This window comes from Strongylocentrotus purpuratus, unplaced genomic scaffold (genome assembly GCF_000002235.5).
Source record: "Strongylocentrotus purpuratus isolate Spur 01 unplaced genomic scaffold, Spur_5.0 spur5_scaffold_16, whole genome shotgun sequence".
Classification (NCBI taxonomy): domain Eukaryota; kingdom Metazoa; phylum Echinodermata; class Echinoidea; order Camarodonta; family Strongylocentrotidae; genus Strongylocentrotus; species Strongylocentrotus purpuratus.
Genome location: NW_022145601.1, coordinates 30,210,397 through 30,480,536, shown reverse-complemented (window position 1 = coordinate 30,480,536; position 270,140 = coordinate 30,210,397). Strand labels below are relative to the sequence as shown.

Below are 270,140 nucleotides of genomic sequence, written 5' to 3'. Positions count from 1 at the left end.
AATAATAATTCCGCCAGTGCCTTACCTTAAAAACATTATAGGCATTTTCTATGTTTTTCTTCAAATAAGACATATTCCTCGGTTGTTCTCTCTTGCCCTCGATGATGAATATCGGTATGATCTCTACGTTGACGACGGGTACGATTACAGGCGCGGATCCAGGATTTTCCAATAGGGGGGGCCGGAAATTTGAAAATTGCGCAGACCATTTTTTCAACTCAACATACCAATACTGACAAGGTCATATTAGAAGCACGATACCGGTAGAATTTTTGACATTTTCATCGGGGGGGGGGGGGGGTATAGCCTCTTGCCCGGAAAGTAATTTTCGGGTTTCACAATTCGAAATAGTGAGCGAAGGGAGCGAGCAACAATAATTTGTGAAAGCGTTATTTATCACCAAAATAAACGAGAAAAGATATCAAAAACTCATATTCGGGCAGCTCGCTGCGAAGCGCGGAAGCTTTGACCCTTCATTAATTGTTACTAGAGAAGAAAGACGATTTGTTGTACCATTCTCGACTCTTGATCCTTGTCTGAATTCAGTTTCCTCCCGCCCGCGCGAAGCGCGGAAGCTTTGGCTTTTCAAAGCTTTGGCCTTTCATTAATTATTAGAGAAAGAAGAAGATTTGTTGTACCATTCTCGACTCGTATTACTTGACAATTTCGACCCTTAATCCTTCTCTGAACTAAGTTTTCCCCCCCCCTCCCGTGCGAAGCGCGGAAGCTTTGGCGTTTCATTAAATTATAAGGGAAAGGAGACGATTCTTTGTACTATTCTCGACTCTTTATCCTTGTCTGAATTCAGTTTTTTCCCGCCCGCGCGTAGCGCGTAAGCTTTGACGGTTTATTAAATTATTAGAGGAAGAAGACGAATCGTTGTACCATTCTCGTCTCTTAATTCTTGTTTGAATTCAGTTTTCCCCCTCCCGCGCGAAGCGCGGAAGCTTTGACGTTTCATTAATTATTAGAGAAAGAAGAAGATTTGTTGTACCATTTCGACTCTTATTACTTGACTGAATTCAGCCCCCCGCCTCCCGCGCGAAGCACGGAAACTTTGGCCTTTCATAGTTTAATGAAATTATTAGAGAAAGATGATTCGTTGTTCCATTTTCGACTCTTAATCCTTGTCTGAATTCAGTTTTTCCCCGCCCGCGCGTAGCGCGTAAGCTTTGACGTTTCATTGAATTATTAGAGAAAGAAGATGATTCTTTGTTCCATTCTCGACTCTAAATCCTTGGCTGAATTCAGTTTTTCCCCGCCCGCGCGTAGCGCGTAAACTTCTGACGTTTCATTAAATTATTAGACAAAGTAGACGATTCGTTTTACCATTCCTTGTCTGATTTCAGTTGCCCCCCTCCCGAGCGAAGCGCGGAAGCTTTGACATTACATACAATTATTAGAGAAAGAAAACGATTCGTTGTACCGTACTCGACTTGTCAGAATTTTTGTTTGTTTTCTTTGTCTGCTCCTTTTTCGTCCTCTTCCTGCCCCTACCGCCCCTGGCTACGCGCCTGCTTTAAAGGGAAAATGAAACAATCATGATTGTGATAGCACACAATTAGGTTAGTAGAAATGAAAGGGAGAAAAGATCTATTACACTAACCATGCATAAATCACGGCCGGGAGCGTCATATCATAGTTTTGTGTTATCGGGCGAGGGCCGGGGCGTAGCAACCAAGCAAGATTTTGCAATGTTGAAATTATGCATTCTAGAAAATTCCGCTATATTTCTAAATTTCCTGGGGGACGTGTCTCCCTATCGGGCCCAGGATTGCCGCCCCTGTCCATGATTACTACCAACATGAGTTCAAATACAAACACGAGCGAGTTGGTATGAGCTGAATTCAAATGAAGAGTAATGAAGCGGCCCAACCGTTAATTTAAAATTTGACTGTTGAGTATATAGCTTCTATTTAAAAGACATCCAAAATATTGTGCCCTTTTCAAATTTCTCACTAAAGAGTGATGACCTTTGTAGCGCAGGGGGCTGTTTTTTACGTTTAACTTTGAATCCGCGGCTCGAGATTTTATGCGGCCGGCCCGGCCCCCTCTATTCAATAACGTTTGCCAAACCTTCTGGAATGACCCCAAATCTCCCGATTACAGTTCTCCCTTATTCGTCGTTACTGTCACTTAGCGCCATTTCCTTGTCTTTCCCCCTTTCTCACCGAATCCCCCCCCCCCCATCCACTTACTATAGGGTACGCACATGTATGTTCCCTCTCTTTGAAAGCACCCCTCTATCTCCGGTGTAAGTCAGTACGGGCCGGATTTTTGTGTATTACGGTCCGGACTTTGTTGCGTGAAAAGTAACACTTTATCGGAAATTTTGGGAACACAAATTCGGTCCCTCCGACCCCGGAGGGGGAGGGAGGGGGAGGGGGGGGGGCTTTCTTCTTTATCTTTTCTTTTCTCTTTTCTCTTCTCTTCCTTTTTCTTTTCCCTTCTCCTTTCTTTTCTCTTCTCCTTTTTTTCTTCTCCTCTTCTCCTTTTTTTTCTCTTTCTTTTCTTCCTCTTTTTTCTTCCTTTTTTTTGCGCCGCCAATAGGGGGGGCCGCGGCCGTTTCGGCCCCCCTGGATCCGCCACTGCGATTACCAGTAAGAAGACGGTGTGGAAGGGAAGATGTTTACCAGCGAACAAGAGGAAAAGCTTACCAACGAGATTGATGATGCCTTGCGGAAGGTCGTTAATGCTTCAGCAGGTCAAAGAGTAGTCCGCTGCCTGGACTGTTTCCGTGTCGCGCGCCCAATCAGCTGAGAAAATAATACACCCTCAGTGCTAACACGGAGACAGTCTTTGCCTTTCATTATCACCCTCGCAATCGACGGGTGTATTTCCGGGGGTCGCGCGATCTGTGTAAGATGGGTATAAGGGAAGAGGGCATTGATGTTTGAAGAATACAAAAATATATAAAAACGGATAGAAGCTGGAATATTTAAATGGTTATTCAGGGTTAACAAAGGGTTAACAATATTCCTAAATTGTAATGACAAGCTAAAACAAGTTCACCTGGTATTTTAATTCAAATACCCTCAATTTTCTGAAAGTCCCCCCCCCCCCAAAAAAAAAAAAAAAAAAAAAATTATTAAAACATCAGCAGCTCTTTTCGACAACTTCAAAAGAAAATAATGAAATTGAAGAAGAAAAAAATATGGGTAAAACACTTGTTTGTCCGTTACTGAACACCCTTTTATTAGAACCAATAGAGGGCCATAGTATATCCTGTACGGACAAAATTCAGAAATGAAAATGGGAAATTCATTCCCCACGCCCACCTTTTAGAAACATTACACTAGGCTTTCGGAATTATGAATCTTCTTTAATTTTAAGAGTTATGAACGCAATGGTAAAAGAAGTTTGGGTGTTCATAATTATTTTCCGTCAGAAAAAGAAACCTTTTTTAAAAGCAAGTGCCCCAAGCCACGCCCCAACTTGGTTGACAAATAGCTAGTATGACATTCATTGTCTTCGAGATGACATGCTGAGTTCGCAAGACAAAAGGCAAGTCTCACCATTGTACACTGTTGGTCATAATTATGGAATGATTTTGACAATGGTTTATTCCTAATAAATCAATAATAGTATACATTCTCATTATTGGATAATAATTTGCGAGTGTTTGTTTTGCGTGACTGCTAGAGCATGTATGTGCTACTATACTGATCAACTAGGGGACCTACGTCCTTAAGTCATAACTGACAGTAATGAGGATTAATGCCCCACAAAGGGCACTAATATAGCTGATCGACACGGATTTTATTCTGGGGTCTCACAGTAACGAGGCCATTAATTAGCCACTGTATCATGACTGTACGCAGCAGGGGCTAGGGTACGTCGCAAAATAGCGGACAAATACAAAAAAAAAAAAAAAAAAAAAAAAAAAAAACGCAATAAATGATCAATAATTCATTGCATGTTCCCCCGGTCCGCCACAGGAAAAAAATCCTCTGTACGGCCATGCATTGTGGTTCAAGGCATGCCCACATAGAGGATTTTGTTTATGTTGGGGGTCGTGGCAAAATTCATTGATAATTATTGATAATTTATTGTATTTTCTTTGTTGTTTTTTATTTATGGGGCGGCCCTAGCCCCCGCTACGTACAGTCATGATTCATTTGTTAAGCAATGGCCTCGTTACTGTGAGCCCCCAGGATCAAAACCGTGTCGATGTGCTCTTTTATGATGCATTAATCCTCATTACTGTCAGTTATGACTTAAGGACGCAGGTCCCACGGATTAGCATAGTAGCACACACATGCTTTAGCAGTCACGCAAAACAAACACTAACAAATTATTATCCAATAAAATCTGAGAATGTATAGTATTATCTAGATCTATTAAGAATAAATCATTGTCAGAATCATTCCGTAAATTTGGGTATAAATAATTATTCCACTTTTATGACCAACAGTGTATTAGGAATAAATCATTGTCTAAATCATTTCATAAATTGGGGTAAAAGAAATTATTCCACCATTATGACCAACAGTGTATGTTCAAACAAATTGTTTATTTAAACTCTATACAAGGGGAATAGAACTACTGGAATTTTGTTTGGAGCATTAATTTGGGTAAAATTGGCACCCCTGTAGTGCCCCTTGGATTGATGTCCCTTGCAACCATACTGAGTAACGACTCAAGGAATACTAGATGTATAATTAAAGCCCTTATTACTCTAAATTCCTTATTACATGTACAACTGATAGTAAGACCCTTTCACCATGTTAATAAAACCATTTCTTACCATAGACATCTATATAAGTATTGCTTGTGAAAGAAAGAAATATCAATGAAATAAACTGTAGTCGGGTGGTGGTAAGAAAGAAATGCTTTCTACCAACTAAGCAAATAATTTATTTTAATTTGAGATAGGAAATGTATCAGCTAAATCGTGACTTTAAAAAAAAAACTTGTTTAAAGGTGAAAACCGTAGAGGTCAATATGTTCAGGAGCAATTATGAGATGTTACATGTTATTCGTTTCTATATTTTGTTCTAATTTTTAACAATGGAAAAGAAAACACCTTTTTGGCTCAGAATTGATATCCACCTGAAAATAATTTACGCCACATAAAGGCTCCAGCATTCTGCATGGTCTTCTGACAAAATACTTGAGGATTGACAAGACCGGCATGTCAGCCTTGTGGGCATTCTGTCAATTTTCCTGAGGGTTCAAGAGCCCTGCATTCTTGGTCTCGTGGGCTGTCTATATAATCTCACCTAGACCAGAAGCATGATTTTCGGTACTTATCTTGGTAGAAATTGTTGCCTATACCAGGGTAAACTTTACAAAGCAGTCAGAATAAAGAGAGGTCAAAGAGTAGTTGAAAGTGTGTGTGTTTTTATGTTTGTGTGCGAGTGTGCGTATGTGTATGTGTGCGCGTGTGCGTGCGTGTTCGCTTTTTTTGGGGGGGGGGGCAACTGCCCATGTCAATATTTTCTGGAACATCTGAGAGTATAGAAGTGCTTATCAATTACACTCATCACTCTTCATCCTTTGAACTGTCTGCATTACAAAATGTCCAATTACTATCTTCCAGTTAATATACCGAGATAGTGGCCAAAATGAGGGGGGGGGGTTTTCACAAAAAACAAATATTTAGCTCAAAATTTATGTTTCACACAATACATAACTTAGTAAAATTGATATTAACTTGAAGGTACTTTAGCTATCCATTATTTGACACCGAATGCTGATTAGAGGTTTTATTTAAAATTTATCTTTGAAACCCGATTTAAACTCACCAAACACATCCTCAATACACTAATATACATACATGTATATGCATACAAAAATATAGTCATATGGCAGAAATTGCATGTGTTTTTTGGAATCAAGTAATGAACTTGGGGTTTTTATAACTTTTCACTGGATAGCAATAAAAGCCTCTTCTTCGCAAAGGATATTATCCTTTTACATGGGGAAATTCCTGGAAAATGACGAAAAAATACATCACTTGGATTTTGATATAAGAAAAATATGTTTTGGAGGATAAAATTCAATCTTTTGAAAAAGAATTACAAAGAAAATTATGTTTTTACTTAAGATTTCGATGTTGATCCATCCTAATTCCGTTGAAATTGTTATAAACATGTAGATAAATTAATGACACCAAACTCATGGTAGTGCAAACTTTCTTTGAAATGTTATTCACAAATACTATTTTTCGTCAAAAGGGATGCTTTTTTTGACGCCCCCCTCGGAATAAGGTGTGACCGCTACAAAAAACAATTTAAACACATCTCAAATATTAAGTATTTTGATAAAATATTCCGAATAAAAAAGGTGTGCTTAGTTTGTGTGGTAGTAGCAGGCAATTCAAAACCTAAGCATGATATTTTACTTTGGCCCTCCACTTAAAGGTATAGACCAGTTCTGGTCATGCGATTGCATTGTGAAAGAAACGTTGTGGAATCGGTCAGAAAAGGCCGATCATCTAGCATATAAGTATTGGTGTGTACTGCAAGGTTCTGGAATCATCAAAATGATAAGAAATTTGGCCAGTCTTGGTAAAGTTACAAGCACTGTACACAGAAGGATGTATATGGGACTACCCTATATCTATCCAGTCCAGATAGATACAATAATTTACCAAATATATCAATTAGTAGGCGGTTTCCCTGCAAAATTTGTATCATCACGTATTCGTCAAAACATATTCTTTCACATGATTGGTAATAGGAGCTTCCATTTCATCTTTTGAAATGGAGGCGTTTCCAAAACTGGTCTTTACCTTTAAAAGGTAAAATATTTTTGTTGTATTTTATCTTTTTTCATTGAAAACTATTTGTGTTTGTATGCATTGTAATTGATGTACTGAATACTTTATTATTATGTATAATGAAGAAATAATTGTTAATTAATGTATATAAGTATTTACTATTGTGAAAACGCAGAAATAAAACAAAACAAAACCAAATAAGATTAGTGGCCTGTAATTTCCCCCGTACACTGTAGTTGATACAACAAATATTGTGTGTCCACTTTGAGGAAATACGAAAAATAAACCACTTAACTACTCGAGTGGTATATTATAACACAAGACAAAGGCGTGATCTTTTAAAGTGTACATTGTACATGTATTTCGAACTCCTTGTTTCGACCGACCATTATAATGATAATTTCGACATACACTATCGATTGGTCTTGGCAAGAATGTTATTAGATATTTCAGTTTATATATCTGAGTGCTGTGATTGGGGGTCATACTGCTCTATAGTTCGTTCCTATCGCATCATACCTTTCTGTCTCTCTGACGAAAGATACATGTTTGCTACCTGCTTTAAGATCCACAATGACATGCTGATACTTCTACATGGGCGACACGGCGAATATACAATTGTGGTAAGTCTCGAAAAGCAGTTTAACATGATTGCAAAGCCACATTAAATGTACAGGTACAATGATTACTCAAATCAGAACATGATTTCTGTGGGATGTGGTACTGAAATTTCCTTAAGAATTGATTTCTAAGAAGTTTTTTAGATTGGTTTTCCATAAAAAAAAATATTTGGTTTCAGTCAATAGGTAGGCCGATATAGTGCCATAACAAGATTTCTTTCTACCATGTTCTTAATGGATCTTAAAGATAAAGTTGAGTTCTGGTCATGCGATTGCATTGTGAAAGAAACAGTGTGGAATCAATCAGAAAAAAGATAATCATCTGTAGCATATAAGTAATGGTGTGTATTGCAAGGTTCTGGAATCATCAAAATGTTAAGAAATTTGGCCCATTCTTGGTAAAGTTAGAAGCCCTGCACACAGGAAGATAGGACTACACAAACATGTGGCGTCAAAATCCGTCCTGGTTTTTATGCTGTTACATGCCATATTTAGAATATTAAGGCATTTGAAGAGCCATGCTTTTCAGGGAATATTTGTTATCTGATGGTCTGCACACTTGCATAATAAAATGATAAAGCTCACAAATTATTGTTCACCTCTTCCCAGAACTCAATCTTTTCTTTAAGTACAGCTATAAGTAACTTGTAGATGAAAAATAATTTCGGGATCTAACTGATCTCTATCACTCGCCTCTTAATTCAGTGTTGAAAGAGGACTTGTGAAGACTGATCGGTGTACCAGTATCAATAGAATAGACATGATCGCATCAATCTTATTGTCGCGTTTCTTCAGTTTTAAACAAAACAAAAAAGAAGAAAAAAGGGTTTGCTCGTTAGCTTTTTGAGAATGTTCAGAGGAAGAAACTGATATCAAATAAGCAAACATAACCACTTATGACAATCAGGGATCCCAATGGCAATGGAAATATGTACTAAATATAAACAATAGGAACTTGAAATCTTAAATTCTAATAACCATTAGTAATAAAAGGGGTGTCTGGCGGGGGATATGGGCTGCATCCCCTTATAATTACATATTTAACAGTGGTCTTCTTATATCTGGGCATTAAGGTGGTCAGTATGTAATTTTAATATCTTGTTCTTTTTTATGACGAAGTTGTGTTTTCACCCTAAAAAAATTACACTTTACTGATTATGAAATGTATATATTTTTTGATTTGATTTATTCGTTTCTGTATCTTTTTTCTTTGTTTTATCATACATTTTCATGAACATAATATGGTTTGATACAATATTTTAAGTATATATAATTTTATACAGATAATAAACGAAATTAAACAAATATATTGAATGCATAATTAACATACATTAGATGTAGGAGGGCTACCGAAGTAAGCAAAGTAGCTTGGATGTTATATCTTAACTAGAAAGTCGATGTTTTGGCAAGAGATGCTAGTCCCTAGTCAGGTCATCCTTTTTCTTTTTTTAAAGTATTTATTAAAGCAATTCTCAAACATCATAATAACGTGTTTATATAAACAAAGCATATAGAATAAAATAAAATATACTTGTTTACTCATCAATAAAGTTACTTAACACAGTATCTGCCATTTCTAATTATGAAGCTTTCTTGAAAGCAATTATACATTCCATATTTTGTTAATGTTTAAGAGCTCGAAGAAGAAAAAAATGGTAGAATAATGTTTTTCATTTTACAAGGAAGTACACATATTTTGCAAAAATATTAACTGTATTGATAAAATAGAGATGATAGGTAGTAATAGTCCCAAAACAAAATATTCTCCATCTGTTAATAAAAAACATTACATATATCTTTTTTTTTAACCATGAAAATATATCACTCCAGAGATCGTATTTTTTCACAATTTATGAATCAATTAACTAACGTAGATCTACTCATGATTTTCAAAAAGTAAACATTGAAGAAGGACTTATACCTATTTTTATCAAGAAAACTTGTGTAGTATTTTTATATGAATAAGCTCAAATTGGAAATTTCTCATTTTATTATCTATTGATGACCCATACTGTATATAGTAATTTCCAAATTAGTGAATCGTTTAAACACACGCACACACACTCACACACACACATGCACCCGCATACGCAAACGCATGGATGGATGGAGGTGTATTATAGGGAAAGAGAGAGGAGGGCAGAGGAAGTGAAAGGGGAAAATATTGATATCTTTTTTAAGTTTACAGAATCGTTTAATAAAGTTTCAACGCAATTTAGCGAATAACCTTCTTTTTCAAAATTCTCATGTTTCAGAATGTTTTTCCAACTAATAGAAAGTTCGGAAATAACTGAATAGTATAATAAAAATAATAATGATAGCTCACATTTATAATGCGCCTGTTACTTGATTCTAGGCGCAGTACATTATATAACATAACTGAACGTGACAGAAAGTTCATTCGACTTTGGATTTGATCAAAAGACATAAATGAACCATCAATATATCAAATATATAATATCATACAACATGTGAGCTCATCTTGTTCCTCTCTCTTTTGCTAATCTAAGTTTCATCAATGATTTCACCTTTCCCGGTTTCGACATATCGATATCTACATTAAGGAAGAAGTTAGACGAATACGAATATACGATACATAATTATGTGAGATTATGACCGGTTTCGACATATCGATATCTACATTAAGGAAGAAGTTAGACGAATACGATACATAATTATGTGAGATTATGACCGGTTTTGACATATCGATATCTACATTAAGGAAGAAGTTAGATGAATACGATACATAATTATGTGAGATTATGACCGGTTTCGACATATCGATATCTACATAAAGGAAGAAGTTAGACGAATACGATACATAATTATGTGAGATTATGAGAAAAAACGATAACTGAACCAAAACTACATTTTTATTAAGATGTTGAAATGCATTCTGTAGTGATTATTTCCTCTTAATTGCTGTAATTAACATCGAAAAAACTTTCAATGTGTCGACCGGCAATATTTATTGCTAATTAAAATTATTTCTAGAAATTGTGTTGTTATAGGCTGTCTATAGTCAAGGATATCGCTTGACCATTCTTTAAAGGGCAATCCAACCTTTGTAATAAGTAGATTGGGATGAAATCAGACAAATAACAAAACAGAATGGCAAAAAGTTTGAAATGAATCGGACCGATAGTAAGGAAGTTATGACTTATGAGTGTTTGAAATATGAGATTACTAAGTTTGTGCGAATCTCAAATCGATAGTTTGGATTGTGACGTAGAACGTGGATAACTTTCCCATTTGCCGTGTACAAAAAAGTCACCAATTTCTGTTTTTCTCCTAAGTTCTTTCTCCCTTGGAGCACTAATCAAAATATATTCTAGATACCATATTATTATAGGTCCTCTAATAATTATACCACCTCCTGAGCCATGACCTTTGAAAACTTAGATTGTAATCATTTGTTATGTTGGAACAGATGGGGAAGTAGTCCGGCACTACATCACAATGACATTCCTGCTCCAGCCAATTTGAAGTGCTCATACTTACATGTATAGTGATTACAACTTTCAAAAAATCATAACTTTCTTATATTTATTCAGATTTAATGGAAACTTTCATCGGTTTGCTTCTCAAATTGTTCTGCTCTCGGTTAGAGTAGTTTTCTATTTGGGTTGGATTTCCCTTTAATAGCTGAATGAGATTATTTTTTTTTAAGGAAATGAAGGAACTATTCAGATGTATACAATTTACCAACAAGGATACAAACTTTTTTTTTAATTAGCTAATAGGCAGATTGGAAATTGGCCAAAAGGTTTTAATGAGGGCTGACAAAAACAAAATTATTGCAGTGTGTTGTAAAGTGGAGATGCCCCTGTGGAGAGTATTCCGCCCTTTTGTCTATTAACTTTCTGGATACACCACTGTATATACATCACAATCTGAGTCAGGTTCGGTTCCATTTAAAAATATATATACATATATATATATATATATATAGTGTAGTTGAGAAAAATGGCCACTTCAAGTATTAACAGATAATAATTGTTGACGCAATCAGTCCCTGTATTACACGAGAGTCCCAAAGAGGCCAATCAAATTGGTTCACTGCTGCTCAAATTATATTAAGTAGTTTAATCTATTAAAGAGTAACACATAATTTCTAGCATTATCGCATGTATCATAAGACATTTGTAGAGCACAAAGTTATGAGTCCTCGATTCTTTGATCCCATCAAGGTATTTCTAAGTACTTGGCAGATTTATCGCTGAAATACTGACATTTCAGTTTACCAAGATATTTTATCGTCAAACAGTTCAAACTGTCTACAAATTGCGACTTGTTATAGCTTCCCCCTTTAAAATTAGCATTTAAGTGGTCTGTTGGACATAATATTGTGCAAAATATTTGTTTTAATAGGCATCGAAACTGGACTGTAGTCTGACGAGAGAGTGATGGCTAAAAAAAAATGCGAAAAAAGTACTTTTCTGTATAAATAGATGCCACTTAAAATATTGATACATGCATGTATTTTCATAAGACTGTTCACCGATAAAAGTAAGTGGGTGTTTGTTAGTATGATTTGTACATGTATCTTTATCTCATATTCTTGTTTCTACAGATCATAACCACAGCTGAACACACAAACTTGAGGACGATCGAACAAAATCCTTTCGACAAGAACTCAGCGTTCTACACGGACCATCAAGGTGGAAGGCCACAAGCTGACATTCCCTTATGATCAAAGAAACAATGGCTGTACTTAGAACGACTGTCTAGTTTTCTGATCAATTGCTTTGGGACAGATCGCTTGGCAATTTTTGAGACACAAGGAATGACGCCATTGTCTTTTCTAGAGATTACGAAACTAGATGGTACACCCAACTTTAATTCATTTTGATTGACTAGAAATCACGATCAGTTTTAGAAAGGTAAATATAATTTTAAAAAGAATCAGTCTAGGTTTAGACGAGTCCTTCCATCTAATGACACAGTGGATGAGTGCAATGGAGATCACTGGACTGTTGTGGATCACCTGTATTCTAGCATCTTCATTAATGATGGATTCCATTGGACACACTGGAGCCGATACTGCAGATTTAAGAGGGGTACCGTGTCATTATGAAATAACCAGCGAAGGATTGAAAGCCATTTGTTCACACCGTAACCTAACAGCGGTACCTGCTAACCTCACTGATGATATTACCGTGTTAGTTCTCGCTTATAACCAACTGACCAACTTGACTAACAAATCTTTCAGTAACCTTCCTCCTTTGAGGTACCTATATCTCAAGTCGAACAATATAAGTACCATCGAGTCGGGTGCCTTTCAAGCTTTACCTGAGCTTTGTTTAATCTCGCTCACAAATAACAATTTGACATCTTTACCAACTAATATTTTCTCAAGGAATCAAAAGCTGCAAATTGTTGATCTCACAGCAAATCGATTTGTTAGTTTCCCTGGAAACGCATTGAATTCTGTGCCTTCGTTGACTCATCTGCGTTTGGGAAGGAATTTGTTGTCAAGCCTAAACTTTACAGGATGGAGAAGCAGAAACATGAGTTCGCTTGTATTGTCATCAAATCATTTTTCGTCCTTTCATGAAGACGATTTTCTTCCCCTCAAGGAGACAAGAATTATCCTGATATCATTCATCAAGAACAACCTCACCTCGCTACAGAGTGGTTTGTTCCAACATCTTGAGGGCGTACGAGAGATGCGCCTAATAGGCAATCAGATCCGCAATTTTAGCCTCCATTCGTTTCTAGGAATGTCCTCTTTGGAAACTCTTAATGTGGCAGCAAACGTGATTACAGTGATTGAATCGCTAGCCCCTCTACCAAATCAGACAAATGTGCTGCCTAACTTGACCTACCTGGACTTACAGGGTAACCGTATCCCTTCCATTCCCCCTTGTGCTTTATGGGGTTTGGGAAATCTTATCAGACTTGACATCCACCAGAGTCGCATAGACACGTTGCATAATGATTCATTTGAAGGACTCGAGTCACTGGAAATTCTTGACTTGACAGGAAACCATCTTTCCTATGTCACCAAAGATATGTTTTTATTTAGCCTGCGACTTCAATCCTTGGTGCTACCGAGTAATTGGTTCACGGAGCTGAGTCCAAAGCAGATTGGTGATACAGCATCACTAACCTCTCTTAATTTAGCGAGGTGCAGAATAACTAATCTCAAGCAGCAGCGCGGGGGTTGGAATCTGCAAAATGTACGATTCCTGGACATATCGCATAATCGACTTGTTCGCATTGACAAGAACTCCTTTTATGGAATGGCAAACCTCACAACTCTTAATGTATCTTACAACCAATTAACAACCATTGAAAATGGAGCTTTTGCATCCATTGGCCGTCTTCGGATTCTGAGTCTGTCTTATTTGTCTTATTTGGGTCAGGTATATAGTCCGTTCACGAATCTGAATGAGCTTGCAATACTGGACATGTCCCATACGTCAGTCGCATTATCGTATGAACTCTTTACAGGGTTGTCCAATCTTAGAAGATTGTATATGCGGGGATCAGGGCTAACAGCTTCCAGCTTCTGGGACTCCCATACTGAAGATCTTCCAGTGTTGTCCGCTCTATCAACGTTAGAACGTTTATACCTTAAAGGAAACAAACTGGAAAGTCTAAAACCGGGAACATTTCAAGGTCTCCAAAATCTACAGAATCTTGAAATGGATAGTTCTGACATCAGGTCCCTGAATGAGGATATTTTCATGAATCTGACATCGTTACATTTCCTGTCCATTAATGAAAATCACATCGCAGAACTGACATCTCGACACCTCGCCGATCTCAGCTCGTTGGTGGGTGTTTCTATAAAAAGCAACGAGATCAAAGGCTTAGCTGCAGATGTATTCGCAAATAACCCAAAGCTGTCCTATCTGTATATATCCCACAACCATCTAACCACGATCAAAGAGGGTACAGTTCTATCTAGGCAGAAATTGGATGTCTCCAACAATCCTTTCAGTTGTAACTGTGAGTTAAGATGGTTTGTGGATTGGATTGACAAAGTCAAAGTATCTATTATCCATCCTGACCGAACGAACTGTTCATCTGCTTCTCTAGCACCATTTAAGAATCAGCCCATTCTTGCATTTGATCCCACCGAGGTCTGCGGAACTAAAGTCTGGGTCTACATCATCACGACCTTTGTCATTGTCACCTGTCTCATGGTCTGTGTTGTGGCTTATCAAAGAAGATGGTTGATCAATTACAATTTATTCCATCTGAAATTAGTCTTTCTTGGCAGACGGGACGACCACGACGGACGAGAGAGGCTCGATTACGAGTACGACATCAACCTCGCGTTCCACGACGATGACGAACAGTGGGTGAGAGCGACGATGAAACCAGGACTCGAAGAACGACTGCCTGATTTCGATAGGATCGTGTGCGGAGATGACGACCTTCCGCTTGGAATGTACTACATTGAGGCCATCACCGAAGTCTTCGAGCAAAGTTATAAAAGCATCCTGATCGTGAGCAATAGAGCCGTAGACAATCACTCGTTCATCAGCAAACTCCGTCTCGCGGTTGACCAAATGAATGAGGTCGAGCTAGAAAAGGTAATTTTGATATTCAGGGAAGACATTCCTGATGGGCGTTTACCATATCTTGTAAGGCTGTTCCTCAGTAAGAACAAACCATATTTTCGATGGTCAGAAAATGAATATGGACAAAAGACAATGTGGGAGAAACTAGTAAGGGAACTAGGATATAACAAGAAAATGAATGATATCTTACCTATCTGAATGTGGTTTGGAATGTACAAATAAATTCGTGATGTTGTATTTCGTTTAATTCAATGTCACTGTTCAAGTCTGAAGAAGTGATCAGCAATATGGCACGAAGTTACTGAAGCGGGGATGGAGCATGTCTTGAACCATTCACGCTTCTTGAATGGCAAAGACCTCTAAACACGTGTAAATAATCAGCCCCTGGATAAGACATGATCCCTTTAATATCAGGTCTATCAAAAAAACCTCAGAAGGCATAACAATATATGCTAAAGGTCATGAACTTAATATTGGATACGGGTAACATACCTTCCAGTCTGAAACACTCTATCCTAATACATGTGTTAAAACAAGAAAAGGACCCCGAAAATGTATCGTCGTACCGACCCATAGCACTTACCTCATGTTTTGCCAAGATACTACAACGAATTGTAAAGAATAGACTCCAATGGTATGTAGGAAAGAAAAATATTTCCCTCCCTTCATGACTGGATTTTGTAGTAAACGTTGTGTAAAGGATAACATTGTACGTTTTAAAGGAATGCCTTCCAAAGAAGTTAGAATTTCTTCATAATTATCTTTAAGGGCGAACTTTTCAGGTACAAATATGGAGGAAAAAAAGAGTCAAAATTACATGAAATGCACAATAGCCTCTCTCAAGGGAGTGTCATAAGTCCTATACAGTGCGTTCCAGAAAAAACGAAACAGAGAATTATCGATTTTTTTTATCATAACTTAATCACAATTATAATTAATTAATGACACATATTTGTGAAGCTTAGATCCTCCTCTTTCATTGATGGAGAGCAACTCATATGATGCACATTTCACGCATGAGCGATTAAAAACAATTTGAATAGAGGAAACCAAAAAGTAATTTGGCGGGCGGTATCTGAATTTCAAAGAGAAAATCATATTTCTAGTTCAGTTTCTGCCTTTCATATGACACCTCAATCTGGAAAATTGAGCTAGGAATAGCAAAGTTCTGTTTGTTTAAAGTAATGCTTGTATTTCCATAATTTCATTAAACGAATTCGTTTTCACTGGATGCCTGCATGCCGTAGCAATAAGCAGAATTGACAAAAGACTTATCTCCGTTTCGTTGAAGATAAGCCATAGAGAAAAAAAACCTCATGCATGGCCGATTGTTAACGAAACGGAGTTAAGTCTTTTGTCAATTCCGCTTATTGCTACGTCAGGCAGCCAGTGAAAACGAATTCGTTTAATGAAACTATGGAAATGCAAGCATTACTTTAAACAAACAGAACTTTTTTATTCCTAGCTCACTTTTCCTATTGTATAATATCACGATGAGTGAGTGATATTCCAACGGACGAGTTAATCACGACATTAAGCTGATGACTGTATTATCTGGATGTCAGGTAATAACATAGACATTATTTCATACAGAATACAGTGCTTATAGTCAGGTCAAGATATGGTTTGACCCCAAAAAAATTACAAAAAAAGGTTTGTCAACGGTTTCTAGTAGTATTCGACCTCAGGAATAACATACTAAAAGTAGACCAAAATCGAAGGTTCGGAAAGCTGTTTTTTCAAGATGGCGTCCAAGATGGCCGCCGATACCTACAAATGGCCGTAAATCACTTATTATCCATCCTAGAGACATCATTTTGGTGTCTATCCCATGGTTTCGGGGGTCAGAGAATCCATTGGGACAAGTAAGAATGGTTTGTGATGGTCTACGAAACCCGAAAATCCAAGAGGGCGTCCAAAATGGCAGCTATAACATAAAATGGCCATAAGTACTTATTATCCATCCGAGAAACATAATTGGGGTGTCTATGCTATGGTTTTCGGGGTCATAGAATCCATTAGGATAAGTTAGAACGTTAAGCAGTGGTTTAGGAAACTATGAAATCCAATATGGCGTCCAAAGGGCCACAAAACCACTAAGATTTCTCAATAGAGGGCGCACTTTATAAACAGGAAATGAACTTATAATGTTTCTCTCTCACCCTTAGGCTCATGGTGTCACCCACCTCCCCCTCCCCCCCCCCCCCCCCAGAAAAAGGGTCAATTCAACTATTGACAGGTCATTGTCAACACTAGGGGAGGGGAGTGACAATGACAAAGTAACAACTTAATAATAATATCTAGACACACATTCATACTACCCACCCACCATACGATTTAAAATGTTAAAACCTCGTGTTGTTCATGTCATCTTATAGCGAATGGGCATTCTGCCCACGTCGCTGGTGTGTATTGTCATTAATTGACGGCCCTCCACCATAGTCGTCAAAAACTACATTTGCAGAACCATATAGTGGGGGGGGGGGGGTTGTGAAATGAGCATATGGTTGTGCTATATATTCTACCATAGCTGCCTCCTGTCTTCCATGGTATCCGATGCACCAAGGAACCACCATCATACTGTTCTGTGTTCTTTCACGGCTTCACTCGACATATTTTACTTGCATGATCAGTAATAGCATGAGCTATCTGAGGCTTTTCAGCCCTCCGAAAGACATTCCTAGCCTCGAAAAGTGCAGGTCGGAACGGACTGAGCTCAAAGCTCATCGCCTCTGCTACTTAAAGCTCCCTTGTTTTTTAAACTACCAGGAACTGTTGAAACAGCAAAGCAAAGCAGCATTTATGGTTTGTTCAGGTACAATTCTTACTCTCGAAATCTCTCCCAGAGTCGTAGCTTTGTCTTTCCTTTTGAACGAGACTGTCAAAACAGCATTTTGGAAGGCCGCTGAGCTATAATCATTGATGTACCCCCAGAATAGCCCACTGAAAGGGATTGACTGCAATTAGGTTGTTTCCAAACCTTCATGATTTAGCTGGAAGCAATCGGTACCCTGATGAAAGGAACTGGACTTCGTAAAATCCTTGGAACAGATAGCAGGGAACTATACTTCCATTCTTGCCAAGGCTCCAAAGGTGTAGAATTGTAAGCAGTTGGAAGAGGACCTGGGTACGTGATCTGTGCTCACACCTACTTTTTCTGGATGCCTACACCGATTGTGATCCGACTTCCCAAATATTCGGAATAGGAAAGAAAGCAGTCTTCCAGAAGCTTGTGAAATGCAACCTCACTTTGGAATCCTGTGCTATATAGTACTTTCCTTCTACCAAGTCAGCCAAAGTAACTAACTTAGAGAAATTTGGTATCAAAGCAATATGTCTGTCCTGTTTGGTGACCGCTTTAATGACTCAGTTGCATCATTACGATACAATTTTTCTCGAAGTAAAGCCCATGTTTAGGGATTTTTGGTTAAAAAGTAACCCATTAGAGCGGCAAACTCCCATATGTCTCAATATGTGAGTACCCCCCCCCCCCCCTCCCGAGCTACCAAGTCATGGCATCGATGGAGAGTTAGAATATATGGACGTCACGTACAGACTGGGGCTGGAAATTAGAGGACAATCATCTGGTTCCACTGATGTCAAATACGGAGGCTGCACCTGCCACCTAGTAATCTTCTTAAGCTGATTCATTGCGACTTCTTTACTGCTTGTAGCACACCTCACTACATGCAGAGGTTACGGACTACACGTAACAGAGTGTTGTGTGGACCTTGCCAACTTGATGTATGCCACAATCCATATAACGAGTCACTTGATATAAGCAGAAGATGATTTTTCCTTACTAAAGTACATTCCTCATCAAAATGAAGAACGTGAAGATCTGCATGTGTATTCGCTATAAGATGACATGAACAACATGAGGTTTTAAAGGGAGTCACGCGTCAGTTTCCATGTGCAGAAGGCCATAATTTGCTGACACCAGACTTGGTGGAAATACCATTAACGGCAAATCCGCACACAGCAAACCCGTAGGCCAGTCAAGAATTCCCCCCTTATCTCTCGGAGAATACTCGAGACTAGTTCGGGTGAGGGGAAAGCAAAGCATTATATAAGGTCTAATGGTCATACAACTGAAGGCTAACCCTGGTGATTGACAACACCTCGTCGGCCGAGGGGCAGAATGGCGTTAGCGACTCGCAAACTAATTTTCAAATTATCCGCATTTAAACATTTGTTTTATATTTAAACTTCTTTCCGTCCTGAAAATTGGTTTAAATCATAAAAGACTAAAAGAAATGTTGTAGTACAACACGGCCACAATTATTTTCTGGACAATAACTCAGTTTTATAAAAACGCCCTTCTGCTTAAAGTTTCATTATTGATCTAAAATTCGAGCTAACGCCCTTCTGCCAGCCAGGCGACGACCTGTTATTGGGTAAACACCCGAACGGTGTCGAATTCCCCATAAGAGCTGACTACTGAGTGTCTTTAAACATTTTTAATTGTATGGTAGGTATTATGAATGTGTGTCTAGATATCATTATTAGTTGTTACTTTGGCTTTGTATTCCTGAGGTCGAATACTACTAGAAACCGTTGAAAAACCTTTTGTTGCAATTTTTTCGGGGTTGGGGTGTTTTTTTTTACCGTATATTGACCTGACTATTATCACTTTGTATGCACATAAACAATTTGTTCCTATTATTAATATGGAGGCCGATAGAAGCTAATTTTGTTCTCCCTTTTTTTTGTGTGTACGTCTACACATTCTGAGATTGAGCACCAAGTAGTAAACCCTGCAACTGTGGGTAAAAAAGCAAATAACTATTCTACAAATATGTATATAATGTCTAAGCAAGTACAGTATGATTGGAAAGTCTTTGAATCAATTTATACGTGTGTGTATCCATAACACAACATGAAACTACAAGTAGATTTAATTTCATTGACAGCTTGAAAAGAGACCACACCTTTGTAGATCGTAATATTAGATTTGGGTTGTGAAGCCTATGATAGTGCGGCTCCAAGTATAAATAAATCACTTGACTCCATTCAATATCAAGCCTTGAGAATTTGTGCGGGAGCTCTTCCCCTTCAATCATTAAGCCCCTTTCACACCGGGCCATGCGTAGAGTTGCGTAGTGTTGGGTACCGACTACGCCGAGCGTACTCTGCCCTACGCTAGCCTACGTAACTAGATGCAATACAAGCAGAACTAGGTATGCCCTTAAGCCCCTTTCACCGGATCTGCGTAGAGTACGTTGAGTAGTATGGCCTACCGACTACGCCGAAATTAGGCTGCGTATTCATGAAAAAAAATGTTGCTTCGATCGGCCTAGTCACTGCGTAAGTTATGCGTAGGCTAGCGTACGATTAATTGCGTTTGGTTACGAACCATGTGCATATAGGCACCGCGTACGTACGGCGTATGCAATTGGCGTACCTACGCGTATGATTGTGTATAACAAGCGTAGGGTTGCGTACATTTACGTAGGCCTGGCGTACAGGTTTGCTTACGGTTGCCGCGGTTGCGTGCGGTTGATTACTGTGTGCGCAAGCTTTTATTGCTTCGTCGGACTGGCGTAGGGTAGCGTACTATTGCGTAGGATTGGCGTACTGTAGCTTAGTGCTGCGTAGACTTACGTATAAGACGCGTGCTTTCTGCGTTTAGTGTCTATACGCCGAATGAACGCCCCAAAATTTAACATTTTATCTTCATCTTTTTGTGTCAATCTCGAGTACCCCTTTGCGTCCCTCAATGTGTAGGGCAGCGTACGCTCGGCGTAGTCGGTACGCAACACTACACAACTCTACGCATGGGTCGCTGTGAAAGGGTCTTTAGACTTAAAAAGACAAATGTTGGCAGCCAGATTCACGCAAAAGATTGTCATGCATCGAGATCACCCTGTCACATTAAACGTTAAGCCAAGCTGCCGAATGGAAGCATCACAAGAATACCAAGAAAAGGAGTAATGGAAGAGAGGAAAAGGGCGAATGAAATCATAAAAAAGAGTAACCTTGATACCAAGAAACTATCCAGAAATGGCAAGAAATAGAGAGAAATGTGCGTAACTATGTGCTGTGTGTGTGTGTGAAAGAAAGATAGAAAGATAAAGAGAGCGGAGAGGGGTATTTAGGTTGAAGAGAGAATTGCAATAGACATACTTACCACCCCAACCACCCAACCTCAGCCCCTTCGTATCAGGGGAACTCAGATTTGGCTTGGACGAGGGTGTGCCTACCCATTATTAAGGGTCATTTGGGGGATTTTTCTCGAAATAAAGACCAATTTTTAACAATTTTCGGGTGTTTGCCATGCAAACACACGGACTTTTTTTATCATAAAAAAAAAACATGTTTAGGGATATTTTTGTTAAAAATGGCACCCGTGTTAAGGGATTCTTTTTGTCAAGAAGTGACCCATTAGAGCGGCACATCCCCGTAGGTCTTAATATGTGAGTATCCCCCCCCCCCCCCCCGGGCCACGCATCTTAAAAGGACAGCTACGATTAATCTGGATTGATTGCAAGTCTGCAGTCAATCTCAAACTTGCAAAATCTCGTAAATTGGAAATATGAATCAGCGACGAAGACATGTTGAGTTTTAACAAAAAGAGAGGGGGAGGTACAAATCCGAAAACTTTCGGACCAGTAAAAAATATAGTTGTCTGATTTGATTTCTCAGAGGACCTTTTCGGCGGAAAATATGACAAGGAATGCCAATTTTTGTTTTACTTTATCGTATGGGACATTATGGGCATGGGACATCCACAGAGGCGGCGCTCCCGGGGGGCAGGGGTACAGTGCCCTCCCACTTTTTCAAGTACCCTAAAAGTGCCCCTTTTTGCATAGGAAAATTGCCCCTTTAACTTTGTAAGAAGTGCCCCTTTTTACATGGGAAAAGTGCCCCTTTTAATTTGATAAGTGCCCCTATTCATTTTCTAAAGTGCCCTTCCCCTTTCCAAATCTGGTAAGTGCCCCTTTTATTTTGACACGTTTGACAAATTCCCATTTCCTTTGCAATAAGTGTCCATTTTCTATTCTCATAGGTGCCTTTTTTAATCTTTAGTAAGTTCCCCTTTTCAGGTACGAGAAGCGCCTTTTTTCACTTTTGATAGGCGCCCCCTTCACCTCTGATGATTGCCAATTCAATTCTAAGAGGTTCATCTTTTTCTTTGACAAGTTCCCCTTTACCTTTGTAAAAAAGTGCCCCTTCCCCTTTTAATAACTACTCCTTTTTAACTTGGATAAGCGCACCTTATATTTTCTCACGTGCCCCCTTTCCTTTTTAATTAGTGCCCTTTTTTCTTATGATAAGTGCGCCAATTTAAAAAGAGCCCGTTTCCCTTCTCATACTACCCTTTTCATCTTTGATAAGTACCCCGTTTATTTTAACATGTGCCTCTTTTTCTTTTTAATAAGAGCCACTTCCCCCTCTTCCTAAAAGTCCCTTTTCATTCTCATAAGTGCCTCTTTTCATGTATAGTCAGTGGACCTTTTCAGATGCGATAAGTGCCCCTTTTCACCTCTGATAATTACCCTTTGAACAATGATATGTGCCCCTTTTTCCTTTCTAATTATAAATGCCCCTATCAAAATCTGACTAGGCGTTGTGGCGTGCGCCTGTAATCCAGCTAACAGTCGAAGTTACAAACTGATTCAGGCGAGGACGTAGGTTCGAAAGTGAGTCACGTCTTTCGGATGGTGACGTTTAAAGGTCGGTCCCCAGACGTAAATAATCACATCTGATTGATACACGTCTATAAAAACCCAAGACACACACACACACATACACACACACACATTGATGGGTGCCTTTTCATCCCTGGTGCATGCCTCTTATCGTAGGCGTAAGAAGTGCCCCATTTTCACCTCTGATAATTAGCTTTGTACTTTGACACGTGCTCCTTTTCTTTTCAAATAAGTTTTCTTTTCGATAAGTGTCCCCTTTTCCTCTCATCATTAAATGTGCCCCTAATTTCAAGCAACTAAGAGCGATTTCCCCAAAGCTCGCTCGTAGTTTTATACATTATAATTATGTAACTTATCAAAGGTCTGTTCAGTCTTCCGTCATGAGAATGTAAATATAACCTTGTCAGGATTGGGGTTTTCCTCTTTATAAGATGTAATTTTTCACACTGCGACCTCACAAATCTTTAAAAATTTCTTCGCTCGCTCGCAAATGAATTTTCAGACCATCACACCCAACTGCAAAGCATTATGCTTAAGCAATATCTTGTGCTGTGTACAAAGTGAAACAAATATTAAAATCATCCCTGATAATGTAATCACAATGTAAGGGTATATACCGATGTCTAAAAAGTTGTATATTTTCGCTTTGACATTTCCCCTTAAAGGTGCCCTTTTTTCTCTAGAAAGTGCCCTTTTTGTTGGTGCCCCCCTCCCCCCACTTTGGAAGTCGCTCCGCCGCCTCTGGACATCCAGGTATATCCCTTGAACCCCCCCCCCCCCCCTTCGATCTGCCACGGCAACCCAGCGACTGGCACAGAGACGACTACTCATCTGATTGAAAGGATCAGTTTTCTTCTTGTTTTGTTACACTCAAGATCTCAATGAATCAAATCAAATCAATACAAACACAATCCGATCCAATATTTATAACACAGGCTCCCTCTCTCTCTCTCTTTCTCTCCCTCCCTCACTTTTCTATCTTCCCCCTTCCCTCCCTTCTTCTCCCTCTCTCTCTCTCTCTCTCCTTCCCTTCTTCTCTCGTTATTTCCCTTTCTTCTCTCTCTTTCTCTTCCTTCCCCTCTCTTTTTCCCTCCCCCTCTCCCCATTTTCACTACCTCGGAAATACTCTTCCACCCATCCCCTTTCACTGAAGCTCATTTAATCATTACAAAACACTAAGAAATGATACACATGGGCCTTCTATAACCTCCTTTTTCAATGTGCGCATTAAGAAGCAATATTTAATTCAATTTGGGCTACAATGATAAGCTTGATGTTTACTTTATTGATGCATTTACAAAACATCACAAAGACATAGAGCATAACATATTAATTCGCATTGTGATTTCATAAACTTTCCAAAGCAGCTATTAATATTATAAAACGATCATTAAAAAAAATCAACCCTTAGTATTTTTACACTTCTGTCACAAGTTTTAAAAAAAAGGATACATCTCACATTTTATTTAAATTGTCCCAAATAAAAAAAAAGGAAAGGAAAGTTGTATAAAATGGCGTTTCAAGCAAGAGAACAGATCCAAATTTCGTATTTTCTCTTAAAAATTGTGATATTTGGAACTTATATCCCCTATTTCTTTGGTGTTGAGGCGGCTGTTTTGAATGCCTGGGATGCATATCGACCACAAGTCAAAAGGGCGTAACTCATAATGTCATTCTACCAATGATTTAAGTCCTTTTCGCACTGAACAGGCGATATATAGGAGGTATCTTGTTACATAACAAATGATTTTTTACGAAACAACCCTGTGAAAATAAGGTTACATAAGATGTCTCTGAATGGTCGATTACTACCTGTAACCTTTACTGGCAAGCAGAGCCTGGTAGGGGGCAGGGGGAGGGGGGGGGGGGTAATAAAACATGGATATCACATTCTCTTTTTTGTGGGAGGACAGTCTACACATTTGGAAGATTTACATGCTGATCCAATAAGCAATATTAATTGCACACATTTTCACAGCAATTTTTTTTCCTTCTTCTATAAACACCACAATCATTTATTTCATCATTACATGAAACCAGCTTTATATATGCTTCGATATCACAATTTATTTTTTATTTTTGTAATTTCTTAATGAATAAGTTCTGATTAATTTGATAATGTTGGTGATCTATATGTACACATATTGGCTCATTCTAATGGGCGAAGCGTACATTATAGTCAATGATCACTATAATGATTACAAGAATTTATTTATTAAGACAACAAGACTTCATTCATGCCATGCTTATTTCTACATCTAAAACATATACCTGGAAGCGATTCGAGTTATTTGACACTATCATCCTATTTACAAACTGGTACAGAAGGAAATTACCTATATTACAGCGAAATTAAGCTATGCAAAATTAAATTGTAATATGACAGAATTTTAACTTTGTATTTTTTTAATATTAAGACTACCATACAGCAAACACTGCACACAATTATTATTTTTCAATCCACCATAAATTTGATTGATAACAAATAATGTCATGCAGTAAAAACTCTAGGAACATTCCGATTTAAAAATACAAAATGAATTGATTCATCAATAATCATTCAAACAATTATACAAGTTTAGTATTACCTACTGTTTGAGATTCAGAATCACATATCAAAAAATTATGATTTTGCAACCCATACTTGAGTTTTCCATAAAGAAAACAATTAATTCACTCACATTATTTCATGGTTTCCTCCAAAAACAATTCCAAAAACGATATAGATGTTGAAATTTACCCTTTTTTTAAATCTAGGCAAGATTTGTTTTCAAATACCCCGCAGAAAAATAATATATGATGTACTTTTCAAATACTTAGTTCATAAATCACAGTTACTCTTCAGCCCAAATTTGAAATTGTATACATGAACATGTATCACTAAAATTGCCCACAATTTTTTTTTCTCACTTGTTTCCAACTTAACTGCTGGCAGGCTATAAAGAAGAAATGATTACAAACATATGAAATGAGGAATGAAGGTTAAATGAGAATGATAAGAAAAAAAGAGAAGAACTTATCCCATACAGTCCTAACAATTTTCAAGATTTCACCCTTTTGGGCAATTTCAATTTCAATGTCTTAATTTTGTAAATTGCTCTGACTACTGCAACCATAAAAAATACACTTAATTTGGTATCACAATTGCAAGCAAGCACTGGCAACTTATTGAAATATTGTTGACCACAACACAGCAGTACGTGAAACTTAAATTAATATCATTTCTAACACTGAATACATAATGAATACAACACAAATTCATCAATAAGTACTTTAATCTAAAACTTGAATACTCTACACAGAATACAATATTACCCTGAAATAAAAAAAAAGGGGGGGGGTACTTACATATTAGGACATCCGGGGGGGGGGGTGCCGCTCTAATGGGTCACTTTTTCACAAAAAATCCCTAAACATGGGTCCCACTTTTAACAAAAATACCATTAAAAATGGATCTGTTTTTTTTCAAAATTAATAAAAAATGAAAAAACACACGAAACTTTTTGGAAAAAAGGGTCTTCGTTTGAGAAAAATGACCCCTTATAATGGGTAGGGGTTACGAGGTTCGAGCGGCACATCCAAATCCACGTCCAAACCAAACCGGAGTATCCCCCCAGGGTTTACACTTACAAAATTATCAAGCATCTGATATCATTATCTCCGGAGGCAAAATATGATTTGTTTGTTTGTTTGATTTGGATGCGAACATATTTTCAGATTCGTTCTTTAAATGATGGAATAGAATTTTAACTGACCCACACTTCGAAAAAATGATGTGGATATAATACTGATATTTGACGGCAATTTCCACCACATTACTTCATAGCCTATACATACATATGTACATGTAAGTGTATGAACACACTTTGACTGCACATACAGTACATACATTGTTACATCAAAAATGTTGCTTGTGTGCAAACAAAGACAAAAACAGTTAAAATATGTAAGGAAATTTGAAGCTATAATGAAAAAATTTGATTAAGGCACATTTGTTGCACAGGACCTAAAAGAATTTTTTTTTGACAAAGACAAATCAGTATATATGTAAACTTGCTCAACTTGTATGTAATTATACTTCAAAGTATCCAAGCATAATTACAATGATAATTCTGTGTCATTTTCAAAAAGAAATCATTCAGACTTAAACCAAACGTGATATAGACACAAAGTGAATGTATGAGTGTGGGGTACTTAACGATTAAGATCAAGTTTAAAATGGAGAAGAAACAAAGTAATTTTGATTTTAAAATTTAAAAAAATACATTTAAAAAAAAGATAAAACAAAATGTGCAAATGTACAATTTTAAGATCCATAAGATGTAAGAATATATGAAATGTGTGATGTACATGTACATACTGTATACCAAGCCTTTATCACCGGCCAGTACATAACTGGATTGGCTCATTTCTATGGTACTGTAGCGTCAAAGGGAAAATAAAGGGCACAGCCAGGGAAAATTGTAGGAAGAAAATTTAATTAACATGCCAATGGCCAAGCTTGGTGAATACAACTGCTAAGATAGTACTTCATTTCATTGCTTAAACTATCTAACTATACTTACAGCTAATAGAACATTTTTACACTTTCAGAAATCTTATTTCAGTGATTCTAAAAATCTACTTGTAATTTTTTTTAAGGGTCATGAAATATCAAAGAGAGTTTACATGTACACAAAACTTGTGTTTCTAACACTTGATTTGTGGATAATAAATAAGACTTAAAAGCCCAAGCATATCTACAATTTTCAATTTAAAAATGTTAACCTTGCAAATATTTACAAACAATATACATGTAAATCCTTATTGCAGAATTTAATTTCTTATCAAAGAACACACAATTTGAATCAGTAAAGATAAAGAAAACATGATGCCCATATGCATATAGCCATGAATATTCATCAGGGTTTCAGTGCTTTCAAGGAAAATATGATGATATACACGGGGAGAGGGGAAGGCGGATTCAAACTTAAATCCCTCATAAAATGATTAAATAGTTGTATCAAAATTTGATCCAGGATTTGTTTACAGAAGCTAATACAAAGAAATTCAGTTAAGTAGAATTTAAGCAACGTGTACTGACAGAATTTGAACCATATTTCTCTCCACTATATTTGACATTGTACACAAATCAATTTCAAATACAAACAAAAATAACACAACTTATCATAGAACTAAGTGGATTAATGCCCTTTTGGCTCTAAACAGACATGCTGTATACAGATCGGTAGGCATTCAGTCACACACTGTTACAACCATTAACTGTCAGTCATTTGTTAGCTGTAATTAACAAACAGTACTTACATTCACATGTATTTATTATTTATGAAATGCATGTGAATGAAGCTGAATAAGAAAAGATACTGTGCCTGTGTCATGTATGCTATACAGTACTGACAAATCAATCCTTCAGCTCGATTGCTTAAGGATCAATCTCCCTCTTCTTGCCAATGAAATAATAATTTGCAGAAAAAACATATCCTTATGACTTATGAGACATTATCACATAAAATTGTCTCCTAAAACTATACGAGTCATTTAAATAGTTAAGGATGAAAAAGAGGACAAAAAATTGTTTCCTATCAAGACCTGACGGAAGTTGACCTAGAGTTAAATTATGCACGGGTATGTGTGTACATTTGCGTCAAATTAGTCATCTCATAAGTTGCTTTTACTGTTATTCAGAGTGCATTTAAAATACCAATATTTTGTTAGGGAAAAAAGCTTTATATCTTTGATACAGAAAATACCAACATGGCACCCCCAACATACAGTGCAAAGTACATTTTGGGCGATTGTTCTCTCTAAAGACTTGTTGAAATACCACCCAATGCATATGATTAAGAATAGAATTGGTACCATACTCGACCTTTGTGATGGGGCTTTCATTTTGATTGAGAGTCTGAGACTGTGTTCTTACAAGGCTTACAAAGCATTCAATAGCGACTTATACACGCAAAGTCTCGTTCACATATATGGTGTGATAAAGCAAATGGAGCAAATTATATAGTGCATGCATTTCACATATATGTATCTCTATAATACACAGGTTAAAAAAGTGAGTATGTCTAGCACCTTCTTTAAAAATAAATAGTTATTACTTCATCCCTATCTGCAGGTCATTTACACATTAAAAAAAAAAGCCATATTCCATCAAATCAAATGTGAACATGCATTTACATGTACACACAGGTTGTGTGTAATAAACAATCAGAGAATTGTACGTGATGTTAGTATAGTTTATGACAGACAGCATGAAGTAGCTTGTGGGATGGTGATGTTTTCTTATCAATGACTGATAACTCAAGAATTTCACTTAGCCAATGTTGTCTGTTTGGAGCTAAAAGGGCGTTAACTCATACACTTTGACACCCTTCTGGCTCTGAACAGATAATATATCTATGATGTTATTGCTCGACTCTGGGAGTGTTTCACAAAGACTAAGATCAAATTTAAGTTGGACTTGACTATGGCAGGCCGTTCATGCCACTGTCTGCTCTCACCATTTACTGGCATCGGTTTCTCAAGGGACGTACAAATCATGGTCACAAATCTACAGAAGTTACAATTTTCTTCCTTCAATAATGAAAGAGAAAAAAATTATTATTAAAGGAAAAAATATAATCTACAGATCAGAGTGGTGAGAGCAACCAGTGGCATGGTTGATCTGCCATAGTTAAGTCCAACTTAAAGTTGATCTTAGTATTTGTGAAACATCCCCCTGATATGAAAATTCTATCAATAAATGATAACTTAAGAATTTAATGTGATCAAGATTGTTTATCATTGATGTCATTGTTTTTCAGATATGACGTGGGAATTCCATGTCTGTGACACGAGATGTAATTTGAAAGAAGAATGAAGGACTTTGGACTTTCATGACAAACACTTCATGGTAGATGTAACCTCAAAATAAATAATAAGCTGGTATTTCTGTGTTTTCATATGAATTTCATGAACCACTGAAAGGTGGCAAATTTGATACCATGCAAAGATATTATCACCCTGTTCTAAATTGCAGTTCTATATATGTATCACCCAAGTGTGTCGACTGTCGATGACTGCTGCAAGCACTTGCAATAGCTAATTATTTGGGGGACATGTAGGTTGTATAGATCAATGCCTGACTTTATACAAGTCTTGCTTATGGTTGTTTTGCACTGAGATGAATACAGAGCATCGTAACAGAACATGTGTGTGGCAACAGGTGATGTTAATAGTATCATGTGTGTAACCTGGATGTACCACAATAAAGGGAGGGCTTTACACAACAAATAATAATAATAAGCTAAAACAATGGATCGCAACGAGTGACCAATGATTAGTATAAGGCTCTGATAAACTCAAAGAGTAATTCTAAACCCATCGCATTCAATTGTAGCCTGTAACTATGATAACAAAGGCCCTTTTAAAATGAAATCAGGAGGCTGAGCAATTCTGATTATGAAAAGTTCTTAAGCGTTGATTCAAAGTCCCTCACATGGCAACTTTAGCCCATTGGATACAATTTGACTTAAAATATCGCAGTTCGAGTTATCTCAGTCTTTGTATTCAATAGGTTAATACCTTTTAGGAGAGGTTCCATGTCAGTATTAAAGCCCCACTGCACTACTTATATCTACTTGCGCCCTCTATGCAGTCAACAATGCCTAAGCAGTACCCCTTGATCCCCCATGATACCCTTTATCTTATGTTAACTTAGAACTGATTTGATGAGATAACCACCTGCCAGTGACCTTGCAGGGAGGTCTAATCCCTCCTGGCCAAACAAGTGCAGATAGGCTTTAAGAAGGGGCTACAGGGCCACAGCTCTGGATACAAGAAGAGGTCTTGAATTTTGTTTTAGGGTGGACAGGAATCACAGACGTCCATCTTGGTTTACTGATCTTGTAAAAAGTTCATCAGTTACCTCTCACGTCGCTACATGTATCACTCCATGGTGCCTCCGTTAGTATAAACCGTCTTCTCGCTGTAGTGGATCTCTTGCGTGTCCGGGGCGACGATGAATACGATGCCTGCCGCGACCTCCATGAAAAAGACGCCCAGGGCAAGACCCCATCCCCAGTGAAGGTCAAAGTTGGTCCTGCCAAGAACCACATCCCCAGCGAGGAACTTTGTCGGGAAGATGATGAGAGGAAGAAGCTGGCACATGGCTAGAGACAAAAAGAAATTTGAAATAGCATATCATTAAAAAAAGTTCAATTTACAATTAGACATTAAGCATCCTGAAGAAACATAACTGGACTTGTAAGTCCAAGGTACAGCCATACACATATTTGGTCTTTGTGTGCTCTATACATTACTCCATACAGTAACTCTTCTACAAGGATGTATTTATAAAAGTTTCCTTTCTCTCCCTTTCTCTTTTCCTTTCTCTCAATGCCCCCCCCCCTGCCCCTGCCTGCCCCCCCCCCCCCCCCCCATATCCACCAGTATCATCAGGGCATTCCTCTGAAAATGCAATCATAAAGGGTTTTAATTTTTAATTTTGATGAGTTCTGGTCAATGGTTATGTGAAAGAAACTGTCTCTAGAGAAGCAATTGGGAAAGATTAATTATGTTGTGCAAAACAATTTGTGTGTACTTTAATATTATCAAAAAGATATAACATTGATTCAATCTTAGCTGAAAGCCTCCACACAGAAATGTGTATTACATGTAGATGGGACAAAATACAAATAGACAAAATACAAAAAGTCAAAAATGCACATACATATACATCAATGGCATGACCATTCGGTCCAGATTTGTATATTTCTCATTATATTTTTAATATGAGGACATTAGAAGAACAATCCTTTTCAAGGGGCATTTCTCTCATGATAATCTTCCAAACTGAAATTAAAAAAAGATGAGAAAGCTCACAAATTATTTATCATCTTTACCAGAAGTCAACCTTCTCTTGAAGTGGACCCTGTTTCATGAGATTTGTTGGCAATAACAAATGCTACATTTCTATAACAAACTTGCTCTCAACCAATCAAATGCCACAATTTCAGCTATAAATAACAGTTATAGTAATGTGTTCTTGATAACAATTTTTATGAAACAGGGCCCTAGTATGGGATTAACTTACCAGCCAATAATGCTAGAACCCCAGCAACGATGAAGATTCTTGAGAATTGCTGACCCTTGACGAATGATATGATGGCAGCAAAGATAGCGATGATTAGAATAACAAGAGATACCAGGGCAAAAGCTCTCGCTGCTGTCAACCATGCTGTGTGAAAGAGTTAGAAAAATAGAGGGTTAATCATTTCAATCTAAATACTGAGCACACTTAGGTCTGTACAAATACAAAGATTGATAGTTAGTAGATACTTATGTAGATCTCTAACTATCAACATCTACCATCCTGAAAAATGAAATTTATTCATTTTCAAATCACATGACATTTGGGGAGTGTTTCACAAAGACCAAGATCAACTTTACATTGGACTTAACTATGACAGGCCATTCATGCCACAGGTTGCTCTCACTTTTGGTCTCTCAATTATGATCTTTGGATAATATTTTTTCCTTTAATAATGAACTATCAAAAAAATGTAAATTCTGTAGATTTGTGACCAAGATTTATACGTCTCTACAGAGACCAATACCAGTAAACGGTAAGAGCAAACAGTGGCATGAACGGCGTGCAATACGTAAGTCCAACTTAAATACGATCTTAGTCTTTGTGAAACACCCCCTTGGTGTCATAAAAAAGTTATGACCAATCCAATCTATCATCAACCTTTCAATCAATCAAATAGTAAACATGCGTTATGTACACAGTTGCGATTGATATACATGTGGAATAATGTAAATATTGTCCATGAATTCTTGATAGATTTGTCAAACATCACAAGCCTTCTTCCATATTAGTAGATGAATATTCACCAATTGATTGGAGAGTGTGTACTGTAAAGTGTAGAATGGTAACAGAATCCAGTGACAGGATTAATTATACTATTGGTCAGTTTACTCAGTTATGTTAAACTGGTAAACCACTTTATAAAACAGACAGGGATGCCAGTTAGAATTGATCAGAGGGCCTGAAAATCACGTAGAATGAGCTATTTAGTATACAAAAAACCTAAACTATGGCCTGAAAAAAAAATGCCAGGGTGTGAATTCAGGCTATTGCCTGAAAATTGACATCCCTGAACACAGTTATTAGTAGGGAAGATTAATTTACCTGAAGGTTCTGCTGAGTAGCACTGCATTGGTTCGGTGCCTGTCGTTGGTTGACCAGGGACGATGACTCTGGTGCCATTGTAACACTCCTGCCACAGCCCCTGCTTGAAGCTGGCAGACACCACCCAGGCGTTGTTCACGATGGACGCCACGCTCCCGATCGCAGCAAGGATGCACAGGACGAGCGCGGTGATCTTGAACGGCCTGAAGACCCTGGTGGTGACCGTGGTTTCCGTCTCCATCCTGTCAATTTCTCGGTAGTCCCCTATGATGATTGATGAACAAGGGTTACACGGTCCAGGCAGGCAAGCAAGAAGGATAGGTCACACAGTTAGGGAACGATTTGGGGGATAGTGATGGTGATTGTTTAATGTCTCATGAGAGGATGATCGCCAAATGCCACTGTGCGTGATCAACTAATGGACTAACAATGTGAGAGAATGAAATGAAAAAAAGAGAAGGGTGCACATGAAAATGAAAATAAGATCTAAACAAAGTACCGGTACACTAATTAAAGAATGACAATGAACAACCTTAGAAAAAAAAGTCAATGAACAGAGTAACAAAAAAAGAATGACAGAATCAGACAGACAGTAAACAAAGTTAAAAGGGCAGTGAACAAAGTAAATGAAGAAGAAAAAACACCTGGCCAGTGAAACAAAAATAAATTACCTGGTATATACATATACGTACAAGGATCATAAAACGGTCTATTTTACACAACTTGAAGGGCTCTTGCATGGTACAGTGTTGGTTTTTTTTTTCAACCTTATTAAAGTGACAAAATACAAACTTTAATTTTATAAAGTATGCCCCATACCAGACAGGTATTTTTAATGGAGACAGAGACATTCTGTTATCCATTGAAATGTCTGCACACTTTGATTTGTTTGTTCTTATTTCTTTAATTTTCAAGAACATATAATACATGTAACAACACATCAGAGTCGAACACATCATAGAGGTGCAATGTGACATAATTGAAGAGCAAATGTGACATACATTTATTAAGACAAATGCCCTGCATGAAGATTGCTTGCCTTAAAACTTCTGTTATATAAAGAGTACATAGTACTGTACATGTATCTATTTAAACAACTTTCCTAATTGTCTGAAAAGTGAAATCATTGTGAATTAGGATCAGAAAACTATTCATACTGTACATTTTATACAGTTACAGATCATGTAATTATGTATGATTGGGAGTCCTACATGTACAACAAACATTTGACTAGAAATTAACGAGTAGGAGGATATTTTTTTATTTTCCTCCTATGCTCAATATCAGTAATTCTAATTATTCCTGATACTCTAACTTCTAAGGAAGTGTAAGTGTGCCAAAACATTTTTGAACATTTTGGCAAGAACGATGTCATTAGAAAAAGAAAGGGCAGCTGTGTCATGTTGACAGTGCAACAAGGGTTCCCATTGTCTGTGAACATTTTAAAATAGGATTTCGACATTGAAAAAAAAGTTTAGGCTCATGAATAAAATTCGTAAAATTAGATTTTTCTCAATATTTTAGAGATCTACTCATGCATGCTTTACATAAGTACATAGAAATTATTTGTGTTTGTTGCATGATTTCTTTTATCAGAATTGTACAAGTATGTGTTTGTGCATACATACATACTGTAGGCACAAAGGAGTCAGACTCGGGTAGAGCCTACTAGACGCCAGATCATGGTAGATCTAGGGAGATGTGAGTTGGTCGAGCGGTACGTACACTCTGTCGACTCTCTTACTTTGCCTAAAAACATACTTTGACTAAGACGTTAGACTTAGAGTTAACGGACCTCAGTTCGACACCGAGTCACGTCTTTCCGATTTTGACATTAGAGGTAGGTCCCCAGACGTGAATCATATCTGATTTACACCCGTCTGTAATAAAGACCATCCTAGTAGTTTCCTTTATTTAGGCTATATTTGAGTCTTAATTGTTTAGGCTTTATCACAATGCCTTCGGCTTGGATCATTAATTATTCTTAATCTTCGATATGTTCAATTAACATCAAGAATCTTGGTTGTAGATCTAGGTCTACTTGTAGTACAGTGTTAACATGGTTAATATTAGATTCTAAGTCTACATGATCATGATGATCTAAGTTAGTAAGACTAAGAGTCTTACTAAAACTAAGAATTACAACTAGACCTAGACCCAAATGTAATGATCACAATGACAATGTCTTAATTAATGACTAACAAATTCATGACAATGTCCAACTTTAAAATTAAATATAGAGTCTAGCCCTAGATCTAGATCTAGATCTAGATCTAACTCAATATAATAATAACCATAACCATTTTTTTTAAATTATTTTAATTGGAATTGCAATGCCATGGCACTGTCCACTAATACGTCTGAACTGCAGACTTCAGCTCATTTCAAACTTCAATTTTTCAAGTTCAACTTCAAGTTCAAGTTCAACTTCACCCAATTCCAATCCATTCCCACATCACATTGACATGATTGAACAAATCACACACAAAATCAGATAATGAAAATAACCGGCCAATTAATTTCAATTCAATTCCGAACTGCAACTGGCAATGGCAACTAGCAACTCACCAAGTAAAATTTCCGATTAACAGTTTGCAGCACGTCTGTTGATTCTCATACTAGTTTAAAAATGATGCTCGTTTATAAGACCCAAACTATAGAAACATTATATTCTTTGCACATGCGAATAGAAAGGATGAGTAATCGTGAAGATATTTCAATGTTATGAGCGTAATGTATTCATAACGTAAAAACGGAAGCATTATCTGATTAACCTCAAGCCGAGTCGTTAGAAATAATAAACAGTTAAAAGATTAACGTAATGCAATGATAAATGTATGATTAAAACAAGAATTTTTATTTTTTTTTATATTCATTGAGCCTATTTAATAAATTTGAAGATATTTTATTTTGTATCTTTTAAACATAGTTCAGTATAAAATTTAAAAAATATATATATATAATGGTATTATGTCTGGAAACAGACTTTGGAGTGGGTGCGGTTTTTGACAGCTCTTTGTCGTAGAGGGCCTGCACAGCATTCCTCATGTTGTCTGCTACGTACGCTATGACTATTTTTGGTCCATATTCAAGATTATTCTCATTCTTTTCTTTGATATCGTCTTTCTATTCAACCCTGACCCTGTATAAATTATGTATGCCACATTAGGTTTTATAGAGGGCACGGGCCGAATTTGCCCTCCCTTAGGTCTGATAGAGCTTATGTATTTCGTTTAATATAATACAATGTAGAGTTGAATCTTAAAAATTGAAAAAAAACTTAAGGAAATAGACGCTACAGCAGCAGCTTCGTGCATGAAGATAAAATGTATCCTACTGAACACTAGTAGTCCTCTAAAACGTTTTGGAGAACTAAGGATTATCAGAACGCCCCTCCAACAAAACTGAGATATATGAGCTGATTCCAGATCCGACAGGGGCGTATACCCCACTATGCATCATTCAAGATGTATGTTTTTATTCATTCATTCGATCATAATTATATTAGGCCCTACCATGCACCTTTTTTTTTCTTGTTATTACTTTTCCGGTATACAACAGCTTCACGATCCCCACGTGCATTTTCGGACATTTAGCTTCACTTTTTAACAATAATAATAAGTTCACTTATATATATATATATATATATATATATATATATATATATCGCTTTTTCACGATTTAGCTACGTGGTATGAAAATGAAAAATTAGCTGAATACGTCTTCAGGTACTTCCATTCCATTCCATTTCCTTCTTATTTCATAATTGTAAAGGTCGACGACTATGATTGGTGTATAAATGGAGTAATTTTTTTAATCTTTATGATTATGGTTCTCCAATGGGCTCAGATCATAAATTAGGCGAACAAAATATAGTTTGCTGCTTTCACAATTGAACCATGACCAAGGAAAGAAAGAGAAGAGAAGAAAGAAAGAGAAAAAAAAAAGAAAAAGAGGAAGAAGAGGAGAGAAAGGAAAAAAGAAAGAAAAGAAAGAAAAGGAGAAAGAAAGAAAATGAGAAAAAAAAAACATAAGAAACGGGGGAAGAAAGAGAGGAGAGAGAGAGGGTGGTTAGAGGGGTGGAAGTAAGAGAGCAAAAGGAATGTTGGTGGAGTCGCCACGTCGAGGGAGCAAGAACGATACGCATAGATAATTATGTTGCTGTGTCGGGTCCGCTGTCACTGTGTCGGCATTCTTGCTCTATCTAGCTCGTGTACTATATCAATTTTTCCCTACGAACTGTGACTTTTTATTGGACAAAGAAACATTTTTGAAAATTCAGACAATTTCTCTGATAATTTAATGAAACGTCAAAGCTTGCGCGGGAGGGAGGGAAACTGAATTCAGACAAAGTGAGTAGAAATCAGAATAACGAATCGTCTTCTTTCTCTAATAATTTAATGAAACGTCATAGCTAGCTCTCGCGCTTGGCGCGGGAGGGCGAAAACTGAATTCAGACAAGGATTAAGAGTCGAAAACAGTAGGCCTACAACGAATCGTCTTCTTTCTCTAATAATTCAATGAAACGTCAAAGCTTCCGCGCTAAGCGCGGGATGGGCGAAAATGAATTCAGACAAGGATTAAGAGTCGAGAACGGTATACAATGAATCGTCTTCTTTCTCTAATAAATAAATGACACGTCATAGCTTCCGCGCTTCGCGCGGAAGAGGCGAAACAAGAATTAAGTGTCGAGAACGGTACAACGGATCGTCATCTTTCTCTAATAATTTAATGAAGTATCAAAGCTTCCGCGCGCGGGAGGGGGAAAACTGAAAAAATAAGTTAGTTAACAGGGTTGAATTTGAAGACATTGGGACATTGGCATTAATATATTTGACGGTAATTGGTGGCTCGTTTTGTAGGTAATCGGTGGCCTCTACACCCTCCGCCCTCCCCCACTGAAAAAAAAATCTAGCGACGCCCCTCATAACAACACAGTTTATACACTCGAGATATTTTTTAGTACAACTGGTGAAGTACCGAACCACCGTCTTTGTGCATCGGCGGTAATATTAAGCATACAACGTCTCGCGACGTGACAGATCACTTTTCTCTAACTTCTAACCAAACAGAAGGCCTCGTTTTTTTCCAGTTTCCGGTGGACATTGATGCGCCAAATGTGGTTCTCAAGTTGCAGAAGATCCCTACTCTTGGAGGGGGTAGGAGAAAGCAATTTGGCGTCATATTACTCCAGGAAGTACCTGAAAATGCGTCTAATGTGGTTCTAAAATTGCAAATGCTTCCTACTCTGAAACTGAAACTGAAATGAAACTTAAAAGCTTCCGCGCTTCGCGCGGGAGGGGAGAACCTGAATTCAGACGAAGATTAAGAGTCGAGAACTGTACAGCGAATCGTCTTGTTTCTCTTATGATTTAATGAAACGTAAAAGCTTTAGCGCTTCACGCGGGAGGGAGGGGAAACTAAATCCAGACGATGATTATTTTCGAGAACGGTACAACGAATCGTCTTCTTTCTCTAATGATTTTATAAAACGTAAAAGCTACCGCGCTTCGCGCGGGAGGAGGAGGGGGGGGGTAAACTAAGTTCAGACGAGGATTAAGAGACGAGAACTGAACAGTTAATCGTCTTGTTTCTCTAATGATTTAATGAAACTTAAAAGCTTCAGCGCTTCACGTGGGAGGGGGGTGGAAACTAAATCCAGACGATGATTATTTTCGAGAACGGTACAACGAATCGTCTTCTTTCTCTAATGAAACGTAAAAGCTTCCGCGCTTTGCGCGGGAGGGGGGGGGAACTAAATACGTCTTCTTTCCCTAATAATTTAATAAAACGTAAAAGCTACCGCGCTTCGCGCGGGAGGAGGAGGGGGGTAAACTAAGTTCAGACGAGGATTAAGAGACGAGAACTGAACAGTTAATCGTCTTGTTTCTCTAATGATTTAATGAAACTTAAAAGCTTCAGCGCTTCACGCGGGAGGGGGGTGGAAACTAAATCCAGACGATGATTATTTTCGAGAACGGTACAACGAATCGTCTTCTTTCTCTAATGAAACGTAAAAGCTTCCGCGCTTTGCGCGGGAGGGGGGGGGGAACTAAATACGTCTTCTTTCCCTAATAATTTAATGAAACTTAAAAGCTTCCGCGCTTCGCGCGGGAGAGGAGAACCTGAATTCAGACGAGGATTAAGAGTCGAGAGCTGTTCAGCGAATCGTCTTGTTTCTCTAATGATTTTATAAAACGTAAAAGCTTCCGCGCTTCGCGCGGGAGGAGGAGGGTGGGGGGAACTAAGTTCAGACGAGGATTAAGAGACGAGAACTGAACAGCTAATCGTCTTGTTTCTCCAATGATTTAATGAAACTTAAAAGCTTCCGCGCTTTGCGCGGGAGGGGGAAAACTGAATTCAGACGAGGATTAAGAGTCGAGAACTGTACAACAAAATGTCTTGTTTCTCTAATGATTTAATGAAACGTCAAAGTTTCCGCGTTTCGCGGAGGAGGGAGGGGAAAGTCGCCCCTCCCTGCACCCACCCCCCCCCCCCGCATTACGTCACTGCTGGTCACCATTACGTACCAATATTTGGATCGCATAATTTCAAATTTGGGCCTCCCCCTCTAAGAAATCCTGGATCCGCGCCTGGCCTCTAGACCCCACTTTGAAAAACGTTCAGCAGGGCCTGCATGTTAGAGTGCGGTGATGCGGATTACGCCGGTAAGAGGTAGGATGTTAGTAGAAGTAGGACGGACGGAGAGGTAGGATGGTAAAAGGTAGGGTGGTATATTATGATGGTAATATAGTAAGGATAAAGTAGTAGAGGTAGCTAGGATGGTAGTAGAGATAGGATGGTAGTCAGGCGCGGATCCAGGATATCTTAGGGGTGGGGGCCCAAATTTGAAATCAATTTGAAATTTGTTGTGCTGAAATTTGAACGGAAGGGGGGGGGGGGGTAGTGAGCACTAATTTTTTGGGGGGCCCTCGTAAATTTGAAAAATCGCACCCCCCCCCCCCCCAAAAAAAAGGTAAAATTAACGTGTTTTTACACGTTTTTTCATCAGGGCAGAGTCCTTAGAAGCTCAGGGATTTATACATCATGTCCAAGCTTCCGCGCTTCGATCGGGAGGGGGGCAAGGATTAAGAGTCGAGAATGGAACAACGAATCATCTTTTTTCTCTTCGCGCAAAAGGGGGAATACTGAATTCAAACAAGGATTAAGAGACGAGAATGGTACAACGATTCGTCTTCTTTCTTTAATTTAATGAAGCGTCAAAGCTTACGCGCTATGCGCGGGCGGCGAAAAACTGAATTCAGACAGATTAGAGAATGGTACAAAGAATCGTCTTCTTTCTCTAATAATTTAATGAAACGTCAAAGCTTCCGCGCTTTAAGCGGGGAGGGGGAACCTGAATTCAGAGGAGCATTAAGAGTCGAGAATGGAACAACGAATCATCTTCTTTCTCTAATAATTTCATTAAACTATGAAAGGTCTGAGCAACCGCGGGAAGGAAAAAAACGGGGAGGGGGAACTTAAATTCAGACAAGGATTATGACTAAAGAATGGTACAAAGAATCGTCTTCTTTCTCTAATAATTTAATGTAATGTCAAAGCTTCTGCGCTTCGCGTGGGGAAGGGGGGGGGGAACTGATTTCAGAGGAGCATTAAGAGTCGAGAATCGAACAACAATTCATCTTTTTCTCTAATAATTTAATTAAAATATGAAAGGCCAAAGCTTCCGGCGCGGGAGGGGGGGGGATGAATTCAGACGAGGAATTAAGGTCGAGAATGGTACAACAAATCGTCTTCTTTCTCTTATAATAATTGATGAAAGGTCAAAGCTTTCGCGCTTTGCGCTGGGGAGGGGGGAGGGGGGAACTAAATTCAGACAAGGATTAAGAGTCGAGAATGGTACCAAAAAATCGTCCTCTTTCTCTAATAATTTAATGAAACGTCAAAGTTTCCGCTTTGCACGGGAGGGGGGGGCGGAGGCAGGAACTGAATTCAGACAACGATTAAGAGTCGAGAATGGTAGACAACGAATCCTCTTCTTTCTCTATTAATTTCATGAAACACCAAAGCTTCTGCGCTTCGCGATTAATGGGGGGGGGGGGGGGCAGCGAGCTGCCCGAATATTAATTTTTGATATCTTTTCTCTTTTATTTTGGTGATAAATAACACTTTCACAAAATACATATTATGCCGAAATTTTTGCTTGCTCAGGTCCCTCATTAGCCGAATTGTGAAACCAGAAAATTACTTTTTCGGGCAACAGGCTTCAGCCCCCCCCCCCCCCGATGAAAATGTCAAAAATTGAACCGGTATGGTGCTTCTAATATGACCTTGTCAGTATGTTGGTATGTTGAGTTGAAAAAAACGGTCTGCGCAATTTTCAAATTTCCGGCCCCCTCTATTGGAAAATCCTGGATCCGCGCCTGTAGGTGTTCAACATATCATAATGTATTGCTTCAAGATGTCCTTTTTGCAGCCCATATTCTGTAGAACTTTGCAGGAATTATGAATATGTCATGTACCGTATTTCCTTTCTGTGAAATTTAAATATAAGCAGTGTCGTAGTATTCATATTATCCAAGGAATTAACCTGTACAGTTCGCTGTCCGATAGTATTGTTGACTGACAGACATCTTTTTTGCTTGGGTATCAACATACATAAAATGAGCTATAACAGGTACATGAGCATTTTGTCTACAACAATAACCCCTACTTGTAATGGCCAAAATTAATATGATTGAATCTTTGTGCAGCACAAATCGTATACGACCATTTGGTGAAAAGGGTCTGAAAATTAGACTACTATTTAAGCAATTGCAATCACTTAATGACAACTAATCATAGGCTTAGGAGCCGGGGGCTTGGGGGCGCAGCCCCCCCCCCCGAAAACAATCCTGGGGGCTCAGATATCATTGAGCCCCCCCCCCCCCCCAAGATTTTTTGGCGGGGCTTATATATATATATATATATATATATCATTGAGCCCCCCCAAAAAAATATTTTCTGGTGGGGCTTAGATATCATTGAGTCCTTACGGGCTCAGATACCACTGAGCCCCCGATATTTTAAGTGGGGCTCAGATATCATTGAGCCGCCACCAATATTTATTGTGGGGCTAGGATATCATTGACCCTCCCCCTCCCCTCCCAATTATTCTAGGCATGAAACTCATGTATACCTATAATCTACAGATCTAAAATATAAACATTTTATAAATATTTATTTGGGGAGGGGGAGCTCAGACATCGGATCTCGCATATCATTGACCCCCATAAAATATATTTGGTGGATCTCGGAAAACATTGAGACCCCCAAATATTTTGGCGGGACTCTGATATCATTGACCACCCCCCCCCCCATATTTGGTGGGGCTTAGATATCTTTGAGCCCCACCCCCCTCCCGCCCATATTTGGTGGGGCTCAGATATCTTTGAGCCCCCCCCCCCCTCCCGCCCATATTTTGGTATGCTCAGATATCATCAGCCCCTGATATTTGTGTGGGGCTCGGATTACATTACGGAGCCCCCAGATATTTTTGAGGGGCTCGGATATCATTGAGCCCCGCCCCCCCCCCCCCAATATTTTGTTCGGGCTCGGATAGGCTATCATTGACCCTACCCTCCCCAAATATATTTGCACACTTATGTTCTCGGCTGTAAGCTTCATGCGTTTCGCTAATCTACAGATCGACTTATTATTAAATTATAATTGAAACTGAGAGTTTATACATTTTGGGAGATTGAGGCCTTGAGGGGGGCTCATTTGTCAACGACCGATATTGTCTCGACACACGTGCTGCACGCCAGCCTTGCTTTGTATTGGAGTAAGATCTTCACAGGCACGTCTTTTTCCAAAGGTGTTAAATGTGTGTTATTTTAACACCTAGTACTTTGTCTAACTTAATAAAAATCAACTGAATATCTTACAATTCAACGATTTCTTCAAGTAGGCCTACTTTTATTAATTTCTTCAACTGCTTAAAAGAAAAGCTACGAATGTAATTCACATTATTAGATTGGTGCACATCATTATGCTTGATCATCCTCTCCTATCTCAGGCGCGTAGCCAGGGTGCCAGTGGGGGCGGTCGTTCCCCCAAAAAACGCCTGCAAAAAAAAAAAGAGAGAAAGAGAAAAGAAAAAGTAAGAGGACGTAGGAAGAAAAATGAAAAATGAGTCGAGAACGGTACAACTAATCGTCTTCTTTCTCTAATAATTTAATGAAACGTCAAAGCTTCCGCGCTTCGCGGGGGACCGGAATACAGATAAGGATTAAAGTCGGAAAGGGTACAACAAATCGTCATTTTTGTCTAATAATACGTCAAAGCTTCCGCGCTTCGCGCAGGGGGGGGGGGACTGGATTCAGACAAGGATTAAGAGTCGAGAACGGTACATCGAATCATCTTCTTTCTCTAAAATTTTAATGAAACGTCAAAGCTTCCGCGCTTTGCGCGTGTGGAAAACGGAATACAGATAAGGATTAAGAGTCGAGAAAGGTACAACTAATTGTCTTCTTCGTCTAAAAATACGTAAAAGCTTCCACGCTTCGCGCAGGAAGGGGGTGGGATGAATTCAGACAAGGATTAAAAGTCGAGAAAGGTACAACGAATCATCTTCCTTCTCTAATAATTTAATGAAACGTCAAAGCTTCCGCGCTTCGCGCAGGAGGGGGGGGGGGAGGAACTGAATACAGATAAGGATTAAGAGTCGAGAAATGTACAGCGAATCGTCTTCTTTGTCTAATAATACGTCAAAGCTTCCTCGCTATGCGCAGGAGGGGGGGGGGGGAACTGAATTCAGACAAGGATTATGAGTCGAGAAAGGTACAACGAATCGTCTTCTTTCAAAGCCCCCCCCCTCCCTGCAACCACCCCACCTAGTTAACAATAGTTAAGTGATTCGCACGCTTTGCGTGCTCACTACCGCCCCCCCCCCCTCTAAAATAAAATCCTAGCTACGCGCTTGTCCTATCTGTTTGTTTTCTGTTCGTCATCCTTTATTTGCTACCTATGATATTTGAATATTCATTATTTCCTTTTATTATATAAATGAACATGTAAATGACTATAATATGCAAAATAAAAGCCCCAAACATATTTTGAAGAGGAGAGTTGTTGTATTTGATCAGTAAGGCTTCCCCCTTCGCAATGATATGAGTTTTGCATCAATTCAAAACAATTTTGATTCTTCGTGTGTCTACTTTAAAGTTGTAAAGCCCAGGGCAGTTTAACACATGCAATCATGGAGTAAGGGTGTCTTCATCGAAGTGTCTCTGTATAAGTTTAGAACCACGCTCTTTGCCTACCCGCTCAGGCCACTCTACATTATCAAGTCATTTTATCGAAAATTCTCGGCTCGCGCTTTGCACTCGCATGGTTTAACTGCATATGGAATTCCGAACATGAAAGCGTCCTAGAACCTCCGAAGCCATTTTTGTTTAATCTATTTAACCCATGTTAAAATGATTATTTCAGGGGATTTATTTAGAATGCAGTGATTTCAGGTCACTTTATCGAGAGAGAAGAAAAAATTAGCTCGCGCTATGCGCTCGCATGATTTTATTGCCTATTGGGTATATAATTTAGACCCAAAAGCCAAACAATACTGTGTTTCCAGGTAATCACCCTACCCCACCCCCCCCCCTCCCTATGGTCTAAAAATGGGGGTAGAGCAAAGAGAGAAGAAAAAGGAATTAGGCTTAGCAATTTTGGACTAGCTGTCTAAAATGGTGAGAACGGGGGGGGGGGAGAGTCGGGGGGGGGGGGAATCTTCAAACAGCGGGTCAAAAACAAATGATGGAGCCCCCTCCCCCCCCCCCCCCAATCTTGAAAATCTTCCTAAGCTTATATCCTAATGGTCGTTATTTTCCCACTAAAAGCCATTGTCAAGCCTTTTCGTTTCGAGGGAAGCTCTAAATTAGTATAATCTTTTCATTGCTTCGGTCTGCAAATGGGACATAGTAGAGGAACCCGGGGTAAAGTGGAACGCGGGGTAAAGTGAAACACGCCCGGTGAAATTTTTGTTTATGATGCCATATATAAAAACCGATAGTTAATATAAGTATATTATCTGCTAAAATACTGTGTTCATGCCGAATTATCACGAAAGCCATATTAATGATGGATGGGCTTAAGCTTAACTTTATACATCGTAGCATCGCTAGTAATCATTGGTCCACGTGAAATAATGCATGTCTGAAAAAATTCACTTGTCCGGGGCAAAGTGGGTGGGGCGGTGGAATGTGTTACATAAAGTGTGAATCAAAAAAAAAAGTTTACACCTAGAAAATTGCTAATTATTTTAAAAATCATCTATGAACAGTAAATTATTATATGATCTTATGAAAGAGCGTTTTATCCCGAATCATTTGGTACCATTTTTATGTAGTATGTGTTCACGCTTCGGACAAAGTGGATTTTTAGTATTTTTTTCAAGTTCATATCATTTAATAAAACTGATTATTTGAGAAACATTTTTAGTATCATTTGTTAGAGGTAGTCTATATAAGGTAAAAGTATAAACCAAATGTTTTGCTTTACTTTACTTTGTAATCCTGTTCTGGTTGATCTAATTTTTTTAGTCCACTTTGCCCCGGATTCCCCTATCTATGTAGACCGAGGTTTACTTGGTTTGTTTGGGAAATGTCGACGGCTGTATTGTAATCGGCTGTATAAATGGAGTCATTTTTCTTGTATCTTTATTATTTATGGTTCTCCAATAAGCTAAGATCATTATCAGGAGAAGATAACAGATAGTTTGCAAACAATATATGCTTATTAAACCGAGATTTTAAGTATCTTGGGGTCTTCTTTAAAATCCTTAAACTTCTTCATACCCTTCATACGCAATCATTATACTTCACGTAGAAGTTCATATTTTAATTTGTTATTGAATAGTTAAATTTTATTCCATGATATACCGCTCAATGATCATGATCATGATAATGAACAGTATTGTTGTGGAAATTTGCGGAGAGAACCCGGGGGGGGGGGGGGGGGGGTACTCAGATTTTGTTTTGACTAGATGTGCCGCTCAATCCTCCAAACCCCTACCAATTTTTAAGGGTCATTTTGGCAGATTCTTTTCGAAATGTAGGCCCATTTTGGAAAAACGGACCCATGTTTTAGTGATATTTTGTAAAAAATGGGACCCATTAGAGCTTAATATGAGCTTAACGTCTTAATATGTGAGCACCCCCCCCCCCCCCCCACCGGGGGAGAGGGAACAAACATTGGACTTCCAACTAAATATTTTGATTGAGAAAAAAAGAAAGATTAATGTCCAAATAATTGAATATAAAAATTATGATTAGCTCAAAGTAGTGTCACAAACGAAACTTTAACAAATAAAATAATGGTTGGTTCTATTAATACAGGATCCCATACGAGAGACCGTCAGTTAAAGTAGACATTACAGGTATGACTGTAGGAAGGGGCGGTCGAGCGACTTTCAAAGTGGGGGGGGGGGGCATCAACAAAAAAGGAAACTTTCTTGAAATGGTATTTTAATACCCTACACTGTGATTTCATTATCAGGGTTGATTTCAATTATGTTTCTCTTAACGCATCATACTTTGCAGTGGGTGTTATTGGTTGAACATTCTTTTGCGAGCGTGCGAAAAATTACATCTTATAAAGAGGAAAAAACCCTGACCTAATCCGGATTGGGTTATAAGGACTTTCTTATAACGGAAGACAGAAGAAAAAAAAAACTCCGATTAGTAACATAATTCTATCATATATAAATGCGAGCGAGCTGTAGGGGGGGGGGGGTTTGCTCTTAGACGCTTTAAATTAAAGGCACGTTTTTAATAACGATGAAAGGAAAATGGCACACTTATCGAAAGGGACACGTATTAGAAAAGAAAAGTAGCAAGTGTCAAAGTACAAAGGGTTTTTATCAGAGGTGAAAATGGGACACATTTTACCCCTGTAAGAAAAGGCACTAGGGATGAAAAAGGCGCTTATGAGAATGGGAAATGGGCATTTGTCAACGGAAAAGGGGCATCCATCATATTTTTGATAGGGGCATTTATAAGAGTTGAAAAGACTGGAGGCAATTAAGAAAAAGGGATAGGTCCCTTATTAAAAAGGAAAAGGGGCATATATCATTGTTAACATGAAAATTATCAGAGGTGACTAATTGACAAGGGGCACTTATCGCAGCTGAAAAGAGGTACTGACCAAATATGAAAAGGTGGCACTTATGAGAAAGAAAAGGAGCACCAATCAGATTTTAATAGGGGCATATATATAAGGTGAAAGTGCGCTTTTATGAAAAGGGGGAAGTGACTCTTATTAAAAAGAAAAAGAGCGACATGTTAAAATAAACGGGGCACTTATCAGAGATGAAAAGGGGTAATTATGAGAAGGAGAAGGGGCACGTATAAGAAGGAAAAAGAGCATTTATTAGAAAGGAAAAGGGGCCCGTGTCGAAATAAAAGGGGCAGTTATTATATTTGAATTGGGGCAATTATCGGATGTGAAGGGAGCACTTATCTGAAGTGAAAATGGTTATTTACCAAAAATGAAAAGGGGCACTTATGAGAAATGAAAAGGGGCGTATTCATAGGTGAAAAAGGGAAGAAGCTTTACAGATAGGACATGTGAGACATATCCGGATATCCTGCAAAGTTCTACAGAATTTGATGTACCTTTAATTTCTAGCTCTCTATTTCTAGTAGGCTATAGTCATAATGTTCTATGGCTACAGTACATCAGTGAGCTGAGCTAGCTGAGAGCTAGAGGACCGAGAATATAGGGACACTAGAGAATATAGTGCTAGTGCGCCAACTACGTGTAACTTATCACTGCCAACCGAGTTGACTAGATCTAGAGGAGACTACTTTGGCAGATAAAATATCACATTTCTGCGGAGTTTACTGCCAAGGATTTAATCGACATATATCATTGTATTCAACAGTTATCCTGACAACCATTTTTTGAGCAGTTTACAGAAGATCATCATTTTGTAAAGATTTTTAAGGTAAGAACATCTTTGACTTTTCTTCGCTACCCAGCTCAGCTATCCTATCGCACTTATCTCGATCTCCCCCTGCCTTGGCCTTGTGGGGCTGCGGGGCTACCCGAGCTTACCAAGTTACGCGAGCTGCTACCGCTCTTGTCTCGGGGGTGTGATTGTTCCGAGATGGTGCCACGGAGGTGCCGTAGTCGTACGCGTGTTGCATCAGGTGATCAACAAGATCAAGATAGGCCTAGATTTACTTGATACTTGATGTGGTAATCCCTGAATCAGCTTTTCCAAGCTATACAGAGATGGGATGTGTTGTGACAGCAGGTGAAGGTGCAGACAACACTCGACAAGACAAGTGTACACTTTCTAGGAGGCTATACAGATAGTAGATCTAGAGGTCTAGGCCTAGGCCTATTACAAATGTAGATCTAGATCTAGGTCTACAATAAAACTTAAATATTATTATAGGGGGCCTACCGGTAATTATAAACGAGACAGATCATACTGTGTGATGAGGAAGGTGAGAGGGAGAATGGCAGTTTTTTAATTTTGCTTTAACTTTAAGTCTTATGCTTTATTGAGAGGTTAACTTAGATTTAGAAGTCTTTCCCTTATAATTTGTGTCAACAAAATTATTCAATTAATTTGCAATGCTAGGTCTGTCTTAGGCTGCGTTCATGCTTAAATTTGAAGGCAGAATGAGCGATCTGAAACGCTCATCGTGATCGCAGTTCCACGATGTAGTGTTCATGCTTACTTCTCCAGGCAATTCTCCTTGGGTGGCCTTCAGCTGGATTCGCAAACCTGTGTGCGCATGCTACGTAGACCCACTAGAGGTCAGTGCGTTGACCCCATTTAAACGCGTTTACAAATTGTAAACGCATCTTTTTGTGAGTTTACGATCGGCGATCGTGATCGCCGTTTTTCGGTGATTCTACAAAAGTGAGCATGAACGCAAGCGTGTTTTAAACTAAACGCGTAACAGATGCCTGATTCTGGCCGTCAAAATCAAGCATGAACGCGCCCTTAGACCGAAAGCTTCAGTCTCTGATATCGACGGTGGTTCCGCTGAGATTGCATCTGGCTCCTCTGACCGCCTCTATGTCAACAAATGTCAGTTTTATTAAAGAAATTACCCATATCAGATGGTTATTTCTGTCAATGTCAACAAATGTCAGTTTTATTAAAGAAATGACCCATATCAGACGGTTATTTCCGTCTAGGTTTGTCTATTCTAGTGATTTATCTTGTCTGTATTCATTTCAGGTATTCAGTGTCACAGCTTTTCGCATGTTCCCTTACACATTACCGTAAGTTAATCCTTAGTTTCATCGCCCCTATTTCTTATCCTAATGGCGGCGAATAAACTGAAAAACAGATTGGTAGGATTCACTGATTTCACTTCAAGTTTCAACCAATTCTGAAAGTTAGATGTTCAAACATATTCATCAACAATCAAGAAATATGAAAATAATAATCATAACAACAACAAAAAGTGTGGCGCTAGTGTAGTTCCGTATCCATTTTTTTAGCAGTTTCATATCCATTCTTAGCAAAGGAAATTTAGCCCAATTTTTTTACTAATTTTAATTCATAGGTCTAACACTAACGGTTAGGTCTAGACTCTAGATCTAGACATAGAGGGGTCTAGATCTAGACCTAGATCTAGATCTAGACATCTATATCACATTTTCCACCTGAATTTGGATCACATCCGACATCGGGAAACCTCCGTTTAAGGCTTCGATGTCGATGTTGTCGCTCAGTACCGTCTCTACGCTATAGCTTTGCAACTCACACTGAAGCTATCAGTATCAGTCCAAAATTATGCAAACTTCTCGTATGGTTTATGGTATCGTGCATGCGAGAAATGTGCATAATTTTGGACTGATAGCTTCAGTTTGAGGTGCAGAGCTATAGCGTAGAGATGGTACTGAGCAACGACGTCGACATCTAAGCCCTAAACGAAGGTTTCCCGATGTCGGATGTGATCCAAATTCAGGTGGAAAATGCAAAAGGCCCTAGACCTCTAGATCTATATGATTATGATTCAAATTAGTAAAAAATTGGGCTAAAATTCCTTTGCTAAGCCTAAGAATGGATTATTAAACTGCGAAAAAAATGGATACGGAACTACACTGGCGCCAAAAGTGTTTAGGTTGGTGTAGATTCTTATCTGCATCTCTACACACCACGTTTTGTTTGTGATAATATCATTTTTGTAAATTGTATTAGGCCTACATGTATTATGGATTTGGGCTCATAATTTAAGTGGTATTGGGTTGATGGTTTGTTGTCTGTGTCATAAAGATTTCTGAGAGATATAAGGCCAAAGAATTAAAAAAAAATCATGTTTAGCGTCCTGCCAGCTTCCTTTTTTTTCCCTTTTTCCCCATTTTTTCCTTTAAATTTTTTTTTTTTTTTTTAAATTTTGTTTTAAATAAAAAATATATTGTGCTGAAATTAAAATAAATCAAAAACAATAAACATGATTTGTTTTTTATTTGGCCTTATCAGGAATCTTTAAACATCATTTGGTGAATTGAAGTCAAAGATATTTTTTTTTGCACTTTTGAAAGATGGGTTACGTCTACCGGTAGTGCTATAGCTTGGAACCCAAACCAGCCTTGAACTTGCCTGATCGACTAAAGATTTTGAGCTATTGTGAACTCTATGCTGAATGCTTTTAGTACACTTCGGGAATATTGCATTAATAGGCCTTCACACACATAGGTACATGTTCAGTAGTGAGACTTAATTGAGTGAGTCCAAGAAGTAGGCGTAGAGTATTCACAGTCTAGCTCTGTGGTGCATTTACTTTAAAGGGATCGTTTAACAATGTTAAATCCGAGATACACGGCCCTACGTGTTATCAGTGTCTGTGATATGGTGTAATATTGAAGCCCTAAAAAAATTGCGCTTCAAAATGATCAAGAAGTGCCTCAAAAAAGTAAAAATCTTTGAGTGACCAGTTTTACCATACTCGTTTTCCCCAATAGACTGTAGTGTTATAAAAACCGTCAGGCGAACGGTTTTCAAAATTTGTAATTCCAATCATAAATATCTTGATAATCAGACAGGCGATCGGCTTGTAAAAGTCATGGGGCTCCTGACTGACCTAAAGGTTTATAATTATTGCATCATGAGCTAAATCCAGAATTTTATTGCAGAATCTGAGACAAAGTTACCGGATCCCTTTAATAGAAATAGCCACACAATTACATAACACATCCCAAACTGAAAAGGCTGAATCACTCTTTGGCACAATCAGGGAACACTGCAAAACAGATTGTTGGTGGCTTGGAGTTGAGGGACACTCCAGGGGGACCCCATACTATGGCAAGAGTGGATGTAAGGGGTATAATGTTTGATGAATTGGTTCCGTTTGGCAGGATTGGAGTCATTTCCCATCTGGTCAATAGCTTCTTAAAAGGATCTTCTTCGCAGCTCCTGAACTGATTGAAGCGAAAGAGGAAGGATTGATTTACTGCCATTGTGACAGATAATCTTCCAACTGTTTAAACCAATTCCGTGAATTCCCATTATCTCCCTTTAATTACTGACCTTTGGCTCCTTAAATGATTTTGAAAGTGATGTTGTCAGTATCCAAGAAATGTTAATTTGGAGGTGGAAAACTGAGAGAGGCCCAATTATTATTCACCTTTGTTCACATTATCTTGTGATTCATTCATTTCCATGCCACTGCTAGGTTCAGAGATCATTTTATGCCTGTTTTTAATGGGCTTACTTCAAGTTGAAAATTGACAGTAAATTTACTTGTACCTTGTGCTTTTTATAGCTTTAATTTTCTAAATGAATATTTGCAAAGTATCCATGAATACCAATAGTGTAGAACGAAGTAGCCTCAAACTACATGTAGGAAAGTCACATCTCCTTCAATCATTGTAAGCTTCTTGGTAGAAACTGCAAAGTGCGTATACTCCTGACATGGATTAGAGCTCTTCTTGGACTTTAAAAAGAAATAACTGTATTTATTTACAACTGTATCATAACTCTTTTAACCTTGAAAAGTTGGAAGTGGGAGGAATCCAATTTTGAAATATTCTGACCATTTCTGACTTTTCAACTATTTTGAGTTCGGAACAGACCTTATCGTGTTTCCCTTGATCAGCCCTTGATCTATAGACTGATTTTATTGAATCGGATCAGCATTTTCCTTCAGTTTCCTCACTGAGAAACAATTTAGCGTGGTTTTCAGCTGTCCTGGAAATCAGGGGAGGACTGGGAAAGCTTTTGTTCCAGTCAGGGAAAGTCAAGGAATTAAAAAAAAAAATCATTCAAATCAGAGGGAAAAATTAGGGAATTTTATGGGCACTTAAAAGAAAAAGAAACCAGTCTCTCATTTTCTTGTGTCTCTACACATACATGTACATGTACATGTACATGTATGTGTAGGTGTGGTCTCCTTTCAAGCTGTCAATGAAATTAAATCTATGTGTAGTTTCATTTTGTGTTATGGATACAATAAGCGTGTAAATCGACTTTTCAATGGTACAGGGGTAAAGGGTACTTGCTTAGACATGTGATTACTTCAATATTTGTAGAAGAGTTATTTGCTCTTTTTATGCACAGTGGCAGGGTTCTGTATTTGGCACTCAAAATCAGAATGTGTATAAGTAACAAAAAGCTTTTATTGGCCTCCATACTGATGATAATAGGCACAAAAATTGTTTATGTGCATACAAAGTAACAAGCAGGGGATTCAATTGGTACACTTGAATGAATAAATACATACCCGGTACAGACTGTATACTGTACATGTCCGGTAGTACAGGGTATATTTGTACATGCTTATAAATTACTTTCAATTACATTTTCAACAGTGGCAAGGTTTTTCTCATAGAACATCTGTATTTTTTGTACTTTGTTTTAAATATTAAAAGAAAAAAAACATACACTGTATGTAGGCCTACCATTGTGTGGCCTCTTTCCAGAGCGTCTCCTGCGGTGCTATAAAATGTGTGTATAATTATATGTACATGTAGATGACAACAGAGCTGTAATGACCTGCATGTGATTGCAGTTGAATCCCCAATTTAGCTAAAACTCTAGATCTAATCTATAATTTATCAGGACTGAGCACAGCGCTTTACAGGTGGATGGAATTAAAATGTGTTTACACTTCAATGGAATTGAGTGTAATAGAGCGTGTCTGATTTGCCCTACACCATCAACAAATGCCTATTTTCTAATTTTAATGGTGCTCCTGCAGAAAAGCACAAATGTGTGTGTATTTCTTCGAGCATAAATGATTAAATGTTTGACGGTTCATTAGCATTCAGTTTTGATAAATTAAGTTTTATCCTACATGTACATGTACATGTACATGTACATGTAAATCTGTCATTAGTCATAAACCTTGATTATAGATTATCTGTGGTTTGTTTTATTTCACCACACTTGGTTATTCTAAAAGCTTGTTCAGACTGTATGATAAAAAGTTAATCATTCAATAGTAAAGGGGTGTACTGACTAGAAAACATTATAATGATCGTATAAAATTATAAAGAAATTGTCTTTAAAGAGTTGAATTGACGACAGCTGGCCAGTCATACATGTATGTGTGCAGTCACGATAAGCTCCACACAGTAAAATGATTTTGAACTGACTAGAACGATTTTTTCCTGACTAGAAAGGAATACTTTTCTTTATCAAGTCTTTTTACGTTTGAAACGTATTCAAACATGCGTTTTGCTGTACAATGTTTTGTTTTTTAACATTCAGACTAGAAATAAGGTATAAAGACAAAGTATAATTTTGAAATATTTGAATACGATTATCATAATGAATTGTGGTAGGCTGAACGCACTGTCAATTGTATTTTACATTCGTGCAGATATATTGTAGGAGATACAGTTCATGAAACATCCTGTTGTTAGTGGTCTGTCATGTGGAGAGAAAAAGTAAACAATGCCCCCTCTTTTCCTCCTGATGTTGACAAAGTTTGTGTTTTGTAGCTTTATTTACTTGGCTCTCCAAACAGAGTAAACCTCAGTAGTAGGATAGAAGTGTGATAAACACTGCATTCAAGGCCTGACAAATACTCTTTTTTCCTTTTTTTCTTCCTTTTCCCCGTTTTTTATTCATATTGAAAGTACCTTTACACTCTTTAATCCAACAAAAATTGAGCTAAATCCCTACTTCAGAAGAATGGCACTCACTGATTCCTCTTCTGAAAAGGTGCCAGTCTGTTGAAAGAAAAGGGACATTGTGGCACAGAGGCTTCCAAAATTATTGCGGGCTCTGCATATACAGTGAACAAGAGATCTCATATTTGAATGCTATCTACACCAGCATACACCTGTAGCTGTTAGATGAATATTATTTCTAAATTTTGGTTAACTTTAAAGGTACTACATGCATGTCCCATTTGCAGGCCCCAAAAATGAAAAAGTTAAATTCCAACTGCATTTGAAAGATAATACTAATTTTAAACTTCCCTAAAAAAGGTGGGGCTTGAAAATGTCTTCAAGTGGGAAAATAATGACTATTAGTTGTGAAATCGATGTTAGGGCTATAGAGCCCAAAAGTAATAGTCTTGATTTTCAGACCATTGTACTGAATGGTCATACGTTTTATGCTGCGCAAAGATTCAATCAGTTAAATCTTGGCCATCACAAGAAGTGGGTTATTGATGTAGACAAATGCTCATGTACCCTTTACAACTCTTTTCATGTATGTTATTACCAAAGAAGAAAAAAGCCAGTTAGTCACTCAATAGTGTCTGACAGTGAAGTCTAGCAAGTAAACGGATTTCCTTGCATAATTTGAATATGAGGACACTGCTAACGTTTAAATTTCACAGATAGGACATACATGACATACTCATAATTCCTGCAAAGTTCTACAGCATTTGAGGTTGGCTGCAAAAGGGACATGGTACCTTTAAGAGAAAAGTCGTATGCCATTATAATTGTGAAAATTAGAAATGATAGTGCCTTTGAGGGCCTACTCTGTACAGTGGACTAGTATGCATAATTGCATATTTGCCTACACATACTGTATGAATTGAACGGCCCTCTGTGTAATGTTCATGTACAGGTACCCATATTTCAGAATATGTGTATCATGTGTAAATTGCATCAGGGACAGTCACTGATTGCATCCTGTAAGGTATTCATTGTAATGATTGTATTCATTGTATCAATTAATAAGAAAATAATACCCTCTGAGTCTGAAGGCCAATTTATGCATTACAGATCTAGGTAATATCTGACACTTCACAGTGCTATTGTTATCATACAGACCAGGCTTGGAAACATTCATTCATGTACTATAATACTCTTTGTTACACTGTTATGTCAAACAATACAATGATTAACATGATGGAGATTGGTGCTTTTCCTTCCACTCCCCAGTAAATCCCTCTCTTCAGCACACCCCCAGAAATTTAGTCTCCTGGCGGTCTAGCACCTTTTTGTTAGTCAAAGGTATCTATTGTTATGTGGAATGTGTATGCAATAGTACAATGTACATGTACATGCACTTTGCTCTAGGGGAGGGGAAAACAATTATGGGAGGGGGGGGGGGGGGAGGTATACATGTAGGCCCCTGTATATGTACTTAATTAGCATGTCCACCATGGAGGGGTACTGTAGGGAGAGAGAGAAGGGAGAGGGGGGGGGGGGGTAGAATGTCCTTGATTTCCACATCACATGCTGATAGACTTCCATACAACCTGTACTTGTACTTGTCCACACTGTATTATCGAAATGAATTTCAAATTTCAATCATTCAATCATCAAAATTACTCAAACCTCATACATGTATAGAACTCAAGATTTTGAGGTGATCGAATTGTCATCCTCTCTCCCAAAATGCAATAGGGTTATTTTGTGACCAATTTATACATGTACATGAATACATAGACCTACAAGTACAGGTACTAGCATGTTTTGGCTTTAATAGTCCAATCATGGACCTATACTTTGTACTACGTAGTAGGTCCATGGTCCAATCCAATAAGCATTCTCTAATAATAATAATGTATGTTGAGTTGTTGACAGTATACAGTGTACATGAGATTATGTACGCCTGCATCCTTACACCGTAGACTGATTCACAGTATACATGAGATTATGTACGCCTGCATCCTTACACCGTAGACTGATTCACAGTATACATGAGATTATGTACGCCTGCATCCTTACACCATAGACTGATTCACAGTATACATGAGATTATGTACGCCTGCATCCTTACACCGTAGACTGATTCACAGTATACATGAGATTATGTACGCCTGCATCCTTACACCGTAGACTGATTCACAGTATACATGAGATTATGTAAGCCTGCATCCTTACACCGTAGACTGATTCATAATACAAACTGAAGGCCAATCAATAAGAGTGCCTCTGTGTAATTATAGACCGGTCTTCTTTTCCTTCATTGCATTTCATTGATGCTTTTCATGGTTCATGTACTCTGAGCATTGATAAAACGAAATATGGATAAAATAAATTGTGTACAAATGTAGGACGTACATGTACACCTACTTGAAGTTGAATATATTCCAGACCAGTGTATGGAATGAGAAGATCATGCTACAATGTTTCTCCTTTCTTTTCTTCTAGTTAGCAAAATAAATTATCTTAAATTATATAGAAAATGTATATCTTGGTTGTTACAAAGTGTTACAAAGAAAAAGGATGGAAAGTTGGGCCTATTCAGATCCAGCCATTGAACAAAGATTGGTATAAAGTTGAATAAAATCCCAAGAAGTTAACCCTTTGCCAACAGGGACTGGTTGGCTCCTGTATTCATTCTATGGTAATAAGAAAATTCAGTAGTCAAAGGGCTCATATTATGATGAGGGGGGAAGTCCAATTTTATACCTGTATGTCAGTCCTATTCAACAAATAAAATGAACAATTTTTTAGCATACATACATGTACAATGTAGTTTAACCCTAATAAGGCTGGGGGGGGGGGGGCCATTATGGCCCCCCCCCCTCCACAATTTTTCTAATTACTCGGGAACGCATACGGATGGCGCCCCGCCGCTCACTGACTTTTTTCTTTAGAGTCTTGTGCAACTTTTAAAAGAATTTTTTTGAAAATCGGACCTACGGTTACAAGGTCATGTGACCTTTTGTCTTTGCATGTCAGCCCGAAAATCGCTCATTTTCATGATTTGTGTACAAAACATATGGGAAAGTCATTTTTCCTAAAAACAGATCAAACATGGGTTATTGGGTCTTGTTTAAAGTTTAGGTGGTTGTTTTGGGAGTCAAAATAGGTGACTTGTAGTAAGAAATGAAATAGTTTAAAAAAAACAATGAAATACATAAGAAATTATCAAAACAAGGGATAACATAAGAAATAAGCTGGCTCTTCCAAATTTTGTTGTCGTATTATTATTCAGAATGGTCTAATGAATATGTGTAGTAAAAAAGAATGCTTAAATATGAATATTATATGATTTATGGGTAAAATTGTGATTTTAATGACTTTATTTGCATAAATTACCATAAATATGCAAAAGAGTGAATTTTTCCAAAAATTGAAATTATCATATTTTACTATACACTCCACTTGACATGTGTGCAAATTTTCACGGCGATCGGGCGCTTTGCGGCCGAGATCTATGGCCCTCCCCTGGCCGTACTAAGACCTCAAATAGCCCGGCCTTTTTTAGGGTTAAGCTCCTCTAAAGTGATGGGAGCCCCAAAAATTTGATGGCAAAATTTCACTTAATTTGTATCATAATGTGAAAGAGGATGTCATTTAAGACACATTTCTGCAAGGATTTCAAACCAAATGTGTTTGAAGTTGAATATTGATAAAAGAATACTACATGCACATTTAGGTTTTCTGTGTACAAACAACAGAAAACCAAAATTATGTTTCCTTTATATGAATATTTGTCTTCAAACACATTTTTTGGGGGAAATCTTTGCAGAAGTGTGTCTTTAATTGACATGCTCTTTCACATTATGATACAATTTTAATAAGTGAAAATTTTCCATCAAATTAATGGTAAGCTTGGGGCTCCTAAGAGTCCTAACACTAAAGAGGGGCTTTAACCGCATTATGCTGGAATAAGAAGTGAAATGATACTTCCACAATTGCAATGTCAATATTTCAGCCTTTTCACACACAAGTAAAATTCTTTAAAGCTGATTAGTTTAACGGGCTTTAAACTTATCAGCTTTACATACGACATCATTCACACACACAAAAATTTTGGTGCGATCGTTTCGTGATTAACTGCTCTTAAAATGCGCAGTAGTACCATTGCGCATTGAAGGTCATGTCATATCAGACAAAGCGCACGCTCCATCCAGTTTAAACATGTACAACCGTTCACACACAAAATGTCAAGCTCTCTAGATATGAACTTCGTATCTGCAGCCTGCTTTGAACGGCGTATGAATCGCGACTTCGTATCTGTCCGAACATCGTATAAACGACGTTCACACAGGGAAGATTTTCTTTAAAGCTGTTTAAAACTGTCGAGTTAAACAGCTTTAAACTAATAAGCTCTAGATATGATGAATGTTACATGTAGCTGTGTGTGAAAAGGCTGCGAGTTGGCTTGCTTTCAAGAATAAGACTCAAAACAGCTTGGAATTTCCTTGTGAGCCTTTATATTAAAATCAAACAGCATCTCTGTATGCATCCTAGATGCTGGAAGATGATGACAAACATTCCATGTCAGTTGTCACATTCTTAGCTTGATGACTTCCCCAGCCCATGGACTTATTGGTGGTGACATCATGTGATGTTCATACATTGTACGTTGTTCTCTACATCAGCTTGAATTCTGCAAAGTTCTGCGATAGTGTTTTCAAAAGCCGAATGAAAATTGCAAAATGAGATAATTTAAATTACTAGTATTAAAGAGGAAGGCCACCCTGATAGTAACTTGGCTTTAAAAGGAGAACAAAAAAAGAGAAACAAAATAGTGACAGCTAGAGTAATATCTGATTAAAAATAGGAAATTTATACATTTTTGAAACACAAATTTGCAATAATGTGACGTATCTTGCAAGCTCCTCTCTAATTCTTTTCACACTGGTTTTGCTTAACCCCGTACTTTGCTTAGCCCCGTACTATCCTTAACCCCGGACTATTTTTTTGGCTTTTCACACTCGCTGTTTTTAGTCCCGTACTAGCGCCTATTCCGGAATAAGAAAATTCCCGCTGTTCTCACTGCATTTCGTTAACCCCGGATATCGTGTATGTTATGATAGGACATACTTCGCATCTGGCCAGCTGCGATACGCTCCATTGCGTAGTACCGGACTATTTTTCGTTTCTGTTCTCATTCGTTTGCTTAGCACCGCAATTGCGGGGTTAGCAGGAGTTAGCACCACAATTGCGGAGTTAGCCCTGCTATTTTGCAGGGTTAGTTAACCCCGTACTATAGGTGGGGTTAGCCAACTTTAGCCCACTTTGGTAAAAGCCAGTGTGAACAGAAAGTGGAATAGGCTTAACCCAGTACTATAGGTGGGGTTAAGACCCCCCCTTAACCCCACCTATAGTACGGGGTTAAGGAAAATATTGCCAGTGTGAAAAGCATATTATTCGCTCTGTAGACCTACCGGAAATTCCATAAACTTTCATTTTCTTAGTTTGTACATAAATTTGTGTGTACAGGTGTACATGTACTATTGCAAAGTCATGTACATACATTGTAGGGCATACAATCATATGGAAATAGAGAAAAAGAAGAGAAATTGAACCTAATAGACAAAAATCCACCCTAAATTACTGCCCTAATCAGTAAATCCTCCCTGCATCTCCTGTCTGATTTGTAGCAGTCTGGTGGCTAACATTGGTCAGGCCATTCTCGTCTCTCTGTGGTTTTAATTCATGAGTCAGCCTAAAACATGCACATCATTAACATCTCAAGCACTGTCACATCATTCATGTGAGTGGATCCAGCCTGGGTATTATTGAATGTTATGAAGTGGTCAGTGTACGTTGTAGATAGGGCTATGCCAGGACCCTGTTCACACTCATATGTAACTTGGATCAAGCACTGCTGTGTCATTCATGTGAGAGAGATGTGAGTACATTGAATGTTGCGAAGTGGATAATGTAGATAGGACTACTGTACATGTAGGCTAGGACCCTGTTCACACTCGTATTTATGTATGAAAATGGATGTACAGTGTAGATGGAGATGGGCTAGGACCCTGTTTATAACAATCGTTCTTGAGAGAGGTTTGGACTGGAGTATTACTAAATATAAAGATGTATAAAAATGGATGATGCAGAGAGACGGGCAGACAGGGGCTGCATGTACATGTACATGTAGGTGAGGACCTTGTTCACATTCATATTAGATTTAGAGAGATATCTACATGTAAATGTACATGTACAGTATGTGTGAATTGAATATTGTGAAAGTGTATGATGCAGATACAGCCAAACATGAGTTAAGTTGAGATAAGGACCCTGTTCACATTCTTAAGAATGAGAGAGATGTGTGTAGTGAATATTGTGAAAGTGGAAGATGCAGAGACAGCCAGACATGGGCAAAGTTAGGGTCTTGTTTACACTCTCATTAATAAGAAGGTCTGAGTAATGAGTATGGTATTATTGAATATTGTGCAAGTGTATGATGTATAGGCAAAGTTAGGACCCTTTCCACACTCTCATTCATGTGAAGGTCTTGGTAGTTGGTATTATTGAATGTTATGAAAGTGAATGAAGCAGACCATTGATGAGTGAGAATGGTGCTAGCCAACCTCTGAATGTCAGATGAAAGGCCTCTAGTCATCATTCATGCTGCTACTAATGGGTGCATGATGAATGCAGGATTATTCTCTCTGCACATGAATGTGTTTCAAAGGGGGAAAGCAACTCGGAAGGTTATTTCGATAAAAATCAAGTAAAGTGAGAGATTTTGGGGCAGTCAAAAGTTCTGAGAAATATGCAAAGATTAAAACAATACAATATTAAACGTGCAATTAAATTTATGTTCATAATAGAGTACGTGTAGTGTAGTTTGTATTCAGATTTTTATTTTATTTAAATTTTATTTAAATGCAAAGATTAAAACCATACAATATTAAACATGCAATTCAATTTATGTTTGTGTAGTTTGTGTTCAGATTTTTATTTTATTTTTAAATGTTACTTACCGTATCAATGTCTAAAATTAAAGGCCAACTGGGAGAGTCAACAATGGCAAATACGATCAAAATGGGTGTCATTCTTTCGTGATGATCCTTTAGGTTTATCAAAAAACTAAAGGAAGAACAAAATGTGTAGCCTGCATGTACAGTGTAGGTCAAGATGTGAAAATTGCTCTATAGTGACACATTACCTGTAGACTAAGGGTGCATTCAAGCGATTTTTTGAAAACTAAACGTCTTTGAAACCGTGATTCTAGGGTGAAAAAGTGTTGAATGAACGCACCCTAATAATAAAGCCTACTAGTCTCTCATGACTGGTAGGAATATCACGTTTCATTTGGGTGATGAGAAATGTTATGGTGATAGTAGTGATGATAGATGTGCGTAGAGATGATGTGTGAAGAGATGATGTGTGAAGTTACATGTACAAGGTACATGTGCATGTACATATGATAGATGTACGTCTATGAATCTTTGGACAGACATGATATGCCCACATTTTCAATTTGGCCTAGACGATAGATCAATAGAGCACCCCCCCCCCCCTTCCTGTACTTGCGGGAATGGCAAAATGAAAATGGACCTCTGCACAAACTCACCAATTCTATACTCAAGGGAAATATTTAGATCCTACATGAACATGTAATTGTAATTAAATACTGTACATGTACATGTAGATGTACACCTGTAGGCCTTAATCAAAGGTACCGGTAGATGCCTTTTGCATCAAGATGGATAGTGAATTATTTCAAGGAGGAAATTAATAATTAATTTTACAATTTTCTAATGTTACATGTACATATACACATAGGGTCAAAAACTGTACTTTGAGCATTTATTATTAACCAGGCACTCCATTTTTATCAGAGAAATGTTTTACAACCTGTCAAAAATGTAAGTGGCTAAAAAAAGCTACAAGTAGCAACTGAAATATTTAAAAGAGGTGTACGTGTTGGATTCAACTACCGGTACATCCAATTAAACTGACAGCTTCATGTACATGTACGCGTGCGCAAGTAGTTATCCATTTTTTTTTGGATTACTTCAATACCTAACAAATAGACCAGTTCACGGTTAGCACATTACTGCAATGACCCCGAATATCCACAGATCTTCAAAACATGAAGAGGTCCCACTTTGTACATTGTGAAATAATCATTCCTACAGCGATGAAGGTGCTATATAACATAGCCTTTGTTTTCCCCTTCGAAAGAATACTTCCACCTGTGTATCATGGATTGCACTGAATGTGCAAGAATGAATAACGATTACATAACTTTCATGAGCACGTATCCTGTATTTCGTCTCCGTGTATTTCACAATTTGTTCTGCAATGACCTTGATCTGCTCATGCTCAGACTGCAACCGTGAACTCGCTTATTGCTGTGCATACATGTACATGTACATTGTATTATGATGTAGAGGGGTAGTTTGAAAAGAGAATGAAAGGATAAAACGTTTCTAATTATACCAGTTCTCTATATTGATTTGAGCATCTTGAGTGCTTTAATATATAAGGAGCCTTCCAGCTACCAGTACAATGTATTGTGGAATCAATATGAATGGAATACCTAGAGAGGCTCTCCTTTGTAGATGACATGCTTGAAGACATTCCTACCTGCTTATCTTTCTTAAAGGGATCCGGTAACTTTGTCTCAGATTCTGAAACAAAATTCTGGATTTAGTTCATGATGCAATGATAATTATAAACCTTTAGGTCAGTCAGGAACCCCATGACTTTTACAAGCCGATCGCCTGTCTGATTATCAAGATATTTATGATTGGAATTACAAATTTTGAAAACCGTTCGCCTGACGGTTTTCATAACACTACAGTTTATTGGGGAAAACGAGTATGGTAAAACCGGTCACTCAAAGATTTTTACTTTTTTGAGGCACTTCTTGATCATTTTGAAGCGTAATTTTTTTAGGGCTTCACTATTACACCATATCATAGACACTGATAACACGTAGGGCCGTGTATCTCAGATTTAACATTGTTAAACGATACCTTTAAAGGTAAAGACCAGTATTGGAAATGCCCCAATTTCAAAAAATGAAATGGAAGCTCTCATTACCAATGATGTGAAAGAATATGTTTTGACTAATACATGATGATAAAAAATTTGCCGGGAAACCGCCTACTAATTCATATATTTGGTAAATTTGTTTCTCTCATGGTCTGTGAGAGATATAGGGTAGTCCCATATACATCTTTCTGTGTATAGTGCTTGTAACTTTACGAAGAATGGGCCAAATTTCTTATCATTTTGACGATTCCAGAACCTTGCAGATGTTAGATGCTAGATGATCAACCTTTTCTGATCGATTCCACAACGTTTCTTTCACAATGCAATCGCATGACCATAACTGGTCTTTATCTTTAAAGGGAAATCCAAACCTCTTTCAAGAGGTAGAAAGTTTGACCACATTACCCCTACACTTATTGCACTACACTGGCTTCCTATAAAACAGAGAATTGAATACAAAATTATTTTATCAACAAGGAAGGCAATGCATATGCTCCCATGTAAAATTCAGATTTGTTGACTGTTTATAACCCTCCAACTAATTTGCGATCTGCAGGTAAATACCTGCTTGAGAGTCCTCGAACACGCTCTCTTCTAGGGGATTGATCATTTACTGCCTGTGCATCGAGATTGTGGAATGGTCTTCCCCCAAATCCTTAGCTCTTGTCACCAGTTATCACTTTCAGAACTCAACTATTGAGACATACCTATTTCAGATTGCTTATAATTAGTCACTGCTTTTGTGTCTTCCCCAGTTAGAATCATGAACAGACATTTTTGGTAGTTTTTCAGTCTCATCAGCGCCTTTGATTAGGCAACTAGATATTGATGTTTATAAATACCTGGATTGGATTGGATTGGATTGGAACTCATTTGTATGAAAGCAGAAAAATAAGATAAACAGAATAGCAAAAGTTTGATATCAATCAGATCAATGATAAGGAACTGTTGATTGTTTGAAATATGAGATCACCAAGTCTTCATGTTTGCGAATCTCAAATTTGAAGTTTGGTTGTTTGATTGTGGCGTAGTCATGGATAACTCTCCCGTTTATTATTTAAACAAATATAATTGATTTTGTATTTAACTTCCCTATTATTGGCTTGATTTAGTTTTCTGCTTCCATACCAATGAAGTTATTACAAGGGTTGGATTGCTCTTTAAATGAAAATATTATCGCAGGCATAGCTAACCCTGTAAACGATCATCGGATCGGACGCCGATACCGATCCGATCAGTGGTGATCGGATAACAATTTCCGATTGCCGATCAATTAAAATAATTGGAAAAATCTTTGATTATAATGCATACAAACAACTCCAAATGACAAAATAATCCCAGCTATGATTTTTTTTGAGCATTTGATAGCCGAAAAAACATGAACATTTTCGTCATTAAAAAAAATAAAAAAAATACCTACATTATATCCAAGATGGCGGCCCGCATGTTTTGCCTCTGCTCTTTAATAGACTTAGGCCAATATTATTAATTTTAAAGTCATGAAAAGGCACTAAATATCAACAAACATGGTCTACAACAACTCCAAATGACAAAATAATCCCAGCCATGAATTTTTTTTGAGCATTTGATAGCCAAAAACTTGAAAATTTTTGTCATTAAAAAAAAAAAAAAAAAAAAAAAAAAAGATCGGCCGATTTTTTTTTTGGTTGTTCTTCCAATCCGATACCGATCAAAGGTGCGAGGGTGTCGCTCCGATCTTCCGATCCAATCAGAGCCCCAACTTACAGGGTTACATAGGACTACATGTACATGTACATGTACAATGAATATTATATTCAACATGAAACACGATATGCATGTCCAGGAACAAATTATGTAAAAAGGTATCCAAGAATTGACACTTCTCACGGAAACTGAGAAGAATGATTTTCTTTTGAAATATGACTTTCAAGTTTCAAGTGCTCTCCCCTGAGATTGAAAGTATGTCTTGTGAGAGGTCAAACCGTAAAGGCTGAGAATACATTGCAGGTCTTCCAAGTACTCAAGTTCATGCAATGTAGGATGATAAGAAAAATCTACCTCAGTGCTGTCGTGTTTGGGAGAACTTTCCCACTGTTTGTTGTGAGCAAATTATTCAACCTGTAGGCGGAGGGTGCTAGCCGTGCTACAGTGACTCAAGAAGGTTTGCCTGGTACCTCTGAGAGTGTTCGTACATAATGTACTCATACCTGTTTCCTTCCTCAGCCTGCCCAAGTGGGATGTGACATTTTCATATTCTGGCGTGTAGAGAGATGCATGATATGGCTTATTGTAGCATTGATTTGAAATACTGTTAAATGAAAGTTATATTTGTCTCGTTACAACAATATACATGCACAATAAGAGTTTGTACATTATCATAATCAGGATTATGATGATGATCATTATCATCACCACCACCATCATAATCATCATCATCATCATCATCATCATCATCTTCATTATCAAATACAAATACGTGCATCATAATCATCATCATCATCATCATCAGTCATCATCATCCTCATCCTCCTCATAAACATCATTACGTGGGCCTATATACATGTACAACGAATATCCTGTACTGCTTCAATTAGGCAGTACATACTGTACTGTATGTAGGTTATAACCTGGGAGATGGGAACTTGCATTTAAAATCTAATGTTCTGATTCTCACATTTTTAAGGGACTGACTTTATAAAAAAAAAAATTAAAAATGGTTATTTGCCCTTTTGTGCAAATATTTTTTTTTCTCCTTACAATTATAGAAATCATGCTAGTTTGGTTATACATGATGTAGCTACATGTTCTGAATTTACAAATTATACAAAAACTCATGGGGGCATTTCATTAAAATAAGAAGTAGGCCTTCATGTACAGCCTTATTGCCTTGAGGAAGATGCAAGACCTTGCCGACCTTTGCATCAGTGAACTAGCCCTCAAGGCTCAAGCTTCCAGGGCTACATGTAATGGAATAAATCAGATTTGGTGGAGTAGTAGAGGTAGATTCCCTTGGTCGATGAGAGGGGTTACCAGATCAAATTGAAACCGTTGATTCCCCGCTGGCTCGTTTTGGAGAGGCCAAGAGAGGAAAAAATACAGCATTGCTTGAGATGGGATTAGTCCAAGCTAGAGTAGAGTGCCGGCTGGCTGGCTCGAGAGCAGCAGGTTATTAGAATTTTTTTAATGAAACTCTGATGTTGGTGCATACTAGCTATACCTTTCAGGTGAACTGCAGATACGTACAGGGCAGGCCTCCATGCGAGCTTACATGTACTTTATGCATTGTAGGGCTAAACACTAGCTACCGGGACACATGGGCACCCAAAATCTGTGTCTCCATGCGAGCTTACACTGCATTGTAGGGCTAAACACTAGCATGTTACCGGGACACATGGGCACCCAAAATCTGTGTCCTGACTCCCCAGAATTTGGAAGTTTTTACATAGGGCTCATACATTTAAAATGTAAAAAGTTTAATCTGGACCCCATCCAAAAGATTAGCATGGAGCCCTGATTTATGTAAAATGTATATGTGACAACAAAAATAACAAATAATCCAAATTGATGCATGAATCTTTATTAAGTGCCATATGTTACAAATGATTTCATTCGCCTGTTACAAACAATTTTTTCTCTCAATAGTCAGAATGCAAATTGCATACATTACGTGTTGTTAGGTAGGACAACCCATAATATTTGTCCTATTTGATAACAATTGGAAGTATTAAACATGTGATAATTACATGTTAAGTGAGGTTGTACATTGTACCCACTTAATACATTTATGACAATACAATCGATTGACATTCATTGCAGATCTCCATGTACTCTGGTATAGTGCTTTCCTTTTGATTCAAGACAGATTCAGTGTATTGCAAACATTGACTATGACAGACCCAAAATTATCAAAAATAAAAGTTTTCTTGAAGTGCTGATGATGAAGGAGTTGATAACCTCTATTGATATACTTACACATTAATGGATTATACATGTACCGGTAGTTATTAAACACATTGATCAGAGATGATAAAAACATGTATCTTGATTGAACGAACTGTCAATGATCTTCATTACGGTACAGTTCCATTCAATTCAATTCATATTTATTTCATTTCCAACAGAAAGATTTATAAACAAATGTATTACATTTTCTTCATACATAATTCATATTTCTTGGTAACTATACAAATATACTTCGCACGTAATAAAATTATTACAAGAAATTATTACAGTGTATATATTCAGTCTCAAGCATGAAGAAGTGTAGGCCTACTTTTTAAAAGTACTAATAAATGGCAATGAAATATGACATTTGTACATGTACATGTACATCCTCATACATACATTTGTTTGACTGCTCTACTACTGAGCCATCGGGCCATATTCTTCAGCCCTCTTTGTTGCCCATGCACCTGTACGTTTTTCCAATGTGTGTGTATCGAAATAAAAATAGTCAATAACCTTTGTGCAAGTGCTAGAAGGGTGTTAACTCTACATGTATGTAACTCCCATCTGGTTCTCAACAAACAAAGTTATTAGTTGCTGCTATGTCTGGCAAATGTCAGATCAGCTTGATTGATTGAACTGGTTTAATGATTAATTGACAAATAAACATACGTTCAAAATAGTAGCTAAAGGCTGAAACGAATTGAATTTACATAAGGTTAAAAATTACATTAAAATACAATACATTGAAGATTGGTTATGTACAGCAATAATACGAAGTAAGAATAACATTGTACACATAGGCACAATCAACAAGGAAATAAAACAAAAGACAGGGAAATAAAAAGGACATACGAGATAAAGCTTGAAATAGAAGAAGAGGTAGAAATTTAGGTGAAATGATTAAAATAATTTAACATACCGGTAGAGCAAATAGAATTTATATTCATTGGCAGTATAAAATTACATTTAAAAGGTTTGGAGACACGTCTGGATAAACATTGAAATTTGGAATAACAACATAATTTCAACCAAAGATGAGACATATTACTTGGTAGTAATCAACCTGAATGTACATGAGATCAGATTTCTAGAAATCATGAAAGTACAATGTACATGTCATTACACATGTAGGTTGTGTAAATTGTACGTGTATACTGTAGAAGTATTTCATAACATTGTTGTTGATGGTGTTTTATGGAATTTTAGAAGTACCCCCTCTTGTGTTCATTGTTGGAAGTTTTCAGTTTATCTCCTTTCTAAATTTGTTGGTACTTGTTTTGAGCTTGTTAAAATCCTTCACTTGTGGCAGTGGTTTGATTTTCAAATCAAGCAGCTGTTTGGAATCATGTTACAATTCATCATTTGTTAAAGTGGAATGCTATATTTCATGATAAATACAGAGATGATATAGAATAGTGCAAATAGCATGAAAGGCATGGGATAAAATGAATGAGCAGCTAACATTGCTCTGTATTTTTGTCTCCATTAAAAATGAGCAATACTTCTTATGCTATTGATTACATAATTGATCTTAGTTGTAACATGTCTGTAATATGTTATTTCTTTCAAGCACTTTAATTGTTTTTCTATCTTTGATACTGGATTAAAAATTCTAACCACTAAAGAAATGGGATAACAAAACTATATGTATATCAGACAAAGAATATTCTTGGATGATATTAAAATATGTACATCTGCCGTGGAATGATTGATATTTAACAGTTGTTCATTCACAAATGTATATTTCCATGCATTGCTATAGATATTACAGTAGGTGCATTTGTATTGTCAAATACCTCATTTAAAAAAATTGTGATGTTTTGCGCTCCCGTTTACACCTGTGCGGAAAACATCACCGACTGAAAGTTCAGTAATGTTTTGGCTTGTTTTGGTTGGTAATGCGCATGTGCGGTCTTCCCGATGGATCAGCTGTTTAACGCTGTGGCTGCTGCAGTCCAAGGATGACAGCTGGCTCCGCTCCTATAGTCACGTTACAAACATTGCGATGTTTGAGCTGCGAGCGTTTATACTTGCCAAACACGCCAAATAACGGCCCCAAAATGCCAACAAATCACACTTTGGTTTGGAATGTTTTGGGCTTGGCATTTTTGCCAGGTAAAGCCTAGTTGACTTGGAAACATCGCTGAAACTTGCGGTTTAGGCTCCGGTTTGGCATTTTTGGCGTGCTTGGATGCAAGTGTAAAGTGGCCCTATAATGTCTCATCAATGGAATAATTCACTTAGCCTCAAGGGGGGCAGGTGTTCTGTACTGTGGCACAGCTATCAGACAATGAATCACCGGTTCTTGTCTGGAGATGATACTCTAATTCAATGTCAGTTATGGTTACTAATCCAATTTAGATTTCCACAAACGAGGCAAGATTTATGGAATAAGCTTTCATGACAATGTCCGGAGGAAAGGGATAAAGGAAAAGCGGGGTATTTAAGGAAGATCTGTATGAATGAAAAAAATTGATGATTTAATTTCTGTTTGCAGATGTTTGTTTCTTACAACCTCGAGGCTTCCAATTTGTAAATCATACATTATATTCAAGGATTTAAGTGTTGTGTTGCAGAGAGAGAGAGAGAGAGAGAGAAAGAAAGAAAGAAGATTGTGTTTTTTCTGTCCTGATAGCCAAAGTGGTGTTCATTCTATTTTTCTTTTTAGTATAATTATAGTGAATTATAAGGAGGGTGTTAGACAGAAAAGTAAAGGAAGATTACATATTTCTATGGGGAGAGCCCAAATTGTGTGAACTCATTTTCTTGTATCTAGAGTAATTAACACTGTTCTGGCTCTCGGCAGACCATCTACTCAGGCGGCTTAGTCCATACAGTGTAGGTGGAAATGTGGATGATAAATCATTTAAACTTCTAAGAGGGTCATTGTCTCTTAAGACAATTGTTAGTTCTAAGGCCACCTGTGGCTCCCTATCCTGTTCTAAGACGTCATACATGTAGTTGGCAGACTTTCAGATAAAAGTTGAACTTTGGATTCGTTACATCAGAGGTACATGTACATAAAAGTTTGCTTGTCAGGAAGTTAATAATTATTATTGATGTCAACACAGTATTCATATAATACCGGTATGTTATATTGTGGGTAAAGCAAAAGTGTTATATTTTAATGATATCTTTTGTTTTTGGACCTCATTTGCATGTAGCATTTAGGAATACTTGTACATTTTCTTGTACTAGAGGCAATTTGTTTGTACTTAAAAGTTAAAAGCAGTTTCATTAAAATCTTGGCCGGGCAGTCAACTATATTTTAATTATCATTATTATAAAAACTTGAGTTTTTATTTTCGCAAGATTTATCATTGAAATAGAGTCAATAGACATGTTGTATTAACCATAGACAATGTTTGTTTGATCTCCTGTACAGAGTATGATGTGATTGCACCTCACTTGTCCATTATCGACGTCGTCCGCCTCCTCATCGACCACCATGCCGTACGAGAGCCCCCTCTACGACTTTCTGGATGACCTGGACCTCCAGCACTACCATCAGGAGTTTGTGAACAAGCTTGGAGTGACCGCTCTTGACCATCTGACCTATGTCCAGCAAGACGATGTTGACCAGCTTGGGATGTCACAGCCGGAATGGAGAAGGCTGAGAGCATCAATGAAGAAAGTCAAGAAAGCTAAGGTAAGAAAATGGAAAAGCATAAAAAGGATATACAGTGCAAAAATTCAAAATCTATATCGAGTGAAAGAAGTGCATGAAAAGCATTGTGTGGTTTGATTTTTAAAATGAATTACAAGCTACCATGTATTTAAGGGGAAATCGTACAAAAAAGGGAAGAGAGAAGGAAAAAAGAGGCAGAGATATACATGTAGACAGACAGAGAGAGAGAAAGAGAGAGAGATCGAGAGAGAGATCGAGAGAGAGATCAAATTGGAAGGATGAAAGGTAAATAAATGACGAAGAAGGAGATATATATGAATACTTGAATAGTTCTAAGTTTGATGCTTGACACTTATCTACCTGAACACATGTTAATGCCACTCTGATATTTCCCTTTACTAAAATGATGAAAAAGAAGAAAGATAATAGGATTTCTTTCCTTGTATTTGTCTCATAACATAACCCTTGAACTCCATTGAGCTATGTAAACATTCTCAGTGAAAGTCATCTTTCATCGGCAGGACGACTTTCCTCCACCATGATTTCATACGTGACCCCTATGATCCAACATTCCTTCTCACAAAGAAATTGAGAAAGGGGGTGTGATCAATTTAAGGATCTTTTCCTTTCCAAAAACATTTTAGAAAATTGAAGATTTTGTCTTTGAAGGAAATATGATTAATTTTTTCCAATCACAGTTCACTGAAAAATAATTCATGTACAACTAGAGTGTCTAAAATCAACAAAAGAAAAACAAATCTCCAAGCATTCTATGGGCTAAGGGATACGAAGTATGAAGGGAAAAGAGAGAAAAAACCAAACTCTGACTTGGAATCTGTGTGCGACCATATTTTATGCGACCGTGTATGGGTCCATCTTGTAGACTACAGTGTACATGGTGTACTACAAAGTCACTTTTACATTAAATTGAGAGTGTATTTAAACTTGCAAATTCTCTTTACAGAATTAATATCTAAAGCTTATATTTTGAAATAGGCCTACGGCATGGAACTACCTCCATCGTTTTAACAATGTTAAATCTGAGTTGCATGGCTCTTCGTTTTTATCAGTTTTTGTGACATGGTGTAATATTGAAGCCCTAAAAAAAATTGCACCTTAAAATGATCATGAAGTGCCTCAAAAAAGTAAAAATCTTTGAGTGACCGGTTTTACCATGTTCATTTTCCCCACGTTCATTTTCCCCAATAGACTGTAGTGTTATAAAAACCATTATGATAACGAGAAATGAAATTTCTATTTCTCAATCATAAATATCTTGATAATCAGATAGACGATCGGCTTGTAAAAGTCATTGGTTTCCTGACTGACCTAAAGGTTTATAATTATGATTGCAGCATATGCTACCGAGTCACTTTAAATATTAAAGAGAGAGAGAGAGTGAAGAACCCCTTTAAATCGATTTACATTGTACCAGCCAGCTTGAAACCTTAACAAGGGTCGTATCATTTTTCAGAGTTTGATCAAATTTTCACTTCATATAACCTAATTTTTTTTTTGCTGGTAGGCTTCTGAGAGTAATAAACATATGCAGCATAGAATGATACTAGGATAACATACTGTACTAAATGTTTTCTTACTTCACTTGGATGCTTGGATCTACTGATGTCTATACGACAGTGTCTGTTTGTTGATCAGTCATTTTATCAGATTCTATTGTTCCTCCATTGTCTTTGATGCTTGGTTATTTTCTGTGCCTAGCATAATGTCTTCTGATGAACAGGAATTGGAGGTTTGTACATATACACCATTTCATTCTTTTTTCTGCCATTTTTTTTTATCTTGCTTCATGTTTGAAATGTTGACTGAGGGTCCTGTTAATAACTCCATGCACTTCCCTGGAAGGGAGGCTGTTCTTTTATACGCTTAGAGAAAAAGGCCCGAATTCACAAAGCAAGGTTTGAGCTCAAACCTCCTTTTGTTTCGCCAAACCTCCTTTTGTTCTTTACAAACCAGGTTTGTAAAAAACGCGTAAAACGCGTCATATGACGTACGAAAACCAAGGTTTGTCGACAAACCTCCTTTGTGAATTCGGGCCAAAGTGTTTATATTGACATTTGAAAAGGTTCCATTTATATTTCATCCTACATCACATGTACTACTATTGTAATTATCATCCTATTATCCAATTGTCTGGTTATTATCATTAGCTAGATTAGATACATTTAATTACTAGATAATATATATATATATTTATCAGATTATATGGGAAAAAGTTGTTATGTTGTTAATATTGATTTTACCAGACTACATGTACAAGGAAACCAATTTATGAATATTGATAGGCAACATGTTACCTACATGTACATGTACATGTATAGCTCTTTGGCATGAATGAGGGACACGATGATTTAGGATCAATGTCATATTAAAAGGCACTTGTGCATCTACTTGGATTTGAACCCGAGACCTCCCTCTTACAAAACAACTGCTCTACCACAGGGCCACCATGGTTACACATGGGAGTGTGGAAGCGCCTGTTTTTGGAATGAAAAGAATAACATATTTGAATTACAGAAATTGTGCCAAATGGAATATGATACAATTGACATCAGCTACCTTTACTGGTTGGATGTTCATAAATAGAATGATCTAATTATCACTTGAGAAGATGTCCTGCTGCTTCCTATCGGGTGTTCTAAGATGTAGGATCATAAACAGATAACTAGGGGCATTGCAAAGGGCTTGGGGGGGGGGGGACCTCCCCATTCAAAGTGTTAAAATTTTTGGCTGTCTTGTCAGAAATTTTGGATTGACACTCCCACCATTGGAAAGGGTATAGCGGCACCCTGGATCCTAAGCCAAATCAACGTGGGCTCAGATAGAAAAAATGGGCCTTGACGAACGGGCCAAGGTTGACAATTGTGGACATTTTTTATTATTGTGACAACTTCAATCAGGCAAAATATATCTCAAGATATCTGGCAAGGAATCATTTTCCAGAGATGAACAGCAAAATAAAGACATGTATACCGTAGATAGACTTGGACAGTGACATGAAGGTAGCGAATTTTCAAAAACAGTAGGCTTTATAAAGCTTGTTAAACTGGCTACATAATTCTGCATTTGACACAGCTTGTCATAATTGAAGACCCCCCCCCCCCCAGCATACTGTTGTATACATGTAGGTTCAGATGAAAATTAAAAATGATATTTCTCTGGAGAAATAATCCATTCTTTATTTCTGACTTCTACCACTCTCAATAATAACCAGTCGATGGTTTGACCAACACTGTGATTCTAATAATATTTTTGCTGGATCAAATAGTCATTGAAATATCATATTATTCTGATTTTAAATCATTTTGACAACTCCCAATACTTCATCCTCTCGGGCTAGCCGAGAGTGTTTGTACATATTGGGGTCAATTTCAAGAGAGCGAAGGTCATACTCTCCTGACCCCTCCCAAGAATTGAAGAAGTATATCAGGGAGCTACAAATTTTCTGCCCTAAAGAAATAAACAGTAACAGAATGATTGAATTAGAGAAAGTGATATGTGACAAGAAACTGGATTTTACTAACTTTAATAACGAGTACCGGTAGGCTATTTATTTCATATTTTGTACATTTTTATTTGTGCTGTGGAGTTTTATCCTGCCATTTCATCGGTCAAAATGCATGGCATTTCTAACACAGAATGATAATGATTACTCCTTCACATTTGAATATGCCATGCTGTCAGATTAGATTGACTAGCCAATGCGGAAATGCTCTAGGAAACAGGGGAAAGTGGGTCTTTCATGTGTAATCTGGACCCCTCCCCTTACCCTAGGGCGACATCTAAGAAAATACAACTGACATTTTGTGGGACGGTCCACGTATTTTTATTTTGCTGCTTGCCGATTGACGGGTGATATCCCCAGCTAATCTATGACAAGCGAGACATGTCCCAGCTCCTGTTTTTGAGGCCAAAACGTCTTATTTCTTGCGTCCTGTCGTCATGTTTCTCACTCGACAGGGAGGGGCAGGGTGGATTAATAGGATGTGATTGCGTTCCTTTCATTTGATGAATTACATCCGGGATTCTGATGGGGGCGGACTTTACGCCCAAAGGGTCCCCTCCAGAAATTCTCTTTTGCTACCGAGTACTTGGGTTTCATAAGAAAACATACAGCTAGAACAACTATCAGTGTAGAGCTTGTATTAGGGAGGATTATGCCTTCAAATCTGAAGGCTTATACATGTTTGCTATACAATATACAAGCTGTGAATGAAATTTTTCTTGTTTTTGTTGTTGAATTGATTTAGAAACTAAAGACTATCTTGGAGTATTAATGTCTTGTTATTTTTTTTAATGTGACCCTGTACAACAAAACCACCAAAAAGTCGCCAGAAAAGGCTTCTAGTTTAGGTTCTCAGCTTTAAAATGATATTTTACTCATCGCAACTGGGTGTCCCTTACTCAATTTATAAAGAGAAGAATGTGTAGCCCCATGGAAAGGACTCTGACTCCAAAAGGCGTCATGCAAGGTGACAAAAGGAGGATTAAAACTGTTGAGCAATTTCTGTGAAGGGATAATCAGATTGTCCTAAAAACTTGGCACACCACTTATCACATCCTGTTCTATATTCCTTCAAAAGATCAATGTGATGACTTACCATGTTTTATAGTTAAATGAGACCAGTAGCAAGGGTCATAAATCAATAAAAACTATCATAATAAAAAATCGATATCAGAAAACATAATGTATATCTACCAAAATGCTACTTTTAGAGTGTTTTGTGCTTTTAAACCTTTAGTTTAGGGCTGATTTTTGAAAGGTGGCCATTCTCTTCAATTGGCTCCCACTTGATCATCTGCAGCTTGGAAAAATAAAATTTTTGAATAACATTTGATAAAAATTTAGTTTAAACAATCCAGATGTGGGGCTAAATGTACACAACAGCCCTGGCCTGAGACCTGTTTCACAAAGCCTTTTGTCAAAGACAAATGACAAAAATCAGTGACAAATCTGTTGATAACCAATCAGAAGCAAGGATTTCAGTAGCTTATAACAAAAATTATCATTTGTCACTGATGACAAGTTTTGTGAAACACCCCCCTGGTGTGTGTCAGTCTAGGAATAGATGTCATCATGGACTGGTGGAAACCATCAACAAAAACAAAAACATTGTCCTGCAACTAGCAAGAGAGGGCAGTGTGTAGGTCTGTCATTTGGCAAGGCATTGATTTACATTTGCCACTCAATACCCAAGAGAGAAATGGGGACCTGACCCGGTAGGATGAAGAAAGCATTTGTGTGCCATGCATTCATGGTGACCATATGGTAGGAATACTCCTCAAGGAGTGGAGATGGTGCACATTGTGTGTGAATGAATCCAATGACCGAGGTCATAATATCTGTAAAGCACTTGGAGACAGTATTCCATATTGAGTGCTATATAAATCCAGATTATTATTATATGCCTATCTATCTGGTTGGTTAGTATATTTTCAAATAGAAAACTTATTCCAATCCCCTTTCTGTTTTTTTTTTTTTTTTTTTTTTTTGGGGGGGGGTGTAGGTTAGTTAGTGGCTATCCGTCATTTGTATTTGTACAATTGGCAGATGGTTATCATGATCTTTGATTCAATGTATTTTATTAAATATTGTGAAATGTGAAACCAGCCTCTCTTGTAAACCATAACCTGCTCAAGGCTGATTCTTCATTTGTTTTTAATAGACGTTAAAATCAGTACTTGTACCAAAACTGAAAACAATTCACTGCAGCTAATTACAAGTGTAATTTTTCTTTTTATATTGATCTTTCCCCTGTGAGTGCACTAGAAAATGAAGTGCAAGAAGAAGTGTCAGACTTTCCTTGTTCACACTTCGTCTTGTCCTGCAATGAGCTGTAAAAAGCACCACTAAAGATGAATAGAAGTGCAAACAAGCCTATAAACTGGTTCACAACACACAGAGTTAAAATCAGAGTGCACACATGATCGAAGCACCTGTACTACTGAGTCTGCATGTGTTTCTGTGATCAATAGCATGTGAATAGGGGACCCCAGTGCATAGTCCTGCAAGCACGTACACACACACACGTAACACACAAATGTGTGGGATGGGCTTACAGCTAGTGAATGGATAGAAAGGAACCGCATGCAATGATCATCACCAGCTCTACACTACTTGAATAGTAAGGAGAGTAGAGCCTGAAGAGAGAAGAAGTACGCATCGGACTCTGAGCGCCAGACACCGACGGACGAGTGCTCATTCGAATCCTCTTTGGAATACCTGGCACAATCGGTGCACTGTTCGTGTGCCCTCCAGCGCGGAATCTGTGGCCTCGTTTTTGGTTGTGACTGACAAGCTGTCTTGTGTTTACAGCCCTCCCACTTTTATACTTCTCTTGAACGATTGGTGCTTGTTGTGGTTTTTCTGCTTTGTGACACAGGGAATACCCATTCCACAGACCTGACTCAAGTCCCCTCTATCACATATTACTGAAGGTACATGTACAGTGTATACCTGACCCCCCCCCCCCCATCTGACTGTTGCTGCATTTGATAGCGTTAACTGCGACATTCGTTTCGGACAGTTACAGGGCATACCGATAGGATCACTCACTAAAAGCCTCCTCTGCTACTCCGTGGGAAGGATGACTGAGCGGACAATTCTTGGTATGAGTACACCATGCTGACGAAACAAGGATCAGCTGTCAGGGGTTATTACCATTGATAAATCACATAGGCATGCAGGACTTGAGTGGGAGAGCTGGATGACCACACCAACTTTAAAACTGAATTCATTTTGAGTTTCTATTTTGAATGAGTGCTGATGCTACTCAACTTGCTCATCTCGCATTATCATCAAGTGGACAAGTTCTGGAAGAACAGTATTCCTGACCAGTCCAGATTTCTTTCACATTTTGTAAAGTTCACCTTTTGATTCACTTTGTAGAAGTTAGGAGAGTTTGGTAGAATTCATTCACATTCATAACCTGATACTCTGGTATGCTGAAGTGAGACCTGAGGAATTATTTGTTTGAATTGGATCTTTAGCATCTTTCTGGATTCTTTTATTGGATTTAAAACCCCTCATTATTAGCACAATGGAGAGTTCTGGAAGGGGCTCATTCTTTTCCAAAAGCAAGGTTTGTATATCCTATTTTCAACTTTGAATAGGAACTGCACAAAAGTTACTTTTCAGTGATTCTACTGAAAAGGTTCTTTCCAATACTATTCTCAGAAGGCGAATTTAAACTTTTCAAGTATATTTAACTAAAAAAGTTTTGTATCTTCATAACTGTTTGGTTCAAAACATCACATGAAATATATGTCAGTCCATCTTTGACCAGTCCATGTAACACTTGCTTAAAAATATATACATGTAAATACTACAGTAGCATAAATATACTTTTTTTTTGGGGGGGGGGAAGCTGTTTTGATGTTTTCTAGAGAAGAATAAAACCATTTGGATCATTGTGTATTGTATAATTTGTATTTATTTATTTTTTACCAAAGCTCTTTTGGCGCTGCTAGAGCGGAATTTTTCAGTGCTCCTAGTGCCCTGCATGTACAACATGTACATGTACATGTAACTCGGCTCATTTTATCACCTATTCTGTTTGATAAGCGTGTTTTTACAATAGGATATTTTACCAAAGCGTCAGGCCTACTGATCATGCATGGATGACTTCTAAATGTGTGTTTATTGTCGTAAAAATATATGCGCATGCCACATGAATACACAATAGCAGTGAAATCCATTTTTGATTTGGGTGATTTCTGAGGATTGTTTGAATTACCTTGGACTAAGGATACTGTAAACAGCCAATAAAGGTTTCAAACAATCTCATTACAATGTCTTTCTTATTGTTCCCTCGGCCATGACCATGGAATGCTTGAAGGACAAACAGCAGGATAAACATAACAGTTATCACAATAATGACTACATGTATATGAACTTGGATCTAGTTTACTTAGTGGTTGAAAATAATGTATTAGTCATGTTTTAGAATTGTTATTGATTGTACTTCTTTATGAAATAAACTTGCAAGTCCATGGACGACTTGATTGACATACAGGGGGAGGTAACAATATTAATCGCAGGAAGTTTGGAACTAAACATTCAATAGGGGTTGGGGTGAAAATGGGAGATTGTGTTTTGTTTATATTTTTTAATTGCTGAATATATTATCAACTGAAATTAAAAGTCATTGAGATTGAAGTGCCAAACAAGGATTTGTGGTGATCAAAGTAATTTGTACACATGAACAGGTATATAAATGTAAGCCTACTCCTTGATGTAACATAAAAACCGAATGGAATTTACTCAAATAATTCTCTTTCCTGTGAATAAAAACTATTTAAATGTCCATGTGAAAGTCATAGGAATGCTGTGATAGTAGAAAAGTTTTTTTTGGAAAATGTTTTATATTTTTACCTCTCTGCATGAGTCACTATATTGGCAGTAGGTGATTGTTGACTTGATATACATGTACACCTGAAGTGGACAAGGAGCACGAGCAGTTTGGGGACCTGAACACTAATTGATACACATGTGTATTCACTAGTCTTCTCAATGTGCTCAAACTTGCATTGATCCTCTTCAATTGAATTAAGAACAACATAATCAATTTTATTGGATTATGGGGTAATTCACCCTTAGATCAAATTGTAGTTTAGCTGTTTCCATGCAAACCTAATTTGGTTTATTTGCCTATAAATGAATATTTGGATTTCACAAAGAGAGCAGACTTTGTTAAACCTTAGTCACTGTTTACATGGGGGAACTACTGTACATTTAAGATGATGTCATAGAATTATGTAAATAACTCATGTTTGTACTATATTTCCCATGGTAATGCACCAATTACATACCGGTACATATGTACTGTGTAAACTTCCAGCCACTATAGCCACTACCGTATTTATTTTGGAAATACTAAATAGTCATGGAAAGAACTTGTACATTGGGGGGGGGGGGAATTTTATGTGAAATAGTTTGACATTGCATGAGACAGTTTGTTGATTTAACATGTGGAAATACACGTACACATGTACATGTAGATATTGAAGAATGAGCTCAAAAGTTGATGGGGACCAAGACATGTTCACATGGAGATTGTATCAAATGATTTGTTTTGAAATTACACTTAGGAAATCATTGATTTTAGGATTATTTATACTTCAATAGTTATATGAATAATTTTTTTTATTACCGGTACTTTTATTGACAATGATCATGATTTTCACTGATAATTTGTTTTTGTTTTTGTTTTGTTGGGAATGTTTTTCTTACATTCTATTGGTGTGCTAAGTCAATGGACAATGCAACTGTTTTCATTACTATTTCGAGTTCCTATTGGTATTGAAGATTTTAGTGTTAGTCTTATCAGAGCTAAAGTTGGGGGGGGGGGGGGGGGGGGAGAGTTGTGTGGTCCAGAATTTCATATGCCTACCTTATAATCTAAAATTATCTGACATGCATGTTTCCTTTTGTAAGTTAAAATGACACTTGGTTTCAGGAATTGGGGGGGGGGGGGGAGGAGGGATGGATGGATGGAGGCTGGTTGTGCCCCCCCCCCCCTTATCTGCCTGTGGTTATTATAGGTACAGCGTACATGTATGATCATCACTGGAAACAGTCTGAGGGGTGGGGTATACATGTGTAGTAAGGGGAAACAATCAATCGATGATACTGGTATGTGAACGTATAACGTAGCAGCTGGACAGTATAGACATACCGACTGAGGGTTACATCAACAACTGCCTTAATTCATCACAATTCAGTTGATGAGACACAAATAGACATCTCATATTGATACTTCTCCATGTATTGTTATTGTTTTTATTGTTATGATAACCACTCCCACTTCTATCATGTACATGTACTGTACTACTGTAGTGTATGCCTCCATCCCTCGCATATACATGTAATTCAGTTTCCTACTCTCAGGTAGAAAGTGTCAACATGAAATTGCTCAATTTCATAATGGAATGAAACTTGTCCATTCAAAGAAAGCATTGATATTTCAATAATAATGATAGTGGGTTCTTGTATAGCGCTCATGTCTGTCAGACTTGACACTCCTGGCGCTTATTACCGCGGCTTTAGCATGTTTGCCATTATTACACTCTAGCATTTCAACTAAATAATTCCTGCCAGCCAGGTACCCATTTACCTCACCTGGGTCGAGTGTGGCAATGTTTAATGTCTTGCCAAGGATATTAGTGCCGCCTTCCCACTTGAACCGCGTACCACATCCTCCACAGTCCAGTGATGCATCCACTATTAAAGACCACGATACCTCTACATTTCAAATGTTATAATAATAATAATAATAATAATAATAATAATAATAATAGCCTAATAGTCCACTCCAAATTATATTAAACTGAAACAGAAATTCTTTTTGCCCAATTGATCGTGAGCCCGGCAGCCACCGAGTGGCACCAGATCGACGTTGCTCTATCCCTTATTGTTGAACGCCAAACAAGGTAGCAACAACTCCCATCTTTTAACGTCTTTTGGTATGTCGCGGCCGGGGTTCGAACCCACGACCTCCCGGTTGTGAGGCGGACGCTCTACTAACTGAGCCAACACTCCGGTATTTAAAAAAAAAAAAGCATAATATAGCCATTGACTGAAAATCTTGTCCCCTTTTATTTTGTTAACATCCAGTGAAGCAAGGATCAGTAATGATTAGTGCTGTAACATCACGGATATCTCCAATTCCGTTTAACCGCCAGTCAAAACCGGACGGTTTTCGGTTAAACGATTTTTAAAATTTTTTTTAAAAAAATTAAAAAAAAAAAAAAAAAAAAAAAAAAAAAAAAAAAAATCATTTTTTTTTTTTTTTTTTTTTTTTTACCGACTCTGTCGGCAACTTTCATTTAACTGCGAGGTGCATTTAAAGGAGCCGATTTGTGCTTGTGAACTTGTCACAAATAATAGTAACAATGTTATTTTTAGAAGAATGTGTAAGATCATTATGTAAATTAAAAACAGTAGAGGACCTAGGACAGAACCTTGTGTAAAAGTTGGATGAATTATTATTATAAACTACATATTGAGATGATGAGATCTATTACAAAGATTACTTTCAAACCAAGATGACAGACAAATTGGAGTGTTGTTCTAGTTTTGGAGTGGTGAGTCAACACACAGATTACTGAGCTGTGAGACATTGCCAGGCATAGTGCCAGGTGGAGGGGCATAAATCGAAACTTTAAAAAAAAAAAAAAAAAAAAAAAAAAATCGGGAAAACGAAACCGTCCAATTGAAAACGGAATCCGCCATGGGCGGTCGGATACCGGACGGTTAAACGTTTGACTACAGCACTAGTAATGATATTATTTTCAAAGATTAAAGCCCATGCTCAATTGCTCATATATTCACAAGTGACCCCAAATTCTAGCAAAACTAGCAATCATTCCTTTTCCCATGTAAGTTTTAATAGATGTTAATCTCCACGTTCTTGACCATTTCCTAGAATGATGACCCCATAACCAAAAAAAGAGTACATGTATAAATAAAGTGTTGACTGTTGCTGTCAGTATTATGCAATATACGCCGTAGAATATACATGTACTTCACTGTTTTGATGTGATGTTTCTTAGCTCAACGTAGTATTTACACTGTGAGTTGGTTATGCACAGTAGATGTTTAGTGTGTGTTTTACTCTCTTATCATCGCGTTTTATCTCTACCAAGAATCTTTTTATATGCTGGTAAGAGTTCTGTTCAGACAATCTCCATTTGGATAAACGTTCAAATGGAATCAGATGCAGTATCAACAGATGCAGTATCTTCCCAATAACATATTTTTGGCATACATGTACATGTATGAAATAGAATACTTGATAGGAAGATTATATAACAATTATGAATTTTGTTGTTAAAGTTCTTGAAGGCATCAGTTGTGAAGCATGTTAAGGATTATTTGGTTTAACAATAGAAAATCATGCATTATGTACATGTATATGTAGGCCTTAAGATTATTTCTTTATAAATGCGTCATGGCCTTCACAATTTGCCTTGGTTTCCACAAAACTTTCACTTTATTTTTAGCTTTACATAAATTCATTAAATATCTTAGCTTCTAATACCCTTTGCCCTTAAGTCTGCTTTTAATATTTGGTGTTGTGTCAAAGTGAAATCTATAGTTTCATAGTACATGTAGAAACTTTTAGAAAGGATATGATGTGTGGAAGACCCACATTCAAAGGAATACAAGAACTTGATCCTGTTAGTACTCCTTATCACAGACTGGCAATGAGATAACCAAAATAAAGCTCCACTGATAGATCTTTAAGTTTGAGGTCAAAGATCAAAGTTTAATTTTTCTTCTCTGACTCAGTCTTTGCATAGTGATACTGTAGTTTAACTAGAAGCTCCCTTTGTTGTTTGAAGACAAATACTTTCAGGAAATCATTTCTTCATGAAATTTGGCCACAGCTCATCAAAAGAAAAAGAAAGAAAGAAAAAAAAAATCATATTTTTTCTATAACTGTTCAAAATTGGTGACATTTGCAAGTTCTGAATTGTGTGTGTGTGAATCTCCAGGTATTAAATATTAAAGGATGAAGTGATGAAATCAAAACTTCAAACAGTGAGGGTTTATTTCTTTAGAATTCAACCTTTTCTCAGTAAAATTGTGTTTAAAGGCTTGTGTAAAAGATACAATGTATGTGTAATATCATGTGCAAGTAATTCATCACACTGATAGCCTGTAATATACATACTGTACATGCACATGTACATGTACAATGTAGGTGCAATAGTGTAGGACTATATAGGGCATGTATGTGGAGGTATTATATTCATTTAGCAATGTTTAGACATACAGAGTACAGTAGGCATGTACCTGAAGTGTTCTGCAAACATAATTACACAGAGCAAAAGTGGGATGTTATTATGAACAATGAACACTAAATCCAAACATTGTCTATTTCCCATTGTAGGCTAACAGAAGAGCAGGTGCTTTAACTGTATACCCCACCCAGTCCCTCCTACTCCCATTTATCTTCCTCCACCCCCCCCCCCCCCCTCTCTCCATTTCTGTTGTCTCCCCATTCCATCCTTGTCATCCAATAATATGTTTAGGACTAGATTTTATATTATCAGATTCAAAGTCGGGTGAAAATCATACCCCTCCCTAACTTTGCCCCCCCCCCTCACCCCCTCCCTCTCCTATCCCAGTCTCCCCTGTCCACCCTTACCATCCTAGTATAGTTCAGGACAACCCCCTCCCCCATTTCATACTTCCCTTTCCCGTCCCTTCCACCCCATCCCCTCCCCTGTCCCTCCCCTTCCCCTCCCCTGTCCCTCCCCTTCCCCTCCCCTGTCCCTCCCCTTCCCCTCCCCTGTCCCTCCCCTTCCCTCCCCTGTCCCTCCCCTTCCCCTCCCCTGTCCCTCCCCTTCCCCTCCCCTTCCCTCCCCTGTCCCTCCCCTTCCCTCCCCTGTCCCTCCCCTGTCCCTCCCCTTCCCCCCCCTTCCCCTCCCCTTCCCCTCCCCTGTCCCTCCCCTGTCCCTCCCCTGTCCCTCCCCTTCCCCTCCCCTTCCCCTCCCCTGTCCCTCCCCTTCCCCTCCCCTGTCCCTCCCCTTCCCTGTCCCTCCCCTTCCCCTCCCCTTCCCCTCCCCTTCCCCTTCCCCTCCCCTGCCCCTGACCCTCCACTCCCCCTCCCCTGCTCCTCCCCTTCCCCCTTTTTCTCCCCTCTCCTCTACCTCCTCCCCATCACTATATTTTCCATCCCATCCTTGCTGCTCTATTATTTTGAGGCCTGGTTTTGATATCACGATTCAGAGTCAGTGGGACTGCTGCTGAGCTAACACCACCGATGGTAACTAGATCATTGAAGCTCAAGGTCAAAGGGTAAAGGTCAAGTTTGGATGGATCAGTTGATGATGGGGGTAAAGTCTGGTACTGAAGAACATTGTCTGGTATTGCTTTGTGTCTCATTCTTTGTTCCTGTATTGATTTAATCCAGAAACAGTGAACAAAGAAGGAGGATGATTCATTCTAATATTTAGGTTTTATTTAGAGTCCTAGAATTTATTTAATTCCAAGGATGCACTGTATCAGGCTGCCTACAGTACATGTTCTATCTGATGAATTTAAAATAGATACATGTAATGCGCAGAGCCTAATGTGCTCGTACATGTGATGTAGGTCAGTGGAAAGGTATAAAAACCTGGCACAAAGCAAGTCGATGAACCTGTATCAAGATTACACTATCTACACAAAAGCTCAGACAGAATTGAAAATATTTGTGAAGAAAATACTAATATTGTTTTTTTATCATCACTTCTTCATCATAGCATAGCATGGTTGAGGTTGGTAACAGTACCCCTGGTTTCAAGTACTTTTGTACACAGATTACAGATTATATATTTTTTTTGTGTGTGGGAAAACTGTTCAGTCAAGAATGGTTCTATATTCAGACTTCTAAAGTTCTATTCGAGCATGTCCAGCCATCCCGCTGTTCAACATGCGTGTCAGCTATCTGGTGGGAAATCTGATTAAAATCCTTTACAATACATAATTATAAAAAGACATGCATTTAAAATTAAAACTACACTACAGCGTGGAAGCTAACTAGTGCTTGTACAATTTGTGTATCTAGGCTGTTGCAGGCGTCTCAACTTGAGTTGTCCGGAGTGTACATATTTAAAGCGTGTATCATTGTTATCATGATGGTGAAAAGGACATCCCATTGAGTCGCTGATAAAGTGGGTCAGATTGAAGTGTGTAAGGGTCACCCTCACAGCAACATATCTTGCCACGGCCCTGTGGGGGCATTAGGCCACAAAAAATGTACCTCGAGCTTGCTCATGAACCCTATACTGTATCTGAGCTTATAAAAGATAATTTCAGTGAAATATATTGTCCGTACCAGTTAGAAGGATGTTTATAATGTACATGTAGATGATGATATGAGAATACACCTGATGGTGGCCTGTACTTATAGCGAAGAAGAAGAAGATGAGCCCATCCAACCCTTGGTGGTATCATGTAGGGCCCAGGATATGAACAAGCAAAGATATGCATGTACCCTTAAAATGAATGTACCATGACATGACATGTACCATGTACATGTATATGTACATGTAGGCCTACGTACATTATGTGCATTACATACATTATTGTCCATAGTGAACATTATATAATAAGCACAATCATTTCTTGTGGGGAGGGGTGTGGGGGTGAACACTTGATTGCTATTTAAAAAAAATGGAAATACTCTACTCAGGAGACTTGATAATGATACACTTACATGTACATTGTGTACATGTACATTGTAGGAGTAATGAGGTAAAATACTACACTGTAAGTGTAATTTGTACATTGTAATATAATATTTTATGTATGATATATTTGAACATCATAAATAGTTTACCGATACTAATTTATTTTCAGGAACATTTCTCTTTTTATATATATATGTAGGCCTACATGTATATGTACACTGTTGTGGCTACGGGCAATACAGTGTCTGTCACTAATTAGGATAAGGGAAATGGACAATTAACAGTAAACTTGTTCGTTTCATTTGAGTGATTGCTATTGATCTATGGAAAGAATAGCACTTCAAATCAATTAGGTGGCCTGTATGTACAATCTACATATTGCTGCTGTGTAGTGTCTTTCTGCATGGTTAATGAAAGGGATTTATCCTCTACACTTTAAAAATCCTCTGTAATTGAGGTCAGTCTCTGGAAATGTGGGATTCCTTTTAACAGATTAGCTATAGGCCTGTGTGGTTACATGTGTCATATGACACATGCTCAGGCGACAAGTGCCCCACATTCAATCCCTCCAACTACTTGGGATTCCTAACTTCAACCCTGGACCATAGAACCCTAAACCTATAACTAACCACATCCCTAACCCAGCCTAACCTTAACCTTAATCAAGGGCTCCATACTTTTAAACCTTTTAGGAAGGGGGTCCAGATCAAATTCTTTAGAGTCTGTACACAATAGCCCCATGTAAAATTTCAAAATATGGAGGTCCGAACTTAGATTTTGGGTGCCTACAATGTACATGTATGTGTCCCAGGTGCCTGTGTCAAGCCCTGCCTAACCCTAAACCTAAACTTCAGACCATCTTATCTCTAACTCTCTTTGATGAAATAAAGCTTGAAACAGTCTAACATAACATTTTATTTGTCAATCCTCCTTGGATTTGACTTTGACGTTGCAGAAAGCGGATAAGGGCCCATTGGCGATTTGCCGATGTCCCCATATGGTGCATGCATTACGTGCTAAATGGCTCCAATCATTGCCTCTAAGTGAATGTGCATGTGACGGGGGTAATGAGTCAATCTGTTGAGGCTGGTCTTCAGTTTTAGGCATAAAGTGACCATTTCATCACGCAGCGCTTAGATCAGATGAGGAAAAATGCAACCAAGACAGATGAGTTAGAAGAATTAACCACCAGTTTAACCATTAAAAATCAATAACAAAAATTCAATATTTTGCAAGATGGAAGTAAGAAGAAGGGGAAAAATGTATTAATAGAGGTCATTTGAGCTTAAAGGGAAGGTTGTGTCTTAGGAAAGGTGAAACGTAATTTGTGAGCTTTTCCATTATTAGGTGGTCTGTCAACGACAGATCACCTATTGATTTCGCTAGAATTTTCTTTCTTTCTTTCTTTCTTTCTTTATTTATTTTTATTTCTTCCGTACACTTTTTTGTACACACGTTCACTCGAAATCGACATGGTCAATTTCCTTCAAATTTCTGTCAGTCATCAAGCCCTATGATTTCAAGTTAAATCAACTTTTTCAAGGTCATTAGGTGTTGTGACGTCATCCAGGCGCCATTTTGTAAAAATCAGGTCATTATCATATCTCAATAACGAGTCATCAAAAATCAACCATATTTGGTATACATCAACTTCAGGTCAAAGGTCAACTAAAAATTTCATCAAATTTCGCGCGCGCACCTCGACGCGCACGTACGCGCGCATTAAAATTTTAAAATGCTCAAATTCGTTCCAAATTAATTTTCTATACGTTTCAGGCCATTTTAAGCATTTTGCAAAAAAACGCGCGCACGCTCATGCGCGCGCGTTTTCGCGCGTAATTGCATCTTCCAACATAGAATCGCCAAATTTTTTCTGTCATCATATTTGGCACATTTTTTCAAGCATTTTGATACCTTGTTCAACTTTTTCTGCCCATTAATAACGAAATGAGCGTCCGTTTAAGATAATTACCGTGCGCGCGAGCTTTTGTAATACATAGCATACATGGGCAAAAACATGCCTGTACAAAATCCATTGTAGCGCTTTAGGATGTAAGGTGACCCCAAGTTTTTTTTCATATTTTGATAGAGTATGAATCGGAGATATGATTTCATGTTTCATTTGACCCTCAATTAACTCATGACGTCATCATAATGGCCTCCGAACTCAAAATTTCAATTTTCATATTATGACGTCAGCAGGTTTTTGGAAAATTGATTGTATCTCTGCAAATGTTGATCAATTTTCTTTCAAATTTTGATATGTTCTACCTTAGAATATTCTCTACAAATGCAGTCACCACGATATTTCATTTTGACAAAGGCATCATGGCGTATTTTTGTGATTAAAGGAGGCATGTCAATTTTTCACATTTTGCGTGTATTCTCTATGGGACATGACTTTTTCTCAAAACTGGATTCTACATTTTCGTCTTTCGCGAGCAATATCTCCGTCGTTTTATCTTTGTTTACGCTGAGCTTTGAGTATGTTGTAGCTGAGACAATAAGCTATCATAAGTGTGTCCTTTATTTTTCATTCAGATGCCGGGATCATGCTCATATTTCACTTCCAAAGTGGGATTTGCGAATTCCATTTTCCGTTTACGTGTAATCTCTATGGGAAATGTTTTGGTATATCGGTAACGCACTTGACTTCCGACCTCGAGGTCCCTGGTTCGAGTCCGGGCGTCTCCATTAATTTGTTTTCTTCACTTTTTTTTCTTTTTGACCTTTCACTATACCATCTCCTTTGCTCATTAAAACACGTAGAATCGCTAATAATGTAATAAACAACTAGATTTACTTTATTATTACCCTATTATCACTTGATCCAATATTTTTTGCGTGTAATCCTTATGGGAGATGACTTTTTCTCAAATCTGGATTCTACATTCTTGTCTTTTGCGAGCAATATCGCCGTTATTTCGGCTTGATTTTTGTTGATTTTTTAGTATGTTGTAGCTGAGACTATATAATATCTAAAATATCGTTGCTGTTTTCCCGAAGTGACGGTAGTGAAAAAGAATTGCATTCACTTTGCGTTACGATTTTCCTCACTACTGTCACTTCGTGAAAACAAGGACGAAATGTTCTCTCATTTTTGTCAGTCTGATGTCATCATGGTCTGTTGATGATAATCATCAACATCATCATGATCATCATCATCATCGTCATCACAATTACTATCAAGATCATCATCATCATGATCATCATGACGATCATCATTGTTTACATGTCTATATAACTTCTCCCTTTCTCAATATAGTAAATATTATAATCTATCATAAGACTTAAAGACAGACCACCTTAATCGTCCTCGTGACGATTTAAATTCTAGTTTTGATATTAGTGTGGAAAAGTATCATGGAATAGGTGTCCTCTGAAACCTCCTTTGTTGTATGTGACTTTTAACAAGACTGGTCTTTCTTATCAACTTGATGATTTCAAAACCTCACAAGCTCACAGTATGGACCAATACTTATTTGAATCTGCTACATGATCAATCTCTTCAGCAGTTTTCTTTACAATGCAATCGCATGGCCAGAACTCAACTTTATCTTAAAACGAAAGACCAGCGTAGGATTTTCTATAGTGCAGGCGCCTGCAAATATGCACATTTCAAATTAAAATTATAATGTTGAATCTGAATTAAATGAGAGGTCTAGATGAGATAAAGTAATATTATATTTTTGTTCGATGCTGATCTTGTGGAATTGGCTATGAATACAAAAACCCGTTGTAATTTGTGCATGAGTGTTGAATTGCTTTGAGCTAGGGATGAAACCAACTCATGATTTCATCTGTTTGGTGCCAGAAGGGCATTAACTTGTAACCTTTAAACACAGAGTTACATGAATTAATGCCCTTTAAACAGATCAATTATGCATGGATTGCAAAATGCCCAGTGACTCAGTGATCAATCACAGAGTCAGTGAATCATGTAAAATATATTTCTTGCTCTGCAGGGGAAGGTGGGTTGAAGCATGTCCATGGTCGAAGTGAAGGTGGGGGAAGAGGGGGGGGGGGGGGTAAGGTTGCAGGAGTCGAACTGACGAAAGAGACACTGTTTGCCTGTATAGTGAAGTGTTTTCCATGCCTCTCTCGTCATCACTTGACCATATGGTTTGTCTCCAGCCTAGACCAGGTTATGTTCATGCAATCGCAGAGCATGCAATCACGACTTGATGCATGTATAAAATGTGCTGTAACTTCTAGTCTGTTAGTTTTATGGCTTTTATTTTCCACTCACTGTATGCCTAGTGTATATACACCGTATTTTTCAGGATATCTGAGTAGAATGTCAAAAATGTATTTTGATAAACTACGTTTTATTGGAGTAGTTAGAAAGGGACCCTGATTTAATACTGAGGAAAGGAAAATCAAACATAATTTGGTTCTAGTTTGACTGCTATCATCAATCAGCCTCTGAATGTGACACACACGGCAGACACATTAAACGACATGAATGCTACGTATGCCAGATGTAAGCTGCATGTACATGTGTTGTATGCTGCACATACAGTAGGTAATATGTCATGTGCCTGGCAAAAGGGCGCAAAGCTGCAAAGCCGCAAACACAGATTTAATCTACAAATAGTACATGTAAGGTAGTCGCTAAAATTGTTAGTTTTGATTGCCTGAGTTATGGTACCACTTCTGACAATTTTGATGGTATGCAGACTGAAATGTGGTACAAGAATGTAATCAAGAATGTAACCAAACTTTAGAATGCGTTTATATGTGCACTGAATGTCCATCTGTTGTCCTGTTTGTCCACGAATCCATACTTGTATTTTGTATCATACAACTTTACAAAGCCATGTTGTGCTCAGCAGAATACAATACAAATGTTTACATCTAAATGCTAAACTTTGTTATTTGATCGTTGACAATTGTTGACTATTTAGTCATTAGGCGCGTCTTCATCATCTCGAGATTGCCAAATAGCCCGCTATTTCTGATTTGGGAATTAATCCCAAAGTTACAAATCGCGTCTTCATCAGCTCGAGATTCAACCTCGAAACTTGAAACTCGACCTTGAGAAATTAGCTCGAGATATTTTGCTCAGCGCTCGCACGAAGTGGGAGTCTTCGGTCTGGTGAAGATGCACCTGACAAATAGCTGGATATTTTGCCAAATAATGGGACATTTTGCAAACTATCCCAAGATATTTTGGGATGACAATCCCGACCAAATATCCCGCTAATTGCAACTTCGGACTGATGAAGACGCAAATTAGCTGGATAGTTTGCGATCGGGATCGTTCAAATATCGTGATATTCGGCAATCTCGAGCTAGTGAGGACAGGCCTATTGAAACATGTTGCAACATGAACATGTACATGCAGCATAGGCAAAGAGCAATCCACAATTTGGAATTTATTTTTCTTGATATATTTATTATGTACGTCACCATTAGTGAATTATTCTGCCAGGCACTCACAGTAAAGAGCAGCAAAGCTAGTAGCAGGAGTTACATCTTGGCATCACTGCACTGTCAAATATCATCCATTCCAATCTCGCCCCAAAGTAGACCATGATTTCCTCATCTGTCACGGCTGAATTTGTAGGCCAGATAACGGATCAAGATCTTAAGGAACTCATTAACCAACCATGTTTCTATTTTTGCTTGCTGTAGCCTGCACGCCAAACAACTTGTGTATTTAATGTTTCCCCTTTTTCCCTTCTTCTAATAGCTGACGTGTCCACTCCACTATGTCTCAATCCTTTTCTTTTTATTGAACATGAAATTCTTATTAGAAGCGCAAGTTTTCTTTGACTGTAATGTTAGAGTGTTTGTGTTGATATTCTATTCACAAAATTTAAAGGTGAACATGTATGTAAAGTTAATTTTAGTGTGTCATTGAGAAGGAAGGAAAGAGAGAGAGAGAGAGAGAGAGAGAGAGAGAGAGAATAAGAAGAAAAAAGAAGAGAAAAGAAGAAAGAGACATTGTGAAAGAGAAAAGGAGAGGTGAAAAAGAAAGAAAGGGGCAAGATCGAGAGACAAGGAAAGATATATCAAAATAGAAGTAATGCATGGCACCAACGCAGGGTGCTACAAGAATTTTTTTCACCACTTGCCCTGTCGGGCAAGTGGGTTTTCAATTTACTTGCCCAAACAATATTTCCACTTGCCCAAAACTTTAAAGCGAAAAACCATGAAAACAAAACAACAACGGCTTATATTCTGGGGGTCTCGATACTATTATCAAAATGACTCGCTCGGTCGGATCTTGAGACCGCAGTAATAAATTGAAAACGAGACAAAAACATTCATCTGATTTATATGAGCAGCGAGTTTTAAATAATATGTTCACAATCATTAACAGTCATTATGAATAAATATCAAACATTTGACTTTTTGTACTTACTAGAAAATCCCTGTTGTTTATTCCATTCCGATTCGCACGTGTTCATTTCCCTAGAATAATGACGTCATATTTGGCGTGATTCAACCAATCGGCAATCAGAGAATAGCAAAGGCCTGTCGGTGCGGCCTGCAGAGCTAGAGAGAGAGAGCGCGAATAAGCTCGCAGCTGGTACGATCGCGCTAGCTGTCTCTAGCTAGCTCACGGCCGGCCGTGCGTGGAGGCGGAGCGGCATTCATGGCTTGAAGTGTCACTGTTGCATGCGCGCTGAGCTAGCTGAGCTGGCTACATGTAGCTGTCTGTGAAGTTTTTTCGAAATCGGAACGATCGCTTTTTTGCTTCTGGATTTTGACGACGGGTAAGAAGTTGACGGGTGAATGGTAGAGTTCTTGGACACTAGGAAATTACTGTAAAAGTATCACTTGCCCGAATCGGGCAAGTGATAATTTGATTTACTTGCCCGACGGCTCAATTTGGTTGCCCCGGGACGTCGGGCAAGCGGGTTTGTCGCGCCCTGCAACGAAATATGGTGATTAATTTCAAGCTCTTAAGTCCTAACAGGGAGAAGTAACTATTAAAGGAAAGAAGGGGGGTAGGGGATTATTACTTTACAACTTATTAAAGTTGTAAAGGGGGTGGGGGAAGCAAGGGAGAGATGGAAAAGGAGGTGGCACAGCCCACGGCAGCGAGGGCACAGGTATGATATTGTTCATATTGTAAAAGTCTTGTCTTGTGCTAACATTTGTTTAATAAATTCTCCCTGAATTTGCTTTTTTCTTTTCTCATTGAGCAATAACTTTATGTATTTCATTCTCTTACCATTACAGAAGGGAGGCAAAAATGTGACAAAGCCCCCACCGCCCCTCTCCAGAATGACTGCCCCCGGACCAGGGGGCCCACCTAGTGGAGGGCACATCATCCCAGCTACAGACATCAACATCCTGGACAAAGAGCTAGGTCGGGGAGAGTTTGGCAAGGTCATGCAGGGGGTATGGAGCAACAGAGAAGGCAACCAGGTAAGGAGAAGTTGAATTGACAAAACTCAAAGCAAATCTTTTTTTTTTTCTTTTTTTTTTTTCTTCTTCTTTTTTCTTCTTCTTTTGAGAGGTGGGGGTATTTATAGAAATTTGTGATCTATTGTATATCTTGTTATAATAGATAAGATTTATAAGGCGCCAAATCCACTTGACAGTCAAATGCTCAAGGCGCAGCTTGTGCAAAAGATGAAATACGTACATGATACATTTATACAGAGTGCAATAGGAAAGGTACAGACATGAAAGGCTATGGTAATAAATTATAAGCTAAATCAAACATATTTCTTAAGGTTTTTTAACACTTCAGCAGAACTGCTATTCTTAATCCATTGAGGGAGAGTATTCCATAATGAAGGCCCAGCATGAGCGAAGGTTCGCTCCCCCCACTTTGTTTTAACCCTAGGAGTAACAAGTAAGCCAGATTTGCACTATTGATCATGACTGACTGAATTAATAACTTAGTAATAGTAGTAATATATTTTGTTTACAATAACATTCAACTCCACCATGCAGGGTGCTCGAGGTGCTTAAAATATTATGCTATCTTTAAATTTACCTGTACTGGTACATGTTGTTTTTGAGAACAAATCATTCTATTTTTAGCACAGGACTACATGTTTACTTGTGATGTGAAAGAGTTTGACCTGCAGTGTTTCATAAGATCAAACCTTGATGATATACTGTTACTGTACAATAGTGTAATGGCCTATTGGGTCATTCTGTATAGAGAATTAATATGAAGTGCCTGACTGCTTGTATCCATCAACTATTGGAGTATTCTACAAAAGTATCTTGGTGATGTCCCCCAAGTGGATCTTCTCAAAATCCTTTCTTTTGTCATCTTCCTAATCTCTGCAATAAAAAGGTATATACATTGTAGCTCTTCACTTTATAATCCTATATGACAATTGTGTTTTCCATGAATATTTAGGTTGTAGGATACATTGATAACTCCCTCAATCTCTAATGCTTTAATCCATTGTGGACACCACATATTGTGGATTGAAAGAAACTGAGAACGGGACAATGATATGATCTATTGTGTCACAGACTCCATAGTAGTATTTAGAGTGTGTTCAAATCTATTCTAGGAGTATTCTGTACTAATGTGGGAACAATTTATTACCTGCTAGGCTGCCAGAGGCTGATATTTCAGGGTATACAGTGTACATGTAGATGCTTACAAAAAAGAGAAAAGAAACACAAACAATACGTAGAAGACAAAAGAGAAAAACACAAAGAATATGAATGTACATGTACAACATACCCCTTCGGTTTGTCCATTGCATTTATTTGACATGATTGAATTGTACCTAATTGCACAGTTTTGGTCATCCTACAGGTACACAGGAAAATAAAAATGATTGAAAGGAAAAAATTGGCAAATGAAAAGCAAGTAATGGTTCTTAAAAATATGGAATTTGCTATTTTTTCTTATTTTTTGTTTTTTTGTCAACATACACTGTACATGTACATGTACATGTATGTTCTTCTGTTGTCTGTTCATTTATCACATCATTAATTATGACCATTCAAACATTGCTTTATCATAAAAGAAAAATATGGCAGGGAGTACTAGAGAGAGAAGGAGAGAGAGAGAGAGAGAGAGAGAGAGGGGGATGCAAATCAATTAAATAGATGAAAGGAGAGTGAGGAGGGGGGGGGGGGGGGAGAAATAAATTCAGATTTGTTTTTCTTCACCACTTAGACCAAGAGAAGGGTACATATTAGGAAAGTGCATTCAGGCATAGTGTTATGGTACATTTCAAGGGGGGAATTATCTAAATAGAGGAAATAGGATAAATAGAAATCTAGAATAGGGGAAGAATGCAAATCCTGTGGATGCGTTAAAAGTCGTCATTGCAGTAGATTAATCTCTTAATGACTGAAGTGTGGTCAATCTATTTTCCTATTTGAAATTGAAATTAAGGGGGCTAGATCTCTTTTATAGAATTTCAGTATTGCATAAATTTGGTTGAAAGCTCTGACCGGAAATTGCCCAATGCGTCATCTACAGTATACTCTGTTGAGTGGCTGCTTGGACAAAGACAATATTGAATGGAAAATGTGGTATTTAAATTGATAATCTATCTCAATTGAAAACTGAAGCTCTCCTGCACGTGACTTCATGAAATCAAATTCAAACTACTGTATGTACAATCTAAAATGTACTATTACTTTTAGTAGAAGGGTTAGGGGAGAATTATGCATTTAGTTTTGCAATTTTTCTTTTAATAATTGGCAAAATATTGCTGAGAAGCAAGGAGATCTACGCATGAACTTCCAGTCATTGATTTATAATTATTTATTCATTTCTATGGCACTTGATGTATCATAATTTTCATGAAACTTTTCTTATAGGTAAAGACCAGTTTAGGAAACTCCCCCCCCCCCCCTCTCACAAAATGAAATGGAAGCTCTTATTACCAATCATGTGAAACCGTGAAAGAATATGTTTTGACTAATACGTGATGACACAAATTTTCCTGAGAAACCACCTACTCATTGATAAATTTGGTAAATTATTATATCTATTTGGACCTGATAGATATAACGCACGTGTCGCGCACGTGTCGCGTAGTCCCATATACATCTTTCTGTGTACAGTGCTTGTAACTTTACCAAGACTGGGCCAGATTTCTTATCATTTTGATGATTCCAGATTCCAGAACCTTGAAGTACACAGCAATATCTATATGCTAGATGATCAACCTTTTCTGATCGATTCCACAACGTTTCTTTCACAATGCAATCGCATGACCATACTGATCTTTATCTTTAAGAGAGAGGTGGATCGAGCCTTTGTCCATCTTGCACACAGCGTAGGGCATGATTTCTGTCACTTAAAAATAGCATGAATGACTGTACAGTCATCCTCAGAAGTTCAATTTCAGTCACAACCTTTACAAATATATGCCATAGTGTGTGTAATGTGTTTAATGTGCAAATGCATAGTACCGCTAGTCTGGAAACTGTTTGCTATACTGTACAATTACCTGCAGTATTCTAAAAATACCATAATAATTGCTTGTACTCATAGGTTTTCTGAAACCTTTCAAGTTACATTCCTTTGGAGATGTTGTCCACTTTGTGACTGATGAAGCAAACAAAAAATCTCCTAAAGTTGCAATTAGTGTGCCGAATCTAAAACATTTGGAGCAATTCAAAGTACATGTACATTGTTTAATTGCACCAAGAAGGGGTTTAACTCGAATTCTTTAATAATGATTCAATGCCATTCTGCTTCTCAAGCTCAGTAGATGATATGACAAGGTGATCTATCTAGTTAAGCACTTTTTTTATCTATGGAAGAAGAACATAAAAGGGATCCAGTAACTTTGTCTCAGATTCTGAAACAAAATCTTGGATTGATAATTATAAACCTTTAGGTCAGTCAGGAACCCCATGACTTTTACAAGCAGATCGCCTGTCTGATTATCAAGATATTTATGATTGGAATTACAAATTTTGAAAACCGTTTGCCAAACGGTTTTCATAACACTACAGTGTATGATTGGGGAAAACGAGTATGGTAAAAGCGGTCATTCAAAGATTTTTACTTTTTTGAGGCACTTCTTGATCATTTTGAAGCGTGATTTTTTTTAGTTATTCGATATTACACCATATCACAGACACTGATAGCACGTAGGGCTGTGCATCTCAGATATAACATTGTTAAACGATCCCTTTAAGAGCCAGAAGGGCATTTCAAAGGACCCAAGGAGAACACACCCTGTTGCTCTCCCCAGATGGTATAGAATACAGGACTCAAAACCAGTAACCACCACCTGTATAGAAAGACCACCTGTCTATCAAGACCACCTGTCTATTATGACCACTTTTTTGTTTTCCCTTGAATATGGTTTCTCATTTAAACCTGTAGTAAAGGAACCTTTACATAAAGACCACCTGTCTATAGTATAAGGACCATTTCATGTTAACCATTCACGTTGAGCAGTCTTTAAATATACAGATTTCACAATACTACTAATAATACTCCCCAAGCATATGATCTTCTAGCAGTGTTTCAAAAGCTTCAATGGCAGAAAGCACGTACTGTAGGCCTACAGATTTATTATTGTCTCCCACAGCCATAGCATCGAACCCAGCCTACATTCTTTTCCTCCATAATTCATTCCTGATCTCACTTGGCAGTTGGCACTTACAGTAGTATCAAGAGAATACCGGGCCAGCACACATTTGTTATACGTATCAAGGAAAGTTATTTTCACCTCTATGATGGACTTGGAAGTGGGTCTAGAAGCATTGCATCTGTTTCCAGGATACAATGTGTTTTAAATGGCACCCAAGTGGAGATATATCCCAGGGTTCACTGCAAACAAATGAGAGCAATGATTGAGGTTTGCTTCTGAAGTAGCAGAGTGAGTTAAAGATGTGATCTACAAATTCAAACAGTTAAATTTAAAAATCTGTTGGAAGTGTTTCGGCTAGTACAATATGCCACAAAACATCTTAAAATGATTTGTAGCACAGAAGCAAATGATTTTTTTAGGGATGGCTCTTATAACAAAAAAAATGAATGTGCAATTTTTAAAAGTTGCATGTGCCTGGGACACAAGGGTGCCCAAAAATGTAGGTCCAGATCGACCCCAACAAATTTCACATCTTTTATGTAGGATTCATGCATGCAAACCTTGAAAGTATAAATCAAGGTCATCTACATCTTTATCTCTATACAATGTATGCAGGGAAGAAGTCAAAGATCCCTGAGTTCTTAAAGATTTTGAAAGTTCTTTGATATATATATATATATATACATACATGTATGTTGACCTTAGAATGAACTTTTCTAATTGAATACCTGTTTGAAAAGAAAGAATCAAAAATGGCGATTTACGAAGGCATACACCATGTAAATGGAGATAGGTCACAGGAGTTTAATGACACTTGTGGAGCCCCCTTTTTCTATTTGAACCCCTTCATGCGTTTCCTTCACGGTTTCTTGTTTCCTTCTCCCCCCCCCCCCCCTCATTGAATAAAGAGAACTTTTTATAATCGCCAGAAAATTTTATTGATTTCTCCCTCCTCTTTTCTAACCCTTTCTCTTGAAGTGATTCTTGGTCTCTTCAAAACAGGTCAATGGTTTTGAAGTTTTAAAGATGCTGGGAGCTAATGAGCTATAGAAGGCTTTGCAAACAAATGAGGGTTATTTTTCTTCTTCTGAAATTATCTTAAACTGTTGAAGCTTGTTGTTCATGTACATGTAGCTTGTATTGGACTTCATGCATTGAGTAAAGGAAAAATAATTGAAATGTGATAAAACGTCAGATGAGTGGCATTTCTTTTCATTGAAGAGCTGCAGAATACACTGTTCATGTAAATGTACACTTTTGTAACTCTGAAATTTCTACCTAGTTTCATTGTCACCTCTTTTGAGGTACGGTAACAATGAAATTGTTCTGAAATATCACATTCATGCAGTAGAAGTCAAGCCTTCCAAATGACTGTTGAATGAAACATGATATTTCTTCATCAATCAGATTTCACACCTCGTTTTCTCTCTTAAATTCCATAATGTGAAGGAAAAATTCCCTCCCTTAGTAGACCTTTCATATAAAAATCTACTTCTTGTAAAAGACCTTTGACTTATATTGCCCCTATTGCCCTCAACTGAAACTTAGAAGTTGTGAAACTATTTGTTGGGACAAAGAGAATACTTGTACACCTCCGGCCCATGACACATTCAATAAACATGGCTTTAAAAAAGAGCAGTTGTCAAACAGTCAAAGATGATTCAGGCAATGTAGATGTATGGAAGTCTTTCTTATACTCCTGATAATCATTGTGTCTCTCAGAAGTATTAGTGGGATAATTCTTATTGTTATATTTGTGTCTTTTATGCTTTCTGAAGATTATTTCATGAGCGCCAACAATTCTCATGAGAGATTTCCTTGAATTGTCCTGTGACTCATCACATGCTGAATAATTTTATGCTTTTGAAAGAAATATTGAAAAATTCTTTTTAAGGACATCCTGTCGAATATGAAACTGCTAAAAGAATATTTTTGTTCTTGTCACGATCTAGAAGATTTTCTCCGATCAATCACTGAATATTGTGAAATAGATATATAAAAATGTGGTGTTTTATCAGTTTATGAAGCTGTATTGGCTTTGGTTACCCTCAAAAGATCTGCAATACTTGATTTTCAAGAAATCACACATGATTTATGATTGATGACTTTGTTTGTTGGATAATGATCAGTAAGTTCAAAATAGAGAGCAGTTATAACCTCTTGTATGCCCTGCGAATCAAATGAGATGATTTCAAGTCACAGGTAATATCTCGTAGTCTGCATGTATGAGGCAATAGAAACCCCCAAATATCTGCATTTGGCATTTCAGCGCACACACATCATTCATTTATCCAAATGGCTTTTCGACATTAAATTTCATTTCCGCTGACATAATTAGAAAATTGATCTAATTAGCTTGGAAGCGTTGGTGTAAATAACTTGTTTGTTGTTACACAGATCTATTGGCACATGCATGAAAGGGAATGTCATGTGAAAAGCTCATGACTTCATTGATGAAGTTTGATATAAACAGGCTGAGAAATACATACTGGTAGCCCTGTTTACTATTTAACTTTAACTTTCAATGATTTTTTGATTGTTTCTTTGTCACTGCACTGATTTTCCTGCTTGGTGTACAATGTAGGTAACTCTACTCTAGTCACCGAGTAATAATTTTCTTTCCCTAGCTTTTTCCCCAGTTATTTCTCCTAGTTACATGTAGGAGCTTGAAAATAATCACCATATTTTGTTGGTGCCATTACCGGTACTTATATTTTAATCTCTCTTTGAGTCTTATGATCTCGCTTTTTTCATTCTTTTTCATCTCTCTCCCTTTCTCTTTCGCAATGTTCCTTATTTCTCTTCTCTTATTCTCTCTGTCTCTCTCTGTCTCTCTCTGCCTATCTCTGTCTCTCTCGGTCTCTCTCTGTCTTTCTCTGTCTTTCTCTGTCTCTGTCTCGTCTTTCTTCCTTTTGCTGCATGTCTTTCTTCCCTTCCTTTTATGTCTCATCTTCTTCTTAACATACATTTAGATCAACTGAATTACATTGTACATATCTGCTGAGAGCCAGAAGGGCATCAACTCTATGTTACACCCTTCTGGCTCCAAACAGACGATATGATTGGGGTGGGAATCTCTGCTCTACAGGTAATAAAGCATCAATTGTAACTTGTTTCTGCATGGCTGTTCAATTGATCCATCCCTTGAACTTGGAATGCCATGGAAATTTGGCCTCTAAACTGAATCATCATGTCCATATCAGTCACATGAGAAGCAGATGACATCAAACTATGTGAGAACTTGACCTTTGTATCACGTTCTTGATCAAAGCCTTCTTTCTCTTTTCCTTTCAACCAACCACTGTGGTATAGAATTACATCCAGACAACATCCAGCCTTGTTTACATATAAAGCAATAAACTGCTGAAAAAGAAGATCTTGCAGCAATATAAAATGGCATAAGCCTAGGGTGGTGCCTTTCATTTTTGTATTATCAGTGTAATTCACACAGATGAAGAAGTTCTATAAACCCAAAACTACCCAACATGTTCACTTATACAAAAATGTATCTGAACAAGGCTTTTAGCACAGTGGGATCTTTCTCTTTCCTGCTGCAAATTACACAAGAAGGGATGAAGCACAAGAATCTGATATTTGTTATAACTTTATGATTTTGGTATGACTTTATGATATTATGACTTTGCTGAGAAAGGTTAATGTGTTTTGTTGCATTTTGTTCATAGTCGTTATAAGTACTTACGTGAGCATATTTTGTAGGTGAATTAGACTAATACAGGTCATTTATATGAACCGTGCCTTGTAATTAAAGAGAAGGTTGAGTTCTGGGAAGAGGTGAAAAATAATTTGTGAGCGTTACTCATTCTTATTATGCAAGTGTGGAAGAACATCAGATAAGACATGTTCCCTGAAAAGCATGGCTCTTCAAATGCCTTCATATTCTAAATATGCATGTAACATCGTAAAAATCGGGGGGCCGGCTTTTTACGCCACGTGTTCGTGAAGTCCCATATACATCTTTCTGTGTACAGTGTTTGTAACTTTACCAAGACTTGGCCAAATTTCTTATCATTTTGATGATTCCAGAACCTTTCAATACACACAAATTATTATGTGCTAGATGATCAACCTTTTCTGGTCGCAATGCAATCGCATGACCAGAACTCAACTTCATCTTTAACATACTTGAGACCCATTTCTAATGGCTTAGGCATTCCTTAGGTTTAGATCGAAGACCTAGTTGATGCAGATTTACATCAGCTGATAAAATATAGCTCACAAATGACTGGTTTTACTTTTCTAAAATCTAATAAAATCAGGATGGAAACAAAATTCCTCTATTCCTGTTAATAGTATACAGTACAGTTTAAATCCTTTGGAAACTTTGACTGAGATTTTTTTTAAATCTTTTATAATGTACAACAAAATCTGCCTATTTCACAAATATGGTATGGAATATATCCTGTTTTTACCATTCAATGTACAGAAAAACAAAAATTATGGAGGTAATTTTAGAAATTTAGAGTGATTGACGTCCAGATTCAGATCATTGATTTGTTACGGCCTGTTTACAAAAAAACAAGAATATTATTTGAAAAAGATGCACTTCTCATTTGACTGATGATACCTAGACCTTTAGAAGGTATAGTAAACCAGATTCTGTATCATTTTGTGCTTCAGGAGTGGTAACTCAAGCAAGGGCTATTTCATTAGTAGTAAAAAGCCAATAGCCCATGTTTAATCCCCTATATTAAACCAATTTCAAAGTCATGCTTATTTCTGTACAGCAAGCTCATTAATCCTTTTGTCAAAAGTCATTCACAATTCTGAAAAGTTGTTTTGATTTCAAATTCCAGCATATTCTTTGTCACCTGTATTCCTGTATTAAGAATTTTTAAAAGGGTGCTTAGTCAAACACAATGAACAGAATATTAAAAGTATTACAAATCTAATTGGCCATGACTTTAGGAATGGTTGCCCAAGCAATGAATCGGATGGTCAGAAAGTTCATTCATCGAACAAATCCGATGGAATTTTAGTTTTGAGTAGTTATTTACTCAAGCCTTGTTCAAGAGGAGTTCAAGAATTTTGTGGCATAGTAGGGATTAAAAACAAAATATAAGAATAGTGTATGGTGAAATCTTTCTTTGTATTCTGCACACATTTAGTACAGGAAAGAAAGAATAGTTTACTAATTTTGAAGACTCTTTTGAGAGGTCAGCCCTATAATTATTAATGAAAATGATGAACACTTTTTATTGGCTGAACTGGAATTTGTCTTCAAACATATTAGTTTTAAGCAAACAATATCCAGATCACATAGTGGCCATTTGAATATTGTCTGGTACACGTAATGTTTGATTTGGTGACTTCTCTCATCCTCACTTCCAATCTTTCTTTCTTTTTGACAATTTCTTTTTTGAAGAAAAAAGAAAGGGAAAAAAGAAGATATGTTAATATTTTTTTAACATGAATGGTTCACATTAATTTTTGTTATTAAAGTATGGAATAATACATCACCTAACCTAATGTGTCCTAAAAGTAGGCTTCATTCTATACGTTGAGTGCAGTATGAACATGTGTAAAAGCATGAGTTACACCCTTCTTTCTCTGCCATAGCAGACTACATAATAAGCATTAGGCACCTCACATATCATGCTCACTTTAGGTCTCTCTTGCAGCAACATAATATGTGTGACTTACTACAGTGGCCTAAAGTGAAGCGTCATCACACATGTCAAACCACATGATAGAGATGATCAATTATATCGGATTTCCTAAATCTATTATCAACCAGTCAATATATATAGTCTAACGCTTCAGACGTTGTAGACAACTTGGTTTTCACACAACTGTGAGAGCCTGCCGTCCATGCCAGACAGGCATAATCTTTTAATTGATCGTAGTGAAAGATTGATTTCTATGACACCTGCAGGGGACTGCATGGGCATCGGGTATCATCATTTCTGCAGCTTGCCTTGTGTAAAGAATGATAAATGATGGAAGTTTGGATTCAGACTAGTGATTGACCAGTGTCTGGTCTATGAGGGGAAATTATTTCAGCCTTGGTCAAAAGTGACCAAGCCCTTTGAGTTTAGCTGAGGTCAGAATGCAGTTCATTTCCCTCAATCCCACTGTACATGTACAAGTGTAGCCTGCAATGAAGAAGAATATTCTGTCCGGTGGATTGTTCAGTGAGCAACTTATTGAGATGAATTCCATGTTTTGAAATATATTAACAGTTTTAACTCTTTAACTTTCAGCATATTCATTTCAAAACGTCTTAAAAATTAGTTGATAACTGACCAGTGCATGCATGGCCTATTCATATCATGATGATGAATGGGAAAGGGGAAAATTCCTCAGTATTAGCTTGCTGTTTTAATTCGTAGTTCTTATTCTTAGAATGTGTCGAACTCATTATTTTAGAAGAAACGTTCCATTTATTTTTTCATTTATTTCATATCAATATTGTAGTTAGCATATATTCTTTTTCTTTCCACATTCATGCATCCAAAGACTATTGCACTGCTTTCATGGTATTAGCCTCTCTTAGAGTCATGTCCTCATGTGGGAAAGACATCAAGAGATATGATGGGAAACCAGTCAAGGAACAGGAATCTGTATCTGTCAACCTGTTTCACTTTGTCAGACCTCAGAGAAAACATTGCAGGCCTACGCTATGAAATATGTTCAACCCTGGATGTCAGAGGATGAATACTTGCAACAACTTTCAGAGTTTAATGTTCCCAAATGATTTATGCCATGAACTGTACTAACTGTAGCAATACCCTGGGCATCGTTTCACAAAACCGTTTAAAGTACAAGTTTGCACACTAACCCTTATAGTTATAGAGCTCTCCTACCCCAGAGCTCCACGCTAACTTTTTTGGAAGGGGGTCGGAATTTAACTTCTAACAGCCTGTATGTACATGTATCTATGTACCCTTTGTAAAAACTTCAAAATGTCGGGGTCCAGACTTGAATCTTAGGCCTCCATGTGTCCCCGGCACCTGTTAATAGTGTCGAGCCTTGCCTACCCATTCCTGTTTGGAAGGAACGATTGTCCATCACACTAATGTTATGAACCCTTGGTTCCTATCTTTCATTCTAGTTCAGACTATTGAATTGAAAAGCATAGCAAATACATGAGTATTCCTAATTTTGTCAAAGATATTCAGAAATTCAGATTTTTGCTGAGCAAGGTTTGCAGGTGAACACACTTCTGCTGAGGAGTACAAATCAGGTGTATAACAGGGAAAGAGATTGTTGTCCAACGGATAATATGGACTACCCAGTTCCTTCCACCATTACTTCCATCATATCCGGCAATGTCTAGGTTAACAGCAAGTGTTAAAAGACGCATTTACACTGCAAGCAAAAGCAACCCCCCCCCCCCCCCCAAAAAAAAAAAAAAAAAAAAAACATATTTGAGAGTTTTATCAGAAGTTGCTAGGCAACTACCTGTAAACCTGATAAAAACCTGAATTTAAAAACCCACCTCTAGAGTGGCCTTTTGAAACTCAAGCCAAGGCTCTGCTGGTTTTTTTCAGTGCAAACGCTCTCTCTCTCTCTCTCTCTCTCTCTCTGTCTAAAACACCAGGGAATTATTCCAGTTTTGCTCATGTGACTTTCATCGCTTGTGCCCTATCACAAGCAGAGCAGCATCAAGTCTCGCTTGAACACTGCCCATCAAAACACCTGCATGATTTAATCAGCAAGAAAACACTGAATTTTGTTCAAGTAATATTAGAGTTAATTCAGTCTTTTGCAGTGTCAATAGGGGGGGGGGGGGGTAGCTGTTGGATTCATTTGTTACATTGGTCCAGGAGAGCAAATGCATGTAGATTCACTAATTAATTACTCCTTACATTTCTCAGAGAACAAACTTCAAAGGGTTTGTCGGAATGCCTTCCAGCATGGCAACAAGGCATGCAGAAAGCTTGTGAGCCTACTATAGATAATCTTTTGATATTTAATTTTGATATTTTAAGAAGTGACATTGTTGATTGATTGATAAATCATTATGTGCTTCAGGGCAGTGGAACACTTGTTTCTAAATTTGTCACTCTGAACCAACCTGGGATTGAGAAGATAAGGCTTGCATAGTATAATATAAAGACCATAAACTCTAGAATAGGAGTTCGTACATACATAACCTTTGAATGGGTTTATAATATGTCATTGATATAATGTAAATGTTTGTAAATATGAAACCCAAATTATTAAAAACCAATTTCCATTTGTACTGACCCAAGATTTGCTCATACATTCACTGCTCTGGGCTTTATTTCGTCAAAGTTACATGTACATGTATAGGTTTATGGTTACAGTTGGATTTTAGCTTTAGGATAAGGGTTAGGTATAGGAAAATTGTGTCCAGGATTGAAGTTCAGAGTTTGGTTTAATATGTAGGAAATTGATGCAGAGCAATTGTCCCGAGAGCATACATGTATGCTGTATGCCTGAATGTGTACCTTACCTGGATAGTTTGGGTCTTTCATATTAGAGAAAAAAGTAAAAAGAAAACAAGATCAAAGGATGTAATGTCTAGACAGCTTTGCTGGACAGTAGACAAGCATGAAGGTCAGTACTACAGTATATCTCCTATTCAGAGTCAGAAGGGCATAATTACCTCTCTAAAGTATATGAGTTAATGTTCTTGTGGCTCCAAACAAGTGATGTCCTAAACAGACATTACACGGACACATCGAGGCATGGCTGCCCTAGCCTTGCATGGGGATAGTCCATGGGAAGGAAAAGAGCAAATAGATCAACATGGATGATCTATTTCAGATATACCATCAAGGATCATCACAACCCCCTCCCTATGCCGCCCCCCCAACATTACCCCACCCCCATATACGCCTTTACATGTTTATTTAGAAGAAGCAGCTACTAAGTAGTAGAATTTGATATCCATCGTGTTTTAGATCAAACAACACTGTAGTACAGTTATTGTCATGCCTAATGTTTCTTTTACATGATGGACAGCTGATATAAAGCAATCTGTAGCACCGGCATTTCATCTCTAGAATTTCAAGTCAGGCTAGTAATATACCACTTTTGTTCTGAATTGATATTGGGCTACCTGAGAAGTTCAACTTGAATATGGTAGCAAAGTTTCCCAAGTTTAGGTCATAAGATGTCAACTTTAGTGTAGTAGATGTAAACAGACCTCAGACAGAACAAGTTTAGATAGCCATGGACCATGCTCCATTGCAAACTTTACTGTTGATTTAAAACCAAGCAGTCATGATGCTGTGTTTGATAAGCATTTTACCATTTCAAACAAGAGAGGTCACTTATTAAACATGTCCAGGGAGTGATCAACCCCCCCCCCCCTTTCACACTGGTTAAGAACTATGCATACATGTATGTGTAATGGAACCATAATTTGTGTTGATTTACGGAAGATGCAAATAGGCCTTCAGAGAGTCCAGACAAACTAAAGTTTAGATAGACATGGACCATGTCCATTTTAAACTTGACTGTTGATTTAACCATGATTTAACCAAGTAGTCTGGAAGACTGTGTTTGATAAGCATTTTACTAATTCAAACAAGAGAGGTCACTTTTTAAACTTGTCCAGGAAGTTATCAACCCCTTCACACTGGGCAAAATCTATAAGCATGCATGTACATGTTTGGAACCATGATATGTAGTGAGTAACAGGCCTCCAGAGAGAGTCCAAATAAATTTAAGTTTAAATAGCCATAGATCATGGTCCACATCAAACTTGAATGTTAATTTAACCAAGCAGTCAGAAACACTGTTTGATAAGCATTTTACCGACTTGAACAAGGGGTCACTTTTTAAACATTTCTAAATTACAGGTTGATTGACCATTTCCCATGGAGGAAATTTTTAATCTGTCATTGTGCGTATGAGATAATGAGACAGTTAAATAATTAGCAATATATTTTGTCATGATGAAATGATTGCAGAGATTAAAAGTAGGGTGTCTGAACAAACAGTGCTTTGAAAAATACATCCATTTAAGCAAGATAACTGTTTGAAATAGATTTCATCGTGTGGTAAACAGTGGTATGGTTGAATACTGTTTCAAGCTGTTTCATGATAGTTATAAATGTTGCAAAGTGTTTAAAAAAAATAAACAAGCGTCTTTACTGAAGGTCAGTGTATTGGTTGTCATCCTTGCTTATAGGACTAATGATTTTGTTTTTCTAAAATATTACAGCACATTGTGTTTGGCAAATGACTTTAAGAGCAATTTAACGTGGACTTTTCCCCTTCTCTATACAGGATGTTTTACTTTTATTGTCCTTCATGTGAAAGGGTCCCCAAAGAAATAGACCTGCTTTTTTTCTAAAACTGAGACAGAGTTGTCAATCATTGCATTGTAAACAGTAGGAGTGGGCAGACAGGTTGACCAGACTACCGTTAATCTTTTTATTAGGGTCAGTCTTCCAGTTTGTTGACCCCCACTGAATACATACCATAGTCATCATCTCTCTTGCCCAATTCACTACCAATCGGGAGTCAATATGAACTAGTGTGCCAATATGCTAAAGGCATATTTCATCTCACAAATTTATGTTTTGGAAAAAAATATCTTTTGGAGTTTAACACATATCGTTGCTAAACATTTGATCGGTTTTATTTATTTATTTTGTTGATCTAAATTATATGTTATACTGCGTGTATACAGATATATAAATTGGGTATAAGTTAAATGTGGATGAAGGGAGAGACAGGGCGAAGGAGGGAGAGATGGAAGTTAGCATATTTGCAGATGATTAAGAATTCAATCTTAACACATTTTGATCAATTCACTAAAAGAAATCCCTGTTTCTTCAACTTTAAGCTTATCAGGAATCAAACTCATGTAGAATTTAGACTCTTCTGACCCAGCTAAGGTCGATTGCTTTCATAATGTATTGTTTGAAAGAAAAATATCAAGACTTGATGCCATGCAATGTATCCTGTGTTCTCCTGACTCTAATTTGATATGAAATTCTTGTTTTTCACAATGTCTTAATTATGAGCATCCTTAATTAATTAATCCACATGCCAAGAAAGAATGTTTACAAGGTACAGGAAGTCACTTTCATTATGCCAATACCAAATAAATCCCATTTCCTGTTTTTAATGTTTGGACTAGTCCCACCAAATAGCTTCAAACAAATTAATATCATCCCAAGTTGATTACTGATGAGATCAAAGTATTTCAGCTTTGAAGAAGTTTCCTGAGAAAGTATGAAGTGGAAATCATTAACCCATCGTCTACCGGAACCGGTTAGTCTCTGTATTAAGCCTATGGGAAATAGAGAATTCAGTGGTCAAAGGGTTTATGTTTTGCTGGACCAGTCGTCAGTATTTGCTGTATCTTCAATGGAATAATTTCTCTGCTTCTACTGATGTATTAATAACATATTTGATAAAAGGGGCAACAACAAGGGTTAGGGGCATTTGGAAAAATAGCTTATTAGCCACTCTTTCCTCACTATTTTTGTTTTTTGTCTGAAGGATCTATTTTTCTATTAGCAAAATTTGCACTAAAACATTGTATAGTACAGAATGTGTTAGTTGTTCCTGTTCACCTTCTGTATTGCGAAGTAAGGGCAGCGAACTCTATCGGTGTTTGTGAGGCATAAAGGCCATTGATTTGCGGCAAATACCGATCGAGCAAAGTTCGATTCGCCATGACAATAGAGCCAGTATGACTCATCAGCAAGCAGATGTTTGTTTAAATCGCAATAAATGGAATATGTTTTTTTTTTCCTGGGTAATTTGTGAATTGGCAATAGTGCGTGGAAAGTCAAGTAGGGGTTAAACCCTCGTAAGAAAGACCGATCGTCACGGTGGTTTGGAGTTGTATGGTAGAGCGTAAGGCGTGACTTACAAAGTTATAGTTCCGATTGTGGGGCATCTTTATTTGATGATGAAGTGTGTCGCTGCTGAAAGCGATAGGTTGGGTTTTTGGAATAAAGGCCTTTTCAGGATTATGTGAGATAATGTCAGAGACGATTTTGAATGCCTTTTTTGTGTGCTTCTTTTGCTAAATTTAATTCTGTTGAATTGCTTTATCAGCATATGGGAAAATATTCTTTTCTATAAAGCCATAATTCTGTCAATCTTTCTCTCTTATATTCAGTCTTTCATTCTCTCCTTTTTCTTTAATCTTTCTGTCTCCACATCTTTATCTTTTATCCTCTACTGAGTTCAAGTGATACATTATACTCTTTAGCTTCTGCAGTACAATGCTTGTGTCCTCCATTTAATACTGCAGTCCTTAAAGGTAATACAAAGTTTTGGGAAATTTTGAAAATTGGGTGGATAGTGAATCTTTACAATTTTGATATATTTGGATGCCCCTGTGGATGTATTATAAGCACTAAAAAAATTAACCCCTAAAACACTTCTGTTTTCGAGAAAAATTGAATATAAAAATTAACCGGTGATCCCGGTAAATTTTGATAAATTTCAAATAGCGCCTACGGCCGTACAATGGTAGCTGCGACCATGAAAATCTCAGAATATGTAGTTGTGATATATAATTTCCAAACGGGAATAGCTAATCGGTCGATTTTAGTCAAGAAACATTGTTTCATAGCTAAATTGGTATCTTGACCTTGAGAGGGAGCTATACAACATAAAGGGTTTATTATTTATAATTTCATAACTTTAGACTCGATTTCAACCTGGACAACGATCAATGAATATTGTAGGAACGCATATGCTTCCAATATGTTAATTTGAACCAAATTCATGACCCCATACCAAAACTTTGTATTACCTTTAAAGGTACTATGTCCCTTTTGCAGCCAACCTCAAATGCTGTAGAACTTTGCAGGAATTATGAATATGTCATGTATGTCCTATCTGTGAAATTTAAACGTTAGCAGTGTCCTCATATTCAAATTATGCAAGGAAACCCGTTTACTTGCTAGACTTCACTGTCAGACACTATTGAGTGACTGACTGGCTTTTTTTCTTCTTTGGTAATAACAGACATGAAAAGAGTTGTAAAGGGTACATGAGCATTTGTCAACATCAATAACCCACTTCTTGTGATGGCCAAGATTAAACTGATTGAATCTTTGCGCAGCATTAAATGTATGACCATTCGGTACAATTGTCTGAAAATCAAGACTATTACTTTTGGGCTCTATATAGCCCTAAAGTCGATTTGACAACTAATAGTCGTTATTTTCCCACTTGAAGACATTTTCAAGCCCCACATTTTTTAGGGAAGTTCTAAATAAGTATTATCTTTCAAATGCAGTTGGAATTTAACTTTTTCATTTTCTTGGCCTGCAAATGGGATATAGTACCTTTAAACTTAAAGGTAGGCTTTACTACTTCAGCAAGAAGGGATTAGACCGCCCAGCGAGCCAGCGAGGTCACTGTGACAGGTGGCTATCTCATTAACTCAGCTCTCATTTAACATAAGAAAAAGAGGATCATGGGGGACCAACAGGCACCGATTGGGGAAGTTTTCTTTATAGCGGGAGCAATTAGTAGCTACAAGTAGGACAGTGTGCCTTTAATAAATGGTATCACCATCTAAAGGTGACAAAGACACTTGATATGTCGCCAAGAATATGACAGAGATAACACTAACCCAGCTCCTTCTCACATTGCCTTTGTTAGTTTTTGTTGACACCCGGCGATTCCATCAGGTGATGATATCTAGAGTGGTCATTACGGGAGGCGTGAACTTGCTTATGACCGGCCACCTGGGGTTCGGGCGATTCTTAAATTATACGACTCATTTGAAATGATGATAACAGTGATGGTCTGGTTGTGAGATTAGGTTTGACCATGCTAATTGCTATTGGACTTGGCTTTGTCCAAAACATACTGTAGTGGTATATCTAGAGTATTATTATGAATCATCCTGAATCAGCTAATGGTAAATTGGCCCCCAAAAACTGCTGAAAAGTTCTGTAGGGGTTCAAAAAACAATTATTTCACGATATATCAGTGATGCTGAATACTTTGACAAGCAGTACGGAATATGGTTAAGGGATGTACATTTATAATGTAGCGTATATTGGATTACAGATGAAATTGGAAAATTGGAAGAAACACAAGAGAAAATGTGAAAGATACATGATTTAACAATTTGTGGAGTGGAAGTTTATAGAAGGGTTTATTAAATAGTGGGAAAGAAGAGGGGAAGGAGATATAACTGGTTTAAAAAACATTCTTGCAGGAGGAGACGCTTATTCACATGTTTATATTCTTGCACAATGCACCTGAAAATGAGTTATAAACAAAATAACAAATTGCTCTTTACTTTGACCTGTTTATCCCTTAAAGGTACCATGTCCCCTTTGCAGGCCCAAAAAATGAAAAGGTTAAATTCCAACGGCATTTGAAAGATAATACTAATTTAGAACTTCCCTAAAAAAGGTGGGGCTTGAAAATGTCTTCAAGTGGGAAAATAACGACTATTAGTTGTCAAATCGACTTAGGAGCTATAGAGCCAATAAGTAATTGTCTTGATTTTCAGACAATTGTACCGAATGTTCATACGTTTTATGCTGCGCAAAGATTCAATCAGTTTAATTTTTGCCATCACAAGAAGTGGGTTATTGATGTAGACAAATGCTCAAGTACCCTTTACAGCTCATTTTATGTTTGTTATTACCAAAGAAGAAGTTGTGACCTACATGTATGTGTACACATCACATAATTATACATACAGTATGACAATATCACGGGACATAGCCTGAGATTATCTTAGATGAAATCATCTACCGTCAATAAATCATGATATATCTTTCAGCATGCCAGTTAGCTGTCTCCATTATCTTGAAGTTCAAGTTCAAATTGAAAATGAAGAGTTGTCTTTCCTTTTCTGAAGTATTTTCTTTTCACTCTGTATCTTGAAGAAAGTTAAATTTAGCACGAGGAAATCATCTCTTTCAGTGAAATATTGGGCATGAATAAAATTGTCAAATCAACACAGCCATAATTTCGAATTTCTTCACAGATTATTCTGTCACTTTACAAGTTTACAACCAGAATGGTTATTTCCTTTGGACATCTATTTACGGAAACTGTAGTATTTCGGGATGACCCAATGACCTAGTATTGCTAATTTGAATTTCTTTTCGTAATTATATAATTGAAAAGACCTTTTCAAAAGTGTCCATCTTAAAGGATTATTGTAAAACCAGAAAGTTTTGTGAACAAAACTAAAAAAACAACTCTTTTCACAGTGTGAAAGTTTTGTGAGCCTGTACCACCTGTGAGATTAATTGCAGCGATAAATTTCATGCAACCTTTTTTTTGGTTTTCAGCAATCCATAAACTCGAACTTGGTTGTCCAATAAAGTGGCTTAAAGGAGCTATGAAGTTGAAGAAAAAAAAATATGGATTAAGTTTCATGTCTGATGTAATATTTAGTATGGTAGTTTTTATTTTTTATTACAAAAATTGTCTGTTTTCATTAAAAATAATTCCATATTTTTGTTTTTTACTTCTTCTTTTATTTCTAGATCCCAGTTGCAGTGAAATGTTTGAGCCCTGAGAAGCTAAGTTTGGACAAATGTCAGCAAGACTTCCTCAAAGAAGCTGCCATTATGCACTCACTCAACCATGAGCACCTTGTCAAGTTATATGGAGTCGTCTTAGATGTGGATAGCTCGCTCATGTTGGTAGGTATTGTAGAGATGGTTTAAATTAGAGATGGGGAGGGGAAGGGGGAAGAGATGGCATTATCAACTTGCGTTAATAACCAGTACATGTATAGCAGCTTTAATGAGGTCGGATTCATGTCATAATTAGATTTGAATCCCTCCCACATCATTATTACCATATTGGCCCTGAGCCATAGACAGTGTGTCATGTTCAATCAAGAAATTGTTTAGTACATTGTATCCTTCCAAGTTCATAAGCCTGTTATGATTGTACTCGTTAATGTACCCTGATGACGATGAAAGAGGGGCGATGAGGAGGGGAGGAGGAGGGGAGGGGGAGGAGGAGGGGAGGGGGAGGAGGAGGGGAGGGGGAGGAGGAGGGGGAGGGGGAGGGGGAGGGGGAGGGGGGGGGGAGGGGGAGGGGGAGGGGGAGGAGGAGAGGAGGGGGAGAGGAATATATTTATTAGCAGTAGTGGTGTGAGAACAAAACAAGAAAACAAAAATCACATAATAAACTACAACATCTCACACATATTACAACATCTTACACATGCCTGCTGGTTTGCTCTAGTCAGCCATTTGTGTATCGGTACATGTAGACCTATGGCTGTATACACTACTATCTACACGAACCTACACCTAGAAATGGATAAACAGGGGGCAGTGAAAATGACGGACTGGTGTCTTGTACCACTACGTGAGAATGTCTCATTCGTACCTAAAAAGCAGGAAAAAAGAAAGATAACAATAAGCCACCTGCTTTATGACAAAATTATGATGAGGGAGTTCCAACCATTTTAAAAGTTTAAGATGAAGAAGAAATATAAAAGTACAGGGAACAAAAAATATACAGAGGTAACTTGATCCAATGTCAAGGAAATGGCAGGATTTTTTCTTCTTCTATTTATGATATTGGGAATTTAAAACAAGGTGCACAAAATATATTGGTGGTGAAAACCGTGAATCATAGACTAGGAAATGATTGTGTAGGACTCGGCAAAGACAATCTCCTATCATTAAATTGATCACACCTCGTTCACCTCTATCTCTCATCTTCATACCAGTGTCTCATCTTCCGGGTATGGTCGGGTATGATAACCTTTGACCTTTATATCAGGTTCCTCCAATTGGAATTCCAAGGTCACATCTCAGATATTCAGAGGGCACAAATGAAGATAGGAGTTGAGATTGCACACCCCCTCGTGGACGACGGGGAAACAGGAAATATCAATAAACGTTTGTGAGTGTGATCACGAGATTGGAAATGAACGAAAGAAAAAGAGAAACAAGAAGTTGCAAATAAAGTAGGCAAAACAAATGCAGATGCAAGTGGATATTTTTAAAATAAGGAAAGAAAAGAGTAATAGGATACTGAAAAATGAAGTAGTCAAAACAAGTAGGCGTACATGTACAGATACTGAAAATGAGAAATGTATTACGGAATTAGAGGATAGGGGAATGAAATGGGGAAAACAACTGCAGATGCGATAGTGAAATCCATATGTGTAATAACGGAAATAAGATTTTGGCAAATGCAATGGAAATAGCAGGGATGTGTAATAGAAATGTTCATTACTGAAGCAGTGTGTAAGTTATGACTTATGAAATATTTCAATGTTTTCATTGATCAAGACAGCTTACACGCTAATCGTACATGTATTATCTGAATAGTAATGAATACACCTCCTGGAGACACTTCTTCTCTTTTTCTTTATTATGGCTTTTCTTTATTTTAGGCCACTACACAAGGCACTAAGTATTTTAACTTTCACTTTGGAATGAATGAAACAAAAATAGATTTTTTTTTTTTAAGGATCGCAAGTATGTAGTTGTGTATTTGTCAGATTTCTGTCCTTACATCTTCATTTATGTAAAATACTTATAGGAATTAATCTACTAAGCTCTCACAACTCCTGCTGATGTTTTAAGCTATTAAGCATGTGACTTTTGAATTAATGCATGGCTCTCTCAGCCTCAAGTTCAGAAAAACCAACGCAAGTTTATCGAGGTACGTGAACTCCCTTTAGATGCTTTAAATCCCAGCATGGGACTTCTGAATTACGAGTAGACTCTAAACCAGCCTCAAGTTCAGAATGGCCACCACCAGTTTTATCTGTTGAGGCCTGAGAATTCCCGCTAGATGCTTTAATCTCGGCATGGGACTTCTGAATTACGAGTAGGCTCTACAGGTCTCAAGTTCAGAACAGCGACATCCGCCCAAAAGTTACTAGAAGTGAAAATTCCAAGGACATAGAGGGCCTTGAGGCTGAGACAGATTATCATGAAGACGATTTAAGCTAGGTTATCACGGGACCATTGTAGTTTTAAACATGAGATTTGTTAAACCTTGGAAGTTTTAAAGGACGACCCACTATAAAACAGTGACACTGGTTTACACTGGACTAAACTACTGGACTAAAGTTTTGAGTTTTAAACTAAGCCATGATGCAACCAGTCTTAATTAGAGATCAGCGAAACTTCTAAATTAATTGTGTCTGCATGGCTTAAAACTGAGTACATAATCACTTGTAATTTAAAACTTTGAATAAATTAAGTTCCGAAACCAGGAGTGTGTCTGCTCAAGACAACATTGAAATGTAAAACCATGAGCCCAACTTCAAGTTGTACAGACTCTGGTGTGAACTTGTAGGTTGACGAACAGCTAGGGGGGATATGGCAGACATTGATGTCGGGAGGGGGAGGGGGATTAGAAATAGATCCTAAGAAGTCAGGGGGCTTCCATCAGTCTCTGGATCTAGAGAGACGAGGTCACTGTGAGGGTGCTCTCATTTCCTCCGCTTGTCACTCTAGAGGTGATTATCTCGCCGGAATAAGGGTGACATAAAGGAGCAATATCTTCTTAATCTTGCTTTTCCAATTTGTTCTTCCGCATCCCCCCCCCCTTTGATTTCCTTCTTTCTCTACCTACCCATTTTTGTTCATTTTTTTCTCCTTTACTTCGCTTTGATTAACTTATTTTTCTTTCTTGTTTTTTTTTTATTCAAGCTCTTCTTCTTTCTTTCTACTCCTCCTTTTTTTTTCTTTTTCTTCCCACTTCTGCTTTTCATTTTCATGCCCCTCAAAACCTTACGTGTATGTATATCCTAATGAAATCTATTCAATTAATAAGTTCTTCAATACAATAATGAACATGGTACATTAACTAATACAAGGTACATTTCAGATTCAGTTTTAGCCACAACTTTTAGTTCTTCATTTTCTTTCTTTATTTTTTATATTTACTTTTTGCAGTATATGGTTTATGTTTTGCAGTGGACTTGTGATTTTTGTTTATGCAGAGATCAAATTATTTTGGGGGAATAAGACACTGTCAAGGGAAGCTTGCTTCATTTAATGCTCCAATAAGTTTTCCAATCACTCCCTCATGGTTCAAAGCTTTCTCAGTTTTCAATACATTTTACGTTTACTGATGCACATAAATTATTATTATTATGAGTCTTATTCAGAGTCAGTGCATCATATATTACAAATTTATGGCATTTGAGGGATTAATAAAAATGGATTCCATACATACTTCTCGAAAAAGAGAATACTGGTAGGCATAACAATAAAACTTGGTATTTTTCACAAGATTGCTTGCAGTTTTGGATAAACATGTTTTGTTTATGTCAGGCTAATACATGACTATTACTTGATAAGAGTGGGCTAATTTGACTGTCAAATTTGATTGTCCTTCTTGTGTTTGTACTTTTAATAATGTCAATGTGTGGGAAGATATTAATTTGCATCCTTGATTTCTCTAATTTAAACAAAAATCTTATTGTACATGCCCCATGGAATGTAAGGTGAGGAGGTCACTTATAAAGAGTGTAAATATTTGAATGGTTGCTTTTTAATATTGCGTTGTAACCGTTAATCTGTCATTAAATATAGCGGTACTGCTTCCGTTTTCACGTGGTTTCTTAATTTTGTTAATACCCTGAAAGATGCCATGAGAATCACCCCTGTTATTCTTGAAGTTGTTATAGCAGAGCATTAATTAATCTTCAAAATACATACATGTACATGTAGTTTGTGCCTTCAAATTAGAATGCTGAAGTTCTACAGGTGTATAAAACAAAAAAGTGAGCAATGTAGAATTAATCAGAGATGTAATCACACTTATTCTATTTTGACAAATATTTACTTGTAGACTTTTATTGTACATTATAGACAAAACTTATTAAGTTTGTGCCATTTATCACAGTATGAAGAGAGTTCTACCTTTCTATGTGTACTAGACGATCAAGTATACTCCTGTAACCTTGGCAACCCATACTATTGTTCTCACCTCCGAAGGGTCACATAGATGCCCCTTAGAGATCATGTGCATAGAGCATGAGGCCCCGAAACCAACTTTCCATATCTAAAAGTTTTCTCTCTCCAAGTTAACATAAATTGCCACCCTGAGATGATTCGCTGAGAACATCAAACATGAGGCCCTGAAACCAGCTCAATATTAATAATGATATTCCGCTTTTATATAGCGCTTTATACATCTACAATGGCTCTAAGCGCTTTACAGATATACTATTACCCCGATCATTGGATTCAGTGCTCTCCTGTACACACTGTGTGCACAATCTCCACTCCCTGGGGACCATTCTAGCCACTGATATCACTGTATTTTGATTACTTGATTCCTCTCCTTCATGTCACAAGATTTTCCCTATTGAGATAAGTAGCAAAATGAGACCCTGAACCTCCTACAAATGTTTATCAATTTCCTATCTACACTTTTTTTTTCTTCCAGGTCACAGAATTTGCCCCACTGAGATCACTAGCAGAGAACATGAAACAGGAGGCCCTGAAACCAGCATTCCCCATCACTCTCCTACTAGATTTCTCTGTTCAGATCACCGATGCAATGAGATATCTTCACATGTCAAACATCATTCACAGAGACCTGGCTGCAAGGAATATCCTGCTCTTTGTCGATGATGAGGTAAATTCAGAGTAGGGCCCCTTTTAATTATAACTTTTTTTATAGCAATAGTCACAGTCATTGGAATAAATGCATACAGTCAATCAATTGCAATGTATCCTAGTACTTAACATGTATATCAGTAACATTCTAATTTGTGCTCTCCATCCTATGTTCCAAAGATTGCAAGTTTTAAAGTACAGCTTGCTTGGAGTTCCTGTAGCCATTCATTACTCCTTGAACCTGCAGAAAGTGGAATACCAATGATGCTGCTTTGATCATACTGATTGCAGGGCCCTCAGGAGGAACTGAATTGATACTGATGAGGCTACCCTGGTTAAATAAGACATATTATTATTATTATTATCTTAGCTGAATAGTGGAACAAAGAAGCAGAGGGCGAATTCCAGTTTGTACGACTGACACTCCAGCAACAATCGCTCCCTGGTTAATATCCTATATGATTAATAAATCCTGAATGTTAACCCTCGTCGAGACAACTTACCGAAGCCTAAATCCTAAATGTAAACCTAAAGTTAACACACTTGAACCATAAACCTTACCCTATATCCATTGACCAAAATGAAGTGTGAGGCGACTGTCTCAAGAGCATATGCCAGAGCACCAAATTTGATTATTGAATGATGCCTGCATGTATATTGTGTAACTCATTAATGAGCCGACTTGTCTCTCTTTTTTCAGGGTAACAAGAAAGCCAAGATCAGTGACTTTGGTCTATCAAGAAGGTTATTACTAGGAGAGAACTATCGCAGCGAAATGAGACCAAACCTCAAGCTACCTCTAGCATGGTAAAGTGTCTTCAGTGCACGATTTAGGCACAGTTCATAAAAATGAGTTGTATGGAATCATCTAGATTCATCAAAAGGCAGTTCTTAATCACAGCATTTGGCTCCTTCTGGAGAAATAAAGAACCCCTATCTGCTTTTTGAATAATCTTTGTTGGATGCTCTCTCTTTGCACAATTACAATTGACAGAAGTATATGAGTTTTAAAGAGCTTAAGCATACATTTTGTCATTCCGACTCTGTTCTTTGGAGATCAGTTCTTCAAGCCATTCTTTTATCATCTTTTCATTCGTGTCCTTGAATTGAATTCAATTAATTCACCACTGTCAAAAAGACATAAAAAATCACAATTACAATGAAATATCTCTTACAAATATAGTCAAAACTGTCAAAAGTTCATCTTCTATATCTATTTTTATATTTGTACATCCTACATGTATTTATTGAATACAGTCGTAGTAGATAATATTACTTTTATCAAATTACCTCTAATGAGTACTCTCTTGTTTCCACTTCATTGTTGTGTTTTTTAGGATGCCTGTAGAATCCCTGACCAAACTCACATTCACCAAGGCCAGTGATGTCTGGAGCTTTGGAGTCACCATGTGGGAAATGTTCTCCTATGGAAGGAAACCTTTTGCACATTTATCAGGAGAAGAGGTAATTACTAGTAGCATGAAGTGTTCATGAAGGTCATGGGGTCAAAGGTTGGAGTGGGTCATCATCTGGGAAATGTTCTCATATGGAAGGAAACTATGGGCAACATTATTTCTGGAAGAGGTACATATTGTATTTAAAAAGAAGAGTTTGTAAGGGTCTTAAGGTCATGGGGCAAAGGTTGGAGGTGGGCACCATGTGCAAATGTTCTCATGTGGCAGAAGACTATGGATAGTATTATTGGCATATTAAGGGAAGGTCAGAGGGGTTGTAGGGTCATAGGTCAGACTGGAGTCATCATGGAGGAGTCTTTCTATGCATGATGTTCTGGTACAGTTTTATTAAATGATCAATGAAAGTGTGCCTTGTTTGTGCACTTGGAAAAAAAATCCTCAGCTCTGGATATCAGTGAATAACAACCACTTAATCTGTGTTGAAAGGAGGATCAGCATAGCGCCCTCTAGTGGGGGAATATGACAAGGCAAAAAGTTGTGTTTAGCGAATCAATGTGATTACGTTGAGATATAATGTACAGTGGGATTGAAGATCATTAGAGCCAGCTCTTACTGTACTATGGAGAGTTACATGTAGGTTGTAGGTTATTGGTATTTAGGACATTTCCTAGTATGGTAGTAATAACATGGATAATTATGTACTGTATCTCAAGATATACAAGAAAAGATGGAGGAGAAAGAGTGACAGGAGTAAAATATATAGGCCTATAAGAACATCATAGAGAATTTTGAAAGAGAGACAATTACAGAGACAGATAGACACTAAGAAAGAGAAAACAATAATGACAGAGAGAGAGAGAGAGAGAGAGAGAGAAAAGGGGAAAATACAGATTTATACATATTCAGGGAAGAGTAGAATGTTCCAAAGTGAAAATTCAAGGAAATTACCTTCTTGAAATGAAGAATAAATAGAGCGGAGCCATTGTGCTAGAGGTACAATTTTCCTCTCAGAGTTATGCTATATGTCAAGCACAAACACAAAACAGGTGTGGTACGTGTATGCATGCAGAGGTAGAGATTGCTGAGCAATGTAATTGATATCATAATCACTATAGCTTTCAAATTTTATTAGGAGACTTGGGCATTTAAATCTGGTGTGATTGGGTTATATCGAGCTTGGGCGGAGTCCATTTAAACTAGGTTATGAGGAAAGGAGTACTGCTTTGCATTCCAAGTGAGCGGCAGATAAGGAAAAAAATCTTGGCATGTAGTGATCCTTCACTGAAATGTATGATCCTGGTTGGATACATGTATGGTGAAAAGTTGAAGTAGAGATTGCCCAGTGCTAGTGATCTTTGCCTTGTACTGATAGTATTACATGTGGTATTTTATTTGGGCTAGCTTCAAGGCTAAACCAGGCACCCCTCAAGAAAATGAGCTCCACTGTTAAAGCTTGTGTAGGCTAACTTGCCCTTTTACTCAGTCTGGTATTAAGGGAGATGAGAAAGGATAGTCAACAGCTACTTTAATCATTCAGAGATAAGTTAAATTGAAGTGTCATATAAGTAAGGCTAGATACATGTATTGTTATTCGTTATTCAGGATATCATACAACTGTGCATGTATGTACTTTTATATTGCATGTAACTTTCCACTTATACCTATCCTTCATTTTCTGCCAGGAATTCTTTGCCTAAATATGTGTACATTCAGTTAATTCAGAAGCTTGATTATTAGTTTATATGAGTGAAGTAGGGCATATTTACATTCTAAAGATTGCCTCTGCCCTGCTTGTATCTGTAAATCATCTGCCTAAGCTTAAACCCCTTCCTCGGGTAAGTAACCTTTTGCTGTTAGTATACTGGTCTGGAAGTGGTCAAACGTGTCATTCTATTTATACAGCATTACATGGTAAAAGTTCAGGGACCTCATTGACCCTCTCCAGTTTCCTGGTACCTTGACAGGCGTAAATTGATGTTGGACAATCCAAGGCAGGCGTTCAGGTTCATTTGTCGGGTTAGAGCAGGAGCTGAGCATTGATCAGAGCAAAGACTTGTGCAGTATTTAACCCTTACTGTACTGGGCTATTTTGAGCACCCACTGACTGGGGGGGGGGCCTGGGAGGCCCCCCCCCCTATGATCTCGGCCGTCGATTGTCCGATGAACACGAAAATTTGCATGTTTGTAGATATTTACGTAAGGAACAAGATGGTATAATTAGTTTTTTCCGAATATGCAAATTTTTGTCGTTAGCCTAATTAATTATGCAAAATACGCTAATTTTATGCATTTTACCGAAAACGTGTCAAACTCCACTTTTTGAAAGTTAAAACTCATTATTCATATGAAACTTCTTTTCTAACACAAAAAAGTTATTTTAATGTAATTAATAATGATAATTTATGCAAATTTTGATGCGATTTTCATTTTTTTTTTTTTTTTTTTATGACATGCGCATATTAATTGTTATGTAACGCCTTACAGGTATATCCGATTTTGACGAAAATGGTATCAAAATGTGCGTAAGACTTCAGGGAAAAAAGTCATGAAACGACAATTCAAAATTCCAAGCGGTTGCGGCGCAATCTCCGAAAATGTCGAGGGGGGGGCCTCCCAGGCCCCCCCCCCCCCCCAGTACAGTAAGGGTTAAATGCTAGAACTCTGGATAGATATAAACATAGCAGTACAGTAATCTACTGTTGCAGTTACACTGTACATTTGCCTCTCTTGGTATTAGCCTTTTCTTTTGGCAACTCCCTGTTGTGATCTCATAAATCCTCATAGTTATGTATCCAAGCTTCTATTTTATTATCCCAATACCTTTTATTGATTTCTTAACAATTTGCTTTTAATAAACTAATCTTCTGCTCCCCCCCCCCCCCCCTTTGGGGGTTGTTGCTTAGAGCCAGAAAGTTTTAAACTCGTCAGTTCACACCACCAGTGCCTTTCTTTGCCTCAGTTTGCCTAGGTCCAGCCCAATTATGTAAAGACTGTTCAGTTTCTTGTGAGATGAGATGTATGCAGGAAGCTACTTGTATTTTTACCTTCCTGAAATAGAAATGGCTGACACCACATCCTAAAGAAGGTTTTCATGCCTAGTTAAACTTTTTAAGAAGAAGGATAAACTTAAGAAGAGTATTCTTAAAACATTAATTGTAGTAACTGTTCATAAATCCAGTGTCACGTCTGGTGTTAATGGCCTGTCTACCATACAAGTCTAGCATTGACCACCATACCTTTGTGGGTGTGAAATCTCAATTAACAACAATCCTGTCTGTCTCCTCCCTGTCACTGTCATTTCCTTTACAACCAACGACATCTCACTCAACAAGCCAAGTCCACATAATGCACTTTTGCTGGTTCTATCTTCTTCCCAATTATCACAACTCACTGTGCAAACCAAGACCACACAGCACACTATGCCTGCATTCGCCTTGGTCCTATATCTCACTTCTAGAACATGGAAACTTTCTTCTTCCAAACTACATCTTTCCATACAAATCTTGTCCACACAGGATACGATAGCTGCATTCACATTACAGAGGGTTTCCAGTTGTCATGGAAATCTGGATAACTTGGAAAACATGTTTTAAAAAATTCCAGTCGGAAAAAGTCAGAGAATTAGAGAAAAGCGATCAAATCAGGGAAAGTAAGGAAATTTCATCCACCCCCCCCCCCCCCACAAAAGCAGTTATTCTATATTTTGTTTCATGTCAAAACCATGCATGCATTGGATGATTGCCTGTGGCATAATGTGTAAAGTGCACCCTTAAATGGTCCTGGAATATAGAAACTCCATCATGGAAAAATCAGTGAGTTTAGTCTTAATGAAATGCTGGGAACCTTGTTACAGATAAATTTAAGAAGGTTAAACTAACCGTCTAAAACTTGATTTTGGGGAGATGTTTCGTGCTGAAAGATCTTTCTTTTCAACATCATATCCTTCTCTCTCTATTCTGTTTTGATATTGCAGGAATATTTTATTGTATATGAAATTAATGATTCAAATTCCAGAGAATTTTCTTATAGGATATATGTTGTGAACACCAAGCAAGCTATTCTAGCAGGAATGCATGTTTTGCCCTTTGGAATCTTCCAGACATTTTCACAGGTCCGGCCTATACAGGAATCACGGTCTAACTCCAGAGTTGTAACTATTCTCTCATCTCTGAGTGCGGATGCTGCTTGTAGCTCTGTCATGTATTTATAGCCAGTCTACCAAATGCAACTCAAGAAGTCTCGAGAATGAGGTCACACCTTCTGAAAAAACAAAGAACTATTTTCTGTCTTCCAACTGGCCCTGTTTCCAACCCCCTATTGGGCTCACACTCAATTAAAAACATCCTTACCTCTACATCTCTTTCTATTGTGTGACCTACATCTCTCCATCTTGCAGACAATCTTTGTTGGTTGTTTAAACCCTGAGGATCCAAGGTGAACATCAGTCATGGAGGGAAAAGATGGTAGCTATTCCCGTTTATACGCATTTAGAAGTCATGTAAATAAACATGAAGGATATGATTTTGTTGGGTACAAACGCTCTCATTACTATTCCTATTTTTTTTCCCCTTCATGGTACTGTACTGTTTATGTACGTAGATGTAGCTAAGAAAGTTCTGCAAATGTTTCCATCAGAAACTGAGACTAAAAGAAAGTTGGGGGCTAAGGCTGTTTTTCACATTTAAAAATCGTTTCCATAAATAAACATTATTGATATGGGCTCATTTGATACACGATTGCTCTATCTTCATATTTCCCTTTATTCTAATTTTAGAGTATTTTTTTTTATTTTTAATAAAAGCTAAAATTATATACTTATGGAAACTACATTACTTCAGATATTTTGAATCTGGATCAGAACATATGGTTCCAATTTTAAACTATGATAAACAGGAATATTTCCGTCAAAATATACTTAGAAGGATTACTTTAGCAATTATCATCCTATCGCACATATATAATCTGACACATTAGCCCACAGGTTAACACAACATATTTATCTTGTCCGAGACCATTAATCAGTTCCTTTAGCCGAGCATTAAGATCTCACAAATTGGCAACAATCTCCAGATGCCTACTGACATGTTACGAATACGCCTATGGATATTACTTCTCGATTGATGTCAATAGTTGTTTTTTTGCTGATTAGTGAATTTCCACTACTTTTTGGTCAAGAACTGATGTTTTTAATGAAGAGATAAATTGTTTCAAAGTTTTCTCTCAAGTGGAGAGTCTATCACAAGATATTAATTGATTGAACGAAACCTTCAAGTGTTGATGTTTGGAATTTAAAGGACTATTGGAAAAAACAAATATAATTTGAAGTGGGTTTTGAAAAGTGACTTCCAGAAGTTGTTAAATTAATGGTATAATTTATTATGATGGAGATGAGTTTTATGTCAAGTTTATCTACTAGGTATTAAAGCGTTTTGAAAAAGGAAATGAAATGAATTAACTTTCTCTGATTAATTGTAAAGAGAGTATCGTATGGATAGTTTGAAAGGATAATTGATGATGATCATGATCATGAGAGCATGAAACAAAACAAGAGGGAAAGCTACATTTAAGAGGCATTAATTAACAGGATTGAAAGTAAAAAATCTTCTTGTATCGTTTATCTTTGAAATCTTGCTATAACCAAAGAACTTAAAACTGAAACATTTGAACAATACAAATTATATTTTTATAAAAAAGTATTGGAAGAAGTAAGCTGGAATGGAAAAGATATTTAAACAGGCAAGAATTTATATTAAAATAGACTGAAATGTTTTCCTTGGATAAAACAAAAACAAAAAAAGGTAAATAAAAGATCACATAGAGATAGAAATGATAATGAAAACGGTGAATTAGCGGAGGTGTGAAAGCATTTGTTCACATAAAACATAATAAAGTGGAACAGCAACAACAGCTATAACAAATCAAACTCATAATCTATCACCCCAGACTGTCTTACACATATAATCCTTCTCAAAGCTGCTACTCTTATTTGGACTTCCTGCCTCCCACATCAAGAGGGAGCTCTCCGTCCATATCATGTCGTTCGTCTTCCGGCCAGCGATGACAAGAGGAAGGAAATACAGAGCATCTACCATAGGCTCAGCTTCCTGTTTTTGTATACTCGCAATCTTCTGACGGTCATATCATATGGAGCGACCACAGCCCCATGGTGGTAGTCTATAGAATCGGAGGAATGAATAGCTGAAAATAGAGATGAAAACAGAAAGAATAGACTTGAAATTGAAGGCATCTGGCCGTGTGTTTTCCTATTTGACAGGACAGCAGGAGGGTTCAAAATAGAAAGGTTGATAAGACTCGCAAGTGCATCAATTAATATTGCATTCAATTGTTGTCTATTTAGACATATTTCTTGTTTAATATCAAGAGGTCAACAGCCTTAGGGGTCCAAGGAGGGCAAATGATCTCTACATGCTTAATTTCAAAGTATATAACAGCAACAAATGAGTCTTAATGAAATTTTAAAGAATATTTAAATCAATTATTTTGCCATTAAAGGAGGTACCTTAAACTATGATTTCTTGACAAAGGTTGTAAGGCGACATTTAGATTTATAGAGGAACTGTTCACCCATTCATCACACCGGCTACCAAACCAACTTCAATTCAACTTGGCAAAATAGGGTAATGTTTTTTTTTCTTTTTCTTTTTTTTTTTTTTAGGGGGGGGGGTTCTGCTTGATGTTTGTCTAGTGATGTAAGTATTTGATGTACACTGATTAAATGTGTTGTGGAAAATCAATCTGTGTAATAATGATCAAGCATTAGGAAAAGAAATATACATCAACGATTAATACATTGATCTACCCATACATGTAGGTCCATGATCTACCTCGGTAAAAGAATAACTATCCAGTTATTTGTTTAGAGACAAATAATTACTTTGAATGTAGTTATTTGTTATCATCCTGCTGTCTTTCATGCTGTAACCATACCAACAGGAGGATTTACTAGTCGTGAGACTTGCGGTCAATCTAAATTGACCATATGTCTATTCCTTGGTTCCTCTACTGACCGATACAGGAAATTGCTGGACAGCTGGGTGGAAGGCACATGTCACATTAGGGTGGGCAGAGGATTAAAAAAAGGAAGGGATTTTTTTATTTTTATACCATCTCTATGTAGTTCTTGGAAATTTAAAAGGGGGGAGGGATATAAAAACGTAGGGGCTCTTCAGAAGGCATCGTGAAAGAGGAACTTCTTGGGTATTTTTAAAGTTTGTAATTTGTTTACATGTCATGGTTAAAAGCAAGATTGAATTGGAATATGTAGGAAGCAAATGTGCTCGAAATTTTAAGGAAATTGACATGACAATTTTTAAAGAAATGTTATTTGGAAATTAAATTTTTTAATTTTTATAAGTGTGATAGAAAACAAGATGAGAACAATCTTATGGAGAAAGTCAATGAAAAGACGATGTATCTTGACTTGACATGATAGTCTAAACAATATTTGGTCTTACAATTGCGAAAGTAGAATAAGATTCTGAATCTGAAAATGGAGCACCCCAAAGGTTTTATCTTGCCAAGATATCATTAGAAATAGAACAATTAATTCCCACTTGAATTTCATTTTTGAGAGAAAAAAATGATATTCCTCACTCATGTGGGACAATAAACTGTCAAAAATTGAGCTGAAGAGATTGCAATTATGAGTTTCAAGAGCGAGAGGTTCATGTAGTCATGCCCCAATGGATATGAAATTTGCTATTTTTACCTTTAGAGGAATGATTTCAAATCCATGACACTACTTTTGAAGTGGAGTTCACAGATAGAAAGGTAAAGAGGTTTTGGAAGGGGGTGGGGGTTCAGAGAGAGATAGAGACAGAATTGTAAGAGATAGAGGCAGAATTGAGCCAGATAGAAGCAGAATTGAGAGAGATATTGAGAGAGAGAGGGAGGGAGGGAGGGAGGGAGAGAGAGAGAGAGAGAGAGAGAGAGAGAGAGAGAGAGAGAGAGAGAGAGAGAGAGAGAGAGAGAGAAGAGCGGTTCAGAAAATGGCAACATCAGGTAGCCTCAACAATATAATGAGAACACAGTAACAGGAGTAGTGATGGATATGTCCATGTAGTATGAGATAGCAAGAAATCAATGAGCCATAGATACAAGCTGTAGTTATGAGGGAAAGGAATACTTTTTAGAAGAAAACTTAATGTTGGATATGACCTTGAGTTTTTGAAAGTCATGGAATTCCATCAGGATATAGTGTCTGTTCAGAGCCAGAAGGGTGTTAACTCTGTTTTAAAGAATGAGAATAATGTCCTTCTGGTTTCAAACAGACAATCTAAAGAAACACACCATTGTTCTGGTACATTTACTTCTTCTACATCTTCCTTTCTACTTTTTACTTGGACAATGTAAATTAAATCCCATTTCCTAACGTCAATTTCTAACCTGCTGTTTTGGACAGATTGTGACAATAACTTTCTTCTTCCTGAAAGGTGCAGGCTTCATGAAATGAAGATTAACACACTGTGGGTTGATGTGTGCAAAGGGGGCAAATTGCTAACTAAAATTACTACTGCTACAATACTTTTTGTTTCAAATGATTTTACAACTTCTACAATATACTTTTGTACTTCGTACCCCTTTACTTTATCAACATTCTAATTTGTAATGTCTGAATACTGACTATTGTTTTGGACAGATTGTTACAATAACATTCCTTTGTACATGTAAGTAATACCAAGATTAGCATGGTAAGCATACACATTAAATCATTGAGTGATGTATTCCAAGATACATTTTCTGCTATGTTTCCCTTCTGCATTCAATGAATGACATTCTGAAACGATAGTAAGCTGATCTTCATCATAGTTCTTCGTTTTGCTCTGCCTACTCTGAACAGTCACAGAACCCATTGCCCGGACTACATGAAAATAAGATCTGGCAATTAAAGATATGATCTGAGGGTCAGAACCTAATTAGACTTAACAGATGAGTCGAGGCTCAAGTTCTTGTGGTGATTTTAAGAGGCAGTTTAAAGCTACATGTCTTCTTGGAGGTGTCTTAATAGAGGAGCCTCAACCAAATGCCTTAGCACACTTAAAATTGTGTTTAATAAGAACCAGGAGGCAATTAGCTTCTGTCATTTTGTTTAGAAGTTTGCCCTTGTAGCTCTTGACAGATGATTTTTTATCTTCTTTTTTACTGCCCTTTCTAGGCTAGTGCTTTTGAGAAGATATTAGGCCTATATCAGACCTGCCAACCAGTACGATTTTGTCGTATTTAGTACGATTTTTAGAAGCAAATACGACAGTACGATTTTCCTTAATAAAATACGATTTTCAAAAAAAAAAAAAAAAAAAAACGATTTTTTTTTTTTTTTTTTTTTTTTTTTTTTTAATTTTTTTAATTTTTTTATTTATTTATTTATTTTTAATTTTATTTTTTTTTAAATTAATATTTTGTGTCTGCGTCCGTCATTTTCAATGGCAAAATGTCCATTCTGTCCTGTAAATTATCCTACAAGCATCTCACATCGGCAATTCGGGGATGTTCATTGGTTCATCGAACACACCAGTCATGACGAAATCATGCATATTCGACCAATGATCGATAAAAAAAAAATTCTTCCTGTAGGTAGAAACTGTAAGAGGCATTAATCCGCGTAACAATCCGTGTTTATTTTCAAGAATACAACTTTTGTCAGTAAAATACAACTTTTGGGACTAAAGAATACAGTTTTTGAACTCCAGAGGTTGGCAGGTCTGCTATATTCTGGGATTGTTTGCTTATGTTTTAATGTGGTGTTTCATTTATCTGTAATGATGGAAAAAGAAAGGGCAAGCTTGAAGGTTAGAAAGCAGGGGACCTGCAGCTAGAAGTCTAAATCTGAGGGACTTACAGTTTTTCTGGGTTTAACCTCCCCGTCCCCCTCCTTTTTTTTGGGGGGGGGGGTCAAATTTCTGTTCTCTTCATTTTCAATTACTGAACTAATAATATATAATAAAGCTCGATATAGTATCACCATTAATATTTAGGAACATACATGCATACGGTAGTCATTGTCAAAGAATGGTCAATACAGTTTCTCAAAATGTCAATCTCTAATCTGCATGTCCATTATGGCCCTTGTAACAGGCACACAAAGAATGGATGATGAAGGCCTCTTGTACACTGTCACCATCTTAGCACGTGATCTGCTGTTCTCATAGCCCTACCTGTACTACACATTGGGCCAGTGCACCATCTCCTGAAATCCTTCCTGAAACAAAATGAAAGAAAGTACTTCAGACAGAGTGACTTTGTCCTGAACTTTCAGTCCTCCTGTTATCTTGCAATACTTGATGAATGTGTACTTTCCATTTTCCCTCAGGGTCTATTTCACCAGAATTCACACTTACAGTTTCCGTCTCAGCTACATTAATTCCCCCTTTCAGTTTTAATACACCTACCCAGACTGCTACATGATGTAGATCGTTAGATACTATCGCTGTGAAACCAAAAGCTTTCAAGAATTTTTAAACATGGCTGTTTCTGCAACCAGAAACATGCCCATTGCTAAAATTCAGTGTGGAGAATCATTTATGTCTGTGGCAACCAACTTTGGCAAATCAGGACCTTTTGGAAAATTCTCAAAAATTCTTGCACACAGAATTTTGTTGTGTTATATTTACAGTATAATTTGAAATCAGAGTAGTGACATTTGATTATGCATGTATCAAAGTGGAAATAAGAAAGATTGTATGTGCTATTTGGGTGATCTCATATTTGCTACAGCGACAATTGCATGCTTTGCCTATATTTGCATCAGAAATGTAGGATTAGGGTTGCAATTTGACTTTAGGGAATTTTTAGTGTTCAGATGAGGGTTAAGGTTAGGTTTAGTGTAGGGTCCAACGTTGAAGTACGGTAAGTTTGGTTAGTGTAGGAATTTTCACAGGAACACTGTCTTGTAACTCATGTTTGTCATGGTATGGATTCACTCACATGCTGCATTGGAAGGTGTGCATCACATGATATGAAATCAAATCTTTACTTCACCCGTAACATGGCTGAAATTGAATCTCCTTGACCTGAATATATCCCTTAATCATGTAACACACTACTCCCTGTCTAAGGAGTCTAAGAAGAGTCAAAAATAGGAGGTAAATCTGTCATGTTGGGGAGGTAAAATATCATTCAGTAACTTCACAAAATTGGAATTGCATGTAGAGAAGTGTTGAATACCTAGTTGGAATGATTCATATAGTTTCCCCTAAGGCTAATTTTCTTTTCTTGTGCAGGACTCTGTCAGCTTCTTCTGTTTGTTTCTGATTAAAGGTAGTGTGTCCCTTTTGCAGACAACATCAAAATCTGTAGAACTTTGCAGGAGTTATGAATATGTCACGTACATGTATGTCCTATCTATGAAATTTAAACGTTAGCAGTGTCCTAGTATTCAAAGTATGCAAGGAAACCCATTTACTTTCTAGACGTATTTTCCCATAAAAAGACTTTTTAAGCCCTGTTGTTTTTAGGGAAGTTCAATCTATTTGTAAAGGACACCTTTTAAACAGAAATAGACATCTTCAAATTGGCCACAGTAGACAGATTGCTAATCTTCACACTCTTGTTCTCAAATTTCCAAGGGAATTATTAAATAGTTTCTATAGCAAGACTTTATTGAACAGACAAGGTAACTTTGGAGGATCTCTTTTTCTTTGAAAGGTTGTTAAACTTTCGCTCTGGAATAGTATTCACGTTGGTTCCTGCAGGTCCAATGATTCCATTTAGAGAGAAAGGAAACAAAAATCTAAATGTTACCTCATAGGAAAAAAGGATTATGAATAAACCAGGATGGCCTCTCTAGGGTAGTTTTAATTCAACATTGTTCCTGATGTAACAAATAGACCTCTACACACCTGTGTTGGTCTATGACAGCTCCATGATGATGACGATGGAGGGGAGGGGGAGGGGTGCTGCTGGGGAAGGGTAATGACATGTGACGGGAGGTGGGGGGGGGGTGTAGACAATGATGATAGACCAGGCACTCCGGGCAGACGAGTTCAGGTAAAATGAGTTCACATGTGGTTAAACTGAGGTTTCTGATCGTGACGTGCAGGTAATTGATGGAGACATGAGTTACGTGTCCAACCAACAGTTGGAGGAAATGAAAACAAAACTACATTATATTTGATGTTTTGTAATTGTTTATGCTTGCTGCCTTTCACTCATTAACCACTCATCACTTTCATTCCTGATGTGTTAATACAAGGATAATCTACCCAGTTCCTAAAGTCATTGGTTAATGATAACCAGTCACATTTTGGTATTGTTATCAATTCACTTAATGTATTAGATAATTGATTCCTATTAAATCAAACTTTGATTACACAAACAACTAATTAAGTTTTATACTAAGTGAACAATGCGAAATATATATCTAGCATTAATGATTAGTGTCAATCAAATTTTGATAACCTTCTATTCTTGTCATATTTTGACAACATAATATACTAATGGCCATGAGAGACATTGTTCATATGTGACTGCCATGTAATGATCAAAAAAGGAAGAAGGTGGTTAAAGAATAGTTGAACAGTTGTTAATTACTGCCTATACACGTAGCACTGATGCAGTGAAAGGATCAGTTATGGATTAATTAAAGTGAGCTTTAGTGTGGTACATTATCATGTGATATTAATAGATTATCTTCAGAAGATGTCACTAGAAAGAGTAGTGAAACAGAGAGGGAAGGTAGAGAAGTAAGAGAGAAAGGCCAGTCAGACACATTTTTTTTTTTTTTTTTTTTTTTTTTGAGGGGGGGGGGGAGGGATAATAGAAAGAAAATATGGTAAGAGAGAGAGAGTATAGAAGTGCTTTAAAAAGAGACAGACATGGAGATGAAAGACAGACTAGATGGAGAGGATGGAGTGGATAAGGGATATACACAGTGATATAGAAAGGAATAGACGGATTGAAAGAGGGTGATAAATGCATGTACACTGTACAGAGAGAATGAGTGATAGAGAGATAGAGATAGATGAAGAGATGACGAGGAAGAGACAAACAGAGAATAAGTGAAAGAAAGAAATTAAGAGAGAGAAAAGGACACAGACAAACAGACAGACAAACAGAAACATAGTCAGAGTGAGTGAAAGTGAAAGAAAGTGAGAGAGATAGTGTGTCTTGAAGAAGACCAGCTGCAGTCATTTACTATTCAGAAGTGTAGGAAGTTAACATTAACGCCTGGCTTAATTGCCAATCTGTTCCAATTTATGAAGGCTAGTAACATAGATACTTAGGGAATATAATACACAGTGTGGAGACTCTCCTAGAGGGAAAGCCTACTTTGGTGAGTAGTTTTTAAAATATCTTAATAATTGGATTGTGTAGTTTAGAAATTGATTTGTCTTCATACCATTTACCCTCGTAATGTGCATCGTGTGTCACTGGAGATGTTATTTGAATTCTATTGGTTTATACAAGATAATTAAATGTTTGACTGGCATATTTTACTCCTTACATGTTTTCGAATTTCAAAGTTTGAGGACATGTTTTTTGTTTTTTCAATTAAATTTGTTCAATTAATTGTGGATGTCTAACATTTATTAAAGAAAGGGGGCGTTATGGTTTAATGTTTCAAAAGGACAATTAGAAGAATATTTGTAAATGGATGTCTGATGTTTGTCGAAAGTGAAATAAGAGAATATCTAAAGCAAGAATACATGTCGGAACAAGCATACCTCTAGAAAGAGGTAGAAAATCAAACCAAATAAAAGGAACACATGAAAACATTAAGAAGCGGGAAACAAGACAAAAGGAAGGGAGAAAGAAAAAGAAGGTCATCCTGATTGTTATGATATCACCTCATAGATTGATTATTCATATTTGATGTGTTGATTTAAAAATAGGGGGGGGGGGAGGGTATTACTCATTTAAACAATGGCCTTGTATCATATGATACTTGTGAAGGTGACAATGATTAGTGTTTCACTTTACCGTATCTATTTAAAACTGACAATTGTTGAAATATGACACCAGTTGTGAGTTATCAATATCAGTGAGGGAGTCCTGCCACAGCACGCTCATAGTAGGTGATAATGATGTCACTATAGTCCATGTCTATTGTACGTGACGGTCCATTTGGCTCGTAAGCCATCCAGCATTTCCTGTATTAATACCTGATAGACTCAAGCAATAATAGTGCCCTTTGAGGAGTGAAAGAGGTGTTCATATGATGATTAATTTTAGTAGCTACCATTTTATCATTACATTTTACTTCCCCGGTTCCCCCCCCCCCCCTTAAAAAAATTATATTTGTTAGTACAGTATTAACATCAATATCTATGTCATGAGTATTTAGGTATAGAGAGCTATACCATTCCTAATCTTTGTTTGTTGTTAAATAGTTCCTTTTCTTTGTCATTTGAGAATTACTTCTTTGGGTTTACTTGGCTGTAGAGATGTAAGCTGTAGCTTATAATGGTACATGGAATATATTTCTGTATCTATGTAGTTTGAGTTTTAACCATTTTTGAATAAAACTGTTTTTAATTGAATTGACTCTGAATAACTGTAATTTTGATTTTGTAACGTAACATAGCGTAACATTCTGTTATTTTGTACTGAATAATATTGTGTATTCGTGGTGCTGTCGTCCCGGCTTTTATTTTGTGTAAGGACATTGCTTCACTTAATGGCTGCTGTGACTACAGCACCACAGCGCCTTGAATCAATGTATTAGGCACGTTGTAAATGTGATCTATTGTTATTATTATTATAAAGAGGTTAACATTCATGGAAATATATTTGGTTATATTATACATCAATGGCTGCTATAAATACACCTTTTAGCATGTTGTTGCTATCAAACATAAATGTCACATCCATAATATCTGCATTTTTCAAGTACATGTCAAAACACTTGCCAAGCATCAATCAGTCAATTAATGAAAGCATTGTTTATCAATTTTTGGTCCTGATAAATTTAAATTGCTATAAACATATTTATTGCTGATTAAGCCTGAGCTTCTATAAATACTGAAATTTTAGACAGTTTTTACCCCAAACCTGTTTTAGGTAGTACATATTCTGGCTTAGAACATATTTTACAAAGGTGATTATTGAAATACTTCAATGTACCCTGTAGTCACGGAACGATGAGCATTATTTGAGGACTACAGCATACTGTAAGATTCATCTCTGTCAATAAGTTTTGATTTTGTCTTTTGTTTATCCCTTCCATATGTTTTGATGTTGTCTTTGTATTTTTTATTTCACAGATCCTAAAAACGATAGACAAGCCCAGGTTGGAGCGGTTAGAGAGACCAGAAGCCTGTCCGCTGAAGATCTATGAGCTTATGTTAAGGTGCTGGACTCACGAGCCAGAAAGCAGAATGTCATTCGCTGAACTCCACGAGGAACTGCCAAAAGTAAGGAGTTGTACAAGAAAGGGGCGATTTAAACACACTTTTGAAAATAGTTATCTTCTTTGCCATTGTAGAGGGTCAGACACAACATGGTACATGTACATATTAGCGGTAATCAGAACTGCAATGGGCATCAAGATACATGTATCCACAGTTAAATCGTGCCTCCTAACTCACCTACATATGTATGAATAGATTGTCATGTACATACTGAGTTCAAGATTCAAGATTCAAGATAATTTATTGTCATGTAAAAAAATACATAAAGAGAGTTCATTGAGAGAGACTGCAGCTTTTAATTTTTTTGTTTTAATCATAGAATTTTTCATCTCTGGTGAATCATCATCATCATCGTGGTCACCGTCATAATCGTCATCATGATAATCATCATCATAATCATCATAATAATCATCATTGTAATCATTATCATAAAAATTATCATTGTAATCATTATCATCATCGCCACTGTCATTGTTCCTGTCATCATCATCATCATCACCATCATTAATTCATCATTATTATCATCATTTCTTCATCTTCCTCATCATATTATATCCACCATTAAAAATAAGCACACATGAAGTCACAAGGTTTTCCATTTCCCTGCTCGACATCTACCACACTGTTTTGATATCCCGGTTATTTTAAATGTTAACATATTGTTTATTTATAACTTGCTTTATTTCTGCAGGCAAGACCAATGCAAGTGAAAACCCTTGTCAACTACGTAGCATTACATCCTGAAGAGCTGACCTTCAGAGCAGAGGACATCCTCTCGGTAGTCGAAGCAAAGTAAGTCATGTCGGGTTTTAAAAAAAGATTTAAATTCAATTGTCCTTTCTGTATATTGCGAATTATCCACCTTACTTGCAGATTTACATCCAGGTGATCCTAAGCTACAGAGGAGAAGACATCCTTTCAGTATTAAATCAAAGTCATGTCAGGGGGATTTACTAATATTTGTTTCTGTTCTTACTGTATATTGAAAATATTATTATTAAAAAAAAAAAAATTAATTGCTTTTGTGAACCCATCTTCTACTCCCAAGTGATCTACATGTCGAGTAGAAAGTTACCTTGTTGATAAAAAATAATGCAATACACCAGTTTACGGTTACATCAATGCGCATGCGCAGACATGGGCGCCATTTTAATTGACTTTGAAACAAAGCCAATGACCTGAGGTGAGTGGTATTTATGCGTAAATTAAGATTGCGCCCATGCAAATGATTATGTGCGCGCACAACGCAGCGCAGGCAGTGATGTCAACATGATTTGCGTAGGCGCAATCTTAATTTACGCATAAACGACTGACCTCTAGGTCATTGGCTTTGTTTACTCACCAATTAAAATGGCGCCCCTAACCGTAAACTGGTGTATTGTATTTTGCTGCTACAATAGCTGTCATTAATATTTTTATAGTTGCAATAAATCAGTTTCACAATCACATGAATTATACTTGATTTATGGAACTAAATATACAGAAGTCTGGAAAAAATACTCAATTGAAAAAGGTTAATTTGTTAAGGTTTTACCAATGAAAGAGATTAGTCACATATTTTTAGAATGTCCTCATCCATGTAAACATCCTCCCGATACAGTACCATTTTACTCATCCTGTTATATATATCTTTCTAGAAACGTATCATATCCTTTCTTGTTTGCAGCCGCCCATCCGGGTAGCAAACTCCTACCTTTAGAGGAAGTATTATCTGTTAGCCAGGTATCCTGGTTGTCCTTAAATTACATCCATATTTGAAAAATTATTCTACATGTAGGGCATTGCTTAAAAATTGTTAATTAAATTTCTTAAACAAATCAACTTCTAGAGATTTATCTGGAACCATATAAACTTAAGTGTAAGTTTTAAAGTAAATCCTGCATAATGCATATATGATCAGACTGTTTTTTCTTCTTCATGCAGAGCCTAAACTGACAAATTACAGGAAAAAAACAAATTATACTAATTGGTGAATAGCCATGATAATACAACTTTGTTTTGTTATTGCTTAATGTAGACCAATGCTGTGATCTTTAAGCTGGCTATATTCTTCACTTAATACATGCAGCTCATTTATGTGTAACTTTGAATTAATTCAAATATTTAATCTTGTTTGATTACCGTTGATTGTAAGCTAGTTATTTCCTTTTCTTCACCATTTCACATTTATGTAAACCAGCCTGGGATTTAGAAACACCAATACAACCTTGTAGTGTTATTGTGAATAACACAATAATGCTTTAATCTTTAAACTTGTTGTTTTCTTCAAAGCATCATATCCTTCTTGTGATATCACATCTATGTAACGCTTGGTAAATTTTCTTTTAAAGATATCATTGCCGTACCACATCCTGTTTTTATTATGTATTTCTTTTTTAAATATCAAGCTTTGGTCGTCTTGTATTTCCACTCCTTTGAGTGGTAGGAGGGTTAGGAAGTCTTATCTTCCATGAGAAAGGAAATAGATTAGGGAAAAAAGTGCATTCTGCCAAAAAAGCAAAAAGCAGTATGGACGGAAGATATCGCTTCAGCTGCATCTAGAGTTGCATAGTGATCAAGTATTGTAGTAGGTGATAGATCCATCTAGAAGTACAAATTAGAGTCATTCCAGGGTGTAGATATCAGGTTCAGTTGCCATATTACAGTGTCAAGTTTCATTCTCAAAAAACACTCTTAACTGGCTCAAAATTACTGCGATGAGATAAAAAAACGACTTGTTCGCTTCTTGTTTTGGTACCTTGTATAACACAGAGAGAAGCAAGAAAGTTGAGGGGCCATTTCGCATATCACCTCCAATTCTTGTCCATTGTCACGTAAAAAAGTTTCATGTTGCCGCGATTGTTTGGTTGTTGATGAGGCGCTTACAACGTTGTGTGTGAACAAGACTTGAGGAGTGGAGTCTTTCAAGGTTTGTAACATGAACAGATCTCCTACTGATATCCAATCCAGGACATAGGAACTAGATTAAGGCTTGCATTGCTGGTCCAAGCTTGCATGTAAGTTAGCTGCCAGGTTAGGGTGGGATCTTAAAAGCTCCACATGCAGCCACCCGTCCATCCGTCCGTCTGTCTCTCTGTCAAACTGTTCTGGTAATCTCCAAGAGATTTTAGTGGGTGGGGAGACTTTACGTGATCTGATCTAGTTCGGGGAAGAAAATCAAAAAGAATTGAGCTGATTGCCTGGAATGGTTTTGTTGAGGATTTTCAAGCTTTGGTGCAAGACTGATTTCAAGAAGCGTTAACGAAGGCAGCTGTTTCTGTAGTCTCTGGGCGAGAGTGATAAGATTGTTGCTGTGTCTTCAAAAGACTGTAAGTACTTGTATTAAAGTGGGAGTTGTCTCTTTGATCAATCTACATGTATCTAGCTAGAGTAAACTTTAGAAGTCACTGCAGAGGTGTGCTGCTTCATATAGCTTTAGCTAAATTGCTACAAACTTTTGAGAAAGGTTGGTTACCTTTTTTTCCCCGGGAATAATCTGTGTCTTGTTAGCAGAGCCTGAATTATGATTGAGGTTTTGCACTGATCACAGGTTGTGCAGAGTGTCTGGAAGCAATTAGTTGGATTGTTCAACAACACCACGTGAGAGACCAAAGTCAAACTCATTACAAAAAAAAATCACCAACCAGTACACACCAAGGCTGAAGACTGATTTTGGAAGTTTATGTGGTTTTTGTTAAAGGTACTTAATGAATCACATGCTGTATCGGTCTCTTTATAGGTTTCTATTTGTTTTGAAATGATGCCTTGATTGGATAGGTCAGCTTTAGGATGTAATTTTGTTACGGATCGATGTAACAGCCTACTAGCCCTGGTCATTGTACTTAAATGACTACTTCCTCCAATTGTAGTTTGACCGCCTTCCAGTTACTTTGGTCAGCGGAATGAAGCTGTGCTTCAGTTGTATAGTTGCTGTCATATTGGCATTTTTACGGTAGTCGAGTGTTGCTCTCAGACCATCACACGTCCTCTTAAAGACATTGTCCTTCTGGAGACATTGAGGACTGTGTCTTCTTGAGTCAATTGTCTCTTAGAAGAAGTTGGGATTATCTTGAGTGTCCTGTTGATTCGGTGATTGTTCATTACCAGAGCATGAAGCAGTGCATATAAATAGTCCATTGTCACTTTATAAGATTGGATACTTTGAAAGTCGCAGGGAAGCGTCAACTAGTCAGTTCTAAAGCAAGAAATAGTGCACTAAGTTTATGTGTATGATACTATGACCGCTTACGTTTGAGGATGTTTCCTTGATAAAACAAAAGTGATCTAATCTAATGATTGAATGGACAACACTGAAACTTGATTCTATCCGAAGTTCATGGTTTATAGCAAGGATCTTGGCTTTATCCGAGAGTATCGCAGCCTTCTATTTGGGCGAATCCTGCCATCGAACACAAGGGCATCAAACTGGGTTGTGAAATTAGTGTTTTATCAACAGGCCTTCTGTTTTGACTTCGTCTGTGATCGGAGCACTTGCATCGATTCAGCTATTCTTGGAGAGAAAGGAGTGACACGATTATTTAACTTGATTATTAACCTGGATTATTCACGATGTACGAGATCAATGCAAATAGGTAAGGAAGAAAACCTCATGTCATCAACCATTTTGTTCTTTCGTGATTAAGCAGATTACACACAGGAGTAAGTTGAAGACAGGTCATTAAATTTCTCATCCTTTTCTTTCACCATGCATCAACTTCTTGAGACAGACTTTGAATCGTAGATCTGTAGAGAGTTTTAAGGCGTGTACAATGTTGATAGCAGGGTGGAGGACTAGCTCTGTAGCATTATTGAGATTGTACACTAACTGACCTCAAGTGCATAATCCATCGACTTTTGAAGATTACTTGTAGATTCGGTCACACAAAGCTTCAAGGTTACTTTCTCATAGCTTGTTCATGTGACAGAGGAAACGAACGTCATTGTTTTATTGTGCTGGTCTGAGGCTGTATACTCTACTGTTAGAACTTGGATTTATATTTTGAAATTGTACAGATATTACTTTGATGCCATATGTTTTCTTTGTGGTGAGTAGTCTTAAATATAATGTTTTGTGGACTTGGAAGTACAGCAAAAGAAGTTACTACTTTGTTTATAAGGTGTCACTTGAATCTGCTATTAGAAGGGCAATCCCACAGTTGGGTACACATTTTTTTTTTACAAGTGCTGTATAGAATTTTTCTTTTTCGTTTTTTGTTTGTTATATTCTTCTTCTTTTTTGGTGTGAGACTAAATTAATTGTGTCTGAATTGTTAATGGTTGATGTTTAATTCAAGTGGCATGCTGAGAATACAGGTTTATGCTTGTAGACAGGTAACCAGTGGATGTACAACTTGAAGTCTTATCTGAACAACTTGGTTAATGTAGAAGATTAATCCCTTATAAAGGCCACTGGTGTTGCTGCTTGCTTTTGAACCCTAGACCTTCCACTTACAAGACCACAAGACCATTGTTCCACCACTGAGCCATCATGCCTTCCATAAAGCGGAATATTTTCCATCGGATGTGAGGATGTTATGAAGGAAGGAAGTTAGGAAGGAGAAAGTGGTTTTTAAAACCATCGGATACCAGGCCACTGTTTATAACAGGATGAAAGGAATCAATATATCATGTAATCAGAGCCAGAAGGTCTGAAGTGATATGATAATGATAATAATAATCTGGATTTAAATAGCACTTACTGGTATTACAGAATACTGCTCAAAGCGCTGTACAGACATTATTACCCTGGTCATCGGATTCATTGATGCACAATGTGCACCATCTCCACTCCCTGAGGAGTATTCCTATCATATGGTCACTGTGAGAGCATAGGCGATTACTATTACTAACACAAATGCTTTCGCCATCCTACCAGGTCCCCATTTCTCTCTTGGGTATTGAGTGGAAAATGTAGATGAATGCCTTGCAAAAGGACATTAGTACCATGTCTGGAATCGAACCCATGACCTTTGAATTTCAAGTCAAGTGCTTCAAACACTCGACTACGACACTTCTGTTTATCTTTTTGAAGACTTAACGTCCTTCTGCCTGTCAACGGTTGTGTGGTATAACTATTGTCATCTAGTCAGCCGTGAATAACATTCATGTGAGGACGGAACTTGCTACATCCGAAACCACAGCACAGCCGCTTGCCTTCCATGTTCTGCAAGACGTTGACTCACACTGCCAATTTTACCCCAAGACGTGATGGTGTCACGGTGCAAAGATATCTTGAGTTGATGTTGCTCTTGAGTTTGGTAATGACTGAATGGTGTTATATTTGGACTGCACTTGACTGGAAGGGTAGTGGTTATTGAGTGGTGCCATTCTTAGATTTTTCACACACCTGTCTGTCTCGCCTGTCTGTCTGTCTCACCTGTCTGTCTGTCTCAACTGTTTTGCGTGTCTCTGGCCTGCCTGACTTGGACTTCAATAGAGTATATGTTTTTTTTTTTTTTTTTACTACGTTTTGAAGCAGAACTAGAACCAGGCTTGAAGACTGTACATGTATGTATGAAAGATGGATGGAGTACTTTTCTCTCAATTCTCTCATTTGTGTGATTCATTGTGATGCAATGTACAAGGTCACATCAAGTAACGATTTCTAACTATTAAGTATTCACAAGGCTTAACATTTGCATCTGCCACAGGTGGTGGAGGCTAAATTTGTTAATTTACTTTTATTTTGCCCTTATAAATGTGTTTCCCATGAAATATTGAATTTAATGAGTTTCCCGCATACTGAGAATTAAAAAAGAAATTATTGCCTTTTATATCATATTCATTTGTTGCATATAATTATAAAAATGTAACTGTCATTTGAATGCAGTTTCCTGTTGAAATATATTAAAAATTATTTTTCTCCTTGTTTTAATTTTTTTTAGTGACGACACTGGTGTGTGGAAGGGCATAAACCCGATGGGAAAGATCGGTTACTTCCAACGCGTGGATACGGTTGCCCTCGGCAACAGTCAGATGGGAAAATTGAAGAGGTGGAGAAGCGGGAGGTCATCCAAAACAGAAAACAGAAGAAGGTAAGAACATTTTCTACAAATTTGATTGAAATGATATCACTTTCTATTTTCAGGGAGCTGATTATGTAAAGAGTAAATCTCTTTCCTACATACCCTCTTTATATTGTGAAATATTGCATGTAAGGTACTGATTGGTATTGTGTGTGTTTAATTGTGAACAAATCAATGAAATATAATAATATTGGCTTGATATGACTGCACAGTTTATATGGGTGTTTCTGTGGCATGATCTTTCAAGCTATTTGGAGTTTTGGGTTATGACATTCTAGACACGTTACATTTATTGGAATTCTAGTGAGTTATTTGATATCACGATATAATGACTTAATTCATTCAGTATTATTACATGCCATTCATATTTACTTCAGAGACAGAATTATCTGTATTGGGTCATTCAGTATACTCCAGCTTAGCTTGTATACAAGTTTATTTTGCTGTTTTATCATAATGATTCATACCATATTACAACTTTCATTTTATGATTTTGATTACATGGATATATACTCTCATTTTATTTTATCGTTTAAAGATCAAAAGACGAAGACAAATTATTTAGAGCCCAAAACGTCCACTAGAAATTCAATTGTTCAATAAATAAGGGAAATAGACTTTTTAATGCTAACTAATAGTAGCTTTAATTAAAGCATTCTAAAATAATGAACCTAATCCAAACATAAACATGAAGTGCATAGAAGAAGAACAAATTAAAGTATATGATATTTGGCTGTATAAAACTAACAGCTGAGTTTTAGTCATAATTAACAGCCTTGGTGCTTATGTAAGCATTTGCAGTATTTTCTCAAATTTGTTACAAAATATAACGCAGATTAGTCATCTGTTTTCAAGCTATTATCCTGATGACCTCATCAGAATCACTCGGGCCAAAACAAAACAAAATGAAAAATGAAATAATATTTTCTGATTGATATTGATTTAGTTGTGGATTAACAAATAAAGCAATTACGTTATGATTTAGGATGTGGTTTTTCAGGGATCTAGGATTGTTTTCCTTGTTTTGAATTGATGTTCAAGGCACACGAAAGTTCATGCATGGGCAATGTGTATAACAGTGTGGGATGTCGTTGCACTGTACGTGTGTTCACGCATGGTTACACAAACTAGTGTGTCAATGCCCCCACATGAGAGTGACACAGAGTAGTTATTTCAATTTTTATCGGAAGATGAGGAAATTCACATATTTCTTGCATAAGTGCCAACATATTTCCCCTCTAATCAAAGGACAGCTTTTGAGATCAATCCGGGAAAATGGATATTATGTCACTGTTCTTCACTGTGTGCAGAATATGCACAGTAGATTGTTTCAACTTAATTATTTTGGGATTTCTTTGGTATTTGATTATTCAATTGCTCAATTTTGAAGGAAACAAAATTCTTGGGAATTAAAGGGGCCTTTAGGATTTAGAAAGCATGTTTTGATTTGCCATATTATATAATTTATTCATAAACCATTTTGCAGCATATTGTATGCATCACAACGACCAAAACGACAGAGGTAAGACATCAGATAAACTGCATAGTTCAGCACTTTTTTTTAATGTCATGCTTAACTTCCATTTATTCAATTCCTTTCAAAATCATTAAAACAAAAATTCAATTTTATTAATCATATTTCAGAGTGGGACCATTTTTTATTACTAGCTGCATGGGGCTACGTTCTTCTCTGCTTTCTCTTCAAAAGCACATCACTTTCACAAAAGGATTTCACATGAAATCATGCAAAATCACTACATTTCACTTTGATGCCATCACTCTGGGGGCTTCTTTTGAAAATGTATCACTTTTTCAAAATTTGACCTTGCGTACCAGTACATGTATCTACAGTATTTTCTAATAGTTTTAGTGTTTCTTTGCATGTTTTATTTGTTGTTTGTTTTCAGCATCTTGTGCATCTCTTTCCAGCACAGTCTTGCACGCTCTTATTTTGCATTTTGCATTTTGCACTGTGTTTTGATTATTTAAAGGCAAAGTAAAGCATTCTCAAATGTCAGGAAATAAAAAATGAGATGATGATATTTGGTCACATACAATCTTTAAAAATGTACTTGCAGTACATGTAAACACAGAAGAGCATTAACACATACCTCAAACAGAGTTAATACCCTTCTGGCTCCAAACAGACGGAAAACTAGATTCTTGGAAAGACAAAATTGACATGACCGAAACTATACTTTGCCTTTCATATTTATTACATTATTTGAAGGGATTCTAATCTTGTTACATGAAGTCACTTCAGCTGATTCAGTTATCCAAAGCGAGTGAAGTGTTTGTGCGTGAGTTGCTGTGATGGTTTTGCTATTGAAGTGGGCTTAAGCAAGCTATACGAGACGGGCCTAATATGAGAATCGCTTCTTCTTTCCTCATCGTACCCCTTCCATAGAGCCTGAGAGTGTTGCTAATTCTGCATTCATGCTTTTTCTGGTCACAAATTTCTTTCTTTTCTTCAATGTGTGAACACGATCGTGCAAATCTTTCCATAATTCATGCACTTGTGCAAATTGTATCTATGGATTCATATTACAATTGCAGCTCAATCAATATTTATTCATTTATTTTTAGTTAATTCTGTCTCTCTTTTATTAAAAACGTAACCCTTTGCTCTTTTACTAGGTTTCTTAACATTTATTTTCCTTTCATTTCCTGATTTTTTGTAATGGAACAATACATAAATTAAGTATTTGTATTAACTCTGAAAAAGAAAACCCCTTCATCTCTGCACTGCACTGCACTGCACTGCACTGCACTGCAACACAATTTTACCAGAGCACCTGTGATTTGATTATATAATTATTCTTTGTCTTTTACCTTGTGAGAAATCATATGTTCTTTCGGAACTGTTTTGTTATTTCAACTACAAAACAGAAGCTACCTGGAGGGAATATGTAAAACTTCTTTGGTATAAATTTTATAAATCTTGAAGGTGTTGAAGATAAAAGCAATAAGAGAAAAAATCCATGTCATGATTAAATCTAAAAATTATTAGGATTCTCATTCAATGAATAGGTCTTTTTTCACTATTGACTTGAGCTGATAAGCTACCGTATACTACTTGGCATAAATCTTGCCTTAGATATTTTAAAGCATGTAAAAGCTAATGTATGAATTTAACATCCCTCCTGAATGCACCCTTGATGGGGTGCAGGATGTACCCGTCTGATACCCCCATGTAGGGTATAATCTGGTAGAGAGGGGTGTGAAGTTGGGTGTGGAGGTGGAAGGGGGGGGGGGGACGGGTTGAATACCGGTACCACTATGCCACATGTCTGCTGGAGAGGGGTGTGTGGCGGGTGGGGAGGGGGGGGGGGAATACTGTGATCATATCATATAATATCTGCTGGAGGGGCGGTAAAAAGGCGTGGGGGGTTTAGTGTAATATAGGGGTTAAGTTAAGGGAAGAAAAAGGAATTGGTGTTGGACAGAATAGAGGGGTAGGGGCAAAATCTTAAGAGAAACATATATTTGTTAATTACATAACTACATCAATTTCAAGGGAATGAAATGCTAAGAACAGTTCACAGGTTTAAGTCACTTGCCTTTCTATAAGATACTTTTATGTCAATCGCCCTTCTGACCCTTTTCAGGGTAGGAACAAGTACTGGATTACTTTCTTTAGACATCAGTAGGAAGCACCTTCTTTGCTACTTTTTTATGAGAGAATGTCCTCAATTTCACCCTTTATGGGGCCTTTCAATGGAACATCAACGAACTTGAGCTTTTGAGTTCCGACAGTTTTTCGTGAAACGCTGCCTGAACACTTGTATGACCATACTCATGCATGTACATCACATGGATAGGGCTTGATTCTCTGTGTTCTATGTTTTCAACGTATCACCTGTTAATTAGAACCAGTAGCTGAGGACTGTTGATGAGATAGATGATGGTCATACCATCTGCTAGTGTTTTTCCTCAGTGTATCCTCTTGATGAATCACACAAAGAAGTCAACTGAGACATACACAAGTCTCCTTTCTTATACTAGCATTGCCATGCATGCTGATGTGCATTGCATTGGTGTATTTCATGTATTTAATTTTTTGTTTTGGTGGCTCTCTCAGTATTCAAAATGTTTTCTGATGAAAGGTCCTGTACAAATTAAAGATTGCAAATACAAAAGGAATTGAAACAACAATTTTAAATATGAGAACAAATCATTGCAAAGATTTCTTTTTAAAAACATGATGTAAACATGTAAAGAGATATCCGTGCAGTCTATACAATGTCATACCTTTCAAAGTCTATTAGCAAAGAAAGCGAATTATATGGCAATGAATGGGAATATTTGTTCTAGATTTTCGGGGCTTTTGGGGGTAAAATTTTGTGAGATTATAATAAGGAAAAGCGGACAACAAATAGTTTTGCAAGTCATCCTTTTCTTATAGATTTCTGTAAAAACCAAGACAAGTGAATAATGTTGATTGCGGAAGTGCAGTCTGACAGAAGGAATAAATGGAAATGATTCATTAGAGGTTTTCCTTTCCTATCAGTCAGCATTAAAGGTAAAACAGAGTAAGAGTTTGAAATGAATACATGGAGTTCATTTTGTGGGATATAATACAATAAAAACTTGTCTTGATACAAACATTTATCCACCCTTGATTTAAAATGTTGAATTGTTGTATTGTCTGCTTGTTTTTTTTAATGTTTTTTTTAAAATTTCTTCCTCTCTTTCTTAGCATGATCCACACATTAAAGCGTTGTCAAAGAAAATTGTGCATGAATACATTTGCATGGGCATGCTTCAGACTTGCATCAAAGTTTTGTGCATTATGTATTTTTTTTTTGAACGATCAGCTTGATTAAGAAAGGGGTCACAACTGTCCTGTAGCTGTAAAGTTTAAACAGATTAAAACTTTTTTCGCAAACCAGTGTAGCAAAATATCTTAGTAAAGCATGTTTGAACATATACATGCATACATGTATGCACATTGTACACAACAATGTGACCTACAGATAGTCAGGGCTTAACTGGGCTTTTTAATAAAACGAGATAGCGTTTGAGAGATGCGTTCTCCGTCCTAATTTGTCCTTAGAAACTGTACAAATTATCTGTTTAGAGCCAGAAGGTCATTAACCCTGTATGAATTATCTGAGTGAATATCAGTTTGGCTCTCAGTAGATGATATACATGTACATGTATGTACATGTATATTCTAGAGTAATTTTGATAGGATTAATTTGGTTTTGCATGAGTGCATGCTCATAAAGTAGAGATTCTGCATGTCAAAATGAAATTCAAGATTTTATTCCGATGTTCAAGCTCACCCCTTCCTTAATCAGCTGATCTTTTTATATTTAGTACTCCATTGCTTATAAGATTCACTCATTGGTGTTTTCTTCCATCTTCCCTTTCTTTATCCATATATCTCCTATATTTCTTCTGTCTATTCTAAAAACTCAACATTTCTCTGTTCATTCTCAAATTCCATCATATTTTCATGGATTTATTTTCATCTTTTGTTCCTGTCTCTTTCTTCTTTGGGTTATATTTTTATCATCCTTTTTCAATCTTTTTCTTTCATACATCATTTTGATCTGTATTCACTTTCTCCTCTCTCAATCTCTGTCTTCCTATCTTCTCCCTCTGTCTCCCAATTATCTTCCGTCATGTTTTCTGACGGGGGATGTTTATATATCTCACGCTTGGCCACCCCGGTGTTGCGATCCGCACTCTCCTATTATTGCTTGGTGGCGTCTGTGTGGGGGCTTGGTAATACGTTCGTTCGTTTATCTCGTGTTCCTCCGGCCGGGACACACACACATCCTCATCCACTACCACCACCATCATCCATACCTCAACTGCTTCTCATTATATTGGTATCTGTTCGTGTGTGACGCTTGCCACTGACTATATCTTGCTACCCATCTTACCTGCGTACGTAGCTGGCATGGCCATGGGTATGTATTAGATTGGTGTATATACATGTAGTCCCATTGGCTTTTTCCATCCATGTTCACTTTGGTTTGCATTTTATTTTCTGGTGTTCCTTTCTTGATCATCTCTTATTCCTTCTGTTATTTGAGTTATCTGTCCCTATTTCAGTTTTGTTGTTTTGCTTTGGTTTTATTCCTGCTTGCTCTTTACTTATACTTTTGGTTTTGACAACTTTAAATTTTGGAGCTTTATGTGTGCTTTGTTCTAAGTTCTTTGACTTCTTTTTATTTTGTTGTTTCTTTTCCTTTTGTTGAATTGCTTCATCAAATGATGTGTACTATACTTCATTCCTAATGTCTGTTTGGTATTGAATAACTGTTTTTCTTGTGTTTGTAAGTTTGTAACCTGTCTTATTACATAATTTTTTTCCCTCTTTCATACAATGTCTGTTTTTATTCGTTTTCTTCAACTCTCTTTGTAATGTTTATTAGATTCTTATTGCTATAAATTCATTGTGCAGTACATAAAATTATTGCAAGCTATTCTATAATCATGAATATTCATAATCATTGAAATATCAGTGGTATTTACTACCATGATTATTATGATTGTATATTATGTATGATGTATTTAAATTGTTTTGTATTAATTTAGCTGTGTGTTTATCTTGTAACCAGAGTGTACGTATGTGCACCTAATATTATACACCAGCGCAGAAATGTTTTTTCTATGAATAATATCACTTGAAGTTTCTTTTCAGTAAATGGTGATTATATGGGAGCACTAACAAAGCTGAAAAAATTATTATCAATTGCTTTATCACTGTAACAAATCTTATTTTATACTCATATTTGAGGGAACAATGATATGCAGAGTGATTTGCATAGACCATTGAACTTCATATATTTTTCCAGATGTTCCATCTTTCCTTTCTTCCTGGCACTTGTGCTTTAATATCTCATTAGGTTTCACTGTACCGGTATGTGTTTCTCTGACTTCCTATCTCTCTCTCTCTCTCTCTCTCTCTCCCTCTCCTCTCTCTCCTCTCCTCTCTCTCTCTCTCTATCTCTCTCTCTCCCTCTCCTCTCCTCTCTCTCCCTCTCTCCTCTCCTCTCTCTCTCTCTCTCTCTCTCTCTCTCCATCTTTGTGTATTTCTGTCACTCTCTCTCTCTCTCTCTCTCTCTCTCTCTTTTTCTGTTCTTCCGTTGTTATAAGGAGGAAACTTTGAGAATAATTGCAGAAATGGTGTTGATAGGAGCAGTTTATATTTAGAAAGTGATCTAGTACTGTACGTCAATGCCATGTTTCTAGACGATGAGTAAGACTTGTTAAAGACGTTTTCAGCAAAAGTCAAAGCTGGTATATCTTGAACAGTTGAACTAAGTATTTGCATTAGTATTGATAGGTACTTGGTAGAAGCATTAACACACCTCCCCCAGAAATAAAAACATTTGGGAAGGGATAAAATATTTGTATTTTTGTAGGTAATCCCCAAAGTAGACAATTTTCAATTGAGTTAAATTGATCTGCAAAGAGAGATAATGGACTTATTATAGTGGACACTTTAAATAAGGATATAAATCTCCCTATGAAAACATATACATTTATTTCTGGAAACAAGAGTATATTTTAAAATTATTTATTTATATAATTTTTTGCCCGAACAGGCTTCCAACTGGTGTAAAATACATTATATATATTTAAAAAAAGGTTACATTAATTTGATTTTCCATCTAAAGGGTATATGATTTGCCTTTGAACTTACCAAATGGTTTGTGATTTAGAAAAAAAATAATAGAGGTGAGTGTGTGTTTGTGGGGGGGGGGGGTGCCTGGACAGGTGTGTACGTCCTGTATGTATTTCAGCTGTAGTGGGATTATGTTGCATAACATTCGCCAAAATCATGGTGATAGCCAAAGTTACAAGCAGTCAGCCAGCTGTTATCACCACACATCTAACGAGTTAATGACAGAGATTGCAATCATTTCGCTATCAAGAGCCAATTTTCATTATAGCTACCGGTATGTTTACATGGGACCGTGGTAGTTTTAAACTTTAAATTTGCGAAACATCAAAGTTTTAAACAGTGATCCATCATTACATCGATGAGGGTCTACATGGGTCCAAAAAGCAAGTAATGTACGCCCTATTCAAAGTTGTAAACTAAGTACCGTAGTCATTGTAACTCGAAGCTGGTGAAAGCTCAAAGTTGATTGCATCCACATGGCACATTACTTCAAGTGAAAACACCCTCTTCCCGTAGTTATTGCACTAACCATAATATGGCTCATGGGTTTAAAAATAAAAAATTATAACCGAAAAAACTAATAGTTTCTTGACTGTTCAATGATGCATCCGCACTGTCCCCAACTATGAGATAAACTTAGTTAAAAACCACAACCTAAACTTATGGACTCTCGTGTAAACCAGAATGTTGTATAGTGGAGACAACATGAAACTTAAAACAATACAAAGATTAGCCTCACTATTGCATACATGTGACCTCATTCTTAAATATCATTTTTGCCACAAACTAGGCATTTATTGTCATTATTAGAAGATTTTGTCACCTTCATTGTTCACTGAACAAAATTAGATTCCTATTTGTGATTGAATAAATATAGATACATATATACTGTTGATATTTGCCAACTTTCTTGATTTGAAATGGATTACCTTATTGTTATATTCTAATTCCTCAATTAGCAGAACTTGAAATTCAGTGTTTCAATTATTTGAAATGGAAGGAGAGAAAAAAAAGGTAGAAAGCATTTACGAAAACAATGCCATTGTAGTAGGTGTGTATTCAACAGTATGAAATCCCTTCATCTATCCCAATTTCCTATTTAATTCCTGCATTGTTGGCTGCACAATGCCATTGTGTATTGTTGTAGTATTCTGGAAATCATGACTTTTGAAAGAGATATAGGTGAGGTCTAAATGGGTTGGAATGTCCTTCCCTTATTTTTCTAGATCATACTGTATTTTTGACGTCTTCCCTATTTGCTTCACCCGATGACGTTTTTTAAACTATTATGAAGGAATATGAATGAAGAGAGAGAAACCAATGATGAATAGGAAATTAGAAAGAAAACAATAGAAATGGAAGCAAAAGTTCAAACTATTATTTAAATTCCGGAGAGAGATGAAAGTGCATTTTAAAGAAGAAGAAAAAATGGCCTAAAGCAATTCTGAATTCGTGATTTTTATGCAGCAGATTGTTGTTTTGGATAACCAAAATTCAATCAAACTCGACAAACTGTGTGAAAAATGAAAATTTACTGTGAACCATATTCACTGGAACCAGGTTCATCTACATACATGTACAATCCGACCTAGGCTTGTGCTGGTTGAATTGACACCAGAACTACTCTTTTCACCTCAATGTCACAGCATTCTATGAAGAATATTCTAATAATTGGAAAGTAATACTAAAACTTTCATTATCAAAAACATTTCCAAATTTTAGGAGCATATAAAGTTGTATAATAATTACTGACATATTTTGATCAAGTGTTTACACTCCTAGTAGTTACCTAACCTACATATGTAAGGATTATCCTGTCTGTCTTAACAGTTTTATCTTTCCTCTTGTAATTTAATCCAATCCCCTTCCTCTTCCTCGGGTCAAATGACGATCGTTGCCAAAAGCAGGAGTTCTGCAAATCCATTCCTTTCCCCCTCCCAAGTTCATATCTTCCCCTCGCATTTGAAGGAGCTAGGCCAAGTTTGGGGAAGAATGTAGTCTGCTGTTTCAGGCATTTTTTGATTCCCATTGCAGACTTTAATTCTGAGTAGAATAGAAGGTGCCTTATTATATGTATAAATATTGCAAAATAGTTTGAGCCAGAAAGGCCTTAACTCACATGCTTTATCAAAAGTTAACGCCCTTCAAACTTCCAACAGGCGATATATATAATAAATGATAATATTAATACATTACATTTATAATGCGCTTAATACAATGTTTCTAAGCACAAGAGAAAGAAGAAAGGAAAAGGAAGAAAAGTGAGAAATACTAAAGAAAAATGTTAAAAATATTGAATTGCAAGTAAATGGCAAAGAAGAATATGACATAACACAAAATAAGGACTGCTAAGGACTGCATCAAAATTCAAAATTGATTGAAATTATAAATAAACCAGATATGGACTCAAAATTATAATAAACCGTGTGAAATATTCAAATACATCTTAAATACAAATTACAAATTATTATATTCAATATAATAATTTGTCGCTGTTTTCATGAAGTGACGGTAGTGAAAAAAAATTGCATTCACTTTGCGTTACGATTTTCCTCACTACCGTCACTTCGTGAAAACAAGGACGAATTATATAACATCTCACCCGCATAGTGAGAGTGAGACATGAGTGTCACTTTTCTGAGAGTGGTGAGGACATCAACATTTCTTGATAAGTTTTTAGGTTCAAATGTCACAAGACTAGATTGGTAAACCAATCAAAAGGAAGATCGCGAATCCCTGTACTGTCGAGGAAGGGGATGGGGAGGGGGGAAAGGATATCATAGTCATTCTGAACAGGATGGAGGTGGGCCCCCGGTATAGACCCCCTCAAAATTAAAAGGGGCCTCCTTTCCATATCTACCCCTCCATTCCTCCAAATACATTTTTTACATTTTTTTTTAGAAGTTTGCTAAGTGAGACTAATTGCCCCCCTCCCCTTCCCATCCCCCTCTTACTGTGACCGATACTATGCTGTGAAGTAACTTCTTCACGGTTGAGGCTTCTTGTGATTTACATCTGTTTTTAATCGTGATGAATCACGAGCCGCCAGGAACTCGGTGGCCCTGTTGCAGTCGTTCCTTGGGGTTTACAATTTGTTTCTCATTTTCCACCTCTACACCAAACCAAGCAACTCCAGGGTTGACGCAGACAGGCGGATCAGAGAGGGATCGGAAAGACAGCAGCCGGCAAGATTTCACGGTGACTTCTCTTTCTTACGATCAACCAGCTACTCTCATCCGACCTCTCCTTGAGTTGAGATTGATCTCAGAGATGGACTGTCGGTCTTGCGGACATTTATAGCTCTTCTCTTGGCATCTCTCGTAATTTAATACATGTCTTTTGAGCTTCAGCCACAAATTTTACCTAAGTTATTTTGCGTCGAACAATTTTCTTGGCAGCCTCTCCATCGCTGCATGCACAGGGGTTCACAGACTGAATTTTTGCACTTTCTCTTCCTTTCTCGACGACGATGACTTGTGTGGCTTGATAACCTGGTTGGATGTGTAATTCAATTGACTGCAAACAGTTTGAAGTGAATTCCATTTTAAGAACGTTTACAGATCAGAAAGCAGGTGTTTTCATCAGTGCTCGTGTTTCAAAATCTTACCGTTTTCTTTTTCATCTACATCTATTTTTGCAATAAATACTTTTTTCTGACAAGTTAAAGGTGGATTATTGGATTCTGTGCTCTTCATTTGCCATCTTTGAAGATTCCGCATAGATAGGATTTTTGTTTGGAATACTCATGATAGTTTAAAAGCAAATCGACTCCCGCATGGAAGTATCCTCAACCTACCTTTGAGAGTCATCAACGTGGTCGCAATTTCACTTCTTGTGAAGTCAAACTTGGATTGCAGTCGCCCTGAGCTTTTCAGAAATGTCTAAAATTGACACAGACTTTAATTGGTGGGTCGTTAGGACCTTGCGCAAAGGAAACCATATCAAGTTCATGCCTGTTGTGTCCAAGTTTGCCAGGTAGGTCTCCCGACAATTTTACAACCTTTTTGGAAAGTTTGATAAAAGGGCCTAATATCTTTCTTTTTTTAAGGAACAAGAGTTCTTATATTAAGACTGATCTTATAAAGACATGGCTATATCGTTGATAGTCATTTCATCTGAGAGTTTGTGTTCAGTTAAAATATGAAGAAAATTAAAATGGTTTATTATTATCTGTTTTGAATTGATTATACATATCATAATTTCTGCATATAGACATTTTAAATGGTTACTGTCATTTGTGAATTGAAGTATAATTCTGCTATGTAATTCAGAGGCCCTTTTTAGACAAAAGAATGAAGGTTCTTTAATAGTGTTTTCAGTGATTAAAAAAAAAGGGGGATTAAGTAATTTATCTCAATTTTGTAATTATATAAGAATCAAAGTTTGAAATATCTTCAAGAGAATTTGAAGAAATTTGCTTTTTCACGCAGTCTTAAAAGGATCTTAATACATCTGCTTGATGTTGATAGGATATTTTTGTATGTGTGCAACGGAAGGAAAATTAATATAATTGCTGATATCTAGAGTATGTAACAATCATGTGAACTATGTTTCTGTCGAAATATTGAATACCTCATGATGATTAACGTTTCCAATGCCACTCTAATGGGTATTAAGCAGTCAATTACTCATTACATATCACGGCAATCCAGATCCTGTGTTTAATTGGTCCGGCTCAGTGAGTTGTATAGTGCCGCCTGTCAATCAAATTAGTGCTCAGTCTACGTCAATGTGAAAGGTGGCAATGACTGGTAGTAATAATCATACACACCAGACTGGGTGTGTTCACATGAAGAAAGGTTGAGATGAATTTAACCTAGATTAAGATTAATGAGGTTATACTCATAGGGGAGGTATGATGTGGCTATTCAACTAAATTTTATTGCCATTTAACTGAATGACTAGACATTTGTTGGGCCACTCCTTTTAAGTGTTCTGTTGACACTTTACAAGTTGTAATAATAAAGAAATGTAGTAATGAGATATTTAGCTTCTAGATTTACGTTAAGTGCGATACACTATTTACGTACTGTGATGCAGTGCAGAAGCAACAATTAGTTTATAAGTAAATTTATTATTTGCAAAGATTTTCATTGATTAACAAAGTTTTGTGAATATATTACTTTGGTACTTATTACTTAATTACTTTGGAACCTGAAAGTGGAACAAATTTCATTTACACCCATAATTTGAAATCTGTGGTGCTCTGGTCATGCAGTGCTTTGGTATGATATGAAAAGCCAATCAATTTTGAAGGGCAAATTAAAAAAAAGAGAATATGGCAGTGTATTCTATTCAAAATATGGGGATGGATCATTACTGCATATACATTTGTACATGTGGATGATGTTATTTAAGGATAATATGAACTCAACTTCTCAAGGGCGCCGTATAAGATTGGGTTTAATGTGAACACTCCTCGCACCAGGGCTCTTTTTAATCAGGTGTCGCACACAAGCAGACCAACTCCCTGGGAGCTCAGCGGGCTCACCAATCTTACCCCTCCCTAGGAAGGACATCGCTCCATCACGGCTCTCCGCATAATAAAAAAAAAAAAAATCACAATTTCCTTCCCTTATCAACTTATCATAACCAGGCCCAGTGGAAGGTCAAATTTGTCGCTGATAATGTCGCTGTAAATTCGCCATGTCCTGATCGCAAGGCCAGATTGAGCCAAATGTTATTTGCCTGGGATTGCTTGGTATTATTTACTTGATGCTTGCGAGCCTGATTGGTACTGAAAAGCCTTCCATAGGGGGTTATGGGGAAGCTTGGAAATTGCTAGGAATTAGCACCTGTGGATATTACCAGAAACCCTATTTTTTAACTCATACTGAAGTAGAATAGACCCTTCTACGTCATAAGGAGTGTTAGCTGATTCTTTTTGATATGCACCCAATTTCATACATCAATCTCAGATCTCTCAAAACGTCCCTCTTGTTCAGTTTCAAAGAAGAGAATTTGAAAGCAAACCTTGAACCCTAACCATTGTATGATAATATCCATAAAAGCTTACACACAATCAAATCTGTCTATTAAGACCACTCAAGGAAAACTGCAGACAGTCGGCCTTTCTAGGCAGGTTCTACAACACACATTTCATAGAGGGAGACAATGTAGGTGGTCACAATAGAGAGGGGGCCACCAAGACAGGTTTGACTGTATATAGATAAACCTACATACAGTGATGAGCTTACTGGCAGGTGAAATATAATTTGAAATGATTTAAAAACTTAGCACATCTTCCATTTCAAATATGTGAATGGCAAGTATTACTCTTCTTTTTTTTTACCCCTCTTGTTCATCTCTTTCCTTCTCTTGAGATTCTCTCAATTTTTAAAGGATCTATTTCCCTTCTGATTATTCTGCTTCATTCTAAACCCCATGCTTCATTCTAAACCCCCTACAAGAGATATGCACATACTCATACTCAATAGCTGGTACATGAAATAGCTGTCTATCTTCAGCCTTTGAGATCAAATTCTTCAGACCAATTATCCCTTTAGAAATCCATTCTACCCTCGGGGAATTGTCATTTTGAAGATTCTGATAAACAAACAGATTCAAAGGGACTTGATTGTTAGTTGGTATCCCCCCCCCCCCCCCCTCATTGAAACCAAGCAATTTACCCGGGCCCTGCAAGGATCTTACCTGGTGGGACATTACAGAGTAGAGTGAGAAGAAAAGTTCACCTATAATGGTTTGGTGTCCACTGTGTATTGAGTGATTGGGTGCCGTATGAGTATGGACCAGGGACAGGCAGAGAGAGAGAGAGAAAGAAAATAAAAGAGGAAAAGGGGGAGACAGAGAGAGAGACAGAAAGAGGGAGACAGAGAGAGAGAGAAAAAAAGAGAGAGAGAGAGAAAGAGGGAGGAGAGAGAGACAGAGAGAGAGGGGAGAGAAAAGAAATGAAAAAAGGGAGAAAAAGAATAGAAATAGAGGAAGGATTAAAGAGGGAGAGACAGATAAAGAAATGGAGGACACTATTGCCATCGTAGACAGGTTGCCGTCGGCAACTGGTGGTAAATTTGACCCATTCCAAGGTATTCCTAACAGGTCTTATTGAATGATCTCAGAGGGGAGCAATGCAGACATGTATTAGGGGGACTACCACAGAGTATATGCTTGTATTATTGGTATCGGAGAGATTGTGGTTTTGTTGATCTTGTGTGTGGGTTGCGCTGCTGACATCTTGTCATTTGCCATTGGTGGATGCCCACAAACGGGAGTTGGTTTGGCATCTGTCAAGGTAGGGTTGTGGCTCTGTAATTCATTTTTTCTTCTGCCATATTTAGTCTTGTCTTCATTTGCATTGGTAAGAGATATTTCATTCATTCTGTGTAGCTGTGATGTGGTTTGCGTTTGGTCAACATGACCTGTGCGAATTTGAGGTTGTATTATACTGTGGAGATTGGAGATCATCAAGTTTTGGTTATTTTGAATTGCTAGCTCTCATATCATGGAAGGTTGCATTCGATTTGGCAGATTTTGAAAGTCTCTGCATCACAAGTAAAATGTCATAACTATTGTTTTCCTGTTGAGCAAATGATTTTGTTAAAACTTAGCAAACACCCAAAATGGTTTATTCAGACTTTAGCTTTCAGAGTATATTTATAGTATTTTTTTTCCTTCATCACAGCGAAGTGGATTATATTGATGTAGTAGCTGCGCTTTATAAATTGATCTAATGATTATGATTAGTAGTACTTTGTTTGTGAAATGGACCTGTGCTCTTTGCACGTATGTGGCTTTCCGATTGTATAGATGTTTCGATCAAAGTTACTAACCAAGAAAGCGTTTCTTGTATTTCTAAAGTCTGTGTCAAAGTGCGATCAGTGTGTAATTATTACTCTGCATCAGCGTAACGAATAAGAACCTCAAATAATGTGATTATTATAATTGTTTGCATTAGTCCTTCATTTAAAAATATCAGGTATGTAGGCCTTCAACAAGTTTACCTCTGATTTGCATACGGTATCTTCTCTCCATTATGGTAGCAGCGCTTCTGTGATCTTTCTCACACCCGTTAATAACCATCGTTATACAGTAATCCTGCTTATTCTATCTATACTTCTTCTACCTAACATGTTTGTATTCATTGCTTCTTCGTTAATTGTTTACAAGCTTTCTTCAGTGTCCATTTTTTTCATCTCATTCATTCGTTATTTTCTCTTTCTTGCTACCCTACAGTAAGCTGTCGTTAGAAGACATCAGCAAGCCCAAAGACTACAAACACATCTTCCATGTAGGCGTCGACGGAAAGGTCGAAGGTGACCCAACGTTTGGGGGTGACTAGTAAGTATTCCTCATAATTAGAATTAACTAATCAGAACTACTACTGTGCGCTTACATCATTAGGGTTGCCTTTATCCCAATTAGTCAACAGTTTTATTACATTTTTAGGGGAGGTGGGGTTGGGGGGGAGGGGTGATTGTTGATAATCATCGGCTGGTCCAAGGATTAAGCCGTAATGTCGAGCGAAGTTCTTGGGTCATCAATACTGATACAGATGTATGTTTCAGGATGACTAGTGTAGTGTGCTAACTCTGATAGAGATAGACAGATCAAAATACTGCTGTGTATTAAAGTAAACTGTTGGTTTTGTTGTACTGTAATCTTTAGCTTTGAGCAATGCATTAATCCTGATTAGTCAATAGAACTCCACAGTAGGTCAGACTTCTCCTAGTTGATGAAGTGATATTAATATGTTATTTACCTCAAGATTTGATAGTGCTTCCTACAAGACTGTGAGCAAACATCCCTGATGTAAAAAATATTTCTCACTTGAGAACCAGAAAGATGTTAGCGTGTAATGAGCTTGTATAGAATTAATTTCCTTATGATTCTTACCAATGAAGACTACAACAAGAATAACAAATATAAAAATAAGCATATTTTCCTGCATTTATTGAGAAATCATCAAGGATATAATATTCAAACAACAATAATAGTATGCAATATAATTGATTTACATCAAATTTGACAACTGAAATACAAAAAAATTAAAACCATAGATGTAATTGAAAACTTTAAAGTGTGGAGGTAAGTCAAAGATTCAAGATGAATGTAGAGACCAACTATCATAAACATGAATGCTTGGCTTTACGATCATGAGAGAACAAATTGTCTTCTAGTCCCAGGAAATGCACTTTCTTCTGCCTATTTTCATTTATTCAGTGACAAATACATAACCACAATATAATTTTAATTCTTAGAATGACACTTCTCATATACTCTACCTACATTAACACCATCTCTGTGAGCATGAAAATGAGTGGCATTTTTTGTAGCTGTAGTGCAGCTGCAATTGGTTGCTGGCTAGCTGAGCGCAATCCTATTCGGTTTGTACCTTGTCATGACACACATCATTTCCTATCTTCCTAATTATGTGCTCACCGGTCTAGAACATAATTATCCTTCACAAATCCCAACCATGCATCCTAGAAATGCTAATAATAGATCAGAAATAGACAAGGAAAGCCGCCTGAAATTGCAACACGAGAGAAAAAAAATGATGCATGCATACTATCATTAGCAAACATTACATTAATGCATGATTTTGCAATTGAGTATATGACCTAGCAATTTAAATTCCTCACATAATATAACTTTATTGTACAGAGAGTAAATACATGTAAGTTGTATTGATATAATATTTTCTTGACTCCTTGTGTCTTTCAACTAGTACATGTAGGCTTGATAGCTTTGGGAATGGTTCTACATATATTGGTGGTATATTATACATTTTCAATACATACAATATTGCTATAAAGTTTGACCTGAGAAATATTTTAATGTAGGGCAATTCATATCACCTTGGTCAGTTCAAGTTGAACAGTCCTTGACCAATAAGAGAAATCATACAATTTTTTCTTTTTTCTTTTGTGTTCTACCCTCTATTATTGTTTTGGAGTCATTGATGCCAGACCAACTGGTTTTGACATATTTGGCTGCTAGTCTGTAATTTCAGGCTATATGGGGTACAAGTACTGGTATATATCGTCCTTGTTTTCACGAAGTGACGGTAGTGAGGAAAATCGTAACGCAAAGTGAATGCAATTTTTTTTCACTACCGTCACTTCGTGAAAACAGCGACGATATAGTTCCTTTTGGAATATGAAACAACTAATCAAGAAATTTATCGAAATTAATATATGAATAAATAAATGAATACATTCTTAGGAATTCAGTCTGTCTACTTTCAGTACTTACTCTGCAAGCAGAAACTTTATATTTGCAGTCTGAGAAAATATGATGATACACTAAACAGAGGGCAGGGACACATGGGAGCCCAAGTCCCCCCCCCCCCCCCCCAATAAAACAAAAAACAAACATAGGGGTCATTTACATGATAGACTCTAAAAAGTGCAGTCTGGACCCCCTCCCAAATGATCATCGTGGAGTCCTGTGATACTATCTATTATAGCATCATGGAAATCAAGACTTTGTCTGAAATCAGAGTTTCAAATTCAGACTACATGTGAAGATATGCATTTTCATTTCTACTGTGATGACTCAGCATCAAGACCAATACATATGGCGTACTCAAAATTATATTGGAATTGGATGGATAACTAGTATGGTTACAAGGCCAGATGGAAGCACCTAAACAGTCACGGTCACGTACATCTTAAGGGAATCTGAATTATTCATTTCATAATTTATTTTAAAGATAATGTAGGATGCGTGTAGGAATTGGGGTTAGTCTTAAAATGTTGTGACATTAATGTTACCTTTATTCAATATTTGAGATTTTTCTGAGTACCGGTATAATATTTTTACTTTCATTGTTGTGTTACCTTTTTTACTAGACCGGTTTGAAAGGAAGTACCTATAGCAGACATGTTATTTAGACATTTTCTGTAGAAGAATTAAAGGTTCTCAGATTTTAAAATATTTTCACAAATTTCCACAAATATGCTGACAGTCTAATTACAGATATTCTAATTTTCAAAAGAAAGACCCACAAAAATGGGAAAATGCTGCTGTAGAATAATGAAAGAATACCTCTTTTCAAGCAGTGCCTCAGAGTACGATATGTTGTATTCCATTTCTATAGTTAGGTACTTTGGATTCAACAAACAGAAAGAGAAAGAAGCCACAATGACTCAATGTAAGATTTGTTCAAGTTAAATGCAAAGAAACATGAATTCATGTTGAATCATCCCTTTCAGGAGATTATTCTTAAATCTCGGATTTGGTTTCATTTCATATCTTCTTGAAGAAAGAACATTTTGGACTGTCAGCAGTATTGTGATCTCTTGGTGTGTGGAGGTTCTATTCATTCTTTTGTCAATATGTGGGTGTGTTGTTCAGTGTTAGCAACAAAAAGAATGTTGATTGTTCTGTGTCTGGGCCTTGGTACGAAGGGCTACCTGGCTAGCTAGGGTGTGATGACAAAAGTTCAGCAAATGGAGCTTTCGCAGCGAGTGTGTACTACTCTGTACCTCCGAATGGTACCAGAGTGCTCAAAATACAACAATAACAAGATTCTTATCAAAGAGTGTTTACTCTGTCCATGTTTACATTATGAGTATGAAGAACAAACAGTATGATTCTGCGTATTTAAAGTCAATAGCTTGTCGTTTCTACTTTCTAGACTGATGACAGGGTAGCCCCCCCCCCCCCCCATAATAATTTAAGATACTGTACCCTCAGTGTAAGAATACTATCACACACCACTCCCTCCCTCCTTCCCCCTTCTTTCTCTCTCTCTCTCTCTCTCTCTCTCTGCTTTTCATTTTGTAATATAATTTTCATATTCTCTAATTTCTCTTCCATTTAACTCTTCAAAAATATTGTCAGCCTCTTTCCCTTTCTGTATATATCCCTGTTCATCTTTCCTTAAGCTTTCTTTATTTTAAAATCTATATGTACCCCTCCCCTCTGCTGCATGCCATCCAGTTTTTAGAACATAATCCCTGATGAGAATTCTTCACTCTGCCCCTTTAATCTTGATACCTTTTGATCTGGATACGCCTTCCAGTGGGTTAGGGTCTGTCTGTCAAACAATGCTGTTTACTAATCCGCCTCTGCACGGTAGTTGAACCTGAATGGCAGTCCTGTATAATAAGGTTGCTCAATCTCCATTCAATGCTAGTATTTTGAAGTTATGTCAGTCTGGGATTACTCATAGCATTACAAATCTGTATCGGACCTTGTATAGGTTGCTCCTCGGTTAAGCCGAAATCAGATTGATTACATAATTGTTTTGTTATTCTGTGTATACACTGATAATATCTCCAGTCCGTTTGAAGTGTTGGATTCAAACTTTGGTCTTACAAGGATATCCAGTAAGTGAGGTTTATGCAGAGTTGGTTTTCTTGCTCGACTTGCATTTCTATGTTAATTTCAATCAAGGATCTAAGGTTTTCAGGTAAAAGTTGGCTTTAGGAGAATCTAAGTTATTGCTACATTTACATGGTAATATGTGCTTATTCATACATGTACATGTACAAATATGAAGTATTTCTTGATTAACTGGTGTTTTGAAGTAATGAATTATTGTTAAGTGGCTCAAACATGCAAAGCAATATGTGCATTGTTTTTGTAACTGCAAGAAAAAGGTGCCTATTGGATTGGATAGTATTTTTTTGCTGATGGAAGTTCTAAAGTTAATGAAGGACATACAGTTAGTTTGAAAATACTGTAATGTTTTTTATATAAATATCATCGTTTTAATGGACATTCTTTATGGCTAATTTCATATACATGTATATCAATGAATTTTGTCTTCTCTTTTGTTTGCCCAGTCGCAATATACCAAAGACAGATGAGGAGGACGAGGAAGAGGGTTCCAGCCCATCAAGGTCATCATCAACATCAGGACGATCTGATTCTAAATCTTCCACACCTTCAAAATCGCCAAACAAGTCCAAAAAGAACAACAAGAAGAACATTTCCGCTCCCGTGATTGAACTCTCAAAAGACACTATCCTTCCACCACCAAACGGTTTTGATTCGGGTTCTACGGTTAGCGTACCGGATGTGGTACCGTCCGTAACGCAACAGGTGTCTAGTGCTCCACCGCCCATCCCGCGACAGCCACCGCAGAAGCCACAGCCACTGCAGAAAGTGCAGAAGGCGCCCATCGCGGTGCTCGCGGAACCAGAGGTCACCTTCACCAACGGTACCAGCTCAACCTTCAAACAAGATCGCAGAGAAGAAAAGAAAGATGGAGATTTGTCTGTGAGTATAATACAAGTTTGGGTGTTAATCTCCAGATATTAAGGACTGTGTATTTCTTAACCAAAATTTGAAGCCTCTAATATATAGGTTTTATTATCAAAATGTTTTCATCTAACACTGATGAAGAAAGTATGGAATGATGTAATTGGGTTAATCCAAACAAATTACCTTGTCTTGCCAAAGTGTTTATACTTACGTGTATCTGTATAATATGTTATTATTATTACAAGTTCATTATATATATATTTCTTATAACAAATACACACTATATGTAATAATTTCATTTTGTTTTGAGAACATTTGTTTCATTAATTTGATATGAGTAACTCATATTTAACACATATTTTTTTTCCAACCAAGAACAATTACCTGTGCTCATATACATGTGGTATGCAAATCTCAGACCTGTATAAAATTTCACGTCCTTTGACATTTTGTCAATAATTCCAAAGAAAAGGGGATGGTTGAATTGTATGTCGCTTTGCATAGATTCAAGAAATTAATAGTTGCACTAAATGTGGTGGGATCGTGCTTTCATGCCAGATAAGATGTGAAATTACAATCTTGATTTAGATGCTTGCCATATTCTTCTTCGCTTTCAGAATGTTTAATAAAAGAAATATTTTTTGAAAAGATAGCAAGCATAGGACAAGATGAAACTAGCACTAGATATTCTTTGTTAATCTCATTTAACAGAAAAGTATATTGTATGATATTGGTACATTTGATATCTTTCACTGTTAAAAACTTAATCAAACCTAGATATTACTAATGACGTATTGTAGATGTATGCATAGTCAGAGTAGAAAGTAGTTTATCTCTGTTTCCTTCCTACTTTTGTTTAATCCATTTGTCTTTTTGTTATTATTATTCCATCGAACCTTTGCAGCTTACACCGGTATGTATCCTGAACGTGTTGCGCCATCTATCTCTATATGTACCCACTAACCATAGAGGCTCGTTCTCATTTGATGCATCAAACCGCCGCACCAAAATCAAAACTATTTATGTTTAAATTATTGGTAGAAGTGTTTCCTGACTGTAAAGAAGCATTGTATGCTTGTAAGGAAGCGACCAGGGGACCACCACTTTGAATCCTCTTCAAAGGACTTGATAATGAGGATTAATGCCTTACCAAAGGGCACTTGCGTTTGACTTGGTTTTGAACCTAGGACCTCCCGGTTACAAGACCACTGCTGTACCACTGTGCCATCATGCATAATGGTTACCAAAGGGCAGTAGCGTTTGAATTTTTTTTAACCTAGGACCTTCCGGTTACGAGACCACTGCTCTACCATTGAGCCTTTATGCCTAATGGCAAGTGGTGTTGAGAATAGATTATCTTAGCATATAAAGACCCCAACGGGTAAACACCTGCCTGTTTCTGACCGGATACGGCAATGTGAGATGCACTAAGGTCTACATCGTTTTATTTTGTTGCGGCAGATTTTTTAGGCGGTTTGACGTGTCAAATGGGAACGAGACTTAAATCCTGCTTGCTCGCTGCAATTACACCTTGTTACCCACTACTTCCAGTAATAACATAACCCCCCAAATTGCTTGTTTTTTTATTAATGACATTACAATTTTTTTTTTTTACTAAGAGTGAACTTATGGTTACATGATCTTAACTTTAAATGCCCATATCTTTTATTTTGTTGAAGAAAATCAATTTTAGCTATGGATAAGTATTTCTGAAAATATTACTTCCATCAGCTCTATTATTTTATTCATTGGCAGTATACCTATTGGTAAAATATAACCTTGCAAAATGTTTATTGGTCATTAGATACTAATGTAAAAATACCTGATAAATAAAATCTATATTCCCTTAAATATAACACTGTTTATCTGTGCTCCCTTTAGGTAAATAATATATGAAACCTATAAATCTATTTGTAGTTATTTTGCTCCCCTTTCCCTTGCAAAAGAAAACATTAACGACAGTCATCATTAAATGTGCTACATTTTAAGCTATATCTGGTTAATTCTAGTGTTCAAATATAGAATTGTGAGCTTTATATGTCCCCCAACTTATGTTTGTGTCTAATAGTAATATGTTAAATAGTGGAAACATTGTAATCCCTGTAACATAAACTCATTATAAACCTTAATTACCAAAGTCCATTGACCCAACCCAACTCCACCCCTTAACCCCAACTCCTCCCTAAATGAATCCAACCCAGCCCCTCCCACATCAGTAGAATGAGATAAACCCTGTGTAGATGCATACATGTATGTCGATACTGCATGAATGTATGGTCATTGTAAGGTCATAATTGTCCTACACAGTCATTTGCATATTGTTGGGAGATGTGCTGTTGTACCGTGTAGGTGTGGTAAGTATGGATCATAGCATAGTTACTAAAGAGAATGAAGTGCATTCTGTAACATTAACTAACTTCACTTCAAGAGGTTAATCCATTGACTAACCTTCAATGACACATATATATATATGAATATAACCCTTTCTCATAGGCTTCCTTCGAATCATCGGGTCATTGCGTCCGGTCCAGGGGTCACATTACACAACCTTTCATGAAATGAAAGCGGAAGATCATGTGATGATGCAGGTTAGGGTCATGTCCCTTTCGTAGAGTTGATGTGGGTTTCTCACAAAGTGTTGTGTAAATTAGACCAGACCATTTGTAAATGAGAGGGGTTTATTTCACAAACATTACCCCCGACATTTAGGAGATAAAGGGGCATGTTTTCACAAAAGGTTTGGGTAACGTGACCTGACGTGATGACGCGATGATTCAAGATAGCCTTCTCTTTGATGAGAACAAAAATATTAGTGGATTATTTAAAGTGAGTGTGGTACCTTGTTCTAAATTTGTATTGAAGCAGGGAAATCCGTTATGAAACTTAAGTTTTGTGGTAAGATATGGTGTCCTTTGGGATGAAGCAATAATTCTCAATTACTCTGTATCTTGTCCATGGCTAGGACTTGTACCTAGCTGACAGTAGGTCCCCTAGGTACATTGGGTTATAGATTCTTATTTTTTGCAAATGTTGGAAAAATGTTACAAACTGATGGGAAACACAAACTACAAGCCAAAGGGCACATTTTCTCGTTACGTTATGTTTCATTTCTAATGTTGGCAGAACTGGTTGATGATTAGGGAAATAAGGAAAAAACAAAACATGGGCCAAATCTCACATCTGCTTGTGTTTTTCATTTTAAATATTGGCAGAAATTTTTGTTGACAAGGAAAATGAGAAAAACACAAAATATGAGCCAAATGGCATGCTGATATCTTGTACTCAAAGGGTAATGGCATTTCCAGATGACCAAAATGATAAAATGCCTTAGATTTTGATTAAAAGTCTTCTTCCATCAAATCTTTGCTTTGGATTGCCCCCTACCTTTCAGGGCTAATTAAACTGAAAGACTGACCAGTTTCAAAAGTGGGGGTGTTCTATTAAAGATGTATTGCAGAATAAATCTTTAGTATTATGAGTGGCAAGATATCCAAGGGAAACAAACATCGACTATTACAAGTACCTCTCTTTACAATATTTTTGCAGATTATTGCTGTTAGTTTTGTCTTTGTACATATAGTAAAATGGTGTGAGGAAAGGGGAAAAACTAAAGAGGCAAATCATTCTTAAAGGTTTTATTAGTACTCGTTTTGTATGAAAATCCTGGTTATTTTTCAAGCCTTATTTCAAAGACTTTTCCACTTATTATTTTTATTTTTTATTTTATTCACTTTTTTTAAAAACCTGGAGATAGATATTTCAAATATTTAAAGATATATTTGTGGATACTTTACCCATTTTCAGTTTCACTTTAAAAGTACCTTTGAGCCATTGTTTGAGCAATAAAAGGGTTAAAATTGGTTATCAGTTTAGGCATTTCACACTCTAATCTGTTTCATCTCGCATGTTTACAGATAATCAATCCTTTTAGGTTCTGTAACCGATTAATCTTGGATCATGGTCAATGTGGCATGTGACAAGAAATTGTAGATTTTAGAACTAACCTGGGCATCGAAGATAGTCACTTGTTTGCGGCAAGTTTTAACAGGAACTGAAGAAAAGGAGCAAGGGGATAAAATCCAATAGCCAATATTTGGCTTTCAAAAGTCATGACAAGTATATGATGATGCAAATTACTTGTATCCAACACACCACCTTTCATAAGAATTGACTTAGGGTCCTTTTTTTGTAGAATGATTTTGATCTCATTTTGTTCTGGCTACCGGTACATTTATCTAGAATGCATCAGAATTATAAAATTTAGTTTCAAGATTAATTATCTCCTATGTTACAAGTAGTGGATAGTAATTGCTGAAAAAGGATGAGACAGATGAAATTTTTTAATACTCAAGATCCTTGCATTTACATCTGCCCCTGATTGCTACCGTTTATATCACTTACAGTTTACATTTTCCTCAAGCCAAATTGCATTGCTAAAGCTATTGTATAGAGCTCATGGCCAGGTTAAATGCTTTGCGCTGCTTTTGCTTTGTTCTGTCACTATACTCAGGGTGGTGTATGGGTGCTTTTTAAACCACTCCAGAAGCACGGCCTTTAATGTTATTATTTCATCTATCCATTTGTAAAACAATCCTACAGGTATTGTAAAAGTAAGCTTCTTCATAAAAATAGGAGGTGGTTATTGGTTGAGAGCTAGATGTGAGTTGAGTTATCTTACAAAGATTGAATGCCCATGGCCCCTAAAAACGTGTTGAAACGCGTCATATGACGCACATAAACCTAGGTTTGTCGACAAACCTCCTTTGTGAAATTGGGCCATAGGAAAAGAGAGATTATAACTATTCATGTACCCATATTAACATAATCTTTAACCATTTCTTGTTTATTTTGTTTCCTGAATTCCTGCAGTCGTTTGACATGGGCTCTCTGCTTGATGACATGATGTCCGTCTGGGACTCTGCTAAACTCAACCTCAGTTTCAGTGACGACCTAGAACCCACCCCTGAAGAAGAACCGGACGACTTCATGGAGGAAGAGGACTCCCTGTTGGAAGGTGAGGAAAATGCGTTTTGTAACGGCAATAGTAGTTTGTCACCTCCCACTCTCAGTGTAGGAACGGTGAACCCAGTGGCGATGGAAGCGGTGGTCGTGGCGAATGACGTAGAGGTAGCGGAGGAGGAGGCGGGAGCGGTGAATGAGGCGCAGGAGGAGGCGGAGCTTGGCGCAGTAGGCGGGGTTAGTGCTGCCGGGGTTTCTAACACGGGTAAAAGCGCAGAGGGTAGTATTCTTTCGGGGAATATCATCATCAAGGATAGCATGACAAAACCGACAAAGACATTCCGCAAGGTACCGCGTCAAACTGAGGAAGGGGAAGTGAATGAGGGTGTGGCTAAACCAGAGATTCGGCCCCAGGAACAGAGCCAAGCGCCGAGAAGCAGACCGGGTATGGATATGAACATTGCGAGGCAGATGTCGCGTGAAAAGCGATGGGATAATGAGTTCAAACGATTGTCATCGTCCCCTAAGGACAAGTCTTCTGATAACGAGTATATTGACACTAAAACAATGAATCAGAAGGTTGATAATTCAAGTGAGGAGTATGAAGAATTGGCCTTAGCTTCCTCCCCACAGCCTTATACCCTGAGAGACAACGTATTGGACAGTGCTAACGTTATGAGAGTGCCTCGCTTTAACGATGTCTCGCGAAGCGTCAGTCTGCGTACCACCAGACCTGGCACAGACCATTCTGACTCTCGAGTTGAAGTTGACCTGAATAGGAGTCGCAGCCTTCGTGAACCGCCCGTGTCCCCGTTAGGTCAGCAAGCATACGATAGTCTGGTGGGTGGGAATATATCGGGTAACCTGCGTAGGAAGCGTCCCGATGCTCCGGAGAGGAAGCCACCCGTGGTTCCTCCTAAGCCAGCACCCAAACCACCGAGCCGCGTTAAAGCCCCTGATGTCTCGGGAGAGGGGAGGTTCCGCAATGGCGAGGCTAGACTCTCGGGGTCAAGCTCTCAGCGCAGTTACAGCGGTACCTCTAGTGATGATGGTATGTCTGAAGACAATCCCAACATTCAGGTTACATCAGGAGATATCGCTGGGAAGAGTGGTGCCGTAGCATCCCTTAGGCAACGCTTTAACACCAACCAAACGGAAGATACACCACCCAGACCCCCTCCACGCGAACCAACAGACACCAAAGTAAGCTCATTCTCGGGTGTGAGGCTGAGGCGACGCGAACAAACAAATGGTACGAATGAAAACTTTTATGCGTCGGAGCCTGACAACAACAACGCGAGCCCAAAATTCAGTTCTACTACCCTCCAAAACCTTGAGCAGCACATGCCCCGCCGAGTGCGTCGCTCCGTCGGTGAGGACCGCATCAAGAGAAGGAACTCCAGCGATGCCAGTGACTCTGACACTGATGTTGCTAAGACGCGTACCGACCGTGTCTGGAGCACATCAAGCCATGCGGCCTCAGAGGGGGATAGCTCTTCAGACGAGACGGTCGGCTCCAATCGTCTCTCAACCTCTAGCACCGAGAGAAGCTCTTACTCAGAAACCCAGAGCAGCAGCGGTTACAAATCTCCACCGCGATCACTCTACGATCTCCCAGAGGATCAGGTGAGACATTGTTGAAATGATCTTGCACCCTCTTTGCCTCTGTAGGTTACCAAACAACATTTGAAGACTTTAAGATGTCTCAGCAGCTCATAGCAAAATTTTGATGTTCGGTGCTGTCAGAACAAATTAGATTCAAGTAAAAATGGACTACCATTTGTAGACACAAAGGCCCATATTCTAACCATCTTTGTTAAACTAAACTGTAAATTGAGCTTGAACCTAGCATCATTTATAGATAATGACAAAAAATTTATGAAAAATAATATGTTAAAAATATATCTTTTTGGATGAATCTCATGATGCAGAATAAAAACAAATAAAAAGATAACTATAGTTGGCACTCCACAACTACGGGCTGGCTGACTGGAGCATGTTGTTATAGAAATGAATAATCAGTTCACTTTCAAATGTTATTTGAAATTTGCAGTGGCAGAGGGGGAGAAGAACTCTAAATAGTTTAGAAGACATACACCCTAATGACCTAAAATTGTGATTCTCTGGTTGGTGAATTTAACATATCACTAGAAGGCTTCTTTCTCTGCAATAATCTTTGCGGTGCTAATAATAAACTGTACAGGGCATAATCATAATTGATTCATTTTAATTGGCTTGAGAGAATAATCTTTAGGAGGGATCAAAATGATTAGATAGAGATTTGAATTAGAAGAAATAATAAAATGGCTTGATTTTCGAAAGGAATCTCTTGTATGTTAGTTTTTAAGCATGATTCGCTGTCTGAAGTACCGTATGTTAAGCATGTACTTCTTAGAGATTAGAAGAAAGAGGATCACAAATGTTTGGATACTTGACAATTTAAACCCAGGAATGCTCCTTAAGATTTCAAAGAATGCCTCTTTGTTTTGAGACGTAGTATATTAGAAAGCATCTTGCTGTACACTACAGTTCTTGGTATTCCTTTTCTTGCATGAATCAAACTGAATGAACCTAGAAGATATTTTGGACTCTCTACCTCTCCTTAAGTCTTGATTTTATTTTATTTATCCAGGAGAATATGATATATGAATACATAAAGTTAAACATTGTTTAGTGATGGATTAATAATCTAAATGTAGAAAGAATTATGATAAGGAGTTGATAAAGTGACAATGATTTGGCAACAGAGGGCGCCCTCTCAAAAATGTTCTAAGATTTTGTAGAAGGGATGGAAATAGAGCAGTTGTAAGATCAGTTATATTTTGAACTGTAACTTGTTTTTATTTGGTTTGTTCCCAGAAAAAAATAGTACAAACGTTTATTTATAATGCTTTCTATGGCAGAAATATGAAATATATTGGAATATACCCAACCATTCATCAATACAATATGCACCCATGCTCATTGTTTAAGAAATAGATCAATCATAGCACTCTTATATGCCACTTCATTTCCATATCATCACCTCTACGTATTTGAAAACCTTTCTTAATAGGGAAAATTACATGAAAGGGAACTTTAGGGAAGTGAAAAATGATAGGGCATCTCTTGAAAGTTATTAAGTGTATTAAAGAGTGTCTTTCACTAGGAATATTACATATAGGCAAATTGATAATGAATATTATATTAAATCAATTGAAAACTGCTCTTATTGCATTGTAAAGAGCTCTATGTAGACTAGAATTTATCTATTTAGACATGTACACCAATGTATGTACATGTAGATTAGGTAACAATCGTAAAAAATTAATGGGGCCTAATATCTTCATGAATGATTTTGAGCAGTTCTATCTACGGTAGCTGAAAATCCTACTTGTGCTTTTAAGAGTTTCATTACGTGACTGAATGTAGCTTTGGTTTATAGGAGATAAAATATTTTAATCTTGCTGTGCTAAGATTAAACTCTTATGTTAAAAATATGAGTTGTAAGCTGTAATATCTGGGAATTTTTTGGTACACTAACCGAATTCAGGGTAATATTTTGATTCTGACTCTTGTTTCCTCATTTTCATGCGGCAACTTTTGTTAAGGCTTTCCATTAAAAATGACAACAGTGTCCTTGAATATTATTGGTCATTTTTATTGTTCAACAAATTGTCAAGAAGAAAACATTTTTTCCAACTTGACCATTTCAGTGCAACTGCTCTATTGTGTATTTCAATGCAAAAGCATTGGCAGCAAAGAGTGTCTCATTTTATATTCACAAAATTGTGTGAGTTGAATGTATACTCTAATTGAAGTGTAGTTCTATGTTTGTGAACTTACCTTTACATTTGTACTCCAGTGTTAGAAAGCAACCATTTGATTGCAATCTAGCAATTGTGACAGAATTTGATCAGGGTATCTTTTTTAATTTTGGGAGAAAAATTAGGAACACCGTAACTTTTTCTGTCCATTCAGTTCATATTGTCACATCCATTCATGGTCTCCCTAATATTTATAGTTGTTCATGAGTTTCATTGGATTCAAATAAAGAACGCACCAACTGTTTTCACCATTTTAGGTGTACTAATAGTTCATATAAATGATTTGCATCTGTAAACCATTGAAAATAAAAAGATCATTCATCATGTTTCCCAATTACCAAAAGTCTTTTTTCCCCATTCCTCTCAAGTCCTCAAATAAAGATTCCTTTATTCAGAAAATTCAGAAAATTATAGGATGGCTGTTATATCTGGAAGGGTCACGAACTCACGATGAGATGAAAGAATAAAACATTTCCTGACATGTAATAGAATTGAAAACTGTTGTAGGTAGCCCCCCCCCTCCCCCCCCCCCCCCCGAAAAAAAAGCACCGGAATTCAAAAAAAAAAAAAATTGAGAGAATGTTTTAATCAAATGCATCATGGGCTATGGTTATAACATACCTACCTTATCTTCTACTGAAATTGAATGCCTGTGCATGATTTGGATAAAAATCATAAAGTTTATTGACATTTAAAATGTTTTATTGTTTATTGCATGGAGTGATATATAAATTAAAGATTTATTATGGCTCATACTTGAATTAAATGTATTTAAATTCAAAATTGACTATGAATGAGGAATGAGGAATGCTCATGTACCAGTATTAGCCATCATGATGTCATCTTGAAATCATCTATCCAGACCACTTGACTTCTATATGAAGTATATAGTAACCACCAGTTGAAATCATGTAGTTGAATATTTATATCAATGTGTAAAATAGATATCTAATGAATGTTATTTTTGTCTCTCTGTTTCTCTCTCCCTCCATATTACACTCATCCCATTTGTCCATTAATATCCATCACTTTATATGTTCTCTCTCTCTCCCTCTCTATCTCTCTCTTCTCACATTTCTCCCTCTATTTTTGCCTTTTATGCTCTTTTTTGTGCACTCTTTTGGTCATTTGTATTGGTTTCTTCGATTTTGTTTCGTTGCACTTCGCATCATGTGTGTAAATTGCACTTCACATTATTCATTTATTGATCGCATCATATTTTGTTTTATGTTTTTGTCTTGTTGTTTATTTTTATGGATATATGCAATTTTCTTATTTTCTTTTGGGCAATGGTTATTATTTTCTAACGATACCAACTAAATCTACCCATTATATTTTCTGTTCTTAAAATGAATGCTGTTTGGATTTTTATTTTGTAGTCTGAAATTATTTTGCTTTAAAGACCATATATAGCCTTTCCTCACTTATTTGATTGTAATTATTATATCATAATTGATTTCAATATGTGCTATATTTGGATTCTGTTAATGTATTATTGTTTGCCTTATATGCTACATGAGGGGAAATAACATATTTTTTCATTCTTTAAGTGGTGTACATAATAATATATATATGTATATAATTCCCCTTTATTATAAAACTTTTAACAATGTTCACCATACTGCTATACGCGTACATGTGGAAATTAAACGTTATAAAGCAAATTCAGTTCATCTTCCAAGTTCCCTTCCTTTTTCAAGCATCTTACAATATCAATCAAAATTATTGCTTTTTCAAGAAGAATGGAAAAATGCTCAAACTTTAAGCCTCATCAAATAAGATATTTCAGTTAGATTAATTCAGGATCATATTATTTCAATAACTTTAAACTGTATATTTTCAAAAATGTTAATCAGGGGAAACCATCCAAATTCACAGGAAAATCATTCAGAAAATTATTGTACAAGTGATTGAATCCTGTTCTGTGATTGAGTTTATTATTGCTAATTGTTATTACTATTGTTTTTCTTTGGTTTTGTAATATTTGCAAACTGGTTAAATTTTTGTTTTTGTAAAATTGTGTTCTGTTTGTGCAAATTCCAATATTTTCCAAACGAATTACATGAGCATGTTTTGGGGCTAAAAACTCATGGTTTATATAGCTTTTTTACTGAATTATGGAAATTATGAAATCCAAATTTCATTTAGAACTTTAAACTTCATCTGAAATATTATGAATGGTCTTGCAAAATTTCACCAAATACTTAGTGAGCCCCATCACTGTTATGTTTATAGGTAGTTGATACCCTTTAAAACTAACTACTTTATTTTACAAAGAAGATTTTGTCATTCATCAAAATCAGAAAGAAAAAGGATTAGGCATGGATTCCCGAGCATGTGTTTGGATTTTTAATCACCCCTTCCATATTTGTTTATTTTTTTCTTTCTCCATCCCAATTCACACAACCATACCTATTCCTAAACCTCCTTTTCTGTTTATTTTATAAATTTCTTGGTGGTATGTGGTTTGTATCTCCTTTGATCCCGTCTGTTCTGTCCCTTTAACCTTCCCTCCCTCCCCTCGATTCATCATTCATAAAATACATGAATCTAATATAGACTAACAGCACCAGTAGCCGAGCAGACCAACCTTCACTATCATCTGAAGACCCCCTGAGCATGGATCATAGACCACCCCCTTTGCCCCCTCGAGTCGCCACGGACTCCACTACCACCACCACCACCCACCGTAAGGCCCCCGATAGACCCCCTTCTGGAGGCAGAGATGCCCATTGGACACGCCCACCGGAAGCAGGGGGGCACAATGGCGATATCCCCCAGAATGCAGTGCCCCCACCTCGCCCGGTACGATATGATATCTACGACCGGCTGCCGCGAAGCAGGACAGTCGATTTGGGTGAGCATGCGTTGGACTCCCAGAAGCGAGCCACTCGGCCAGACTATGATGTGTTACCTGTGCGCAGACCGGTTTGGAATCAGAACAAGAGCTATTCCATGGATGGAGAGGATAGTGATGACTATATGGTAGGCTCGGCAGCCAGTTTGAGACAATTGCTGAGACAGCCTAATGTATCTAGTAATGAAAATGTGAATAATAATCATGATGAGATTGACAGTGATGCGGATAACTTGGAAGATATGCCAGACATGTCGCCCCCTCCTGTTCCAACTACCCGCAAATCATTCATTGATAGCACGTATGGTGAAAGTCCTTTTGTGCAACGCTCGGTAACGCCGGACACTAGTGTAGCCCCAGTGCAGAGACACTCGATACGTGAACCCGAGTATGTTATGATGAAACCGCAATCGGTTCAAGACTTGAAGCGTGAATACACGCAGCTTTCTTCAGCGGACAGTGACTACGCTGTTCCGATCAATCATAAACATACTAGCCCAAATAATAATTCCAGTCCAATTCAAAACAATGCTGCCAACGCCCGTTATCTTTCTGATAAAGACAAAGCCATCTATCTCTTAATGCACCCTAAACGTTCATCAACCCAACAAAGCAACAATTCTAGCCATAGTTTCACCAGGACAAAGAGTGCCCATCTGGTGAGGCGACCCGCGTTCCTGAGAGCTGCAAGGACACCGGAGCAGCGCCGCGGGACGGTGTCGGCTTCAACCAGACTCAAGGATGCGGAAGGGTCATCCAGCCTTCCTAGGAGTGACCAGTCGGCCGGAGAGGGCCATAAGATGAGGCGGTCCAGGAGCACTGATGATATCTTGAAGGACGGTGACTGGACAATGCCTGAAGAAGCAGAAAGTCTTCAAGACCTTCTAGCCAGGGCCCACATCTCACCAAGTGAGTAGAGAATAGAGTCCTGTCTCATAAAGAAGCCTGATGATTACCCAATTTAAATCGGTTTCTAGATTATTTTTTTTCACAATTTTTTCCTGATGTTCCCCCCCCCCCCCATTTTTTTTTTCTTCCGGATTTTACCCCAATTTTCTAACTCAAAAGGCGGGGAATGTTGTTAGATGCCTTTTTTTTTCCTGAATTTTTTTTTTTTTTACTCAAAGGGGAATGGTTGAGGAAAAAAACAAAACTTTTTTTTTTTAGTGCTCACCATCACCTCTGCATAAAGAGTTGCGATTGATCTCGCACAATCAATTATCGTCCAAACATTCTCAAGGTAACATTCTTATATCAGACAGCGTTGCAGTCACTGTCAATCACAAGTGAAGTTGGTATCAATTTTAATTATTGACAACTCTCTGAACGACAGGGACCTGGAGTGTCTAACTACAAATATTCCCCTAGAATAAACAAAGTCCATACAATTATAGCCACTTTCCCATTAGGAGACACAGCACGGTCTCCCCCCCCCCCCCCCTACTTTTTTTTCTCCAACTGTCCTCTAAGTAGTAAAAGGGAATAAAAAAGCGCCTAGCTTAAAACAATTTTATTGCAGGGCTCCAAACTGTTTTAAGGTTTTTGTTGGAAGGAAACGGTAAAAATCATACCGGTAATACGTCTTATTAACAGATATTTACGATAATATTAGGTTGCTTATATTTAGACTTGGAGCGTCATGAGCTTTACACTCATATGATCATCAAGCACATACATGCCCTGCAAGCAAAGGAGAAACAAAACCTTTAAAGAAAATTGGTAACATCAATCAGATGAGAGAAAATGGTGCTTAGGTAGTGACTTCAATGCTAGATGTCCAATTATAATCTGAAAGTCTGAGTGAAAATAGACCATTATTGACGATATAAATTGGGAAAAACTGATCTGATCGATTCCTAAATTCTCCCAACTATATTAGTATATTTTAATTTTAGGTGAATGTAAATCATCACAAAGCAATGAATTGGCACTTTATCCCATTCCAAACATTTAAGTGTTGAAAGATTTTGGAAAGCCTGTTTTATGTCGTATATTCATGGTAAAACAGTTGGGAAAATTCAAAAAATTGGTTGGGAGAATTTACTGTTAGAGGGCTTGACCATTGATGCCTTCAAAGAAAACCATACATATCTTTGTGGTTTGAGCATTTTTAAGGATTTTTTGCATGTTAGAGGGTTAGTTAAGTAGAAGGAATATAATAAGTTCCATTTCATACAAAAATTACATTTTTTTCATCAACTTTCAACAATAATAACGGTTCACTTTAAAACGGGCCTAGTATGTAAGAGATCAGTGTGCTGGGGATTATGGGTGCTTAGACATGTCACTAGAGCATAGATCCTCTGTTGAAAGAGTATTCATAGTTGACAGAAGGCCTGTCTTCATCAGCTTGAGTTTGCCAAATAACCCACTATTTTCAGTCTCTGGATATTATCTCGAAGCTAGAAATTGCGTCATCACCAGACCGATACGCTCATCACAAGCTAGCTCGGATGGGTGTAAATTAGCCCGCTATTTCCTAAATAGCAGGATATTTTGGATACAAGACCAACATTTCTTGAGATATTTTCTTGACCAAATGTACAGCTAATTGCAACTGCGGGCTGATGAGGACTTAAATCAACTGGCTAATTTGCAATTAGGATAGTTAAAATAGCGGGTTATTTGTCAAACTCGAGCTGATGAAACTAGGCCTAGAAATCCAGGGACGCTTCCACAACTACCACAACCACCCCTATCCCCCCCAAGCATCATACCATGTGACTAGTTTTACAGGATAGATAGATATTTTTATTGCCACATTCCCTCTCCTTTTCTACCAACTTCATTCCGTTAGTGAGTTTGTTCACCGAGGGCTTTAGGTATGAGGTTTCGGCAAACACGATTAAATCAGTTCGAATAATAGAACTAACAGCTTCAACTTTTCACCTTCTAAGGGGGCCAAGAAGTTAAGAACACCAAATATTTTTGTTAAATCATAGATTGCAACACCTGATGTTGCCAAAGTAACTTAAATGTACAAAATTATATAATTAAAAGGTTACAATTTACATGTGGAAATTAAATACTCATTGACATCTTTCTTGATTCTCTCCAAGGTTTTGAATAGCAACATTGCCAGGAGAAAAAAAACCAATGTATGGTTATGTAAATTAACTATTAGATAACTTTCATGTGGGTTTTGCTATGAAAAACAAAAAATAAATAAATGAAAAAGTAACGAAATAGCAGAGAAAATATGAAAATGATAACAAATTTGTCATGTCGTAGACCTAAGGCTTTAACACGCATCCTGCCAGACAAGGAATACTCGTCAGTCTCTTGATAGATACTAATACAATATGAACAGCATGTGGATGATCCTCCTGTGTGGCCTCACATTTACAACAGATCCTGTGAAAAGTGGCACTTTGCCATGAAGACAATACCAATACTTTCCATTGTAGACATGATGGACATATGTTACTGATGGCATGTCCTGATTTAAAAAATTGTTTCCAATTTTTTGTTGAAAGTAAATTCATATTGAGTTTTCTGAAGAAAGAATGTCTTTATTCAACCTGATTTGATTCTCATTACCTCCCTTATTAAACACTTTCTTATTGCTCCTCTCACATTTTTTTCAAAAAATATAAATCTTGTCTGTCTCCTGTTGTCCTGTTGCTTTAGTGTACATAATTATTCATTTTCGTATTGCAATTGGTATGCAGATACAGTTGAAATGAGAAAACAGCTTATATTTGTCTTTATGTTTTTTTCTTTCAGCTGACCACCATTCCACAAAAGATCCCAGGAGCAATTACCTAGTCCCACCATCCGCCAGACGCAAACTACCATCACCAGATGCGCACCAGATAACTACGAGTACCCCTCCCCCATCATCTCACACCCGTCCGCACTCCCTCAACCAGACCCCGCCCTCGTCTGGTTACCACGGCGAGGCAGCATACCTTGACATGTCACAGAACTCGCTGGAGAGGAAGAAGAAGAATGAACAGGAGAAAGCCGCTTCCAACTGGATAAAACCGGTTCAAACTAGCTCAGAACATTCATCCTCTTCTTCCTCATCAGCCATTACTACAAAACCGGTTTCATCCAAGGGGAACAGGTTGTCTTATCCACCTATATCCAGTTCAAACCAGACCAAAGCAGTTCCATCCAGCATGGCAGCACCACATATTTTGTCCAAATATGTTTATGATCCTAATGATGATGAAGTAGATTTATGATATATAGATATTGTTAAGATGATCAATGGCAAGATGTATTTTGAAAATGGAGCTGTCATTCGAAATGGACAAATTTTTGTGTTAAATTAAAACGTTTCGTCTGTTTCTATTAATTTTGTGTATTATTGTATGAAAACATATTGTATGACCAAGTACAATACTTGTAGGTACCCTCATGTATTTGTCTCCCCCAACCTCATTTCATTTGATACTGGTGTCAAGAGGATTTATAGAGGAATTGAATATACTTTATATTTCCCCTGAAATCAAAGCTGTATGTTTTTTAGAATTACAGAGAAGATTCACCAGATTTATTTCATGGAAAGAAACATTCCTGCGGTGTATTTTCTTCTTACTGTCCTACGCCTTAATGGAGAGGGAACATCTTAAATGTAGATCGACAACTCCAAAGTATCTCAGTCGATGAATTTGAATCTCATTTATCAAGTAAATATAATCAGTGTGGAATTGGAGCATCCTATGGCTCAATAATTTGTTTCTCCTTTCATTTTTTTCTCTGCCTATCTTTCTTTTTATAGAGCCCTATTTTGTTTCTTGTCGTGACATTGCATTTCACAGTATTTTTTCTTTGGGTAATATGCCATCCCGAAAGCGAAAGGTAGAATTAAAAAAGAAATCTTCTATTTCGTAGGTCAAGGTCAAGGCCTTTTCTATATTTCTCATGTACCCCAGATATTCTCTTTTTATATTCCTACCTCAAAGTGATACTAATAATTTGTTACAATAAAATAAAAGCTGATGAAGCCAGTGGGTTACAAACTATTCATGATCAAGTTCATCTGAGAGAGCATGCAAAAAGGTATATTTTATGATCATTTTTTGTGTGGTAAATTTCATACTGAAGATGCTTCCCGTCTTTGAAATCCTCCCATCTTTGAAATCCAATAATCTTTGAGAATTATCCAATGCATTTGCAAAAAGAATTAATGTATGTGTTTTGTCTTGTTCTCCTGCAATGTTGTAATCCTGAATGGAAGAAAGAATGGTTTGTATTGTAAGATTGTGATTAAATACAGTTAATCCAAGAGAAATTGAAGCTAAAGGATTTATGTACCAACATTTGTTGGATTAAGATGAAAATGTCACTTAAAGGAGAAGTCTACCCACAATCTCTGTATAAAACTTTCCTATTATCCCTATGTCAGTTTTACATTGTTGGTACTTTGCCTTCTAAATTTGAAGAAAAAAATGATGATACACATCTTGACGAGAAGACATATTGATGAAAAATGAAACAGTAACATTTCTTGCATATGTTTGATGAAAGATATGAAATTACTCATCATGAATAAGATGATTCATTCCGTTCAGCACACATACTCTATATTGTCTCATTTGACAAGGGATATACAAACAAAATAGCTATTTACTATTGCCTCTGCACCATACCAAAAAAAAAACGCTGGTGTATCTTCTAGTGTGACAAAAGACAGTAAAGCTAGATTGCTTTAAAGAATGATTCATATTGTCTGTTTCGAGCCAGGAGGGTGTTAACTCATATACTTTACACACAGTCAGCCCCCTGGCTCCAAACAGACGCTGTGTTGTATCACTATTCTCATCATATATTTTCTTCTGCTACGAGTATGAGCACATTGTGCTACAGCTATTTGTTTACATGTCATTTTGGCCTAAATGTGTATTTATTAACTGCCATCTTTTTAATCTTGTGTTATATTCTTCCAAACCGACTGTCTCAGCAACTACCATATACCTTTGAAAAACTTGTCGCATCTGCTACTAAACATTTATGGAAGACTTTTATTGATTATTGTGTATTATGTTTGTAAATAACTACAAATATAAACAGAAATGTACATTTTTTTATATATTTGATAAAATTGAGTAGTGTTCATTGTAGAGTGACATGAACAGATAGTAGATACATTACAAGACTTGCATGGTTGCATTATACTCTGTTTCTTTACTAATATTCCTCTTTTTTAGTAGATTGTTTACTCCATGTTTCAAAAGATGTGCTCATGCTACGTATTTATGACAAAATTGCTTTGAATGAAGCAAATTCTCATTGCGAGTGTATATTTTTTCTAATTCTGTATTCAACTTTTATTTGATGACCAATAATTATGCAAACAAACATACTGCTGGTATATTCCTTGTATTATGCGATGAGAATTTCTTTCTTCTTTTTTTTCTTCGAGAATGTATCATCCTCGTGAATGGTGTATAATTCAGGTTGATCTCTTGTCAGCATCATGATGAAATGCATGTTACAAAAGTGAACCCAGATGTGAATTATGAAAGTGACTGGTAAATATTAAAAGTCATGACGCAGATTTATATAAAAAGAAAGATCGTCTGTGTATTATAATTGTCTTCAATTTATTATGATAAGGGTGGTGATGATGGTGGTGATAATGAAGAGTAGGAGGTAAAGAAGGGTGATGATGGTAATGGTGATGATGATGGCGATGATGCTGGCGACAATGATAATGGTGATGATGATGCTGATGATGATAATAATGGTGGGGGTGATGATGATAATGAGGATCATGAGGGTGGTGATGATGATAATAACAATGGAAATGGTGATGATGATAGTAATGATGGTGATGAGAAGGAGGAAGGGTTAATTAAGGTGATAAACGGACCAATGATGATGATAAAAAAATGTATACATTTCTATACATGGTGATCAACTCTTAATTAGCTTCTTGCTTTTGAATGAAACAAAAAGTCTGGCACAGTAGCTGCCAGACTTCTTCTAATTTGTACAATCTGTCTAGGAAATAATACAAAAACAAAACATTGGTACACTTTTCCTTTGATGACCTTTAATTTAATCATTCAAAAGCAAGTTTGGGACATAATTTATACACCATGAATTCAGACTGGCAGAATTTAAGCAAAATAACTCTTAAGATATATCAAAGCTAGGAGAGGAGAAATGTGCCGAGGATGAGAAAGGAAAATGGAGAAAGAGCCAGATGGAGAGAGATTTGAAAAGGAGAAACAAACTACAAGAAAAAAAAAATCTTCGTATATGACATGTTTACATGTTTATTTACAACCTTGTTCATTATCAAGAGGATAAATTTGCTTCCTTTTTCCATGCAGTCTGAGCAAAAATTAGACAAAACTAGTCATGACACTGGTCATATGTTATAACACTCCATGCTAATCAAGCTATGAAACTTGACATGAGTTATCAATGTGCGCATAATGTAAGGTTTTCCTGAACTTGAAGTATAACTTGAAGTATGTGTTTCTACTGCACAATATGAACTGCAATACTTGTAATATATCAAGGATTCTTTTAAGAGAACATGTCCCTTTCACAAATTGTAAGCTTCCATTTTATAACTGTTCACATGACCGCTCTCTACCAATCATATTTTGATTAGAAACCACGTCACCATTTATAAAAGGGAATACTAGAATATTATGCAGGGACCTGTAAATATTATTATACAATTTACAGATCCAGGTCTCTGGTAAAGATGTTCTCTTTTCAATCCCAGTCTAGACTTAGTCCATAAACATGACCTGTGCCCTGTTTCATAGAACATGTTATCAATAACAAATTACAATAACTGTTATAAGCTACTGAAATCGTGGCGTTTGATTGGCTGAGATAAAATTTGTATTAGAAAAAGTTTAGCATTTGTTATTGATAACAAGTTTAATGAAACAGGCCCCTGGTTCACTCTGGTCCACGTTGCTCTCTTTTCAATCCCAGTCTAGACTTAGTCTTAGATCATGATCTGGTCCACCCTGGTTTCGGGTCTGGTCCACAATGCTGGGATGGTTTAGACTGCAGTCCATCCTCCATCTAGGACCAATGATGATCCAGTCATATTATCACAAGCTGATGAACAGATGAAATTCACTGCTTCACCGACCTGCTCCATCGTGGTACATTCTTTAGATGGGTGCTTCTCCAACAGAACCTCCTGCAAAAATAAAATAATAATCTTCATTGATTGATTGATTGAAGGATTTTATTAATAATTATCCATTCTCGCAGTCCAAAGACTGAATTGCCATGGTTACAACAGTTTACAATGTATATACATGATAAAAGCAATTATACAATAATATATTAAAACAGTCTAGGCAATCAACATTAAAATTCATCCATCCTCCATCAATCTCGATAGACTCCAACAAGCCTCTACAACAGTTTTTGAGCAATACTATATCAGTTGTAATTCATAACAAACTTAATACCAGAGGGTGGAATTTGTCAACAGGGAGAGTAAGATCACTTGAACATTGGTGAAAGGCAAAAGACAAGTAGTGATTTTGTTGATCACCTTTCGGGAACTTATGGAACGTAGCGGGCGACATAACAAAATAGCTTGACATGTAGATTGAGAACTTAGTTCGATTTTTCTGCTTGAGAATTTTAGTACAGGTTTACAGGCAATTTTAACTTTTTTGCATTCAATTTCATACCTTTTCCATCCCGAAACGTTCGAACCTTGCGCGTCTTCAATTGCATGAATCGTTTTCGTCATGTTGCAATTGATTTCGTCAAATTCGTCATTTGTTTGTCATACATGTTATAAGGTCTGCATTGTCTGTGCGTCGAATTTGAATGAAACTCTCTTGAAATTGATTGCCCATAGACGAATTTGATCATTAGGCCTACACAAAAAAGATTTTGTATTGCCCTCTAGGTGCCAGCACCTGGGTCGGTTGGTCGATTTTTTTTTTCTGTCCCCTCTTTTGGCTGATATTTTTCAGTTTTTAATGCTTTAATACATATTATTTTATTCATTAAACATATTTTTTCGAAAAATGGTTTCGGAACAAAAGCTTAATAAAATGCCGACCGTAGATTTTAATATTTTGGGTTGGTCGCAAAGAGCAATACAACAACTTTATTTGTTAAGGCTTACATTCGGCAGCGAATTTTGGATTGCCAATTTTCCCTATTAAGCAACACAACAACTTTTGTTAAAGCCTTACGAGTTCGAATAAAGTCTGACGACGATGAATGGCCAAGTGTTGAAGTTGATTGACCATTGACTAACTTGAATGACAAATGATTAAATCAACTTTGGCATTTACATGATCCTGGATACCTAGGACGAAATCGAAGCGCACAAAAAGGAATTTGAACGAAAAAAGTATTAAAATGGACGGAAAATCCTTTAATTTTCAATGATAAGAAAACTAACGATTGAAAATCATGGTCTCTGAATTGGAATATTGGATTGTCAAAATTAAGTGTACTTAGTCTATTTTATTCATTAACCAAGTCAATTCCCCCATTTCACTGTTACTTATGAAGTTGGAATGAAAATGTCCTTACCTCTTTTCATAAAATGATTGTGACAATATAATTTATTTTGTATATTAATAAAGTTTAGTCCTGAGAAGATATTGTCTGTCAAGAATATATTGTATTGTCACAAATTCACAATCATTTTATAAAAAAGAGATAAGGACATAATGATTGCAGCTTTGTGGGCATTAATGTATTTACAAAATGTTAATATTCAATGTTCCCTATTCATGATTTTTTTTCTGATCGGATAAACATTTTAATGGCGGATATAATCATATTTCCAACAATTCTTATCGAGAAAGTCTAAGCTAGCTGTAATTTGAATTCGTACCTTTGCGTCTTGCCAAGAAATCCCTCTCTGCTCTGATATTTCGTCTACTTGCTTTTCAAACACTGTATAAAATGAAAAGAACAATACATAAAACAGTTTTGAGATAGAAATTTAGAAATGCAGACACAAAATCCCAAGTGGATCACATCTGCAAGTCTTATTCAAAATTCTATCATTTTATATTTGTGTACCTGTGGAAAATGATTTTAATTTTATTAGAAATCAATGCATGTTACAAAATCTATATTATTTTGCCTCGTGCTAATTAATTTTTCTTGCTCCTGAAGATTATTTCAAATCTCTTACGTTCTGTTGAGACCCATCCGGGACATATAGCATTGCACGTGACCCCTGACCTTGCCGTTTCCAAGGCAACCACCTGAAATTAAAAGATAAGGATGAATCACGTATCAAGACAAAAGTCAAGAAACAAAATGCCTTTAAAGGTAATATGTTCCATTTGCAGGCCAAAAATTGGAAAGGTTAAATTCCAACGGCATTTGAAAGATAATACTAATTTAGAACTTCCCTAAAAAGGGGGCTTGAAATTTTCTTTAAGTGAGAAAATAACGACTATTAGGTGTCGAATCGACTTAGGTGCTATAGAGCCAGTGAGTAATAGTCTGATTTTCAGACAATTGTACCGAATGGTCGTACGTTTTATGCTGCGCGAAGATTCAATCAGTTTAATTTTGGCCATTACAAGAAGTGGGTTATGTAGACAAATGCTCATGTACCCTTTACAGCTCATTTTATGTATGTTATTACCAAAGAAGAAAAAAAACCAGTCTGTCACTCAAAAGTGTCAGACAGTGACGTCTAGCAAATAAACGGGTTTCCTTGCATAATTTGAATATTAAGACACTGTTAACGTTTAAATTTCACAGATAGGACATACATGACATATTCATAATTCCTGCAAAGTTCTACAGAATTTGATGTTGGCTGCAAAAGGGACATAGTATCTTTTAAGTCCATTTGCCTATCGCTATTTGTTAATGACTGTAAGGACTTTGCAAAGTTCAAGCTAGGTCAACTTGAATAGTCTTGTCTAGAGTACCTACATCTTTATGTAGGTACTCTAGTCTTGTCTATCATTTTAATGACGTATTACGTGATCCGAACATGATCTTTTTATTAGGCAATACATCGGTGTATTGAAATAGCTATTGAGTTGATTTCTTGAAAGTGTTTGCGATCGTGATTGATATACATGTATTATTTGTTTTGTTATAGTGTTATCGTCCAGTCGTTAACCTCTGTACCGATTATATCTTCCATCATCACACACACAAATACTATTCCAGTCGTCTGTACCGAAAAGTATTTTTCTCTCTCAGTTTTCCCCCTTTTTTAAATATTTCTTTCTCTACATCCACCATAAAGATATATTAGGCAAGCCCATCGCTCTCGTCGAGATCGAATCAAGGGTATTGCGATTGTTATGAATATCAAATGAAAATATTCCAAATAGGTTTTGATTATTTGTTCTTATTTGGGTGCAAGGGTTCTAACCGTTTCATTACCTTTGTAAGTCCTTGGATACCGTGTTTAGCTGTGACGTAAGCTGATTTGTTGATAGAAGCCACGTGACCATGAACGGATGAAATATTGATGATACGACCCCATCCTAGGAATAATAATAATCATTTGAATGACTGCAATTTATTTATGTAAAGAGGAATGAAGATGTTTTGGTAACGTTCTCTCTCTCTCTCTCTCTCTCTCCTCTCTCTCTCTCTCTCTCTCTCTCTCTATCAGCAATACTTTTCTAAGCAGCCCTCGGACCTCCGGACCGTGTTAATTATCTTTCCTTGTGAAATAAGGCCATTTGAGAAGAAAATCATGTTTAGCGTCCCCGTCCGTTTCCTTTAAGGTGGCCGCCTCCTTCTTCTTTTTTAAAATATTTTTTTATATAATTTTTATATATTTTTTTTTTGATGAAAACATGCAAAACAAACTGCTAAAATGATGTATTTCGGTTTCAACAAAAGAAAAAAGATGCCGGCGGCCATCTTGAAAAATAACCCGACTGTCAGGGAAAATGTGGTCTACTGAGCGGCCATTTTTGGGAGAGAAAAAAGGGCCTCCTCTTTCCCATTTTTCAGAAAATGAAAGATAGAGAGAGAAAAAACAAAGGGAAAAGTTTACCTTTCGTCCTCATACCCGGTAAAAGGTTTTGAGTGAGAAGAAACGGAGCGGTTAGCATCACTGATATCATGGAATTCCATTTATCGAGAGGGAAATCTTCCACTGGACTAATGAACTGGAAACCTTGAAAAAAGAACAATAAAAGTAAACTATATTCACAAATTGCCGAGTGGAAGAAATTGAAGGAATTGAGAATCCGGAAACCATGAACATTGTCAGTTTGTGTTCTTTCAGCCTATTATGCTTTCTTTCACTTCTACCTCCATTTCATTTTTTGTTTGATGTTCGCAACATCAATGACGCATATCGGATCACCCAAAAACATTTTTCGATAATCTCTTCCAACAACTTTCATTTAAGACTTATTATGTTGTCCCTACGTTACTAATTCATACAATGCGTGTAGTATAATCTTTGAAGAGCATTTTGGGGCAATCTATCTACTTATGTTGTATCTCACATCATTAACTTGTCCTTTATCTCCCCCCTCTCCCTCCCCCTTTTTGCCATTCCATTTGGGGAGGGGGGGGGTCACGCTTATGCCAAGCTATAATACTTAAATTTAACTCTGAATATGTTTGGATATATACCTCAACAATATAGCGAAATAAAACATGTATATATATCACCTGCATTGTTAACTAATATATCCACACCTCCTGGGTAGTGAGATCGTACCTGGTTACATATACCAATCACATCGTCCTCTCGAGATAGATCGCCTCCTATGTAGGTAACTGGAACATTGTAATTACTGTCAAGATAAAACAGTCTGTATATAGTAGGATTGTTCGTTTTTCACAAACTTCTTTGATTTGATTTGATGTATTTAATTCTGTTTAATTTTCTTTTTCTTTTGCAGTTTTACAAATATATAACTAACAAATCATTGCAAAGTTTACACATGAAAAAAAAAGAGTATATAATGAATTAAGGCTGGCTGTAACTAATCGAAAACAGGACGGTTGAAAGCCCCTATAGAGGGGTAACAGAACGAGAAAAAGGGGGGGGGGGATGAAAGAAGGGTGTACATCAAGATTCACAGATGTATGTGGTAGTTGGAATTTCAATTTGATATATGAAGATGAAAAAGAAGATGCACATTGAATTGGGTTGCCAACTTGGGATATAAATATAGAATGAGAAGACTCGCGAGGTTGCATTGGATACTTTAAGACCGACATCTTTTGTAACATGCTCTAAAACTATACGATTTAATTTTTTTCTTCTGAAAAAGTCAAGAGGCAGTATGACCCCCCCCCCCCTTCATTGTGGATGCATGATCAATATATTAAAGTGACCAATTTTCAATTATCGTGCTGGACTGTTTTGCAAGATAGTAGAAGAACATTTATGGAGGCAATACCTTTCAATCTCTGTCTTGTGTTTGTGTATCAGTTGATCATTACCAAACCCCGTAATGAGAATGGAACGGCCTTTGCTTGCCAGTGCTCGTGCGATACCTAGGCCTATACCACTTGTAGAACCGGTGATTAGTGCTACCTGTGCCATTCTGAAATTAGAAAATGATATTGAAGGCGATTAGAAAATAGAGGTATAGCCCCCCCCCCCCCCCCCCCCCCACCTCCTACTGTTATGTTTTTCAATTGAGGAAAAATCACCATGAAGCTAAAGAATAATTAAAAAAAATACCTTTTACTGTCAAGAGGGGTAAGGAAAAAAATGAAATAAATAATCGTGAGAGGGAGATAGGTAGATAGAGAGAGAGAGAGAGAGAGAGAGAGAGAGAGAGAACGAGATATATATATATATAGAGAGAGAGAGAGAGAGAGAGAGAGAGAGAAGGGGGGGGGGGGGTAGCTGCGTCATGGGAAGGGGTTATCCCGGTTCAAGCGGCTCCAAAATGATCTGACTTTTTATTAATCATATACCTGCAGTCGGTTGAAAGACAAAAGTCGGCGGGCAACTTTCCCAACAATTAACACCGTAATTACAGTATAACCCCCCCCCCCCCCCCCACCCCCCCCCAAAAAAAAATGTTGTATTGCCCCTTGCGACCGACCAACAAATCTTGAAATCTACGGTCGGCTTTAAAAAACGGTCGGCTTTCTGTTTTTAAGAAGAAAAAAATATTAATAGCATTCAAAACTGAGTAATATCGGCCCAAAGAGGAAGTAAAAAAAAAAGAAAGAAGATTTCCGACCGACCGATCCATGTTTTGGCAGCTAAAGGGCATTACAACATTTGTCTAACCTCATGGACAACCCCCCCCCCCCCTGCAGACATACCCCATATGTATATTGTCCTCTCTGCTTTTGACCCACTGATTAGGGGATGAGTAATGATATGATAACGGATGGATCTTAATTATTAGCACTTGGTACAAAATCATGCAAATCAAAGAGATCATGAATGAAATATAAGAGCATTTTGTCAAAAGAAGTGCAGATTATAATAGAGAACACAATCATACTTACATTCAAAGTTTGTGCTAAGCAGCGACATATATGATACGCCTATGAACTTACTTCCAGATTAAACTTATACCCGAAGACTGAAGTCACATGAGAGATAATTCTAGAGCTTACAGTACATACAATAAATTCTGTAGTTGCGAACGCCATGCATACCAACGAACCCAGGTGTGACTAAGTATTCTCTATACAGTGCTAAACTTCGACTTCACATCACACATGTTATAGCTAGAGTGTTCATTGCAAGCACTATACAGTCATATACAGGCGCGCCGGAAGCAGTTTGGGATTGGGGGGGCAAACATTCCAGGGGGCTCACCTTCCGAGGGCAGTGACGTAATGAGAAAAAACGTTCGGAAGGGGGGGGGGGGGGGCAGACGAAAAATCTGCATCACCACCAGTCTTACACGTACATGCAGGTCCCGCGGAACGTTTTTCAAAGTGAAGTATTAACGATCAGGTAGAGCGTAAATTGGCGTGGGGTCCAGCCTCGGCAGGGTGTCAAGGGGCTGAGCCCCCGGAAGCTCAGGGATTTTAGGTATTTAATTACGGTTAGATGAGCATCCAGGGGCCTCTTTAAGGCCATTGACGTGTTCCAGAGGGGGGGGGGGGAGCCCCCAGAAGCTCAGAGGTTTTAATATTTGACTACGGTCAGATGAGCAACCAGGGGCCGCCCAAGGGCACTTGGTGGGGTCCAGGGGGCAGGGGGCCCGCGTTATTTTTTTATGCGGCACAGATTGGGGCTTTTTTTAAAAAGGGGTCTTGATTTACAGACTAATACTGGTCGTGTGCGTACTAGACAGTATAAGTAGTAGAGGTCTGTTTTAATAGTGTTACATGTAATCCACTACCGCATGGAAAATCATTACATCAACAATTAAAATCAAATTGGAAATCTGAAGAGGAGGCAGCACGTCAATAAGGAGAACATCACAATAATTAGTCAATAAAACTTAACTAACTTAAACGAAGAGGAATGTTATCTAAACACATAGTTCGCGATGGATCCGATGGATATACAAACTTCTTCGCAGCGCTAATGCGCTAGCGAACATGACTAGTCTCACGTACGTGCAGACACTATTCAGAAGGGAAAGAACGTACTTCCCATAGGTTTAACACGCGCCATGCCCCAATCTGTGCCGCATAAAAAAATAACGCCCCCCGGAAGCTCAGGGGTTTTAGGTATTGAATAATGGTCAGATGAGCATCCAGGGGCCCGCCTTATAGGGCCCTTGGTGGGGTCCAGGGGGCAGAGCCCCCGGAAGCTCAGGGGTTTTAGGTATTTAATAATGGTCAGATGAGCATCCAGGGGCCCGCCTTATAGGGCCCTTGGTGGGGTCCAGGGGGCAGAGCCCCCAGAAGCTCAGGGGTTTTAGGTATTTAACTACGGTCAGATGAGCAACCAGGGGCCGCCCTAGGGCACTTGGTGGGGTCCAGGGGGCAGGGCCCCCGGAAGCTCAGGGGTTTTAGGTATTTAATTACGGTCAGATGAGCATCCAGGGGCCCGCCTTAGAGCCCTTGGTGGGGTCCAGGGGGCAGAGCCCCCGGAAGCTCAGGGGTTTTAGGTATTTAATCACGGTCAGATGAGCATCCCCCGGAAGCTCAGGGGTTTTAGGTATTTAATTACGGTCAGATGAGCATCCAGGGGCCCGCCTTAGGGCCCTTGGTGGGGTCCGGGGGCGGAGCACCCGTAAGCACTGGGGTTTTAGGCATTTAATTACGGTCAGATGAGCATTTTTTATGCCTTATTTGTGACATTGGCAGGTCACTTATTTTTTCTCTCCGTCTTTCTTTCTTTTTCTCTTTAACATACTTTTTCAAAAAGTGAGGGGGGAGGGGCTCGAGCCCAGCCACTTTGCAGACCATGTCATAAAGGCTTCTAAATAAGCGTATTTTTCGCCCGACTGTAATTTGGGAATTTCTTATTTTCCAACAAACGCATAAAAAGGTATGACTTTAAAAAAAATGGAGAAAAAATACCGGAAAATCATGTCATAATAGCAACATGTGTAAATCACTGGTATCGTATAGATATACCCCCCCCCCCCATCAGTACGCCAGCGTTCAGGGGCTCATGTCTTCTCACCCCTATAACAAAACCAAAAAAACAGACACGTTTTCCCATTCTCGCACAATATGTCCACGATATGCGCGTATCGCTATTATAAACCGTATAGGTAGCATGCGCAATGTTTATAAAAATTTAATTCCTGTGAACTTTCCTTTTCTTTGAATGGAATGGTATATGTGCTTTAATTCAGGTTTTTATTATTGTTATGTTCTTTTGGGTTAAAAATACAAACCATGTTTATTCCTTTACTGCTTTTTTTTTTTTTTTTTTGGAGGGGGGGGGGGTTTTTTTGGGGGGGGGGCAAAAATGCGTTTTGCCCCCCCACTTTTTTGACTGGGGGGGCAACTGCCCCCCCTGCCCCCCCACTTCCGGCGCCTAAGGTCATATATATTATTACATGTATTATATGACAGACAAAGTTGACCTAGCTAGATAGCTAGAATAGACGGCGTCTATATAGCATTTAACCAGGAACTTGACCTTTGCATACTGCAAAACAGCGACACACACGCGATGTACCGATTACACGTATGATAAAGATGGTTCTTTACAAGTTCAAGTTTCAAGTTTATTTATTTCACTTTATCAAAGACAACATAATGGAACATTATGAACATGGTAATTATTATAACTAAACATACAATATAGAAAACATAATGTACATAGTAATAGTTATAACAGAGGATACAATCATATAAATCAATCAATAAAGTGGGGGATCAACTAAAAAGCAAAGCTTGTATTATGTAGGTCCCAGTTAATAGGTACATATATAAATTAGGGTATCTGAATTAACATATTTTTAAAAGCATATGATTACAAGAGGGTTATCTTTAAGTGACACATATAAACAGTTGATAAAAAAGGGAAGGTTCTGTGCTTTCTTCAGCATATATATATATACCTTCAAGAAAAGGATCAGTGCTTATTTTAGCACTACTTGTGTGGGGAGAAAGAATAATTGCAAGGAAAACAATTCAGTAAGGAGTTAGATGATTAACGAGAATGGAAAGTAAGAACAACAAAAAAAAAACGAAAGAAGAAGACAAAACAAAAAGGCAATACAAAAGAAATAAAATAGAAAGACAAGTGAGAACGCTGTGAACAAGCGGGAAAGAAAAGAAAAAGGGAGAGAGTTAGAGGGAGGGGCAGAGATATCAGGGAAGGATTACAGGGGCGAAAAGGTGCAGGGGCCACAGGTAAATGCCCCCCCCCCATCAAATAGATAATATCAGATAGATATTATGTATACAAATAAATATTTATATAAATTAATTGTGAACAATTATGAAAAAAGGCGATAAAAGAGATAAAGGGAAGGGGGGAGATGGAAGAGGTCTGGACCACCTCGATCCTGCACCATCCCCTATAAATCGGTAGCATATTGGATAAATCCGCAATTCATTTTAAAGACCAGTGCCCGGCCCTCCCCATCGATCACAATCACACAAAATAATACATAATATAGAGAGAGAGAGAGAGAGAGAGAGAGAGAGACTCAGAGAGAAAGAGAGAGAGAGAGAGAGAGAGTAATACATACAAGAAGAAGACCTACATTACAAAGATCTGACTTTCTCATAATCTTCCTTCTTTCTAAATAAATGTATAATTGTACATGGTAAACAAAAAGAAGAATCTGGCAGGCAAGATTTTTTACAAAATGTTTCCTTTTTTATTTTTGGCCACAAAAATGATGCACCCCTTTAAAAGGAGCAAGAAACTGTCATATCAAAGGACATAATGTACATAATACATGAACAGTTCACCGAAATGTGTCCAAGGTTAAACATGAAGCATTAAATATTTGTACAGAAATACTACCAACAGAAAGATAACCACCCTCGAGTGCATGTGTACTTAATAATCTTAATTCCTCATTCTTGTGCATTGTGAAAAAAATATGTAGCTTCAGAAAGTATCAAGGGAAATGAATGGTTTTGGGTGTGTTTAATTGTGAAAAATATTAATTCTATAAACATATTAAGCTTTATTGCTTTACAGAATGATTCACAATTTGTGCATGTGGTTGTTTTATTATGCAATGCTTATCTTTCTAAAAGGAAACATGTATATAACAGCCATTAACCTCCAAAGAACTGGCGGCACGAGGCATTGAATCTTGATATTAGCATTGCCCATGACTTGACCTATATTTACAGGTTTAGTTGCATCTACAAAACACAGCTCTGACAACCAAAAAATTAACCCAATCATCTAAAAGTATCCTAGATCCATAATACTGAACTACTTCTACAAAGTTTGAATGAAATGTTGAAATAAACAATTTATAACAAGAAGCCTTCTTTAATGAGAAGTACTTTTGAGAACAATATCAATGCTAATACATGAAGAAAGCAGTACCGGTATGTCATGATGACTTTTAAAAACTTGTGGAGAAATGTCATGACATTGATATGATATTAAGCCCTTTATAAAGGAAAAGTCCAAGTGAATGAAACTTGTTGAAAGAGGTATAATATTTTCCCATACATATCAAAATATATGTGTACTTGTGCCAAATAATCCATTCATGATTTCAAATTACTTTAAATGTTTAGTTTAAATATCTCAAAGAAATGCCATCAAGGCCTGTGCACCACTCTGGATCTCTGTCAACACCAGCGCTCACTCTGGCATGGCAAATTTTAAGAGAAAATAGGTTGTAAGAAAGAAATATAGATACTGATATCTTTGACATTCAATTCTTTTTATGTGTGCAGAATATAAACATCAAACCAGCCATAATGCATCTATCAAAAGCATCATAATTCATAAATACATTTTTTTAAAGTCAGTTTGTAGATAGTGTTTGCATGTACTTGGCAGGACGAAGATACAGAGAGAGAGAGAGAGAGAGAGAGAGAGAGAAAGAGAGAGAGAAAGAGAGAGAGAGAAAGAGAGAGAGAAAGAGAGAGAGAAAGAGAGAGAGAAAGAGAGAGAGAGAGAGATTGATGGGGGAGAGTGAATGGGAGCCAAACAAAGCTGAATAAAAATAATCATATAAATGGATCATTATGAGAATGTCTTGATAAAGATTTTGATCAGGAACCATCAAGCAAATCCAAAGTCAACTACAAACAGAAACAAAGTGTACATAAAGATATGACTGTTAATTTTACTGGTATGCAATATGTGACTGAAGAATAAAACATAACCATTCTCTTGACTTGTTCAAAAAATTCAAGATGGCTACTTTAACTCTGGAACTACAGGTGCACTTTAATATACACACACACCCTCACCCCAATATGGAATGGGAATCATCGCCCCAAACCTTTCAGAAAGCTCTATCACTGTGCATGAATTTTAACATAAAGATTCACTGTAATGACTTGTCTTTCAAAAAAAAAAAATTAATTCTTTGATATCAAATGGTATAATGGTGCCCTATGAAATGAATACAAACTCCTCATAAAGTAAATACGCCCATCACAGTGCCAACTTCAAGCAAGAATATACACATAAAGCAAACTTCAGTACTAACCTAACATCTACATCCTACAATATATACTGCAGCAATAGTTTTATAAATCACTAACATAAATAACCCAGATACATACACTGTACATAAAGGATTTTGGTATTTGATACCTTTATAACACCTACAAAATGACAATACACACATGGATAGTATACATACAACTAAGAAAATGGAAAGGATTTACAAAGCTGGAGACACTAAGGTATACATGTATTGATATGAAAAACGGAAAAGAAGAGCAATATTTGCGAAGAAATAACCCAATCATGTAACAGCCGGTAGGTCATGGTATGCTATCATTATGGGCCAAAAAGTTCATTATTCTGGCATTTTTTTATAATGATTTTAAAGGGGATGTAGCATGACGAGACTACGTGTCTTTCCGGTGGCCTGACTCTTGGCCAATCGGGTATAATACGACTATGGACAACGCGACCGCAGTATTCATGTGTGTGCAAGTTTATTGAAACCGAAGCGTGAGGGGAACTTTGGTCTTTTTCGTGAATGCTAGCACGCGCTGACCGTTAATCAAGTCCATTCGTTTACGTGTAGTTGTCCAGAAGTCGTAGATGGCGTTAACTAGTATTAGCCATGCTATATCCCCTTTAACAAAATCTGAAAGAGCACCTACAGGCACGAAGTCACGGATTAAAGTTGTTTGCTGTCGATTTCCTATCTAAAGAGGTACAGATGTAGTGCCATCAAAAAGACAAGGCCTCAAGGAGTCTTTTAACTTAGATACTTAGATGCATTAAAAAGCTATAGTAATTACATGTAGTTCGAAGAAGAAGTTGTTAAATGTAAGGCAAATAAAAGAGGCAAATAACACTAAATGTGAGCCATGCTAAAGGTAATAGGCATTTGCTTTAAAGGAATTTAAGGGAAGATATTTGAGAAAGATAAATGTTTGTGATCATTATTCTGGTGAATTAACCCCCTCCCTCAAAAAATAAAATGATAATTTCAACAACAAAAATGCATTTTTAAAGGGTACAAATATGGCTCATAATACATGTAGCATTTGATACTGGTCTTGAAACAAAATAGCACAGCGTGAAATGAAACATTTCTACAGACATTCTTTTCAGTTCTTTGGTCTCTAGATCTACATGATTTCCTACAAACCTGATTATTTCATGTACCGGTTTGCTTCTTCTTCCAGACCCAAATATAAATTTACAATCGCTATTTTTGCCCTTGATAAGAATCCCACTACAGAATTTGACATTTAATACCGTTTGACAACTTGATCTCTTCTTACATGGGGTTTCTAGAATCGACCTTCTCCCCCTCACTTCTCATATGCCATGATATACCCTCATGATCTCATAGACCATTCCATCATGATCTCAAACACCATTCATTCCTTCATACCCATAACAGTAACATGATGGATCATTCCATTTTCCAAACGGGTGAGGCTGTTATTTGTCCTTCAAGGTATTGATCTTATTGATCCGGAGTTTCTAGAATCGACCTTCTCCCCCTCACTTCTCATATGCCATGATATACCCTCATAGACCATTCCATCATGATCTCAAAGACCATGCCATCATACCCATAACACTAACAAGAGGGATCATTCCATTATCCAAATGGGTGAGGCTGTTATTTGTCCTTCAAGGTATTGATCTTATTGATAATCTTGAGGGCAGGGCCAAGCTTCATGCTCAAGGCTGTCATCAAATGATCCTCCTTGAGAAGCATCAAAGCCTGTCCATCAATCTCCTGCGATTGGAACTCATCGGCGTAACCAGCACATCCCGGCAACGAACGAATAAACATGGCCACGTTCTCCACCGACCACGAGCTGGGGTTGCGTCCCACGCCCGGGGGTAGATCGTCGCTCTCGTCCGAGTACTGGAAGCTCTGTTCGCTGCGGCTTGGGGAGGAGAGAACCACGTTGGGAGATGGAGATGAGGGGTGTTCCATGTCTTCTGATGGGGCGGAGCTGGAGCTACTACTGCTGCTAGTCTCCTGGGGGAGCTCCTGGGATTGAGTGTCATGCTGCCCTCCCTTACTCTGAAAGTAGGCAAGAGGTGGCAATTTCAAGATTATAATAATAATGATATTAATATTGATAATGATAATGCTAATAATTAAAATGTTATATTGTTTTGGTAATTACTCTGGATACATGAACAAATATTGAATATAATATAATTGAATATAATCTATATAATGTGAATGTGAAAGTGCTATATGTTTATTCTTTCTATACTCGTTTTATGTTGTATGTTTCATGTCACATGTACACTTTTTTTTTTTTTCTGTGAATAATGCATTGTACACTGCAAAAGCAACAAATTTCCTTTCGGACAAATAAATTTGAATTGAATTGAATGTAGTTTGATGTTGGATAGTATACTTGAACATAAAAACAGAATTATTTTGTAAGGAAATGTTAAAAACATGTCCATGTTCCAAGGTACATTTTCAAAATGAAAATGAATGCTTAAAATTGTGCCCCTATCATTATAAAAATGATAATACCACCTTCACATTTCAGCTAATAAGATTATTTTAAAACTGGATGGATCTTCGACTGTGCGCAGTTGAAAATAATGCCTCCGCCATAGAGTTATTTTACAAACCAAAACAGAGGCAATTTTAGAATTCAAGTTTGATTGTTCTCAGGTTCTCAGAATATCGTGATTACAAGCTATATTTCTACATGTATGACCCCGATCTTTGACCTCTTGACTCTAAAATCTAATCAGTTCATGGGCTCTGCAAGATACATACATGTCTGAGTTTGATAGTAATCCATCCGTCTTTTCTATTGACAATGCATTCACAAGCTATTTTTTCATACAAAACGAGCCCCATGACCTTTGACCTCATGACCGCAAAATTTAATCAGTTCGTTGGCTCTACAAGTAACATACATGTACATGACCAAAGTTTGGCGGTAATCCATCAATCGATCCTTGAGATAACGCGATCAAGAGCTATTTTTGCATACATAATAAACCCTGTGACCTTTGACCTCATGACCCCAAGATCTTATCAGCTCATTGATTCTGCAAGAGACATACATGACCCAAGTTTGGCGGAAATCCATTATTCGGTTCTTGAGATAACGCAATCACAAGCTAATTTTTGGATACATGAGCCCTGTGACCTTTGACCCCCGTGACACCAAAATCTAATCAGTTCATTGGCTTTGCAAGATACATACATGACTTAAGTTTGGCAAAAATCCATCAATCGGTTCTTGATACAAGAACCGGACGTACGTACGGATGGACGGAAGGACAACCCGAAAACATAATGCCTCCGGTTACTTTGTAGCGGTGGCATAAAAATGTCTAAGCGCTTATTTTATTCATTTTCCAAACCTTTCTGTCTGTAATACATTGGATTTTTGTTTTACACATCTACACAAATGTCATTTTTTACATTGTTTGTTTTATTTGTCTGGTTGTAGAAACTAATTATATAGACACTGGGCTACATGTACGCTACATGTAAGCATGGTTACAATTCATCTGCTTTTATGAATACAGCTAGGATATCGACATGATATCTATTCTTTTCTTACCCAAGGTTGTGCCACATTATAAGTGAGTCTCCCATGCTTCCCTCTCTGTCCTTTCAGTGGCTTAGCCTTGAGTTGAAGTTTCAGCCTATGCTTGGTTTTCTCAGGTTTCTCAGGCTGTCTCGGTGAAAACAGACCCAGTCTCTTGGAGCAGCCGACATTGTAACGCTTGGCACAGGCCATCGAGCAGAACCGCTTGGAGCGCTTGAACTTGCGAGGGGAGTCCACCTTGCCACAGAACTCGCACCGCAGCATGACACCTTCCACCAGGGGCTCCGGAGCTGAGGGAAATAGTAGAATGGTTTTATTAGATCAACTGTATAATGGTAGCCTGAAAGCTAAATTACATTGCAAGTTTTACAAGCTCAGTTTTAAAAAGCATTTCAACAAACCTTAGATAAATAGACAAGTAAAATTATTACACAGTAAAATAGATCACAACTTATTACATATTTCATACTTGCAAACATGTTGAAGATACAAACAGAATAGATTCATTGTTATAAATATTTTTGTTATTATTGTTAAGTGAGGAATATTCATATTTTAAATAGGAATTGAGGCATATTAATTGAGTTTATGACAAGTACACAGTAAGGGAGAATAATTGAGAGAAAATGATTTTATAATAATACAAACTTTAAATACTCAAAGACAGTATGCATGCATTTTCGGATATAAGGAAATTAATTTTCATTATTCCTATTTTGCTCATTAATTCTATAAAATACTGTATACATTTAACAAAATCGAAAAAGAATTTACATATGCAGTAGCATAAAATAATTATTTGTTTACAATCCTCCACCCGTCTTTATTAAGCATGTTATTGTAAGCATTCTAATCACACACAGAGAGTACATCTATAACTGTAAATAGAAAATATGAACGATCAAATCCAACAGTCTATCATGCCATCCCAGAATAAATAGATTTATAAAGCAGTTTATGTGACAAGAAACAGTTTGGGGCTGAACATTTTACCAATGTCTAATTTACATATTTTGTGACTATCATGTACAGGTAGGGCATGTACCCCTTCACACTCTCAAATAGCTTTACAATTCTTACCAGGTCTCTTTAGTTTCTGCTGCTGCTGCTGCCTGATGGTCTTGTAGGTTGTGTTTGCTTCTGAGACGATACCAGATGTGACCTGAAGGTGAATATACATGTGTTTATAAAATGGGTTCAAGAATGTAGCCAATGAGAACCATCAAAATGGATCACATGTGCGTGCATTAATTTTTACCATATGCACCGGGAGTGCATTTTGTTGATAACAACTGTCAATTTTTTTACTTTATATTCATATTGTAGACCCATCTTTTAAAACAAATAATACATGTTTTTAGCTCGTGCATTTGTGATATACAGTGTATGCTGCACATGGTTAAGACACAATGAGACGGACAATGAACTCGACATGTCTTCTTCATTATCCTACTGTGACTTAACCTGCGTCCAGTGCATATTCACTAATGCACTCACAAACAAGTATTATTTGTATAATATTGTGCATATTGATAAGATACTGTGTTTGACACAAATTGCACACAATACCAAAGACAATTTTTTTTTGTAAATGACCCTTTGTTAATACAATATACCAACACCTGAATCAGAGGAGTAATTTAAACTGACAAAATTGAGAAACTTACACACAAACAGCTATCTACATCGACTAATGAAGCTTCACATTTAAGCATGTTCAATAGTTCGAGGTCCAGACATAAGCTCTTCAATTTAAAATAATTTGCATTTCTCTTTGAATTCCGCATAAATTGCTATATCAGTCCTTGAGAGAGAGAGACTAGTTATTAATTTCCATTCTTCATAGAATATTTGAAACAACATAAAAATTTTAGCAAGTTTTAAATTTTAATAATGTACATTATATACCTCACTTAAGAAATCCAGCCATCTGATTGGTCGAAATTGCATCATAAACTTTAACTATTTCTGTAAAAAAAAAGATGTTGTATTGCCCTTTGCGACCGACCTTAAAACCTAAAAATTTAGGGTCTGCTTTTTAAAAAAGTTTTTTTTAAGTTTTTTTTTCTACCGTTTTTTAGAAAAAAATGTTTAATGAATATAAAAAAATACAAAAGCTGAGAAATATCAGCCTAAAGAGGGAGGGGAAAAATAAAATAATAATTTCCGAACGACTGACCCATGTTTGGCACCTTAAGGGCAATACCACATTTTTTTTGGTAAGGCCTAATCGTACATACCGGGAAAGGCTCCTGGGACTCCTCGATGATGAAGCCATCAATGACATGTGTCAGGACGTGGGGTTTAACAATGGCTCTAGGAATCTCCCGTTGTACTTCAGCTCTGTGCTCTATGATGTCTGGTCCACGATGCGCCACGATCTCCATATGTTCCTGTTGGTCACCTGAAGATCCAGGTACTGGTGCTAAATTGATTAATGACGAGGCCGTGGAGGTGACCCTGAAGCGACCGTTCTTAGAGGACGTGTCACTATCACTACCTTCAGACTTCATCAGGTGGTGTGATGGGGCAGGCAGGTGGGACTGTGTTGGAATGGTTGTAGAGCTGGGGCTTTGGATGGATTTCGCGGACATGTCAACAGGATGGATCTGAGGGGAGGATTTGGGAGAGGTCACCAGGTTCATTGGAGTAGCATCCGGAGTGGAGTGGAGGGACGAGTCGCTCACCGTGTGGTGGGAGTGAGCTTGAACAGGACTTGGCATAGGGCGAGGTGAGATACGTGGGAGGTGTGCTCTAATCTGAGCAGTGGTCGGTGGGCATGGTGGGGATGCTGCTGCTGTTGGGGACCCGCTACCGTCAAGAGCTGGTGACTGCTAGCAGCACCTCGTGCAGTAGACGGGAGTATCGGCTTGTGATGTGGGAGAGAGGAAGGGTTGGGCATTGAAGAAGGCATCCTAGCTCTGTTGGGGGAAACCAATCCATGTCTTACTTGGTTAATGATATGCCTAGGGCTCATTTGTCCATTTCCTGGTGACATTTTAGGTTGGGGCTGCACAACAAATTGTCCTGAACTTGTCATAGTAACACACTGCCCTTGTAAATGGTTTCCACCAAGTGCAGCTTGCAATCTTGGATTTCCTGGCTGATATGCCAATAAAGTCCCTCCCCGTGGAAAGAAAGGAGCTCTGATTTGTGCACCTGTTATCAAAACCGGTGAGTGAGATGCCGAGACTCCTCTACCTGCTCCTGAAATAGGTATCCTTATTCTAGGTTGTTGTCCTCTGATAGCATGAGGTGGACTTCTTGAAGGTGGTGTGTGCTCCCTTATGACTAGGCCACCTGGGGATCTAACACGGGCAAGGATTTGTGCCCTATTCTGAGGCATGCCCTGAGGATTGGATAGTCTGTTTGGTCCATTGGACAGCACTCTGACATTGTTCCCATGATTCCCTCGCCCTGATCCCCCGGGCCCTGGTCGAGGATGTCCTCTCACTGGTCTCACCTGGCTACTGATTGGTCGAACCTGCTGGACCATCCCAGCAGGGACCATCCCAGCAGTTGTTGGCATGACCTGACCGGTTGGAGTAGGTCTGATTGCAGCTGCAGTCATTCTTGGAGCAGTTGGTGTATTGGGACTCGACTGAGTGGTCTGTGCATGGCTGTACGACCTCACAAATATTGGAGTCCGGGTCGTCACAATGACCCTCTGACCTTCCGCGTCTTTAGGCCCGTCTTTCGGAGGTGCCCCTGGTGAGCTCCGAGGATTCGGCACAGGAGTCTTTGGAGATGGAGTCATCCTCTGAGGCACATGGATCCCTGCAGGTGAGGCCATAGGAGGCGGGCCAACCTTGTGGATAGGGGCAGACAGAGGACCTTCTATAAGTCCAGAGTTTATTGCAGGGGATGGTGCGACGGTTGTTGAAGGCACCTGAAGCACTGTGCCCATAGGTACTGCTGTAGCGGTTGGAATGTTTACTGCTGTCATGGCTACTGGTTGCGGAGGCTGAGAGACTGGACTGGGTGTCGATCCCCCAGAGGAAAGATCTTGTGGATTTGCTTGAAGATTAGCCATTCTTGATGCTTAGTGAAAGCTGTAAGAAAAGGAAATCAAACTTAGTTGCACCATTTAAACTGTCATTGTGTACAGTACAGCAATTCACAAAAAATAACTATGAAGGTAAAACATCTCAGAGTTTGTTAGCATGTTGGAGACGAGTTGTTAAAAACGAGAATCCATGTAAATAAAAACATCGCAACTGCATGAAATGCAAAGCAAATGTTTAAATTAAATCAATAACTATTGACTTACAGACCATTGTCTGTAAAGCAAATTATATACTCAAACTTTGTTTGGAACTGCCAAATGTCCAAGTCCAGGACTATGTGCAAATTTCATCAGACTGAAAAGTAACAATATGTCATTTTTGCAACAAAATATGGCCCATATTTTGTTGCAAAAATGACATTGTTACTTTTCAGTCTGATGAAATTTTTTGGTACACTCACTTTTTAGGATATCGCTTACAATGTCATAAACTAGGGAATAATAAGATTAAGAACTCCAAGTTCAATGTTAGCTGCATGGAAATAAATCTAGGGTTCCCCATCAGATATACCCATTCAGTTTTGCAATGTATAGTCAACAGCAGCTCCCTAGGGATCTTCAAGCAGGCGGGTGCAACAAAAGAGGCTCCTTTAAGCCTCTTCTGTTTTTTAGCCGCACATACATCAATTTGAAGTGAGATTTTTACTTGCACTATTCATCTGGGCACTCGACAAACACAAGTACGATAATATGCCAACGGCTGTCTGTACTTAACCGGAAGAAGATTGTTATCGTATGTGATTGTGAGTAATCATTATACTATCTATAGGAATGAAAAATACTTCCGGCTAACTTAAAGTAAAATATTAAAAGGAGTCACTTGTCAGTTTCCCTGTGCAGGAGGCCATAAATCGCTGACACCAGACTTGCTGGAAAAAAAATCATTAATGTATGTACTGTAGTTTGTACAGATCTGCACACAGCGAATCTGTAGGCCAATCAAGAAATACCCCCTCGTCTCTCGGAACTCTCCGGGTGAGAGAAAAGTGTGACTTTACCATGTGGGGGAATGGGTGGAAAACGCAGAACGTTAAGCCTGCTGGTCATAAAACTGAAGGCCATCTCTGGTGATTGATAGCACCTCTTATTGGGTAAACACCTGAACGGTGTTGAATTCCCCATAAGATGCTAACTACTATGTGTCTTTAAGGTTGAAGACATGTTATGAGGCATTGCATCTTTTCTTAAAAACATGAAGTGTAGTAATTATTTGATCAACATTTCCTGACACAGCACACAGACAGACACACTCGTCTCACTCTCACTCTCAGTTCAACTCAATCAATTTAAATTTGCATGTTGAGAAGCAAAACATATCATTATTGACCAAAACATGGTCTTTCCATTACTTTATTCAAATAAATCAGACAACACGTAGCGCAAATCTACCACATCCCCAAAGGCTATGTAAAAATCAATAACATTTTGGCATTGGGGAGCTGCCTGCCTACGTCGCAGCGTCAGCCATTTTAGCATATTGTCTTGAGTCAACGGGAAAGCTGGGGGAGGTAAGCCGAAGCCCCGGCTGGGAGACCATTGTGTGGCATGCAGAATGAAGCAATTGAGCAGTACAAAGTAAGCAGAGCCGCGATTAATAGTGCGAGCATCAGGCACATATACTTCCTAAATTATGCTATCCCAACGAATCTGATACACCACGAGTATACACTAGACATTAATATGTCATAAAACTTACCTAATTCACAGTATTATGAAGAAAGAAGTAGAATTATGATGCCATTCTGAACACCGATTTCAAGTCGTTATCGAAATACATGGAGGTCTATGTGTAGTAACCTTTCACCCTCGATAAATGTATACAGAGTCTCGTCGACGTCGAGTATACAGCTAGCGCGCTGCTAAACAGCAAGAGCGCCAACTGTCATCAAAAAGATGAGATATAATGGTTCTCAGGATCTCGGAGTTCTCATAGCCTACTCCTTCTCCATTCTTCTTGTTCTTTCTCTTTTAGTCCTCTTCTTCTTCTTTTTCTTCTTCCTCCTCCCCTTCTTCCGGCCTGCTCCTAAATTCGTCCTCCCTATCCTAATTATCATCATAACAATCATTAGCATCATCATCATCTCCTTATTCATCATCATCACCTTCATCATCATCATCATCATCATCGTCATCATCTTCTTCTTCATTTTCTTCTTCCTCTTCAATTCAAGAAAGCTACCTCACCAGGTCCCTGAAAAAGTAACATAAGGCCTATCAAGGAAGATAAAACGCATAGCAGGAAATGAAGGCTTTAGATATACAATCCTCAAAACGGTCGCAGTCTTAAATATACAATCCTCAAAACGTTCGCAGTTTGCTAAATACATCAACACAGTGAAACAAAAACTCATTTGTATAATTTACTGAGCAACAAAGTGAACTTAAAGTACACAGACATAATCTATAAATAAATTGTACATTTTTATTCAATCTATATTAAAAAAAGACTTTAACAAATCTGGAGGTTATTTTATTGGTATAAGGAACAAAGTCCTGCTCCTCCCTGCCCCCCCCCCCTCCCTCACACACTACTCATTACTGGATATCTGATAACATTCTCAACTCCAGAAATATAAACTAAATAAGGCTGCAAAATAGAGTTACACTTTAAAAAGCTCACTGTGGAGAGGAAAACAACTCTTAATTAACACTAAGCTGCTCCCACTTTAGAAAATGTAATCCCAGCTTTCCCATTTTAATTGCTATATTCTTTGCCTCATCCCTATAATTCAAAATGGTTTTTGTCATCGTTGCTAAAGTTGGTACTTGCCTCCCCCCCCCCCCCCAATCTTGACATAAATATATACTTCACCATGAAAATCATAGTTTTACAGATTTGTATTCTATAATTATGAACTACCTGTCAACCCAACAGATATATCTCGCCATTCTAAATCTTTAATTTCATCTATAACTCAAGAAGTTGTACTAAAGCCTGCCATAAAATAATATCCTTTCAACGCTCCCGCAAAATAGAAATAAAGGATTGTTTAATTTCTATTTCCTGTTTACAAAACGAACATAAATTATCACCAACATGCATTAATTTAAATTGAAATTCTCATTGTTTTCTAATGAGTATTATAATTCTTGGTCTAACAAATATATATATTTTTTATTCATTATCTATAAATAATCATAATTTTTTTGCCCATCCCTTTCTTACAAAATCATACGTTTGCTGTAGTAGGTCTACTTTTATAAAATAATTCTAAATTGTTCTTGCATCAGCGTCCAAAAGCTTTATTTTTATTACCTAAAATATAAAAATAATTATTTTAACTTATTACATCAACCTCGAGGAATATGTATTAACCCTGAATCATCTGTCCATAACCTTGGTATCGCATCATAAATAGCAAATTATTACCTTTCATACCGAGGTTCATAAAATATTAAACAGACTTAACATGAGCTTTCTCAATCGTGATTCAATTGAACAATCCCTCTTTCAAACAAGTATCAACAAAAGTTTATCCATGTATACTATATTCCGATTATCAAAAATAATTAGATTCACCGATGCACGTGCCCAAGCCCCCGCCCCCCCCCCCACCCCCGTCCCTCGCCGTTATGACATTGATTGATTGCCATTGTCATATGCAAATAAAAGCCAAAAAAATCAATACAAAAATGGATATGATTTGTATATGGTGCATGGCTGGGGAAATGCTATTCGTTTAAATAGCTCTCCATTGTTGACGAGCGACATGGCAATTTAGTACAGCTGCAGCAGCATTTCCTGTCCGACTCCAATGTTCAGTTATGAACTTAAGATCTGCGAAGGGTTCTCTACAGGCTTGTTGGTCTAGTGGTATGATTCTCGCTTCGGGTGCGGGAGGTCCCGGGTTCGATTCCCGGACAAGCCCCTATTTTGCCTAATGTAATCCAGCCAGAACTACAACAAACACGTTCGGTTAGCTCATAGATCTCGATGATAGAATCCAGACGTAGAAGTCCCCAATTATTTGGTAACGCACTTTGTACTATTCAAAGTGTGTTTACATTAGAGGAGGTTTAGTGTTGGGGGGGGGGGGGGGCTAAGTTTATCATAATATTGTGTGATGCCAGGGAGCCAGGGAGCCAGGACTCCGCGGTATCAATACTTTAATTGAATATGAATGATCACGTTATATGTATAACGATTGACATAAAATATAGCTTTAGCTTTCATGATCATGAATACTATTGGCATAATACTTGTTGTACATAAATCACATGTTTTTAATTGTAATAAAACTAGTTTATTGGTAATTGACATCACGAAATAAAGGAAAATATTTGCTCATCTCCGACATTCATGAAAAAAAAAATACACGGGGCTTGTCCGGGAATCGAACCCGGGGCCTCTCGCACCCAAAGCGAGAATCATGCCACTAGACCAACAAGCCTTGCTTGCTGCCAGGGGGAAACGTTTATAATATGACCTTAGTGGATGAGTGGAGTAGATGACTGATGCAATACATAAGAATATGTTGCAACCAAGGAGGTGAAAGAAATTAGGAGTGGAAACTTAATTGTAATTCATACAAACGCAATCGTGAGTTTTTCTTGGCTTTGAAGTTCCATGCTCCGAGCCGCGCTTCCACTGCGGGGAATTTCGGAGGCCAGGCACCAGTTTCACATTTATTACAAAATATTAAATTCCCGGCAAAATTTTCAGTGTAAATTATAAACATTATATGGGGATTGTAATGCGAATAGTGCATCAAACAATTTTTCACATTTTAGTACTCCGTCCTTCCTATAATTTGTGTGCCAGAGTTGGTAAAAGAAAAATTAGATCCTGACAAAAACTCAATATTTTATGATAATGCACTAATTTGTGCAGGTTCTAATGTCCCGTTATTTAATCCATGATTGACAATCTTCGACTATAACTTTAAGTTTGCTAATGCGTGTTTTCGCGTGTTTTTTGTATTTTTGCAGTTGGAAAAAAGGATAAAATTACATAGGTTTGTACTCATTACACATTCAACAATTGATGAGAAATCATTGAAAGGGACAGCGAACAGTTGCTGAGATACCATTTTCTGATGTAGGAATTCTAAATCCTGAAATTCCTAGCGCTCTTTTATCTCACCACCTGGTCAGCACTTGCAGATTAGCGCATTACTTTTCGGCAGCATGGAGCACATGGGAAGTTCTAAATTAGTATTATCTTTCAAATGCCGTTGGAATTTAACTTTTTTCATTTTTTTTGGCCTGCAAATGGGACATAGTACCTTTAAAGGGTATAGCTCTCCTTCAAGGGTGTCGATTTGTATCCTCGGTTGGGGGATGATAGGTGCCAAAATATTTTCGGCAATGGATCAAAGCAACCAAGAGGTAGAGGCGTGTGGCAGGTTGTACCCCCTCCCTTCCAAGTTTTTTACTTTTTCAAGTCACCCTCAATAAAGATAACATTTTAGAGAATATGGGACCCATGTGTGTCCCACATGCTTGCTACCTAGATTATTATCCTCTCAAGCATATAGGCAGAATTTTATTTTAGGGGGCGGTAGTAAGCACCTCCTAGGGGGTGGGTGCAGGGAGGGGGAGTTTTGGTGTTTCATTAAATTATTAGAAAAAGAAGACGATTCGTTGTATCATTCTCGACTCTTAATCCTTGTCTGAATTCAGTTCCCCCCTCCCGCGCGAGGCGCGGAAGCTTTGACGTTTCATTAAATTATTAGAGAAAGAAGACGATTCGTTGTACCATTCTCGACTCTTAAACCTTGCTGAATTCAGTCCCCCCCCCCCCCCTTTCGCGCGAAGCGCGGAAGCTTTGACGTTTCATTAAATTATTAGAGAAAGGAAGACGATTCGTTGTACCGTTCTCGACTCTAAATCCTTTACCTTCCTACGTCCTCTTCCTTTCTTCTTTCTCTCTCTTTTTTTTTCGGGGGGGGGGGGCGACCACCCCACCACCCCCTGGCTAGGCGCCTGTATCCTCTCTGTCTCTCATTATCTCTCTCTCCCACTTTCTTCTTCTTTTTTTGCACTTTTGCGCCTCGCGTTTTACATTTACTAAGCTCGTTGCTTTTTAACGCTGCGGCTTTGCATTTGGCGCACTGCATTATTATGATGCTGTTGATTGAATAAATTGAATAAATTCATCAATTCCTGATGAAGCCGTATGAGCGAGAATTCAATTTATTCTTGTCTCATATACGGTCGTCTCATTTACTTTGTATCCTATTTATATATGTATGTATTATGAAAATGAGATAGCAAAATGTGTATATTGATGGTCATCTTGCGAGTAATAACAATACTCCCATCGGGCTCTCATCATTAATTTTTCTCTTTTTTGTTTTTGTTTTTGATGGTGAATTATTGGGGGGGGGGATGATTGTACAGGCCACCCCCTGAAATATTGGGGGGATATATCCCCCCCGGGATCGACACCCATGCTCTCCTTAATTTTGAGCAGCCTCTGGACACCTTTTTTTACAGACAGTTATGATGTTAAACCGCGGCTTACTGTTCTAATGATATATAACAATTGCTTTGTAAGGCGCGAAAGGTCTCAGGATCAATCAAAACATACCGTGTACGAAATTTCCATAATGTTTAATTTTCTACTTTGGAAAAAAAAGGTTTACTTAAAATGAAATGAAAATATGATAGAATCTGTCGTCCTATAAAAAAATATAAAAACTTCCAGTAGGATCAATTTCTTGGAAAAGTTTTTTTAAATGTTGCACGGATGTCCTATGCACGACCCCCCCCCTACCGATTATATGCATTTGCAGTGCGTTTTGCAAACATAAAGTGAATTCATAAAACAGGATAAACCTGTAGGCTTGAATATAAATTATAATTCATATTTCTTTTGCATCAAAGGCTTGTTGGTCTAGTGGCATGATTCTCGCTTTGGGTGCGAGAGGCCCCGGGTTCGATTCCCGGACAAGCCCTTAGATATCTCTTTTGAAAGCCGCTATATACTTCTTTATTGTCCCTCATAGAAGAATGATTTCTTTGGTGTTTCAATTAATAAAAACATTCATGGCTTGTTGGTCTAGTGGTATGATTCTCGCTTCGGGTGCGGGAGGTCCCGGGTTCGATTCCCGGACAAGCCCAGTTTTTTGCTACTGTAAACCAGCCAGAACTAGAACGACACAATCGTATGTTCGCTCAGTTGAGTTTGATGACAAAATAGGATCCAGACTTCTATAGATGCCCAATTTTATTTGGTTATGCACTTTGTAATATTTAAAGTTTGTCATGTTCGGGGGGGGGGGGGTATAAAGTGTTAATAACATTGCGGTGCCAGGGACTCCGGTATCAATAATTTTATCGATATAAATGTATTTCATTCGACATGAAAATGTATATTTAACCTTTCATGACATGAACACTATTGGCATATATTAACATAAATCACATGTTTCGAATAGTAAAAAAAAAAACTGGTTTATTGGTTATTGTCAGCAATAAAGTGATTGACACAGAATAAAGGAAAATATTTTCTAACCTCCGACATTAAATTACACGGGGCTTGTCCGGGAATCGAACCCGGGGCCTCTCGCACCCAAAGCGAAAATCATGCCACTAGACCAACAAGCCTTGCTTGATTCCAAGGAGGAAACTTGATGGAATTTCCTAGTGGAAGTCCGCAAAGATGACTGATGCAATATAGAAAATGCTGCAACTTAAAATCTAATTGATATGCAAGATGTAAACATAAGGTTATTGAAACACCTGATTCAACAAAATGGCTTGTAAAAGACGAAAAAGTCAATATTATTAAAGATATTAAGACCCTATTAAGGGTAGGGCTCTCATTTGCACAGTCTCTGGATCCTTTTTCACAGACATGATATTAAACCGGCTTATTGTTTTAGTGGTATATATTATTATAACAATCGATTTTGTAAAAGGTCGCAAGCTCAATCAAAAATATGCCGTGCATGAAATTTCCATAAGGTTTAATTTTTTTACCAAGGAAAATAAATGTTGATTTGAAATGAAATGAAAATATGACAGAATCTGTCGTCCTTTATAATAACGAAAAACTCCTGTAGGATCAATTTCTTGGAAAAGTTGTAAAGTGTTGCACGGGCGGCACTCCAGGAAAGGGGATGTCCCTTGCGCGCCCCCTCTCCCCCCACCCCCACTGTCGATAAAGATCTATGTATTTGCAATGCGTTATGCAAACAAAAAGAGCATTCATTAAACAGGATAAACCTGTAAGCTTTAATATAATTATAAATTCATATCCATCGCATCAAAGGCTTGTTGGTCTAGTGGCATGATTCTCGCTTTGGGTGCGAGAGGCCCCGGGTTCGATTCCCGGACAAGCCCTAAGATATCTTTTTTTTGAAAGCCCGCTATACTTCTGTATTGTCCTTTATAGAAGCACCATTTATTTGGTGTTTGAGTAAAAAAACATTTATGGCTTGTTGGTCTAGTGGTATGATTCTTGCTTCGGGTGCGGGAGGTCCCGGGTTCAATTCCCGGACAAGCCCTTCGTTTGCTTGTGTAAACCAGTCAGTACTAGAACGACCCCTTCATTCGATCGCTTAGTAGATTTTGATGGTAAATATAGGATCCAGACGTCTATAAGTTTTATTTGTTTATGCACTTAAAGGTAATACAAAGTTTTGGGAAATTTTGAAATTGGGTGTATGGTGATTCTTTACCATTTTGATATATTTGGATGCCCCTGTGGATGTATTATAAGCACTAGAAAAATTAGCCCCTAAAACACTTCTGCTTTCGAGAAAAATTGAATATAAAAATTTACCGGTGCCCCCGGTAAATTTTGATAAATTGCAAATAGCGCCTATACGGCCGTACAATGTTAGCTGCGACCATGAAAATCTCAAATTATGTAGTTTGTAATATATTTTCCAAACGGGAAGAGCTAATCGGTCGATTTTAGTCAATAAACATTGTTTCATAGCTTAATTAATATCTTGACCTTGAGAGGGAGCTTTACAACATAAAGAGTTTATTATTTACAATTTCAAAACTTTAGACTCGTTTTCAACCGCGTCAACGATCACTTAATATTGTAGAATCGCATTTGCTTCCATTATGATTTTGAACCAAATTCATGACCCCATACCAAAACTTTGTATTACCTTTAATAATATTCAAAGTTTATTTGTTCGGGGAGGTGGGGGGGGGGGGGGGGGGGGGGGGATATATAGTTTTCACCAAAAAGAATTTGCGGTGCCAGGGACTCTGCATAGTTTCAATATTTTTATCGATATGAATGATCACGGTAAATTAGATGTATACCAATTGACATGAAAATATATCTTTAAGCTTTCATGATCTTGAAAACTATCGGAATATATTTATGTAGTACATAAATCACATGTTTCGATTAGTAAACAAAAATGGTTAATTAATTATTGACAGCATAAGTGATTTACACCGTGAGTAAAGGAAAATATTTTATTATCTCCGACATGAATTACTTTTACTTTTTATTCCCCCCCCCCCCCCCCCCCACCCCCCAATCCCAACCTGCTTCTGGCGCGCCTGCCTATGAGTCATTTGAACGAAACTTCAGTTTCATGAATGTTTAATGAACATGGATCGAAGCGTGCTATCTCTCTCCTCTAAGATTGGAAAAGATATGGATCCGCCTACCTTTCATTTAAAAAAAACCCCACTTCCGCCTAACTCCCAGTCTTACCCTTGAGGCTCTACAATAATATATAGTTTATACGAAAAATTCAAATTGTATTATTTATTTACAAACCGCGTTCGAATCATGATGTCTGAATTATAAGCAATATAGCCTACTCCGATTATAAGCAATACTCTAATAATAAAGAACACTACCCTCACATTCCAAATTTTTTAATCATAATAGAACTAGCCATTTTAATAATTTTGACTAGTGTTTGTTAAAACAGTCTTAATTTTTCTGCGAAGAGCGTAGAGTGTTTTGAGTACAGCGCGGGGTTCTATGTACATTACGTCTGTACGGTACGTCACACAACGATGCACTCCACCGTACGTACGTGCACAGTGCGTTTAATGTATACTTAATATATATTACATTTTTGTCTCCGGCTATGTCATCAGCGGTTCGTTGGTCTAGTGGCATGATTCTCGCTTAGGGTGCGAGAGGTCCCGGGTTCGACTCCCGGACGAGCCCCATGTAAAAATTTTTGCTCTTACTCATCGGATTGTGAATATGTCCTTTAGTGGTTTAGTACATTACTATTAAGTGAATTTGGGTTTTTGTTTGTTTGTATATATATACGTATATATATACATACACTTTATTCATTAACGAACTTAGCCTTCAAATCGGATTAGCAATACCACACATAAAAGCCTACGACGTGCAGACTTGCTGATTGAATAGGAATTTTAAAAATAATAATTTGTTAAATTTTCTGTCCAGTAATTAATTCATTTAAATCGTATTTTGTTGAATATCATCATAATGACGTTGTTTTATTGTTGTTAGATTATCTTCATATTTTCTTGCTAGCCTATTCTATGGAGACTAGTTAAATACATCTAATTCTAGGTTTGAATGTTACACTTCCTGGGAGTAATTTCAATTTCATTTTCTAAATTACAAGATCAAACATACGATTTTTATTCACTGGGTGCAAGCTGAAACTTCTTTACAATTTAGAATCTGAACTTTGAGTTTTAGAACACACAAAATAGTGAATTGAAGATCAATGTTGCCAGTGAATGTGGAAATTATTTTTTTTTTGCCTCAAAATTACTTTTTTTTAAATTTTTATAATAACATTCCTTTGAACTGCATTCCCACTACCTTGGAGGAAATAATTTTTTCAATTAAATTTTTAATTTGAATTATATGAAACCAGCTCTGTGTTCGTGTTTCTCTCTCTCTCTCTCTCTCTCTCTTTCTCTCTCTCTCTCTCTCTCTCTCCCTCCCTCTCACCCCCCTCTCTCTCTCGCTCTCCCTCTTCCTCCTCTTCTTCCCTTCTCTCTCTCTCTCTCTCTCTCCCGCTCTCTCTCTCTCTCTCTCGCGCGCTCTCCCTCTCCCTTCTCTTCTCCCCTTCTCTCTCTCTCTCTCTCTCGCTCTCCCTCTCCCTCCTCTTCTCCCCTTTTCTCTCTCTCTTCCTCTCTCTCTTTCTCTCTTTCTCTCTCTCTCTCGCTCTCTCTCTCCCTTCTCTTCTCCCCTTCTCTCTCTCTCTCTCTCGCTCTCCCTCTCCCTCCTCTTCTCCCCTTCTCTCTCTCTCTCTCTCTCTCTCCCTTTCTCTCTCTCCCACCCCCTCTCCCTCACTCTCCCTTCTCTTCCCCCTTCTCTCTCCCTTCCCTTTCCCTCAACATTCCTTTCCGTTTCTCCTTATCTTCTGGCTCCACATATTTCCTTTACTTCTTTTTTCCCTTTCTGTGTTTTACTGAGTTGTTTCGTCGAATTATGGTTAAATAACGAATTGTAAATATGATGTTTTTTTATATTTTTAATCAAATAGCCTATCTGTAAGTCATGTATGCAATTCAGCCGATGAATAAATACATTACCTTAAAATTATTCCCAGAAAGCCTCATATTCAAACTAGCCTACTGTCCTAATGACGGTCTGATGAATGTTGATAAGTCAGAATTGGAAGAGCTGAGGTTTCCATTTGATCGTGATTGTGACATGAACCAGTGATATGTCATGGTGATAGAGTCGCTGTCCGTCAAGCAGTAGATGGCAGGTTCAAATTTTGCTGGTTCCAAGACTGTTTTTTAACCACAAGATCGAGCACGCCTTCTTTATTTACTAGATGCAAGCCGAAATTCTTTACAAATTGAAATTATATCTTATTCATATCACCTTCTTCCCGATGAGCGACCGCAATCAACAAGCTAATTATTTTGTTATTCTTAAAGGAGGTCGGTGTTGCAAATTGCAATAAAATTGCTTTCTTGTTGGATCAACTGCTTGTTTGACTTACCTGACTGGAGGGTAAATGCAACCAAACGACATTAATAAATAAAATAAATACGTTGCTGGCTGGCCAATACTCACATCTCGAGACCTTTGGCATAAAGGTGTCGATGGTATTGACCTTGATGACGTCATGGGGAAGTTTATTCAACTGCTTTATAATTATGATGCGAACCTTATACATATTCATGTATATGTTATTGAGGATTATGGGCATGCGCAGAGAACTGAGCTGTGAAAAGCGTTGATTTTCGTTGATCAAAAAACCTTTGACCGTTTGAACAGATACTTCATTCTTTTACTTTGAATTTATACTGTTAATACTGTTTTGTTGCCAATAATTATGATAGGATTATTATAATTTAATGTCACCTTCTTTAGAAAATTGGTTATTATATAGTAAAAGGATGGATCACTTAATTCCGAATAGCAACATAAATTAAAGATTCCGTAGAACTCTACCATATAGGAAAGAAGAATAAGAGTGAAGCAGGAGTAGGATTCCTAGTTCACAAAAGCATCGCCGGTAACATTTCTGAAATAAAAGGAATAAATGAACGTCTGGCACAAATAACAATAAAAATCAATAAGAGATACAAAATCAAGATTATCCAAGTCTATGCTCCAACTTCAACACACGACGATGAAGAGGTAGAGAAACTTTACGAGGAAATAACGGACGTGATGAAAGGCAGTAAAACACAGTTTACAATAGTCATGGGTGACTTTAACGCCAAGGTCGGGAAAAGAGAGGAAGGAGAAGAAAGCACAATCGGCCCCTTCGGAAGTGGGCAAAGAAACGACAGGGGGGACCGACTTCTTGAATTTGCCATTAGCAACAAAATGAAAATAATGAACACTTTCTTCAAGAAAGGAGCATCCAGGAAATGGACATGGAAAAGCCCAGGCGGAAACACAAAGAATGAAATTGACTTCATACTAACTGATAACCCTCACATCATCCAAGACGTGAAAACAATCAGCAAGGTGAACGTGGGAAGTGACCACAGGATGGTAATGGGCAAGATGAAAATCAACACCCGACTAGAGAGGCAAAAACTCCTGAAACCAAAACAAAGTAGCATCAACCTAGAGAAACTAAAAGCGAAGAGAACAGAATTTCAACTGGGGTTGAAAAACCAATTTCAACTTTTGACGGACAAATGCACAGACGAAGAAGGAAACAGATCCCTTGAAACATGGACTGATCTGCTAGTGGAAAAAACCCAAGAAACCGCCATAAATATCGCAGGGAAAAAACCAAAAACCCGTGAAAACAAGATATCAGAATCTACCAGAAAACTCATGGAAAAAAGAAGGAACATGAAAGCAGAAGGCATAGGCATCCAAAATGTTGAATATGTAGAAACCTGCAAAACAGTAAGGAAAAAGCTACGTGAAGACATCCGTAGTTACAACACAACAATGATCAAATCCACAATTGAGGAAAACAGAAGCCTGAAGAAAACTTTCAAGAAACTAGCACATGGAAAACAGAAAATCACAAGCCTCCTCGACAGCAATGGACAAGAAATCACAGATTAGGACCAGATACTTCAAAGAATTGAAGAGTTTTATGAACAACTATACACTAGCAATAAAGAGACAGAAGATCCAGGAGAACCACAAGAAGAGATCCCAGTTGTAACTGATTGGGAGGTTCAACATGCAATAAATCAAATAAAGAGAGGGAAGTCACCAGGCCCAGACAGCATACTTATAGACACAATCAAAGAAGGAGGAGACACAATAACTGAGGAACTAGCCAAACTTTACAATGTATGTATGCAAACAAGGAGAATACCACATCAATGGAAAGAAGCCACAATGATAATTCTGCACAAAAAGGGGGACAAGCGAGATCTAAAGAACTACAGACCCATCAGCCTCCTCTCAAACCTGTATAAGCTGTACACAAAAATCATCACCAACCGGCTAGAGAAAATCCTTGATAACAACCAACCTAGGGAGCAGGCAGGCTTCAGAAGGGGTTTCTCAACTATGGACCACATCCACACCATTAATCAACTGAAAGAAAAATGCCAAGAGTTCAACATCCCCCTATGCGTAGCATTCGTAGACTATGAAAAGGCATTTGATTCCGTAGAAACCTACGCAGTACTGAAGGCACTTCAAGACCAAGGAATCAACAATACATACATCAAAATCCTTAAAGACATTTATTCAGACTGCTACAACACTGTCAGAATGCACAAGGCCAGCAACAAAATCATGATAAGAAAGGGAGTTCGACAGGGTGACACCGGCTCACCAAAATTCTTCACTGCTTGCCTAGAGAGCATCTTCAAAACATTAGACTGGTCATCAAAGGGAATCAACATAAACGGGGAAAACATGAGTCACTTAAGATTTGCAGACGATATTGTCATCATATCTCACAACTTAAACGACCTCGAAATAATGCTACAAGAACTGGACGATGCAAGCCGACTTTCAGGCCTCAAAATGAACATGAAGAAGACTAAAGTCATGGCAGGATCAGCCAAAGATCCAAAACAAATCCAAGTGAACGGTACCAAAATGGAGCAAGTAGAGGAGTATATTTACCTAGGACAACGTTTCTCCCTCCAAGACAAAAATCAAGACAACGAAATAAGAAGAAGAATCAAAGCTGGATGGCGAGCCTTTGGCAGATACAGCACCATCATGAAAGGCAAACTTCCATTATGCCTGAAAAAGAAGGTATATAACCAGTGCATCATCCCAGCAATCTCATACGCTGCAGAAACATGGACGCTAACTTCAAAAATGGAAAGAAAGCTAGCAGCCTCGCAACACAACATGGAAAGAAGTATTCTAAGCATCACATACAAAGACAGAAAAACAAACAAATGGATCAGGGAACAAACAAAAGTCCAGGACATCCTTAAAACAGTGAAAAGAAGGAAATGGAATTGGGCAGGCCACATCAGCCGCAGGAAAGACAATCGCTGGAGCTCAGCAATCACTCATTGGACACCATACGAGGGAAAACGAAACAGGGGACGTCAAAGAAAAAGATGGCGAGACGAGCTGCAACAGTTCTGGGGTCAGACAAATTGGCACCAACAGGCGCTGAACAGAGGCATTTGGAAACATCATGCTGAGGCCTTCATCCTGCAGTGGATTGACAACGGCTGATAAAGTAAAAGTAAAGTAAAGAACTCTTTGACAACTTTAATTTTCTTTTGTTTAATCCCCCCCCCCCCTCCCTTCCAAAAAGAAAAGAAATCATGTTGTCCTATTCTTTGAAGTGAGCGATTTCTTGTTAATAAAGAGCCTATGTTGATATAGAAATTATTAGCTGTTTAGAGCAATGATTTCCGAAACAAGAACACAAGGGATTTCGAAGGATTTTGTGAGAACCTTATAATAATACTCCATAATATTACAAGCACCATGGAGAGATTTCTACTGGCAGCGCGGTGAAGTAACTATGTGGATGTGTTGTGATCATGGTGGTTTAGTGGTTCATGCACTTGACTCTCAGTCCAAGGGTGGAGGGTTCGAATCTCAGCCCACCACTAAGGTCCTTTAGCTAGATATTAATCCATATTTTCCTCTCTTCACCCAGGTGTAAATGGGTACATGGCAATTATTGCTGGGTGAAAATAATCGCAGGCTGCCGCAGGAAGAAACAGTATTGGGCTGATGTGACTAGCCTGCATGGGTAAATAGGACCATTTTAAAACATATGATTTTTGATTAAGTTAACTGAAAAATTATAAAAATTCCTCCAATTTTGAGGTTCATTTTAAGCACGAGATTCGCTGATTGGTGCCTCCCTCGACCCCCCTCCCCAAGAACTCCCGTTCCCGGGTAGTGTGACTAAATTGAACTTTCTTGGTACGGAATCTACTAGTTGTTTCAAAATACTAGGTTTAATGTTTTCTATTCCATTTTCAGGCGTAAAGATTACTCGATATTCTGACCGTGTTTATACACACCTGCGACCTTTCGAATTTGTAAACCCATTTCTCCTTCTACACTCTAAAACTGTGAACCTTCATATAGTTCGTGATTATGGGGGGGGGGGGGGGGGGGTTGTCGCCAAGATTTATGACAGATATTTTCTTTTGTTCATCAGAGGCAGAAGGGCGTTGATTGTGTATTAGAGTGTATGAGTTGACGCCATTCTGTCTCCAAAACAGACGATTTACTGAATACCTCCAATATTATATAGTATATATCACGCGTCACTATCATCTCCTACGTCAGTTACATCTTTTCGTTACCACGGAAACAAAGAATTGATCACCTCTTTTTTCTTGACTCTTTAGAGATTTTCCTCAACAAACAAAGATATAAATGACATTATTATAAGGATTCTACATACTGGATTATTATCAGTTCGGCTCAATCTGATAAAGTAAAGGAATATGTCTTCTCCTCGCTCGCCTAAACCTAGGATTATCTTACACATATCAAAGAGAATCGTAAAGGTAAGGATTTGGAGAAATCTATGCCTACAAAAAATATATGGACAATAAATTTGTTGAATTTAAAAGCACAGTATCTTTTGTGTATGTCTCAGTTTATTTTTAGTCTAAAAATCAAGAGTTATAATCACATCCAGCAGGTCGATACATTATTAATACAAGATTTTTAAATTATTGTTACTATTTTTATTACATTACATTCTACGGTCATTTACGTATCTATAAAAAGAAATGAGAAAAGAAAAAAAACGACAATAATTGAATTCTTTGATTTAATTAAGAGACACTATAATTCGCCTAAAAGGATTTGATTCCCAAACCTTGTATAGACCATTATCTATAAACAAATAATAACCAAGTGTTAAATTCAAATTTTGCATCATAAGGACAAACCAATATGACATTATTTTAAAAGTGTCACTTTTGAACTTAAAGGCTCTAACATTTGACTAGCATTTGGGCGTTCTTTATACGGAAGTTGCATTTTGGCATAATATTAATTCATGATAATTAAGTAATATATGTCTTGTCTAAAAAGTTAAAATATGAATTTCATTTTTACTTTAAAAACTGCAGAACATGTTATACCTTTACACTTCGACTGAACGGTTTTGCGGGTATTAGCCAGATAGATAACATTATGCATGATGGATTATAGAGATTGCCTATATACCCAAATCCAGATCCACTTAAATGTGGTTGTTTAAAGCTCAAACTATCGCCTGTGCGGTTCAAGATTACAGTTAATTATTTTAATATTGATTTTACAAGACAAGATAAAGGGGAAGGATAAGATTGATATATTTTGACATTCCCTTGACATATTTTGAGGTGTGTTTATCTCGATGATAATCCATGAATGTCATTAACATTAAATGAAAATCGTTATTGCTCTCTCTCTCTCTCTCTCTCTCTCTCTTTTTTTCTTTCTTTGCACAAAATAATTTCCGAAAAATTAATGTCAGAAGGCTGGTCTGCCAGATTGCATTGTGACCTATTTCTCTGTGCCCTTTCTTTTATCCTTTTGTGTCCGTACGTTTCTTCCAAATTTTGATCGTGGGACTGAATCATAAGAGAAAGTGAAATCAATGGGGGAAAGGGTAATTGTGTAGAACATAAAATGGGCGTATATACCGTAAGGTATAGAGTGGTGAGGTGTGACGTCATAAAAATAGATACTTTTAGAATTTCTCAAATTGAACTTCATTTTCCGAAAGAGCATTAACAAAAATGTCCAAATGTCGAAAACCAATTGAATATGTTAAGTATTGGCTGAGATATGACAATGTGAATAAATAGATTTCCTATATAGGAACTCAGTTGTTATTTTGCTCTGGTTCGTAATGTTATGAACCAGAGCACAAAAACACTGAGTTCCTATAGGAATTTCGGAAAATAAAGTTCAAATTTAGACATTCTAAAAAATAGATTTTTATGATTTCACAGCTTCGGTATTCTATTGGAATCATCAACTTTAAATAAATGGACCAAATTGGGCTGAAGGTTGCATGAACTGCACACTGATATGTGTATATGGGACTATATAAGATGTGGTATGACAGTTTGGTCCAAACGTCTCAGCTATTTCTTGTCATATTTCGAATTTGAAGGCATTTTAGGAGATATCTCTTTAGAGACATTATCTGTTGCATTTCCCCCAACTGGATAAGTCATCTTTATCAGAACTCAACCTTTTCCTTAACAAAATCTTAAAGATAAAGACCAGTTCTGGTCATGCGATTGCATTGTAAAAGAAACGTTGTGGAATCGATCAGAAAAAGGTTGATCATCTAGCATATAAGTATTGGTGTGTACCGCAAGGTTCTGGAATCATCAAAATGATAAGAATTTTGGCACATGTCTTCGTAAAGTTACAAGCACTGTACACAGAAAGATGTATAAATATGGGACTACGCACACATGCGCGACACGTGCGTATTATCTATTTGGTCCCAATAGATAAAACCAATTTACCAAAATGAATTAGTAGGCGGTTTCCCGGCAATTTTTTATCATCATGTATTAGTCAAAACATATCCTTTCACATGAATGGTAATAAGAGCTTCCATTTCAGTTTTTGAGAGGGGGACATTTCCAAAACTGGTGCCTTTAATCATTCATACCTTGTTGACTTGTCTCATGTTCCCTCCTTGTCACATCCTCCAAACGCCATCTTTATTCACTCCCACCTTTCTACCTCGATCTCCTCTATCATTCGCTCTCTCGTTTATCTCTCTTTCTCAACCTCAGCTGTCTTCCCTCCCTATTCCTTTGCGTTCTACCCTACCTCTTCGCCTCTCTTCTTCTCCTCTCTTTGTCACTCTGTTCTCATTTCATTTCCATTTCTAATTTCCATTTCTAATTTCTATTTGTAATTCTATTTTCTGTACTTTCTATACGTGTTCAAAAGGAGTTGAATTATTTTTGAGAATTACCGAACAAACTTGATATTCAAATCAAACTACAGTTTGTGCATTGTATGAATTTGAGTCGTAGACAATTAATTTGATGTGAGTACTCTCTAAATATTAGCAAAGTGTCTTGAAATCTAACTAATTATTAATGCTTTAACAACAAAAATTAAAACCCAAGTAGAGGCTCGATCGGTTGTAAGAAGTATTCTTTTGATTTAAATTTATTGATAGATATAATTCACATTACGTATGATACAGAATACAGTCGGCATGCTCAAAGCATCACTTTTTATGAATCGTCAGACAGGTATATCTGCTTCAAAAAACACACCTTCGTCCAACTTATGGGTTGAAGCTGCATGGCGAAAATAACAAACTGAAAAAAAGAATAAGTTTGTGATTTCTGTGTTTAAAAATCGCTGACCTTTTTTTTTTTAGCTAAACATGGAAACATTAACAGATGAACATGTTACTAGGCGACATTTTTTTTTCAATTTAAAGACTATATTTATGCTTGAATTGGTGTGTGACACAATTGGTAAAGTAATACTCAATCTTATTAACATTAGTAATAATTCTCGTCTATCACATATACCCTAATGTCGGCATGCTACTAATGACTATTTTTAATTTAGTGTTAAATCAAATTAAAAATCTGAATTCCAACTTTTACACACAGAACAAAAAAGTCATGCGCACAATCCTTGCTTTGATTGTAATTCATCATAAATATCTTTTGCATTTCTATAAGTTGAGTACTGTTGACATGGTAGACGATAGAATTTCAATATCGGACTAAGGACAACTAAGAGTACAAAGTATACACAAATCGGAGAAGAAGAAATTTAGACACAGAGAAGGGGAGAGATTCATAGATAAAAAGATAATTTTAGTTAAAATTAATATTTTTCATGTACACTCTCAGCGCCTTCAACAATTTGCGTTATGAACATGACGCTTTTAAACACTCTTTCGAAGTAGTATTATTGAAGGGGTGGCTGGTAGAGATATAGAAAAGAAGGAAAGACAGAAAAAGAGAGAATCTCTCCCCAAATCATGAATAAAACACACATCGAAGCTTATGTAAAAACCGACCGCTCTCATATTTGACGGCAGGATTAGCCACCGTCCTTCCTTATTTATTTTACTTCTGCCATCATGGCTAAATGGAGTTGCCAGTAAGGAAAACGCACATTTACAACGTTCTAACATGTAAATGCGCTATCATTTTTAGAGGTGTAGTATTCAACAATTTACAAGTTCTTGAATTGTTGATCATAGATGCTAGAAATTAATACATTTTTGCCCTCTTTGACCATATGGTAATTCTGCATAATAACAGTAGATAAGGTACACGATTCTCTTTATTGTTAACATTTTTTATGGTGGGAAATATAATTATTTGGGCGTTTGATTTCCTGGCCGTGTTGTCACAAGTGGTAGTATTTTTGTCATTATAAATGTTGAATATTATATTTTGATCTATTATGCATCGCACAATTTTTCGGGAGGGGTGGGGCGTACACTGTTTTCACTCTTTGAAAGATACGCTATTACTATCCTCCATTATCTTCTTTTGACTTGGACATACAAACATAACCCATTTTTATTACAAACTATCAACAACATCAGAATGATAAACGTGAACAAGACTCGACGTAAGACGATTTATTTCATAAAATGATAAAGCAAAAATAAAAGTAAGAATAAAAGTATATTCGAAAGAATTCTTATAAAGTCTGCATTTCATTTAACAGAAATAAAAGTTATGAAGCTAAATCCCGTTTGCTTGACAGAGGAAGAATATTTTGATAATCAGACGGTGACAATTTTTCGAACAACATTTCTACGAACTCGCAGACACAAACTTAATCCTTGGAAAACATGACACCAACATAAAAAATAGAAGTTCATAAATGACAATGCCAACACGACTAATTTACATCCTCAATAATCTGCGTGCATTTCTGGAATGTTTCACGAAAATACTTATAGCAAAGCAACAAATATAATGAATTTAATAAACGCTACGTTTTCTCCTCCTCTGGCTACATTTTCATTTAATCTGTTCCTCAGTTTCTTACTTAGACCAACGTTTATGCTAAAATAAAGATCTGACGTCTTATAGCAATATTAGACGCGCTAAGTTCATTATAACAAAAGGAAAGTGGAACGTTGCAAAAGAACACCCATTTGAAAATCCAAAGATTAGTCGTTTTAGCGAAGAACGGGAAAATTTATAACTGGTGATAAAAGGTCAACGCAACATTTGTATGCGTGCGGATGAACTTTTGGGGACACTCATCTCCATCTTCGTCAAAAGAACAATAATTCACCGGTCACAACCTCATGGAGGTTAAGATTGATGGGTTATTAGTACGTGTCTGATCTACAGATGGAAGCAGAAAGGTGATAATATACAGTGTAAAGAGTTATAGTAAAATAAATCTCTTTCAAACTTAAATTGAAATTAAAGTTAGTCAAGGTTACAATATTTCAAGAGCTATACATCGTAAACAAGAATAGAGTTAGTAAACCAGCATAAAAAAACTAATATATTGTGATTCCCAAGAAAGATGATGTTTAGGGATGGCTGTTGATATTCTAAATATACCTTTGAAGTCGGGACCGAACGAAAGCAAGAAGTCCAGAATAGACAGGAAGGTGAAATCTAGTCTTTTAGAAAGCCTGATTTGAGCGGCTCCATAGCACCATTATGAAACCCTTTCTTGTCTTTGTCCATTTCACCTTCGTGAAACCCTCTCTTTCCTTGGTGGAATCCTGCACTTAAAGGCTCCATTGCACCGTTGTAGAAACCGCGTTTGCCGTCAATAAATCCAGATGAGAGTGGTTCCATTGCACCCGCGTGGAACCCCTTCTTGAAGAATCCTGCTCCGAGTGGTTCCATGGCTCCACTGTTGAAGCCCTTCTTGATGAATCCTGATCCTAGAGGTTCCATGGCACCAGTGTTGAAATCTTTCTTGATGAATCCTGATCCGAGTGGTTCCATTGCACCACTGTTGAAGCCCTTCTTGATGAATCCTGATCCTAGAGGTTCCATGGCACCAGTGTTGAAACCTTTCTTGATGAATCCTGATCCGAGGGGTTCCATGGCCCCACTGTTGAAGCCTTTCTTGATGAATCCTGATCCTAGAGGTTCCATGGCACCACTGTTGAAGCCCTTCTTGATAAATCCTGATCCTAGGGGTTCCATGGCACCATTGTTGAACCCTTTCTTAATGAATCCTGATCCGAGGGGTTCCATGGCACCACTGTTGAAACCTTTCTTGATGAACCCTGATCCGAGTGGTTCCATTGCACCACTGTTGAACCCCTTCTTGAAGAATCCGGCTCCGAGTGGTTCCATTGCCCCACTGTTGAATCCCTTCTTGAAAAATCCGGCTCCAAGTGGTTCCATGGCCCCACTATTGAATCCCTTCTTGAAGAATCCGGCTCCAAGTGGTTCCATGGCCCCACTGTTGAACCCCTTCTTGAAGAATCCGGCTCCAAGTGGTTCCATGGCCCCACTGTTGAATCCCTTCTTGAAGAATCCGGCTCCGAGTGGTTCCATGGCCCCACTGTTGAATCCCTTCTTAAAGAATCCGGCTCCGAGTGGTTCCATGGCCCCACTGTTGAATCCCTTCTTGAAGAATCCGGCTCCAAGTGGTTCCATGGCTCCACTGTTGAATCCCTTCTTCATGAACCCTGAGCCAAGTGGTTCCATGGCACCTAATATGTTTGAAGAAAGAAAAATGTTTGATTAATTATCAAGTTATGTTGTACCCTGAACGACTACCAAATCAAAAGATAACCCCAATTGGACAAGTGCTTATCTTCTAGACCATCAACGTGACTATTATCTGGTTTATAATTGGTCTGGGAGGTAGTTGTCCAGATGGTAATTGCCCAGGTCAGGTAGTCAAAGGTCAATGGCTTGTCGCCTGTGGTAGATGAGGTCATGTGGACAATGTGGCAGTTGAGTGGTATTCATTGAAATGGGTTTTTGTCGGCTGGTAGTTCTCCAGAGACTCATTGTCAAGGGTATTCATTTGGGGTTGATGGTCAAGTGATCGTCTAGGTTGCACTTGTCAGGCTTGTTGTCAAGGGCCCGATAGTCTAGGAGTTGTTATTTAATGGAGGTATAATCCATGGCACTCGTCCAAAAATATTCAAGAGGCTGGTAGTCAAGAATCAATTATCCGGGTGGATGTTGTCCGCGGGTTCAAGGACCATGTAGCGGTAGTCACAAGGATATTCGTTGTCTAGGCTTTGTATTCATTGGGGGATAGTCCGTGTGGAGGTTGTCAGTGGATTGTTTATACAGGGGTAGCCACCTTGATGCCTGAGATTGGTAATGCAGGGTTAGACGTCTTGGTGGTATGTGGGACTTGGTAAAAGAGGGAAAGTTGTTCTTGTATACCTAACCATGGGTTTGTAGTCCATGTGTAATCGTGCTTGTCGTATGATGAGGCTGATAAACCAGATATAGTCGTCATGCTGGTCTGTGTCTGGGGCAGCCTAAAACGTTCTTATTTATACTCATTCCTTGTCTCATAACAATTTCCCCCTGCCTATAATTATTTGCATTCTATATTTATAGAACTCACTCCTAGATTCATCATTAATCTGACATAATTAATCTATCTAGATTATCCCACGTTCATTTATTGACAGTTTTGATAAGGTAGTTTTACAAACGCCTACTAGTATAGGAGATGAAGCATAGCTCCGATCATGGACCTACTACGTAGTAGGTCCATAATCCGACTAACACACTATGGCTCCTCAGTTTCACCGACGAGACCGACTCCAGACCGATAAAATGTGTAATACAATTAAAGGTATAGACCAGTTTTGGAAACGCCCCCCCCCCCTCTCAAAAAATGAAATGGAAGCTCTTATTACCAATCATGTGAAAGAAAACGTTTTGACTAATACGTGATGACACAATTTTTGCAGGGAAACCGCCTACTAATAATATATTTGGTAAATTATCATATCGATCCGGCCTGGATAGATATCGCGTAGTCCCATATACATCTTTCTGTGTACAGTGCTTGTAACTTTACCAAGACCGGGCCAAATTTCTTATCATTTTGATGATTCCAGAATCTTGCAGTACACACTAATACTGATATGCTAGATGAGCAACCTTTTCTGATCGATTCCACAACGTTTCAATGCCATCGCATGACCAGAACAGTACTGGTCTGTAACTTTAATACTACGAATGGGAAGGAATTGGTCAGTTTGGACTAGGGGTGGAGTCTGGTTGGCGGTGTGAATGAACTATCAGTGATCCGACAGTTGCTTCGGTGACATTATTTAACTGAGTTACGTGAATACAGACCATAGGATCTGGTCTAGTGTAGCAGTTAGGTTCGATATAGGACTATAATAAAGCACAGTGTGCAGGCGTAGGGTGGACATTTGAAGCTAGGAATTCTTACTACTAGAGTTGGGAATAGATCGCGGAGCAATATTGTCACTGGAGCATATGTCTTACAATGGCATTATCATCATTATGATCATGGAGTTACCACACCTCGGTCATACCTGTATTAAAGCCTTTCTTGATGAACCCACTGCTAAGGGGTTCCAAAGCACCCGTCAAGAACCTCTTTTTCTGGCCTGAGTAGCGACTTGGTAAAAATCCCGTAGCAAGAGGTTCCAAAGCACCAACATGTAATGACTCGGAGGGGTAGTACGCTGGTCTCCATTTACCGCCAAAGTACCCTCGGAGGCGGCTGGGGCTAACATCATCACGCAACATGGAAAGCATAAGAGACAGTTCTCGATCTGTTATCCCTGTTTCGTCGTCGGAATCGTTCTCTGCGTTGTCAATCACCTCTTCATCGGCTAGGACTTTCTCCAGAGCGTTGATAAGGCTGTCTTCTTCTTTTTCGAGATCCTGTAATTATAAAGGAGGTAGAATCAACATGACTTTATAGTTCATTTAAAAACTTAAAGGAATATAAAGTCAAGAAGAGTAATTGCTTGATATAATTCATAAGTATTGTATCAAACGTTTTACTAGTCGCTAGGGAATGGAGTTATTCTGGCGAAGCATTTAATACGGTTTCAAACATTGATGAACCAGTACTTGAGCAAACAAAAATCCTGAAAAGAGTATAAATTTAAAAGATAGATGCAGTAATCACCGATATATAGATAAAGAGATATATAGTGTAAAAAGAGACAGTGATTTAGAGAACCCGGGTTAGAGAAAGACTGAGGTGGAGAAAGAGAGAGGAGAGAGAAGGAGAGAGAGAGAGAGAGAGAGAGGTAAATAGACAGAGAGTGAGAGAGGGAAACCAGGGGATTTAATATGAGAGCAATACGAGGGCAGTGGAAAACTGCAATGATGAGTAAAATTGAAGTCACACCGTCTGGCGATTATCCTTCAAATTATTTCCTTTTGGCAATTAAGCCTCGGCTGAGGTTCTTTAATGGGAAGATTACTCATAATTTAGATGCGTTATGTCTGTATACGTTACTCTGTATCAAACTCAACGACGTTCTCGCATGCAAACGATCATAAAATTGCCATTTGCACGTTGGTAAGTGAAATCTATGGATTTTACCAACACCGACATTTCGCATTTTCTTTACATGTTGGATGTAAATCAGGCATGCCAAACAGGAGCTGAAAGATTTTGAAAATAAGCTTGACAGACAAGAGGTTATTATGATAGTTGGAAGGCTATGTTGATGCTAATCGTGAGGCCCTGGAATTGTAATACAACTCAACTTTTTTTAAATGGAGAATAGCATGGGAATGGTTGAAATATTTTAGTCTAGAACTCATAAGATCGAGACCTAGGAATTATCAAAAAGCCAAATATAAAGTCGCTTTTTGTAAATTCATGCAATCATCAACACGATGTAAGTATTAAAAAAAATCAAAGAAACGAACAATATAATTAGAAACATTGTGTGATTTATTAAAGATAATACTGCTGAAACTTTTTCTGCATCCTATAACAAATCACATACCAATTTTTTTTAAAAACAAGTTTACAAACAAACAAATATATCAAGTTGGCTTAAATAACAGCAAAAATGAGAGAAACAGGTTAGTGAAGTTTTGAGCAAAATCCGATTAAAGATAAGAAATAAGAAAGTTATGATTTGTTTTGGTGTTACGATCAATCAAACACAGATGAACAACTCTGTGACTTATCATGAGATGCCCCCTCACATTTGGTCTGTCCTTTGAAACAATCAGAAGTTTCTATTTTCCTCATTAAAAGAAAATTGTCAATCATCCATACACCCTAAATTTAAGTATTGCAAATATATTTGTACACAACCCATGTATGAACCATATTTATTCCGTCTCATCAATAACTAAGAAAATGAAACTTATGGAAAAAATTACAGAGCAAATTGGTGAGGACCGCGCAAGTAGTGTTACCAACTTGTGGTTCACTGATGACAACTTCAAAAATAGATAACTTTCCTAGTTTTGTTCGGATATTGCACAAACTGTCTCCAATTTGTTTCTCTCATTATTTGCTTGTATCAATACCAGATAATTATCAGGGTGGACTTCCCCTATATATTTGAAACTTCTGACCAGTAGACAGACACTATCCTTTTTAAAAACACCCCCTGATCGAAATATATAAACAGACTTTTAGACACTGCCGTTAAAAAAATAAACATTTTACACCGATCATTGCGCCTCGGGGATTTGGCTCAATTTTTAAAATGGCAGTGCTAGTTACCATATCCCATGTCTCTTGCGCGTGTTCATGCTTATACCATCGTAATGGAAAGATCAACATATACCCCCTCACACACACGCACATACCCACTCTATCTCGTCGTGAATATCAATAAATCTATGCGCGCTTGTATTAGTATAGAGACAGAACAGGAGATTTCGATTTTTTCCGCCGATGAATTCGATTGTGAGTTTTGGTTTCAAGCTGAGGGGTTACTTTTCCTATGGTGATTTAATTTCTATCGAGTTTTATGGCAAAGACAAGTGACCATCTAAAGGAGAGATTCGGTGTTAAGAATTGTTTTTTTTTTTTAGCATTGTCTGACTTGCTTTGAATATACGCCAAGATACATCATAGTCATCTATATATCTGTAGTGTATGTAGTTATGTATCGACGAAAATCAATTTACCACTCCACACTTTTGAAATAGAGACATACAATTTGTGATTTTTAAAGGAATGTTGTCATCTTTTTCCGTAGTATATAGACTCTTGATTATACATGTGTCATCGTAATTACACTTAGTATATACTTTGACTAATATGTCAACCTTTATCTATAACAATTCGTTAGTTTGCAAATATCGTACGATCAAAATGATTCATATTAATACAAAATTAATGTCAGAATGGTCGGTCCTAAATCACTGCAACTGGGATTGAAACGACTGGAGACAAACGACTGTCACTCAAGACGAATTGCAGATAGACTATTAACCGTCGACGTCGTATAAAGTGAAGTCGCCACGGGCGAGCCCATCTCTACCGTTACTGACCCCGGGGTATAAGGGATGATCTAGTGATCGAGACCACGAACGATGAAGAAACCCGCTCCGCTCGTTACGCTTGAAAACTGGGTGAAGTAGAGAAATTCTATCTTGTCCAGGAAACGAAAATTCGTTTGATTTCAGTGGAATTTTGAGCCTCGTATTTCAGTCATCGTAAAAGAAGTGTCGGTCTGTGCAGAGGGCAGACAGGATAAAGTCTTCTTTTTACCGTGACCTAATCGTCAGCAGCCTGTAGTCGCTGATGATGTCAAGACCCTAAAACCATTTCTAAATATGTGAAATTTTCATTACCATCATCATTTCAATGCTGTTTGTTAATAACACAAATCTGTGTGGACGATTGTTTTTTCGTACAGATTTTTATAAGGAAATTTCAAGCCTTATTTTCATCTTTAATTTCCTCGCTTTCTTTAAAAATATTTGCATGTACGGCGTAGAAGTTGTAATAATAATAAATGATAATAATAAAAACGTTACTTATAAAGCGCTTAACTATTGTAGAAGAAATATATAAAAGTGAAGAGAGGGGGGGGGGGAAGAGAAAAATAGGGGAATGAAAGTAAAGAGAGGGGGAGAGGAGAGAAAGAGGGGACGGCAGTGTGCGTGTATTTGTGTGTGCGCGCGCGCGCGTGTGTGTGTGGGTGTGTCTTAGAGAGAGAGGGTGCTTGGGAGATATAGAGAGGTAGGGCTTACCGTAGACTTCCTTAGTTTTTAAGCGTATTATTTATTTTCATGTCTGCGTGGCTAAAGAGAGGATCAATACAAAATCTATTCCAGTCCGACTGCTTCAAATGGATCAAAAACCTTGCGACCTTCTAGATATCATCTCATATTTCATAGGGTCCATGATACAGAGCATGATGTACACAATGTGTAATTGGTGGAAAATTGATTTGAACTGGAGCGCAGAGATGTTATCACGGCTCTAGATCGGGATGGGGATCGCTGGGAAGGGACATCAGATTAAAACTGACATGCGGAGTGAGCAAGGGGAAGGCGAGTAAATAAAGGAGAAAAGGAGAGAGAGAGAGAGAGAGGAGGAGAGAGAAGGAGGAGAGAGATAGATAGAGAGAGAGAGAGAGTGAACGCAATATAGGGAGATAGAGAGAGAGGGAGAGAGAAGGAGAGAAAGAGATAGAGAGAGAGAGAGAGAGAGAGAGAGAGAGGAACATAAAGTAGATATCGGAAGAAGATATGAAGGTATCAAAGGAGGTTCACTTTATATATATATTTTCATGATAATGATCATAATTGAGTAGTTTAGTATGAAGGGTTCTTGGCAGGTTGTAAATTAGAATCTTAAAAGAGCGCGGATAATTAAGTGAAGGGCAGAGCTAAAAAAATAGTCCTCTAATTTGTTTAAAATAAGTTCATAAGATTCTCTCCTTCGCCTCGAAAAAAATGATAATTATCATGTTGTGTTAGACAGTAATTCTTGATTTTTTTTTTCTGAAATAAGTTGTTTGGAAACTTTATAATGTTAATATTGCTGTTTCCTGTATCTAACAAAACCGAAGATTTAATAAAATAACATTTACATTATTAATGGCTTGACATGAGAATTTGATTGGGGAGACACGACCTTTTGGGTTTTGAAATACATTGTTTTTATTAGTTTTGAGCTGGGGGAGCGAATAGAGGATTACGCCCATAATAAATGATGGATGGATGGATTTTTAATCGAAGAATTATTCAAACTAATAATGTGATGAAATTACAAGTATTCTTTAAAAAATACATAGCTCCGCGAGTGATACTTAAATTTTGGAAGCAGCCAACACATCGCCCAGAGTGATAACCTTCAAACCTTTGAAAAAAATAAGATATCTTTCACATTGTTGGATAAAATCACATAAATCGTTGTACGTAGATGCTTCGCTTTACATTTTCTTTACATTTTATACTCGTAATTGCACTTAATGAACAGTGATGATGCATCGATTACCCGTGTTGCATGGTTGACAAACTGATATTTATCAAATCTTGCATCATCCCTAGTTTCAAACATCACGCCGTTGCCGACGTTAAATGAGGATTTATGCCTGTTTGTAACCCGGGGCTGAAGAATTATCGTCATCAATTACAATTAAGATCCGATTAGCGGGAGAAATGCTTTTGTAAACATCCTTTGCTCCTCCTCGGGAAATTCGAAACGGTAATGCTTCTTGGAGGCATTCCTTTGGGGAAGTTTGTAGCTTGTTGTTTGTAGCGACTTATCTTTACTTATATATACCAACAGAAAGAACGGGGAAATAAGGAGATTTCAAATGGCGACAGATTTGTTCGCTTTTTCGCTGAGGATCCTAGAAAAACGGATATTTTGTCCTCGCCAAAGCACAGGGAATAAGAAAGTTGTATCTTATAACATGTCAGACTAATCATGGTAGTGTTGATTTTATAACAACAGTCGGTGCATCGAATCTAGATGATTGACAGAAAAGGATAGAGATAACGAAAACAATAACAACCGTAGGCCCTATCCAATTATTAATGACTTTGTTTATGAATTTGCTAGTTTTGATTACTGATGTTGTTTCTTAACTTATCTTGATAGATTTCAATCACGTATAATAAAATCACTGGCAGTAATCAGTGCTGATAAGACTTCCTCTTCTCTTGCTTGTAATATATTATTCCAAGAACTGTGCTGTCAATCTCGAAGATCAGTCTCTAGATTACCAATTGTACGTTACAGGCAAAGGAAACACCGGGTTTACACCTTACTCTCTGCGAGAAGTGTTAATAGGGACTTTTAGATTTGCGTGGACTGATACAGCTGACGCCCATTCAAGGCAGTGCATTAAAAGGACGTCGATCGTAGCAATCCACGTTGTCATTGTGCAAATCTAAAAGTCCCTAATGTGCATTGGGTGTGACTCTCCTACACACGGGACCTCCAGTTAACAGGAGTGTTTTCTTCTGAACTCGGGCCTGCATCAAAAACAGAGGGGAGGGGCGCGCTTACACACAGTGAGGTGACATGGTTGTCTGCTGACTCTACTCAGCGTATAGGACTGGAACGTTATTGAGAGTCAGACAAGGATTCGATTGCGCCACTCCGCAAAAATCTCCGTCTGACCTAAGCTGCACTCTTTCTTGAAACTGACCTGTAACGGATGCCTCTTTAAACTACCATGAGTAGGTAAAGTGAACGGAACAAAGATCGAGTTGACATCGGTTAGAGTTTGAAAGTCACTCAAGAAATGGGAAGTGAGTGTATATATACAAGGCTAGTTGAGTGTATGCCATTCTACCCTTGTCTTATTTATTTCTTTTTTTTTCCAGCAGCGAGTTTGACTTCTCTGAAATGAGGTATCACGTGTATCAACATTGTTCGATTTTTCTTAATAAAGTCCATGGCCACTTTGGATGGGAATAAATAAATTCTTTGTTGAAAGAAACATCTGATTATTTCTATGAAAACAGAGGTACAACCACATCTGAATAGTAAAATATATGAACGTTGGTGTAAAAGTGCATATTTATATTTATATAAATTGTTGGCACCTGTTATATATTTTCTTTGGTCTTTTCTCTTCTTCTTTTTTCTTCTACTTTTAGAGAATGATATGCGTACAAATTTTAATCGTTTATAGTTGTCCCTATACAAAGTATAAATGTTTGGTGATCAGTTTAAAAGCTAATGACCGTTTTTAATTTGTTTCCTTTCTATTTATGAAAGGCTTATCATATTTGACTCGTGGTTTTACATCTATACTTCCGTAATGCCTAATTCTTAGGCTGCTACACTACCTCCAGTCACTTTCGCAATTATCGTTTGATGCTTCCACCCCAAAGCATAAAAATTCAATCTCCACTAGGAAAACAAAATAGACAGATGTCTCCTCATCTCTCCTCTCGCATGTCTTCTGCTTGTCCACATCAAAAAAGAAATTCAACGTTGCACCTGATACAACACCAGGAGCAAGTGGCGTATAGTGAGGGTCTTGTCCTTCAGGAGTGTGGGAGGGGGGAGGGGAAGGGGCACTATTATCCTTGAGTATCACATGATACAGAATGTACACTGAACAAAGCTTGTTGAACACGAGGTTTCAATTTGAGTGCGTCCTTACCTCCGCCATGCCAACACGTGAAAAGAAATATCCTATACGCCAAAACTTAAGACAGGAGTTTTAAGTCCCTAACTCAAAGAGATGCATTCACTTGTTAAAACGATACCACATTCCCGTGGCGCTTAAAAGTGATTAAAGCGAAACTACGTCAGAAAAATAAATAAATGCAAAACAAATCACGTTTCGTGTACAGTAGGCATTATGAATGCATCGTTCCTCTTAAAATATCTTGCAGGTTTTATGTCGGTAAAGGTGGCGAATTGTACTCTTGTATTTTTCTTTCCTATAGGGTGTGTATACACAAGGGCTGGACGAGTGTCATGTTGCAGAGTTGTTGTTTTTCTACATGTACGATACAAAAATAAAGTTGCTCCCGATATATTTTAGACTAAAAAAGAAGATGGTTTCCACAATTTGATATTAAGGAACATTTTGGAAGGATTAAATGGAGATACACAAGATTAACATTCAAACACAATGACAGGCGTCGTTAGAAACAAACCAATAACAATAGCAATACATTTATTTGACTTTAAAAATAAAATAATAAATATAAACTAGAGTGACTCTCCAACATTATTCGAAATAGCGAAAAAGAAGAGACGGATTAGATGTTATGAATATATGGTGATTTGGGGGGCCCTCACGATCGAAAGTGCTCAAGTCAGTGCAAACACGAGGCTGAAACCCAACCTAAAATCTTTGAACACTTACAAAACGTTATCCATCTTATGATTTATTTGAATCGAGTTGAATCCTCAGAAGGACTGCGACCCAAAGGCCAACTAGTGACCCCGTTTTTTGTTATTGAAGTACAAGGCCGCCGTGCCGTTTCCCTTTTGGATTAATCACAATGAGTTTCTTCCCTCTTAATGGTCTCATATTTTCAATTTCCATAATTTCCTCGACAAAGGCTTACAATAAATCCCCCGATGCTATGAAGGCGTCTACATATTGTGCAAATTTCGAATCCTGGGAATTGAATTATCCTCAAATGAGAATAATTATCATCTATAAAAACATGATGCTTCTGAAATGTTCTGATTTTGGGCATAACAGCACATGGGAGTCGCATTGTTTATGGTTCTCCAAGACCCCTCGCCCCGTTAGTGACCTTTCAACAGTATCCTATGGAACTAATCGTCGAAGTATTTTGCACGGAAAAGTTAAGATAAGAAATCGAATATCAAAAGTTTAAGTCAGAATAAAATATTAACATAGGAAGCGTTGAAACTTACATAAAAACGTATTTTGTGCCTAAATATTAATGCGTTGCAATTAGGTTGATTTGTCTGAGGAAACAATTTAAAGTGAGTATTTTGGAAATGTCGACGCGTGCAGAGTAACAGTTTATGGATTCCAATTTTGTTTTTTTAATTCGGCAGTCCGTAAATCACGAACTGGAATCGTTTATGATTAATATTTTAAAAAATAGGTCCCTTGAAAGTCTCGTAATTTGTTACGCGCAAGTCTTTACTGACATTTATTAATCCCTAAAATGAACTGGTATTTTCATTCATTCCATAAATAAATGTTCTAACAGACGTCAATGAACGATTCTTAAAAATTGGTGTTTTTTAATCGAGCAAATAGCCAACAGCACGCGGTTCGTGCTCGCGCGTTAATCCGCTTAGTACGGAAATGATGATGCTTGATCACGCCAAAGGCTGACCCGTTTCTTCCCAAACTCAGCGATAATTTATCCTATGGTTCAAACCACGGTATTACCGGTGATTATAGCAAGTATTCATTTGCTGCATGGTACAAACTCTTTCTTAACTGCCATTAACTACGTGCACTTAATTTCAAGGAACGAACACATTCTTTGAGGGTTTTTTAATTATTGCATTCAAGCTGTCTTAGTTTCATGGCTTTACGGCATTTTGTTTGGTTGACTTTTATCTCTCATTCACTTTTCAAACGCCATCTGCAGCCTGAAGTAAACCAAAATTTATCATCCACTGCTAATGGCCTCTGATTAAAATCCCCGCTCGAACACGGGGTAATGCTCGTTAATCAAAATAACAGTCCCACTATACTTCGTTTCATGTCATGATTTAGAATCGACACTAGTCACTCGGAAGGATTGTCCAAATGAACCGCCTAGGTGAAGATGTATAAACGACGTGCACGATTAAAGTCCATTGGGAATCGGCAATCAGTGGCATCAACTTGGAATTCTAGTACCCGGATGGACTCTAGACATTTGAAGATGATTTACTCAGCTTCTTACCTGTTTCGAGATCCACAAAAAGACAACGAGAGAGAGAGAGAGAGAGAGAGAGAGAGAGAGAGAGAGAGAGAGAGAGAGAGAGCGCGCGCGGGAGATGGAAAGATAGATGGACGTAGACAGATAGATAGACGGTCAGAAATTAAATAGATAACACAGACAGAGAGACTGTGTAGGTAGGCTATAGGCGCACGTACGTGTGCGTATGTGTGTGCGTGCGTGGGTGTGTATACGTGATCATCAATTTCAAAAGAAATATAGCAAAGACTGTGGAAGAGGGCCGTATACACGATGGTATACAAAGTATCGTCTGAAATATCTTGCAAGACAATTTTCAAATTAGGATTTGCAAACGTCATCTATATTCATTCCGGTTGAACCTAATATTTTGATTCCTTCTTATTTATAAATGTAACGTATCTATTATGTATATCAACACATTCTTAATTTAGTCCGATCTTCTTCTTTATTTGAACTAGTATACATCTCCGGGGTTGTTGAGTCTCCTGGCGCCGCGCATGGCTGATCTAGTTAAGACTATCGTGTACATTTGGTGAGGTTCATGCTAAACCGTCTGAAAGTTTTTCGTATAAACACCAGCTTATCTCAGTTTACTTAATGTTGTATACATGACAGATCGGCGGACGCCACAGAGTCAAACAAAACACTTGTTATTCGTCCACGGGAAAGCTTTCAAGAGGACAAAAATGATTGCCCTTCGTTGACTCTTTCTTTATTTGTTTCTTTACTTTTTAGTATTTTCTTTTCAGAAAGGAAGATCTGATAAATGCTATAGCAGGTAGGATATAATCCTTGGCTGTGCATATTTCTGATTTTTTTTCTACAATACGATAGCAGAAAAGCAATATATGATTCACATGATCTACCCCTATCTGTACGGGAGAAAGCATCAGTGTCTTGCTTTCGTAGAACTTTAATATCACAAATGTTAATAGAATAATTGTTTTTAACTTTGAACCAAGGTTCTTGCCTTTTTGTAAATATTATGTTATATAATTCTTTATCTTTTATTTAGTGTAAAATACCAAAGCTTTGTATTTAATCACAAAACATATTCACCCTAGATGTAGAATAACTTGTAGCGTAAGTATGTATTCATATTTATTCATATTTATTCATTACATTCTCATTCAGTGCTGTGACACTTTTGTGTGTTAGTGGTACCAGACACGATTAGCATTAAATGCTATTTTTCTGGTCCCATTTATCCTTTCAATGTTAACAATTCACATTTGATTGTTATGTTATATTGATATACTTTTGTTTGGATAATAAACTTCAAACTCAAACTCAAACATGTATTCTCCGTTGAAGTTCCATCCTGAATGAGGATTTCATCAAAAATAGAGTCAGAGAAGATATTCGATATTAAAGTTTACCAAGTAAAAAACGAACGAGTTTGGATATCTGAATACAGCTAATACAAAAAATTGTGCGTGTTTTCCCTCTTGTGTTATTGGTTTCTGCCTTGCAAGGAATTTAATGACACTGTATGGTCGGCTATACCGGTAGGTAGGCCTAGCTATATAGCCCTCTTCGGAAGCTATACCGAGCTTGATAAACGGAGATAGGTAATGAATGTGGCATGTGTCAGACGCTTTCTAAACAAGCCGAAGCTCCATGCAGAGTCAATTAACGACAAGGTATCTCTATCATGCAAGGGTGTCAAGCCATATGAAGCTGCAACCAAGCCAAAATATCATATTTGGGGCAGAGTCGAGGAGAGAATATGTGAAGTGGTATAAGCGATAATTCATATTTTCGTTGATGGACCGTTTTATAGCGGTGATCAAGAGAGTAACCACCCAATATGGGTCGCGCGGGGGTGTTTAAATTACCCTCTATCAAGACGTGATGGGAAATGATTATTGATGGTTCTGTTACAGGGGTTTCCTCGACGACATTAATGGAGCGCAGTGCAAGGGTGTTCTGGTGTCTGAAACTACCCCCGTCAACATGATCGAGGCGCAAGGGGGGAAACGAATATGAATGGTTCTGTTGTAAGGGTTTCCTCGACAACAAATCGATAGGCGGAATCGCTTGAAATCTCTTGTTTCCCTGGGGTAAAAAAATCTTCACGTGACTTCCGTCAATACAGATGTTTGACGGTTTGCGATTGATATTGAACATCTGAGGTAGTGAGGATCATGAATGCACTGCGGGGATGGAAATGGTATTGGCGGTATAAGCAGAAGTGTGTAAGGCATTTAACACTATAGGAGAAAGACGAAGGGGGAGCAGAGCGACGGAAAGAGAGGTAGAGAGAGAGAGAGAGAGAGAGGGGGAGGGGTAGAGATAATAGATGGGTAGGAGAAGTTGGGAGAAAAAGAGAGCTTGTGTTTCGGTTACTTGGGAACATGGGATCCTCTGAGCTATGGCAAAAGGAGAGAAAGCGATGAGAGAGAGAGAGAGAGAGAGAAAGGAAGAGAAAAAGAGAGAGAGACGGGAGACAGATATTTCGGAAGACATTGAAAGAGAGACACAGAGTGGTAATTTTAATTTTCACTAAATGGAAGCACGTGAATGAATGATCTGGGTATCGGATATACAGACTCCAGAGGCATTATTCAAAGCCGTTAAATCACATTTTGAATGCACCTTGTACTGCAATGACCTCGTCTCTCTTGTCTGTGAAAACTCGACACCCCGTTTAGAGGAAAGTAACCTACTTAGACACCACTCTCCATCCCATTAATGGGTCAAGTATCGTTACTTTGGCATGAAATGGAGATGGAAGAAGGGATCGTGAACCAGTAAATGCTTCACCCACTTAATATTTCACTCGCAGAATCGTTCACATGACTTGAGAATCGGACTGCGTCTATTAGATAACGGCCATTTTCTTTATCACATTTCCCGCCAGAACATGATACACATTCGCATTACGCCGTTATCCATGTTCGTGCATTAATACATTGAGGGTAAGAGCGTTTAAGAATTAATGAGCATGGAGCGAAAGCCCCAAGCGCACTGCGGGGGAGGTTGCGCACATCCTCTACTCCGGGTAAATCACAAGAGACACGGCAGGGCGAGCGAACCTTTATTACATGATTACATTCACAAGACTTCATGCATCCCACGGATTCTTCATGACTTTGTAAAATAATTTGATTTGAGAGGCATGAAGTGCGAGAATCAAACACCAAGTGATGTTATATTCTGAATCGCATGTCGCATACGGACTATGTTCATATCTAGACCTGATTTCAAGGACTTTCAAGCTACAAAGTCTCTTCATATCGTCTGAAGGGCGTTAACTCATGAATTTTATCACAGACATGTTGGTCCGCGCGGCTCTGAACAGACGATAATTGTTTTTACTGCGTATTCCAATCAGACATTTCCAAAGTCCCTGGACATTTATCAGTCATAACAGGGTAGAAAATTCTCAAGAATTGTTAGCAGGTGGGTGATCATCAGCCTCTATGGATGCATGGCGTAGGTTCAATGGGAGACAAATAACTATCGTCAGGCGATAAATTGCTTCCTTTCACGTTACTACCCTTGGTGATGTTTGGAAGCGGCGTATCTAGACCTTTACATCTGGAGGGTCAAACTTGAAAAATCGGAGCTTTTGGAGAATATGTTGTATTTCGAACATTTCCCAGAGAATATAGAATTACATAATTATGACGAACTTAAATGTAGTTGTGTTTTTTGGTTCGTGGTCAAGATGTGTCGGGGGCAAATCGCCACCCTTGCCCCCCCCCCCCCCCTTTGAAAATACCCTTGAGAGATTCGTGATGGTCGAACCACGAGCATACAGTCTGGGCATTTCAGTTTTGCATATCCTTTGCAACAATAGAATTATACAAAATAGCCAAGCATGATTTAAAGTACAATAAAATCGGAAGTTTATACCGATGCTGCACAAGTCCTTAAGGATTTTCATGTATTAAAATTGAGCTCGATGACTAAAATCATTACGAATGAAAATGCTCTGTCGGCGAATGGTCAATGATTACAATAATATCTTTTCTCATAAACTTTAACAATATAAACATAAATATCATCTATAATGATTACCTGAAAGTACGTTTCCTCACATGCCCAAAAACATGTGATTGGATTCATTCACAAGAGTGAACGGGAATTCCCCTGAAAATACGTTAACGCTGTCATTATAACTCAATATACCCACAACACCCACCATATCCTAATTAAATACTGTTCTACTATTGGCATTCTCATGCCTAATTTATCAATAGTTGCCACCTATGCCTAATTATCGTACATGCTTCTAGTGAAATAAGACGGTTATTTCGAGTGAAACAAGACAGTTGATTCATCACATGCAATCAACCCGAAGGTCATCTAGCCTATATATTGCAGGATGACTGCTATACTCATCGATTTATTTCCCCAATATAAAAACTGATGCTATATAGAGCATGCAGAGAGCTGACATAGCTATAATTCGTTAACCTATATATTGCTTGTTTCAGAATGGAGGGGTGACGTTTCATTTCGCCCATGTTTAGTTTTAAAACCTTGAATATGGATATCAAAACAAAGGCTCTGTTTTCCATCTCCTTGCCCCTCTTACTACCTCTTTCCGCTTCTAAGAATCGCTCTACCTGTCAAAGCACAATTGGACAAGGACGACCTATTTTACAACATGAGATTTTACAGAAGCAATGTCATTTCTGACGTGCTATCTTGGTTTGTTGTCACTTTGTGCAGACAAAAAGTCGACCTGTGAAAAGATCCTCGTTTCATTCGAATTCTGAAAAAATTTCTTGCTCCATTTAATATGCCGTAGACATGTTCATTACCCTATTAAAAAAAAAATACCCCGTTTTCCAAAACATACAAAGTGAACCATTTACCATTATAAATGTCTCATCCATCACGGGTGATTATCTACAAAAGTTGAAAAGGGGAAGTGGAGAACAAGGGAAAAGTAAATGAATTCTGTTTTTAGTAATGAAGTATTAACATAAGCCTTTAGAAAGGACACTGTCATACGCTTCCAAGGAGTCAGAAAAACAAAACAATGATGCATGTGTTTTTCTAGAAGCCATAGATCCTAACATCACATTCACAGCTAATGATATTTGTCTGCTTGTCCATTTTCGTTAACCTTCATGATAAATCCGACTACCGTGGCGTTGTTTTAATTTTTCTTAGCTGGAATGACATGTGAAGTGGAATCCGAGGACATAATCATCTCCCCAGTGCCATCTCTGTCAATCTTTCAGTACAGCTTCTCAATACTCTGCCCTTATTTAGTTTGAACTTAACACATATTTTTTACAAGTTCAAACACAATGTTTGTGAAGTTCACCTTTTATAAGTACCTATGGGATAAACGTTATCATATAACAACATTTTCCATAACAAGTTGGTGGCCAGTTCTTGATGAATTAAAGGTATTGAGAAAATGATACTAAATCATCATAACCTTCACCTTCACTAACACCGAACCAAAAAAACAAACAAATAAACAAACAAAAGCTCCAACGAAATCCAAATACTTACAGAAGTGTACATATTACGAGAATAATAGTAAAAAGGGCTGATGGAATACAAGAACATATAGGCAACCTTAAGATGGATATAGAAATATCGTATAAAGATTGATGTTGATTATGTTACTGAAGTACTAGAGTCTGACGAGGCTTTGGAGGCAAGACTACGTTTCGATTAAAGCTTAATGTTGTGACAAACACTGTTAAGATATTAATTTGTTGAGGAGCACGCTCGGGAGAGATGTGGCAAACGGAAGTCACATGTGCCACTCTCAGAAGTCCTTCTCACGGTTTCAAGTGTTCCAAAGACATTCATAAAAATGCAAAAGCGGTGAGCATGTTTGATGCAAGACGTACGCAGGTATGCACTTAAAGAGAAGGTGGAGTTGTGGTAAAGGTGAAAATAATTTGTGAGATTTCTCCTTTTCTTTATTCCTATGTGAAAGAAAATTATGGTAGCAATGCCATATGATAAGGAAAGCACATACAAATGTGTGGTCCTATGATAAATCCTGTATTTCATCCACCCTAGTATGCCTCCCTCTCTTTTACAAATACTGCGGAACGCCATTATCAATTACCCTTTGTAATTCATCTTAATCTACAGACGCAGTTGTAACAACCGTATCATAGACCGACACTTCTCTTCTTGCGCTATACAGATCTTGCTTTTAAATTCGACTCACGTGATCGTTGTGTTTACGATTCCCACCCTACATCGGGGTAACCTTTCCCTCCACGGTCATCTAGTGTTACGCCTTTTGAGAACACTGTAGCTGAAACCAAGTGGGTCTGTTACACCTATCTTCCATTCTTAAGGGTCATTTAGCTCGCATGCCACTCAGATATTCCCGGTAAGACAGTAGAAAGAAGTGTACCATGATTGACTAGTCGACCCAACGACGTGATCACAAAACAAGCGTGTATAAAACATAGGAAAACGACTGTCTAAAGAGATGAGAGTTTGTAACAAATAAACTGTGAGAACTTTCCAGGGATTTGCTTTTACAGCTGATGTTTAGCGAATCGAATCTGCGAAGACTGCCTTCATTAGACACTAGCATCTACCTTATGATTCAAAGTCCAACGTCATAGTCCAATTAATGCAATTATATTGTATTGTTTTTTTTTTCGTATATAATAAGAGAATAATGTAATTCAATTTTAAAGTTCTTTTGCCAAACATCTAAAAGAGTAAGAAGCACAACAAAATATATGTCAAAGTAAAAGAAGTAGGACAATTTTCATATTGATGATGTCAGACCTTATACGGTTTGTTTGTTTTTTTACTGTAAAATACAATTATAAATACAATTATAATGTCATAATGGCTGAATGACCAGTTTTCCTTGTTTTTGGCTTGGCCTACATGTTACAGTTGGCCTTGAGAAGAAAATTAAACGTGCACGTAAACTGTTTAAAAGTGGCATACAAATGGAGAGAGAGAGAGAAAAAAAAAGAGAGAGAGAGAGAGAGAGAGAGAGAGAGAGAGAGAAAGATACTCCCCCACACATAGACACAACATACACCCTCGCCCACACAAAAATACAAACATGAACGGAGAAAACAACATCAAAGGGCCGGGCTGCAATCTTATCAATTAATTGGTCTTTTGTTGCAAGATAAAGAGTCATATTTTCAAAATTAAGCGAGAACAGAGAATGCGAGGGTTTCATCAAAATCATCAATTATTTCTCGAACCCCGAGTAATTCATTTCAGTTTCTCATTGATCGAGTTGCATTGATAAACAGCGTGCTTTATATGATGAGAAATGCCAATGATTGTAAGAGGAAGAGACTTCAAATTAAAAAAAAATGAGGTAAACAGAATTGTGAAAACAGAATATCGGGGGAAAGGGTATGAACAGGCAGGGAAAGAGATAAACAAGGAGAATAAGAGGAGGAGGAGTCACAAAGAGGACCGGAGGATAGGGAAGGTTTTGAGAAAGTATGACGGGAGGCAAATACAGAGACAGTATGTGATTAAATGAAAGGAAATGATTATGATATGTATGATAAATGATGAGTCCCCTATACATATTCTAGGCTATGAATATTATTTTTCATTTTTGAAGTATTAACAGTTGCAGAAGAATCTGATAGCACAAAAGACAATTGCGGAAAGCACAGATAGAGCATAGTTATGAGGGGGAAAAAATGGGTGAGAAAGATATAGTGCTAGAGAAAGATCGAAAAAGAAGGGAAGGGGAGGGAGAGAGGAGAAGATAGAGAGAGAAGGGGGAATAGAAGGGAGAGAGAAGGGGAAGAGAGAGAGAGAGAGAGAGAGAGAGGGGGGGGGCGGGATGGAGAGATCAAAGAATGTTTAAAAAGTGGTGCATGATCTTGTCATCAACCATGAGTAAATAACAACGGAATGCCAACACAAGTGGTTTTATCGACTATCAGGAGAGTACTTATATGGGTTAAGATGCCTAATAATTATTTTTGTCCTTGATTTGCTCCAATTTTCCATCCCCGCTTGCGCCTTCATAGAGAGATCGATTTCTGTCTAAATCGGATTTATTTCCCCTATTTCTGTCTTAATCTTTGATTGATTTCGTCCATTTGTGCAATGAAAATATTTGCCTGTCCTTCTGTCTGTTTTTGCTTCGCGATAAGATTTCAACTTCTGTCTCCCGCCGTCTAGCTTTCCGCCCCTGTTCCTTTGAAACTGTTTCTCTTAATCTTCAAACGCTACCATCAGACATTCCCCGTTTGGCTTAGTTTTTGTTTGTTTGTTTGTTTTCTTGCTTTTACTATCAATCATCATCCGCTACACTGTCACACTCGAAATGAAAGCGAGGTAGTAAATCACGTCAACAGTAATTCCACATTAGATCCATTCTTCTATATAAGATGTCTCTGCTTTTAACCGACTCACTGATCGCTCTCTGACGAAATAGTCATGTACTGCCAAATTTTGAGCCAGAAATGGGAAGCATAAAAAGCCTGACCGAAAAGTCCTGTCACTTATCCTGCATTTTTTCATACTTTCACTTTGCCTATCGATCTCAACGACACTGGAATGCTTTTAACGATTATTCTCTTCGTATTCAGAAGGAGAATTTGCTTGCAGTCTGATGTACCATGATGTACGTTGACTGGTTTCTTGTGCAGAACGAAAGTACCTGATTTGCGATTAAGTAAAGCTTTAGTTGCTTTTTCCACAGTTCTTCTATTTTTTTTGGTGACTGATGTTGATTTTACAAATTAAATGCACTGTAATGTCTCTTTTCCCATTTGGAATTAGATGAAGAAGAGAGGAAGAAGAAGAAAAAGAAGAAGAGGAAGCAGGACAAGAAGAAATGATCAACAGCATTAGTTAATAATAACTATTATAATATTGTGAAAACAAATTGTCTCAAAAAAATGATTCTGTCTTTCAAATGACTGTATTGAGATATTTTAAAGAAGTTTTTTGATTACTCTGGAGGAGATATAAATTTTAAAAAATAGTTAATCTGCCAATTGGAAAAAGTAAAACAACAACTTGGATTCTTGTTTAATGGGTCAGAAGTTATCATTCTCTTCTAAGCGGATGAATTTCTGTGCGCGGAAGCAATGAGGCGACTAGCGCGAGAGAAGCTCTTGATCATTATCCCTTTTATAACTATCCATAATTGTGATTATTTTCAAATATCATGCTATAAAACTTCTAAATGAGGCATCTCGAATGTCAAGAGACACATTGACCTATTGATCCCAATCTCTTAACATCTCTGGAAAGACAGACCAATGAATAATTGTCACATATAGACGTGCTTTGCTTTTTTTAATTTTTTTATCAGACTCTTAACTGTTCATTCATGTAACATACACCGGACATGATAAATGTTACTAGTCAAAGTGAGTCACTTTAACGTGTGTGTGTGTGTGTGTGTGTGTGAGAGAGAGAGAGAGAGAGAGAGAGAGAGAGAGAGAGAGAGAGAGAGAGATTGGGGGGGGGGGGGTAAATAGCAATCATGGAAGTATAATTGATAGACAGAGAGCGACAGAGATAGATATATAGATAGAGAGAGTGTGTTTTGGGGGGATAGGGAGGGATAGGTAGGAGGCGGATGGAAAGAGATGCGTGGTAGGAGACAGAGACAAAGTGAGGGAAAAAACACTATTATACTTATTGCAATTATAATTCCAAGATTGCTACTTTTCTATTTGTTTAACTAGTCCATATCAAGTGGTATCTCGCTGCTGAAGTGACGCATGCACTTCTAGACAAAATTTTGAAGTATTTCAGGCATACTAAGTACATATTTTCTCGATGGATTATATTCTTTAAAACCACATAGTGGTTAAAATCCTTCCCACTTCGTTACACTTTTAACCGCGTCGCCATTATCCAAGAGTAAATTTAGGATAATTATGAAATGCGGACAACCAGTATACATTTCTCTCGCTAATTTTCCCTTTTCCGAGATGTTATTCCGTTCTCCTCAATCAAGAGTTAAGAACTAGATCATCTGCTACTGCCTTCGGAACTAGACAATGCTTCGTGGAAAAAATAAGCAAAAAATACGGACAGGGATAAAGACAAAATAGGTAAATTACCAATTACAGGCCAGAGATGTAAGTCAGTTAATAAATCTCGCCCATCTCATGGTAAGCCGCTGGCATCAATCACTCTAAACCAATATTTTTATTCGGACAAAAACAATTTGGGGGCCTGATGCCGTCTTTAACTTAAGCACGTCGGCTTCAATATGGGGGGGGGGGGGGGGAGGGGTAATCTAGATAGAAGGAAAGGGCACAACAACTTTTAATCTGTTTAACCTGTATTTTTACAACAGAACAATTTAAAGCCTCTATTTTTGACTAACTACACTTAAAGTAAAATGTTTTGTGTAATTCGATGTTAGGAAAAACCGATAGAATATTCTTGTATAGACAATAATTCAATAATGACTATGATATCAGCTTTTGGCATCTTCTTTATTGGAAATCAAGTGAATGACACCCTATGCCATGGTTACGACGACGGCAAAATACATCTAAAATGCATGAAACGAGCACTGCTCTACCCATCAAGGAACCGGGAAGAGACCTTTTTCACTAGGGGTGCTGCAAGGTGCCATTTTAATAACTGAATGTCGCTGATAGTACCCCCATGGTATCACCATCAGCACCCCAACAACCCCCGGCTCTCAGGCCCAAGTTCCACACATCCTTCCTCGAACTTTCTTTGATCGCTTAGGCATGAATCTTTCTGAACATGCAAGCATTCATCCCAACAATCATCTTGTCAACTTGAAGACATGCCCTTTCTACCTCCCTGCCTCTCTAGAGATAGAAGACGATCCGCTCCAAGACATTTTCAAATCCTGATGGATATTAAAATCTCTAAATAGAAGGGGAAAAAAAATACACTCGACTTTCAGCCAAACATGAAAAATGACGAACATATAATGAAATCAATATCTGATCTGTAGCTCTATGCAAAAACGAAGCATTTAATATCGGAATTCCCTCAAAAATCACTTATTGAGATCAAGAATAGCAGGAGAGATTCATTTATTGTTATTAAGGTGAATTTTCGTGATTGATATAATATTGCCAGTATCAATGAAAATCAGTTCCGTATAAGTTTCTTGTCAATGATTGATAAGACTAACATGTTTATCCTTTAGCTGCTATATGATACCAGATATTTTCATTATTTATCATCATATAGAAATAATTTGTGAGGGAATATAGCTTTAGCCTGAAAACCGCTCCTGAAGTTCAACTTCATGACAGAAATCCAAACACTGATTTCAACATTAATGAGACGCAATAAATCAATTTTAAGTGCTAGCATAATCTAACGAATTAGCTTTATTTGATGTACGGATCTAAGGACTAGATAAATACACCAATTCACATAATACACCTGTGGGTCATAGTTGCGTGAAAAATACTCCATTTGACAATTATTAAAGTAAAGGTCGTTGTTTTCAAACATCACGCCTTTCAAAACCAATAAATATCTTAAAGGCACAAATAAGTTGTGGTCATGCGATTGCATTGTGAAAGAAATGTTGTGGAATCGATCAGAAAAGGTTAATCATCTAGCATGTAAGTATTGGTGTGTACTGCAAGGTTCTGAAATCATCAAAATGATAAGAAATTTGGCCCAGTCTTGGTAAATTTACAAGCACTGTACACTGAAAGATGTATATGGGACTACGTGATATCTAACTAGGCCGGATCGATATGATAACTTGCCAAATATATCAATTAGTAGGCGGTTTCCCGGCAAAATGTGTATCATCACGTATTAGTCAAAAAATATTCTTTCACATGATTAGTAATAAGAGCTTCGATTTCATTTCTTGAGAGGGAGCGTTTCCAAAACTGGTCTATACCTTTAACGCATCCACAACCACCTTCAAAACCGCGAAAAAGGCATTATGACATCACAGGTAGATATGAAGACATAGGGGACGCTTACCACTAAAATGGCGGCGCATACATTATGGTGCCAATGATCCTCTTTGAGCGATTCGGAATTACGTTCATTTTCTTTTAAAGCCCGTCTGCACTATTTTGGTCAAGGGGGAATAGACCTCCCCGCAAGGTCATTGACAGGTGGTTATCTCATCAAATCAGCTCTCAATAAACATAAGAAAAAGGGGATCATGGGGGACCGATTAGGCATTGCTGTATAGAAGGCGCGAGTAGCAGTACAGTGGGGCTTTAAAGCCAGGTTATTCAGACATGAGATATGTATTTTCAAAGGGAGGTGTGCATGAAAGATAAATGAAGAAGATATATTTTCAATTTTCCTGTATTGAAAATCAAGAGGAATTTCATCAATTTATGATCTCTTCTTCATTTTGATATTACACACTCACAATGACTTATTTTTAGTATGTGCATTTTCATTGTATTTATCAATGTAAACCCTTCTCAATGCAGCGCCTGTCTGCAAAGATGGTAAAAACTTCAATCAATGGAGTCTTATTTTTCTTTTTTCTAATTTTGCAGGCAATTTCTTCTCATTAAGATTTTCGTCATTGCAAGAGGTTAAGATTAAAGCACATGAGTCCCTTTCTACTTTCTACAAATTAAGCAAAGAGGTATTTGTTGTCACTACGTCGCTGTTTGTTGGTTAGACAAGAGACATACCATTTCTTGTCTTTCGAGAAAAAAAAGCAATAACACCTCGTCATATCAAAGCTCGTAAAATCCGTCATGACGAGAAACCCAGGAAATGCAAAGCGAAGAGGGAGAAAATAAGAGGAAGAGAGGGAAACGGAGAGAAAGATAGAAAGACGGAGGGACAGAGAGAGAGAGAGAGAGAAAGAGAAAGAGAGAGAGGTCGGGAATAGAGAGACAGTGATGAGTATAGAGAGAGGGGATACAGAGAGAGAGAGAGAGATAGAGAGAGAGAGAGAGAAAGAGAGAGAGAGGAGACAGACACACATACAGAGAGAGAGATATAGAGATACAGAAACAGAAAGAGATGAAAAACAGAGAGAGAGAGAGAGAGAGAGAGAGAGAGAGAGAGAGAGAACGCAGAGATATAGGCAGCATGGACACAAAGATAGAGGGAGAGAGAGAGAGAGAGAGGGGTCCCAAAAGCGTTGTCGATTTCCCGCGGAAGCGCCGCGGTAATAAAACTGGAATCTGTCGATACCCCTGCTCTCGCATCATGATCGTGGCTTATTAGCGTACCGAAAAACACGAAGCAAATCAAGTACATTGATATCATTTTCAAATGTTGACCATGGCGCACTATTAGGAGAACATAATGGCGGAGGCGGACAGGAATCTAGCTCTCTATCGCCAACATCGTAGCAGAAAGTTGCAAAGTAGCTTTCAAGGACACCTGTCCAGATGTACCTGTCTAACCAGTCAACAAAATTACAAAGTGTACAAATAGCGAGGTTACGTGTAGCCGCAGAGTTGAAAACATTCATGATCTTCCTTTCTTTGTCTCAGCATTTTGTTTCTGTATACCTCCTTTTGATTCCTGTCATGATGATGCGAGGTTAGACCTTTGATCAATACTTCGAGATGTTGATCCTTTTCAATTTCTTCTTTCTAGACAAAAATAATCCTTTCATGTATTCTGCCTCTTTTCTCTCAATCCGCGTGTCTCCTAAAGATGGTTCTAAAAAAAAACCTCTCTTCTTAAATGTTCTTCTATTTGTATTTGTCTTCTTTTTTTTCTCTCTTTGAAAAAAACCTTTCTTTATTTCTTGTCAAAAGGGATTCGCAAACTTTCCACATGGGTATCGCACGTAGGATACAACAAATAAATTCATAGCACACACACACTTTTGATTATATCCCAAAGATCTTTTACATTTGTGTCAATAGAATCACCCAGCTTGCAAAGTGAGATCTTTGTTTTTACCCGGCTGTCTAGTTTTGAGTTGCGTTCGTTTCTATGGTTTTACTGGTCAGCATATCGTGACAGAGATGTGTTATTTTGATTCATAAAAATAGCTCTTAGCCTGGAGAAGAGACTATAAGATGGCAGTTATGGTGTGAAGGTCGGAGCAAGCCTTGACAGTTTGCACAAGAAATCAATATCATCTTCCCTAACATTTATTCTACCCCGAAGCGCACATTTCTCTATTTCTCATTATCTATCCCCGCCGTCGCGCCGGCCGGGGCTGGGCAGTATGCTGTGACCGCTGGTATAGCCTTTCACATCAATCTATCCGTGCCATCAGTCTGACTTAGTGGTGTTTTCATTGCTTGAGCACTGGTATTATTCTATCTCACTCCCAATGTCCACAGCTTAACGTTGTGAGGGACGATACATCTGATTTGTCATGTGCTCAAAGGGATGATAGCGTTTCCATAGCAACAATGAAAACGATGCGTTCCTATGCTTATTCAGACGTATAAAATGTCAACCAGTGCAATTGTTTGTGATTAGAATGTCAAACTTTGCAGCTGCTTCTTCTAGTTTGTTTACTGTTAACTTTAAGAGACAATTTTTACTAACTTTTCCTTTGATTCTTGTAAAAAATGTAAATTCCATTATATTTAGAGGGTAGTATGACATGAAGTCCATCTTCTTTTGCCCTTTATTTTCATTAGACTGAGAATTGGCGGGGGGGGGGGGGGGGGGGTTGCACCCTCCCCCATCCCTCCGACCAGGCGCTTCACCAATAGTGATAATGTTCTGGCTTGGCATTTTAATGGTTTTATAAAAGGGTTTCTATACCCTATATTAAAAGACCCTTTATCATAATGACCTAATTCTGAGTCTACCAAAACCCAAACAACGACGCTCAATATTGATTTGCAGTCTAACGTTCCATTTTCAAATGTTATGCCTTTGTCCTAAAGTATACAATGACCAAACATGGTGTCCTAGCTCGTAGTAGGTCTATGCTTAGCTTGACCTGTTCTTCCACCGGGTAAAAATTGATAAAGTATCCCATTTCATCGTCCATCTGTCCACCGACCTACCTGCGACGTTCCCTCAAGAGGCTTCCGGGTGTACTACGTCCGTCGCGACAGGAAGACATCTTTGAAGATGATATTCCCTTATGATATGACAAGCACACGTTTCAGACAACAAGTATACCCAAAGAAATCGATAGAAAAGACAAAACACTTCTGGATGAGGAGTGCAACTGCCCGTGCCGCCTGTCACTGTGTAAATCTCCCCAGGGCCGAGGAAAAGAGATATGGAGTTATGCGTAGATGCTAAGCATTTACAGATGATAATGTTGTGCGGCACGTGCATGACTTGGATGTTTGATGTTTGAGTGAACAAAAAGAGGATTCACCGGCATGACAGTGACAGATTGTTCAAAGAGTTATTAAATGCAACTAATACATTAGTCACACCACGGAGAACCACACCAGACCGAACAAGACATTGCATTTACCTCCAATGTCAAAGAATCGGTCGGTTCCGAGTCAGTTTGGAGTCGGTTTGGCCTTGCGACTGAGGCATAACAAATGCTAAATACAGAAGAAAAACATGTTTATAACAAGATAACTATAGCATAATGACGTCACATCGACGTGCATGTTGCTCGTAAAGCTGTGTAGGAAGGATTTTTTAAAAGGGTGAAAAGGTACAATAATGTCCATCAATGTCATTACAGATAACTCTGACGGGCATGGCTGCCTTTTGAAATAGTCGGGATAATGAAAAAGAGAAATAAAAGAAAACATTACAGAAAGATGACATTATGTTGGTACAAAGCTGAGGTTTAACATACTGTAAAATGCTGTTTATCTACCTACCGGACTGGTTACCGTGCAAAAGGATTATTTGGAGCGCAATCTGCCAGTTTTAGATTATTAAATCATAACTTCTAGATTAAACTTATGGCATCGCAAATATGTATATTTTCATTAGTCTTATTATGTATATTCATAAAAACAAATTACTATAAGTAGTTATTGCAGTCCCCGTGAAGTTTAAGACCAACTTGAAATGATCGAAGATGGCAACCATAATTTTTTTAATTACTTAAATCTGATGCCTTTCTTCAATAAAAGCAATGCGCAACAATCATTCTTCCAAATCAAAATAAGTAGTTTTCAATTACGATAACGCCATATCAAGTTACAGCATTGTGAATTGTATTGATGTAATTGAAAAACCTGTCAATTCAAATAATGCACCTTACTTATCAAAGACAACCTACTTAAATTGAGTGCACGATAGACTAAGAGAATATGCTGCGATGAAAGGATTGCGCTCACCTTAATTCCCCGCGAATTTTAATCACGAAAATCAAACTCGAATTACGGGATAATTTTCTCGAGGGAACTATAGAAATAGGAAATGGAATATTTGTACAGATTTTTATGGACAAATACAAGACTCGGGGAACAAGAGAGAGAGACAAACAAAGAATTAGAGAGACAGCAGAAGAAAAATTACACCGGAATTTGATTAATTAAAGGGACACCTGTCTGTACCCGATATGTAAATATACGCCAACGCATTCGTCCGTCGCTTAAGAAAGGGTAAATTTCAGATAAATGACAAATTGGAAAATGGTGCGGTTACTGCGCGCGCGAGAAGCAAGCATGAGAAGAGGCCCATTTACACAGTCAAAACAAATTTGGAAAAATCGTTGATTTGGGGGACTGTCATTTACATTACTGGAGAACCACATTAAAAAACGTCTGTATTTGCTCATTCCGATTTGGGGGTTTAGTAGTGCGCACGCGCGATTTAAAGCTGCTCTGCATGCGAATGCCCGGAAGCGATGAGAGTCACGTGACCAGAAATCGGAATCGTTCAGCGATGATTCAAAAGCGGGCATTTACACTGCAGAAATCAGTAAAATTTCTGCCGGCGTTTCAAAAAACCATACTCCAGTGGTAGATTTTTCGTTTTTAGGTTTTTTAGCAACTCACGACGAAAAACGGGAATGTGAGAAAAATTTACGATTTTTTATAGTAGCAGTGTAAATGCAGGTAGAGAAGGAGCCATGGAGATAGATAAGAATGCAGTAAAAACAAGACTAAGAGATTGAAGAATGATTAGTTACCCACATAAACATATCGTATAAAGGAGAAAAGAAAATTAGAAATGGAGATAAAGAAAGATATAAAGGAAAAACGACAGAGAGAGAGAGAGAGAGAGCGCGCGAGAGAAAGGACGAAGGAAAAGAGAGAAAGAGAGAGAGAGAGAGAGAGAGAGCGAGAGAGGGGGGGGTGAAGGAGAGAAGAGAGAAAGAGAGAGAAGGAGGATGTAAGTAAACAGATGAGGAGAGAGGCTGAAAGAAAAGAAGGGAGAAAAGGAAAGGAGGAAAGAGAAGGAGAAACTGATGAAGAATACAAGCTTGACAGAAATATAGAGAAAAAGAGAGAGAGAGAGAGAGAGAGAGAGAGAAAAGAGAAGGAATGAAATATAGGGACACAAAGAGAAGAAAGAGAAGAGGGCAAACGAAAGAAAAGAAGAAGTAAGTTGGTACAGAGATATATTTAAAAGAAAAACGTAAAAGAGTGAAAGAGGAGGTACAGTAGTATTCATTTTAGTACGATAAGAAATATAATTACATTTATATGAGTGAAGAAAAGTGTTAAAGGTTTATCCGTATAACTATATTATAGCTATAGGCAATGTTAACATAGCGAAAGAAACCCACCCAAAATAAAGTAGATGCACAAACGTATGAGCTTGAATATGATGTGCAACGTAAATAGAAATATATAGGAAGTATGGATCGAGAATGCTGAGAGGGGGAAAAGACACTCGCACTAAATCGATACACTCTCTTCTCTTGAGTTTTAATCATACTTCAGGAATGAAGTAAAAGTGAAGGGGATCCACCAACGTATCGAGGTGAATTTAATAAAGGTTAATTTGTCTGACAGCTCATTTTGCGTTCCATATCCGCACGATCACACTAATGACGATAACAAATAGAGAGCAGGGTGCCGATGGTGGCTTAGCAGGAAAACAAAGAGGATTGTGCTATAAAGCACGCAAGCCCACGGATGCCAGGCAGAAATAATCTTTTTAGACTGGTTAGCCTCAAAACCAAAGAACAACAACAACAAAAATGACACATTCATGGGGAGGGGGGTGGGGGAAGGAGGGGGTTCCAGTGGGTCGTATTCCGCATCTTATAAAATCTAGCAGAGTTTATGTTTGAATTCAAAACCACAAATACAGATGTCTGCAAGGCGAAGTAGTAGTGGTATTAGTAGTAGTAGTAGTAGTAGTAGTAGTAGTAGTAGTAGTAGTAGTAGAACTAGTTATAGTTGCAGTAGTAGAAGCAGTAGGAGTATCAGTAGTAGCAGCAGTAGTAATATAATGAGAAGAAGAAGAACGAGAACAAGAACAAGAAGAGGAAGAAAAATGGAAAAAGGGAAGAAGAATAAGAACAACAAGAAGGAGAAGGAGAAGAACCAGCCACTTTCATTCTGATCATAAAATGTGAATTTCCCTTTGAATGTCTCGATAGCGTTACGTCAACGCGTTTTATCACAGGGCAATAAAACTGCTTCCCAGGTGCTCTCTAATCGTAAGTGGCTTTCGAAAGCCTTGCTCTTCTGCCCGTCATCAAATCAATTAAGATCTATCCGGGAAAATTGTCACCTCACATCAAGTCACTGATTATTGCACCATGAGAAACCAAGTGATGCCTGTGGCCGTACGTATATTCACTTGGGACTGTTATCAACGACAAATAAAATAGCGTTTTTATTATTTCTTTGTTGCGTCAGTGTTTTACAAACTTACCTATTGTTTATTTGTAATTATGTACGGCAATTACATCATTAGCTCCAGTGTCGTAATAAATGCTGTGGCCAGAACATGAAATTTATTGTAAATGTAATGACTTCGGTGCTCTAATGTATCCTTTGTATTTCACTTCGAAACTGCATGTGCTCTTGGTTCGTGCATAAACCCTTCAGAGCCGGAGTAAACTGCTGCATAACCACAATTTTTAAACTTATTTGTTTGATGGAAATGTATAAATTAACATTTCCTGAATAATAACCATCATCATGTATCAAATAATTCCATGTAAGGTCGGATATAAAAGAGAAATGCGCAAGGTTTCCTTGAGTTTTGGTACAGAAACTCAGATTCTCAAGGAATCAAACAGAATCTAACGGAACTAAGATTGACGCGTGGCAAACGATTTTGGTTACGTTGAAAATGAAGCCTTTATTAGCTGGAAAATGAACCAATGAAGATGGAGAAATCGAGCTGGCAGTTCCGACCCGCGTGCTCAACACGTGGTGTTTATATACAATGAGAGATGCTCTTTTAATTTATGTTTACGTTGCGCTGGTTCAATCAACTTATTTACATTATGATGAACCAGAGCAAATTCAAGCCTCTTTCTTTTGTTACATTACAAGAATCTGATTTTAGCTTTAACTCGTTTTTTAACCTCATTCGCCCACCCTTCTCCCCTTTCCTTCTCCCTTTGGTGCACATAAAACCAGGATGCAATTCAAAGGAAATTAATATGCAAAGAAAAATAATGTCATAGAGACCTTGTGTTTGTTTCACAAAGATTCCATGTCGAACTTAACTCTAAGTTGGATTTCATAATTATGGAAAGCTGTTAGCATCTATAAAAATATTTTGTCAAAGTTATTTCTAAAAGGCATGAAATGTTGATTCAAACCAGTCATATTTTCTTTTATCGAGGAGATTTCATGTTCTTGATGTGGAATTTATAAAAAGTCTAAAATACTTCACTTTTTGCTTTTGAATATATTTTATTTTAATGCTACAAATGGCTCTCCATAATATTTAAGTCCAACTTCGAGTTAAGTTCAACTTCGAATCTTTGTGAAACACCCCCCTGGAATAACAATTTTTTTTGTGATGATCTCTCATGTTGGCGTAATCTCACTTAGATGTGGAGTTAGTGAGGCACAAGGAATAAACAGAAGACAAATCTTCCGGAGAAAATGAAAGGATAAAAATACATATTGATCATGAATGTAGAAGGCACGTAACAGTATAAGCCAAATGCTAAACCTAGGCTTTGTATATATTTGTGTTTGTCCAGATGTTTTTATACATTTTTCTTTGAACATGCCGACAAGTTGAATGAAAGGAAGGAATACCTCTCGAAATGTGATATGAAACGGGACATGAAATCGCATCGTAAAGAGAGTATAAACATATCGAGCGAGGAATCAACTCGGAAACATGAATAAAATATTCTTGTTGTGTCTATGATTAGTATTAATTCGTACCATGTGGGGATAAAGAATGATGCTTCACGCAAGTCAGATTGCGAGATTTGGTTACCCTCATGCTTCACCGACAAGTGCTCTTATGACCATGGTGACATTCGCTTAAGGCTCTGTCTCGTCAAACGTATAAAATAGAGAGTAAGGTTTGCGACTGGGTATTTGGCCTTTAGGTTTAGGACTAGGGTTTGGTGAGCTGGGGAGACTGAAAGTAGGTTCTAGACATGAGAATTCCTTTCAATAGTCGCCAAGGTAAAAACAAACAAACAATTTGATTTTAGAAACGGAATCTATAATCATGATAATAAAGGGGCAAAATGGTAATTATAATATTTTGCTTATATTAATAAAGTTGCTGTTTGCGATATTGAACATCAAGTTTTGAAGATTGGAAGGTTTTCCTTAACGACATTTTAACTACATCCCGATTCGAAGATGTTACTCTGGTTGTTAACCCTCGGCGTTAAATGGACCTTTAGCTGATAATATATATTTTATATCGACGCTTATTCAGCTTCCTTTTTCTTCTCCTCTGCCTCTTCTCTTTTGTCTCACTTTCTCCTACTTCTCTTTTTACCCCTTCTCTTCATCCATCATTCTCCTCCTTCACTCTTCCTCTGGTATTTATGCCTTTCCTTCGTCTTATAATCTCCCCCCCCCCATGCTCCACTTTTCTCGAACCCTCCTCCCTATCTTCCTCTTTATCCCCTATTTCCCTTTTCTCTTTTTCCTATTCCCCCTAAAATACCTGCTCCTACTTCTCCTACTTCTTGCTCCTCCTCGACCTACTCCTTATATTTCTTCCTTCTCTCCTCAATCCACACACTCCCATCCTCCTCCTCCTCCTCCTCCTTCTCCTCCACGCCTTTATTTTATCTCCCTCTCGTCATAGTCATCATCACTGAATTGCCAGATGTGAATAGTACTCCAAATCAACTCGTTCCTCGGCTAAAGGTTAACAACTTCTGTCCATCGTGCCATATCCAAGCTTATCTACCATGAACCTTATGGCCCGAATTCACAAAGCAAGGTTTGAGCTCAGACCAAAGTTTGAGCTCAAACCTCCTTTTGTTTCGCCAAACCTCCTTTTGTTCTTTACAAACCAGGTTTGTAAAAAACGCGTAAAACGCGTCATATGACGTACGAAAACCAAGGTTTGTCGACAAACCTCCTTTGTGAATTCGGGCCTATCAGCTCAGGAATTCCTCTAATTCTTCTATTGATAAAGCTATTCTTTAATTAATTCGATGCAGTCAGTCTGGAGTGGCGCTCTCTGTCATAAATTTGGACACATGTTGTTCTGCGTGCTCATGGTGTTTGGACCATATCTAAAACCCTCGAGTCTTGAGTGTTGTAGCGACGCAAGGTTAAGTGAGGGTGGGCGGGATGTAGTCGAGAGATGATGATGAAATCGATGAAGATTTGAATGAGGAGAAGATGAGAAAGAGAGAGAGAGAGAGAGAGAGAGGGAGAAAGAAAGAGAGAGTGGGCGAGAAGTGGGTAGAGTAAGAGGAGTATATACGTGGACAGAGAGGAGGGAGAGGGGGAATAAAGAGAGAGGGAGACAAGCAGAGAGAGGGGGAATAAGTAAGAGAAAAAATACAGAGGGAAAAAAGAAACAGTGTTTTTTGTGTGTGCGTGCGCGCGCGCGTGTGTGTGAGTGTGTGTCTGTGTGTAAATGAGAGAGAGAGAGAGAGAGAGAGAGAGAGAGAGAGAAAGAGAGAGAGAGAGAGAGAAAGAAAAATGGGGAAGTAAAGGGGAGATAGATGGGTGAATAAGGTTCCGTAAAAGACACAGAGGAGCGTGATTTCGGGCAATGACAAAGATGATTCAATGTCAATGTCGAACCACAGGCAGGATAATAGCTTCAATTTCCGGCATGTTCCCCAGGATGTTCAAGAATGAAACAAAAAATAAAGAAAATTGACAGCAGACGATTACAGAACTTAAGACACGTAACAAATTTCCGGGTAGGAAAGACAGATAGACCTTGCAAAAGGGACATAATAACAGGATAGAATCTTCTTCCAAAATCTTAAAATTCAGGGGATTTCTATTTTTAAAGGAGGAAAAAGGGAGAAAATCCAAGCGAACACGGGCGTTTATCTCCATGGATACATAAGCACAATCCCATCCTTCGAAAGACTTGAATAACAAGTCACGCATGTGTGAATGTCAATCAAATAGTACAAATCACAATCACAAACATGAAAAGTTCACAGAACATACATGGAGTGAACAGGTTTACGTAGGCAGAAGTACATTTGCCATTTTGCATAGCTCCGACCAAGCCCAAAGCTCCGTGATGTGAATAATTTTTCAAGACTGGGTGAAAAAAAATTGCCGCAATATCAATGGTAAACATTGAACTCAAGCCAGGAGATTGGTTGCATTAAATAGCCGGGAACGGCCTTCTCTCTCTCCCCAATTTTGGTATGTGTCAATTTTTCAATTTTTGTTTTGGGGTGGGGGGCACAGTTGTGCCACTCCTCCCCTCTTTTCCCTAAGAATACGCCCCTGACGCAAAGTTTGTATGAAATGGGAGCATGTAAAAAAGAATTCATGGATTCTGGCCTATTATGGGAAAGCAGATCAATTTAGGTATGAACAATCGAAATCGCCATCAACTCAAAGAAGAAATGAATAAACGTCCTTTTACTTTGCACACCAGCGCAAGATTTACAATAGGTCTGAATAATAATAATAATAATTACATTTATAGGGCGATTTATACAGACGTTTCTACGCGCACAGGTGGTACTGTCTAACTTATAATTATTCAACATGTTCAATACATTAAAAGCAGCAAGATAAATAATTACTAAAAAAATATTACTAATACGATACAATACAATACAATAGAGTAAAATGGAATTAACTACTTGTGTGCGCCTCTAGTTAACTATAACTGATTAAAAAGGTGGGTTTTGAGAGGGGTGTAATAGTTTTAAAAAATACACTATTTTAACATTTTCAAATGCGCTGCCCTGATATTTGCATTCAAACTATATGATCCGTTTATACAAACAAACTTTACTACGCATAGGTAATTTTAAGAATGATATCTCCCTTTAAGCAGCAATGCGGCCTATACGCAAGATATGTGGGTGACTTGATACCCGAGAACCCCTTGTTTAGAGTCGAGTACTTGAGACCGTATTGAAGCGGTAAGATGTTAAACATCTCCTGCTTTAACGCACTTTGTAGTGGGTTCGGCGTATTTCATTCGCTGTCTTATCATACTTCAGTCGGTTTGAAATGCGGTCGCGGTGTTGGTTCCGCTAACCCTCTATTAATCCACTTTTCAATACCAGGCTGGTGTGTCGAAATACTGTTAGTGTGTCCCCTCGTTTGGGATTCGTTTCCGTGATACGTGTCACAAAAAAGAAGCACGAAGCCTAAATGATCCTGAACAATATTGAGGTTGAATACTTTTTAATTCATTTTGTTTTTGCTTTTTTACTTTCTGAAGGATTCCGTTTGTAATCGAAGATTTCTGCCACTCATCAACACAATTCTTCTCTCGCCTTATGTGTCTCTGCTTCTTTCTCCGTCTGTGTTTCTCTCTCTCAGTCAGTTCTTAATCTCTCATCTGAATTTTTCTTTCACTTTGGAACTAAAACACTAACGAATACCATGCCAAGAAAAATGGAAATTCTCGAACTCTTTGAAATTGAAAGAAAGTAATATCTAGGTATTTAGTATCATCTAATTCCTTCTCGTAAAGCTACAAATCCTCAATCTAATTTAATCCAGTACAAATTTCGATTGGTTCATCAAGTCTCGTACGGCCATGGAGCATTTGGAGCAACAAGAGAATTGGAATAATAAAGAAAGACCAATAAACAAAGTCAAAGATGCTTCCGCTACAGTAAAAACTTCATTCTGCCTTCTTAAAGTGCATCAAACTTCCATACTACACAAGGATGCCTCCAATATCAACGGATTTCATCCACTGGAAATCAAAAAGGGTGCCATTTCTTTACACGAATTTAGTAGCCTTCAGATGGCGCTAAACATAAATATAATCAATCTACTTGATCGACTTAATAAAATGAATTCACATCGATCACTGAAACAGTGGTACTATAAGAATACAGAAGAAGTTTGAGACAAATGAATACAGACGGAGAGAGACAGGGAGAGAGAGAGAGAGAGAAAGGTGAAATGGGCAAATAAATAAATAAATAAATAAAGGAAGAAGGAAATAATTTGAGAGAGCGAGCAAAGAAAAATATTGATAGGATCTTATTTCATATAGACCGTTTTTATATTTAAAATAAATCTAATAACCTGTTTGTAGGCCTATCCTTGTAACTAAATTAAACAAGAAAATGTAATTACCTTTTTATAATTTTTGTTTGGATGGAATAGGTGAAGTATGTTCCCCCCATTGTTTTGCAACCCCCCCCCCCCCCCCCCCAGACACTTTAATCTCAGGATAGCCAACCTTTTGAGGCGTGCAATTTCGCACTTAAACACGAAACCATCAAATATATTATACCCGTTTACAGTTCAACTTGGCAGATGATCCTTTTAGTGATTTTATGTCCAATTTAAGTTTGCTTTTCTCTTTAAAATTTATCCTAATGAAAACATGCCTTCAAGGTGTTTCAACCCCAACTTCTGACCTTATTGCTGGTAATGAGCCCTGGCTAAACGAAGCGAGTTGTTTATTAACACAGAGACGCGTTGTTTTCGTCCTACGAAAACTGAAAGACAACAAATGGTTTTGACAGGAATGATGTCCGTTGCACACGAGACGTCAATTACTGACGTTAGAGTGCGTCAGTGACTTGTGCGGTCTTTGACGCATCATTGCGTCACATGTTGCAGATAGTGTATGACTTTATGGCGCTTTTGCTATGTTAAGAGCTAGAAGGCTATTAACTCATAAACTTTCACGAATATCTAACTCCCTTCTGGGAGAGCAGATGATAATGGTATTAGCTTTCGCAGGCCAGATTACGCAGGGAATAACGCAATGGAAATGACGCTTCATGTACGTCGGGCATTAAGCTCACATAATAACATATCATTGTAGTAGCTTTAGAACCCGTTACATTATGTTTTTTGAGATCATGGAAGATCTTGGTGAATGACCTAGCACTTCATTTCAATCTATGCAAGTCAGGTCCCGTTTCATATACCGTTAACTATAGGTGATTAAACTCAATCATGTTCCTGCTTCAAGTTTTCAATTACAACGTTATATGAAGAACTTCTATGTAGAACATGACCAGGAAATCTTACACAACAATTACAGTAGGAGGATTGGGGAGTCCTGAAAAAGATTGTCGGTACTATTACTTTCTTGAGTGTGTGTGTAGTCCTGAAATTGTATTTAACTTTTAAATTCTATTTCGTTATTCTTCCGAAACGTACTTGACTTACATTCTAATTTCGTTTCAACATAATATTATCTAGGTCATATATATATATATATATATATATATATATATATATATATATATATATATATATATATATATATAAATACTTAGCCAACAGGCATGACCGAATGAAAATGTGATGTCAACGACTATTTGCATCACTTCCATATTTTTTTGCGCGCAAACAAAATGCCAGGTCTTGTGAAGGTTAAAATAACGGTAAACCGTTTTTCTTACAGGGTGTTGTAATTATTGATGACATGAATAATCTGAATCTGAATGTGAATGTCGAGTATGGTTGGTGTATGTCATTCAGAGATATCCCCTTGATCATGGTGATCGTCTCCTTCCTTTCAAAAGAGACCTTTTAGAAATGGCGAAACATTTAGTTCAGCCAGAGAATGATGAATAATGAATAATATTGGGTAAAGAACGAGCATGAAGAGCAGGAGAAGGAGTGATTTTACAGAGTACAGTATAATTCATTAATATAGCAGCTGCACTATGTATGTATACATCGATGTATCATTGTAATATTGGTATAATTGAGAAAACAGGCAAAATAACAGGAGTGTGTGGGAAGTGCAGAAGGTGGAGGAAACAATAATTATGAAAAGGAGAATCTGTAATAAGGAAGGACGAAGTATGAACGACTCATTAATTACAACTTTTACGCACATGGTGAAATTTCTATATTTAGGCTCTAGAATGTTGAGCATAACGTAAGGAGCATTATGACATACACGTCCTATAAGAAGATAAGATGCACTAATAATGCGCATGAAGAATATACATACGTTAAAGTAATATTTAGCTATAGAAGACAAGGAAATATGAATTTATGAAACAGGGAACAAAGGAAGCGAGATATAGCTTTCCTCACCTTTTGGAAATCCCATTCTTTCTTGTAAATTATTCAGTGGAATAATATTTGTTTACAAAGCCTTGCTGAAAGGTGACATTCTTTTGTTCCACTTCTGCAATATGGAGTAATGATGGCGTATGGTGACAGTTTTGCTTTGGGCTATTTTAAGAGGACATAACTTATTCTGCATGTACAAGAAATGCTGAGAGGTGAACGCAAACAAATAATAAGGGTTTGTCAGGTTGGAGAAAGAAATGAGGTAAGAATGCGAAGAAATAGGCGGTCTTTGTTAGGAAAGGGTTTCTTTTTATAATTAGTTTTGATAAAACTAGCTACATCAAATGTCTGTTTTTATGTTACATTCACATTTTCCGAGTAAGGTTTGATCCATACACTGAGAAGGCACTTGTGTGTGTGTTTGTAAAAGGGTTTAACCGAGGACGCACTGACAAAATATAACCTTCTAACCGCGTACCTACCTTCTATGGGGGACGGTCCTCGTTTCCAAATAAGAGTTAATTATGCTTTCTCTCATGCCAGAGAGGGCGCTCTATAATTATGAGAGCAAACGAGCGATCATCCGCAGTTGGACGTGAATTTCATTTTCAGAGTGCGTTTGCAGTGTGCGAAACTGTACGAAATGGAACGAGAGTGTGTGCATCGAAATGAATGTCGCCATCTAGTGTCAGCGTTCGAACAGCCCATTACACACTGCACGTAGTATATCTATGGCCTGTATACGGTACGTGCGCGTGCGCGATTCATCATCAGCGCAGCATGTCCTGCATGCTAGCTAGCTGCCTGCAACGTCCTCGATCAAGCCGACGATGGCTGAACGACCTCCTCGTCGACGTCGACGCGGTAACGCCGTCGCTTCATCAGAACCTGGTATGTAAAATAACTTCCATCGTATTTTGGTGTAGAATAGGCCTAAGTTAACTGTCAGAGCTACTCAATAGCCACTAGTTAGTTAGGCCTAACGTTACATGTTCTGCAGTAAGCCTGTAACTTTTTAGGGCGCTAGTTCATAAGTGTGCCCATACTTTGGCGCCGGCAGCCTACGCGCCTAGCTACCCGTGACTCGCGCGTGGAGAGTACCCTACATACGGCTAACATCAGCCAGGCACGAGCGCTTATGCACTTGTTGAATTGCAGTGAAACTTGTGAGAAAGTGTATATTATACTGTCTTTGTTTTTAGGAAAAATACTCTCAGAAAGATAATAAAATTTGGCAAGAAACAGGTAAGAAAGATAAAGACTTTGAAATCAGGCCCTTTACATGGACAATTGATGATGATTCAGTTGATTTTTGGGACGTTATATATGTGTTTAGTACAATAGTACTTTTTAGTAGGGTACCGTCACTCTACTACTTCCTGTCTCATTAATTTTGTCCATCGGCCCAGTGGAGTAAATTATAAAAATTTCCACCAACTGATAAGTTACTTTTGCACTGTTTTTTTTGTTTTTTTGTCTCGCTGTGATATAATTGGAAAATGAATTAATCATATTGTATGTGTTCTCTTATTTGCGATTTCCAGACATTAATTATGCAAAACACCTCGGTGGACCTGATCCGGATGGATTTGAAACCTGTTTCATTAGTCAGGAGATTGGTGAGTTTTTCATATATACATGTAGAAACATGTTCAGAACCTGATTCATCAATGATTCTGTCATCATATATTCATTATTGTGTTTACTTATTGATGTTTTGTCTTTAATGTTTATAACTATTTATCTCATTCATGTTGCTGTCATTCCATCTCATGAATAATACAGAATCACATACTAAACAGTGAATAATGGACCGTCCTCTGATGTATGTTCGCATTGTGTGTGATCATGTGTTAACGCCCCGCCCCCCCCCCTTTCACAGACATATCAACTATTTAAACCGTGGACTGTCCTTTGTTGTATGTTTTGTATTGTACATTTATATCAAATTGACAGTGGAACTGGGATGTAACTAATTACCTATAACTTTGGTCGTTCCTCTGTTGTATGTTTGTATTGTATATGTTTAGCAGATTGACATTGAACTTGGATGTGACATTAACTAACTGGACTGTCCTCTATTGTATATTTAGAATGTGTATGTCAGGTTGATGTTGGAACTTGGATGTAACATTAACTATCAAACTGTGTACTGTCCTCTGTTGTATGTTTGTAATGTGTGTCAGATTGGTGTTGGAACTGCTTGTACATTAACAATACAACAGTGGACCGTCCTCTGTTGTATGTTTTTAAATTGTGTCAGATTGGTGTTGGAACTGCTTGTAACATTAACAATCCAACAGTGGACCGTCCTCTATCGTATGTTTTTCAAAGTGTGTCAGATTGATATGGGAACTTGAATGTAACATTAACTATCAAACTGTGGACTGTCCTCTGTTGTATGTTTGTAATGTGTGTCAGATTGGTGTTGGAACTGTTTGTAACATTAACAATCCAACTGTGGACCGTCCTCTGTTGTATGTTTGTAATGTGTGTAAGATTGGTGTTGGAACTGCTTGTAACATTAACAATCCAACAGTGGACCATCCTCTGTTGTATGTTTTTAAAGTGTGTCAGATTGGTGTTGGAACTGCTTGTTATATTAACAATCCAACAGTGGACCGTCCTCTATTGTATGTTTTTCAAAGTGTGTCAGATTGATATGGGAACTTGAATGTAACTTTAACTATCAAACTGTGGACTGTCCTCTGTTGTATGTTTGTAATGTGTGTCAGATTGATATGGGAACTGCTTGTAACATTAACAATCCAACAGTGGACCGTCCTCTATTGTATGTTTTTCAAAGTGTGTCAGATTGATATGGGAACTTGAATGTAACTTTAACTATCAAACTGTGGACTGTCCTCTGTTGTATGTTTGTAATGTGTGTCAGATTGGTGTTGGAACTGTTTGTAACATTAACAATCCAACTGTGGACCGTCCTCTGTTGTATGTTTTTAAAGTGTGTCAGATTGGTGTTGGAGCTGCTTGTAACATTAACAATCCAACAGTGGACCGTCCTCTGTTGTATGTTTTTCAAAGTGTGTCAGATAGATATGGGAACTTGAATGTAACATTAACAATCAAACTGTGGACTGTCCTCTGTTGTATGTTTGTAATGTGTGTCAGATTGATATGGGAACTTGAATGTAACATTAACAATCAAACTGTGGACTGTCCTCTGTTGTATGTTTGTAATGTGTGTCAGATTGATATGGGAACTTGAATGTAACATTAACTATCAAACTGTGGACTGTCCTCTGTTGTATGTTTGTAATGTGTGTCAGATTGATATGGGAACTGCTTGTAACATTAACAATCCAACAGTGGACCGTCCTCTATTGTATGTTTTTCAAAGTGTGTCAGATTGATATGGGAACTTGAATGTAACTTTAACTATCAAACTGTGGACTGTCCTCTGTTGTATGTTTGTAATGTGTGTCAGATTGGTGTTGGAACTGTTTGTAACATTAACAATCCAACTGTGGACCGTCCTCTGTTGTATGTTTTTAAAGTGTGTCAGATTGGTGTTGGAGCTGCTTGTAACATTAACAATCCAACAGTGGACCGTCCTCTGTTGTATGTTTTTTCAAAGTGTGTCAGATAGATATGGGAACTTGAATGTAACATTAACAATCAAACTGTGGACTGTCCTCTGTTGTATGTTTGTAATGTGTGTCAGATTGATATGGGAACTTGAATGTAACATTAACAATCAAACTGTGGACTGTCCTCTGTTGTATGTTTGTAATGTGTGTCAGATTGATATGGGAACTTGAATGTAACATTAACTATGTAACATTGCTTATCTAACTCTGGACAGTCCTCTGTTTTATGTTGGTAATGAGTGTTAGATTGATGCTGGAACTTGGTCATATAGCATTGGGTATCTAACCTCAGGCTTTCCTCTGATGTATGTTTGTATTATGTGCGTGTATATATCAGATTGATGTTTAAACTTGCATGTAACTTATAATGCTACCATACTGATGTGCCTCATTTGTCTCAAACAATCTTCTCTTCGGTGTTCAGGAAAAAGATGTGTCCAAACTCCAAAGAATTCAGAACTGAGAACTCTGCCCCCATCTTGTATCTACATGTATATCCAGTACAGTACAATCACCCCCATCTTAGGAGAGATCAATTGGTTTCCTATTCACTCACTACAAATTATCCTGCTCACATTTAAGGCTGTCCATCGTCTTGCTCCTATTTACTTGTCTGAGTTAGTAGTCCGATATCTACCACCCAGAGCGCTTAGATCTGTCTTGCAAGACTTGTTAGTAGTGAATATTAGTAGAAACAAGTCTTACGATGATAGGTCCATTGTGCTGCACCAACTCTTTGGAACTCTCTTCCTGGTACTCTCCTTGCTCAGTCAAACATAGATGTATTTCAGAAGGAGCTAAAAACATGTTTGTTCAACATTTCATTTTTATTGTCTCATGACTGACTCTATGTGTATCTGCCAGGAAGATTTTCCAAAGAGTCTTCCAACAAGTGAGATATTTTTAAATTTTATTTATATCATTGTTTTACCTGAACACTATACCTTGGAAATATACCTTGGAAGTAGGCATTTAAAGTTAAAAACTTATTTGCCTCTCGTTGACATTCAGATGAAGAATCCATATTTTGGCACATGTTTAGTGGCGCTATACAGCAATTGACGAACATGGACAAGCGAAGGACTCCTCTGGGTCAAATTGATCTTTTCTTGACGACCAAAACTTCAACAAATTGGATTTAAAGCTGTTTAGTGACTTGCTCTCCACAACTACAGAGGAGAGGTTGTTCCATTCATTGATACTTCTCTGTGAAAATGATCCATGTCTAAGCTTTGAGTAGACTTTCTTCTTAACGATCTTGTATCGATGGCCACGGGTTCTATTATCAGTTGGATGGTCAAAGAAGTGTGCTAGATCTAGTTCATCTAGGCCATGCATTATTTTGTATATCTGTATCATGTCTGCTCTATGGCGTCTGTAGGCAAGAGATGGTAAGTTGAGATGTTTTAGTCTCTTCTCGTAGCTCAAGTGTCGTAGCATGTGTATTTGGCGTGTTGCTCTACGCTGTACCTTTTCTATTTTCGTGCTGTCTTTTTTCAATACAGGATGCCACACCGTTGAGCAATACTCGAGTCTTGGTCTTATAATTGATTTGTATAGATGTATAAAGCCCGTTTTGTCCAAATTAGAAAATGTCCTCTCGATAATCCCTAGCTTGCGATTTGCAGCAGCACATACTCCATCCACATGACGTGAAAACCTCAATTGCTGGTCAAAGGTTACCCCAAGGTCTGTTTCTACTTCCACGGCAGGAATAGGTATATCTTCGTCTGACATGAAATAATCATAACAAGGATTTCTTCGACCATAGTGGATTACCTTGCACTTCTCTTGATTAAATGGTAGTTGCCACTGATGGGACCATTTTGTGAGCTTTGTTAGATCTGCTTGTAGATTTTTGCCATCCAATGAAGAGTGAATTGGTGAGAAGATTTTGGTGTCATCTGCAAATAGTTTGACTTCTGATTCAGTGTTACATATAATATCTGGAATGTCATTAACATACAACAAGAACAGTGTCGGCCCCAGCACGCTTCCTTGAGCTACGCCGCTGACAACTTTTGATGCACTCGATGGGGTACCGTTTATAACTACCCGCTGAGTTCTTCCAGTCAGGAAAGACTTGATCCATCTATGCAGATTACCTGTTATACCGTAGGCCTCTACTTTTTTCAGAAGTCTAGCATGTGGGACACTGTCAAAGGCCTTGCTGTAATCCAAGTAGATACAGTCAATACTTCCCTTGTTGTCTAATTCCTTTGTCCAGGTTTCAGAAACATTTAGCAACTGTGTAGCACAAGATCTACTTCTTCTAAATCCGTACTGTTCCTCCGTGAACAGAGAGTTCTCATTCATATATTTGACAATTTCATCACGTACAATGGTCTCCATTAGTTTGGAAAGAGAACTGGTTAGACTGACTGGACGATAATTTCATGTTTTCTTTTTATCTCCTTTCTTAAAAATAGGAGTCACATTGGCTTCTTTCCATGAGTCACATACCACGCCACTCGACATAGATTTGTTAAAAAGATGGGCAAGTGGTCGGGAAATGTCGTCCACTAATTCCTTCAGGATGCGATTGTGAATGTTATCTGGTCCAGGAGATTTTGATTGGTCCAATCTCATGATAGCTTTTTTGACATTTTCATAATTAAAACAGACCGTATCCAGTTGCTTGTCACGAATTCTCAGATCAAGGGCTGGTACAAGAGATAAATCCTCCTTAGTAAAGACTGATGCAAAGAATAAGTTCAGTGTTTCTGCTTTATCTGCATCATCGCTTGCAATGGTTCCATCAGGCTTTTCCAAGTCACCAATACCCTGTCTAAATTTGTTTTTACTTTGAACATATCTCCAAAAACTTTTAGGATTGGATTTTATTTCTAAGGTCAGCTTACGTTCAAATGACTTCTTTGCTATGTTTACTTTATCGGTTGCCTCATTTCTTGCTATATTGTAGGATACTCTGTCGGACTCACTTCTATGTTAATTATTATTATTTCCCAGTAAAGATGTGCGTTGATGGCTAAATGTAAGCTTTTCTCTCTCTATTTCTCATTTTCCCTCTTTATAGGGGATGGGCTGTTTTCAACAAAGGAGTTTATGGAGGGAGAGTTTCTCCTTGAGTACAAGGGTGAACTTTTGACAGAAGAAGAGGCCTTAGAAAGGGATTATAGTAGTTGGCGGCACCATTACCAGTACTTCTTTCAGTGGAAAGGAAGAACAATGTGGTAAGAAAACTCTCCTGATTATCAGAATGGGGAACAGGTAATAATTTCCAGCAAAATTACTGCCTGCAGTATGTGGTACTTTTCAGACTAGCGTAAACTAGACATACCTGTAAACAATTATGAAGGAGCTATATTTGAGAAGCTTGATTTATATTCACAAAGTTTGCTGGAGGCATAATGTTTGTTTAACTTTCCTCTTTTTTATCAGTCCTCCTGTTTTTCACAGTCGTTCATGGAATTAACCATTTTTCATTAGAGTTTGGTACAATAGTGACATGCTTTAATAAAAAAATTGATAACATTCTGAGGGAAATGAATGAATCCTGCAAATTTTACTGTTGAAATGAATTTAAGACATGGAGCATGTTACACTTAATCTGTTATAAAGTGTAAAAAAGAATTCCTTTGTCATATTAACTGTAAAGGAGTTTTCTCTATGTGAAGACTGGAAGTGGAATGTGTGACCATATAAAACACAGATGTATGTTTTCACTTGCTAATTTTACTTTGTAAAAAGGGAACACAGTGTTATTGTTTATTGACTTTTATAAATCTATTCTTTTGCCCCCCCCCCTGCTTTTTTTCTTTCAGCATAGATGCCGCCAACTACACACAGTCTCTTGCAAGATATGCAAATAATTCTCGGCCATCAAGGAGGAGCTGCAACTGTAGAATCAGAAAAATAGAAATGAATGATTCAGTACATCTAGGGATCTTTGCTCTGAGAGACATTCAAAAAGGGGAAGAACTGCGTTATGACTATAATGCTAAACACACACTGAATGCTGGAGGTGATCGAAATGCATCAGATACTGGAGGTGTTCAACAGGCATCAGAAGTTAGAGGTGTTCAGTTGGCGCCAGATTTTGGAGGTGTCCAACAGGCGTCAGATGCTGGAATTGTTCAACAGGTGTCTGATGCTGGAGGTGCCCAACAGGCGTCAAATGCTGGAAGTGTTGAACTGGCATCATATGCTACAGGTGTCCAACAGGCATCAGATGCTGGTGGTGTCCAGCAGGCGTCAGATCCCGGAATTGTTCAACAGGCACCAGATGCTGGAAGCGTCCAACTTGCATCAGATGCTGGAGGTGTTAATCAGGCGTCAGATAGTGGAGATGTTCAACAGGCGTCAGATGCTGGAGGTGTTTATCAAGCGTCAGATGTTGGAGATGTCCAACAAGCGTCAGATGCTGAAGGTGTTCAACAGGTCTTAGATGCTGGAATTGTTCAACAGGCATCAGATGCTGGAGTTGTTCAGCAGGTCTTAGATGCTGGATGTATTTATCAGGCATCAGATGCTGAAATTGTTCAACAGGTGTCTGAAGCTGGAGGTGTCCAACAGGCATCAAATGCTGGAGGTGTTGAACTGGCATCATATGCTACAGGTGTCCAACAGGCTTCAGATGCTGGTGGTGTCCAGAAGGCCTCAGATCCCGGAATTGTTCGACAGGCACCAGATGCTGGAAGCGTCCAACTTGCATCAGATGCTGGAGGTGTTAATCAGGCGTCAGATGGTGGAGATGTTCAACAGGCATCATAAGCTGGAGTTATCCAACAGGCATCAGATGCCGGAGTTGTTCAGCAGGTCTTAGATGCTGGAGGTATTTATCAGGCATCAGATACTGGGGGTGTTCAACAGGTCTCAGAAGTTGAAAGTGATCCATGTGCTTCAGATTCTGAAATCTCTGAATATGCATCTGATTTGGAAGATTCTGGGCATGAATCAGACTGTGATGATTCAAATCATGCATTAGATCCTGACTTTGTAGTTGACGAATCTGACTCCTCTGATGGTAATTCTTCTGAAAGGTCTTATGTCATTCCATTGAAAAGACCAAAAGTTACTGTGTTGTATCCCGAAGCATCCCAGGTCAGCTCTGAATCGCCATTACATACTGCAAAAAGCAATGTATTGCAGAGAAATCCTGATACATCTCATGTCCGCTCTGAAGCACACTTACCTCATAGTTCTCCTGGAAAGATCAAAGTATTACGTACTAACAACCAGCAAAGGAGACACTGGGACAAAGGGGCATACTGCCCATTTTGTCGATCGTATGAGAAGAAGCTACCAAGACACCTAAGAGAATTCAAGGCTCACCAGAACG

General features: G+C 37.6%; 7 protein-coding genes and 8 non-coding genes across 24 annotated transcripts; 9 read left to right on the top strand and 6 right to left on the bottom strand.

Annotated features, from left to right (window-relative positions):
* Window positions 1-12,356: 12,356 nt before the first annotated feature.
* On the top strand, window positions 12,357-17,986 carry LOC115924736 (insulin-like growth factor-binding protein complex acid labile subunit). The gene is made up of 2 exons (XM_030987518.1): window positions 12,357-14,891; window positions 17,873-17,986. Exons 1-2 carry the CDS (start codon window positions 12,357-12,359, stop codon window positions 17,984-17,986), a joined length of 2,649 nt encoding a protein of 882 aa, XP_030843378.1.
* Window positions 17,987-29,442: 11,456 nt separating this feature from the next.
* On the bottom strand, window positions 29,443-35,479 carry LOC578841 (epithelial membrane protein 2). 2 transcript variants are annotated; one of them, XM_011679699.2, is made up of 4 exons: window positions 35,277-35,479; window positions 32,709-33,131; window positions 31,608-31,751; window positions 29,443-30,684 (listed from the first exon to the last, which is right to left on the bottom strand). In XM_011679699.2, exons 2-4 carry the CDS (start codon window positions 32,947-32,949, stop codon window positions 30,461-30,463), a joined length of 609 nt encoding a protein of 202 aa, XP_011678001.1. In that variant the 5' UTR covers window positions 32,950-33,131; window positions 35,277-35,479; the 3' UTR covers window positions 29,443-30,460. The 2 variants fall into 2 exon arrangements, with proteins under 2 accessions (XP_011678001.1, XP_800016.1); XM_794923.5 differs by having other exon boundaries at window positions 32,709-32,972.
* Window positions 35,480-47,451: 11,972 nt separating this feature from the next.
* Window positions 47,452-180,286, top strand: LOC587777. 8 transcript variants are annotated; one of them, XM_030987261.1, is made up of 18 exons: window positions 47,452-47,652; window positions 70,096-70,359; window positions 92,734-92,922; window positions 112,469-112,627; window positions 117,363-117,554; window positions 118,236-118,342; window positions 118,873-118,999; window positions 134,172-134,321; window positions 135,010-135,110; window positions 141,182-141,331; window positions 142,809-142,844; window positions 147,229-147,243; window positions 157,158-157,262; window positions 161,720-162,155; window positions 163,045-163,053; window positions 167,010-168,725; window positions 172,285-172,339; window positions 173,465-173,555. In XM_030987261.1, exons 2-17 carry the CDS (start codon window positions 70,159-70,161, stop codon window positions 172,303-172,305), a joined length of 3,714 nt encoding a protein of 1,237 aa, XP_030843121.1. In that variant the 5' UTR covers window positions 47,452-47,652; window positions 70,096-70,158; the 3' UTR covers window positions 172,306-172,339; window positions 173,465-173,555. The 8 variants fall into 8 exon arrangements, with proteins under 8 accessions (XP_030843121.1, XP_030843114.1, XP_030843117.1 ...); XM_030987254.1 differs by lacking the exon at window positions 172,285-172,339 and adding an exon at window positions 177,489-180,286 and having other exon boundaries at window positions 47,455-47,652; window positions 173,465-174,671; XM_030987257.1 differs by lacking the exons at window positions 142,809-142,844; window positions 172,285-172,339 and adding an exon at window positions 177,489-180,286 and having other exon boundaries at window positions 47,455-47,652; window positions 173,465-174,671.
* Window positions 180,287-180,510: 224 nt separating this feature from the next.
* Window positions 180,511-188,180, bottom strand: LOC105445159 (D-beta-hydroxybutyrate dehydrogenase-like). Its single transcript, XM_030987517.1, has 8 exons — window positions 188,151-188,180; window positions 187,046-187,225; window positions 186,346-186,466; window positions 185,713-185,947; window positions 185,088-185,191; window positions 183,868-183,940; window positions 183,562-183,623; window positions 180,511-181,887 (listed from the first exon to the last, which is right to left on the bottom strand). Exons 2-8 carry the CDS (start codon window positions 187,222-187,224, stop codon window positions 181,744-181,746), a joined length of 918 nt encoding a protein of 305 aa, XP_030843377.1. The 5' UTR covers window position 187,225; window positions 188,151-188,180; the 3' UTR covers window positions 180,511-181,743.
* A 3,690-nt stretch (window positions 188,181-191,870) lies between these two features.
* Window positions 191,871-200,072, bottom strand: LOC585003 (polyhomeotic-like protein 2). 2 transcript variants are annotated; one of them, XM_030987253.1, is made up of 5 exons: window positions 199,475-200,072; window positions 198,315-198,396; window positions 197,247-197,524; window positions 195,180-195,724; window positions 191,871-194,983 (listed from the first exon to the last, which is right to left on the bottom strand). In XM_030987253.1, exons 1-4 carry the CDS (start codon window positions 199,955-199,957, stop codon window positions 195,311-195,313), a joined length of 1,257 nt encoding a protein of 418 aa, XP_030843113.1. In that variant the 5' UTR covers window positions 199,958-200,072; the 3' UTR covers window positions 191,871-194,983; window positions 195,180-195,310. The 2 variants fall into 2 exon arrangements, with proteins under 2 accessions (XP_030843113.1, XP_030843112.1); XM_030987252.1 differs by having other exon boundaries at window positions 191,871-195,150; window positions 195,335-195,724.
* Window positions 200,073-205,097: 5,025 nt separating this feature from the next.
* Window positions 205,098-205,169, top strand: TRNAP-CGG. The gene has a single exon. It is a non-coding gene; the product is annotated as a tRNA-Pro (tRNA).
* Window positions 205,170-205,619: 450 nt separating this feature from the next.
* TRNAP-UGG lies at window positions 205,620-205,691 on the bottom strand. Its single transcript has one exon. It is a non-coding gene; the product is annotated as a tRNA-Pro (tRNA).
* Window positions 205,692-208,127: 2,436 nt separating this feature from the next.
* TRNAP-UGG lies at window positions 208,128-208,199 on the top strand. The gene has a single exon. It is a non-coding gene; the product is annotated as a tRNA-Pro (tRNA).
* A 93-nt stretch (window positions 208,200-208,292) lies between these two features.
* TRNAP-CGG lies at window positions 208,293-208,364 on the top strand. Its single transcript has one exon. It is a non-coding gene; the product is annotated as a tRNA-Pro (tRNA).
* A 415-nt stretch (window positions 208,365-208,779) lies between these two features.
* TRNAP-UGG lies at window positions 208,780-208,851 on the bottom strand. The gene has a single exon. It is a non-coding gene; the product is annotated as a tRNA-Pro (tRNA).
* A 666-nt stretch (window positions 208,852-209,517) lies between these two features.
* TRNAP-UGG lies at window positions 209,518-209,589 on the top strand. Its single transcript has one exon. It is a non-coding gene; the product is annotated as a tRNA-Pro (tRNA).
* A 92-nt stretch (window positions 209,590-209,681) lies between these two features.
* Window positions 209,682-209,753, top strand: TRNAP-CGG. Its single transcript has one exon. It is a non-coding gene; the product is annotated as a tRNA-Pro (tRNA).
* A 1,577-nt stretch (window positions 209,754-211,330) lies between these two features.
* On the top strand, window positions 211,331-211,402 carry TRNAP-AGG. The gene has a single exon. It is a non-coding gene; the product is annotated as a tRNA-Pro (tRNA).
* An 8,812-nt stretch (window positions 211,403-220,214) lies between these two features.
* LOC580501 lies at window positions 220,215-225,957 on the bottom strand. Its single transcript, XM_030987251.1, has 2 exons — window positions 225,582-225,957; window positions 220,215-223,754 (listed from the first exon to the last, which is right to left on the bottom strand). Exons 1-2 carry the CDS (start codon window positions 225,805-225,807, stop codon window positions 222,697-222,699), a joined length of 1,284 nt encoding a protein of 427 aa, XP_030843111.1. The 5' UTR covers window positions 225,808-225,957; the 3' UTR covers window positions 220,215-222,696.
* Window positions 225,958-261,659: 35,702 nt separating this feature from the next.
* On the top strand, window positions 261,660-269,572 carry LOC105444832. Its single transcript, XM_030987516.1, has 4 exons — window positions 261,660-262,121; window positions 262,775-262,849; window positions 267,876-268,032; window positions 268,624-269,572. The coding sequence occupies exons 1-4, from the start codon at window positions 262,061-262,063 to the stop codon at window positions 269,570-269,572; spliced, it is 1,242 nt and encodes a 413-aa protein (XP_030843376.1). The 5' UTR covers window positions 261,660-262,060.
* The last annotated feature ends 568 nt before the right edge of the window (window positions 269,573-270,140 follow it).

Coding starts and splice junctions, on each gene's coding strand:
- LOC585003 (XM_030987253.1), bottom strand. CDS start 199,957: ATGCCAAGTCCTGTTCAAGCTCACTCCCACCACACGGTGAGCGACTCG. Junction 198,397..199,474: donor AGTCCCAGGAGCCTTTCCCG/GTATGTACGATT, acceptor ATTCACCTTCAG/GTCACATCTGGTATCGTCTC. Junction 197,525..198,314: donor GCAGAAACTAAAGAGACCTG/GTAAGAATTGTA, acceptor TATTTCCCTCAG/CTCCGGAGCCCCTGGTGGAA.
- LOC105444832 (XM_030987516.1), top strand. CDS start 262,061: ATGGCTGAACGACCTCCTCGTCGACGTCGACGCGGTAACGCCGTCGCT. Junction 262,122..262,774: donor CGTCGCTTCATCAGAACCTG/GTATGTAAAATA, acceptor TGCGATTTCCAG/ACATTAATTATGCAAAACAC. Junction 262,850..267,875: donor TTTCATTAGTCAGGAGATTG/GTGAGTTTTTCA, acceptor CCCTCTTTATAG/GGGATGGGCTGTTTTCAACA.
- LOC115924736 (XM_030987518.1), top strand. CDS start 12,357: ATGGATTCCATTGGACACACTGGAGCCGATACTGCAGATTTAAGAGGG. Junction 14,892..17,872: donor ATGAGGTCGAGCTAGAAAAG/GTAATTTTGATA, acceptor TTCATGATTTAG/CTGGAAGCAATCGGTACCCT.
- LOC580501 (XM_030987251.1), bottom strand. CDS start 225,807: ATGCTTTCCATGTTGCGTGATGATGTTAGCCCCAGCCGCCTCCGAGGG. Junction 223,755..225,581: donor CAAGAAAGGCTTTAATACAG/GTATGACCGAGG, acceptor CAAACATATTAG/GTGCCATGGAACCACTTGGC.
- LOC105445159 (XM_030987517.1), bottom strand. CDS start 187,224: ATGGCACAGGTAGCACTAATCACCGGTTCTACAAGTGGTATAGGCCTA. Junction 185,948..186,345: donor TGGATATATTAGTTAACAAT/GCAGGTGATATA, acceptor AAAGCATAATAG/GCTGAAAGAACACAAACTGA. Junction 185,192..185,712: donor ACCGGGTATGAGGACGAAAG/GTAAACTTTTCC, acceptor TATTATTCCTAG/GATGGGGTCGTATCATCAAT.
- LOC587777 (XM_030987254.1), top strand. CDS start 70,159: ATGCCGTACGAGAGCCCCCTCTACGACTTTCTGGATGACCTGGACCTC. Junction 92,923..112,468: donor GCAACAGAGAAGGCAACCAG/GTAAGGAGAAGT, acceptor TTTTATTTCTAG/ATCCCAGTTGCAGTGAAATG. Junction 168,726..173,464: donor ACGATCTCCCAGAGGATCAG/GTGAGACATTGT, acceptor AATCTAATATAG/ACTAACAGCACCAGTAGCCG.
- LOC578841 (XM_011679699.2), bottom strand. CDS start 32,949: ATGGAGACGGAAACCACGGTCACCACCAGGGTCTTCAGGCCGTTCAAG. Junction 31,752..32,708: donor CTACTCAGCAGAACCTTCAG/GTAAATTAATCT, acceptor TCTTTCACACAG/CATGGTTGACAGCAGCGAGA. Junction 30,685..31,607: donor GGTTCTAGCATTATTGGCTG/GTAAGTTAATCC, acceptor TTTTGTCTCTAG/CCATGTGCCAGCTTCTTCCT.